We start from the raw sequence: 272121 nt of genomic DNA, 5'->3' as shown, positions 1-272121 counted from the left end.
ACGGTAAAATACACTAAAACTTTCACAGCTCGTACATGCACAGATTTACAATATATTCTAGCAGCTGTTGGTTGTTGTGATCCCACTTTTCCTAAATGCTAAAACTTTGCACATATGCTACTGTATATATTATGTATCAGCTCGGACAGAAAACAGTAATTTAATTTATATAGTGGAGGTGTGACAGAAACTAAATGCAAACTGAGGGATTGCTGTCAACTTGTCATTACAATCAAAGTGACGGTCCTGACAGGCCAGGAAACCATGTCCCTACATAACTTCAGTGTGATCTGGGGCGGTCGGTGGCGTAGTGGGTTAAGCGGCCGCCTCGTGTGTAAGAGGCTATAGTCCTCGCTGCAGCCGGCCCCGGTTCGAATCCCGCATCGGACGGCCATTTGCTGCGTGTCATTCCCCCTCTCTCTGCCCCCTGCTTCCTGTCTATCTTCAGCTGTCCTATCATTAAAGGCATAAAAGGCCAAAAAAATATATACTTTAAGAAACACTATGACTAATATGATTTCTATCGCAAGAGCCACAGAGGACTGCAGATACCCCACCAAACATGAGGTGAATGCCATGGCAAAACGATTGGTGGATTACTATCCAATGATAAAAGGCCAGTCATCAAACAGTGAGTGGGTGAGTAGATTTTTGTCACTATTGCTTGTTCTCTAATGAGCTTTATAGAATGGATAGAGCCACGTTAAAATGAGAGGAACAGACCTCCCACCAAATATGAATACCAGAAAAATGCAAATGTACTCAACAGTGAATTTATTATTCTGAATATGTTCAGAAACAAAGGCTCTGGAAAACAGAGGGAGGAGAGTGAACTGCTCTGCTCCTTACCGTCTAAAAAAAAAAAAGCAGAGACAGGGAGAAGGAGAGGATGGAGAGAGAGAGGAAGATGGAGAGGGAGGGGTATGAAAAAAAAGGCAGAGAGAGAGACGAGAGAGGGAGACGAAAAATCTGGGCCGTGTTTCTCTATTTTTTTTTTTTTTTTTTAAGCAATGGCATCCTGTGTTCTTGGATGTGTCGTTGCCATGGCAACTGTAACTGGTGACCTCGTTATTCTGCCTAATCCCGCACTGAAATTATGGTTGCTCCACCCTTTTGCTGGCTGCCCTGATAACAACAACATTGCAAATGAGGCAGGGGAATGGAGAAGAAGAAGTAGAAGATGAAGAAGAAGAAAAAAAAAAATATACATTTGGCATTTTTTCTACTGGCGTACTGTAATATATCACATATTTATTTCACCCAATTACATTTATGGCTGCTACTATCTGCTTTTAGTGTTTTGCATTATTCCTGCAACAGCTGATGATGAGGCAAGAGAGTAATTAAAATAAGCACTTAGCAATAATCGTCCGTTAGAGTTGAGAAACTATATTGATTTAGTCAGTCATGAGTTTATTACAGTGCGATCTGTGCCAAGTCAACAAAAAGGAAGCTCACTCCCAAAGTTTGGAGGACTGTATCTGTAAACGAAGACCAGACAAAACTAAATATACTGTACTACACACACACACATGCACAGATACATGCATGCAGCAGCACATAAACACTTGAATATATTGTTTCAGTGTTTGATTAAATTTACCTATTGGATTGGGCACAAAGAAGCCTCTGAAAAATTGATGGATTTTTAGAGATAAACATGCAAACTAATAAGAATTCTTCAGTCATGCCTATTCAATAATTCACCAAATTTACTATATTATTGGCATATCTCATACTCCAGACCAAGACGCACTTATATATTCCAAAATTTTATTAGTTGGGTATTCTGTTGCATAATTAACATGATAATAGGACAGGCGCTCCTTTATGTCACAATCAAAGAAATTCCTCAATTAGGACAGAAGAGGAAAAATGTCTTTGTGTGTCAAATAGGGCACAGAGTGTGAAACAACTGATTTGTTAACAAGTTGCCTGAGGAATTACTGAAGATACACACAATCTAACGTGTGTTAGGTCTCAAAAGTTATAGTACTACATTGTTGTTGTTTTTTTATGTTCAAAAAAATTTTCCAGTGGTTCATCTTTTTGATTTTTGATTTTTATTTTTTTAACAGAAATCAGAAACAGGTTTCACATACAAGAATTTGCCTTGGTGTTTTGGTGCATAACACAACATGTAGTAAAAAAAAAATATTATATATATAATAAGGAACATAAAAATTTGAAATATAAATATGCTTACAATATGTTTTTAAAATGTAAACAGTGCAGGAATGTGCCAAGTATTCACTAGGTCGCATGCAAAAGTTCTCAGTATGCAGATATTTAACTGATTGTTGTTTTTAAGATAGTAATCCAAAAGATGTTATAAAAAGGGTTGTTAGAAGGTGTACCTTCATGTAACACATAGAGTAGACTCTACACTAATGTGTCAGATATATTTTATCATATTTAGATTTTTGTTGTACACCATCCTTTTTATAAAACCAAATATATAAAAAAACTATATAAAAAATATAAAAAATAAAGTGTGTTAACGAGCCTTTGAATGCAACAGCACCAGAGAAATATAGTGAGATGACAAATGTCTTAAAGTCTGTGTGTCTCTATATTGCAGCTCATTGTTGAAGTCTTCCGTAAGAACCAATGGCCTTAAAGCTAAGTGTCCTGGCTGTGGTTTTGTCTTTCCATGGGACTTTTGAAAATCAGCAGTCTTGTCTTTTAAACTATTACCAAAATCCGTATAATCTATAGATCTCATTTTACTTGTATATTATATTTACTTTATAGACTGAAACGTCCTTCTAGACATCTATAATTGAATAAGTTTGTAACTTCATCTTGAGTTGTGATATATCATTAAAGCTATTACAATACGTCAGCTATAAATACTGCATCTTGAACTGAAATGTTTAAAGCTGAAGCAGAGATATTTTTGAGTCACTTTTTACAACATCTATAAAAAGTTATGAGTATCTTAAAAGGCGGTTTCACTAGCCAGATCTTGTCTGCCTTGATCATGATGGGGATATCTCCAAGTTTCTCTATAGTTGGATCACTCCCACACCAAATGTATGCTGCTGTTTCCAGACCAACCTGAACCTGACTTGGTGGTCCTATTATACCGAACAAAGGCAGTAAAAATCATGAGTGTGGCCAAACAGCGACCGCCATGTCAGCTCAACCTGAACCTGCAAGTTCCCCATAATAAATGTCTTGAATAATTTCTATGTGGGGCTCTTATTCACCAAAACGTTCAACAATTATGAATCTCTTCCCCCAAATTTTTTTTGCCGTCACCCCCATAGTTGCAGTCAAAAGCAATAATGTCTTACTTTGCAGGGCCGGAGTCCATTGAGCAAAGGCTTGCATCAGAGTGAGGTCATACAGCATGGATTTTGTTTTAGTCAAACTTCTGGGTCACATATCAGGAGATGACATTTTGACAGAATGTCACATATCTCCCCTTTTTATTGTGAATGGTCACATGGTACATGGGATATTTCTGACGTCACTGTGGGATAAACGAATGTCAGCGATATATATAGAATTGTCATTCTCACTTGTTTTTCCTGAAAATTGATTTATATCTTCTTATCAACATGTTATAGCCACTTTATCTTTTTATGTTGGCTTAAATACAGTATCGTGGAAAATAGGGGCGGCTGAGGGGGCTGCAACCCCTCCTAATAGTAGTTTCAAGCTTGTGCGGCAGTATGATCTGCAGCAGTTTTTTATACAGTTATCTCGTCTTTCATTCTGATTTCAGTATTTAACTGATTTGCCATGGTGATCTCTCGCTATTCAAAGAATGGATTGTATTTAAAGAATAATGCTGACCCCCAGAGTCCGAGCATCAACAATATCTGAGAGACATCAAGCTTAAATAGTCGCTTTTGTCTGGCCTTTTATTCAATGACTCTCGGGACGTATTCAACATGACAGTAGCAAAGCTGTTCACTGTTACACAGGCTAGAACCCAGAGGTATCTTATCATGCAGTGATTATAGTTTGTATAAAGCACGGTTATAAGTTTGCATGTTAGTACTGCACTGCTTCATGCTTTGTGTTTGGCTTATCGTGGCCAGCCGTGCTTGGTTTGTTTCAATGATACAAACATTTCTTTAGAGCCTCTAGTGATCAAATGCATATTTAGGACACCCTTTCACTTTTTCTCTTTTTAAACGAGTCAGACAAAACATATTACAAAGTCATCTGGCTACAGCATATTCAATCAACTCAAGGACCTAACATGACAGACTGCTACCTCTGTTAAAAATCAATGCATTGCTTAATAAAAAATCACTCAGAATTTCAATCATAAAATCTGCAGATATCTCAGCAAACTGTATTATGGACAGGCATAGCAACAGTAACTAAAGGGGGGTGGGGCTACTCAGCTGCATTTGCCTACACAATTCATTACCTATATTATTGAAAAGATCATTTGGAAACCAGCCAGAAACTAAGTGGAAGAAATCTTAAAATTAGAGTTACACTGATATTTATTATACAATAATTACTCAAAAATATCATGGTTCCAGTGTAATTGCTTTGTCCACGAAGGTCTCACATTAGTCGCCACCTTTTAAAAGCCACACTCATTTGTAGAAACATCTACGTCTTCCATCCTTCCGAGTAGGCGTTTATGTTTTTGAAAATGTTGGACCTCACATATTGGAAAACAAGTCTTTACTTATAGTGAAAAGAAACATGTAGAAGACTTAAAATGTTTCTGACCCCCCTACCACCACCACCTCACTTTCCAACACCCCCCACCCCCCACCCCCCTTCTTTTACTGAACTTAGACCCAGGATGTAAATGAGAAACAGATGTGTAAGAGGACGGGGGGGAGGCTATGTTTCCACAAAGACCTAAGGCTTAGAAGCACCAGAAAAATACCCAAACTTGGATATTTTGGACCTGTTTCTCTGCATGAGGCGCCATCCTGTGAAGTCAACAGGGGAAAAAACAGAGACAGAGCAGAGAACGACAGATGGACATCTGGACAGATGTGCGTACAGTAGACAGATAGAGAAGTGAGTGTGTCTGCTTAATCCACCTGAGAGAGAGGACCACAACGGCTCCCAAGAGGCTTATCTTGGTCAGATACTGTTGCTTGTATGGAAACTCTCAATTCGGTCACATCGTTCATCCAGTGTACAGCCCTCCCCAACCCACATAAACACAAACACACACACCACACACCCACACACACACACCACCACACACACACACACACACACACACACACCCCTCCACCCCCACTACCACTGACCTGGATTTGACTGGCTGCTGCCTGCGGTATCCACCACATCGACTTCGACGGGCCTACTGGCTGTTGCATTGTTTAACTAGGCTAAGAGTAAACTATTTTACTAATATACTTTTTAAAAATGTTGTTTTAAAGGATGCCATCTAAAAGTATGAGCTGCAGCATTTGTCAAACTAGAAGTAAAAGTAGCATGAGCAGTAATGGGGTGTTGACATTAGAAGTAAACAGCAGTGACTGTGGAGGCAGTAATGAGTATGGTGATGGTGATGGTAATAGGTGGAGTAGGATTACTCATAGGAACAGTATGAATGCATTTGGTGAGTTGCAGAAAGACATCAAGTCATCTAGTTAAATTTTGACAAAACAATTTAATTTCAAGGTCCATTTAGTAACTCTTCTGGAGCTTTCAATTGTATTACAAGGTCCTCATGAGCAGATTGAGTTTGCCCTGAAAACTGTAGATGTTTCACGATTTCAACACTAAGACTTCTCATCCATGTTGATACATATACAGTATACAATAAAGATTAAATGCAGATATGAAGAAAAATAAAAATGACCTGTATATACAGATATCAATATGTTGTATATATAACAGTTGTTCCAACTCATTTAAATTATTTCACATGTAATTTTTATTACATAAAAACACCTTTCTCACTTTTCAGCTTTAATCCAGATGGACCAATGACCAAATTAATACTTACAGTGAATTTAATTTGTAGTAGTAATGGTCATGCAAACTGTCTGTTGCCTTGTACTCAAGTAAAGCTACATATAAGCTCAATTTAGTTGTATTTAGTCATAAGTATCAAACTACAGTGCCATTATACATAATCTTTATTATTGTATACTATATATGATTATTTCATTTTTCTGATGCTTTAATGTGTAAGCAACATTTAAAAAAGTGGAGCTAATTTGAACTACTATATATATATTATATATATATATTATTGGGTCACTAAATGAAGATGCCTCATATTTATATTTTATTAAATTGATTTTGTGTAAATACCTAACTGTACTGTAGTGTCAGATAGATGTAATCGAGTAAAAAGTACAAAGTTTCCCTCTGAGTAGAAGTAGTGGACTAGAAATATAAGGGTAACATGAAATAAGAAATATTTAAAGGTCCAGTGTGTGAGATTCAGGGGAATATTTGTAACTATGTTTTCATTAGTGTATAATGAAAATGAGAATCGTTGTGTTTTGTTACCTTACAATGAACCTTTTATATCCTTAAAATGCCCAAAAATATTTAAAAGAAAAAAGAAAAAAGAAAAAAAAAAAAAAGAAACTTGTCTCTTCCATGGAGTCATCTGCCATATTTAACCACCCTGTTGTTTTTGGCTGGCCAACATGGACTCTCTGATACGCTAGGCAGAGGCACAAGGAGATTACAATTGGCAAACTGCACTGCTATATGCCACCCAATCTTATAAACTGGTCCTACTCAAGTACTTTAATACAGTATGCAGGAGTAGTTGTGTACACTGCTGTTAGCCTAAAAATAGCCAGTACTAAGGAGCATTATAACAGAAGTAGTATATTAGTCTTGCTGGGCAGCAATCTGCTCATTTATAATAGTAGGAGTGTTAGAAATGCACACTATGCATACATGTAACAATGTGTAAGGAACATTTTTAAATTATTGTCTGCATTTAGTTGTTATCCTGATTGTAAGTAAACATTTTAAAAAGAACCATATCAATACATAATTTATAGTCATGGAAATGTATTTTGGTCCAGAGGTATTTTTAAAATGTATCTATCTTACTTTCTTATTTACAATATGTCAATACATACCTGATAAATGCGGATTCACTAGCACATTGAATATATGCCTAATTTTGCATATAACATTCTACTGTTTTTCACTGCTTATATTCCAGTTGCATGTATGTATTTTATGATTAGGTTACACAACTTATTAAAAATGCTGAGAACCCAGAGGCCGAAATACTCACTTACAGTGATAAATAATAAAAATACTCCAAAACCTACAACTGGATGCTTTTCCACTGTGTGGAGCGTTCCAGTTTTTCCGTGTGCGTTTGTGTGCTTGTCGGCAGCATCTCAGGAGAGATGTTGCAGACATCAAAAAAATCATTTCCTTTTCAACTACATTGAGGAGTCATGAAACATTGTCGGTCACCTGATTACCTGCTATATGTCAATCCCTAATCTGAAAACAATGCTCCACCTGCTTTGTTACAAGGTCAAAAACAACCAGGAACATGAACCTGTAGATACTTTGGTCCCCACGAAAGTGACAGATGTGATTAGCTGGATTTGATGTTCACTCTCTTACCCCCTCACCCCCTAAATGCAGGCCTGATAACGAGGCTATTACCTTTAATGGCAGCCTGCCTTCATCCCCTCTGATTTAGCTGGCTGTCCATAAGTCCAGTTTGGTCAGAGGCATTCATAACGTATTTTATTTTGTCTAGTTAGAAATGCCCATTCCAACATCACCAATGTTAGAAGCAACCAACAACAGAGCGCAGCGTGCAGTCAGGACAGTCGTATCAAAATACACCAGAGCTGCTAAAGTATGTGACAAAGAAATGCTTGTTTGGAAATATGAACTGAGGAAGAAAACACAGGACAAGGGGAGTCAGTGTTTGACTGCTAAACCCAGAGGCCCCGGGCCGCAGACTCCGGGTCTGCTCCTCCTCCGTCACCGCCTCCCCTGATGAACAGTGGAGTGAGGGTGTGAGGAAGGAGACTGTATAACTGATTTTTTTAAACAATATTATAGTTACAACAACAACTTTAAATAGTCATAATAGTAAATAAAAGACCAGCTACAGTTGCACCAACATGCCTCCCGCTAACGAAAACACCACTTGCTAAAGGTGAGAGTTTTTAATTAATTGAGAGCTAAATAAAATAGTTGTTTCAGGCTCTGTTAGTGTTAAATAATGATTTATACAGTTTAAATATAACAGGAATGAAAAATTATAAGGAACTAATAGAATTTGACATAAAAGTCAAGAAACTACTGATTCAGGCTGTAAAAAGAAAAAAACCTCCAAGGTTTCTAGAGGGCAAAGGGACATCTTCCAGTTGCTTATTTTGACCGACCAAGAGTCCAAAAGCAAAAGAAAAATTCAATTTGATTTATATAAAACAGAGAGAAAATTTCTAGAAGCCTTATTTTGTGTTTGCCTGACTTCATTTTAGTATTATATTCACCGGATCAAATTAATCAAGGTACAACCAGCATTTGATATATTGTGGGGTCACTGTGACTGTGAGTTGTTCATTAATTTACAGGCTTTGTGGTTTGATCACAGGTGTCTCCTAACCACCTGTCATAGTGTCCTTGTACATTTGTATTATAACATGTTTTCTAACTGTTTTGTGTACTTCTGCAACTTCACAGTTTATATGACCTTGATCTTGAGCGGGACACTGAACCCTAAATCGCTCCGAATGGTATTTGTATTTTCTCATTCCGCTTCATGAGGTAGTCACCTGGAAGCTCTTCAGTTAAACGTGTGTGCCTGTCAGGAGTTAACTAGTGGAATTTCATGCCAGCTTTATGTGTTTGAGAAAAACAGTTGTGTTGTTGTGAAAGGTATTGTTGATGGGCAGCAAATGGTCGTTATACATTTACTGTACTCAAATAAGGCAAGAACTGATAAAGAAAACACAACAGTCCATCATTACTTTGACATGAAGGTCAGTCTATCCAGAAAATATCAAGAACTTTGTCTTCAAGTGCAGTTACAAAAACCATCAACACACAATGATGAAACAGGCTCTCATGAAGACTATTCCAGGAAAGGAAGATCCAGAGTTACCTCTGCTGCAGAGAAGTTTATTACAGTTACCAGCCTCAGATATGGCCAATTAATGGCGCTTCATATTAGAACCCACATAAATGCTTCACAGAGTTCAAATAGCAGACACAACGCAACATCAACTGTTCAAAGGAGACTGTGTGAATCAGACCAGAAACCACTACTGAGACGAGACCAACAACCAGAAGAGATTTGTGTTGTTTTGTATGTCTCTTCTGTTAGTCTGATGAGTCCAAATTTTAGGTTTTTGGTTTCAACCGCTGCGTCTCTGTGAGACACAGAGAAGGTGAACTGATGGTATCTGCATGTGTGGTTCCCACCGAAAGGGAGGTGTGATGGTGGGGGTGCTTTGCTGCTGGCGCTGTTGGAGGTTAATTCAAAATTCAAGGCACAAGTAACCAGCCATGGTTATCATAGCACTCTGCATTGACATGTCATCCCATTTGGTTTGATCTTAGTGGGACCGTTATTTATTTTTCAACAGGACAATGACCCACGAAACACACCTTCAGGCTTTGTAAAGACTATTTAACCAATAGGAGTGATGGAGTTCTGATCAGATGGCCTGTCCTCCACAATCACCCCACCTAAACCAACTGAGATAGGTGGGATGGTTATAAACTTCTTGTGTTTATCACATAATTCCACCTCCTATTCTGTGATGTATTCAGTGTTAATCAAAAAATTTAGAAAATAAACACATTGCTATATGTATATACTGTACATATACATATAAACACACACATATTTAATTAGATTTGACTTTTTAAGAATCTATTTTAAGCGTAGTTTTACATATCTGAAGTACATGTGAGGTAAAACATTTATTGTTACAGAGTGGAGATAGAAGAGGAAAAAAATCCGGATGGTAAGATACTGATACTCTTTCAGCTACATGTTGAATGCTACGTGACGTTAAATACACTAAAACTTTCACAGCTCGTACATGCACAGATTTACAATATATTCTAGCAGCTGTTGGTTGTTGTGATCCCACTTTTCTCTAAATGCTAAAACTTTGCACATTGCTACTGTATATATTATGTATCAGCTCGGACAGAAAACAGTAATTTAATTTATATAGTGGAGGTGTGACAGAAACTAAATGCAACTGAGGATTGCTGTCAACTTGTCATTACAATCAAAGTGACGGTCCTGACAGGCCAGGAAACCATGTCCCTACATAACTTCAGTGTGATCACAAATCAGAAACACTAAACTGTTTGTTTCTGCTTAGTGTATGTGAGACTGATTCAAACACTCCTGTTTTTTTTTTTTATTGTTTTAATATTATATATATATATATATATCTTATCTCTATTTTAAGTTCTTTTAATTTCAGAGATTTCATTATTGTGCACACTGAAAGGATATCTGGAGCAGGTCTTCATCAGCCCATCATTTATTCATTGACATGGATTTTTCAAACAGTGGCTCACCTCTTACTGAGCAGATGTTGAGTACCATCTCAAGCTGCCTTGATCTTTAGAGACACCGGACCTGATTTTGCCTATTTAAAAAAAAGAAATTCTCAATCCATGTCGACCCTGTGCTGTGAATTACTGGCTTCAGGGCCATTTAATTAAATCAAAAACCTATCACTCAATTTTTTTAATTATGCTCCAATCTGCCTCACTTATGTTCACTTATGACTTAGTGCCATCTAGAGACCAAGTTAGGTACAACTAAAAAGTCATTTTTACAAGAGAAAGCAATGTTAGTCTTCATTATGTTCAACACACTTATTATAACTGTGTGATCCTGAATATCTTTACACCTTAACAGAAAGAGACTGGTAGTTAAAAGGGCAAATACAGCATATTAGTGGAGGCTTTTCCCCTGATACCAATAGTTTCTGAGTGTACTGTTCACTGCAGGAACATTTAAGTTCATGTTTTACTATTCTATCATATAGTGCCAGTGTTTAGAAGTATGGTTACTGCAGAAGTCTTTTTATTTCTGCACAGGTAACTCTTCACTCAAATGATGCTCATCATGTGTGATGTGTGATTGACACTAGAGGCTGTTTTCACATATATTGACTTCCCAGTAAAGTTAGAGACTTCTGAAAGGAAAATATTTGCATATTTAAAACTTTTTCACTGAATTTTCAGTGGGACAGAAGGAAGAGATGAAATTGTAAGAGGGAATTACAGTTTTTGTATTTTTTATACATCTTTCAATGTGCATCTTTATATACAACTGTGTACAAATACTCCTACAAAGTCCTGCATTCAAAATCTTACTCGGATAGAGTACAGAATTAATATCAGTAAAAGATATTTCTTTTTTTCTATGTTCTTTTGTTTTTAATTGCTATCATATTAATCTTACCTTGAGTATGTATCTCAGTGTGTTTGTGTACATATATCTTTTATAATAATTTCTAATATTAACCAAACTTAAATAGTAGTCCTTTTATGGGCAAATATTACTGGATTATTCTTGTTATTGTGTTGCATTAATGTGGTGAGTGTTGTATGTATATTTAAGCCTTCCAAATGTTTCATCTTAAAAATCTAAAAAAGTAACACAGAAGAAAAGTATAACAGAAAGTTATTGTTAGACTGTTTTTTTTTCTTGTAAGCAGTTTTAAAAAATGTTCTACTTTGTGCACTCCTGGGTAGTTAAATCCAGCAATCTGAACTTTGTGTAAGAGATCATAAAGTGCAAAGTAACCAAATGTAGTGGAGTGAATCATCTCAAGTAATGATGGCATATGTACTTTGGTTCCACCAATGGTCTCTAAGGTATTGTGCTAAAGGTGTAATTGTCTTTTATACTAATGCATGAAGATGATATTACTTAATGTGAATATCATGGTCCACTGTATAAAGTGCTAACACATGAACAGACTCTTAATGACGCCTCCATCCGACCTCAGGATCCACCATGATCCTGTCTCTGAACTGTTCCCGTCTGATCCAGTTTTTAGTTTGTTGTTTTAGATCCTCAGTTAAAAAAACAGGCTCAGCTATGAGAACAGGCCGCCAGGAAGCCAAGAGGCGGTTCCTTGGTTTTGGGTGACTTACTCTCACGCAACACATGTGGCGGCTGGTCCTCGGGAGGCAGAGGGGTCCTCCCCTGCAGGTCAGGTTACCCAGAGCAGCCAAGGGCTAACCACTACCATCTGGCCTCACCTTCCACATTCACTGCTGCTCCAGGTCTCAATGGCTTCCACATGGCGCCTCGCCATTTCAGACATAACCTCTACAACACACAAACACACAGAAACACACTTTCATAAAACTGATGCACGCACAAGGTACACACACACACACACACACACACACACACACACACACACACACACACACACCCTACTGCTCAGGCACACACACATACTCTGCACAAATAATACATGTGCACACGTAAATAAGAATTTATTTTTAAAACTGTAGTTACAAAGTGGTTTAAATATGAGATAGACAAGACAATTAACAGAATTTTGTACTTCATAATCATAAAATCAAATTTTAAAAAAAGTTAAAAAACACACACAAAAACATTCTTTTAAAACATGCACTTATTTGGTTTCATACGTACATAAAATGCATGAATACATACATGCACACTGCAAACAAGCAGGCATGCACTCCTCCACACATGAACACATGCACTCACAGCCCATATGCTCGTACAAAGACATATGAATGCCAGCTTGTGCACACACACACACACACACACACACACACACACACACACACACACGCTCACATAAATGCAAGGATTTCAAGCGGGTGGGGGTGGGGAGTTTGGGAGGGTGGGGTGGTTGTGTGTGGGGGGGGGGCTTTAATCAGGAAATTCACCTCCAGGGGTTTCATGTAAGCAGGACTGGACGCTGCTCTTCTCCCTGCTTCACACAATGAATCACTGAGACAGCCTGTGCTTGAAAGCCTCAATCCACTGTCAATAAAACTAATGCTACCACAGGTTCTCTGTGTGCAATGTAATCTATTATATGGTTTTATATGCAGCATGTGGGGGAAAGCCAGCAGTGTTTGAGATAAAAAAAAATAAATAAAAAAAGCATCCATAATTATATAGAATCAACATATATAGTGGTTGGGAGCTGGAAAACATTTAATATATTTATTCTGATTTTGTTGAATCTGTGTAAAGATAAATTATATAGATGAGTGCAATGAGTGGTGACGGGAGAGGATGATATGCAAAAGGTCATGAGCTTGTTTGACCTCCAATTAGCACCAGTTTCCCCTTATTTCATACTGAACTAGAATCACGCCACCGTAGGCCAGATGTCTCTGTGGCCAAGTGCACACCTCTGTTTTTCTGCTCTTTCCATAAATTTGCACATTTTGTTTGTATTTTCTGTTGATACAGTAAATTATAACTTTTCTTGTGTGTCAAAAAGCACTAACTGCCACTGCTAATGCTACAGGGCTGCTGGAAGGTAGTAGTGAAAGAAACAACAAAGCCACTGTGCAATTAAAATTCAGAGAACTTCACCTGTTTTCCAGCGACTGAACAGAAACGTCTTCCTTTATTTGATAGAATTATTGAATGAGCAATGAAATTCAAACATTAAAGACATTTGTGATGGGGTAAATTAAAAATGGGGGAAAAGGGAAGACTAGGAGCCAATTTTCCTTATTATAATATAACATACAGTACATCATATTGTGACAGTAAATTACAGAACAAGCACTGAATGGAAGGAATAGTCCAAAATATGCCTGCTTTGGATCAACTCATTGCAGTGAATGACAAACTACATTTTTATCAATGATCTAAGCTTTATTTAACCAGGATAGTTAAACAGATGGATTCTTTTCCAAAACAGTAACGGCTGGAAAAGAATCATAAATCATAAACTATAAAGTATACACAGGAGACCAGTGGATCACCTTGGTTCAGGTAAAAGATGATCTGAGTACATAGGTATAGTATGTATTTAGTTTAAATACACAGTTATGGCTGTTGCTGGAGATGTAAAGCACGCCAACAGACATTTGAAAGCTTTTATTAATCAGGCATGAATTTATTGCTGTGATGAAGCCAGTTTGGAAGGAATATGCAACAAATTGTGCGCGTGTGTCCATAAAAATATCATAGATTACATGTACACATACCTTTTTAGGACAGTCTTTCTATCCAGGTCACTCTTTCTACAGATACTGAATTTTTGGGGCTGATATTACGAGGGTAAAGAAAATCTGACAGATATATATCGCCCCTCTTTGTTTATATATAAATGAACAAATTTTTTGCAATGATCCCTCAAATGCGGTTATCAAACATATGTAATGGGAGGATATTTTACAGTTTAACAATAAACTTTATTGTCCAAAAACATCAGTGCACTGACACAGTGCATTTCACTTGGAATTGAATATTTATGAATGACTAAAAGATAGAAAACACAAACAGAACATAGTTAACAGATCAAAATTATCCCAGGTATTTTTTCTCGCATGATATATCCTGTAAAAAAAAAAAAAATCATATCTGTGTATATGACAACAATTAGGCCGATATCAATATGTGTGTGATAAGCCAATATCAGCCATTAAAATCAGTCTACTGAGAGCAGAACGGCTTCATGGTAACAAGATTGTTGGATCAGTGTGATAAAGTTTTTTTTTTTTTTATTATGTATTAAGTATGTTCAGGTGTTTTATGCCTTTTATGAGTGTTTTTAGTAGAGATTTTACAGGAAATGAGTGGAATGATGGTGTGCAACAAAGGTCACCAGAGAAGTTGTGGTTCACTATCAGCACCCAGGCTTCTCTAGTTCCCAGAATATTTATCATATCATGATCTATAGGGCCCATACCTAGCTGCATTGTCCCATTACACTAAATGTTTCTGTTGACCTCGTGTGACTCTGTTCACCAGTGTGAACGAGACAGACGTTCTCAAATCAGGCATCACGTGTTTACACACTCATCATCAGACTCTCGGAGACGAGATGTGAGAAAGCTGCAGCTTGTAGAAGGAGGAGTACCACAGATAAATTCTCTTTAGCCGCCGCTGCACCTGTGACATACAAATAATTTGCTTCTCATGGATTCACGATGCACAAAACAATAGCGTCTGTGACGCCGGGTGACAACTTATCTGCCCCAGCTGAAACAGGAACAACATGCTCTGTCTCAGTGGTAATCTTTGATCAGCTGAAACGCTTTCTGTGATAAACATTGACTCGATCCCCACGGGCAATCACTCTATAGTGCTGGCATCGTGGGAGGTAATGTATGCATAGACGTGTTGAATTTGCCTCGGGCCCTCACACACACACACGCAAACACACACAGGGCATACACACAGTGAGATGAATTGCTACGCCACCTAGAATAAATACATATCAGCTACAGTGAGCTGGGGCGCTTTGCTCTTTCCTATTAATCCTCAGCATGGTGATTTATTGCAGTGTGCTTGTCAACAGCCATATAGTCCCCAGGAACTGTGGCCAGCCGAGAGAAATAGTGGAGTTTAAGACCAAGGCCCAGTAGCTGCCCCGTAGTCTATTTATGTGCATTCTGGTCCACGCTGAAGGTGAATATATGGGTTGGTTGAACAACAACAACATTTTGTGCAGAGAGGAATGGGGCTGTAAAATAATCTATTTGTCATAATCCAACTTTTAAATTGATGTCTTCCCAGATATCGTCGCTGTAGAGATTTGCATTTGCCAAGGTGAAAGGCCTGGATGCTCAGCAATCAGTTCAGTGCAGGAGAGTGAATGCTAAAAGGACCCTTCTGTAAGTTATTTTTATGCAGTGTATGCATGGCAGTGCACATTCAGATTAATAGGACTTCCACTGAAAAGGACAGACTGCAAGTGCAGCAGTGGGACTCCTATTAGAGAGCACCATCTAGTGGTTATTTATATACTGAAAGAGTTGGGGTTTTTTTGGGACATTAAAACACCAGCAATGAATGGATCCGTCCATAGTCCATAGTCTGTGTAGCCAAACTATTACAAACACATGAAGGCGCCACACTGTTCCACTTATATATGATCACTGTAGTTTATTTGGAGTCGATGCACCATCCTCCTCCTGCTGGAAATACTCATGAGCCCATCAAATGTGTATTAATCTGCTGCAGAAAAATAGTCCACAACAAAAGCACTGTTTACTCCTGTTTGAGTGACACTTGATATAAACTACAGTCTGAAGCAGTTTTAGGAAATAACTTCAGAAATATAAGCACATATTCACAAGTCATTTACCTTTTCAGTAGGAAGAAATGGGCTGAGAAACTGATCAACACATTGTTGGTGTTTGTCTGTTAAAATCTAGAATATTACCAGCATTAGATATTAGTTTAGTTGCACATTAGATCCTGACTAGAATCTTTCCAACTCCCCCAAAACATGTGAGTGTTATGTAGATTGTGAGATACAGTAATGTGGCAACTTTTTAATTATATATCCACAATTAGTTTTAAAACTGTAGAATAATTAAACAAATCCAAGTAGTAGCAGTTCTGGAGCTTTCAATTATCTTCATCAGTTCCAAACATACTTACTAAATGGAGCTTGAAGTGAGTTTTTTTTTTTTTTTTTTTTTTGGTCAAATGCTGTTTCCGAGGTCAAGAATTAATTCTGTCTCCTTTCAATGCTCAGAGTTACAATTTCACAATTGTGAAGTGTGGCTCTTTGTGTTGTAGCATTGTTGTGAGAAAGGTATACTTCGTATTCAGACACTAAAGACAGGTAGTGACTTATAACATATGTAATAAGTGAAAGCTCCAGAAGAACTTCTATATGGACCTTGAGGTGACGTTCTTTAAGTCTCCTGCTGTTTCTAAAATCAAGAATGAACTCCAAACCTCAGATCGATTCTTAAGTTTGACTCCTTTATTGTGAATTTGACAGTTACAACACGTGACAGAGTACCTTTTTCACACTGCAGACACCAAGGACACTTTGACTTGACAGCTACAAACATAAATAAGGCCACTCCACTTTAAACTGTCCGTTTAGAAAGAAGACAGCGGCTTTCTTTGAATTTGAGGTCTTGCAGTGGCAGAGAGGACCTTTAGGGACTTAGTGAAGGTACAAAGTAAAAAGGTTTCAAAGGTCTCACATGTCACACTGTCATGTGCTGAATTTCACAGAGATTTCAGAGATATGAAGTCACTGAAAAACATGATGAAAAAAGCTGATTCAGAAATATTCTTATTATTATGAAGATGTTTGGATATAACAAATTATATATGGATCTTAATGAGTGACAGCTTCCACATAGTCCTGACCAAAAATTGGCTACATACACATTTAAAACACGTCGCCTATCTTTTCAAAAAATCTGAAAAGTCCTCAAGAGTGGAAAATGGACCATTGAGTCCTATTATCATCATATCATCGTTTATCATTAGTGGAGGTTTAACACCGTCTGTTACACTTAGTTAATTGTAGGGATCTACAGCTAGATGGCGCTGTGAGGCTGCATTTGCAATTAAAGCCCTCCTCCCTGTCTCCTCCTCCTCCTCCTCCTCCTCTTCCACCCTCCAAAACAAACCCATCTAGCTTTCTCCTCTCAAGCTCCTCATTTCATTCAGTTTCTCTGTCACCATTTCTCTTCTTCACCTCCACACTTTCTTCATCACTCCTCCTATCTCTCCTATCCTAACGCTCCTTACCCATATCCTCCTCCTCTTCTCCTCCTCTTCCTCCTCCCTACCAGACTATAGCTCTGTGCTCCTCCATCTCCTCATCCCTCTACTGCGCGGCCACAGCCTGGGTTTCGCCTCCGGAGGTCATTAGCTGCATCAGGCTTCCAGAAGCCGGCCGGTCCACCCCTGTGGCCCAGCCAAAGAACACTCTGGAAGAAAAAAAAGAAACACAAGTTTTAAACACGTCTACTTAACCTTGTAGTGTTACTCCTTATATCCCATGGGGGAACTTTTATTTCCATTTAAGACAATCACAGTGAACTTCTACATTTATCTATTAGCAGCACACGTGTAGTTTCATCTAATACTACTTCTATCACTGTACATCATATATTCAGAACAGATTTCGTGTGGGGGTACACTTGTTGGCCTAGTGGTTTTGCTGGTGTGTAAAATCTAATCAATATAATGCACACATGCATTCATCTGCAGCATATGTGCTGGATTACTTCTCCGGGATTTATTAAGGATTGCATTTATGTAAAAATAGCAGTTTGTGTTTAAATTATCCAATAGAGCACCAAGTGACTCCTCCCATCAATTCCACCACCCAGATTATTTCTATTTCTGTCCTCAGACCCTCATTTGTTTCCTCTGGGATTATCAAATTGGATCAAATCCCATCTAATCTCTCCTGGCCTACACTAGTCTCCTGAGGATAAACACAAACTGAGTACTGTCGAAACACACCGTTTCCATCGCACTCTAAGAAATTACTGATTAATAAAAAAACAGACAATACATGAAAAATATCAATCATTTGTTATGCATTGTGTATTAAATTTGACAGTACAAAGTAAAAAAGGTAATAGTGTTGCTCGCATGCATGCGGGTTACAGAAGAGGATAAATGTCATCAATAATACACAACAAAGGCAGAAAAATGGATGAGCTACAGTGATGTGTGAGCACGAAAAACAAAAACACATTGGCACACACACCTGTGCCATCAATCATACAGCGCTCCCAGACCAGTGGAGATTTATTTTGCTGTCTGAAATGTCACACTTCAAATCTATTCGCTCGTTTCAATAATAAATTTGACATGCATATATGACCAAACATCAAGAACCTGGGTCTATTAAAACCCCACAGACTATTGGCACTATTATATACTCTGTATTCTGTTGCTCATTTGCAGTTTGTCAGTATTCTCATATTCTTGAGCACAGCTGGCTTAATATCATGTCAGGTGTTTCAAGTTAAATATTGTTTGATAGATAAAAATGTTTCTGTGATCATAAGCATTAAAAAAAAAAAAGGAAATGTCATGTGACACTCTTAAAATCAAAGAGCTCTTTGGACCAAAACAAGAAGAAACAGGAAAGCATGAAAATCACACAAACACATATTTCAGTGTCAGTCGGTGGCCAGCTGTGATCAGAGACATGAACAATACCTGTGTTTGTGCTTTGCTTGCGCAGAGAATTAAATACACATACTATTATGTCTTTAGACTCACTTGATCTTAGTTCAATGTTTCTGGGCACAGATGAGAGAATTCAGTATGTTGCATACTTGCCTAAAAAAATGCTGGAACAATATCGTTTGAAAATATTGTATGTTTGTACTGAGACATTTAAGTCAATAAGCCTACGAACGGAACAGAAACTACTGGTGATTTATGGCATTTCCATTCACCTAACCTCAACTGAACACGAGATCAGTTTTAGAGCTAAATGTGACAGGTTAAGAGTGAGAGGTTATAACTAAAAAGGTAAATCGTATTATAAGATCATGTAATTTCATTAGAAGGTCATATGTTTTTCCGTGGAAAGCCTTTATTGCACACACCCTAATGCACAGATATGAAAATGAAAAACTGCCGGGACCTAGTGAGTATAAAAAAGGAGCTACTGTTAACGTTCAGCTAAGATATTTTTTGGGGGTTTGAACCTTTATTGGATAGTAGCAGCTGAACAGTGGTTCGATTTGAACCATGGGCTACTGCAGAGAGGACTGAGCCCACCCAACCAGGTGAGCTAACCGTCACCCCCATTCTTCCTGCACTACTTCATCACATTTTCCTTGCTGAGCGAGCATCATAAGAGAAATTTTGCAGCATTATAAAACAAAATTGGGTTGAGTCTGTCCCTAAACAAGGATTATTTTGCTCAATCTATCTTCAAAAGGGCAGCCATATTAAAAATTAAGTTAAGAAAATTGAGTCAAAGACTTAAATTGGAGTTTTGGTGCAAGAGAATTAAATTTAATCTAGTTTGAGGGCAAAAACTAAACTGAGTTTGAAAATACATTTATGATTTAATCAGATTTAAGAACAAACCCTTATCATTGATCTGGTACATTGATATTGATGAAAACAGACACCAGCCTCCCATTCTAAAATAATCATCTTACAGAGCTCTGTAAATGAGAAAGTGAACCACGATGAATCATTATTCCCATCAGCACTCACTCTGCGATGTACTCCAGCGGTGTCCAGGAACTGAAGTCTGCGTCAGGCATGAACTTCCTGTTCATTGGCGTATCCAAGGTAACCCTGTCAAATTTAGCCAGATGACAATCAGGGTAAGTAGAAGGGTCTGAGAGGTGGAGAGAGCTGGCGAGCTGCAGCATGGCCACACATGCAGACCATAAAAAAAATTGAAATAAAAAAACGGGGGTATATTGTATACAAGTCATTTGCGTCATGTTTCTGTTTTATTATCATATTCATGACTTCAAATATCATGGAATTACACAACAAGCCATGCTGATGTCCTGAGGATGTATTGTCATTGTAAAGGTCGTTGTATGACGGTTACATGGCCTTTGCGGGAAGAAACTTTACATCCACAGATGCTGTATACTGTAGTGTTAGTATATGATGGTGCAGCAACACAAAGGAGGTTGGGGGATGCAGGCTGTAACAGAAATGCAAGTCATGGAGCTAATGCTGAACAGATGTGACAGCATGCTGGAGAGGCAGACTCAGTCCAGCCTCACGTTGGTGAAAAACACAACCAAAGAGAGAACACGAACAAGATACGCCCCTGAAAAGCCATTTCTAGCTTCTCACGATGACAGTGCAAAAACACTGGTTTTAAATTTAATATGCAAACAGACGGGGGGAGATAATGTAAAGGCTACAGTGTGCGTCATTCATCTAAAACAGATCATGTGCACAAGCAGAGATCTACCAGCTGAAATTGGCAGCCCTTTTTTTTGTGTTATTCCTGCAGCTTATCTTCACCTTGCACTTATCCATCAAACATCACAAAGAAGCGTGAGGCACAGCTAATTTTACAGCACAATAGCTTTCATCTTCTCTCCTTTTATTGCTGTCTTGCTTTGTGGCTGTATTTAAAAGCTTCACTGTGTTGAATATACGGCACCTCTCAACCTAAAGCACAAAACGAGGCTGCAAGAAAGAGAATCCCAGCCACATTAACTGAGACCTTCATATTCGCCTTGTTTTGTTAATAAAAATCTGTTGTCAACAATAACTAATAAAACGTAAGAGACAAGGAAGAACCCAATAACATCCAACGAGAAGTGAGTGAGCGCTCCATCCAGGGGAAAACATCTCCAGTCCCTTTGTCATAAAGCTTCATAGAAAACACAAAGTTGGTAAACACGAATGTGTGGTGTGCATTTTATTAGCATCGTGTTATAGTATCTCAGGATATTGAAGGTCAAAAGAAGTCTAATGGTTTCCCTTTGTTGCTTTGGCTGAAAGCATACAAGGTTGTCTGGTGAAGCTTTAAACTCTCTCTTCTGTTCAGTCGTTCCTTGTTCCAGTGTCAGACCAAGGCTGAAATCTTTTTACTGCAATTACAATAAATAAAGGCTGAATCTCACAATTTGATTCATTACAGAAGTTTGTTACTTTCTCAGTGAAATCCATTGTTTTATCATTAAGATGTTGGGAAATTGTTATAAAAAAACTTAATAAAAATGCACAGAAGTGACATCTTAAAATGTTTTGTTTTATCTCTAACAGTCCAATGTTTACTATCAAGATACTATTAGACACAACGGATATTACTTTAAAAAAAAAAAAAAAAAAAGGGAAGAAACAAGTAACCAATTATAGTTTGATTCATTTTGCATCAAATGATTACTTGATTATGGATAGCTAAATGAATGATTCCCTCACATTTTCCACAGACGTAGGTGGATTTTAAAGTAAAACTTTTTGGGCCAAAGTAGATAAAAAGAAAAGGTTTGGGATTATTCTTCTAAACGGCCGGTTAGAGTACATAGTATATAAGTATTGGTTGCTACAAACTAAACCTGCTTTTTTTCACTATATAGTTTCTTAAAGTTTAAGTTAGAGCCTCTTTTGAGCATCAAATATTCAGATCATGGACAACCAAGTAAATAAAGCTACAGGTTACCATGAATCTTTTGATTCAAATCTGATATTTTTTTGTGTGCAGTCGATTGTATCCGCTGCAGGTGCTTTCCTTCACAAAAGAAACCAAACTTCAGAGCCACCTCTCTGACCTACAGGCAGAGCGTATGCGACACTCAGAGATTCAGTCCCTACCTGTGATCACTCTACATCTCCCCACACCATCACACCATACCGATGGTTGAAAAATCCTCGCTGCCGGACTAAAATGTGTACACAACATTTCACAGCAGTACTCACGGTAGTATAGCCACAGCAGTAGCTCCTGATGGCATGCCGCTGTTCTTTCCTGCAAGACTCTTACACAGCTGGTGGACGGCAGCTTTGGCCATGCCATAGCCGACCATGCCTGGGGATCACAGAATATTTCTTTTAGTGTCCTGGAGGAAATTCCGTTTGCAAAAGCAGCAGAGACCAACACATGAAATGCAACACAGACTGTACCCGAGAGTGGAGGGCACTGATTTAGAATAGAGGGGTCAAATGGAAAAACATCTATCTAGAAACTATGACGGAACATCTTGAAACTTTTAAAAACAGGAATAATGTAACCCAGTTCTTCACTGGGGTGTATGTTTGTGTTGTATAAAAGTTTACATAAAAAAATTTGTTCTCACTCCTTCTCCGTCTGTTTTTTTACACCACTGTCTCACATGAACACTCCCTCAGATGACCCTAGGAATGTTTTGGAGCTGCAGCATCTGGAAACATTATACACCCCCCCACCCCCTGCCCCAGAACATTTTAATGGGCTTTCTAGAGAATGCTAAGCATCTACACACCCCACAAAACCAATCTTATGACAAGCTTACAAAGAACTGACCAATAGGAGCGAGGGGTGGTGACATGGCTTTTATTGTAAGCTTGTGTTTTTCCTTCAAGAGTAAAAATCAAAAAGGAAGCACGAGTTAGGGATGCCTGTGAGGAAGAAGTCCAAGGACAGCGAAATCAACACTGCTTTGACTTGCTACAAAACCAGCAGCTTTAGACGTCCTGTACCTCACAGGCCACATGTTAGCTTAGCTTAGGTCTTAGCTTACAAAACGCTAAAAATAAAGCAGCTGCTATGAATCTGTAGCACCGTCCAATCAAAAGCAACTCTGTAAAGTCAATGCAGCATCGCTTTCAAACCGTTTTATGGGCCAAGCGGTAAATCAAACATACCCATCAATCTACTGCACATGTAGATATGACTTTTATTTATATATAGAGACACGTAGGAATGTGTGTTTCAGAGTTAAAAGCATTCATGCAATAAGTGGAAAATCTGAATTATGCTAACCTAACTGGCATTATTTGGTGATTGACATTGTTAGCACAACATTTTGTAATGTTAGCGATATATTGTGTTTTGACCTTAGATATCAGCTAGCTATCATTAGCTTTGTCATTTGGTTCAGTTAGCTAGGTAAGAGTTACGGGCGGTCCGCACAAAGAACAATAATATAGTGATGACAAAGTGAGCATCTGCACTGATGATAACGTTGTTTAACCAGGGCCCAAGCACACAAAGCACACTCCAGGTGTGTTGGCAGCTTAATAGTAATATATAATGATGACCCGTTACTCTGTAAACTGGTTGTAAATGGAGTTGGCATCATTTAAAGCCAAAATTTAATTTAAATAAACAGAGGACATAATTAAGAACCAAATAAACTTCGGAGACTCCATCAGCACTATTGACCTGTATGTCTAGAATAGTTATCGTTCTTGGTGTGGAGAGCTTTTTATAACTGGAATTTAAATGGATATTTTGTACCAATTAATTAATCATGTTGGTGCCACATGTTTTATTATATTAGTTATAACTAGGCTAATTTGGATATAAAACATCCTGATTTGAATGCTGCATTACTGACATTTCACAGGGTGTAAGAACGGGCTTCCGTGTGAAAGATAAAATATAAACATGTTACCTGAATAGAGTGAATAACAAAGCACCCACACACTGAAAGCTATCTCTTTCATGTCCCAGAACATAATCAGACTGGGGATTATGAAAAACACAGACAAGTCACATGAGAACACAGGGAAGACCCCTGAGGTAAATCCTAAATCAAAAGGTTAGGATTATGAAAAAGCCTTTCACATGGTTTGAAAACTTTTGCTTTGGAATCTTAAGTAAAGAAAATCCAGTGTTTTGAGGGTCACCATCAGTCATAATGGTGACCCATTCAGAAGAGGAAACCTGTTTTTGTCAGCCAGAACATTTGGTGCTGATTTACCTGCTGACACGTGAATCCTCTCACATCTGCTGAGAATGTTTGCAACAAGTAACCGAGAACTCAATTCATAAAACTTTGATTTTCAACAACCTTCAAAGTCAAAACAAATAGTTATCCTCATCAGCTTTCTTTGGTTCCACTTTTACTCACTTTGTTTGATCGGAGCACACAGAGGAAAGGATGAACATGAGTTCTCTCAACAGTTTTGAGAACATTTGGCTCTTGATATTATTGACTCTTATTTAATTAAACAACACAGGTATGGGAAGATACCTTTCATAGTTCAGTTGTTCTAAAATACAACCAGCTCTGCAGAGGGGCAGGTTCCTACATAAATACGAGCTCAGAGAGAGAAGAGAACAGAACTGTATCAGTGCAGTTACCACACTCTGCCCATGTAGTTAGTGTGTGTGAAGAACTGCTGAGTCATTCTCTGCCTAAGCCAGCAGCCAATAACTTTGTGGGCTTTGTACTGACTTGCTGAGGCAGGGCTTTATATTGTGTCGTAGAGTTGGATCTCAGCCCATCACATGGCCCGGCTCGGACACAGGAAAGCTTGACATCACATGGCACTGGACGCCACAGAGGCTGACATTAGGCTGGCTAGTGTCACACTAACAATAGTAAACAATAGGTACAGTGAAATTCAGCAGAACACTAACTGAAAACATGAGGAAAGGTTTCTTGTGCAAGCCGATCATTCATTTCTACAGCTGAGCAATAATGCAGTTTTATCAATCATGTTCTTTGGACTCAAAAGATATTGACCGTATGAAGTGTCCTTCTGTCGTTTGTACATTTTTCATAGTAGTGTAGTGTTGAAGTGTTTTGTATGAATGTTGAATGGCATCAAACCATCTCACAGGTGCTGGACTGACTGTATTGGAGAAGCTGCAACTATTAATGTTTTCTGCATAAATGACTAAGAATAGTTGAATTACTTTCTGTCCATTGAATAATCATTTCAGCTCTTTTGTTTAAACATAAAGTATGAACTAAATTAAAAAGGGCCACTACACTGATTTTGATAATATTAATTTATTGCTGTGTGTTTATTGCCCTGTGAAATCCCCAGTCTGTCACATTTTAACTAAGAACCGTGTGTGTGTAAAGCAGGTTAAAATGAGTGAGCAGGTCAGGGTTGAGTCATTTGCTCAAGGACACCAACAGAGAACAGGTTGCTGATGACAAACAAACCACTGTGGGAATCAAACCACCGATTTGTGGATAATGAACCAGAGCCCCTCTGCTTCCACAGTGCTCAGCTAGTCTCTCTTTTTTTTCCCCCCTCTGATCCATTTTATCGACACCTTTACCTCACCACTGTTGTGAGCTGTGTGAGATCCCCCATGTCTTTGATCAGCACGTCAATTCCCTCGTCAAAGCCCTGCAGCGTTTTCTATTACCTACATTATCTGAATTGGCAGGTCGGGCAACAAAGACATCTTCACAATAGTCTCCATTATATCAAAGTCTGCCTTGCAACCCTGACGTGACAAACGGCCAGACCAGGTCATCATGATGAGAAACGGTAAACACGAGTGTGTGCTTTACCTCCAGTGCCTGACAGAGCTGCTTTGGCCCCAGCCAAAGTCAACAAGCCGCCTGGTTTTAGGTGGAGAGAGGCGAGGTGGCTGGAGATAGTGGAGGTCCACACACTCTGTTTCCACATCAGATCTGAGTTTTTGTATAAATCTAAAAGAGACATAGAAAATAATTAGACATTTGTGGATATCTTACAGTATCTTTTTAATCCAATAATGCTTATTCCTTTAAAAGAATAGTTCAACATTTTAGAGATAGATCACTCTTATGTCTGTTCAATACATTTAAGCTTCAGCCAGCAGCATGTTAGATCAGCAAAATGACTTGAAACAGGGGATACAGCTAGCCTAGCTCTTCCCCAAGGTTACAAAGTCCAACTAGCAGCACTTATTTATTTAATTTCTTCTATGGCCAGATTGACAAATCATCATTTTTCTGGGATTTATTCACTTGATTATTTCTCTACTGGAACCAGAAACCTCGACTGGATCCAGCCTCTGACAGAGAATTGTCATTTATACACTGTAGTTTTTAAGAAGATTAAACATACAAGATGTATATTCATTAATGAGATTTAGAGATGTTGGTAACTGGATTTTGTTACCTTTGGATAGAGACAGATTAGGAGTAGGACAGGTCATTCTTGATCACACAAAGTGAGTGTGTATATATATATATAAATAAATGAATAAAAAATACTATAATTATGTATACAGTTTATTTAGGCCGGGTTTAAATCTTGGCATGAATGGCTGTGGGACACATGACATATCATGGCTGATGATTAATGTTACAGCAAATAAAATAAAAGGTTGAACTCTGACCTTTGGAACTGCAGCTTCCTCCAACCCATCCTCCTGCCACACATAAGATGGCATCCACTTTCTGTTCCCCTAGCAACTGGGCCACATCTGTCGTCACCTGCATAAAAACAGACACACAACTGCTAACACCTTTTCATAAAGCCACGGGGCAAACAGCGCTTCACTGTGGACTGGCTTTCAACTCACAGCAGCTGGAAATGTTTATTACATGCTCTGTGCTGCGTTCATGGCAACAAACAAAATCAGGATATTTTGAGAAAAAAAAATGTTTAATTCAGGACTTTTTGCAAGTATATTCAATTAAATGTAAACATTCATTAAATGTTTTATACACATTGTATATTTTTTAAGGCCTTTGATAAGGTGCTTATATCATAAAAGCAAAATATTTCTCTTTAGTCATTTAATCAACTTGTAAAAAAAAAAAAAAAGCTGTCGTCCTGGACATTCTGGCTTCTATCTTCTCGGATGTATTATGGAGATTTTCACGTAACACTGTAAAGACTTCACCTGTTGGCCCTCTGGGAAATTTGGGTTAAATGAATATTCAATTACATATAGCAAAGTCATGTAAGACAAACATTAACATGTCATACACTATCCTGTACTCATTAAGAATATAAGTGTATTTTACATTTTCATTACTCTCTCTTTTGTACCCTGCCTTTTGCTCAGCATTAACTGCATCAAAATGGATTGATAGACTTGTTGCAAGGCTGCAAAGATATTACATCATATTATGAATAGAAATAAATAGATCTTTTTGATTCTGAATGCTACACATTATTTAACTAGATGTAAATAAAACAAAAAAAAAATGTCATTTTCACCATCGGATGATGTCGTAGTAAAAAAATAAAATAAATCAGATACTTTATCAAGACCACACGTTTTCCTTCTTTTCCAATGTGACTTGAACGCAGCATTAGCGTACACACATTATCTAGCAAAGCACAGCTTAAAAACATTAAAACAACAATAAATATTTATATAAGTCATATTTACACATATATAAACCATATATAACGAGTCAGACCTTAGCTGCTCTTCAGTTTGACTTTAAATGAGTCAAAAACATGAAACGTCATTCATAAAGTCAGCTGTAGCTCACCTGTCCTGCCTGCTCGCTGAAAGACTCACTCATCTTCACGATCACGTTTTCATTCGCCTCCTCGTTTGCGACCATGTCGATGCTCGCAACCCACTGACAGCGACACGAAGACAAACAGAGACAAGAGACAAGAGACAAGAGACAGTCAGCAGAGTGTTAGCATCTGGGTTAGCATGCACGGCTGGCTGCTGTCGCTCACCCATCCATTGGACTTAAAGTGTTGCACACACTTCGAGCCCAGAGCGCCTCTCCCGCCGTAAACGATAACCCGGTTTGCGGCCATGTTCGTGCCCCGACAAGCCAAGCGAGCAGTGACCGAAGTGTGGCCGAGCTTCAGCTCATATACACGGGGAGAGACGGCGAGGGAGGAGGGGGCGTGGAGCAACAAGTCGGCGGAACTAATGGTGCGTTCAGAGACCGTCGGAAATGCGATGATTAAAAAGTCAACCGTGCAATCTGTGTATGAACCTCATTATACACAATGGTGAAAGAAGTATTCAGACCCTTTATGTTAGCAGTTTTACTTATATAACACTGTAATACACATGTTTATTTCTGCTGTAAATATGGCGAGTGTCAGAAAAATAATCTCTCCCTGAACACAAACAAAACCAAGGAGATGATTATTGATCCTAGGAGGAGGAGCAGCACATCCCACTGTACATCCATGAGTCAGAGGTGGAGAGGGTGAAAACTTTTTAATTCCTCGAACCCACATCAGTGAGGATCTCACCACACCCACCAGCTCTTGGAGAAAGCCCAGCAGAGACTGTATTTCTTAAGGAGGCTGAGGAAATTTGGCACGTTGCTCCAGAGTTGAATTGTGCAGTTTTTAATCACACGCTGGAGAGCCTTCCTGTCCTGAGCAGGGCAGCGGGCAGGCCATGCTGTAACTGAGCTGATGATGCTCTCCACTGTACGTCTGTACAAGTTGCTGAGGATTTTGGTTGACCATCACTGCAGGACATCTGCACCACCAGGGTCATCAGGAGGGCCCACAACATCATAAAGGACAATACACACACACACACAACGCAGTCTGTTCACACTTCTGCCATCAGGGAGACTTCAGACGCTACAAGAGTCTGAAGTCCAGGACAAAAAGACTTTCAAACACCTTTTCTCACAGGCCATCAGACTCTTGAACAGTACAACTCTCACCACCCTCCCCCAGATTCATTCAATTTTACACGTATTTTCATTTTGCTGTATAATCCATGTGTTTTTACTTGCAAATGACAATTAATCTCTTGAATGTTGAATCTTGTTCTGGTCGTGGAACTACAGTTTTGGAACTTTGCATAGGCTTCATTTCACAGTACAGAGGTTGCTGCCTTGTAAAAAGTAAAACATTTTTTGGTTGTGGAGGTGGAGAGCTGTACTGCAGTATATGGGTATAATGTGGAAAATGTACTGTGAAAGTGTATAACTAAACCCATAAATCACTCCTTTTAGACCAGTGCATTAAAACCAGTGTATATGGGTATTTAGAAGTATTGTTGTTCGATTAAGGTCTAAATCTTGACTGCAAAGTGGATAGTGTAGTATTTAGACTTCTTCTTTGCCATGATAATCCATCCCACCTCACAGGTGTGGCATCAAGATGCTGATTAGACAGCATGAATATTGCACAGGTGTAGGCTGGCCATAATAAAAGGCCACTCTGAAACGTGCAGTTTTCTTTTATTGGAGGGGCTGGGGGGGTCAGAAAACCAGTCAGTATCTGGTGTGACCACCATTGCCTCACGCAGTGCAACACATCTCCTTCGCATAGCGTTCAGGTTCAGATCAGGTTGTTGATTGTGGCCTGTGGAACGTTGGTCCACTCCTCTTCAATGGCTGTGTGAAGTTGCTGGATATTGGCAGGAACTGGAACACGCTGTCGTATACGCCGATCCAGAGCATCCCAAACATGCTCAGTGGGTGACATGTACGGTGAGTATGCTGGCCATGCAAGAACTGGGATGTTTTCAGCTTCCAGGAATTGTGCACAGATCCTTGCAACATGGGGCCGTGCATTATCATGCTGCAACATGAGGTGATGGTCGTGGATGGATGGCACAACAATGTGCCTCAGGATCTCGTCACGGTATCTCTGTGCATTCACAATGCCATCAATAAAATGCACCTGTGTTCGTCGTCCGTAACATACGCCTGCCCATACCATAACCCCACCGCCACCATGGGCCACTCGATCCACAACATCGACATCAGAAAACCACTCACCCACATGACGCCACACATGCTGTCTGCCCTGAACAGTGAAAACCGGGATTCATCCGTGAAGAGAACACCTCTCCAACGTGCCAGACACCATCGAATGTGAGCATTTGCCCACTCAAGTCGGTTACGACGACGAACTGGAGTCAGGTCGAGACCCCGATGAGGACGACGAGCACGCAGATGAGCTTCCCTGAGGTTTCTGACAGTTTGTGCAGAGATTCTTTGGTTATGCAAACCGATTGTTGCAGCAGCTGTCTGAGTGGCTGGTCCCAGACGATCTTAGAGGTGAACATGCTGGATGTGGAGGTCCTGGGCTGGTGTGGTTACACGCGGTCTGTGGTTCTGAGTTTGGTTGGATGTACTGCCAAATTCTCTGAAACGCCTTTGGAGACAGCTTATGGTAGAGAAATGAACTTTCAGTTCACGGGCAACAGCTCTGGTGGACATTCCTGCTGTCAGCATGCCAATTGCGTGCTCCCTCAAAACTTGCAACATCTGTGGCATTGTGCTGTGTGATAAAACTGAACATTTTAAAATCTAATCAGCATCTTGATATGCCACACCTGTGAGGTGGGATGGATTATCTCAGCAAAAGAAGTGCTTACTATCACAGATTTACACAGATTTGTGAACAATATTTGAGAGAAATGGTTATTTTGTGTATATAGAAAATGTTTTAGATCTTTGAGTTCATCTCATGAAAAATGAGAGCAAAAACAAGTGTTGCATTTATATTTTTGTTTAGTGTAAATGTAGTGAAGTTTTAAATGTACTGTAGTGAAAAATAGAGTGGATGATGTGGATAAAATCCTCAATCACAGTGTTGTGTTTTTGGCTAATTAATTAAATCAAAGCTGCTTAATTGGCCACTTGGAGGCAGTGGAATGAGCTGAAAACACAGCAGAAATATTAAAGACTAACTTTGTCCGCCTGCTTCCTGCAGCACCTGGGAATACGTTTTTTTTTCACAGTATGTTTATTATCATTTTCTTATAACATTTCATCAGGAAAACATTAACAATACAGTTTTATAAAACACACACACACACACACACACACACACACAGTCACCCACTTGCATCAGTATAAGGTAGAATACAAATTAAATAATATTTGCCAACATCTTTTATAATTTCCTTTCAGGTAAGGCCTACATTTTCCATCCTTAATGATATTCATATAAGGTTCCCAAAGCTTGAAAAAGTCTTTCTGCTTAGACTTAGCAATGTAGGTTAGTCTTTACCTGGGAACACAGTTGGTGAGAATGTTACAGAACAAAGAGCAAGAACAAAAAAAAAAAAACAAAGACACTAAAATACTTCATCAAGTTGAGGGAAAGTCCAAAATTGAGTGATAATTCTGGGTGACACCTTTGAGCCATTTGATCCACTGTTTAATTAGAAACATTGATTAGTGCAGTTAAAAAAAAAAAAAAAAGTATTTTGCATCCAAGATTTGCCCTAAACACTGCCAACAAGGAGCCAATATACAGGCATATTAAAGGGATAGCTACAATAGTACATACACAACATGCAGAAACTTTCAGCTGGTTAACAAATTGATATTGTTTCACAGGGTTGGGTAGTAACAATACTCAGCCCAGATCATATTTTTTTAAAAATGTAATTAGATTATAGATACATAGCCAAGGATTACGTGATTTCATTTTTTTAAATGCACGTCTGGTCTGACATGCAGGATTTCTAAGACAAGTGCTCCACTTTGTGGCGGCCGTGTTGGCAGGAAAAAAAGAACAGTGTGGAGTCAAGATGGAAGGTTCAGGCAGCTGCAGTCCCTCCAAATGAGCCGCCATAACTTTGACTTTGACTTCCCCCCATTTACATGAATTCCATTTTTATATGAAAAGGCAGTTTGAGGAGATGGAGAGCTGCACTGCAATTACATCTTTCTGTGCCAGTCACACAGTACATGGTTCATATTTTAATTTAGAATTAGTGTACAGCTTGGCACTGTAAAGGAACATCCTCTTTTCATGCTCCTCAATGTAGAGGGCTGCGGGAGGTTTTTTATAACACTCTTTCTGAAGTTGTGAGTTTCATGTTTTTGGGATTCTCTATGCAGCATTTGAAAAACTTCAAACAACAGTAGACCCCCAAGATCAGTGATTTTGTAACAGACTTTGAACTTGAGCATGAACCCATACAATTATAAAAACGAAGCTAGAACCTGCACAGGCGTAGACACTGTCGCATTATAGGCTGGTGTTAAATAGAAGGTTTAGCTAATTTGTGAATCACTTGTTACAGTCCACAGTGGTAAAATAAGTAACAATATCTGTCACCGACTTACAGAACTGTGGGAATTACAATAAAATTAATAAGGACACATTATTCTTCTCTGCAGTAAATGTTTTAATGAGGAAGTCCTCAACTAGAAGATGCCAGTTATTTTCAGTTTTGTCTTTGCGAAGGATTGTGCAGAATGAGGAGAGGGGGGAAACTAATCATTGTGTGGCTGTATTTCTCCCAGCCATTTAGTTTTCATACAGTGAGCACTAGGTGCTGCTATAAGACTGGGATGCTCATGACACAGCAGTGAGCTACAACATCCCATTATTTTGCTGCTGTGCTATCTGTGCTGTGCCAAAGCAGCGTGCCAACGAGACATCCCGGCTCTCATGAATAATACAAGCAAGATGGCCTTGGCTCCCCTGTCACTGTAGTGAAGCCCCCGATCTGTTACACTCACCTGGATATGACACATACTTCTGCTACGGGGAATAAATGCTTGGTTTGTCTAGTTTGACATCCACACACACACATGCAGAGAAAGAGAGTGTGAGGGAGACGAATACACACTTTCTCTTTTCCAGTGTTGTAAACAAAAGTATTATGCCATCCCTATCCTGCCTGCCTTTCCTATCTCCGGGATAAAAGGTATGAGACACATGCGCGTACACACACAATCCTTTCAGAGAGTGAGATGAGGAGGAGCTGTGGGGCTGATGGGAGTCAGTGAGGCTGACCGAGCTCGCTTCTCCTCGAGAGCTGGGTGATGTACCAAGGAACACACAATAATTATGTCCCGCTGTCTGGTTCAGACCTGGAAGACACATGCTGCAACTTTCTGACAGCTGACAAACACAAAATTAGAAGTAGTCCGTAGCAATCTGTGCCAGGTTGAGTATGTGTCAGCAGCTCGCATCGCATGGTGTGAAGTGGACACAATAATGACTTTAGCAGCAGCGGTAGTTGTATAAGCAGTGGTTTGACTGGAGATAGAGATCGCTCAGAGATTTGCTGAGGTGATTGAAAAGTTGCTGGTATGAATGCAGGACTGGGAATTGGGAAAATTAAATTTGGAACCAGGAGCCTCATTAGAGACTTCTCCTATCTAAAGTTTCAGAGACAGGACTTTTCGGGAACTTCTTCAATTACAGAGGGATTCATAACTCATGGCTGTGTCCTATCTTATCACAGATCTTGTGACATTGCGTAGAAATTGGGTTTTTTTTGTATAGACAGTTGGACACCTGTATCTGTTATGATTTTATTACTTATGATCAAAAACTATTGAGTGACAACTTTTGTAACACAGTGAAACATCAGTCAAGTGCAACAACACAAGACATAGCAGACAGCTGATATTACTCACTAGACCAGTTGCAATAAGCCCAGCTCAGCGTCTGTCTTTCAGCATTTTATTTCACGGCCTTGCCAAAGGCTAAAAGTCAGTCCCAGATTTACGCTTGTCCGGCTTGCTTGCTCCCTTTCTCTTTTTCTCTTCTGAGCTTCCTCTATCAACACTCTGTCATTAGATGCTGCTGAACATGATTTTATTGCCTGCTTGTCCAGCTCCAGTTCTGGCACAACACTGGTTGCGTTCCCCCATCAGTAATTTCCCCCCCGGTCTGAAAACCTCCAGTTCCTGTACCTGTGATGCAAATACACAAAAGTGGCCACTCGATGCACAACATCGACATCAGAAAACCGATCACCCACATGATGCCACACATGCTGTCTGCCCTAAACAGTGAAAACCGGGATTCATCCGTGAAGAGAACACCTCTCCAACATGCCAGACACCATCAAATGTGAGTATTTGCCCACTCAAGTCGGTTACGACGACGAACTAGAGTCAGGTCGAGACCCTGATGGGGACGACGAGCATGCAGATGAGCTTCCCTGAGGTTTCTGACAGTTTGTGCAGAGATTCTTTGGTTATGCAAACCGATTGTTGCAGCAGCTGTCCGAGTGGCTGGTCCCAGACGATCTTGGAGGTGAACATGCTGGATGTGGAGGTCCTGGGCTGGTGTGGTTACACGTGGTCTGTGGTTCTGAGGTTGGTTGGATGTACTGCCAAATTCTCTGAAACGCCTTTAGAGACAGCGTATGGTAGAGAAATTAACACAAAAGGAGCAGCCTGCTAGCATTAGGTAAAAGCTGCTATTGTTTGCAGCAGATTACTCTGTCAATAACAGAACAGCTAGAGGACATCAGAGGAAGAGGCAAAAAAATACAGACGCCATAAAATAGGATCCAGTTTCAGTAAAATAAGTGAAATAGTTGCTGGTGTGTATGTACTTCTTGCATATGACTGTACCACAAAGCACAAAATACAAAGTTACGTAGTACAGATTACACACCAGTGTAGCATCAAAATTATTTTACTGCTATTTTATTATTGAAAAGTTACACAATGTTGCTTTAATGAACCAAACATTTACAAAATAGATGTAGTAAGCACAATTTCAACAGGTTAACACAGATCTCTGTGGATCTACAAAGACACAAAACATTTAGTCACATGTATATTAGACCTAAACATGCTGTTTTATTTTTTCCTCGTCCACTGGACAAAGCAGGGTAGCGGTGCATTTAATTGAAAATAATTAAAACAGTCTCTGTAATTTTCATACTTTAGGAGGTCATTAATAGGTGGAATTGGACCCTTGGCAGCCCAGTTCTGGCTCCAGACTGTATGTTTGACACCCCCTGCCCTAGGAATTGGACCACTCGAAATCTTTCTTGAACACTGTTTCCACTCCTTCATCAGATGCTGCAGAGGAGTTCTTGAGTGAAGAGTTTAATCAGTATCAGAGATGCAAGGTTTTGGCCATGTCACTGTCTACTGCAAAGTACCTAGACAGTGAAGAGTGGAGTATTTTCTTTGAAATGTAAAATATCTTTGTAGTTGGTACCTTTTTCACGTCTTCATCACTTATACATTTCTAGCTGCTTTTGAAGTAGGTGGGATTTAAGCAGGATTTTCACAGTGACAGTATGTCTGAGTGTGGAAATGGATTCCATATCATATACACTTTTCAGTGACTGAGTAGAGGATATGCGAGTCCAGCTATGAGAAAGTCTGTATTTTGTTTGTTTATCTCTGAAAATGTGACAGCAGTAAGTACCTTCTTTCATGCTAAAGCCTTTCGACATGATTTTGATTTTAGATGTAAGGTGTGACAGCTAGACTACAGCTGACCCAAATCAAAAACCCTCCCATGTACCTTTTACTTGGGGTTTAAGTCATTCGAATGCTCCTGATTATGTGATCTTGAAGTCTGAAAAAACGAAATCACTTTTGAACTGCAGTACTTCAATCAACGCCTCAATTTACAAAGTCCTAGTCTTCAGTCTTCATTTGGAAGTAGCAGAAACAAGCTGTGGACCACAATACTGACATGACATTTTAAGTTGATGTGGCAAACTTGATAGCAAATATTTTACTCCTTTTACACATCCAGCAGACATGCAGCAACATAAGAATCAATATAGAGTGTTGTTCATGTCCACCTGGCCAATGTAACTATCTTTGGGTCTTCATGTTTACCAGGTAGTTGTTAACCTTTTCAACTTTTTCTGCCTGCTATCTCATGTTGGTCGGGTACCATACCGTTGGTTTCACATCAGAGCTACCTGCTGCAGCTGGAAACACAATGAGAGCTCTAAGAATAAACCAAAAAAGTCAACAGCACCACCCATCAACAGCTTCTCTTTACTGCACAACCCCAAAGATTTGTTGATAGGCTATCTATCTATCTAAATGGAGAAACATAGACCAATGCAGATGCTTCCACACAAGTGCATTGCACGGTACAATTAAGCCATTAACGTCCCATCGTTCTCTGTTTCATGTAATGCTGAGCAGTTGATTTTGATTTTGTATCAACAGTAAAAAAGTAAAACAGGTTTAGGTTCATTGTTGGGGCACAGATGGCAGGAGCTTCAGTCAAAGGGATTAGTCCAACTCTCTGCTTGTGTGTGAATAGGAACAGTGACTAAATCTGCATTTAGATCTGAGGTAAAGAAATCCATCAAGATCTGTCGTTGTGGTCGACATTACACAGTAAAAACAGAAGAACAACTCTTCCTCAGGTAACTGAGAATGTCAGTGCACTACGTGATCAGACTGTCAGCAAGAACAGTGCGTCCACAATTACACAGAGCGGATATTACAAGTAGGTCTGCAGTTCATAAAGCCCTCAGTCCAAAGATGAAGGCATACTTGAGAGCTCAGTGATGTAAAGACCATCAACACTGGCCTATAGGGATGTGTAATATGATCAGATGAGTCATCTATCACCATATTCTCCACAAGTGGGCGAGCGCATGTCTGGCATACAACAAGAGGACGGTACAGGTCTGAATGCTGGACCCCTTCAGTGAAGGACTCCTGTGGATCTGTTATGCTGCAGGGGGGATTTTGCTGGCATGGTTTGGGTCCCCACAGAGGGAAGGGTCACTGCAAATCAATACAAAATTGTTCTGAGCAGTGACGCCAGAAAGAGTTTCTAAGTGTGTTGGATGACTGCTACACACTCATACACAAACACACAGAAAAATGTAATTAACAGAGCTCAACAGGTGGATCTGAGTAAAAATACAGCAAGTGATGAGATCAATATACAACCAGGGCGGGCCAACGCTAACTTGACATACAGAGCACCTAAAAACACTGCACAGTTTCCTGAGTTGCCCTAAAACAGGACCTGTCGACCACAACAGCTTAAGAGTCAAAACACATTTGCAGCAGATCAAATGACAGCAGTGAGGGAGAGGATGAAACAGTAACAGAGGCCTCAGAGAATGAAACAAAGTCAGCATAGTTTGGAAATCAACAATCATCAAAAGTACATTTTAACACTAACATAATATAGTTTCCAAACTAACCTAACTATTGAACTAAAACAACAGCTAGCTAGCGTTAGTGACCAGTGATGCGCAGGTTCATCCAAATTGAGCGGTCACGAGTCACCAAACAATATTTTTAATGATATTCGCGTCACGGTCGGTCGGGTCGTTTGAAATAAAGATGCCGAGTAAAGTTTTGTAATTTATGTAGTAGACAAAATTTTCTGTGAAATATACAGACTTTATTGGCTGAATAACTGGCGCGAAGAAACCGCATTTTAATAGGCTACTTTTAAATGAATATAATAACTCAGTAATGCCAGTTTTATGTAGCCCGATGACGCTACAAAGTTAATCAAGAGTATAGACTACTTTTTAAATGTGGGTCAGGAAGCAGGTTGGGTACAATATTTCACAATTATTTGCTGCGGTCCGAGTTCAGGCGGGTTCGTTTAAAACATCGGTCGGTGCAGGTCGATCAAACCCGCACATCACTGTTAGTGACGTGTGATAGAGTAAAGTTTCCCGACTGATGTCTAGACAGTGACAGCCTTGTGTTGAATACCAAAGGGGATGATGAATGGATGATCTGCTAGTTAACTCAGATCATTATATTAAACTGCTGTTGCGATGTGGAAGTGCTACTGGACCATCATTATCGCTAACATTTTATCACCCTAGTTCCCGGTTTAGACTTTGTTACCATAGCACCTAGAAGTGGGGGAAGTCTCATTGACCGTTGCTGTTCCAGAGCCGGTTGTTCTGAGTGATCACCTTTATGCTATGATTATGGTAACACTTTTTTGCCCACAGTTGTGATAATTTGGTCACCCTGACATAAAGTTATGTGATTCACACATTATCTGTTTGATCCAGGGAAAAGTAGCTGTGGATGTCTATAAACTGAGCGATAACATCAGTTTTTGGCAGGCAATACCTCTTTGGTACGGCAGCGTATATGCACTGTAAATCCTTTTGAGATGCAGGTTAATTTAGTTATTGTGCTGTTGGTTGCAAGTCAGTATAACTGTCCTGCAGGGATGTGAAGGAAATTTTTTTCCCAGTCCGACCCTGTCCATGCACCAATATTTATAGCTCCACACCCTTGCAATAGTTCCAACATCCCTGCAGCCATGCCTTCAGTCCTACCTTGTATTTTCCTGTTTCCCTTTTCCCCTGTGTCTCCTGTATTTATTCATGTTGATTCCCAGCCTGCCAATAACTGTCTATCCCTTGTCCCTTTATCCTCATCCTTTATCCTTTATCCTCAGGATCTCTGTGCAACTCCAGCCAGCTCTTGCCACCCACCCTCGTCTTCTACTTGTTTACAAATCGCCATTGCATCCTGCATTTGGATCTACCTGTAAACGGTGTAACAAGTCAGGTTTCATCACTTTGAGTGACATCTTTCACAAACAAATAGTTATGCAATCAAGTTAAATGCCACATTTTAACTAAAGAGCTTGATTTGCTAGACAAAGTCATTTCATGTTATTAAAATATGATTCATAAAAACGAGCAACCGATCAGATATCAAATAAAAATTCTTCTACCCTCATTGAAATGTGGCTTGCAGACAGAGCCTCGTAATTTTAGGTGTCCAGTTGCTGTCATCTGAACACGCTAAAAAAACAAATAGAATAAAGTCCACAAGCACTTAACTGTTCCTAACATTTATCATTTTATCACTGACCCCTCTAAGCAACCTGAGATGCCTCAGAAGGAGCATACCAGAGAGCACACGAAAACACTCTCAAAGAAGCAAGGCTTTTAAACAACATTTTACTAATTTCACTTTCTAATATTATTCCACTCTGCTGGCTTGTTCTGACCTTCCTCACATTATCCATAACCATAATGACTGTTCTTTAACAATTTGTATGTCTCTGTCACTACCGTGCTGTCTTATTATTTTGTTGAATAATGGTGATTAAGTGCATTTATCATTGCTGTGCAGAACATTATTTGTTTTGAAAATGATGGCTGAAAATGCATAATCACAGTGGTATTTGTAAGTGGCTGAGTGCTCTTTTATAAAGGTGTTATCCACATGTACAGCTGCCTTCAGAGAGGATTTATGCTGTATATAAGTTATGTAGCTATGATTAAAGCCATTTCTCATACACATTTCTAATGCATACATTACTCCGCGAAGGATATTGTACTTTGACTCCCTTGACCCTAAATATTATGGTGCTGCTGTCCTTCAAACTGCTATGGAAGATAATGTTACCCTTTCTTTGAGTGATACTATTGTTCATGATATAGAAATTGAACCCCACAGTCATAGACCATAAATTGCTGATGGTGCTATTGCAGGTTAAATGCCGGATAGATGTACTGCAAATAGAAGTAAAGATTGGGGATTTGTAGATGCTGCTGGTAGAAACGTAAACAAACCCAGCCAGCACATTCATATGTGCTGCACCTCGGGCCATCTTGGCTACCTAAATGGGGACCATGTCTAAAAGTACACTAAAATGTAAAATGCATTGCTTCATTGAAGATAGAGCAGCAGTATAGCTAATACTTTAATACAAATACTATGTTTCTTGCTTAACTGCCGCACAGAATATGAAAAGATTCTGCAGTCAGCCATCCATGACGGGCCTTAACTTTCCTATTGTTCTGCATCGCCTATGAGGGCCCCAAAACTAACACACTTTAAAGCTCACCTAACAAAGCCCACGTTGGCCCCACTGGAACATGTTGTCTGGGAGCTGTAGAACAATGGCTAGATACAATAGAAAGAAACAACTTTGGGAAGAACAGTACAGGCATAAAGCTGGGGTTTGCTGTTGACAGCCACAGGAGCTTTGCTTCAAAATGTGATTTTGTACAAAAAAGAAAGAGATTGTGCATCTCAATCCAACAGGATGCTCTTTTAATTTAATGCATCCATTTCTATGTTCTGCACAGAGAAGTTAAATGTTCCAACTACTACACTTCCTCGCTGTACAGTATCATTCAGCTTCAAGATTAATATGAGTGTCAATCAGTTCATCACCATTAGCTGTGTCAAGTAGCCGCAACTGATAAGATGTATGTCTGTAGTTACCTGACTGATAATTTTCTAAAATGTGTTTAAACAATCTTCGAAAGAAAAAAAAAGAATCCACTGGCACCCATTCAAAACAATGATGGGATTTTCACAGTGTGGTGGTTTCAAACAGCAGATCAAACATCTTTTGGAGGACTAAGCATTCAAGAGAAATACTTCCTTCCTTTTTAGATTATAAATGGATGACAAATCGAAAAAAACAAAAAAACAACAGGAATCATCGACTGACCACTAGAACAATGCCTGTGCTCTTTGGCATTCATTGGCAGTCTGTAAAACTACAGGAGGGATGAACAACATTATTTGGTATTTTGATGATAGTTGGACCAAAATTACATGAATTGTTTGCATTTTACATATTCTATTTTGCAGGATGCTGCCTTGTCTCAGGTTGTGCTCCAAATTTTAAGTTCTGTTGTTTTGGCTACTGTCACATCAGGTTAAGGAACAAGGCTGGCACATTCACAGTGATGTAGATTAATGTGCACTGCCCCAGAAAATAAATAAATACTCTACTATTGAGTGACCTGCTGTCAGGGAGTCAGGAAAGTTTATTGATGTAAGACCTATGTAGAAACAAGATGAAGTGCTTCACTAGTTTGTAGAAATATAACTCCCTGTAATGCCAAAGTTAATGTTACTTTGGCATTATGGATAGGAATATTTCTGTGTCTGGTTATTTATTATTTCACCATTTTTATTTGACCTTAATTAATCTGCTCACCCTTATTTTCTGTTGACTTTATTTGTAACCATGATTCAATTTAAAGTGAACCATGTGTGTAGGAGGCTTGTTAATTGTCTAAGTTTAAGTTAAGTGTCCACCATCTTCTAGCATAATACCAGATAAAGTCTGTTTTTCTGTAAAATCCGCTGTTGTATCTATTCATTAATTTCAACTATTTATACAGTATTAGTTTACAATTGCAGAAACACTTGACTTGTATGCTGTTAGTCACTGTTGGTTTTATATACGCACCTTAAGTGCAACAATGACTAATGTATACAAAATCTAAATACAAGTCAAGTGTTTCTGCTTGAACTAATACAAATTCATGAATATTTAATGGTAACATCCTACACCCTAATACTCATCCTCCTTTGCGAATTTGACTGGGAGTCACTAAAGAAATCAGTACCAGCTCAATGGCTGCTGCACTCTGAACCACTTACAAATGATCCTGCCATGTGCTGCTACGACAGGTGAAACAGGAATTACAGTTGTCTAAAGGGGATAAAACAAGCATAGTTAATCATCCGCATCACAGTTTGAGACACCTTGCCTTGTAATTGAGTGTGAATTGATTTTTTCTTGACTTGTGCTTGTTGTAAACATGTTCTTATTGAAAAAAAAAAAAAGAATTGAGTGCATTACCATCCTGGAAGAGAACGCTCTTATCAAGACAAGCATTTGATCATTAGACAAAGGTTATCATCGTAGACCTAAATTATACGATGTGCAGCCCACAATTATTTCAGCTTTATTATTTCTCCTTAAGACATCTATAAGTACAACATATTTCTCAGATAGGCCTACTTGTTTTTTTGGGTTTTTTGGTTTTTTACTCAGGAATCTTTGCTCATTAAATGCATTGAGTGAAATCGATCTCATTCTGCACTGAAATAATATTTTAATATACCAAACACCATTTATTGTATCAGACAACAGCAGATCAAAGGTGAATAACAATGTAATATTTGTTCTTGTCATGTCCTGTAGTTATAGTTTCACCCTGTGAAATCAGCGAACTTCGGTTGCCTCCTTTACCACTGACAAATGTTGGTTGTTTTGGTCTTTGGCTGTGGCAGCAAGTTCCATCGAGCCAAATTGTTTGGACCTCAATCTTGACAGAGGACATAGCTCCATCCCCTCCCGGGGGTCTCTCTCTTATGGACTTTGAAGCTTTTAAATCCTTTGCAGCTTTTCCATTCAACCCCAAGCTGTGTCAACCACCACTTTGTTGCCATTTGAATTCTCTGTTTCATTGTGGCAGTCTCCAAATGGATGCTTGGAGAGTTTCGGCCTGGTGTGAGTTTGTTGATTGCAATGCTTTATGACTTGTAAATGTGTTTGGTAGCTGAGCAGCCTGGCGTGGTTTCTTAATGAGAGCTAATCAAAGCACGCTGAAGCAGGGAGCCCTAAAGGAGGAAGGAGACGGATAACAGGAGCAAGATAGAGTGGGAGCTGCATGGTCCCACTACTATGATATAATCACTACTTTATTATTAGGTACACCAAGCTAGCTTCATGCATAAAATAATATTTGTTGAATCTATTTTAGATATTTTTTATAAGTTATTTATCAATGAGGATAGGCTAAATAGCAGAAACAGAGCTACACGTTCATGATATATGAAAGACAAAAAAACATTCAAATTAAAAAAAAAAATTAAATAATTTTAATTTAAAGATTCTCGATATAACATAACAAGAAAACTCTTGTTAATAATGACACCTTTGGGCTGCAGTCAACATCCTGTAGCTCATGCTCACATGCTGTAGGCACAAGCAATTATCATCCTGGGCATCAATCAAACGTGATGTATACGCAAAACTGCAATCATATTTAGAATAACGTTACTATCTGTAATGTTTCTATGTTTTATTCGGACCATTGGCTCCATGAAGCAACCAACCAGACCAATATCGTGCAGCCAAGCTACAGGCAGCCAGCCAGCCGCAGCTTAGCTTCGACCAGTTAAAACCAAAACATCACAATAGATTTGGCATGTTTTGCAGCAATGTTAGCTTTGACCTTGAACATGGTGTTGGAATCAGTGTTGTAGTGAGGGCTGGTCATTTCGTTCGATCAACGTTAGCTAACGTTGCACACTGTTGACACAGTAGAGAACGTCCTCTAGATTTTCCCGGAAAATCTATCCTGAGTCCAGTCTGCAGGCTGTTATAGGCAATCAAGAAAGGGCTAATTTTTTAAAGTTACATTATCCAGCAATAGTAATAAAAAATAGTGATGATAATAAAACACCTCACATTACACCTTGCATATAGCGGTTTTAATTATCAAGGCTACAAAGTTGTTTATCAATGCCATGATTCTCTTATACATACCATCTGGACACCAAATTACCATCCGCAAGAAAAAAGCATGATCAAAATTCACATCTCTCGACTCCTTTAAATCTATAAAACAGTGGTTATGTGGAATGATTTTGTGCTTTTCTATGTTTCCTTTAGTGTTATTTTATATGTCATATGGTTTGGTCTTTGTGTTACAATGTGCTTATATTTACTTTGGTATGTTTTATTTTATTTCATGAACCAGCCAGGGACTGCGGATGATTACTCTCCATGGATATTTACATGATGGACTCAAGTACTCATGTATATTACTATGCACTGTATATCCTTAAATAAGTAACCATAGAGAATAAAACGTATTTCATTTTTCCACATTTTCTTCAACCACATTTGTATCTTCTGATCTCAATATGTAGTGACAACATACCACATTCAGTCTGTGCAACAAGTGATCTCTTACTTCTGGGCAAATTCTCAAATGTATCATCTTCAAATACACAAATTCTCTTTGGTTTCTTTTGGCAATTAAATTACATATTTTGTGAATGGATATGTGCTGTCCAGACTTTCCTCTGCAACTTTCCTCTGAATGATAATTTCGTCTGGATAAGGATTTTGCACATTTACTAGCTCTTACACTGTGTTAAAAGGAGGGTGTTAAGTCATCATGCTGGCAAAATAATGAAAGCACTTCCCTTTCCTTTCCTCTGTCAACACTAGATGTCCCCATGAGCCTTTGATAGAACTGAAACAGCTCGAGCTCGTGGCATTTCTCTTAGTCTGTGCAAAAGCACCATTTAGATCATCATAAACATGCATTTTTATTATGCCCCTTTTCTTTCAAAAGCATATAATGTAGATGCAAATGGAGAGATTACACAAAGATTATGCATAGAGCGATGTGTGCAGACATTGCTAATGGGAGGTGAAATATAAACATTCTGCCTAAATGCAAAGCAGTGCTGTGTGATCGTTCATCCCAGTGGCCTGTAGACAAATATGAGCTCTGAAAACAAAACCCTGTGTATTGTGGGCCAGGTGATCTAAACAGAGAGGATTAGACAGTGAAGCTTGAGGGGTTGTAATGTCTCAAATCTCAAAGCAGCTCGCCCTAAAGTGGATTATGAAACTAATATTGGTGCCAGACATTTACTGGGGGGCAAGAAATGCGTGAAAAAGAGGGGTCGGGGTGATCTGTTGGTAGACAGAAGAAAAGGATGTCTGTAGCTGATGTAGGATAAAAGCATAGCTTGCCTGGAGTAAGACTTAAGAGCAGCGTGGCGAGGCAATAAAGTGATAGTGTGATACTGTTAGGAGGAATAGCTGGAAGAGAGGTTTCACAGGAGGGTGAAGCTGTGATTAGAGAGAGATTGGAGGTAAAATCCCAGGGAATCACCGCCATCTGTACAGGTGCTTATTGAAGACTTACTTTCATGGGTGTGAGGAAACAATCAAAATGGAGTTGGGGAAGAATCAAGAGCTGGATTGATACATCTGTGCCAGGGACTTTGGGCTTAAATATGGAAAAGGATGTGGAAGTGGAGTGGAGTGTAAAAGTGCCAGCAGCTGTTCCCTCTTGTCTCCAAAGTAGTTATATTAAAAATCACATCGCCTCTATAGTCTATTATTCTTCTCACCTGATGCTTCTGATTGACTTGTTTTATGAAGTAAAACACAAGCTCGCAACATTTCAAGTTTTACCAGATTAACGTTCCATTTTATGTGTATCTGTTTTTTCATTTACAACACTGTATCTCCCTTTTATTAAAGTTTGCTTATAGATAAAAATTTATGTTATGGTGGAATGGTATTCAGATATAGTTCAGAAAAACTTCTTTATTTCTACAACCTTCTTACTTCCACATATCTTTTGAAAGCTAAAGCATAACATAACAATCATTCATAGCTGCTTCAGGGACATTTAGCATGCATGAAAAGACTTTAAAAAGACCTTGTCTACTTTAAACAGTGATGGTGAAGACACACTGCAACAACAACAACAACAATAAACTGTGATGTGAATTTTACCAAGAGAAACAGAGAAAGGGAACATTCTGACTGATAAAGGAAGATTTTATATGTTTTTTGATGTTCTGTTCAGAGTCAGACATAGTAAAAAGATAATACCCTATATTCCAGCCAAGGTTTGACATTTACAGCCAAATATCACGAGAAATCTTTGATGATTCGGGCTTTGTGCTGCATACTGCAGTTTCAGACTCGTTTTATGAATAGAACCAGAGATGGAGAACGCGTTGTGTGTCATCTACATGCACACAGAAGGAAAGGTAAAAAGTTATGTAAACAGAAAAAAAGATAACGTTGAGCTCATAACTAAGTTCTTATTAAAAAATATCCAAAAGAGAACTGCACTGAGTTAGTGTGGCACTTTCTAACATTTTTGGACAATGGACAGTATATAAATGGATGATGATAGAAATAGTTTCTTTCTTGCTAATGTCTGGTGCCTACACCTACAATGCAACTTAGCTTGATTCGCTTGACTATACAGATTTTCATTATTATTATACAGATATTCAGGTCTGTTATGCCTGTAGCAAATATTCCCTCAAGTTAGCTAGCATCAAGCAAGACTAGGACCGGGCAACAGTGGACTGATAACCTAAATTCTAAATGTCACACCAAGCAGTAACCTCCATCCATGGCTGTGAAGTAAAGCCAACAAAGTAGTGCCAAAAACTCCAGTTCCTCAAATGGCCATTTAAGGATCGTTACAGGAAGAGTCAGTTTCCATAAGACCCCAGAAATAACATGTCGAGCCTGGTACAGGCTACCTAATTTCCCTGTTCATTCAGCCCACCTCAGATCAAACCATACTCCAGTTAGTTAGTTAGTTAGTTAGTTAGTTAGTACATCCCCAGACATATAGACACACTTCAATGTATTTCATTATTTATGAGTGAATGGAGTCACAAAGAACATCACACACCTGACTTAGTTCTACAGACCATTTTAGTGTCTTTCAGCTCATTGTTTTGGTTTTACATGCTGAAACTTTACTGTTTTTTCTTTTCTGTTTTGTTTAGTGTCATCATTTTCAGTCACATAAGCAGGCAGCTGTTTTGATTAAATGAGCTCTGATGAATCCATTATATTCTACCTGCCCGATGCCATATGGCAGACAGATACAGTTAACAAGTAGCTAGTGAACATAGTTACGCATTTAGCAGCTAAACATCCAGATGTTTCTCTCAGGAGTTCCTGGAGACCAGAAACAGCACTAAGAGGAGAGCGAATAACCTTACATGACCTTACATTCACAACTTCACCACATTGATAATGATAATGGTAATGAGGGAATTTTGTGCTTATTGTTTGTTCAGCGGCCCATATCCAAACAAGCTATGAACAGTAGATAATTCTTTTAAAAAAAAATCTAAAACTCAAAATCTAAAAAAATCTAAAATGTCTCTTCATGATGTTTGATTTAAGTACAAAAATAATGAATACAATATTTTAATCTGATATAGAAGATGTTTGGTCAGCAGTTTTGTACTGCTGGTAAAAAAAAGCAGTTATTTATTTATTACAGATACCTCAGCAGTAACACTATTACTTTATCAATCTCATAAATTCATAATCACATACAGTAATCTCTTTGCTTAGAGGAGATCTCAGTGGGTTTACCAGTGATCATCTGTTTCGATCAGCTAAATCTGACTGTAATGATGCTCATTAAAAAATTTCAGTAAAAGTCTTGATTATTTCATCTGATAATTAAGAATATATATATATATATATATATGTAAAAGCAAAAGCTGCTTGTTTTGGTTCAACTCAGAGGACAATAATTATTTATGACAAAGATGCTGCCAGATGGGTGTAGCCATAACAAAATTAACAGCTTATTTTAAAAACTGCCATTAATTAACAATGTTTTGCTGTGAAAACTAACGATGAAACAGATGGGCAGCACCAGTCATTTTTTTGCAAAGAGACCATGTGAGGACTTAATGATTAAAGATGTTACGTTTGCACTTTACTCCTTCACTGTCAAATGAGCTAAGAAGAGGATTTATAGCATCAATATTAAGCCTTTTACTTATGACCGAACCTCCAACCAAACCAAAAGTTGTACGTGACAAACGAGCCAATGTGCACATTCTTTCACATCTCTCACCACTTTAAAGGATGCATTTCTGCCTGTTTATCACGAGACTTCCATCTATGTGTGAACTGAAATTTGCCTGTCTTCTTTTAATTTACTCAAGAAGCCTTTCATCTTGAGTCACGCTTCCCATATTTGTCATCTTAATTGTGTGGGTAGATTTCTCCAGGTTCCTTTACTGATTAATATGTTCATTATTTTGTCAGATTTCCTAGGTGAAGATGACCCAACTTTAGGAAAGAAAATAAACCAGACGTTACAACATAGGGAGGAAACTAATGGACAAAGAGAAGATCATTTGTACGTTATGACGTGTTGCCTTGTCAGCGTAAGTCTGGATGTGAATGTAACACTGTCAATCATTTATTTTAAGTTTTTTGAGGTTGTAGGCATGTTTTTTGTTCCTTTTCTCTATTCATTTTAATTAATATATATAATATTATATATAATATATAATATATATTATATATATATATATATTATATATATATATATATATATATATATATATTATATATAGGGTATGTATATATGTTTGTACAACATATGCTCAGGTAAAAGGACTTGAAATAGTGATGCTTCATTAAACTGGTCGGTCATGAATACAGATGCATTAAAGTTGAAGCAGCATTTTGAAGCTAATTTTAATCTACTTTGTGTATTGTTGGTTATTTAAGCTGAAGAAGAAGATTTACTTTATTAATCCCTCAATAGAAAAATTGTTTTTTTTTCACTCAGGTTTCACATATATAGGCCAAAAATACAATGCCACGCACACAAAAGGCCCATAGACATGCAAATGTGGCGAGATGGGGGAGTGAATGGCAGCCAAATGGAAGTGCCCTGGGAGCAGTTAGGGGTTCGGTACCTTGCTCACCTCGGCAGTGCCCAGGAGGTGAAGTGGCACCTCTCCAGCTACCAGTCCACACTCCAAACTGTAGTCCGTGCTGGACTTGAACTGTCCACCCTCCAGTCCCCAAGACAAGTCCTTACAGACTGAGCTGTGGCTGCGACTAAATGTTAATCAAACCTATAGAACTAAACCTGTAAAATAAACGTAGCATCAGTGTCATGACATCATAAAGAGATGTGGTCATTGAAGTTAGTAATCATGACAGCTTGAAGTATCACAGCTACTGCAAAAACTGTCAAACATATACACACACCTTAATAACAGGTTACGGGCTAACCTCCAGTGTTGTAACTTCTCAACTTGCAGCAGTGATGTAGAAGTGTACTCCAGGGTGTGTTAGTACATTGTGACATCACTTTTGGGCGTGGTTAGAGGTGCGGACGAGCACTCTTCTGAACACACACCGGATGAAACAGGGTTAAAACTTTGATCCAGAGAGTGCTGTACAGCACTGCTGCTTTTCAAACTAATTTAAAGTTACCCTTTAACAACATAGCCCTTGCTCTCTGTCTCTCCCTCAAGAGAAGCACTTTCAAACTGGACAAGCTTTGTCATCACTTCTGTTGTCGCCTTCATTTATGATAAAAGACGACCCCTCCCTCTGCAGCGAAAAGCAAAAGTAAGCCCAAGCTGTGCAGCCAGAGGTGCCATGTTTGCTTGCTTTGCATAATGAGATCTGATCACAATATGGGCAGAATGCAGGCATGCATATAAATCACAGATGTAAGTGTAGAGCCAGGACTGGAGTGATGAAAATCAGGTGGCCTCTGTCCTAGCTGCAAGAATTAATGTCTTCAAATGTACTGCACAAGACAAATGTATCCCTGCTGGGAAACTTTGGCACCAGGCCAAAATTTCCAACTCTCATTTTGTATGTGCGTATTGTGTTGCAACGTGTGCAGATCCCCTCTGTTACTCAGCACAGTGAGATGTTGTTGCCTTGTGTTAAGGGGGGTGTAAATTTTGTTGCAATTTAACATGGGCGCAATTATAAAATAAGTTTCATCAAAGTGTATTTTTCCATCCGTATTATCATGCCTGTCCATATGTGGGATTTCTGTCTTTGTGCAGAGCTTCTAAGGCAAATGCATACAGTATGAAGAAGAACCAGACTCATGCCTTTCCCTTCTTGTCAGAGCTTGGTACCAATCCAAACCTGCTTCTTCACTTCTTGAAATCTTCATTTCCCTCCGCTTTTGGATTCCAGCTTTACATGTGACTTTAATATGCAATGGGTACCTGGGTGACTTTTTGGAAGTGGTGCAAAGCAGGAACAAAAGTACATTTAATCAAGTGCGGTACAATGTTGAGGTACTGTACTTTATACTCCTACTCATACAGTTTTCAGATTAAGATTTGGTAACACTTTGGACAGTCTGCCTACAGAGTATTTGTAATATGTCAACTGTGACTTTGTTTGTAGATGTTTAACAGATGATCTATAGACTATAGAATATGTATGACCAGAGATTTTACAAAAATATATTTTTTATAGAAGTTTATAATGTTTTCTAAAGTACAATGTTTTGTTAAAGATTGAATCTGTTAAATCTGGAGTGTGGTTTGTGCTTCTTGTCACATTTCAGATGTCTTGTGAGTTGATAGCAAAGAGACATTTTCCCTCTAGCTTCTCAGATAGTTTCATTAAATCAACTGTTCAAATTATTCACTATTTCAAAATGTAATACAAATTTGTATAACAAAGCTTTTGCTTTTTCTCATTTCCTCACCCATTAATCATCTCACAACCCATCAGATTTATCTTCTGCCCCTTGGGAGGAGGTCTGATCCTGGGTTTGGATCCACTGGTCTAAGTGATCTAACTACATTTTACTGCAAGACAAGTTCTTTGAGACTTTAGATCGATTTTACAAACACTTAGAAGGATATTGGATGTGCCTTTAATTTTTCCTTTACAGTGTTAATGGTTCTTTTTCTGAAAGGACCAGTGTGTAGAATTGTCACCCTCTCCTTAACTAGCGTGAGGGCGAAACTACAGTCCCCACAAAATGCATGAAAATTGCAAAAGGCCCTATCTGGAGCCAGGGTATCTATATATATATATATATATATATATATATATATATATATATATATAGTATCTATATATATATATATATATAGCCTCAAGATTAAAAACAACAACAAAAAAGACAAAAAACATACACAATTCCCATTGTCAGGTGATTGTATCTGTATCCGAAGTATCTGTATACCTTTTCCATCACTTCTTTTTGTAATGATCTATTGACCTACTGTTAGGTGGGGAATAAATGTACTCGTTCCCTCATTAAATTTAACAGCTTGCTTTCTTTCACCATCCTCAATCATCCTGGCAGTTCCTTCCTGACCTCTATGCAACAATCTTGATAGCCTGCCACTTGTTTATTTTGCATCAGTTTGGATCCATATTTATTTTCTGCTGTATATGTAGATTTTAGAGACTTGCTGCATTCACACTTTGTTCTAAATGAGGCCTAATGCCATGATATACCTCAGAGGTTGTTTGGATGGCATCTTGGGTGCATTTATTTGTCTGTTTTATGGGTTTATCTCTTAACATACAGTCTATATTCTAGCTAAACACACTCTACTCACTATAGGGACAGATTATGCCAAATGTTAAAGGGATCTATGAGATTATGCTCTATCCTCTTAACCTGTAAATTGTCTCCTGCAGTTGTATATTTAAATCTGTGACTACTCCATCATTGTCCATTTTTAGACAATCCTTGGCCAGTTGCATGCAAGTCTTGTCACTTCCACAAAAAGATTCTGAGGATCTCATTTCAGTAAAATCAGAAGATAAAACATTGGTAAAATATTACAGTCAAGAGTTTTTCTTCCTGCCAGTGGTCTGAGTCCTAAACCTGCTTTAAATCTGGATCATGTCTCTTCATGTCAAAGAAGTGTTTCATGTTTTTCTTCCTGCTGAGTCAGATTTGTTCCACATCCTTTGGGAAACAATGTTTAACTAAGGAGCACTTCAAAAGGATACAACATGTAGCATCAACAACAGTTTTGATCAGCGGTGATCTACTTTCTGTCTGAATCCTCTGGAGAAAGTGTTTGGCTACACAAACCCCTTTCAAATGTTTCTGCGGTCACAAGGTTATCCAAAAGTAGTAAAGAAACGCCAAAATATTCATCTTAATTACTAAGCGGCTCTACTGTATGCTTCCTTCCCTTTATAGTACTTAATTTTTCCCATGCAGTTCTGGACCGACGCCTTTGGCAGAACACAATAATTTGAGTGTTGCAAACACTGGCCACCAATAAAAGTGGAGGAGGCCTGGAAGCAGCATGGGGGCATGTCCTAGTTGGAAGGATGTTTGGGTATCTATCATCTCATATTAGAGCGATGTTTGAACCTCTGAGCCAAAGACAAAAGCTTTCCCTCATAGTGCCGTGATTATTGCATTATGAATGTAGCAACAGAGCATTCCACCAGTACTGACTCAGCAAAGTAATCCACTCATTTTCAAAGTATCATTTAAACAACTGGAGGCCTGCTAAGCATCAGCTGCCACACACACGAAACAGACAGCTGAACGGACATTTAGAGAAACTCTTTTCTCTAGTATATAAAATCTTCATTACATTGCAATTAGCTGAAGTCAAATTTGATGGTAACGGTATTTTTTATTCATCCAATATGGGTAGTAGAATCAGACTAAAATGCTTCTTACAGCGTTTTACTGTATGCGCCAGTTAAAAGATGCATTAAGCAATACATAATTATTCTGATTAATCACTTAATCATTTAAAGGGTGTTCTCTCTTCAGCACTTGGGCAGAAAATGTATTTTTCTTTGAGTCGGTGTGGGCATGTTGCAGCTACCAGTGAAAAGATGAAATGAAGGCTCATCAGATGCAGAACACTGAACAGTGCTTCAGCACAATGACACACAGTGGCATAGATTCCATCCATTTTCACATAACTGCTTATCCTTGACTGGAGCCTGGACAGGTCACCAGTTCATCACAGGGTTGACACATAAGGACAAACAACCACTCACATTCACACCAACAGGCAATTCTTAATTAACCCTCATGTCTTTGGACTGTGGTAGGAAGCCAGATTACCCTGAGAGAACTCACGCAGACATCGGGAGAACTTGCTGTTAGGCGACAGTGCTAACTACTGCACCACCGTGCTGCCCAGCAATGGCAGGGTAGAACTACATGGTAAAAGGTAAATGGACTGAGCTTATAAAGCACCTTTCTAATTTTCCGACCACTCATGGTACTTTTACACTACATATCTCATTCACACATTCATACGCTGATGGCATCGGCTGCCATTCAATGTGCCAACTGCACCGATGGCACTGCCTTCGGGAGCAATTTGGGGTTCAGTATCTTGCTTAAGGACACTCTGACATGCAGAGTAGAGGAGCCGAGGATCAAACCACCAATCATCTGATTAGTGGACGACCTCTATGCCCCTCTACCTCCTGAGCCACACTCACCCTTACAGTGTTCATTTTACAAAATATTATATCAATTAGTGATTAGTTACTGGCTGAGCAGTGCATTATGTTAAAAGTCAGATCAGATTTAACTTTTTTATGGGCAATCCTGCAATCTGTGTGAAGAGCATATCAAGAAAGTCAGGGTTCTCACTGTGTTAATGCAGTGTCACAGAAAGGAATGGCAATGGCGCCTTAATTTTGACACATTCGTGCCAAGGTTAGTCTGCTCGCAGCCTCAGTAATATGTCAGGAAACTGTAAAAAAAAATGCCCATTACAGATTCCCAGAGCAAAAGATAGCACATTGAAACATCTTGTTTAGCCTGACAAGACGTAAAAAAAACATGAAGGTATTGAGAAGAAGACTTAAAATGTCTCATTTGAGAAGCTTAAACCAGTGAAGGTTTGACTTCTTTTGCTTGATAAGTGACCGATCAGTAAAAAATGGTGTTGATTATTGTATCAATCACTGGCTTAAGATTTCAAACACTGTAAATAGAGCCCTTGAAGCATTTGTTTTTAGCTCTCACACACAGAGTGCATGCAGGGGTGATTCTTCAGCACAACTGCTGCATTAATTCACAGAGGTCAAATGGAGAGCCTCAGCTCCAGGAAGATAGATCCAAACTAATGTCACTCTGTTCTAGCAGAGGCCTGGAGAGAAGAGTGGGAGCCATATGCTTCGCCCTAACACAGTAGTTGCAGTGAATGTACATTGAGTTGACATAGCAATCTGGGGCCGTGCACGACGCCGCGTGGTTTACTGGATAATGGAATGCGAAACTGGCCACATATCACATTTGTGTGAGTGTGCTGCCGTTGACGCTTCCCATACAATGTGTCACACTCTATTACAGTCTTCACCACACACCAACACACACCGACACACACACTGATTATTCTCACTGTCATTCTTTTGTGTAAATCCACAACACACAAAATAGCCAGCCCTCTCTCTCTCTCTCTCTCTCTCTGTCTCTCTCACACACACACACTCACACACACCCTCACACACCAGTACATGCAAATAGCAGACACATACAGTGGTGGACTTTCTCCCACTCTCTTTCAAATATACACCCACAACTATTGTACATTTTGACACAACAGTCTGTGCACGCACACACATACAAAATGAAATCTCAGCTTGAATAGCTAAGACGTGCGATGGAGACATTTCCCACTTCCCTCTTGCTTATTTAACATGCAAGGCATCCATTGTCTACATGATGAATTACAGCATCAGCAGCACCCATGTGACATATACACACGGGTTGTTTATAAGCACAGATGTGGCAGTGTAATCTCTGAATTCGCCAGGAGAATGTCAAGGGAGAGCTTCCACTTATTTGCCTTAATGAATCATGCTATAACTTCATTTTGCAGGAGCAACAACACATTTTGGCAAATGTGCTGAATTCACGTCAGCACGTTCATCATGTTTGATTATGGTGATGTGACTCTTGCAGTGTATTTACACATGAGGCATGAACATGACTTGTCTTTGGGATTTACATAAATACATGTTGGATAATTAAGTAGTCATCTCCAAGGTTCATTTTTTCACGTCATTTCAGCAACATCCTTTGTGCCAAGTTGTCATTATTGTGATGTCGAATATCAAATACATTTTATTCTTTGACTTGCTTTGTGGAGTATAAAAGGTTAAGAGGTATGCAGTAAAAAGTAAAAGAAATATATTGGGGGAGTGAATTATCGACTCAGGCTAGGCAGGGACAGATGAGGCTGGGAAAGAAAGAGACTCAGTCGGATTCATTTCAGGTCAGGTCAGGCTCAGGTTGAATCACCCAAGAAGATTTGTCCTCACCAGAAACAACATCACTGGTTGTTTGTTCTAATGCTGAAAATATCTTGTGTTTACATTTTCCTGACAAGTGACCTCTTATGGTAAACAGTGACTGTCTGAAGGACAGTGACACCACACACAAATCTGAGTAGAAATCTGAGTGAGGAGGTATCAGGCAAACAAAGTGGTTGACTTTAACAATGCAGACCATGATTTGTCTCCTCCCAACAATCAGTACTACCCCAAACCAATCCCTGCCTGCTGAATGCCGAATTGCACTTTAAATTTCTGAGTTCCTCAAAAGCATCTTGTTCTCTTGGAAAGAGTTCATGTGTTATATAATCATAACCAGGTTTATTCATTAACCACGTAGCTTTAGTTGCCTAAACTTGACCAGACCTTAAGCTAAGTGGGATGTGTTCCTGTAGTATGGTGCACCTGGTGTGCACTTGTCTCTTGCAATGGGTATCAACTTTTCCTAGCAGTTTACAGATGCAGATAAAGTCAAAATATGATCAACTTTTCCATGCAATGCACTACACTGCTTGTCAATGTCAGGCCCTAACAGCATATCAAACCAAGCAAGACGCAGGATTCACATCTTAACCATTTCCTTCCTGTTAGATGTGACATAAATAGTTGAACGAGGGGAATTTTAATCATGATGAATTATGTAATTCAAGGTCACCTCATTAACAAATCACAAAACTCATAATTACTTTGGCAATAAATACGCTAGCTAGGCCTACTTATCGGCATAGTAAAGCAGCATAATTATAGTCAACAGAAATTCACCTGGCTGTTCACACAACTCCATGCATGCGTTGGCCATTAGTATTTGCATAACAGGGTGACCTTTAATTTATTTTCCACAATTAAAAACTGATCGCTAAAGGTGCACCAGCTGTTTTGCCCATAGCGCTTTTGCCGAAGCATTTTAAAGCAGCTGTATCTGTAGGAAAGCGTTTCTGTCTGTCTAATAGAGGTGACTGAACAGAAGATGCCCATCAGTGGCCAATACAATGGTGGTAAAAACAGACTTGTCACTGACTTGAGCATTTCTTAAAGAACTGGCATACAACTTATTTTGTGTTTCAGTATGAGGACTGAGTACCTAAAGAAGAGAGAGACTGAAGAGTCATGCATGCACATTTAAAAATAAATTACTGGTTCCAATATATATTTGAAAGCCACCAGGAGTCATTTCAAGATTTTAATATTGTGCCATTGTGTGTGAGGCAGACAGCCAAGTTCAACGAGAGTGGGACACTGATGTGTTTTGGACATCCCTAAGGACCTGGAATTGCTGGATGACACACCTCATAAATTACATCTAAGACTGATGTTAATCACCACTGAAGACAGTAGTGTATCCTTTATGTAGTGGTGGCCTTGATTTCCCATGAGTTCCAATGAAATTATTATTATTATTTCTCTAAATTACCTGCGATGGGTCAGAGTGTTTCCTTATACATATGTGTGTGGATATATCTTCCTATTTATACTATAAAATATCTAAGCGCAATTATATCTATTTTAGTTTATTGTACTACAGTAGTTACATCAGATCTAAGTAGATTTCTTTATAGCCACTATTGTTTGTGTTTATGTTCAAATTTTTCTTATTCAAAATATATATATCATATATATATTATCAAATATATATATATTATATATATATATTATATTTATATATATTATATAGAGGAGAGAGGACGGGAGAGAGAGATAGAGAAGATAGATAGATAGATAGATAGATAGATAGATAGATAGATAGATAGATAGATAGATAGATAGATAGATAGATATAGCACACATCCATGCAGTGTAATTAGCACTGACCTGATACAGTTATTTAAAGGTGCTTTTAAGGTGGGTATGAAAGTCAGTCTGCGCACAGTTACATCAAGTACACTTTCAGTAGTTATAGAAACTCCCTGTAGAGGGACTATATACAACAAGTACATTTTCTCAAGTCAAAATACTGTAATTAAGTACATCCATCCCTTCATCCCTTACTGTTCTCAGGATCAGGAAATCAATACATTTATTTCCATGTTATTCTCCTTTACCTTTAGACTCCATTAATTACAGAGGAAATAATAATAATAGTTATGATAATAATAATCATACAGTTTAAGATCTCTTTGTACAGACTTTATATGACATTTAAAAGGCTGCTGTTGTGGTGACCAGTAATAATAATCAAATATAACACTTGAAGAGGCCAATTTTCATAATGGGTACCTTTGCTAGAAATCTACTTTGCTATAATAATTCTTTACTTTTACTTCAGTAAAAGTTTGATTGCAGATGTTGTTTCTCTGACTTTAGGATCTGAATACTTCATCCACTATTAATGTTTCCTGTCTTATGAATCCGTGTAGGATGAGCATGTGTGTATGAACAATATACACAACAGTGGCTTCACTACCATACAATATCTACTACAATGGTGGACAAAGTACTCAGATCCTTTATTTGAGTAAAAAACATTGTGAATGACTCTGTTTACAAGTAAGTCCTGTATAAAACTAAATATTATCAGCAGTGAAAATTTGAAACAGTAAATGATCATTATATATATATAGTATATATATATATATATATATATATCATATATATATCATTATAGATATATATATATATATATATATATAATATATACATATAATACCATATATACATATATCGTACATATATATATATATCTATGAATCAGTGGTTAGCACACCTCAAGGTTCCTGGCTGGTTCCTGACTGTAACCTGGGGCTGGAGCCTTTCTAGTTTACATGTTCTCCTCGTCGGGTTGGTGGGTTCTCTCCAATACTGAAATACTTGAGTAAATATACTAAGCTCTTTTGACTGCCTACTATTAATACTAATGATAACAATAAAAAATATTGTTTATTATGTATTTATTATTAATATTAGGCAGATTTTACCTGATATGGTGACTAAAAAGGTTTATATGGGAAATAACTGAATAATTATCTGATGATCACCTGGAGGTCATACAGTAACAGTACAGTGGATAAAATGGTGGATACAGCACCTTTTCATTCACCACTCCATCTCCGTGTGTATGTGTGAGTGAGCGAGTGAGCGAGTGAGTGAGCGAGTGAGTGTGGCAGACGTAAAGAAACTCCCTCTCTTTCTCTTTCCTGCCCTCTCAGTGAAGGACAGCTCCTGTAAGCGCACAGGACTGAACCCGCTTCCCGTTCTCAGTCTGCGCGTCTGTCCTCGTTTTGTTGCTTATACTGCCTACTACGGGATATTTGCCATTGGTTCATGCCTTCCTCTCTCCCCCTCCCTGCCTGCGTGATTGTATGTAAATCCGGTCGGGACTGAGCCAGTAGGTGAGGGTTGGGGCTGGTGGCTCCTGCCTCGGTGGCGCACAAGAGACCCGAGAGCGGCCGAGGTAAGATCGCTGCTCCGCCGGAGCTGTCCACTCTGCTGTGGTGCTGAACTCCACAACCCTCTCCTCCTCTTCCTCCTCCTCTATCGGCTCTACTGTACATTGATGGTATTTTGGGAAAGGATTAACAACCTCCCCTTTGGCTGCTTATAGGTGCAAACTTCTCCCGAGGACACCCCTCTCTCTCTCTCTCTCTCTCTCTCTCCACACATCGGAAATTACACTACACCAGCCAGTGGATTTGACCGAAGCTCCAGATTATCGTTGGTAATAGTTTGTTGAGAAGTGTTGCTGCCCTCCGTTCACCACTAATCTCGCTTGGATTATCCTCCTGGATGGTTTACGTCTGGACACACAGGTAAAAAAAATGTGTTTGTTGTGGACTAATTGTTAAAGCCTATCCGAGCAGAGTCCATCCATGAAAAGTCTTCTCGTTCTCTGTCTGACACGCTATCAGCCTGCGAGCTTAACCCTCATCATCGCTGAGGCGCCACAACTCCTGTCTAATGATCCAGCAGGTCACCCTCCTTGACTCAGAAAATATCTCCCGATCTGCTGCCTTCAGCTTTCAATTTACTTGTCGCTACGACCCAGAGGCTCAAATCAACTGATATCAGGATATCTGAACTTGGGATTATAGTTTATGTTATTCTGTCAGGCTCACACTGAGGCGCAAACACTCCCCATTGTCACACAATCAATGTTTTTTTTGAAGCGAATGGTAACGTTGCCCAGAGCTTTTAATTTATCCTCGTAGTACTTAGTGTGTTATTTTTTTTCCTTGGCACGCTAATCCTTGAGTGACACCGTTAGCAGCAGAGGGATTATACTTTTGTTTATCATCCTCAGCTTTGCGCCTGACTCATTTGGCACTACATTACAGGCTCTTGCGCCGGCAATGGTCATTAATTGTGTTGTTTGATGGTTTTGCGAATGAAATTTGGGGTCGTGCTTTGTTTAGTTTTTTTTTTTTTTTTTATTCCCGGGATGGTGCAGCAGATGGAGTTAGAGCTAACCTGAATCCAGATTAAGTTCTGCCATCGATACGACTCAGATTTACAGGCTGAAATCCTTTGAGGAGGTCTCTGCAGTAGGATAGCAGCCTCAGCTTTAGATCTGGGAACGTATTGTCTATATAGGACATTAAATACAACAAAGATGGATACATTTGAATAGTTATGATGCTGTAAAACCCAACTATGAATTCCAAAAACATCATACTATCTGTTATTGTTGTATTTAAATACATTTACACACACATTTGAGGTACTGTGCTTTTTGTAGTATTTCTATTTCGTGCATTTTCAGTGGGCATTACTCTGCACCGAGTACTTTTCTTTGTTAATACTTTTAAACATATCTACCAGTAACAGAGTAATTTGCAGTGTGGCATTGTGTGTACTTTTACTCAAGTATCACATGACTGTAAATTCATTGTGGTGACTTTTAATGTTGAAAAGAAACACTTCCTTTATGACTAGTATTTGTGTTTTACTAACCCTGGATCCTGACTATCCATGTGTTTGCTGATCCACTAGCAGTCTGTAAATTGTATTTCCTGCAAAAAAAAATCGACATACTTTGTGATTCAGGAAGCACATGCACACACACACACACACTAACGACCCTAAGCTCATTTCTTTAATTACAGCTATAATTTAAATTCTTGTAGAGGAAGTGTGAATGCTACAGAAACTGTGCTGTTTGAATGTTCAGCCATCTGTAGGCATTTACAATCCAACTTCAGTTGCTTCATTCCCACAATGCATTCACTTTATGTGTGAAAGCTCTTTGAAATCACAAGATATAATCTATTTCCAGTGGCGCATTAGATGAATGAGTGGATCTGTTTTTTAAGGCTCCATTCATTAATTGAATCACCACTTGAATATGAACCAGCGACCAACTAATATATTCAATCATTTATGACAAGCTATATATATATATATATATATATATATATATATTGGAGAATATAGTGGGGATACTTGATAAGCATGCTAGTCTTAGTAAATAACACTCAGCTGGAAACTGAGATGATACACAGCTCATTTTTAGGATGACCTTGTAGGCTTTCTCCACTGAAATGATACTGATACTTAGTTGTGTTCAAATCCACTAGGAAACCACAAGCCAAACAACAGTGTTCAGAATATTCTCGCCGGGGAAACAATTTGCTTCACCACACCAAAACCAGAAAAAGTCTTTTCATTCCTTTTTTTCCCCTCCCAAAGCTTAGATCCAATTTAACCATTTAACAATAGTTAGGAAATGGTGCCAACTGAGCAGGTACTGGTGTTAATGGAGCTGCTCTGCTTTTCATTACAATGACTTGACAATGACAATGACTCTTCAAGCACTGCAGGGAAGGCAAAGGCTTTTGAGTCAATAATGCTTTTTACTTGAAAGAAAGGGGGGAGAAATGCAAGGAAACTGATCAAAGCATTTCAGATATGAGAGGAAAGGCACTCTGTGTGAAGGTGTGGGCTCCCAGTAATGGTAGATGATACAGTAGGGGGCAGATTTGGATGATATAGGAATAAAGCTGTGCCGGGGAGGAAAATTGCACTAGCACTGAAAATGGCACTATTTTAGGGTCTTCTCAAAGGACTCAGGTGTTGTCTTGCAGCAGGTTAAAAAATCTTTAACAATCACATGGTGAGATGTCTTTTTTGGGGCTGTTTTAGAGAGCAAACTGGTTTTAAGAAGTCTATTTTTCTCACTGTGTTTTTGTACAAATGTCAAATGCATCAGGTATGAAAGGATTCTCCATTACATCGCTAATATTTTGATCTTGCACAAGTGCTATAATGGCTACTGTGCTCTCTATTTTACCAACTTTAACAACCACCATCCCTGTTTCCTTTGGGACCCTTGAGGATCAATGAAATCTATATTTTTAGGTGTCTTCCCAACATGTGTTATCATAGTGCTACTTAGCTAAAGTGTGAACAAAAGGTAATGGAACAGGGAGCTACATTGTGCTAGTATATTAGACAGTATCATTGCATTTGTCATTAGAGTTTCCTTTAGACTGTTTCCTTTACAAACTCTGCCACATACGCAAAACATACAATATTATGCTGTTGGACATTTTCAAAGCTACACAAACAAAAAAACAAAACAAACTTTTATCACTTGATATCCTGTCACACAATTTTCCTCCACCTCAATATATTTGGTGTGAATAGACAATTTAAATTGTCTATTTCTTCAGTAGTTCCAATAAAAAAGTGTTAAGAGTGAGTTCTGTAGATATTCCAGGTGATTTTAAATGCTTTAAGAATTACAAATTTCATTCACGTCTATTGTATTCCAGGGTTGGTAGATATTTTAGACATCTTAAAACCAGAGTTATCAGCATGTTCAAATATCCCTGGAGCTGAGGATCAAAATATATTCTTTTGTAATTTGGGTGAACCCAACCTTTAAAGGAATAGTCAAACCTTTGGGGAAATATGCTCATTCATTTTTTTTTTTCTCTGTGAGTTAGATGAGAAGATCAATATTGCTCTCATGTTTGTGCCCAGAGCCGCAAGGGGTTCAGCCAAGGTTAGCATAAAGACAGGAAGCAGGGGAAACAACTAGCCTGGCTCTGTCCAAAGTTCAAAAGCCAGTACCTCTAAAGCACACTAAATATCATGTTGTTTTGCATTCATTTAATCTGTACACAGACAAAAATTGAAGAATTTGTGGTTTAAGAGGAAGGTTTTTAACGTAACAAGCAACATTTTGTCTGTGCAGCATCTCCACTGTTTCATTGGCAAACTTAAAGAAGTCATCACACCCAGCTGTTGTTCACCTGTTGTTAACTATTAAAGCAAGTTTAATTTTTACATCTGTAAAGTAATGACTTGAATCCATTAATGACCGATTTCTACATTTAGTACGATAAATAAAAGCTGCACAGTATTTTGGCTGTTTATGGCTGGAAGCACAAAATTTGCTGTGGAAACTCTGAAAACATGTGGCCACACAGGGCAAAATTATCATTTTTTAATTTCACACATTTTCATGCCTAAATGCGTTTAAAATGCCAAATGTTAAATCTGACATGTTAAATATCAGATTTACACTATATCAAAGCACATGTTACTGAAACTACAGTTGTTTTGGATCTGGTGGTACCATAGTATGTGATAATACTCCTTATACTTTTAGAAATACAGTCATATCTTTATCATATGGAGTCGTTAATCACAAGGGGATACTCATCTTATCCCAAAGGAATACTAGCTAAAATGCACAATGGATTTGTGCTTAGCTCAGCTCGTCTTCTCAGCAGCAAAGTGAATACTGCAGGTGTATTTACCCGAATTCTGAAATGATTCCTTTAATAGTCCAATCAATCCTTAGTTTGACTTCTGTCTTCACTGACTCTATATTTATTTATTAAGCAATGTCTGCTTTCACATTCACAGTTACACACATTAACACATGGGAGTTGCCCATTACACTCCACTGGAGCAATATGGAGAATAAAGCACTTTTATAATGGGCCCATCAGTACTTCTTGTGTGGTGTTTACTTCTTGAATCCTCCCTAAGCAGTGGACCAGCGACTCGTTCCTTCTGTGGCCATCAGACAATACAGGGGCCACATTTCACAGGACAACAGATCAAATCACATTTAACATTTGTGCATGTTAATGAATTTAAGCAATTAGCTGGTGAAAATTTTCATTTCTTCTCATGAGAATCTAAATTTCTAATAGCTTCAATAACATTATACACCAATAGGTTTCATGTTTCATCTCTCAATAGCTCAGCCCCAACCCACCTCAACTATAGCACATCTAACATTGTTTTCCCCTTCTCCATCCCTCCTCTTCCCAGTCAGAGCAAAGCTGTAACCACTGCCAACTCCCATCTGTGTCTGTCTTTGTTGTTCTCCTCTTCAATATGTGAAATCTTTATTGTTCAGTAGACCCACACACACTGAGATATTCTGTCCTGCTGCCACGTTTAGGAGACACTACTACTTGACATTCTTATGTCTCCTGGCAAGGATGGAGGGTTGGTTTTGTTTGATGATGTGAAAACCTGTTTTTCCATCTATTGTGCGCATTGCATTTCTCTTTTCACCGAGTCCACCATTGTGCCGCTCCTTTTTTTTTTTTTTTCCCTCAGCAGTTACAGATAAGAAGTGTTATAATGTAATCTATTATTAGCACATGCTTTACTTGGTGTAATGATCTATGAGAATGTCTACTCTGTGTGCAGTGGAGTGAAACATTTCCACTGGATCATGTTTCTTTTTACTTTGCTTGGAGGATCAAACTATGGAAACAGACTGAGCCTCCGTCTCCTGACTTTTCAAACAGCTCTAAATTTCTGAAGCATGACCTCCTTCACTCCACGTCTTGATTGAATTCCAAGTCTGTTTGATTGTTAAATTGTTATTGTCATAACCCATTTCGAACAGTACAGCAGAACAAGGCTGTTGAGGCTACTTTTAAAGTTGAGCCTGGGGGAAATATTGAGACATTTCTTTCTCTGTCTCAGTGCTCTTTGGCAGATGATCAGACCATAATAGAAGTAGCACAAACCTTAAGGGTGAGGGTCAACAGGCTGTAGGTCTATGCGCTCATCCTGTCAGTGTTCTACAAGCAGACTGATGGCAAGTGTGGCTTGAGGCTTTGTAAAATATGTTTCAGTGTGTGGGTTTGTTGGTGGCATTGGCCAAGGCTCGATAGGACACGTCTGTGTCTGTGTCTGAGATAATAATTCTGTTGTTTGCTGTGTGTTGGAAGTGTATGACACTTGGGGAAGGCGAGTGCTGGGGTGGTCTGACCATGCGTTGCATTTTAATGGCATCACAAGTCGCAGTACTCTGTTCACTACCGCTGTGGCCAAGTGTGACGGCATTGTTCCAGGCACAGAGCAGTAGATCAGATCAGTCTGATTATGTACTGATTGTTAACAATGGGAGAGCCAATGCGCCTCTGCCAGCCTTTTTCCTGCAGTTGTAGCGACAGCGTGTACCACACGACATTTGAAATGGTCTATAAATTAAATGGCTATAAAAAAAAAAAGTCAAGGTCTTTCCTGCCGCTGCCTCATATGTGGAGCCTTCTGCGATCATAAATGATTGTAATGTGGATCATATAATGCCAAAGTCCCCACTGTCAAATCTTTGTCATATGGAACTTATGGTTTGACCCTGGAGTCACTGCACAAAAAGATCCCAAGAAACCTCTCCTGTGCATAGGAACTGTTGGATATATTTTTTATAATGTTGTGATACTACAGTAACTTTTGATGGTTAGTAATTGTGGCTTCTCGATGGGTTCAAGGGTACAATTGGAGTTGATGGTGCACAGTAGGCTGTTTATAATTCTCAGATGTCGTGCCAAGCTAGACAGATCTTGTGCATGACAAAAGATATATTAGAATCACTTCATTTTCTCACTGGGTGGTAATTCAGAGCTGTGATGAATAATGGGCTCACTCTCTCAGGATGAATTTGTTCAAATTATCATACAGTACAAAGTGGCAGCCGGGCACTGGTCTCAGTATGCTATCTGGTATTTCTTAAAGGACTGCTCGGGTGCATCAAAGGCAAATTATATACTCTGAGAAAATGTTAGCAGTCATTAGAAGCCAAAAACGCAGTCTCATAATTTCCCTGAAAGTTTACTTTTATTCACTCTAATTAGTTCTTATTAATTTAAAGCTCTTCATTTGAAAATTATGTAAATATATACTTAATGACAAAGTAGGAAAAAACCTACAAGCCAGTGTGGGGCTGCTGTACTGGTACCTGCATAATTGATGAGTCACCTTTGCATATCATGTCAGTCAAATAATTCACATTTCCAAACCCCTGTATAAGAATATAAAAGAGTACCGGTATTTATTTGTACATGTATCTTCTTGTCCTTTCCACAATAGTCAACAATCTGAACACACTTCCATCAATTAGTAACATGCATGCAAACAAGCAAACAAACTGCTCAGTAGCACATTACTGTGTGCTTCTTCCAGGCTTGTATCACATCTGCCCTGAGATTACCACTTCACCCATTTGTACTTTCTCCACACTCCATATACAACATACTGTGCAAAAAGGGAATTTCAAGTGAGCGCAGGCATTTCACACACACACACAAACATACTGATGAACACAATACAAGAAGGCTCCAACAACCCAAATGCGATGCAATAACAAAAGTTATTGTACCGTGAAAATTAACAAAGAAATCTCAATAAAAAGTCCATTTAGTAGCTGTAGCTGCCAAGCTGTCATAGAATTGTAGGTGCTGAATTTTCCATTTTGGCACTTTAAAAGCTTCATTGTGTCAGATTTATGGAGCTCTGTTCACATAATATGGCAGACATGTAATGTAATATGGATAACTATGTATTTATTAGTGTAAAATCAACTGGACATAATTTTTTTTTTTTTTTTTTTTTTTTGTAATCTTAGAAAGAGCCTGTTATGCGTACACAGTCAGCGGGTCCTAAAGCAGCCCAGAATGGACTAACTAAACACTGACTACAGGCTGCAATCAGCAACTACACCGCCAGATGACACTAAATTCTACACACTGATCCTTTTGGGAATATGATTATTTGCTTTCCTATAAAATATTTATAACTATATAAAGCCAGTATTAGTAGCAGGGACACACAACCTGAGTTTGTTGCTGTTGTTTGACTAAACATGCCAGGGCAAATAGGCATTTGCTCTTTGTTTTTAAAGTTCACTCCTGACCATATCAATGTCAAAATTTTTGTCAGAGTTCAGTAAATTTCTTAAATAATTTTGCACAGTTGATGTATCATAAGCACATCTGATTTTCTTAACTTAAACATGCCATTTTCCTCTATATATTTTTATATATTTATGTCTTAAAATAGGCAAAAAGGCAAAAAAGAACTGTTTAGTTGAAAAAGAAAAAATGTGAAAACGTGAAACTGACAATGACACATCCTATTTATGAATTCAGTAACTAGCATCTAACATCTGAGTCCCTGCATGATCCCTAAGCCGGTCTTAGTGATCACTGAAAGCCCACAGTTCATAACACAAAACATCTATAGTCCTGCTGAGAACAAAGCAGGCTTCTGAGTTAGAAACACATCAGAGACTCATTAACGTTCCGGTGATTGACCAGCTGAACTCTGGTTACCCTCACGACTTTCTTAGTGTTTTTCACAGCTGTGAATCCCTTCGTTTCTTCTCAATGTGCACCGGTCTTGCACAGTTGACATCACAGTGATTCAAACAGAAATCCTTTCACATCTCATATACAGTATAAGAGTCATGCAAGACTCAAATGAGATGCCGTTGTTCTCAAGAAGGGAAACACCTGCCTGCTTTTGGATACTGTTGTTGAATTCTGGTGAGGCACCTACTGTCTGAGTGTGAGGATCATTGAAATTCAGCATTTGATTTCAAAAGTTGTCTGCCTAGATTTGGACTGCCTGCCAGGATTTATAGCAGATTAACTTTGAAAGTGATTTAGCTCTCGGCTTCTACAGTTGCTACTAGGGCAGAAAAATAACTTTTTCTCATCCACTATTGCAATTATTACTAGCTCACTTATCCCCACATTCACTAAATATTTCAAACATGCAAAATATGATCTGTTTGCGTGACCTTAACAGTGGCAGCGGAGTATATCAAAACTTAATTAAAGAGGTCTGGGTGTAAAAAGAAATGATGACAGTCATGTAGGCATAAAGGAGACACAGCATTACACAGTAGAATAAACACACACATATCACACTGTGTATTATAAAGTGTAACCATGGTGTGCATGGATTTAGTGAGGAGACGCAATATGCCAGCATAAGTTCAAAGCTCAGTGTAATCACATTTTATGCGTTTGGATAGATATCTGAATGAAACAGATAACAGCCTCATAAAAAGGATGGGGGATAATGAATTATGTCATCACAACAATGCAGCCAACGAATTTACACAAAGGCCTATCTCCTTCTTTATCGGTTATCTGGTGGCAGGGGGATGCACTGCTGTTATCCGCTTGGCATTAGGAGACGTGCGTCCTGTCTAATGAGTCGACAATATCGGAGCGGTGGTATCCCAAAGGGTTCAGAGGCAGGATTGTTAGATGGCAAGTTACTTCTTTGAAGCCCAGTGAAAGTCAGGGTGTATAAATCAAAAAGAAGTCTGAAATAATTATGTAGTGTGATTCATAAATGTAGAGACTGAGATGTGATTGATTTGTTTTCAGCCAGTTTTTCTGAAGTTCTTTTAACATTAAAGAACCAAAGTAGTCTTATTTTATGTTTCCATTTTCATTACTGCTTATCCTTATCAGCAGGGGCTAAAGCTGATCCCAGCTGACATTGGTACACTCTGGACAGGTTGCAAGTTCATCAAAGGGCCAACACAAACAACCATTCACTCCAAAAAGAACCCACAGGAGAGCATGCAAACTCCCACAGCAAGGGTCACACATAAAGGCCCCAGCTGGGGTTCGAACCTTCTTGGGAGGCAACAATGCTAATCACTGCACTACTGTTCAACCCATCTTTTCGCCAATTAACTACATGTCATATAGTATGAAAGTTAATATGCACATCCATTCCTTCGACAAAGTGATACAAGATGACACATTTTGTATCACAGTATAAAACCACTGAGCTATCAAAACCTATAAACTATAAACCTATGAACTGTTGAATAGCATCTAAAAGTTAAATACAGTATAGGTATACATATTGCTGACAGTCAAAACACTTTTTTTGGCAAAGTTAAGTTGACCCTTGTAAAATAAGAAGGACATGATCCCTCACTGGCTTCCCACTAGAAAAAATATCACCAGCTGTAATTGACTGCTGCTTTGTTTAATTTTCACTCTGAATATTTTGAATTTGATCCTCTGTTGATTATCAAGTTTCTGATGTCATTAGTATACTTTTTTTTTTTTTTAAATTCAGACTCGCTGAGTACATTTTTCATCAACACCTCGCTTCACAATTCACAGTCACACCAGAGAGCTGCTCTGAGCCAACGCAGTTTTAATCTACGAGCTACTGAGAAGCCCCACTGGAGCAACAGGGGGTTAGGGCTTATTATTAACTCTCTCATGTTACAGCCTCCCCTCAAACACGTGAACTTGGATGGCTTGTCACAACAATATAACTTTAACTTAACTGCATTAAAGTGCAATATAACCGGAAAAGAAATAAAATGTGCAAAGTATTTTAAATGTAATACATAATTAATCAGTAAAATATATGCCTTATACTGATAGCAATTTTATAAACTATGGGTCTAACATTAAACACGCCAGATTGGACCAACCAATATCTCCAGAAATTTCAGGAGTATTCTCAGTTCATCAACAACAGGCCTTGTGATGTGACTGATTGAATCCTTTAACTCCCGGTTGTTTGTTTGACACTGTTTAGTGACCCGCAGGAGAGTGTGGCTGTAGTGGACAACTTCCAGATGGCTTAGTGCGTAAAAGTGAGCAGATAGGGAGTTCACTGGGTACACTCACAATAGATCACTCCCTGGAGAGATAAAGATGAAAACAAAGATCTCCAATATGGTTAACAAGCATATGGTCAAAAGCTGGCTGGCTATACAACTGTTATTTTAGGTTTTTGTTGTTTTATAACATTGGGAGGGCAAGCATTCTGAACTGCATGTATCCGACCACCTCGCAACACCAGCTGACAAAGTAATGTGCAAAAGGCAAACCAGACAATTAACCAGCCAGATCAGCCCCAGGAGCCTGGATGAATTAGCTGACATCATCCATCCAACAGATTTTGCCACGTTAGCTAACAGTAATGTTAGCTTTGACTTTAGACTTGTTGTTGGAAACACTGCTGACAATGTAGCGAAGCAGAGAGAGAAAGGAAATCAGGTGCATGCTCAAATGTCACATCATGTCATCATATCAATTTGAAGAAAGAAAAAAAAAATATATATATATACCTTTAAAGGTTGCATAGCACTGGTGGCAATACATTTGATGTAAAAATAAATCAGATCAAATTACAGAAAGTAATCATAGTTTCCTGGTAAGAGAAAGAAACAGGTTCCTACCAGATTGCTGGTATTGGTTTTAAACTGTCACTGTTGGATCTGGTCTAAGGACAGAGGGTGTCACTCCATGTACAGATTGTAAAGCCCTCCGAGGCAAATGTATTTTGTGACTTTGGGCTATACAAATAAAATCTGATTTGATTTGATTGTTGGAGCACCTCAGTGCATATATTTGCATATGAATGTAGAAAAATGCATTGTCCCAATTGCTTGTACTCCTTACTGCTCCATAATGTCACATAGTTGATATAAGTACATATGTCATGTAATGACGACTGACATGAAATATACACAAATTAAAGCTAATTCATTAAGGTAATTTCATAATTAGCTTAATTAATTAGTTCATTAGCATAACTGTTCATATTTAATATATCAAGGTGATTATGAAAGGACATTAGACAGCTCCAGTGGCTCTTATTTGGACCTGATCCAGAATGTTTGAGAGATGATTATGGCTGTGCCAGGTTTGGGCCTGAGCTTTTCGAGGCCTGTTCAGATTTGGTTCAACTGTTTAGACCCAAATTAAGCTCCACAAAGAAATCTCCTTTTCCGAAAATTGATCCTCCGATGAAAAGTAAGAAAGCACAATCACATTTTTTTAAAAAGGAGCAATTTTCAACTCTTTTCTCAGACCTTAGCCACCATTGCTCATTATGTTGCTGTGAATAGCACAAACCAGGATACAGTTAATAAAGTTGGCATTTTAACCATTTGAATAGTAGGCTGTTGAAAAGGCAGCTTTAGTTTGAGTCAGTAATTTGTCATGAAAACTCTCTTTCTGGCCTATTATTTCTTTTGTTCTTTCTTTCATACTTTCCTTCCTTCTTTCCTTCTTTCTTTCTGAAAGTTAAAAGCAGAGCAAATCAATCAGAAAATTACTGTCTGAACTCTTCAGCTATCATTGACCCAGATGTTTCAATATGAGTGAGAATTGATCAGCCCCCCCCCCACATCACATATGTCAGCATGAACTTGTTGTCTTTCTTGGTCTATGTAGAAAAATGAGCTAAATATGTTGAATGTAAATGCATTTTCCAAATATGGAAATCACAGGAAAATCGAAGGCTGCACACAAAGCAGAATCCATGCTAGCTGTCAGCAGATACAGCTGCCAGCACAGCTGGGCGTCTGCAGAGGAAGTGCTCTCATAGCAAAAAGACGCTGTACATCCTCTCACCACAACATCTGTCACCATGTCATTTTAGATGAATGGCCGGTGATTACACAATGATGGTTTTGTCAGGAGGTGTCTTCAAACCACCTAATTTTGAGGGGATGACAAGACTGTTCATGTTTCCACAGTCTTCAGAGAAAAAGAAATGCAGACGAGATGTGTCATGTCAGAATTTCAAACCAATAAGAGCCCAACATTTTGTTCCGGTTCAGTTAAGTTAAATGTCTAATAAAATACTTTGATTTAAAAAATATTTTAGGCTTTTTGGCTAAATAGTCCTTGAAGCTGAAGTTATTTTGCAACAAAATAAGTACTTCCTCAGCATCTCAACAGTGAGGACGGAAAATTAGATGTGTTAGGTAGACTTTGAACTTACAAGAAAGGCAAGGCTCCCATCTGCAGAGCGAAAATTGTTTTTTCTACTCTTTATTTTTCTGCTTTTGAAACAAATCTGCAAGTTGATTTCATAATTAAAGTTTTAGACCACTTGGAAAGTCAGCTCCAATTTTTATTTACACTTGAAAAAAAAAAAAAAAATTCCCTGAACAGACAAACAGGGTTTGCTTGCTGTCCAAATAAAACCAAAACAAGTTGTAGCAGCTTCTAGACTTGTATTTGACCAGTCAGTGACCTTTAGTACTACAAATTCCACCTGTTAGCTGTAGAATGATGAGAAAATACGATTTGAAACAGTTGCAAAATACAGGAAAATATTTTTACTCTATGTTGCCTAATGATATCACAGAATTGTGATTCAAAGATTCCCTTCATGACAGCTTTCACATTTTGAGTTGCACCTGGTTTATAGTATTTTGTTATATATTTTGTCCCCAGGACAAATATTTGGCACACAGGCAGTAATGTGCTTTGTTTCCAGCTGCTGCAACAGCTTGGAGTAAACAGAAGGACTGTTATCATGTGCAGCAATAGTCGCCATGTCTGAACAGCACAACATACAAAAACTCAACTCCATCAACAAACCATTAAAAAAAGGAGAAAGTTGTGACAGTATTGACCAGAAGGTTTAACAGACAAGCGATCTTGCACAGTGCCAAAAATTCTACAACAAAGATTATGTAGCTCACGAGTTGTTGCCAAAAGACTAAGATGGCAGATCAGCATGTACTTATACTTTAATGCACAGTGATAAAAAGCATTAAAACTGCAAAGTAGCAAAGCAATATTTCATCTCCTTTACCAGCTTACTGAAAAAAGTGACCTTAAAAAAATGTTTTTCTGCACCAATGTTTATTTTTGACCTTGGAAACAACACTCAATGTCCACTTATTCACTTTTTTCTTGATCTCTCAACTAAACCTGACATGGTTGATTTAATCCACAGCTCTTTCTATAAAAAAAGAGAAAGATGTTCTGATTTTAAGCCAACACGGATGAGAAGTTTAAAACGTGCCATGAATGAAATCATTACAGCCACTGAGCTTGCATGCCAACAAATCCATCTCTCTGACAACTGAGCAAACTCCACATCTGCTCTAGAACATTGTGTAAAACAGTTGAAAAACCCGGGAAGGCATACTAATTGAAGTAGTTGGGTTTGTTTTTGTTGTTGCTAGAATATCTATACACTGACTAGTTCTCTGGAGAAAGTTTGATACAATTCAAGCAGGGTAAAAGGGTAGATGAGGGATTGGACCCAAACTCAGACACCGAGAGGCAAAGCTGAAACAGTTCAATGATTTGATAGAAAAATCTTACAAAAAGGCTTACAGGATGGTGAGACAGGCAGAGGTCAAAACCAGAGATGGCAGTCCAAACAAGCAAGCAAACAAATCCAACTGGGAGCAGGCAGAAAATCAAAGTCTAAAAGGCAGGAAAGGTTTAGGAACACAGAACACAGATTTCTTTGCAAAAATCCAAAAACACCAGGAGAACAAAACACAAGGAATAGCTGAGCGCTTGACCATAACAAAGACGAACTGACACTCAGAACAAGGGAACGCAAAGACTAAGCACACGAGTGAGAAACTAATTAGGAACAGGTGAAGGTTATTGGTTGAATAGTCTTTTTTTACTTAGGAAGGCGTGACCCAGAGGTACTTACGTGGCAGCCATGAGCTGAAAAGAGCTGTTCTCCTTCAGCTGAAGATACACTGGACCGTCCTTTACTGAAGCTGCAGCAGCAAAAAAAAAGCAAGCACCATATGGACATTCACAATGAAGCTTTAGAAACCCACCAATTGATTGAAAAAGAGGTAGAGAAGCAAAAAAAAAAAAAGATTGTGTAAGAGAGAGCATGTGTGGATATGGACAGAAGACATGATATAAAGACTATTTTTGATCATGAAGCCTGATGGTACTCTGCAGCTCTGGGTTTTTTTAATGCAGACTGGAGTCTGTACACAGACAGACAGACAGACACTTGTCTCCTCTATGAAACCTGGTCTGTATCCTCAGTGCGCTGCATTATTAAAAAAATTTAATGAAGTGGCCGTGGGCCGTCCAGGCACTGTCTTCATCTCCTGCAGTTCTCATGCGTTAGTTCTGTGTTGTTGACTGTGGAGCTACTTTCACAGACAGTATGTTGGTGTTCAAGTTTGCTGTCTGCTAAGGTCCACAGCATTCTCAAGCTGTTGTAAATTGCTATTAATAATGATATACGCTGCAAGTTATTCTGTCTATTTAAATTAATATATAAAACATGAATATCACACACCATTTAGTGTGACCGTCAATACCTTCTCCTTTAACTGAGGCAGATTTCCAGTGTCCCTGTAGATGCATCATATTAAGTTGCTGTGACTTGTTAAGCATTTTCCTTAAGCTTTTGCCATAACTTACTAATATATATGAGTGGACAGGAGGGTGAGCTTTTCATCTTTCATCAACCTTGCCATGTTTCCTATTGAGGTCAAAAGTGTTTAGGAAAGGACATAGGATGTAATTTATTATGTTTTCATGACTATTTGACTGGAGGAAACACTAAGCATGAAAAAACATAACAAATTCAAGTAATACAGAAACAAATAAAATGATGAAACAAAAAAGACAATATGAAATCTTGATAGATAGATGTTAGATAGATCTTGGTTATACTGTTGATCAGCTGCTAGGTTCATAGGTTCATAGATAGATATTTGTGGTTGAGTTCTTTACTCAGGGGAAATCTCAGCAGTATTTTCTGAAAGATTTCTGCCCCTTTACTTCAAACACACAGTTTGTCTGAGCTTATATGGGCTTCATATAAGCTTACAACCTCACATTCACCATCCAACTTCTTTAACCTCTAGGCAAGTGCTGCTTCTTTTTATGAACCCTCTTTGCCATTTATTAAGTGACTCTGACTGCAAGTCTTGCACAAAGTAATGTTGTATGGTCTGTTTGAGTTGTTGGGAGTACTTTTATTTTTGCTCCTCCAGAACCAGCAGAAAACCATAGTGAAATGCTTTTTCTCGCCCTATGCAAAACATTCTCAGCATATCCTTTTCAAACCTTAAGTATTTCATTTTTATGCACATCATAAATGTGGAGACTACAAAGCCAGCTGAAGTTTTCTCAATTCACCCAAATAATGGCAAACCAGGCGCAGGGTGTGAGGAATTCTTGAAAACGATTTGTATAGGCACCATGCAGGTACATAACATGAATATGATATGAGAAACTCATTTAGCCATGTATGACATTCAAAGCCATCCTTCTGTTCCTTTGTTGTAAGGAACTGCTCCATCTGAGGGACTGGCACAGCATTTTCTGGATTTGTAAGGAAAGAACAAGAACCAAACGGAAGCACTACCCTAGGGGGAAGTGTGTCGCCTGTGGTTTTGGACGTGCTTTGAACTTGAAGGAGTCCTTTATCAGTGTACATTGCTGCTGGGAATGTAAGCGTATGAGAAGTGCCGTGATAACTCTGCCAAATAAGACATGCTGCAGCAGGGTGCTTGGGCAGCAAACACACAGCAGATGCTCCAGTGTTCTCCAGATATCCCAGAGACAAACTGTAGTACTCGAACCAAATTGATCTGTACATAGAAATACCGCTGAGCGTGCTTAAAGATCAGCCCACAGGAGGTCAGGGATGTGTCAGCTGAAGCATATGTGAGAAAAAGAGAGGAGGGAGGTGGGCAGAGCAGTTTATCTGCTGACGTCAAGTTCCCCTCCAGCAACCTCTCTGACAATTTGAATAATTTCAAACAAGCCACTCTGGAAAATCATTGGTTTAAAGAGCAAACAGGGAGCAGAGGTGCATCTGTGGTTTTTGAACAAGCCCCTGTGCCATAACCGAAAACCTATTTCACATCTGCTTCAAAACATGAATAAGGTTAGTCAACTTATCTGGTCTGAAGTTGATATTATTGTTTAGTCTGCAAAATAGAGATTTATACCTTCTGAAAACCAAGTCTCAGTCTGTATCATGTGCAAATTCTACTAAATCAACAATAAATCCTGCAGCTGTCCACTCATTCTATATTATTATGTAATTTCTTAATAAACATTTACAGGAACAAAGTAAAAAACCTTGAGTAAAAAAAACCTCCCTGCTCTAAATTTCAGACTTGTTTAATGACTTGAACGCTTACAAAGACTGCAGCATTAAATGCAGGACAAACAACCCCCATAAAAATGACCTTTCTACGTTGCAGGTAGTTGTACTTAGAGGCGCAGGTTGGATGCACAATTTAATAAGAAATTGAAGAACGCTGAATCATAAAGGAATAAATTTCAGAGGCAAAAGAGGCTCTACATGAACACTTGAAAATTAACTATATCTCCACAACGCTTACAAAATGACATGCATAATATACATAATATATATATATATATATATAGAGGATATATATATATATATATATAATATAATTTTTTACTATTTTCTACATGAATTCATTTTTGTGTTTGTATGCAGCTAGCTAACCTGCGAGAAAGAGCCACAGGTCAGATATGAACCCTGGGCTTCCGCAGCATGGACTGAGCCTTCACACATGGGGCGGCTGCTCTACAAGCTGAGCTAAATGCCGCCCCAGCTAACCTTGGTTATAATGGTATTTATTAAGCGTTGGCTAACGTGAAATTACCTTACCTAGCTGGTCAGCCACTTCCCACAGCAGGTCGAGGCCATTGCATGGATTTTATGAGAAATGCTCTATAGCTAATATAATTCTTTCTTTGTGGACCGTCTCTGTTAAAACCAAGGTTAGCTTGCTTGTGTTGTGTAGATAAAAACTTTTCTTTCTTTTTGGTTTGCAGCAAGGGATCCAGCAGCTACAGTAAACAATCCTACTTCAGACTGGTTTGAACTAAATTAATTCATGCAGAAATACAGAAAAATGAATACATGTAGAAATAGCCTTTTTGTTACCAAATATATTTCATATTCATTTATGTATTTAACTATATTTGTTTATACCTTTGAACGTACCAGTAATAGACCTTTTAAACAGCAGCCATTTTGACATGAAATAGCCAACAAAGGTCAACAGGGGTGTTTCTGATGATACTAATTAACGTTCCATTTATTGCAGCAGAGCCTTTCCAGTGAGGCAGCATGCACCACAGCAGCAGACCTGAAGTCTAAGGCCCTGTTTACACGTACACGGGTATTTTTAAAAACGGAGACATTTCTCTTCGTTTGGACCTATCTTTTACACGCAAACGGTGAATTTGCCTCTGAAAACGAATCTTTCTAAAAACTCCGGCTAGAGTGGAGATTCTGAAAACTACGGTTTTGCGTTTGCATGTAAATTGAGATAAACGGAGTTTTAGGCAGCTGCTGCGCCAAAAGTGCGACCAATGTTTACCTTTTGCTATGACGATGATCATGGAAGCAGCCGCCCATAGGCTTGGCGTAGTCATGATGCCGCTCCATGCCGTAGTTATGCGGGTTGATGTAGTATGTAGACGAAAACTTTTTTGAAAACGATGCTATGTGCACGATGTTATTTTGGAAAACGGAGGGAGGGAAATATTAGTTTCTCAACATACCCGGCTATGTGTAAACGTAGCCTAAAATACACTGCATGCGGAACGGCTCCGCCACGGCGACAGAGCCGATACGTTTCAATGTTAGTCAATGTATCAGCTCACACAGTCTCCGTCCCTGCTGCGTCACGGCTCCGGAACGATTACGGTGATCAGCAGCCCTCCGCAACACATACGTAGAGCTTCTATTTTTCACGGACGCCGGAGCACGCCGCATAAATTCAGCACAGAGCAGACTGTGCCTGGAAGGAAATCGGCTACAAAATACAAAATAAAACCCTGGTTGATTTTCAAAATAAAATACTCCGTGTTCACCACGGATTAAGTTTCATGACAAGAACACGTCATAATGGGCGGGGCCGACCTGAAGTCAACAGGTGAGGGGTTTTCAGGCGTAATCATTTATGACACCTCACATCCTTTTTATAAGGACACCAGAAAAAAGATGCGGCGTGGAATGCCATTGTAGGAGAAAGAGACTACACGCAATATCGCGTATCGATTATGCGTGAATTCACGAGATCTCGTGTGTTCTTGTGACGCTCAGTAGCCGGTGGAGACGCACCGGAGGGCATCACAAACGGATTATGCGTGAGCCGTTCCGCATGCAGTGTATTTTAGGGGTCACTCTGTTTGACCCGAATGGAACGGGACCTTAATTACTATTATTGGAAACACCTGTGTTGACCCAACAATTTCATGTGAAAGTAGCTGCTGTGAAAAAGTTTCATTGCCGCTGCCTATACATAGTTAGCCTCTGGCCACCAGTGGCAGCACCGAGCCCAGTACTGCTGCTCAGCTGCACCACCATCACGGCTTTCCTCCGTTCATGTTGAGTTGAATTACCTGTGCCTGCTGTGTGTTTGGCACTTTACACACTGCAGACATCAACTGGAATTCTTCTAAAAGCTTCTTCAGATGTCCACCTGTCTTCCTATGGCTTTTTATTTTTATCATTTTACCCCAAAACCAACTTTACTATCATTGAATGACATAAAATGGATCACTTGTCCTGCGACACTGGTTTAACATCTAGTTAGGTGAGTTCACAGGTACATATAACTTCACAAGGTGTACGCTAATGTAGCAGGATCAAATATGTGGTGATAGCCTTTGGTCTATAAAGATGACATTGTCTTCCACAACCTGCACATTCATAACTTTAACTCTAACTCTGTTTAAGTTTATCACGGGTAATTAGTGGAGGAAAACTAAATACATTTACTTAAAAACAATCTTGGGGTACATTCCTCTCTGTTACTTTTTACTTCAGCTCCACTACAGATCAGAGTGAAATATTGTAATACTTTTTACTTTATTACATTATTTGATAACTTTAGTTACTAGTTACTTTAAAGGTAATATTAGGTCAATACTTTATTGAGAATCACAAGCTACTAGGGCTGCAACAATGCTTATTTTTATTTTCTATTCATCTGTCGACCAATGAATTGAATTTAGTTTGGTCCATAAAATGTCATAAAATGCTGATGAATGTTAAATTACCGTTTTCCCAAAGCCCAGGGTGAAGCCGTCAGGTGTCTTGTTTTGTCCGCATTGCGAAAACATTAAGCTTACTATTATAGAGACCAAAGAAATTAAACATGTATTCACATTTAGGAAGCTGAAATCGGAATGTGGACATTTTTCTTCCTTAAAACTTTCTGATATCAGTTTTAATACAGCCAATAACTGCTGCATGGTGTTGAGAGTTGTCTGTGTGACATTTGGGCCAGAGTAGGAAATTGCACTTTGTTAACCCCCATGCACTGCAGTGGTTTGTCTTCCTGAGAAGTTGTGGCCTTTCCATGGTGTGTCTCTAAAAGAATGGCAGCACCCACTGGTGCACTGCTCAGTGAGGTTGATGTTTGCTCATCTGCTATCTCATCAAACACACTGCCCTCCAGACTACTGCTGGCCTGGGCCTTATGTAGCTTTTGTCTTTCTCCCAAATTATTCTGCTTGTCCGCCTTTCCCCCAGACACATTCTGTAGCTCAAACATCGGCATCTCTTCGCCCTCTGTAGTAGTGCTGATGTTTGAGGGGAAAAAAACAATCTTTAAACAAATAAAATCACATTTTATCTGGTAACAGACCAGCTAGTTTGAAACTGTGAAAATTAACGTTAGTACACTGTCGAGTTCGTATTTGGACCCAAAGAACCTGCTGTGACGTACATCTTGCTGAAGTTGTCTTATTGGCATGTTGAGCTGCACCTAAATGTCTTCCATGTTGTACCAGACTAAAAGCCTGTGTGCACATAGCGTTATTTTCTAGCAGAAAACGTTGGCAAAGTGGGATGTTGTGCTTGTCCTTCGTGAGGCAAAGAAAATGCTACACGTGGGATTTGTTTCTATGACAACAGCCTCCTGACAGGTTTCTAACAATTTCCTATTAGCTTAACAAGCGTGCTGAGGTAGGCGGAAATACGGCGTTTTCTACTTTTTCTATACTTTAGTCGAGTTGTCATCAACTCCGTTCCCTTCACCTGGTTCACTGTTTCCACCTGTCTGCTGTCTGTGTTATGTTTTTGTGGGAGCTAAGCCCAAACAAGCAGAGGATAGAGGCAGAGAAGCTAGCATGACCATAAATGACAGCAAAAAAACATAGTAGAGAACTCTCAGCATAGTTTTTTTTTAAATCTATTTTCTGTCTCTGTTATGGGGGCTGATCAGATGCTTTGCTACAGGCGCAAACTCTTCAGAAATGCCTGAGCATGTCGGGCAAAACCGCTTGTGCGCCTGTGGAGCATCGCTATGTGCGCTACCAAGCGATCAAATATGATTAGCTGTTGCTATGCTGCTGGATGAGAGGGTAAAAAGCCCACAACATACGAATATATATATCAGCCTGTCGTCTGCATCATTCCACTGTACCAGTAGATCACATTAACCAGCATCAAAACAAGAAGAAAATGCCTGGGCCCAGTGCAACATTGACGTGTGCCGCAAGTGTGTTTTCACTTTTATTTTTCTGTGATTACATTACAATCACGCTGCCTTTTTCACTAGATTTTCCACTACAAGTGCTCCAGAAGAGCAGTTGCATCAACAAGTGCTGGGTGCAGCACGTTTTCTCTGTCCTAAGATATTGGTGCTGAGAAAAAAAATGCTATATTGATACAAGCCCTTAAATGTAATGTTGAAAATATCCAAATATTTTGATTTTGACTGCCACCTCATTAGGTAAGACCCTTGTTAACATGCCGATTAAGGGTGTGACGGACGTGGCAGACTACATCATCAAATTAACCTTCTATGGTGACTAGTGACTGTTTTGCCTGTAGAACACTTCTGTTGACTAAAATCACACATCTGTGATGTGGTGACAGTATGGAATCTTGGGATCTCATCACTTATCCTAAAATGTCTCCAAACTACTTACATTGCTCCTCCTGTGTCTACTTGCTTACGACCAAATGGTTAATGTCACATTGCTGTATCGGGTGGTGCAGTGGTATCGGGTGTGGTTGTATCTGAGTAGTTTTATAATTAGAGTACATGAGCACAGTATCGAACTGAAAACCAATAACCGGTATTGCGTTTCTGGCTGCATCCCTATAATAAACTGTGCATTACTCTAGAGTAGGCTGTTCTGCAAAATGAGAACTTTTATTTTGGTACTTCATTTGGTGTTTTGTGATGCTTATACCTTTGCACTTTTACCTAAGTAAGAGGTTGATTGCAGGATGCATGATGCACTTATAACAAAGTATTTCTACATTGTGGTATTGCAACATTTTTGAGTGTTTCTTCCACTTCACATAATAGCCAACAACACAAGTGCACTCACCAGGAGACACTATTGCTACACTGAAGACTGTAGGTTGGACTAAAATATATTAACAATTATGTTAGAATGGATTATGATGTCTGTGTTTTCAATATATATGAAATTTTACCTGCTGACTACAGCAAAACTTGGATTTCAGGTGGATAGTAGCACTCTTACTAAACACGGTGGGCACGGTCTGTGTTATGTGTGAAAGGAAAACAGAATTGCTTCATCAAAGAAGGGCTAAAAGTAATGTTAGGCTGCTGTTTCTCATTTCTTTAGAAATCATAGGTGGTCATGATAAGTTAACATGACCTTGCCTTTCATCATAACTGATGTAACTATTGAGCAAGGCACTTAAGCTTTGCTAAGCAGCCTAGCTGTACAACACGTCTGATTGTACTAGACTGCTCCCTGGTGTAAATCTGCAAGACCGGCTGACTTTGAAGCAGGGTGATTGCAGTATAACCGCATCCATGCATGCTCAGCAAAGTGGATAAATAAAGGTGGAAAAATGGAAATGGATGGTTATTTTTCCTCTGTGTAGAGTTTGCATTTTACACTGTAGAAGAAATAGGATACACCTGCCAAAGAGCTGAAAACTTGCTGCCACAGTAAAATGATGAATGACTCTTCAAATGTCATTTCAACACTTGACAGGTTTCAAACACAGTTTGCAAAAATAGCATTTAAGAAACTATTCAGAATAACATTGAGAGAAAATCGTCTGTCTTGCAGAAAAAAGGCTTTGATTTTCAAATTATATGTGAGGGAAACTTGGGGCATTTTTATGTCTTCATATTGTGTCTGTCATGTCTGTCAGTTTGTTTTGGCTGAATGAAAATGATAAGCTAATGTGGCTGCAGTGCGACCTTGTGTATTATATGGGATATCAAGCGCTTGAAATGTGACATCCTGAGACAAAAATTAATTAACTGTCTGACCTTTGTTTCAAAGATGGTGAATAAAAGGCTATCAGAAATGTCTTGTGCTTGAAATACATATTGATTACTTCAAGGTGGTCGGAATGACCAAGACTATGCTTGGCAAAAAAGTTTTTTTTATATTTTGAGTTGAAAGGAGTTCCGTTCACTGTATTAAAGTCACACTAGCTTTAAAGATGTTTGGCGATGGTCTGTTGGCTTGTTTCTCATTCATACATCATCACTGACTCGTGAGTGCTCTGCAGTTCAATCACACTTCTCTACTGATGCAAATAAAGGAAGTTGAAAGGTAAGGAACATAGTAGTCTTGCATATTCTCAGCTTTGTATAGCAGTAAGAAATACACCAAATGTTTCAACTTAATAGCCATTAATCATGTCATGTTAGCACACATGTAACATGTTACAGAAATACCAAACATTAGTCAGGTCAACATTCTCTGAATTCTCTGAATCAAAGTGCTGGAACAGGACAGTAGCACATTATCTGGAGGTAGGAAGCCCACCATGCATAATAAAATAAGTTTTAGGGTTTGCAGGATGTTTAACAGGCAGGTTTAACTAAACACAAACTTAAGGTTTAATGTTGTAGATATGCATTAAATCTTGTTGGCTATTTTGACTTCTAAAAATCAATCAGAATACAAGTCTTTCAAGTCTTCTACCGCTAATAAATTTATTAAATAAAACCATTTTTATATGGGTATAAAAGAATTGTGCAAGTGAAAAAAAAAACAAAAAACATTAACGTTGAACCCTCGAGGGGCTTACAAGTCATGGTGTGGTCTAGGAGATAGTTTGTCAGTCTTAATCTAAACAGGTTCACATCCTGTGTACACAAAGGTCAAGACACCAGACGGCAGAATCGTATGTGGGAAAAACAGGATGAATTTATCCGGTCTCTCTTTGGGTAGACACTTTTCTGTGTGCTACCTCACATTATGATTTAGACCTAACAGGTGTGCTTTACATAAGATGTTGGGGATAAGAGTAATGTTTTGTCCAACTGCATCTAGAGAAGAGACTGTCTCTGGTAGTTGGGAAATATGAACCGATAACCTTTCCTGACACATACAGAATTACATTTTCCACTTCTGCTCCGTGCCTGTTTTTTCACTTTATTGAGAAAGAAGCAAACATCTTTAGTATTTGTGAGAAACTTACTTAACTGTAGAGGACACGGGAGCCAGCAGTGCATAACAGATGCTCGAGGAAAGTGTTGGCTGTTGTTGCTAAATTATTTTGAACACGGCTCCATGGTTTGGTACCCCTTTGCTAAAGGCTGAAATATCTTGTGCAATATGCTGTTCTTATTGTTGAAACTGTATGTTCTCAGTCTGAATATACTATAGCTCATACTGTACTGTCTACTGTAAAAACAGAAATCTCAGTGTTCCCAGCGGACAGCCAGCCATACTGACAATTCCTAGTTGCTCAAGGGATTTATTTAATTACATTTGAGACAAACTGACTGTAATTAAAAAGCTCTAAAATGAAGAGTTATTAGCATCAGAGTTAGTCTAAGCTGACTAATAGTCATGTGGGATATGAATATTCCTGAATTCAGGCCCCCTTTTGAGGGAAAATCATGCATAATGTCAAGAAAATTTATGGCATGTTTAATTATGTATTCCTATTTTCCAGACTTATGACTCGGTTAAACATGATAGCTGATAGTGAATTACAATGTGCATTTCTTCAATCCCAGCTTATCCCTGGGACATTGAAGCAGGCAGGTGATATACACATGGTATCTGTAAGAGGGGCAGTACGGACAATTCTGTTGTTGTGCTTGCCCGGTGCACTGAATGGCAAAAATCTGCTGAATGAGACCGATGAGGGGACTAGAGGAGAGTGGCTGTGAGCTTGTCAAGACATGATGCATTGTGTACATAGTGGGAAATAGGTAGTCTTCATTTGAAAGTCAATGCCAAAGCTTAGACGTGCTCTGGGGGATTTCAAACCACAAGCCAAAGTTATGGTGGCACTCCCTGGTGGGGGTCCAGGGAAAACTTCCAGACTGTTTCTGTCTCTTGTGCTTTCGAGGATAATAAATAAGACTTGGAGTATTTACTCACATACGCACACACACACACACACACACACACACACACACACACACATACGCACTCTTGCTCTCACACAGAAGAAGAACTTGTATATACAGTCCTATATGACATGCACACACAATAGTTGGTGTCAGTCAAATTAAAGACCATGCACACTAGAAGTGCTTGCTTTTCCTTTCATTTCTTTTACATCTTTTGTTTTGCTTGTTTAATAACATTTCAGGTTTTGTGACATGTGCACAGGAAGGGACATTTCTTTCTTATGAACGACTAACAGGCCTGTTAGTGCCAAAACTTCACTAACACAATGACACATTCAGATAGGATTTTATTTGGAAAACTTTCCTTATGGCCTCAGTTTCACTTTGCATGAACTATGTGAATATATAATACAAGTTTCCAGTTTATTAGGTAGGAAAAAAAGCAAAGACAGCCTTATACAACAGCATTGTCTTAACGAAGGTCATACTCTTAGTTTTCAAGAAGTATTGAATCAACTCTACAGTCGTTGTTGGTGGTTTGGGGCTGGATGTTTATAATATTAAGTCTAACTTCATTGATATAAATGGACATAATATAAGTGACCTCAGTAACGGAATCAAATTAAACGACACTACCAAATGACTGTTTGCAGTAACAGTTTTGTTTTTGTCCAACTCTTTGCCTTGTGTTGTGTTGCTTCTTTCCCATTTATCTATGTAGTTTGTCATTGTGCCAAAGCTCTATTAACAGTAATGGTCACAAGATGAAAAGAAAAATAGACCCAATGATAGGAAAATTAACTCACCAGTGGCTGCAAAAAAAGAAAAAAAAAATCAATCAAAAAAACTGGTGTGGAACAGGAGCAATTTAAATGTACAATGTTCTACCCACAGTAAAGACAGTGTTGCACTCATAGGGATATAGCTGTTTTAATAAAATACAGAACAGCATAGTTGGCACTTTGGAAACTGTTCAGAGCTCCCAGTAAGATTACTTATGGATTCAGTAGTCAGTAGAAGTAGAACATGAAAATTATTTGCATGTGTTGCAGTTGTGACTGATCATAATGAGTTAAATGTCCGTGAGGAACAGTGCTGTATGACGCAGTTAAACTTCTTAAAACGGCACATATGTCTCTGTCTTTGACACAGCATCCGACAAAAGTTAGTCCATTAATAACCCATTTAACACTGGGACGCCGCAAAGAAGTTGATTGATTGTTCTAGCGGATATGGTAATCCACCTTGTGTGGCTGAAAGGGAACTGGAGCAGCAGCAGCTGCAGGCAGGGTTCCTACCTGGACCTGGAGAGTTCAGAAATGCATAGAAAATGAATATGATCACATTAAAGAGGCAATAAGTAAGATTTCTAGTGCCCCATAGCACAAAACGACCATAATGTGTCTGCAGGGGGTTGGGATGGCTGTTGCTCATTACCAGCGGTTTAACAATTACTTTGCCAGGTTTGAAAATCTTTTATTTTCTAGACTCATACTTTGGAATCAAAGCACCGTGCCCTCTGGATTATTAAGGCAATTTCAGTGTCCCCCTCTTTACTACACTGACAGAGACTGTGAGGGACTGGCATGATGAGACATGAGCTCAAACCTTTGTTCTAAAGGAAAATAGGCCAAAGTCTTAATTTAAATTTCTCTAAATTATGTGTTGAATTAGGGAGACAATTATATGCGTACCCCAGCTGTTGATATTTGTTTTTCTAACTGAAAGTGTATATCTCTATCACCATAAATCACATACAATGCACAGACATTGCACAAGTTCTTCACATCTGTTGGTTTGAAATAAAGGGATGGCATTTCAAAGCAGAAAATGTGCCTGTGTCAGGAAGTCAATAAAGGTCACAGAAAGTCACAGAAATAAAGTTTTAATGTTCCCTCTTCGTCCGGCACATCACAGTGGCATACCACTCTGCCGGCACGACCTCCTGACCTCCAGTGAATAGCATGTGGGCCCACAGAGCTGCCACGACAGTTCCGTTGTTGTCTGACTCTGTCACTCCAGAAGAACAAGAAAGCAGGGTCACCATCCTGTTGTCAGTCATCCCCCTCTGCTGGAGGATGATGAGCAGCCACTAGTGGCTTGAGACGGCTTAGAGAGTAGAGCTCAGTGTTCGCCTGTGAAAATCAACAAGTCAAGTCGTGTCAAATTTATTTATAAAACCTTCCTAACAAAGGGGATTTCTGTGCCATGCTGCACAAAGAATAGAGGTTCATAAATACAGATGAAGGCAAGGAATAAAAAGAAGAAATATTTTAACAGAAATCTTGCATGTTTTTATATTTGTGTGTGTTTGTGTTAAACCACTGGCTAGTGCGTATCCTCGTCTTGATGTATTTCCTGTTTTTTTTCCTTCTTGAACATCGCTGTTTAAGGTACAGCCATTTTCATGGGACATGTCTTTTCAATCACTGTTTTGATTAAATCATGTCATGCAAAGGTCAAACTTGTTTTTATACTGTGCAATGAATTATCGATTTTATTGGAGGTGAAAAGTGAATATTCTCACTCTGTTAAACAAATATATTTTGCTGCATCTCTGTGCGGGTGTGAGGAAACTGTTTAAGATGTAATCTCTCCGCTACATCACAGTTGCTTGACTTAGACACTCAGCCTAATTAATCCAAAGCCCTCACTTTAATTGCCTTAATATATTGGCTCTTTGTCTTCTTTATCTTGATTTTCTCATGACGTCTATTTCCCCATAATTGATTCAAAAGCAGATCTAATCTCTTCTCTGGGTGTAAAGCACATATTGATAGCTTTAGTTTAAACCAACGACACTTTTGCGGATCCCATTGTCTACACTAATTATGGCGGACTTGATGTATTGTCTTGGCAAACTGATATTGAACTCCTTGTGAGTTGGAGAAGAGCACTAACCATTCCTGTTTGGTTTTTGACAGAAAAAGACCAATGAAGACAGCCAGATGGTGGTCGGCGGCAATTCTACTGTTGGGGCTTGCCGTGCTTGGCACCGATGGGAGACCCAACAAGGAGGAATTCAGGTCGCCGCCCTATCGACCAGTCGTGAGATTCCGACACAAGGTATTGATCGCCGTCTTTTTTCATTTGCCATCCGTAACAAGAGGCACTATGTGCTTTTGCCAAGTATGAAACTAATTACAGTGGCACTTTCTTCCTGCATCAGATGACTCTCCTGTGGTTGTTGTTTTTCTGCCTACTGAAAAATACTTGATGAATCATTATCCCTCCCTCTGTGCCAGAGGACTGTCTTTTCAGAGACTACATCAGATTAATGCGAAGCACAGCTGAGCAAGATAAAGATGAGCTTTGAATGAAGTGAGGAAGTTCTCATGTCATTTTAGATGAAGGTTTTAAAGTAAAAGATGTAATTTAATGCTTATTGACCCAGCAATACAGAAGAGGCCCCACTAGCAAAGTCTGCCACTCTTATTAATGTCTCTCATTGCATCTCTAGGAGTAAGTTACATTTATTTCTCTCTAAACTAGTAGCATACTCTATTTTTTCTCTGATTTGTTTCCAAAATGCCAGAGTAGCGGAGATGGATCAATTAGAGCTAGACTGGCAAAGAAATGGACAGTTTTGGCAGACAGGGACTTGAGGAAAGCAAAGTGTTTTGTCAAGAAACATTAATCGCACTGTGGTCCTTCAGTACACATTTCCCACAAGCTCTTTCCATTTCTGTTCACTAGAAAACACCTCTCCTCCCTAATCAGTCCAGGATAAAAAATTACCAATGACAATTAAGAAAAAACTGAAGCATGATATTTTAAGTAAATATGTCATCTACAGACTAAATATTATACGACTAAGTAGTTTCAGTCAGCTTTAGTCACGTCTGCTAGGGAATGAAAAGCAAACGCCATAGTATTGAAGGGTGGATGGGTGAGAGTAGGTTAGAAAGAGAAGGAGATGGAGAGGGAGTCAGAGGGAACAGATGGTAGGAACGTCATTGGACTGTATCAGAGTTGAGCGAGGAGCCGGGAGCGATGAAAAAGCTGTTGAATTGACACAATGGTCAAGCACATTTTGACCTTTTGAACAAGATTTATTCAGAGAGATGCTTTCTAAACACACGCACACATCAAATATGCAAGAATTCTGCTTCTGCCCAGCCACATCCAAGGAAGTAAAGGGATTTAAACTTCAATACCTGAAGAATCCTGTCATATGATCTCAGTGAACTGCAAAGATAGCACTTCCGCCAGGCTGGTATGCTTTATGCCAAAAGGAAGAGAGAGGCAGGCGATCCAATGTCCACCCCTGCCTGGAGGGTGTTGGATTTCAGTCTTAAAGGACCAGATCATGTTTTTTTAAGATCATCCCTACATACAGCATGCTCCATTGTTTTGTCCATACTCTGTTAAAAAGCTCCAGATACATATCCTGGGATAAGCAGAAGCAAGAAGAACATATTTCAGATTTCAGTACAGTATCTCACATTTTCATCTTGTAAAGAAAATGTTTTGGAATCTGGAGGGTAAAGTCTTACCTCAGCCTCGGTTCATCCCTTTAGGTGCAAGTTTCTGGGGATGGAGAGAGCTAGAGGGTAGATGGAGGTTTTGGTTAGAAAGACTGAAAGAGTGAAACTTGTTTAAATGATAAAATATCCATTGCTGAACTAGATGTTTAATAGTCAGTTTGCCCCGAACAAAAAAGAAAATATATCAACTCTTACTTTCTTTCTTACTTTTTAGGTCTATTATATTAGGATTATGTGAGTTACCTTGACTTTGTCTTTTTGTTAAGAAATGTTTTCCAATGGTTTTTTTTGTTTGTTTGTTTTTTTTACATTTTGAGCAGCAGAAAATATACAGCTTTACAGCTATTGCAAATAAATACAATAATACAATTACTTAAATAATTAAAGGTGATGTTGCACTGACCTGTATTACATTAGAGTGTTTCTAATGCTTTGTCCTTCACATTTTCATCTACGAGGGGGGCAGAATATTAGAAACACTCCTGACTATAATGCACCACTATGACGTCAGTGCTAAAGCATGTAATTGAATGAACACCTCTGGGCATCATAAAAGTAGACTTTATGGCACAATAGTGTATTGGATTACATTACATTGTACATGTGTACCTGATACAGCAAGTATATTAAACACCTACATTTGTGGTGGAATTATACCACAATTTTCAGAGGTGCAGATCTTTTTCAGGAAACCTTGGAAAACCAAAGCTATCTGCATGGCATAACTCCACTAGTTTAAATGAGAAGGTTTGATTTTAATAATTTGGCCGAGGTAACTGGGTTATATTTTTACATACTATAAAACTAACTGAGCTCGAAAGCAGAATTTATTGCATTATATTAGTGGCTTAAAACACCATGGCCGAATAAATCCTCAGACTTTATTGTTAAAACTAGCAGCTTAAGAATTTCAGAGGTATTTCAGACACACATCATAGAGGTAGTCCTTGTGCTCACTTTAACATTTGCATTACAATTTTACTTTCTTTCTTTCTTTTTTCTCGAAACCTCTTCTGGTTGTGCTTTAATCTTTTTTTCCCCCAACACAATCCATGGTATCCCTGATCTTCTGCTTTTACATTATTCTCTGTTGTACTACCCTGAGAGTGTACGCTGTTCTTTTTATTGTAATGCCATGTCATTTAAATGAAGCAGACGTACCTTCTTAAAGTAGCTTTAGATCATCCAACAGTACATTTTGAAGGTGCTTTACCTCCATTCGTGTTAGTGTGTATTATCTCTTGTTGAAACTAGCTAGTTTTGACTTCCTCTCTTTTTTTATTGCCCTGGTTTGGAACCAGAGTGACTTTAATAATTAAAGTAATGTATGTCCACATGTAGCAGGGAATTTGACAAGAAGCTACAAAAATGATGCATGTGCTTTTCCACTCCAATGAAATTAATGTGCCAGGCGCTGTGATTACACTGCAGAGGAATGTCATTACAGCATCTGCATACCATTACAATTCATCGTGTGAGAGGACAGAGGTAAACTCCACTCATCTATCCACCTGTCAAAAAGAGGCTGTGGAAATTTACAACCCTTTGGTGAAAAAAATTGCAAGCCCTTTTCCAAAATATGTCAACAGCCTTTTTGTTTCTCAGAGAACTTTCTCCGTGTGGGCTAGATTGCAGACAGGCTTGGGTCATCCACTTGTCAATACAGTTGAGTGAGCAGCGATAAAGAACACTTGTTTCAAGATGACATGCCCGTAGACTCTAGAAAAACAATACCATGTTTCAGAACACGGTTGAAGGTTTGTACTTTTATAGGATAGAAGAAGTCCCTAATTACAAAATGATGGCAATTACATATAAAAAGAAACTCTATTTTGGATAACATTTTTAATTAAATTTGACTCAAATTCATCATTAATAACGTGATAGTGCAAAAACAATGAAAATTTCCTCATTTGCATCTTCACAGAAATGTACTGAACACCCTCTCAGCTCAGCGCTAATAGCTGTGATACTCCAGTGGCCGTGTAATGCTATGCCTTCTCCTTCGCTCTGAAGGACAGTGTTTGACAAGGGTAACGGGATCAGATACAACCTTATAAGCTCTCCTCACAAAGACTTCAATCACCAGGAGGCATTCGGCCATAAACAGCTGGTCACATGCTCTACCCATAATTCCCTTGGTATTGTTTCAGAAATTCACTGTGAAATCCTCCACATGGGGTCAAGTTTAGGACGCAGATCTTGGCCACTAGAACCCAGTCCTAATTATAACTGATTATAACTGTAATGCTTTATGTCAAGCTTATATTACTTGGAGATTTTATTTAACATAGTTATGTCACTCTTTAACTCCTTATGTGTTTCATTGTAATGGAGAGACTCCATGTGTAATTTGTGAAATAGTCACCAGGCTTGCTTGACAGAGGGACAAAAGCAATTTCTGAGAGTTTGCTGCTCTGACATCAAGCTGTTATGTCAGGACAAACAAAATGGAGGCAAGGACAACTGTGTGCAAAGCCCTATCCATCCAGCACAGGCTTGGCCACATGGCAAATCTAGATTAACAGGGGATAAGCAGGGAGAGAGAGGGAGAGAGCGGGGCGGGGGGTAAATGAGATTGAGATAAAGAGACAGCAAAGGGGAAAATAACAAGAATAAACATCTTGTTGTACAGTAGCTTTAATTCAAGCTTCAGTCGGCAGTGTTTGGCTTAAATGTGACTACTGTTATTATTTTTTACACCCTCCTCCTCCACCTTCTCAGCTGGTCAGTTTTAGCCCCAACCCTTGTCACTCATCTTGATGAGCTGTCTACTTTCAAATGGCAGCCAGCCTGAGGCTGAGGTAACCCGCTTCTGTGAAAGCTCCACAGGGGCTGAAGAAGCAGACACTGTATGGGGCCAATCTGCTATAACAATAACAAGATGTCAACGTTCATGCTGGTATTAACCTGGCCTAGTCTGTTCCGCTACATGCTTAGCTTTGCTGTTTTTTGGCTTGTTATTTATATGATGATTTCCAGCAGTGTTAAAAAAAAGGGTCCTGGCTGGTGTGGGCGTGTTGCCATAGGTATAGATGGTAGATATGGTGCACAAGTCTTATTGATTGGTGCAGACTGAAAAACGACATACAAAGAAAGAAGAGGTTATCTGTATGTCATTAAACATTTGTTTAACTGATGCAATGTTTTGACCTCCATGGTCTAACGCATTAAGACTTTGAGTTTGAAGCGACAGATGCCTTTTAATGATTGTGAGGTGAACAGTAAAATTACAGTATTTATATTATAGTAATGCTAATATACAACTAGTATACTCTTCAATGTATTAGGGTGTGTTGCATGAGCTTGTATCAGCTGCAGCTAAAGTTGGACTAGCTTCAGCATTTTCGAGATTTCTGCATTAGCACCTCTCCTGGAGTCTGCTGTATCATACTAAGATAATAACCATATGCTTTTTATTGATATTAATAGAAAAATGTTGTGATAATGGCAATATTTCAACTTCCTGATGTAATTATGTTATACTGTTATGCACAACAACCATATGCATGGCTGACATTAAAGCAAAACTTATTTTACCACCTCAAGCAGAAGCACTGTTTTAGTATGAAGAAAGACAAAATAATCCTACAGGAGCTCACAGCAAAAAAATATTTATAGAAATACAGAAATCCCCTGAAATGTCATGACATTGTTTCAATGCCATATTGCCTAACCCTAGTGGGGTCTGAACTAGGCCTAAAAGATAGATCCATATGATCTGATGGAGCGTTGTACTGTATATTCCACTCACTTGTCAGACTGATATGTTGCAATTTGCAGTAATATGTTACAAGTTGAAGTGTACTTGAAAGCTGATGGTGTGGAGGAGTGAGGGATGTGAGAACTGAAGCAGGAGAAAGAGAGCAAAAGGAGGAGGGTGGTATAGGATGAGAGAGGGAGGTTTGAAAAATAAAGCCAGAGAGAGAGAGAGAGAGATGTGGGCGGTCAGCCAGCTAGCTGTGACAGGGGCAGATGAACCGCAGGTTGTACAGCTGGGTGCTTCAACGTCCCCAGAGTCTTGGAGCAGCAGAGACGGGCATGCCAGTGGCCCTGGGGAAATCACTCTCTTCAAACAAATGAAGTGTGAACACTGTCTGCCATATGCAAATAAGCCCCATTTGATATCTTCCCTACCTGTATGCATTTTCGAAATGTCACCTCCTCCAGAGGGTGGGGAGGATACGAAGAATGTCAGAGCCACAGGTGTTTTCAGTGATTTGGGCCTACTGGGTCGCTAGTCAGCAATGTTTTGTAAAACATCCAGGAAGATGTTATGTAGAGACAGCTTGTTAGCAGACCATGTTCAGCTTAGTTTTGACCTGTTAATTCATAGCATCTTATCAACTTCATCTTAACTGATTTGTAATCAAAATAATTAGTTAGGTGCTAACTAGTGGGGGAATATTTTCAGATGTTAAAGCAACATTGATAAAGAAAAATTGGTCTGGGATCTGTGGGTCTTGTGATTCACAGTACTAATGTGGTAAATACTGACAGATGTACATGTGCGTTTTTTAAAATTATGTTACACAAGACTGAGCAATCAGCTAAAATGACTTACTAGTCCAACAGCAAGAAGCCCAGCACGGCATCAGTCTCAGATTTACTCTTGTACTGTATGGTGCCCTCTCCATCAGTCACTCTCTCAGTTTCTTGTCTTAGCTTCCTCAGACTCTCCTCTCCTCTTTAGTCTTTTTTGCCTCTGCCATGTTCTGTCTCTGTTGAGCCTGCCACCACTCACCCAGCTTGCTTCAGGCTCATTCCAGCATTGCTTCCTGTCTACATTTCTCCCTCCCACGCCTTGGGCCTGAAAACCTCCTCTTCCCAGTGGTCCTGACATTAGCTAACAGCAGCTACTGTTCGCAGTTTACTGTCCACTAGGTAACTCACTCTGTAAATCACAGAGAATTGAGGCAAAGCAGCCGGAGAACATAAGAGGGAAAAACTAAACATTTTCTCAATAAAATATGAGTTTCACCAAAATGAAAGTGTAGTAGTTGGTGATGTGTGACTTGCCATAAAGCATTAATGTCTATCTCACCCAAGTCCATAAGTTTATACTGCAAGAACGGATGTATGGGACGATACTACAATGTATTGCAGACATATTAATTGATTCAGTGAATCAATTGAGCATATTTTAGGAAGAAAATATACAGTATGCAGATTTTCCATGAAACCCCAGAGTTGGGAATTGGGTAATCTACTATTTTCAGTAGGCCGTCAGGGACCACTGTTCATTATTGACTCTAGACCTGTTGCATAATGCATCTTCTCCATAACACCAGAGTCTGAATTTTCTGTACAAGAACGAGAAGGATGAGCTATGCAGATTCCACTGTAGAGAAATCAAATATTTATGCCTCTTTCTTTCGTATTCATGGTTTGTGGAGAGCAGCTGCTCAGAATAGTAGTCCTGATAACAGCATTTTCTACAGCCATCATCCCTATGCATCCTCTAAATGCAGCTGATTTTATAGTGCACCTTCTTCAAGGGGTCAGGGTTATCTGCTTTTCTCTGTATGTCTCTACACATTTTTTGTGTGACTCTACTATTTATTTTTTGGTAGCTGGTAGGTAGTTTAATTTTCTCATGTGATGCAAGACACCTCCAAAGACATTTATCCATACATGAAGAGACAGAGAAAACTAAAATAATAAAAAAAATTAACATGGAACTGCTCATTTGACAGGGAGGAGGGAAATATAAAGTAAGAACTAGATAATCTGATCTGAAACCGATCCTTAACCCAAAATAAAATCAGAGGGGATGTGACTATGGAAACCAATTAAAATGTTTATTATTGTACATGCAATTGAGGCAAAGGACCATTTAACCTAGGGGCACATTAATGTAATGACTTATCAATGCATCATTAATTACCATTCAAAGACGCAACACTGCATTGTGTCAAGTTTTTTGCAGTCTCAGTGAAATCCTTAGACCTAAACATCATGCCTGCATCGACATATGATCTCAATTATAGACTGAGCCATTTGCAAAGAGAGTTCCTTAATGTATTAAGTGGTCTATCAAACACTATTTCTCTGGTTCAAGCATTTAACTCATTTGGCTAAATGAAAACTGCTTTCTGCCATGTTGTTGAAGCTGTGATCTGGTAGTTTATTATAACTGTGGTTCTCCTTTTCTCTGTGTTCTTGTTCCAGCAGGATGGGATCCCTGAGAGTCTGAGGATAAAAGGTAAGTTTCCATTTCTTTCTTTCCTCTGTCATGACATGCAGTGTATAACTTGTGCAGGTTAAATGTAGGAATGCTGTGTGATGGAGGCTACAGCATGGCTCAAGCACATCTGCTGGGGGGTGTTTTGAACTGCCCATGGAGTAAAGGTTTTATGTGTATATTTCTTTTGTGTAAACCACAGAAAACACCAGAATTTAGCAGAGAGCACATTTAACAAAAATATCTGCACTAGAAAACCCATTATGAGCACAGCACTCCTTCTCCTACAGTACCCTTTCATCCATTTTGTTTTGCTCAACATGAAGATTCAACCAGATAATCACATGTTAACACATTCAACCAACCATATTCTAGTGGAAATATTTGCCATGGTGATCTCCTATGGTTTTTGCGTATTGAACCATATCCTTTTTAACTCTAGATGGAAGTAGATTTCTTGCTGCGAAATTCACTATCCAGTTACTAATGCGGACAAATGATAGTTTGTAAAGATACACATTGTCTCATGCAAAAGTAATGCGTTGTGCTGTAACATGTATGAGTCATGACCAACATCTCAGCACCAGTATCATATTTTAAAGGAGGATTCTTAATTATGCATTGACCAAGTCTTGTATACGTTGAAATTGCCATAAAGAAATGTCAACTGGGTAGTGGTCCACAAGGAGGCATAAAAACAAGTCAAAGAGAGAGCAGGAAAGAGTTCAGACATGAACGATGGTTTTTTACATGAAGCTTTTAAAAATGTACTGTATGTCCACTTTACTTGCCACAGCATGTGTTGTCACTTTATAATAGCTGCAGTGTCGGTAATGATGGAAATAGAGGTTTTGTGCAATTTACTGAAATATGTCCAATAGTTTGAAATTCATCTCAAATATAGTTTTACGGTAGTTATTGTTCTACTGCCATTTCATATCTTAGTTTTGTGTAATGAACCAACTGTATTAAGTTGCTCATAAGGTGAAGAGTGAAGTAATTATATTTCCTATTAGAAAACTATCTGAAAAGTTGAAGATGAAATTTTGGATGGTACATTTTAATATCAAACTGAGCAGTTCAACTTTCAGCTGTAACAAAAAAGTGTTCAGCAGCCCTTGCATACAGAACTTTTAGTTTAACCTTAGGATTAGGATATTTGATGTATTCACCATTTATTGTAACAACACACCATAACCTATTTTGATGTGCATTTTGAAGTATCACAAAGATTGATGGCAACACACAATTTGAAAGAACACTCACTCTTTTGTAAAAAAAAAAAAAAATGTTTTTATGCTAGGTGGAGGTGCTTATTGCCCTTTTTGAAAAAAGAGTTCATGCACTAAATGGACATTTAAATTATCTTTTTAAATTAGCTCTAATGTAGAAAATCTCATGACATGAATCGGCTGTTTCTTATCTTACAGTCTCCTCACTTTTACACATGAAACAAACACAAACACAAATGTCATATTGTCTTCTGCAATATTTTTCACTGGTTGATGCTCATCTGGTTCTCAGCTGGAGATTTTGTACCATCTACTGCTAATGCTCCTAATATTTACAAAAAGGTAGATAGCAACAAGCATTCATTGACATTTTTCTCATCACGATTTTCCAAACAGTTGATAACTTCAATAACAAATAACAATAACAATCAATAAATAGATTTGCACACACACATAGAGTTGCAGTTATAAATGACACCCTTATTGCCAAGCAGTTTCATCTACCATTGTGGTACAAGGCAATGTGGATGCATTAATACCTCTTGCTGTTTGACAGATGCATCTCATCTGTCAACCTGTCACCTTTCTAATGTCTTCTGTGTCTCCTCTAAACAAGAGTCAATGTCAGGCAAAAGGTGGTCCTGCTGCCCAACATGTCTGCCACTAAGTGTTTGAAAGGGCCGCTAAATGGACGTCTCCCCATTTTTCTTCACCAGGGAAGGTCGAAGCAGTAATTGTAGAGGGTGCATTACCATAAAGGGCGGCCCCAGCTGTCTGCTGTGATTCACTTTAATGCGCCATGTTCTGTAAGCCGAGAGAGGAGATCTCACTTTGGCTAGTTTTCAGCAAACTCATTTCCAGCCCTGATAACGAGAAGGCAAGCGAACTGTAGAGGAAATCATAAATAATTCAAGCATCACCCCGTACATCGGAGGCTTCTCATTATTACGCAACTGAGGTCAATTTAGCATTAAAACTCCAATTTTACAAGCCACGTCACCACCTACATTTTGAATGGACATCCAACAAACCAAATGAGAGGAGACACAGGAGCAGCTGAACAGAGTGCATTGATCCAGTTAATATTTAGACATAGGTCCCAACCTATTCTCCCCAGTAGAGAATAGGTTGTGATTCATTGTGTGTTTTATTCACTCCTGCAGAATACATTCATTAGAGTTTGGTTCCTCAAAATCAGTTCTGTTTTTCTGTAGCTTTGTGAGTGGTCCCTCTCTTGCCTTGGTCTTGTACTGTGTTTTCACATACAGTAAGCACTTGAATGTTCTCAATTGCCTGCAACTGCAATATTCCTTGGCGACCTGTCCAGTGAGTACCCACACCCAATTCTTCACCTAATGTGTGTTGCAGCAATGAATAGGATATGCAGTTTGGAACATTGATGTCATATTCCTGCATTTAATATGGATGAGAAAACAAAAAAATAATTATAGATCGAGTGAATGCACCACCCTATAAACTTTAACTGAATGTCAACACGGGAGACAAAGACAGAAAAATGCCAGCCGTTTTCCAGGATGCTCTGTAATTGGAGTCAGAACCAGCGTGTGCCACACAAACTGAGCTTGTTATGCAGGCTGCAGGAAGACCTTGGGCTGCTGGTGAAATGCAATTTTATGGAATAAATAGACTGATTTAGCCATATGAAAATACCTGATGGAACTTTTTGAGATAATCTTACCTCCCTCATTACATATAAAAAGTGTCAGCGCCAGCAAAAAATGGATGACTTGTGTGAGTATGGCGTGCAAACGAGGGACTCTAACATTATGGCTGGTGTTTACATCTGTTCTTTCAACAAATGACAAATTTGTTTATGTTCTGCTTGTATGAGGTTGCAGGGGCTTGTGTAGAATTCAAGACAAGACAAGACAAGCATTGTCTAGGTTTCTTGTAATTAAAGTAGGTACACATTCTTTAAGTATTTGTTGTGGAGAAATTGGTGAAGTCAAAGGTCAATGGTGAGGTCAGGAGGGAAGAAAGTGTTCAGGAGCCTCTGATGTCTTATGCTGTATTATTTATTGAAGCTTGGCTAAGGAGAAATAGAGACACTCTCAAAGTACATCAGAAGTGCCTGAGTCGGTCTCACATTCTGCCCAACTCATGCTGGTGGATCGACTTTAAACCCAAAGATAACACCACAAATACTACTGTACATGCCCAGAATTATCCAAAGAGAATGTCTTTACCCATGTTAGTGTCACCGTCAGCATATTCTAGTCTGGAGACACTGTCTGTTTATGTTAATGGAGCATCAACAGCAAGCTATCTATTGTGTCTAGGAAGACAACATTAGGTCTCTTCAACCCTGGCCACCACAGTGTTGAGATAGACTGGCACCTACTGTTCTCAAGCAAAGCCAAACAACTAATACTGCTGAGGACCTCAAGGCTCACATGTGACCCTGTGTAACCTAAGGATAGAAAATGCCATAACAGTATTCACTGAATTTTGAGACTTAAACTAAAAAATAGTATATTATTCTCATCTAAAACATCATGGAAAGTAATATAAATTTATAATTTAAAATTCAAAATGTTATTTCATGAAGGAGTACTTTGATGAGGACTGTTAGTGGGTTGTGAAACACTAAAAATGGCACATTGCCCATATCAGGAGACGCTCCTTATAATCTGCTCTCGACAGATGTTCATCAGGTTTGTTGGGTCACACGCATCCAGTGGACCCTGCCAAAGCAGTATAATTTCATCACTTCAATAAATAATGCATTTGTGTTCACGTTACTGTAGCTTGTTGGTCAATGACATTTTGAGTGCATACTAACAACAGTGTAGTGAAACAGCTACACAAATGTGACACTAGGTGCTCCATCATCAATGCTGTATTGTTGGTTTCAATTGCAACTTTAAAAGGAGTATCATTTACTTTACTTGGTGATCGATGAGGAGGGTGAAAAGCCCATAAAAAGCAAACATTTTGGGTTCACGACTTACTGAAAGAAGGGAAACGGTATGTAATATAGTCTGCATTTATCCCACTGTTTCTGACACCTGCCTCAAAACAAGAAGGAACAAGTAAAGCCCACCTCTTGCTCGATTTGATTGGTTACCTGGACAAAGTGTGACAATAAAGAGCAGTGCAACTGCTGCTACTGAAAAACACCATGCTGCACGAAACAGGAGCACACACCAGGTGTTTCCATAGGAAAACAATGGTTTTACTGGTGACACATTTCTAGTGGTGCATCTTGGTGTGATTGCCCACTTAAACAGGTTTTTAGGATTCCTGTTTTATAGTCTGGGAGTGATTCGAGTGGCTGCTACATACACCTATGGTCAGGCCTCACTGATTACTGTACAAAGCACAACTTTATAACTTTATTCACTGATTCTTGGTGAAAGGGAATCATACATTATACAGAATATATTAGCTGCTTTGCCCTCTGATGTCCAGCTTCAGTCAGCTTCAACTCTGTGAGTTAGAGTTTCCTGATTGATAGATAGCTTTAAGCCTAACCACATGCTAAATTAGCTAACCAGAAATTACCACTGCTATCTGAATTGCTGTTAGCACACAGCAGACGCGGGTTCAGCAGTGTTCAGAGTTTGAGCCTTTCAGACCAACAGGGAATAACACTACACTACCGAAGTGATTTACAGATTTTCCTGGTGGAACTGTTGCTGACGTTAGCTCAGTCGTGCACCTAACCAAGCCAACTCGAACTGGGATGGTAACTTTACAATAAATCCACCTTGGTTTCGGAGGTTATGTGCAGTCCCTGGTCCGACATTGTTCACTGAAATGTAAATGTTGAGAATTGATGATAGCACGGTAACACACAGTCAGTGCTCTTGGCTACTGTAAATGCCAATCAGTATCTGTGACTAGTCCCCCTTATTTGACTGTTTTAACTGTTTTAACAGTCAAATAAGTTACATATTTAAATAACACGTAACTATGAAGCTTTCCATATCATCAGACTTTAATGAACAATCAATCCATACTACTACTTATGGCTTGTTATCAGTGTGTTATTTGCTATGCTTTCGTTGCCATTTTGAATTTACTTATAAGTCTTGGTGAGCCGGACATTTAATATTGGGGAAATGATTGAGTAACCATGTGAAGTGCAGATGTCTTAATGCATTGAAATATAGCCAGTGAAGACTGATTTCCCCATAGACACAAGGTAATATCGGTCTTAAATAACAATCGGCCGCTTAGACTATTCCCATTAGTATGGTACAGCCTTTCAGGTTGAACTTTGCACAAAAGCAAACATCTTGTTTTGTTGCCTGGCACCAATGTTTATGTTTCTCTAATCTATGTTGTCTCCCGTGCTTTCATATACTGACATAATATGTTAATTTGTATGCATAGGAGCTGCCTTACCCCTACCAGACCCAAGCCCATATCAGTACATTTGAATAATTCAGAGGCTGCAAACACCATAGCTCTAAATTGTATATTAATTCTAAAATTACACACCACCCCCTGGGCTTGGGTTACACTTTTAATAACTCGTCACAGCTGTACAGAGGAGCGGTGAATGCTGCATTTTCTCAGACAGAATTATTGGAAGACTCCCTGTTGTTCCATCTAACCTTTCACTGTTTTGCCACAACTGAATTTGTAATAGCTTTCATACTGTAGGTCTTAATTAAGTTACTGTAGTTTCATAGAGTGTGCACTCTTTTTCTGGGCAAGGAAAAAAGTAGCTTTTAAAGAGGCTGTGGGACTGCACTGCACCATCTGCTTACAAAGACCACTGACAGCCTTAGATGAGTTGCCGAGTTAAGGCCTATAGGATTTTCCTTTTGAATTCCCACAGGGATTTCTGGTTAGCTATACAGGCCACTTATGCTCCTTGACCCACTAAGCCTTAAAAGGACAGTTGTGTCTGGCCTAAATACTGTATGGTGCAACTCTGTCACCTCCTCATGGGAGAGAGCCGACTATACCTTTCATGGTCACGCCACACTTCAAAGTGCATAAGGTTATGTCTGCACTGCAGGTCTTCATGATCAGTCTTAGATTGCTGTTCATATCTGTTTTTTGTGGGTGACAGTCCAAATCATTGTTTATACATCTTTTGATGGAAATATGACGTGACAGCAATGCCAAAAATACGCCCACTCAAAGTTTAACATGACATTACATTCAGTTGTCCAACCACCATTCTCCACATCCCCTCTTAAGATTATCATCCACTGAGCATGAAGCTTTCAATATGAGCATTTCTGCAAGTTGGTGTGCTGCTTCTTCGACACCTGTTTGATAAATTTACACTGTCTCCTTTGTGTTTCTCTTATGGATAATGAGCATTGTCATTGTTAACTGCAGTGAAATATATAATAACGTCTGTATTATTCCCTTCACTACTGTCACGGCATCTGAAGGTGATTTTCGAAATGCATTCACGGCCTAAACTAAAAAATACTAAATGTTTAAGGGACAGCAATAGTGGTCAGAACTGGTATAAAACCACAGCCTTCACCTGTCTGACACTACTAGACTTTAGTACCCTTTAGACCTCAGAAAAAATCTGAAACATATATTTAGAAAGTGTTGGGTCTGAAAGCTTCCAGTTTTTATTAAAATAGATTTATTTGCATTATAAAAAGCCTAAATAGGCTGACCTTGTTGGTGCTGGTAGTACCTTAAACCTTTCTCATAGTGGATATTTTGACTGGTCAAACAGCTGTGGCTAATAACCTTAATGTTTCCATTGAATTATTATTTTTTTGGCATTGCAAACTGGTTCAGTGGTTTAGCCTACTGTTTTTTTTTTTAACAAAATAGTTAATAATGTTATTAGGTACACCTGTGGTTTTCCCCAAAGACAAACTATTATAACTATTAGCTAAATTAACTGTCCCAATTCCAGGCTACATAATACTAATGAAAAGTAAAAAAAAATGTTTCCCTAGAGTTACCTGTGTGTATCCTAAATTAGCTTTATTTATTTATTTTGAAATGGTGTGATGAAGCCATAGTAGTTTACCCGCTCGTTAACTTCACTCACCTGGTGTGCCAGGTGTAAGCCGCCTCCTAATTAGATGGCTAGAATGTAAACCAGCAGGACACTGAATCTTGTGAGCCATTTGATCTGCTCAAACGTTTTCTGCCTGAGCACTAGACTTTTAATGAGCTACTATCTGTGAGAAATCATTGTTTGAATTGTTTCTTTAAATGGCTATTAAATTAGATGTCTCTGCTGCTCTCACCCCTGGATATGCATTTTTAACAGCATGTTAGCTGTTTGACTGTCTTTGCTCTTTGGTTTAAATAATTAAATAAATCTTTCTCAGCAACAGAAGGGTGCATCGGTTTAAGTAATCTGGAACTGCTTCACTGAAAATTAAAACCAAATGAGCTTCACACAGTTGTAGCAAATTCACTCTTCACTTCAAATAGTAGTTGTCTGACCCCTGGCTTTGAGGGAGTTACTAATGCAGCTAAACATTGTTTGATTAACTGTCCAAGATGTACAAATATGTTAATGAGCCATACTTTAGTGAACTGACATAGCTTGCAATGTGTTTTTTTAGGTCTTTGAATTGCTTAATGAACTCGCAAAGAATGATCAACTGCTTATTTAAAAATAATAACTTATGCAAGGGTGAAGGGAGAGTGATAGGTGTCAAGGCGATTATCAGAACTGCCAAAGGAAGCATAACGTGCTGCACACTTAGCAAGATCAACAATATTACCATCAACACTCATCTTCGGCGTATAAATGACTCCCAGGATGTTGATACCCATAATTTTTGGCAAACCATATCGTGAATATGTAGAATTAAATGGAGTGAGACGAATCTAATTGAGATTCATCAATAATTCTAAGTGATTTGCGTGAACCCGTGGTACTTACAGTGGATAATGACGAAGGCTCGGCAATAGAAGTACTTTTTTTACCCATCTGAAGGTCAACACAGTGATCATAGGAAGGAACATTATCTTGAAGGACAGTTTCTGCTCTCAACCAAGATTACCTTCAATGTTCCTTTCATTTAAATGGCAGCACTGTATCGGTGTCCAAACATGAAATAACTCCAGAAGGGATCCATTTATTCTCTTCACAGAGAACTGTTATATTTTATTCAGCTATATGTCCAAAAGTTATGCTGAAAGTTTTGCAGCTTCCAGTACAAGAATAAAGAGGTTTTTTCTCAGAAGTCTTTATCAAACATCCTACAAGAACTTGACATTAATCACTTCATAGCAGTGACAGCAGCCCAATGTCGTAATTTGCAGCATTTGGGGTAAGTTTAGGAAGCATGAATAGACCACAAGTGAAAACAGCCAAGGTCTTAATGTCCATAACACACTCAGATTCCTGATTATCCTTCAAAGCTCTTTTTTGTTGCACTATTAGTATCACTGTTTGCATGTAGAGAGATATAAAAAGTCAATTTGTCTGACGGTAGACTCTTGTCTTTTCTTGTATGGTCTTGTTCTCAACAGGGGTTTAGCTCACTGCTGCAGTTTGGGGTAAAAAAAAAATAAAACTGCAATTTTTTTTCTTCTGTTCTTTTTTTTGAGCTGAAATCTTAGATGCTCTTTCGTATAACACTATTCTATAACATAGTGTAATACCTAACTATAAAATGTATGTGTTCCAGGCAAGGACAACCCTAGGACTGTAGTCATAGTCAAAATTTTGGTCAACTGTAATTCTACCTACTATTCAACTAATTGTTTAGTTGATTGTGGAAAACAATGGCAACAGTGCACTCTACCTGGTAGCTGCTGGGTGTTCAGCACAATGTTACCAACCAAATGAATTCTTGCAGTTTGAGCAATTCTTGCAGCGTATCAACAAAGCTAACGCAGTAAAAAGCAGAAAAAGCCACATAAAAATACAATTATTGGCATTAAAGCCATTGCTCTCATTATTTAGTTGGCTTCAAATGATCCTTAAAGTTTCATTCATTTAAACAATAAAAAACCTGGCAACACTTGGAGAATTCAGGATTGGAGTTGGATCATGGACAGCTGGTATTTCCATCTATGACCTTGAACCATTGACACACCATATTTGCCTTTGTTAAGAAAGCAAGTTTGTGAAATATGGACACTCATCACCATCAGAAATAAACTCTACCCAATCAGCTTTTCTTTTTTTTTTTTTTAGGCTCAGGCTGGGGGCTGATGTAGTGATTTGTGCTGCTTGACATGTTGTCAATTAGTTAGGAGCCAAGTAAATAATCAATAAGTTAGGACTAGCAGTCCTGTGATGTTAGGCAAGTTCAAAGTTGTGAAAATGGTGGTGTATTTTTGACTTCCTGTCTTTCTTTCTTTTTTTTTTCAAATTAATTGTGTAAACAAAAAAAGTCAAGCTCAAACACATATTTTCAGTGTATCTAGTATTCTACTAAACTTAAACTTACACTTCCTCTGTGGAAAAAGACCAGTTGATCATCTGTCACCATCTGCCCCCATTTTTGACCTGCATTTATTTTAGCCAAAAACCAAATGACAAAATTTCTCTAATCCTTCAAACCAACCCAAAGGAAATAATAGCAACACACATCTTACATCAAAGAGGAATCCCACCCACCATTTTTTGCTGTTTTCCAACCCAACAGCTCACTATCATGTGAAGTAGTAATGCGACTAGCATGGGGTACTTACAATTAGTCTGCAATCTCTGATAAATGGGATTGTGGGTAAAAATGCTCTCAGTGCTGCATCCTGATGTGGACAGAATGAGAGAGGAGCCAGGCCCACGTTCAGTCATTAGATGAGGGAATGAAATGGGACGGAAAGTTGCCATGTGGCTGCCAGGTGCTCTCATACTCACTCTCATAGCATAGCACATGCACTCAGCCAGAGACCAGCACACACACATACATACTGTAAGAGGGTGGAAGTAACACATTGCTTTTAGTCTTGTTACTGCAGATGAATTAATTTTTGTAGTTTTGTAGTTTTTTTGATAATGACTAAAATACCTCATGTAGCTGCATTTTACATTGCGCAAGTGTACCCTCTACGTAAATATTACAAAAATTTAATACATGTAAATATTGTAGCATCTGCTGATACTTATATATGTTCACTGTCTTTATAATGGTATATGGAAAATCCTGAAAGGAAAAAGTATAATAACTCAATACAAAGCAGGTGCTTTTTAGAGTGATGGATATGCAGTCTAGATTTTATTCCATTAGCTGATGTCTCAGCCACATTTTCTCTTTTCCACTATAAAAGTAAGAAAACATGTACCTGAGCAAGTGGATGTATATATTTATTGAATCAAACATGTAAATTGTACTTTACTGGCATTTATCCTTAGCTTTAAAAAGGACATATAAATAATAAGTGCCAGGGTTGGTTAAACCCAAATTCACCATTGAATTATCTTATTGCATTTGAATGCTTTTGTTCCCTCATCGAATGTAATTAGGTTTCATTTTTAACAAACTACCTAAAGTTATAAATAACACACAAATATTGAATTAGCACCTGTAATCACATTTTGTTGGCTGAGAAGGCAATGATGCCTGGCAGCCTAATAATCTTCACAATCTGTAGATGCAATCTGAAAAGGGGTGAGCTGCATAAGATGATGAATGGTGATTAAATGTATATGACACTTTGAAATTACACCTATTTGCTTCCCACACACTTTATACTGTAGAGCATGTTCCAGATACTGAAGATCACAGTGTAAAACTATTAAGATAAGCTTAAAATATTGATGACAGTTTAACTGGGAGATTGCAGCTCCAAGATTACTGTTAGGCTATCAGCAGATCATTTCGCCAGAGAAGGCTAATCATGTTGTCTTGCTGAGTATAGACACTGCCTCTCAGAGAACACTTTCACCGGACAACAGCCAAAAGCTTCATTTGTTGCCTTTGGTTAAGTTACTTAAGAAAATGTCTTCAATTAGCCATAACTGATATTTTCTGCTGTCTCTTCACTGCTCATATGAACCTGTAAAAGTGAAGGACAGTGTCAATTTACAAACCAAATAACATTTCCTGAATTATTTAACAGTAACATTAGCCTTTGCTAAAAGAGTCAAAAATATCTAACACTATATATGCACACTCCTTTCTCAGCAGGATAATCTCCACAGTTCAATATTTCAAGAATATTTTGACCACACATTCAATCAGCATAAATAGAAGAATAACATTACCACATCAGAAATCACACTTGAGAGATTAATGGGTGTAATTTATGTCCTAGAACAAAGTGTTTACATAAATAACAATAAACCTTGTGGGGAAAACAAAGATGTGATATTTTCATTCATTTTCCTCATGGATGGGTGTCAAAGGCACCTAATTAATCTGCTGTGTAAAGTTAGAAAATCGTAAAATATAAAAAAGTCCAGAGAGAGGAGGGGATATTTTTAATAGTCACTGTAGAGGACAGCCATGGTGTGGTTATTAATATCGTCATGAACATGCTGGAGAATATTCCTCATGCAGTTTATTCATATACTTGTATTTACTCTATGTTCTTTGAACTCTTCTTTGAAGTGGTTTCTCATGAATGTGTCAGACAGCATTTTAGGAATATATGGGACGGGGCTTGATTTGGTTGTTCTGATAGATTTCCAGCACAGTCTATTATATGCTATCAGCTGCGTTTGTTGAGAGCTGCAAGATGGATGTTCAGTAGTAAACAGCCCTCTCTCCCATATCTGCCCTGAAAATGTTCCTGTCTTGTTTAAGAACGTAATACACACACACCCCCCATGCTGTATTTCTTTATCTAACACCTTTCCATGATCATGTGAGGCACAAAGTATTTTCGTGCTGCTTCTCCTGTCAGCACATTTGACCCTTGATCTTTTCATGCTGGCCTCTTTTATTTTTTATTTATTTATCTATTTTTTAAAGATATTTTTGGGGCTTTTTTCAAGATTTTATTGTAATGAGACAGCTGAAGAGTGACAGGAATGTGGGGAGAAAGATGGGGAATGACATGCAGCAAAGGGCCACAGGTCAGATTCGAACCCTCGTCCACTGTGGCAAGGACTGACCATTTGTACATGGGGCGGTTGCTCTATCAACTGAGCTAAACAACACCCCAGCTGGCCACTTTTATTGTTAATGAGGAAACTGCATTTCACTGTCTAGTCATCTTGTATGAGAAGTAAAAGTGTCTAAACTATAAATGCAAATGTCGTCTCTTCACCATGAGTGCTCCATTTTTTTTACAGTTAGAAGGCGGAAATGCAGAGTAAGGCTGACAGGGTTTTAGATCAGCAGGTTGCAAAGCTCAGCTTTCATTAAAAAGAAATAGATCTTCCCACCTTTATCACTGATACCAAGAATTTGTCCTTGGTTCACGTATGGCTAAAACTGGATTTGTTAAACAAAACAAAAATGGCAGAAGAAAGAAAAGGGCCATGCCATTGACAGCATAATTACTGGACAGAGCTTTCAGGTCTGTAAAGGAAAGCCAATGCAGGGAGGGTCTTGCACGATGAATTCTTTCTTATTACTTATTTCTAAAACCTGTGTTTTGCATTTCAGAGGAAGGACTATGGAACAGACTCATTGAGGTGGAAGGGAAGTCATCAATGTTTTAAATGTAGGGGGTTATTCGGCTCTAAGGGGTTGAAAAAGCTCTTATTCCTCAAATAGCGTCTCATAAAATGTTCACGAGTTGTTTATGCCACCAGGAGTAAAAGTGTTGTCACAGTGTGGCAATTAGCATACGGTAGGGGAAGGGGAGAAAGTGTATTTCAGCAGGTGATAACACAACACATCCATAACGTTGTTGATGGAGACAGGTCTTTCAGCAGATCTACACCTTGGGGTAGACCTGGGTAGAAATGAGTCTTTGACTTGACATGCAGAAAGGTGAAGATAACTAAACAAGTAGCTGAAAATAAGTGCCAGAAAGGCTTCTGGCACTCATTTTCACCATACAGTGAAACATTCTGGTGAAATTGCAACCGTTTATACCCAACTGATCTTTGCCAAAAATACTTCTGGTGAAGTTGCTGGTGATAATAATGCACATTTACACGTGTGCAGATGGAATAACCTTAAGCTGTGCAAACTTCCCACTAGACAATGGAGCTGTACAGTTTTAAATGTGGTGGTAGCTGCAAATTTTGAGTAAACCATCATGTAGCCTCTCAGAGTTAAAACATTGAAGTGAAATGTTGAGCTTAATTGAAGTGCACTTACTTGGCATTGTAGTTGTGTTTGGGCACAACATTGAACTGATAGCTCAAGGATAACTACACAGAGCCAGACAAAACATTATTATTCATTTTTAAATAAATTAAAGACCGAAACCAATTTGAACAAGAGCCCTAAATTATAAAATTATTTATTTATTATATTATTATTTAAATTTATTTATTATAAAAATGTTTTTAAATGACCTAAATTATAGCCATGTTATCTTACAAAATACTTGATACCTGATTTACAGGTTACAGGTTTGTTGAAGTGTCTCCAGGCAAAACTAAACCACTGCTTGTTTCCTTATTGCAAGTCTAAACTGAAATCTACATGGTTGTGCATAACAACTATTCAAGCTGGCTGAAAAAGGAATCATCCTTCGGGTCACTGGATTGCTTTCTCCATAAATATGTCACAAATAATTTATTATCAGCAAATTGGTGACATTCAGGAGCTTGCTGTTCCTGAGACACTGCTAATGGTCACAGTTTAATTCAGTCATTGTGGGAGAAAACCCCATGTGATGGCAGGTTGAATGACATTGGATCTTTAGCTATGAATACATTAAACTTTTTGTTTGCATGACAACATGTTGGCTAAAAATACACTTAATCGGCTGCTGCTACTGTTTTCCTTCTGTATCCCAGTATCAGCAGCTCTCCACACAACCCTATGTACCTGCTCAGCGTCTGCTGAGACTTTCAAAGAACTAAACTAAGCAAAGTGTCAGCTGGTGTAAAGGAATGTGACATTGTTTATGTGCCATGTAAAGTTTTAGCATTGTTTTAGTAGTAGTTTATTCAGATTTGCATCCCCTTGTTCTCGTTCATGGGCCTTGTGGGCCAGCTTAACTCAGTGCAGTGAGTGAGCTTTGAGCCTCTGACTGTTGTTTACCACACTCTGCTCTCTCCCTCAGGACTCTGAGCTGCTGTAATGGAAAACATCAGATGTGTACCAGACGAATATTCTTAGTTCAAAAAAAGAAGAAAATAAGCATGCCAGAAATAGGAAATGCAGTACAGTTTGTTAAAAAGAAACGCATGTCCAAGAGCGAATCTGCTTCAAAACATTGGAACATACTGCTTAAGTGGTTGTGAACGTTCAGATTCAGATGAGCAGCAGAGATGTCAGAAGGCAGCTTGAATAGATTTACAAAGACAGCTCTTGCTTCACATTGACGGTAGATAGTTTCCATTGTGGTCTTTTTCTGTGATAGTGAGGCTCTGATCCATCTGCAGTGACAATCTGATCATGTCAGCCATGTCCAAGTAGGTCTGTTATCCTTTTGTGCATTGTTCACCTCATTATGCATGCATCGGAGGATGATGCCCTTCAGATGATACACGCTGCATCACATATGTCAGGACACCTACACACACTGACTAAAGGTTAATGTTTAAGGTGCGCAGGGCAGCTTTTCTATGCGCGTTCTTGAAATGAGACAATTCAGAGTAATTTTCTTTACATCTTAAGCTGTTATACGCACCCAAAGATCAGTTGTTTTTGTTATTACAGAGCCTGATCATACAAAGTTATAGTTAATCAATGAAGGATTTACTGTAGTAATGTAAATGTTTATTGAAGGACTAGTGGTAATATACTCAAAGTATTTCTATCTTTGTATTTTATATGATTTAAGTCAAAATGTCAGCAAGTCGAATTAACCTAATTAGCTGTCTTCAGTCCTATGAAAACATCAGATGTGACTTATCTGCAGTTTGTCATTATTTTAATAGCTTTAATTATGCAGCTGTTATCAGTAAATGTGTTGGTTTGTGATTGCTTGTCGTGGCTATATTTGAACATCATGAAGTAATATGAAGTGTGCCACTATTTTAAAACGAAAAACAGTCGAAACATTTGATAATACTGCAGTCTGGATAAAAAGTCCCTTTTTGCAACCATTCTTGCTTCAGCCTCTCCTTCTTAGCATGAAGGAGAAACTGTAGTGAAAAACACAAAAAGGTTAAGTTTGAAGAAAACTGTTAGGTCTGTCTGTTCTAGCCTACATGGCAACACATGGTAGACTCTGTAGAAGAGGACCTGCGGCATCTCTAGATATAAAAGGCTCATTCTAAAGTAGCAAAAACACAATGACTCTCATTTTTAGGTGATTTTTTTTCATTAATGGAAACATTATTTTATATATCACATTACATATATTGCTGCCATATTCTGTCAATAGAGCTACATAAGTCAAACACACTGGACCTTGTAATGAGTGAAAATACATTTGTCTTATATGTAGCAGAACTACACAATTGTTATCATGTCTAATATACTGTATTATATCAAAACACAAATCATACTGCAATATATTGTACTGTTTTGTGTCCTTTAGCAATACACTGAATTACATGGTCCCACCCATACCATGATATTTCTGTCAGGTCAGAGGTATAGTTGAAATTTCTCACAACCACCCTCAGGTTCACACTGAACACTGAACATCATGTATTTCTGTCCATGCTTTGAAAAAGTAAGAGGTCATCAATAAATGAATCGCTGTGCACAATCGCTCATTTGTCTCTGATGTCAGCTGATGACCAGACTGTTGGACGTGCATACTGATAACGAATGACTGCGCCCTTCGCTGACCCTGCTCGTGGCAGAGGATGGCTGTGCGACACAAATTCACTAAAGAATCATTATGCCAGGCAACCGCGGGGATTTAATAAACTAGCAAATTGACTGGCTCCAATCAGGTCACAGTGTACACACTTGTATCTCGTCTAAATCCTCTGTGACGGCTGGAGCATAATGCAGGTCTGTGCGTGGGGAGGTGTTGGGGATGTGAATGAGGCTTAACACTTTGTTTACTCTATCGTCCAGCTAAAACTTAGCTCAGATATTCATGGACACGTTTTAACTGAAAGGCACTTATCTCACAAAAGTAAAATTTCAGGATTTAATATTTGGATTTCATTTGTCAGCAGTCTGCTTTGAAATTATACAATGTGTGTCTTCTCTACTGTTACGGTCTTTTAACATGTGATTATATTAATTATTTGAAAAACAAAACCCTGCATTCATGTAGTTTTTAGCTGGTTACAGGATCATACGCAAAACTGTAGAAATAGTGCAAAAGTAACACGTTTTTACTGTCTGCTTTTTTAAAACTTCACGATGTGTAATACATCTGACCTTTAAAGCAAAGCCATTTCTCCAGTGCATTGCTATAATCATTTTTTCTTAGGCGTTTCTGTGAAAACTGGTTGTTGGTCTTGTTTTTCGTGTGGGTTTATACTGTCTATCAGGAGACCATTCTGCTCAAAGCCAAATACATCACTGATTGTAATTATCGCAGTGGAGCTCCACTTGCTAGTCAATATTTATTGGTCAGTAGCGAAAAACAAATTGTGTGCAATGTGAGGGTAAAGTTTGTGGATGCCAGTCTCTGTGCTCCTCAGTTATTTCTTTTCCCATCAAAGTTTGGCTGTTCAGTTAGATACTCGCACACATGCAGTGCAGCCCTGTGTTCCACGGATTACAACCAACTCATTTGCATTGCTAATATGTTTTGGAAAAACGTTCCCTGGCAACATTTTGTTCCCATACATGTATTGTGACATTGTTCTGTAGTGAAGGCGATTGGTGTGCATGGGTGAGTGAAAGTACATGTTTTGATCACCAGAGACTAGGGTTCCCATCCCATGCTTCATGTCAGGGCTGACTTCATCAATATTTAACAAACACTACAACACTACTCCAACTCCATGCTTAAAAACCTAATCTGAGTTTCAGGAGTGAATATGGGAGTAAAAGCAGATAAAAACACTGACATTGACATTTTAGAGATATTTTCAGTATGATTACCTTGTGGTTGCACTGAACTTTACATGCGTGTAGATACATGACTCATGAGTTTTACATCAACAGAGGAAAGACCTGGATGACTTTGTTTACTTCATAATGTATTAGTCAAAGGAAATAGCATGAGTATTTAAGTAATAGCTAAATACCAGGGTTGTTAGTGTAAAAAAGGATCATGAGATGCTAACATTCAACATATTGACATTTTAAATAGCTTTGGGGAAGTACACCATCGGTAACACTAGATTTGCGAAACTCAAATTTAGCTCATACTGGGAGACGCTTCAAAATATTCTTGTCATCAAATTTGCATCTGCCATCATACAAGGAGAAAGTTAAGGCCAAATTTGGACACTGGTAAAACGGATCAGTAAACTGAAGAGAGTATGGCTTTGGGTATGGTTGAATAAAATTTTGTAAAGGTGCAAATGCAACTCATAGTTGGACATGTCTTTGCTGGTGTTGGTCATTTAAGGCAGTAGTTCAGGACAAAAATAAGATGACACTCGTCTCATTTTTACTCTAACACCAGTGTCTTTTTCAAGGCTTGTGCCCTCTGTGTAATCCTTTCATAATGACAAACATACTTACTTACTATGCATTAGGCATGTTATTTGATTTATGTTGTATTCATTTAAAAAAAAGAATAAATAAAAAATTATGAGGCTGTTTCATCAGGCTGTTTTCAATATTTCTGCAGTCTGTTGTGTGTTAGTTTGAACATTTAAGCTGTCATTAAAAGTGCTCTGCTTGTCATACACTTAGAAAATTCTGAGATATATTTTTTTATGTAATCATTACACTTTGGCAGTTTTTTATGACAGTAGCACTTATGAATACACTGACCTTTTCACAGATAGAATAAGCAGTAGACAAACCTATAATAATATTCTCTGTAGTGATTGCCAGTAGTTCCTTATAATCGTAACTTTATGTAACCGCGCAGCTTTGAGAAACATTTGCGCTGGTGGGTTTTTTTTTCCTTTTTTCTCTCTTCATCATAACCCTCAACCCCTTGAGGACTATTCAAAAGGGCAATCTAAGAGTTAGCAAGCAGCTGTTAGAAAGCCAATATTTTTTATGTGGGTCATGGGTTACTGTGCAGACTGATCTGTGGCCTGTCAAGACTTTTTAGTGTTCGTACAGGTTGGAATAGCAGTCCACAACAGGATCCTGTCCTCAGAAAATTTCTAACAGGAAAATATATATCTTGTGAACCTTTTCTTAATGAAGTCATCCTCACCAGTTTGTAGTATAACACAATTTTCTAAGAATGTGTGTTCAACTACTCCGAACTGCTGGTTGAATGAGCTGCAGTCTTTGGCTCTGCTATTATTCCTGGTACTCTACTAATCTCCATAGACAAAATTCTCCTTTTCCTGTGTCCTCCACACTGTGGTCAGAGATCATGGTCTGCTACACACCTTAAGCAGAGTGAGTCTCGCTCAAGGACACATTCCCCAAATTTCTTTCAGCTTAAACTTTTCATTTCAAACCCACAACTTCTCAGCCTTCAATTCGAATGAATATGTTGATGATGTTTTAGCTCTTGTTATTGTAAAGGTCACGCTGTGTGAGAAAATATTGGTTACTGCAAAACCAAAACTGCTCCTTCCTTTTTTAGTCATTCACTGCAGAGTGTTAATTCCCTCACAGTTAGTTACACTCACAGTATGGTGGATGGTATGCATGAACCAGCTCTCCATGTTCCATTATTCATTGATATAATTTTATGGGTAGGTCACATACCATAGTTTGAGAACCAGTGCTCTAGGCTATTGTGATGAACATTTGTTTCTGATTTCTGATGTGACCAAACTATTTATTGTTTAATTAATAAAATAATCTTATGATTCATCAACAAATAATTGTCTGTGGCAACCTATACCAATACTGATTGTCTTTACTTGCTAATGTGACGATACAATTCATTAAACCTAACACAGCCATGAAAAACAGTATATTTGACAAGGTAGCTACACAAAATTTGTAAATGGTTCTATTATTATACAGTATATATATAATTATTATATATTATATACATATATCTATCTAGAGATATATATATATCTATATATTTATTTATTATTTTTTTTTGGCATGTGCACACCAGAAGTTGAAAAGGTGCACTCTTCCAGTCTTCCAAGTGTTTGGAAATAGCCCATAAAATGGCAAAGCCTCCATGCGAATGCACAATCAGAGCTGGAGTAAAAAGGTGAAGGTTTACTGCTCAGAATGGGATTTACCCTGAATTGAGACTGAATTTAGATTTTCCCTTGCGACTACATAATCGTCACACATACTCACATAGACAGAATTCTCTGTGTTAGTTAATTTAAAGTGATTTGATACAGATGTACTTAGATGTATGTGTCATCTTTGCAGTCTTGCTTCTGCGCCTGCAAATATCAAATGACAAACTGAGAGATGTTTTGCTTCACATTGCATTTTTGGTAATATTTGGGTTGAAGTGAACAGACTTTTTTTTTAAACATTCCCACCGTGGGTGTTTTGTAGTAAACTTGACTTGCATAATTTATGGATCTGACTGTGACTCTGTGAGTTGAGAAAAACACCATCCAGTATTGATGGGGATTCCCTGAGGGGTTGAGAGGAAGCCTAAATGAGAGCCAACCTGTAATGAGCTGTCCATCTGTTCTGGTAGATACTCAAAGATTACCTGTTGTGATTGTAACTCCTTCCTTTTCTGTTTGTTTTCCACAGGTTTTATGGGACACAATGTCTATCCAGGTCCATGTGAACACAAGTATTGTGGTTTGGGGCGTCACTGTGTGGTCAACCATGAGACTGAGCAAGGGGAGTGTAAGTGCTTGGACCACTGCAAACCGCACTATAAACCAGTGTGCGGTTCCGATGGGAAGCTGTACCAGAACCACTGTGAGCTTCACCGGGCCTCCTGTCTCAGGGGACACAGGATTACCATCATGCACAGCGAGGAGTGCTTCTACAAAGGTAAGAGCTCATGTGACCTTTCTCTAATGTAGGATGTGTGTGGTCCAGTGAATACTTTATGTTTGCACTGTACCCTTTGCGATGTATGTGAGGTCCTGTTGGCCCTGTAACCTTTGGGATTTGATCTAATGGAGTAAACTCCTTACATGACAGGCACTGCAAAATGTTTCTAAATTCAGTTATATTTGGTATATGTGGTATATTTTTAACTGAAATGAAGGAAAATGACCTACAAAGTGTACTGCATATGATGTCAGGGATGCTTTTATCCAAGCATATGCAGTTTTACTATAGGTACCCCCATGAGACACAAATGCTTAGCCCCGTGCAGTGTTCATGCCATGCAGGACTGCATCTAGGTTACTTATGACCTAAAGGAATAGGGAAATGAAATTGAATTAACAGGACATTTTTATTTTATTTTTTTTTAGATGAGAAATAACTGAAACACCTATGGGCATCTAAGACATTTGAGCCAGGTGGAAAATCAGCCAAATGTTGGCTCCTAAGGTAGTTTACTTCACCGGCTTCTTTGGCAGTTAACCAACCACCATTAGGAAGTGCCCTTCGAATCTTGTATTACGTGGTTGGTTAAAAAAAAAAAAGTGAAAGCCTCTATTTTGGCTTATAGACATAAAAGGGTTTCTACCCTAGATCTAAGTTATTAATCTTATTGAAGGATTTCAAAAATATGCCAACACCACCGAAGAAAAATAATAAGCTAACCCACAAACAGTGAATGGGGTGAACAAAGAAATAAATCACTGTCGTATTTGTAGAATTTGCTCATTTTGCAGAAATGACAACGAAATTATGGGATTGTTTCTGACTGAGCAGCTTTTGTTGAATTTGCATTGGGGTACTAATAGCAATAATTTGCCATTTTGGGATTTAAGACTCTCCTATGCGTCTGTTAAATATGAAGTTATAGCCAAATTGACCAAATCCTAATGGCGAAAACATCACTTCTGTGCCAGTGTTCTCCCATGGGTTATTTGGAAAACCCAGCTTTGACTTCAGCCTCTGGCTAGATGTCTAAGCTGCAAAAAAGCAATGAATCTTCCACAGATGTGTGTCCATGAGAGAGTAAGAGAAAGGGAGAACAGCAGGGGTTGAAGAAGCTGCAGAGTGAATTAGGAGAGGGAGCATTGTTTAATGGATTTTTTAAAAAAATCTTTCTTAGTGGTTACATACTAAGCACAAATAAACTTGCCTGCATACCCACACACCACTGCATAACACTGATGTAATCACCACAACACCTGATTTGGCATGAATACGGCTTAAGTCTAAAGATAGACACAATCTGTTTACCAACACTTAAACACACTAATAAAGTAGTTGCCGGGCCACCAGCGGAGACTCCAGGTAGTTACTGTTAAAAGCCAAGAAAAGTCTGCCGCATAATCCATTGTGAACCAAGCAAATTATTTAATCCTTTATACTATTGTGTTTTTGTACTGAGTAAGTAAACAGTATATATAACATAACAAGTTACTTAATTAGATTTTAGAAGTGTTGGTTGGTGTTTTGTTTTCATCTCTTTGGAAAAGCATTTTCACCTCTCTATCAAACCAGACCAGAAAGCAAATTAGCTTATTATCCTAAATGCCAAACTATTCCTTTAATGGCAGATGTGAAATCAGATAACAGAGCTTGGCTTCCCCTCCTACAGTATAAGCTTCTGTTAAACAACTCATGGGTCTTTTTAAGATAAGACTGTACTCAGAAATAGTGTATCCACTCAAGCATCTACATTTGCTTCTTGTCATAGAGGAAATAATGATGTTAGTGAATCCATGTGGGAGTATTACACAGAAACAAACATGGAAAGCAGCATCATAATCAGGATGTTCTCAGCAAAACAATTACCATTCTGAAGAAAATGCATGTTGTAAATCTACATACTTAATGTCCCAATATTACTACATACAGTACATTAATTATAATAACACAATAACACAGGAACATAGACCAATGTAATATACAATGGACACACTGAGCTTACACAAAAGATGTTGTAGAACATACAAGAGACTTGACATGAACCATGAATCTGTTCAAGTACATACACAGTAGTCTATAACGTTACATAGAATAAATCAAATGAACATAAAGAACAAAGGACGCAGTCTGCGACCAGTCATATAGCTCTTTGTCAGATGCAGCTTGATTTTAGAGGCAAGAGCAGGTGGTAGCGCCATAGTGTTCATATTTCCCCAGAGAAGGTTGACTGCTCTCTACCATTGATTGTATAAACACACCAATTATTCTTAGTCCCTTGAAACAAGGCTACTCTCCCTTTTGTAAAGCGAGATATCAGTGAAGTAAGAGCTTCTGACTTCTCACTCCGGCACCTTTATTCCATTCAGGGCGAAAGGGAATAGTTGCAAACTGCTCACAGACACAGCATATTCATAATATTCATGAGCGATTGAGTCTCTGCATTGATTCAACAGGGTTTCCTTGCTTACTTGTTTACTTTGAAAAGTAACTTTATATGACACTGGGAATGGCTTTGGATCTATACTGTATGCTGTTGTTGATGAAACTCTCTGGTTTTCCTTTCCAGAGAGTTTTTCGGGGCAACATCCTTGAATTGTAAAGCCACACACCAAAACAAAAACAAACTGCACATCCTTCTCACCAAGTACGCCTTCTTCTACCGCTGAAATGTTCAATTTAAAGATGAACAAAGCCTCGCTACAGGGAGGAAAACATGAACAAGCTCTTACAACAATTCCCTACACTATACAAGAGCCAACATACAAACCATCTTAAAACAGCAGCCTCATGACTTGGCATGCATTAAGAGCAGCCTGTGCAGAAACAGTGGATTGAAGCCAGTGTTAAAAATCAAAGCATCTGTTTCATCCCAATCACAGAAAAAGGCATTCAGATCAATGATACATTCCCGGTGGGTGACTGTCCTAATCAGCCTCCCTTATTTGCCCTGTCCTTTCAGACTTCCACCCCCACACCCCCTACCCTCACCCGTCTACATCCAATCCGCATCTATCCGCAATGCAGAGTGGGATATTTGACCAATGTCAGGCAATCAATATCAGATCAACAGGAGCAAAAAAGAAGGAATAAAAAAACACAATGTGTCTTTTTTTTTCTCTCATCTCATCCCTTGCCCAGTCCAGACGTTTTGTCTTTTTACTGTGAATGATATGTAATCAATTTCTCATTGGATGAGAGCTCCAGGGAGCGGACACAAAAACCTGTTGGAGCGATTAGTGATCTCTGCTTAAAGGCATTGTTTTCTTCTTGGCGCTCTCAAATATTTAGAAACAGAACCATAAATTATAAAAAAATTAAATTTTTTTTGTTTTGTTTTTTTACATAGGAGAACAGAGAGATTGCCTAAATGTCACACAGCTGCAGAGGATTTGTTCTTTGTTGCAACTACAAAAGGCACCGTGGCAATCAGAGGAAATGGATAATTGAGCAAATGTAATAGAGCTCACAACCAAATCTAGATGTAATTATGATTCGGGGGTTATTAGTGGGTAAAATGGAATGTGCCCTCAATGGCATGTTAAATGTGTCACTTGATTATTTGTCCTCCAGGTAATGGGTTCAATTTACCTAGCAATATGGAGATATATACTCATTATCACAGCATAATAATGAATTTCCTTCAGTTCAGTATTACTTACCTATGCCAAGGAGGTTATGTTTTGGGTCCCAGTTGTCTTTCTGTCTATTAGTCTGTGCTATTCACCAGGATATCTACTTAACAGGTTTCAATTAAATTTGTTAGAAAGTCAAGACATGGACCAAAAATCAAGTGATTACTCTGTAGTCACACTAGTGGCTGGTCTTAGGGATGGTAATGTCGGTCCAGACTGAAATATACATATAACAACTACTGTATGGATTGACATGAAATTCTGTATAGACATTCACAGCCTTCTGTTTATTCTCTTAGTCAGGGGATGAATGAACAGTATCTAGTATTTTGGGGAAGTATCTAGCATTCTGACACTTGACAATTTGGCACAGGGCTTCTTAGTTTTAGTTAGCACTGTGTTTTACTTTTGCCTGTTAAAATGGCAATTAATATCAGCTGATGCAAATAAATTTTTATTAGTAATAACTTGGTGACCAACATTAAACTTGTCCTTGTTGTCCTTGTACTCTTCCAAAAATTGTTATTTACTGTTATATAATTTAAAAAGTCCCACCTCCTGTAGTTGCTGTTGGTAGATTGAACAAGTTTTATATAACACGATGATGCTGGTTATGTTTATGCAGTGTGTGTTTGTTTATGCACCAAGGATGCATGTGGCACTCAAATGTCTAAACAAAAACAAAAAATTGTTTAATTGCAGTTTGTAGGATTTTGCAGTTTATTGATAAAATTGTTAAATTGAAATTTGGAGAATAAGTGACTGTCACAAATAGGATTGACATCGATAAATTAAGCAGAATAAAAATTATCCTGTTACTTATGCAATCCTTCCTTAAATACATAACCTCATGCATATAACATGCAAAAACTGTGACTCTAGCCTTGTGCTGTTTGATAAATGCACCCTAAATATATGAGTCTGGTGTGAAATGCATCACATCTGCACCTGAACAACCGGCGAAGAACCCTTAATAAATCTCTTACTGCCCTTAATAAACACGTTCTGCATAGAAAGCTTGTCATTATAGCAGCATAAGGTCTTCCGTCTGTTCAATGTATTAAACTTGTAATCTATGACCATAGGCTGTTAAATTCAAAACACAATGCCATAAATGAACTGTCAATGCCAGATGGATGACATGCTGGCTCCACTAATGCTCTGCTGACTGCCACAAATTGGCTCATACTTTCCTTATTGTTAGGTATACAGATGCTAATGAAATGGTGATCAGCCGATCACCACTGGTCTGTTTACATCATTTATCAGCAGCTTGCATTCGATGGTCGAACAATCAGTGCGAATCTAGTTTGAATTTAGATGTGCAGGTCATCTTATTCTAAACTCATATGTGTTCAGTCGAGCTAAAATCCATCAAAACTGTCCAGTCTCTATCACACTACTGCTGATTAAACACAACCTCTATTCTCTATTTCTTTTAACCTCCAATTATATTCAGAAAACAATGTGTTAGTGATATGCTGAGACACATTTCAATTATTATGCTTAGATTTGTATATTCAGATTTCTCCAGGGTACTGTATGGTATTGCTAGCAATTTAGAACTCAAAATATGCATTTAACACGCAATTTAGAAAGTAGAAAAAGTGTAATACCGTAGAATATGATGTTGCGTTGCCACTGATTGATCTTTTAGCAGAAGCTATGAGATTGTGCCATTATCTACTATATTCAAATGTCATGTACATGATGTCTTGATGAGACCACATATCATCAGCAGACCAGTCCAGGGCGTCTAATGATCGCTGAAAAGATTCCTGCTTCATTTTAATTTGATAGACAGATAATTAGTCTCCTGGGCAACATTAGACTAAGAGCCATTGGATATGAAATGATTGCTTTTGAACTGACACCCATATGCAAAAAAGTTGAGCCATTATTGGTTCTGGTCCCAGCTGGATGGGTCTATGTTGGAAATGGACAGGCCTTGTCAGCCATACCTTCCTTGTGCCTCTCATCTGCTGTGGAAGACAGGATAAAAAATGACAGCCATGTGTTGACTGAAGATTCTCATTAGTACTGGGGAGAGCATATGACCCACCATTTACCCCTCACACTGCATGGCAACTTAGCCTGGATTGGATCAGATTGAAAATTAAGTGGTGCACAAAGGCCTGTCCAATCTGTGAATGTAAATGTGTGCATGATGCCAAGCAATGAGTGCAGCAGGGAGTTGCTATGTGTGGAGACAATCAGGGGTAAGGTTGCTGCACATCAAGAAAGTGGTTTCACTAAATTCAGCACTCCACTTATCTGGGAGATGATACATTTTAAAACTTCTTCTTCTTCTTTGCCAGATCGTCTCCATTTTTATTTACTACTTACTGTAAGGGGTACACTGCATCATTTACTTCACTATTGCATCATTTTGTTTGGGAACATGGATCAAAGTTTTACACGGGTTTTGTTTCAACATTTGTGATAAGTTTCTGTTGCTCGATTACATCATACCTTGCCTGGTGCAGACCCACATAGTCACATAGAACATTGTTTGGACATTTTTTGAAAGATGATCGTGTGCAGGGGTCTTCAACTTTATTTGTCCAGGGGTTAGAATTTTTCCAAGGCTTTCAGAATAAAAAGGCCTAATTAGCCTTATTATTGTTTAATACTTTAATTTTCTTACAAAATTAATGTTATTTTTATTAGCCCATATCAGTATGAACAGACTCCTAAAAACACGAGAATCCAGTTAAATGTTTTAGAATGGCATTTCCTACTGCTGCGGCTTTCAAGGCATAACATAAACGCATGTTATATGTATAAATATTGCAGAAAAAAAAGAGTGAGTCACAAAGTTTCTAGGTATTACTCAGTTTAGACTGTTAAATTGCTATAACGTAAACTTAACGTTCAGCCTTGAATAGGATGTAGTGTGATATTTAATACACATGACAGGCAGTGGATAGTGCATTAATGTACAATTTTTAATTACAGCTAGGCTTTCAATCAAGAATAGGCTGCTGAATATACATTAGAATTACTGCCAAAACATGATTAATGACTGATATCTCGGAACCTGGAATAGCACATTCACTTTCATAATTGCAATGCCACTGCAGCTGCTTGACTACCTGTACTATATTAATGTTCTCACCTGCATACGTGCTGCTAATGTCTCTGCCTTCGTCCTGAGCCTCCTAAGATCATGTGTTAGTCAGTTATTCCCTGTCATGCTGCAGTTTTCTGCTGATTATGTATTAGATTAATCAGTTAATTGTTTGGTCTGTGAGATAACAAAAAGTAAAAATGACCATTACAGCTTCCCTTGGTGCAAGCTGACATCTTCAGATTGCTTTTGTTGGCAGATCAACTGCTCAAACACATTTGCTATGATTGAACCAGAGAAAAACTGCTATTTGAGAGGCTAAAACAAGAGATTGTTTGTTGTTTTTTGCTTGGAAAATTACTTAAATGATGACTGACTTTCTGTCTGCTGACTAATTGATTAATCAACTAATTGTTACAACTTTGATTCACAAACTTAAGTCATCAGCACTAAGAGCATTGCAAGGCTCAACCAATTTAAGCATGACACACTGTATCTGACATTAAAGGTAACATAACAGAGCTATGCTTTCTTTTCTAAGAGTAGTTCCAACAGTTAGGTTCACTAAAGTAAGCTGGATTAGGTTGTGCAGCTAAACCAAAGATGTGAAGGGCACAGGGAGTTTAAGGTACACTGATATGATCTGAAAGAAAGAGTGAGAGGGTAGGTTAGCCTTTGTAGATGAGGAATTACTCATCATTTTGCATAATCTTTGAGAGGGTAAATCGATACATGTTTGGTATCGATTGGGACATGTCCCTCACATTCCCCCTGAAACTTACATCAGTAGTTGAGATATATTGGGTATAGAGTGGAACGCCAAGCCAACCATCCTGTGAATATTTTATTTAGAAATGTAAAAGCAGAGAAGTCAGAATCAGTCAGCGGGGTCTGATGTATCGTTTGCCTTGTTTAATCAAACTAGTGGTCTAAGGCTATATTGTAAAAACCAAATTATTGCTTTACTGTAATTATTTCCTAGTATATATGTAATGATCAGCTTATGGTGGTAAGGTATGTATAGCATGTCTGTGACCTCCAATTTGTTCAGACATATGAATGTATGTGATATGAGCATTGCTGTAATTTGTAGTTTTGGTCTATTGCTCTCCACAGTATACAAACAAATAAGGAAAACTTTAGAACTGACAGTTGTTTTTTTTAACTGAAACACAGTTCCATTTCATATTCTGTACCAAACCACATGTGCTGCACAGCAGTAATGAACATCTGTAATTAGGCTGTGTCTATAAAAGTAGAGCTTGTTGAACTACAGTGCTTTTGTTGTTAGCTGCTTCCCTGGCATCTCAGTAGAACAAACTCTCCGAGGATGCCTCCCCTGGGCTCTGCCAAGAAAAACATGCTCATGAAGCATCATAGCTTCCAGCCTCCAGAGACCCTCTACCTTAGTGATGTGTCTACATCTTTCCCACTAGAGAGGCACTCCAGTGAGATCAGCTTGTGTACAGTAAATGGCTTCAGAACCTCCTGTGCTTTCTTGCTTTATTTTAATGACTCTGTGGCGCCATTAATGCTGCGACCTCTGTACAAGATCTGGCATTGTCATCGACAGCAGCGCCAAAGAACAAGCTCCTCATTAAAATCTAGACCTGTGGATCATTAAGTTTGCAAGGACGTCCAAACCATTGTCAGCTGCAAGGTCTTGTGCCAGTTTCATCTGAAGTCCGTACACATCACAATCATTATCATGGGACCAACTCACAAAACATAAAAATAAATCTTTGTTAGAAATAGTAGCTAACTAAATTATTTAGGTTAAAAACACGATGATTTTTGCAAGGCTGTATATTTGTTAAAATATACTTTGAATCACTTTTTCTGACACATACTTTTTTTTATTTTGGACATACGACATGAAGACTGTGACAACTGGCTAAATATATGAGTTGAATTCTGCCGCACTCAGGGCAGAAGGGATTAATGTTCCAGTTCAGTCTATCCAGATTATGTGCTCATCTGCTGTGTATCAGACCAGTTGATGCAGGATCAGATTGTTTTTTGTTTATTTTAATAAGAAGATCCACGCACATACACAGTACAGATGCTGTGTCACTATCTCTGGTGTGTGTAAACTGACACCATAAAAAAAACAAGCTTATATGCTGTCACACATTTGTGGGTGTGTGTTACTCTTTACTCTGGAAATGGATATTCTTGACAACAGCCTTATCACAGTCAAGAGAAAGACAAAATAAGGGCAAACAAGCCATTACATGAAAGATAAAGTTGCTCTGAGAGCAACGTATCCTCGGCTTGCAAACGTGTAGTGTCAGTCATCGTTCCATTTTCAATGGTCAGTAAGAGAACTGATGGTTGACATGATGCAGAGAAAAGAAAATTACAAGGCCAGGTCCATGGCATAATACAAAAGAACGCGATGAAATGACTTCTTGGAACTGAAATAAATGGTGCCTTCATAACTCACTTTGCCATATTTCAACACAAGGCATTCAAAAGGTCTAGTTTCTATGGCAATCTAAATCAGTGCTGGGACATTACAATGAAACAAAAACACTGTGGCTCTTTTTTTTATTGATTTTTCGAGCATTTTTTCCTCTGACACGGGAATCTGCTAATGATAGTCATATCACTGAATACATGACACCGTTAGCTTCCCTTATTATAGCTGAATGAAGACAGATGCAGTAGAAAAACAGTGTAGATGTATGACATAGCTGTAGGGAGTGGCACTGGCCCATTTGTTGAAAGCTGATATGGTCAGGGAGATTTCAAAGCACATTGGTCTCATCACTCTTTGTGTCTCGGCTTGCAGAAATGGCTTCTCTCATGCAGTAGTCAGGATGTACAGTACAATGGAGAATGAACTAATGATAATCCACAAAGCATTTTTGATTTTGTATAATCATGGAGAGGTAAAAATCAATATGTTTGACAGTGATGGTAACGCGTCCCTCACATTCACCCTGATACCTCCGCCTGTAATTGAGATATATTAGACATGGAGTGGAACATCAACCCAATAATCCTGTGTATATTTATTTCGAAACATGAAAGCAGAGTCCAGTCACAGAGTCTAATGTATCTTTGTCTCATGCAATAATACTGGTTTTAAAGTTTATATTACAGTTGTTTAATAGAAGTTGGCTTCTATCAGTAATACTTTAAAGGGCATTTGGACTTATTGCAGAAATGAAAAATAAACAATTGTTGGAGAAATAAGATGACAGTGAAATGTTCGAGCAAGGTAAATGAAAACTGCATACCTCCCTTGAGCATGTATTTCCAGTTTCCTGTCCAGGATTCTACAGTTAATAGTAACATTCAGATGTGTTTGTCTTGCTTCTGTTATTAATCAAAAGGCAGAATGACAATGATTGGCTGAGTTGCTCTAGAAATATGGGGATCTTCTGAACAATGAGGTTTCAAAGGGAAAATGAGGGCAGAAAATCACTGCAGATGGTGAGGACAGTTAATATTTACTGAAGGACAGTGCCTGGAGCAGCTAACCCTATGTGCTGTTTGACAAGCATGAGCAGCTACAGTGGTCTAATTTTAATGGCTGCAGGTCCAGTTTGTTTATTCACAGCCCTGACTCCTGTCAAAGTGACAAAACACTGAACCCCCAACATGTCACCTAAATTAGCTGGTAAATCATTGGTTGTAGGTTTATACAGCAGCTTCTGTCATAAGTAGGTTTTGTTACAGGCTGATACCTTCAGTAGCAACCGTAAATTACAGCACCCTAAGCTGCTCTCTTTTCTTCATGTCTCCCAAAGGCATGTTGAAGTCACAAGACCATGACACAAATGTGAAAGCATAGATCTAACCCAAAACTTCACAGTTAGCACCCGTTGTCACTCCAAAATTGATTGACAGATCCTTTAATAATAGGTGCCACATAGTTTCTCAGTAGTCAGCACTGTCACCTCATAGCAAGAAGTACCTGGTGTTGAACCAGACATGGAGGGGCCTGTGGAGTTTGCATATTCTCCTAAGTGTTTGTTTAAGTTTCCTCTCACAGGCAAAACACATACAGTCTAGGTAAATTTTAAACCAATTAAATGTGTTGCATTTGGGAGGTGTTTTGAGAGAACTGTAAATGAACTGCTGCCTCCTCCATAGACTGTGCAATTCAATCTCCAATCTGTGAAAATATCCAATTTACAGTGCAATATTTTTACTTTTTTAGTACAATGCTGGATGCCATGTGTGTATTGCAATTACATGTGCAGTTATCCAGTGTAATTATCCATCATGAGAGGGACCAGGTTTGTGCACATCCAGGCAAAAATATTCAGGTGTAAGCCAAAGAAACATATCTCTGGCAGAAAGGTTAGTCAAACTGTCAGTGTGCACACCTTTCTCCTCTGTGCCCCGCAAATGTCCATATCTGTATAAGTGCATGGTTTATGTGGTGTATACAGCTTTTATTTTCATTTTTATTCATAATCACATTTTTATTTATCACTTAATGACTCTTTTCTTCTTCTCTTGAACTGCTGTAACAAGTCGATCAATATATATATCTATCTATCCTAAAATGTTAGCACCTCAAGAAGACAGATACCATATGCGCAATTCTTACCTGAATTCCAAAAATCAATTCTTATACGTCGTTAATAAAGTAATAAAGCAGTTTTCTCTACTATAGTCACCGAACAATAAAGTGGAGCTGTGTCACCAGTAGGGATGTAACGATACACTCAACTCACGACTCGATTCGAGTCACGCTTTTTTGTTCACGATACGATTTTTTCGCGATTTTTTTAAAAATCAAAATGAGTTACAGACAAATTCTGACCAAATAAAATTATCTTTTTATTTGTAGGAAAAAAATCTCTCTTTACAGGAACTCTCAAACAGTTTGTGTTCTTATTAGGGCTGCCAGCAAGCAGCTGATCTGACCATTACCTTTCAGCTTGAAGTATGAGCTAACTGAAAATAAAAACAATTAAGATGATAGCTCATTAACCCTTTAATGAGAGTCCACGGCCCCGGGAAACGGCGAGGTCCGGGCGCTGTAAACGCAGAGCCGGTCGCGGTCCCTGACCCGAGTTTAATCCCCTGGTTTAATCCCCGAGTTTAATCACAGCGCGGAAGTTGCGGAGAAGTTGCGGTGATTGGTTAAAATTGCAACACCGCCCTGAATTCACGGGGATTCACTGAAGTTGTGTTGAATTTGCAAATCGCAACATCATTTTTCATTTTCTGTCAACCGATGCGAGTCGTCACACATTTGTACCGATTTTAATCGTGGCACGATGTATCGTTACATCCCTAGTCACCAGTAACATGCTAGAGTCACGTCGCTTGTGCTGCCATGGAACGGGAAAATTCAATTCAATGCAATTCAACCAATGTTTTCAACAAAGGCAAGTGTGTGAGTGCATTTTGGATTTTACAGTCTCCCGGGGATGAAGGATCTTGGCATGACTCAAACCACAGGTAAACATATTACATAGACAAAGGTAAAGTATTCTGGGAATACTACAATCATGAAGGGTACATGGCATCACCTAGAGGTCAATTTTAACAAAGAAAAACTCCAGGGGCCTCATGTACAAAGCTTGCGTACGCACAAAAAAGTGGCGTACGTCCTTTCCCACGCTCACGTTCAAATGTATCAAACGTGAAACAATCGTAGAAATGTGCGTGCCCCACGCCAATTTCATAGCTGTCGTACGCACCTTTCTACAGCTATTGTTCCTTTGGCGACACTTAGAGGTGAAGCTGGGAAACTGTTAATAATGTGAAAACAAGTAGTCATTAGTGTGCTGTGCACATCAAAGACACACTTATGAACAATTAACACACCCACGTGTTTGCAGTTGTATGGGTGGATATAAAAGCATGCGCAATGTGATGAAGAAAATGGTATTAACAATGGCAGCATCAGCGTTGTTAGAGGACCTTGCAAACGTGAGCGATTTAAGGAACGCATGGATTTACTTGCAAACCATGATAATTGGGTCATAAGCCGATTTCGGTTACCAAGACCAGTGTTACTGGAGTTGTGCACAGAGCTGCGGCCGGCCCGAGAGCGCAACGGGGGCCGGCAGGTAGCTCGGGGTTGTGCTGACTACGCTGGGGTTCCTGGCAACAGGGGAATTCCAGCTGGAGCTGTTTATGTAGGAAACATTTTCATTCCATCAATGTTCAAATCATGTGTGATGCGTGAATGCAGCTAACTAACATCGTGGCAAGGTGGCCTGGTTCAACGCACGACTCATTCATTATGATTAACAGCATGGTTGGGAACAGGCTGGAGGCTGGCACGGTGCGCGATGGGTGGCTTCTATTCGTTTAATTGTCCCGTATGTAACGCTGGATTACATACGAAACAATTAAACAAATAAACTCTTTACTTACCCAGAAGCCGTGCCAGTGTGCTAATGCACATTTGGGCATGTGGCATTCAAATATCATGTTTTTGGTTTTCTTTATTTTCTGCTGGTGAAATTAGAGCTGCAGAGCTTTCTAACAAGCCCCTGATTGTCTCCCTGTGTTCAGTATTCCTGTCAGTAAAAGCGGGCGTAAAATGTCAGCCGCAGCGCCACACCTGTCCACACCTGTGTGCGCTGCTCGGATCCCACGGTATTTACAGCCTCACACACACGCTGCCACTCACGTCTTTTTTTTGTCATATTTATCCCTGCTGACAGGGAACCAAACAGAATCTCCACTTCATTCACTAGAATCTTTAGCTCAGACTCTGTAAAATTCCTTTTCTTTCCTTTGTTCATCGCGTTTTCTGATCGGACAAAGAGGTGAATCTCAGGTCCAGGGCCTATTTAAATAGATTTGCATATGTAAATGGGGCGTGGACAGGGAGGAGTTGCACGTGCGCTCAATTCCACGTTGATTGGGATGTACAAAAGAAACGTGCTTGGATCCATGCGAACGCACACTTTGATACATCTGAATATTTTTGTGCGTATGACAGTTTCCGGGTTCTGGCGTACGGCAAGTTTTAGTAGGAAATCCACGCAAGTATTCGTACATGAGGCCCCAGGTCTGGCAAATGAAACGATAAACCAACTCACACTGCATCACTTTACAAAACTTCCACTCCAACTCTGACCAGCTGAAGAAAATTACAGAGCCTGTTTCATTTTAAAAAGCTTGTGGATAATCATGGGTTTCAATTCATGATCCACACTATTGAGCTTAGGTACATCATACCATCCCACCGGCTTTTTACGGAGAAAGTGATGCGTCAGTTATACAGAGAGATGAAAGAAAAGGTCGGGGACACCAGAGGAAAACCACTAGAGTAGTCTGCATTTTTAAATTTAAAAAAGTGTAGTTTCACAATCCACACACTTTTCTCTACTTTACAATATTTGTTGGTCAGACTGTTTTTGTTGAGACAGTTGGCCTCACTTTTCAAAATAATACTGTAATGGACTAAGTGAAGGCTTTTACATATAATGCACTGGAGTGGGGACCTGAACATATAATCCCTTTGTTATGTAATGAATCCTATTTGTTTTGAACCTAGATTGAGACTGAATCAAATCAAAATGAGAATCCCAAAGAATCACAATTGTTGTCTTCCTTCTGCTCCTCTCTGTTATGTGAAGGTATCATCAACCATAAAGCAATGTCCTGCAGCATAGCCATTATGATGATGACTGCATAGCACGGTGATGAAGAGAGCGTAGGACACTGGACATTTGCGATGTCATCCCTTACCTTAATGTGATCCATAGTTGTCAGCATGCCCTTGAATCTGGAAAACATGATGGGCTTTTAGTACTAATGTGATTTTAATCTTATCTCATCTAAATGCTTCTTCTTCTTGATTTTTTTTGATCATTTTCTTTCTTTCTTTTTTTTGTTTTGTTTTCCCTTTGTTAAAGAATTTCCACTTGTAGATGGAAATTTCATACAGGAGTGCTTTGATGGCACAGTGATAAGACCTCCCTGTATTATTCAGGGAGTTTCTGCTCTTACACTTAGCAACCACCAATTTGGGGCTTATTATTAATTTCTTTTTAATTGAAACGTCTACTTCAAACAACAAACCAACTGATTAAATCACACTACGCTATTTGCAGCTCACTTTACCTACATTATACTTAGTAAAGTGCGATTATTCAAAGCGTTTCATTAGTTTGATATCAAAGTTCTGCTGATTCTTTGCACAATATATACATATACATATATATAATAGAGATAATATATATAATATATATATATAAATATTATATAAATCCGTCCGTCCGTCTCTTCCGCTTTATCCGTTTTTATCGGGTCGCGGGGGCAGCAGCTTTAGCAGGGAAGCCCAGACTTCCCTCTCCCCAGCCACTCTGTCCAGCTCTCCCAGGGGGACCCCAAGGCGTTCCCAGGCCAGCCGAGAGACATAGTCCTCCAGCGTGTCCTGGGTCTTCCCCGGGGCCGCCTCCGGAGGGACGTGCCCGGAACATCTCACCAGGGAGACTCCAGGAGGCATCCTCACAAGATGCCCGAGCCACCTCAGCTGGTTCCTCTCGATGCGGAGGAGCAGCGGTTCTACTCTGAGCTCCTCGCGGATGGCCGAGCTTCTCACCCTATCTCTAAGGGAGAGCCCAGCCACCCTGCGAAGGAAGCTCATTTCGGCCGCTTGTATTCGCGATCTCATTCTTTCGGTCACTACCACAAAGCTCGTGACACATAGGTGAGGTAGGAACGTAGATCGACTGGTAAATCGAGAGCTTCGCCTTTCGGCTCAGCTCCTTCTTCACCACGACGGACCGGTGCAGAGTCCGCATCATTGCAGAAGCCGCACCGATCCGCCGGTCGATCTCCCGTTCCATCCTTCCCTCACTCGTGAACAAGACCCCGAGATACTTGAACTCCTCTCCACTTGAGGCAGGATCTCATCCCCGACCCGGAGAGTGCACTCCACCCTTTTCCGGCTGAGAACCATGGCCTCGGATTTGGAGGGCTGATTCTTCTCATCCCAGCCGCTTCACACTCGGCTGCAAACCGCTCCAGAGAGAGCTGGAGGTCACGCTCCGATGAAGCCAACAAGCTAGATCGTCCGCAAAAAGCAGCGACCCAATCCTGAGGCCACCGAATCGCAGCCCTCAACGCCCTGGCTGCGCCTAGAAATTCTGTCCATAAAGGTTATGAACAGAACCGGTGACAAAGGGCAGCCCTGCGGAGTCCAACTCTCACAGGAAACAGGTCCGACTTACTGCCGGCAATGCGGACCAAGCTCTGGCACCGAGAGTACAGGGACCGGATAGCCCTTATTAATGGGTCGGAACCCCATACTCCCGGAGCACCCCCCACAGTATCCCCGGGGGACCACGTCGAACGCCTTCTCCAGATCCACAAAACACATGTAGACTGGTTGGGCGAACTCCCATGCACCCTCCAGGGCCGCGCTAAGGGTATAGAGCTGGTCCACAGTTCCACGGCCCGGACGAAAACCACACTGCTCCTCCTCAATCCGAGGTTCGACAATCTTGCGGACCCTCCCTCCAGAACCCCCGAAAGAACCTTCCCGGGGAGGCGGAGGAGTGTGATCCCCCTATAGTTGGAGCACATCCTCCGGTCCCCCTTTTTGAAGAGGGGAACCACCACCCCGGTCTGCCAGTCCAGAGGTACTGCCCCCGATGTCCACGCGATGTTGCAGAGACGTGTCAACCAAGAAAGCCCCACAACATCCAGAGCCTTGAGGAACTCCGGGCGGACCTCATCCACCCCCGGGCCCTGCCACCGCGAGTTTTTTAATACCTCAGCGACCTCAGCCCCAGATGGGCGAGACCACCATGGGGTCCCCAAACTCTGCCTCCTCAAAGGAAGACTGCTGGTGGGATTGAGGAGGTCTTCGAAGTATTCCTTCCATCGACCCAAGACGTCCCTAGTCGTGGTCAACAGCACCCCGTCCCACGTGAACACATTGTTGACAGTGCACCGCTTCCCCCGCCTGAGCCGCCGATGGTGGTCCAGAACCTCCTCGAAGCCGTTGAAAGTCGGTCTCCATGGCCACCGAACTCCTCCCACGCCCGAGTTTTTGCCTCCGCAACCGCCGAGGCCGCATTCCGCTTGGCACGTCGATACCCGTCAGCTGCTTCAGGAGTCCCACAGGCCAAAAAGGTTCTGTAGGACTCCTCTTCAGCTTGACGGCATCCCCACCCGCCGGTGTCCACCAGCGGGTTCGGGGACCGCCGCCACGACAGGCACCGACCACTTACGGCCACAGCTCCGGTCAGCCGCCTCGACAATGAGGAACGGAACAAGGTCCACTCGGACTCAATGTCCCCGCCCTCCCCCGGGACATGAGCGAAGCTCTCCCGGAGGTGGGAGTTGAAACTCTTTCCGACGGAGATTCAGCCAGACGTTCCCAACAAACCCCGACACAGAACGTTTGGGCCTGCCAGGTCTCCGCCATCCTCCCCCCACCATCGGAGCCAACTACAACCAGGTGTTGATCAGTTGACAGCTCCGCCCCTCTCTTCACCCGAGTGTCCAAAACATGTGGCCGCAGGTCCGACGACACGACCACAAAGTCGATCTAATATATATATATATATATATATATATATATATATATATATATTATATAATATATATATTAGGGCTGTCAATCGATTAAAAAAAATTAACTAATAATCGCAAAAATTTCTGTAAAATCGCGATTAATCTATCAATAAATGTATCAATAAATTAAATGCATTTTTCTGAGACTGAAGCTTATAATGAATATTTATTTATAAATGATCAAATTAATGTAGAATAAACTCAGATAAAGTATATGAAATTCATTCATGTATTGGCTTAAGGTGCACATATGCACAGTGCAAACAGAAAAAAGCCAGAATGAGGAAATATATGAGGAGTGCCACACTCCTGTAGTGTAGACTGGTTGTTGTGCTTAAGGTGATATGTTAAAGTCGTGTTACTTCTGTGGAATTTAAATTCGGCTTTGCAAACTGTGCAAATTGCCTTGTTTTTGTCCAACGAGCCGTCGGGCAACTTTTTAAAATGAAATGTTCCCCCTAAAAGTCCGTCCTTATCCATCTTTACACCACAGACTCTCCTTCAGTTAGGATAGATCATAGACATATATGCACAGACTCTCCTTTAGTTAGGATAGATCATAGACATATATGCACAGACTCTCCTTTAGTTCGGATAGATTATAGACATATACATAGACTCTCCTTTAGTTAGGATAGATCATAGACATATACACAGACGCCTCATTGAGCAGGTTGGTCCGTTGCTGCGATACGTTACCTTGTCCGCCATATTGGATGTGGCAGATCTGCCCGTAAACTAATACAAGCAGGGCCGGTTTTAGCTGTGGGCAATGTGGGCGACCGCCCAGGGCGCAGTCTCCGTGAGGGCTTTAAGTTAATGCCTCTTATACACCCATTCACACACACACTAATATATCTGGGAAACAAAGCTCTACTTTGCCACATCCAAAATGGCGGCCGCCACCGGAATTTAATTTTTTTTAACGCGTTAATTCTTTAAAATTAATCGACAAAATTAACGCGTTAATTTTGACAGCACTAATATATATATATATGTATGTATATGTGTGTGTGTGTGTGTGTTCAGAATCAGAAATATTTTAATATTATGCATATGAATAATTTGTGATTAATAAATTGTCCCATATCTTATGTGTCTCTATAAATATGTGTCCGTTTTTTTTTTTTTGTTTTCAGCAAAGAACGAACCCATGAGGATTTTAACACAAAAAGGCTTGTAATGTATTCAGCATGCATCTATCTGTGGTGTGCCTCTGTCCCACAGAGGAACACATACAGATAATAACCAATACAAAGTCTAGACACCTGAGACATGATTTACTCTATTTATAAGAACAATTAGCGCCAACCGCTTTGCACTATGTCAAAAATAGCCAATTCTTTTGACAATTGTGCTTTTTTGTATAGTGTGTGAGATCGTAGACATGTCTCAGAGGAACTGACCATACATAACTTCAAATGCAAGAAAAACACTACTACTGAAAAGTAGATCATCTAATCTGTTATCCATTAGCACCATTTTTAGACTCATTGAGTACAAAAGAGAGTCCCAAATGAGCTTTATTTTTACAGTTCTACCTGACACAGACATACAGCTTTGGTTTCATTTATAGAGTAAATTGTAACATGAAGAAAATGGGTATAGAAGACAAAAACAAAACAAACAAAAAGACAAATGTTTATAAATCAATCATTTCATTCATTTTTAAAGTGAAAATATATACTGTTTTTTTAAACAATCACTTTAACTGCAAACAAACGTTTGTTTTTATTTATTTTTTTATTTTTTAAATATGTTTTGACAAGAAACATCATAAATATTACACAAAAATGCTGTGTTGCCTGGATGGAAAAAAACACACTTGACTCTGATATTAAAACATGAACATGTTCCTTTGGAAAGAAATCTTGAAAAAATATTTTTGATCTATAGTACCTAATACTGCCAGAGAATAATCTAAAAATATCTTCAAATATTTTTATGATGCATTGCACCTCTGGCCTACACCCCCAGAAGCAGAACTTCTATTTATATGCTGATACTAATTAGTAATGTTTAGTGTAATTTCTTTTTGTAGATTGCAATTCGATGAAGACAACACCAAACCCCTGCAGGTTTGCACACTCAGAGACATAGTGTCTTTGATCGATGGGTTTATTTATAGCTTGCTTACCTTCAAACCATCCAATATTCATTTGCATGTTCATTATGTGCCTAAAATGGCCAATTATTCTATCAGAGGTGTGTACAGAGGACTGGGGCATGGATCCCAAACAATCATATGACAAATTAGCCAATTAAACATGTTTGATGTTCCTCCCCCCTGTAGTGCTGAATAAGACGTTTACAGTGTACAGAATAATTTCCATGACATCTGCAAGAAGAATTTATGAAAAATATTAGAGTAGCTACACCCAGAGTGGATTTTTTTTTTAATTTATGTAACAGAAAAACCACAATCAGTTTTTGTGACACAGTTGTTTTGAGTCACTGCTTGGACTACAGGTTTTAGAGCAGCTGCAGGGTTGAATGTTTTACTGAAAGGGACCATAACAGTGGTTGATTTTCTCTACTTCTTTTCTTTGTATATAAAATTACCCTTTTTATAAATGTGGGTCTTAAATTAAGAATTTATTTAGTTCACTGTTTGTTCTGTCCTCTAAAACTTTCCAATAAGTATGAGAGTTTATAAACTCAGACGTGATGAACTGGCCGATTGAATTCTGTTGCAAGTGTGTTTGCTTAGAGTGAAATGGGCTCCAAAACCATTTTTGCAATCTGCACAAGATGGCTTTCCATTAAAGTATTGGTTAAAAGCCCTTTTCCTGTGCAAGCCATTATCCTGAAAAATTTTCATTTTATTGCCCTCTCTGCCTCCTCCCTCTCTTTTGTTTCCACCCACTTTCTCTGTCCTGGATATCAAGCCTATGAGCAATTTGGTGAAATAAAAATGAACAATAGCTGCCAACACTGCTTGAAGCAGTGTGTTTGAGTAAGTCATAGGTACAGAGATGAAGAGAAGAGAGTGTGGGGGTTGACTGGATTGCAGTGGGCGTCTTCTAATATCAAAGTGTTGACTTTATTCTATGTATAATGCAACCCATCTGACGTGACAAATGTGTTGGATTTTTAGGTGCTGGACAGTGCCCTAAAGTGACCAATAAATCTCTTTTGGAGAACAACAGTGAAAATTGAGAAAGATGTTGAGGGTCACGTCTGTTCCAAACAACTAGTAGACACATGTGCAGCACATGTATTGTCGAAAGAAAGGTTACCTTTTTTGCCTTTAGTTTGAGATTGTGTTATTAGTTGTTTGTTTTTAGTAAAATTGTGTGTTGCAAACTGCCAATATGTGCAGCATTACTGTAGTTATAGGGCTGCAACTAACGATTGTTTTTATTATCAGTTCATCCATCATTCTGTCATCTAAGTTGTTTGGTCCAGAAAATGTCAGAAAATAGTGAAAAATGTTCTTCACTCCCAAGGTGATGTCCTTGTATATGTCTTGTTTAGTCTGCAACCCAAAGAGATTCAGTCTGCTATTAAAGAAACCAGACAATAGTTTACATAAATACTTGAATACTTGAGAACTTGAACAAATAAGTTAAAATAGTTGGCAACTAATCAATTCATCTACATTGCCCTAATGGCTGCATAATTAAAAGTTTTCTCATACATCAACCTTTTATGCAGGCCGGGGATTTTCTGCACCATTCATATACTTTACAAAGAGATTTTTACATCTGAGAAATTGAGCTTGACGTTTCATTTTTTGTCCCTGGAAACGGTAGATGAAAGTCCACTTGATATATCATACATATCACAAGGACTTCTTTAGCAGACTGGGTTTTTGTCACTTGTCATGGAACTGAACTGTGTGTTGTAATTTCTGACTGCATAATCTCGTCTTGTAAAACTGTAGATGTTTCAACCTGCAACCTTTTTATTAGAAACTGAAGGCAACAGAAACACGTTGTGAACAAGTTATTGACATCACATCATCACCTTTACCAATAAGCAATTCTCAGTGGGGATGTGGCTATAGGACAGGTTTTTGGTCTCTTGCTAACTGTGTCTGTCTACTGAGCAGGTATTGGACAGTGGGTTTCTATTGAGAGTGAACCAAAACAGTAAAGTTTTGGGCTTAATGTTAAACAATAATTTGAAACTCTGCAGATTTTGGGGATAATTCTCGTTAGGTTCATGACTACAACCAGTTTCTCATTGTCACTGAGCATGCTGCATCTCATGGTAACTGTATGATATGTTAGACAGCTCTATAAGCAAGTGGACCTTTAGATGAGATTGTTTCATTGTTTTAGAAATTGAACCCTTATGTATATGCCAGAGGTATGTCTTTATATATTCAATTTTTATGCGTTACATGCCCAAAATTATGCCTCAAGGTTCAACACAAGACAGCACTGAACTCAGTGTAACTCAATGCAGTCTTTAAATTCCCCTTATGTGAAAAAGTAGAGCCTTTCTGCATCTCCTGATTGGGAAATGGCTATAGCGAAAGTTGAAGTTAATTCAGTTGAGTGTTCAGCACATAAAAGCTCTGCTTTGATTTTAGTTGAATAACTTTTTGCCTCATAGCTCTATCAGTTTGAATGAGTGTCTGTCAAAAGCAGTAATGACTGAACTGGCTGCCAATACAGCAGATTACCCCATACATCAGAAAACATTTCGATTTCTGACAAACCATCAGCAAGAAAAATGTATGTTCTGGACACAGAAGAAATGCTCTACAATCCAGCTGACCAGGACCTGTTAACTCCTCCCTACTGATGGTCAAGGTGATCAAACATACTTCAACAGAGAAAAAAAAACATACGAGATGAATGAAATGTGTCAGTGTAATGTTATACTTCTCTTGCACCAGTTATGGTGCATAGTGCCAGGTTATAAGGGTCAAATCCCAAACTAGCCCCTCGTTGTTAACTTCTTAATGAGCACATTATTGAACTAGATTAGGAAATTAACATCACACATAACAGAAAAATGCAGTGTTCAGTGGCACTGGAACATAACCAGACATCATTTGAAGATGTCATAAAACCTTAAAGATCTGTGTGGTTGCTGAAATAGTGGCATGTGAATGTGAAAAAAAGGTCTTGTTTTCATCCCTGTTTGTGAAGCTGAATGTTTTATAACCCCGATCAATAAAGGCTGTAGAGTATGCCATATCTAGGCCAGCAGATCTATAGGAATCCAACTCTTTATGGTTCCCAGCTATGAGTCCAGTGGCTAGATAGATGATAATAGAGTTCTTTGGCCTAATGCTGACCCCACTGTGGTATGAAAAGCAGGACTCAAGAGGAATTGTGATAATCAGTGTTACTGCTGGTCAGTATAAGGATCTGCTAGAAGACTATGGGTGTGCGTTTGTGTGCATTAATGTCTGTAATATAATAGTAGCTGCTACATAAAGCTGGAGAGATTCTTGTACGCCTTAAGACCACCAAACAGACTTATGACAGAGTGGAATTGTATTCATGCAGTACAAACATTTGTCAGAGACTGAGCTCCTCTGGGGACCAGAATAAACTCATTGGTTTAGGTAAACATCCACATGCAGCATCAGCAAACAATTTCAAAGAGTGCAAAGAAGCTACTAGGTTCAAATGTAAATGTCATTAGTCTCCTGTTATTAGCAGAACAGCTAACTAGTACTCGGCAGACCTATTTCCTCACCATCTGTGACGGCACAGCAGGTTAGCAGAGTTGACACAAATATTCTCAATTTTAGGTCAACTTACTTTCTTCTTTTCATACTTTCATATATCATCAGTAGATAGAGTTTGCCTGGTTGTCATGGAATTGTAAATATTTAAACTTTTTGTCCGTGTTGGCTGAGCTTAAGAGTTCATGTTTTGAAAATAGCAGATTGTTATGGAATTTTCTATCCTTAGGCTACACATGGTCACGTGTGGGCCTTGAGGTCCTCAGCAGTATTAATTGTTTGTCTTTGACTAGGTGCCACCATACAGTATCTCAACAGTGTGGTGGCCAGGGTCAAAGAGACCTGTTGCTGCCTTCCTAGTCATAATAGATAGCTTGTTGTTGACGTTCCAATCTGCGTAAACAGACATCTGTGTCTCCAGACTAGAATATGTTGACAATAACACCTCCAAGGGTGAAGACATTCTCTTTGGATAATTCTGGGGTGTGTAGTATTTGGGGTGTGATCTTTGGGTTTGAAGTATATCCACCATTACAAGTTCGTCAGAATGCGAGACCGACTCAGGGACTTCAGATGTACTTTGAAAGTGTTTCTAATTCTCCTTGGCCAAGCGTCAATAAATAATACAGCATAAGACATCAGAGGCTCCTGAACACTTTCTTCCCTCCTTCCCATTGACCTTTGACTTTAGCAATTTCTCCACAACACAGATGACTAGGGATGGAGAAAAAAAATTATAAAATGTAATCAGTTCCCATCCCTAGAGTTGAACAAAACACTCTTAACTCAAGGTCCACTTACAGTATTGATTTGTTTGCAAGCTTTCAAATATGTGGCTTGGTCTTCCTTAGCAGATGCTGAGTTGTCATGGGAGTGTGCTGGGTTGTTTGCATTTCTGGAATCAGCCTTCACTGTGCTTTGCTCACTTTGCTCATCCAGAAAATGTGCTCGGGTGAACATTTTACGCATTGCTAATTGAAAAAAAGTATAATCATTAGGAAAATTAAGAGATTGTCTCTTTTAGGCAGCATTTTTTTTTATTCCGTGCAAATGTGAAATAAGGGGAAGCGGGAGTAGAATGAAGCAGAACATAGAGTCAGCAAATTGGAGGTTTAGCAGCAGTTTACAGTCACTGACTCTGGCTAGGTAGCTAACTACACTATAAACCTGTATTCTAGTTTAAACATTACCTAGGTTTATCCATCACAGTCATAATGGTTAGAATTGCATGTTTTTTGTTAGCAGCAAGAGCATGTGATGTGATTTGTAATGTTGCACTGCTTTCATTTCCTTTGTTTTTCCACCAAGCTTCAGTATTTAAATCATCTTTGTACTCCAACTCTACATCTGAGAAATGTTTGCATGTCTACTGTAAGTCTCAGTCTATGGCCCACATGTAGAAAAACAATGTTCCCCAGTCTGCATGCCAAAAATAGAGATGCAGCAGCATGTTGATATGATGTCTGTGCCTGGGTGTGTTCAGCCCCTGGGTCACTGTCCTTTATCATGTCATCAACAAGACCTGCCACTAAAGGAGTAAGCACTGTGTAATCAGCTCTCCTGGGATCAGATTTGAGAAGTGAACAAAACCTCCCATCGTGTGATCGCCTCCTCCTTTTTTGCTGTCTGGACTTTCCATCTCAGTCTACCTCGGTTGCACTTTCTTTTGGGTGTGTGGCGGCATAAAATGAGATGATAAATCTGTATCTTTTATAAACCCTGGGTATTTTCCATGAAAAACAAGGCTTACAAATAAGTTTGGCCTTTAAAAAATGTTTTAAATTATCTTCCCAGAGCCATGCTCACTTGCATAATGCATGAATTGTAGTAATTTAAGAAGCTCCATCTTACAACATTGGAATGCCATGCTGTAAAACAACACAGGAGTCAAAATGAGTCATGAGTTCGAACAAGTTCAGTGTCCAGTTTGGTGGTACTGTAGTTCATGGTAGCAGATGGCACAGAGGCTGAAATTCTTTAACAAGGAAATTTTGAATCTCCAAACACCTCTTGGATGCCTTGTCAGAGCCCAGTGAAGAAGAGTAAGGTGATAGGGGTGAATTGAGGAGCTTGTGGTGAGGTTCAAGTAAAGCCTCCTGGATGATAATGATCCGCTTCAAGGTGAGAGAGGAGGGGTGGAGTGTAATACATCAAAGATGAAGACATGAGGAAGAGCAGCGATCCTGATGAAAGATGGGAAGGAGAGAATTACACCTGCATCCGGGGAGGAAACAGTAGTGACAGAGACTGAATGAAGGGAGAGAATCTGTCTTGAGCTGTTACCAAACACCCAAGAAGTGACCAAGTTGTTCTCAAACAAAGTAAAGTTCCCAAAGAAACTCTTGTGTAGAGACTGTAGAGAGAAAAATCGGCAGTTTCTTCAAACATTTTATGTTTTCCTCAAATGTGATAATGACGATCTCTCAGAATGCAATAATGGAAGCTGCGGAATGTTCTTATATTTCTTTAAAACCTCTCATGGTAGAGATTTGAATGGGTTTTTGGTGTACAAAACATCTGAGTCTGACACTCAGGACCACAGTTCATATTCGATCTGCTACCAACATTTGTCATTGGTTTTTTTGGACCATGAACACAATTATTGCTAACTGTGTTTAAGCTTTACCTAAAATGAACCAAACATTAAACGCTAAGGGGGTAGATTAATAAAAGCCCCATTTTGCTGTTTTTCATGGAACTTTTTATTTTTTTTATTTTTAATATTTGACAATACAATCTTAACTTTTACAACTATATTGTAGGGCTCCAATGTTATAGTTGTAATTTTAAATATTTAGCCGTTAGTCAAATGCAGCAAATCAGTTTTAGTTTATTTTGAGATAATCAACATTAGCAGCTACCTTGACTATTTTACTATATAGGCCGATACATCATATGACCATCTACAGTATAGCCCAATGGCAGTTGGCTAAACTCCATCTACTAATGAGGATCAATGATATGATTTAAAGACCCACAACAGCTACCAAATATACCTTGTGATAAGATTGTCTGCACTTTCAACCTTGCCTTTAGTCTCTAAAGGCACAACTCTTCAGCATGACAGTCAGAGCCTGAAAGTTTTATCCTAAACTCTGGAATATCAGTAGACAGCTGTTCTCTGTGCCTCAGGTCTGCTGTGACTTTTTTGCATTTGTATCATCCTGGGCAAAGCGACTGTGAGCAGTTTGCAGCCCTGCTGCCCAGATATCCATTTCAAATTCAGTCAGGTGTTGCGGCAGTGACACCTCTAGTTGCTCTTAAAGATTGCAATCAGTGACCTCTGATTTGGGTAACCCAGTTGTCACGGCGTGCTGTCTTGATGTATTGCGAGTCGTGGCAGTACCCAGGGCCCTGGAGACAGAGATGGAAAAGCTGGAGGAGAAGGTGGGGGGGCGGGCTCCATGGGGCAAAGATGGGACAGTTTCAGTGGAGTTGACTCCATCTATTCTGCTGAGCCACCTTTTTCTCTATATAAATAAAACAGTAGTGCTTTTAAAGGGGTAGGTGGAGGAGAAGGTAGTGGGTTCACTCGTGGTTATAGCCTCAGTGAACAGTGGATGGAGAAGGTTTTCTTTTTCTGACTGACTACTTTTTTCTGAGAATGATGAGAAAAGTTTTTTTTAGGTCTGCATTCAAACAAAAACAGAGTAGAACAGTGAAATAACAGAGTTGTGTATGTTCCCGAATAGACCTGGTTATTTTTTAGAGCAAGTTGCAGGATAACGTGTGGTGTTTTTCTGTGATCCATGGCGCAGTATTCAACAATGGCTGTATATTCACCTCCATTTCAGTTATTGTCAACCATTTAAATTCTTTAAAAACTTTAAAGAAAAGATCATTGTTGGCCTTCATGCTTTATCTAGCTTGTTCATCACTTTGCGGTATTTCCCTGTGGATGGGTGCGATCTTACACAAGAGAATGCCTTTATGTTCTGGTTTGCTTGCTGAGTTTTGTTGTTCCCCTTTTGAGAGAAAGATCCAAAAAGTATTTCATTACCTCATAGCCAGAGTGATCCACTACGTCTTATAATGGGAGTGTAATAATGAGTGCATCAGTGAACACAAACATGAATAATATAAAAACAGAACCAAAGACATACATAACGTAAGAGTCACACATTAGGAGTATATTCATCTACACAAGGCACTTTCAAGTTCATTTGAGAATTGTATATATGTATACGTGATATGTATTACTATTATTACTATTATAAATGTTGTATATATTTAGTATATGACACTGTATTAACCTAGCTGTCAGTTGGGATAGACTGATAAGTTGTTAGCAAATGGTAAATGTCTACATTTTTGTAGTCATTGAATCAAGTTATTCGTAACAAATGGAATTAGGATTTCAGTTAAATCTTTTTCACATCATGCTGTTCGTGAATAGGCTGGGTTGCTGATATAAGTCATGGACTCAGATGTACTTTCCATTGACAAATTCAAGGGAAATCTAGACAAAGAAAAAAGCTCAATGCAAAACCTGAGTTTTGAATTCATTTTTTGATTGACCTTGGCTTTGTACTGTGATTATTCTGATTACCCTGATTCTTTCTATTGTACCATAGCAGCATTGAAGTCTACCTTATGACAGCATTCTGGCCCTTTTTAATGGTTGCAGGGATTTAATTTAACAAAGGGAAAGTCTTTTGCACATTAAAACAGGATGACAGAAGAACCACCTGCTAAATTATAGTTTAGTGTTGGCAACTCTACTGACCTTCCAGCTATAATCACATAAAACCTTTGATTTTGTGGCCAGTCTACAGGTTGGAGATAAAATGTATTTATTTATTTATTTATTTTTGGTGTCTACAACATTGATTCATAATTATTGCGCATTTCCTCAAACTAAGTTAAAAAAAAATCATTTGCAGCGTGCTGACAGAATCATTAAATTACCAGCTGAAGGACGTGGTGCCGGAAACAGGCCTGATTCTGAGACAATGTTTCTCAGCAAGATTTGTGCATACAGGTCATGTAGAGAAAGTAGCACATCAGCAGCTGTCTATTTAGAGCATATTTGTCTATTTTGACAAAAAGCAAGCTTCAGATAACTCTGTTTGTCAGTTATGCACATAAAGCAGGCGAAATGAAAGCTGTTATTTGGCAGGTGTTGACAACTTAAAACTTATGAGTATTTGTTTAGTCAGATGCCAGTGAAACACTCCTGAAACACGTCCAGTGTAGACAGCCTGCAAATCCCTTTTTCCAGCAGAGACTAACGTGTCTTTGCACTATCATGTTAATTGAAGTCCCACCTGTTTCCTCTTCCATCTATTCACCATGATATGAAAATGCCAAATGGATGGGCAAGAGAATTTCAAGATCAAGGAAATTCTTTGTCAAAACGTGATGGCTGCTGTAAACTATAATTGACAGTTTGCTGTAGATTTGAGTCTGTTATGCAAATAGTAAAATAATATATGATGATTTGAGTTCCCAGTTCTTTAACAACTGATTCTGTTGGGCAGCTCCCTTTGCAAAAATCTTCCACATTCCATTCCACATATGCACAAGACTGATCAGTAAACAGACATTGACAGACATTGCTGTGTAAAAAGTTCCTGTTAAAAATAAAATGCTAGTCCTTGACCATGCTCTTTTCTTGCCAAAGCAAGCACTTCCAAGGATGAAACTTGAAGCATTCTTCAAACATCATTTATCAATCACAAGCCTCTTAACAACTCCTTCGGCATTGTACACCCAATCATTTTTTTGAATTCACAAATTCTTGTAAATTCAAAAGGCTGAAAAGCAGATTCTTCAAAGTATAGCAGTACAGCAATTAAATGAGAGTGCAAACTTTAGCTAAAAGCTATAGCTTTGCATTTTGATAACAAATTTCTTCACTCACAGGAGAGCAGCATCCTGCTACTATCTTGTTTGACCAATAGTTTTAATGAAATAAATCATTTGCCCCCAACTGATATAGTCCATATGAATCTTCTTACTCTGGATTGTATTGTACTGTGGACTTCACCCCCTCATTATATGAACAGTTAAAGGCAATTAATAAGAGACAATGGCTTTTCACGGTGGAACTTGACCAGTCACTTGCCACATATGGAGCCCTTGTGACCAAGACATTTGTCATAAGCAAGGTCATTGTGGAGTCATAGCCAAACAGTAAAGCAGATTGGCTAGTGTTCATCCTCCATGTGTTACTGCATTATCAAATGGTGTTAAAACGTTTGGACCTCCTACCATGTAACACACATCACATTTTGAATAAAAGCCTCTTTGACAGAATAACAGCCACTATGAAAGGATACAATTCCAGAGATTTTTTAACTCTCACAAAATGGTAAAATATTAGGTGTACAAGCTCTTGTGAGTGGGTGAAACAAAAAGTGAATAATATTGACTAAAGCAACATTACAGTAACGTGTGGCAGTAGGAGTATTACAGTCTGCATCCATTACAACACCCTTACCCTTACCGTTACTCAGCTTGTGATTGGATGTTGCAAAAAAGGGCTGTGTTGTCATTAAAGTTTAACATTAATACATACTGTAAAGTTTATGGACTTCAGATGACAAGGGATGGAAATATTTAAAAGAACATCGGTGCCTGTGATGCTGTCCATGTTTTATTGGGAAACCAGGTCCTGTCTTTCCTACCATGGGAAAATCACAATCAATCATAAATTCAAATTTTAGCCATTTTTCTTTGCACCTGTAGAAGGACTCTGGTTCATGGTAGAATAGCTTGTATGAAGTATTGTATTACTTCAAACTTTAAATACTTTAAATTGTTTAAATTTTAAAAACAAACAAACACATGCAAAACCACCCATTGCAAAATCATTAATTTTATCTTTTGAGTTCCTGCTTTGTTCACTTGTAGATGTGTTTGTTTTTACTAATACTATTTCATCAGTACACCAAACTATCATTTATTTATTTGATGTCATAGTGAAGAGATGACAAAAAAGAAAGGAGAGAGAGATGCAAGTTCTCATCTGGGGACATTGCACTTTATGGTTGGCGTCTTAACCTCTAAGCCACTGTGGTTCCCAGAGATCAGTTGTGCCTAAGTTTATAGCCTGCCAGCATGTTTCCCCAGTTGCTCTGTGTAAAATAACATGGCGGGGGGTGGGGGGGAGCAGCTGATTCAACTGGCAATGTGAGGTTTAAATCTGGGCTTCTCCAATGATGATTTGAGTCATCAACACTGAGGGGGAATCATGAATAAAATCACTGAATTTGTTAGCTGATTGATTGCATTTGAATGTCTTCCATGCAGCTCGAAAGCAATTTGAATGGCTGAGACACATAGAAAACCTAAGGCCAGATTTTACAAGACTGAGAATCCTATCAGTAGATCTCATCTAAATGGATTGGACTGAAATATACAATAGGTTTCTGCTGAGTTGCTGCTTATTCCTTAAAGGCCTCTTTTGACAAAGGCATTTAGTCTTAATTAATTTGAGAGAGATTATAGTAGTCATTGTCTAATTAATCGTGACACTGTCTGTGTAGGCATGTACTGTGGCTTGAGGATGCTGAGACTGTATGTACAGTAAGAGCATGTGTGTGTGCATAGCGGTTTGTGTGTACAAGTGTGTGTGTGTGTGTGTCCCCGTGCGTTCCCCTTTGACGTCGCTGACCTTCATATCCCTCGGTTATGCCAGCAGCCATTTATCTTTTATTCATTCTGCCATTTGTGACTAAGGCAGCTTCTTTGGCACTGACGCTTGTCAAAACAGACCCTGTCCCTTGATATGCAGCATGCTGCAGCCTAAGGCGGCTGCTGCAGTTTCCAGGGCAAGAATAAACCTGCTGGTTCCATTCCCAAGAATTTACCCAACACTTACGCTGTTTTGACAGCCAAAGCAAATTCTGTAATTCAATAGGTCCTCCAGTTGGCTTGCTATTTGCAGTGGCTGGAGTAAAGACAGGCTTACCAGCCAGTAGTCAGTAGCTCCACTGCTGCTGTTGTTGTTCACACCCTGCTAGGTGCAGGAAGCTTCAGACTGAGTGTACAGCTCCAACATCTGTGAACAACTCTGTGTGTCTCTCACTGACTCTCTCTGACAGGTGTACCTGCTCAAACAAACATTGTTCCAGAGCATCTTGCTTATGTTTAATTCTCTCCGCCTGGCTATGTGAGCTTTCAGTTATTCAGTTTTTCAAGATGAAACAACGGAGACCTTGTTAAAACACAGCATATACAGATGGTGACAATTAAAAGAAACATAAATGGCTTAGTGAGGTGTTGGGTCACCATGAGACCAAGTTTCTACCACTACTACTTATTCCACATGATATTCGCTCATAATGGTAATTCAGAGAACTGCATTCAGAGGCCACAGTATGTGATTCAGACCATTTTCATATTCATCAAACCTTCAGTGGTGCTTCTTCCCCTGTGTGAAGGCATTCCGTCGTGTTTGCTCATTCTTTTTTTCAGGTCTTTTCGTGGCGAGTATAAAAGTAAAAATACTGAAGTAATCAGAATGAATGTGTAAAGCCCTACTGAAATAGAAGTAAAACTTAATAAAGTAATAAATTACCCAAAGTACATCTCCATTTCAATAACTGCTGCCATTATGAAAGTAACATTGACGTTGGCATTATGTTAGGTTGTCTGCTTTTTGAAGCACTAAGTTAGCTAACAGACAGTTATCAATAAATTGTCATAATCGTAACATCCACGATTCATTTTATACATGAAAAATGAAAAAGTTAAGTGCATTTTTACCTTCACTATGTGCAACTTACTTCTTGTGCTTGTAGAGGTTAGAAGCAGAGTTTTTACATTTTTACACTGATTGTCTGTCTATACCTGGTAAAATATAAAAAGATCCACAAATACTTCCCCCTAACTGTTTAATTTCAACCTGCCCCAGTTACAGTCCTAAATGTTTCAGTGCCAGGACATGAAGTCTTTACATCAGCGGACTGTGACAAGGTCACACGGAATTGAGATGAAAATGAAAATGACTTGATCCTCTGTGGTAGCTCATTGATTTCACTGAGTGAAGTAAGAGTGGAGAAATTCTGTCAGCCGGTCAAACTCAAATCATGGGTAGCGTCAGGATTACACCATCCTTTCCATTTGAATGTTCGCTGATTACTCAAGTTGTTTTGCTGAAGGAACGCAGGAAGAAATCTTTAAGCCAAAAATAAGATGCCACACATCCGTTAATGACATGTCATTGATTTCTAGGTACACTCTGATTCCGCTTAACTAGTCATCAGCTCTCAGCGAGCACCCAGTTCTACTCAGTGGAGATCTCATTACGGCACTCACTAAATCATTCCCTCCTGATCATCCCCAACAAAGTTCATTTGCCTCACAGATGACTCCATGCAGCAGCTATTATTCCATATTTCTCCTAGGTGATCACACCAAATGATGATGGCAGAGATGACATTTTCCTCCCTTGAGATTTTAAAAACATCTCAGCGAACAACAAAGTTTTTCTCGTGGCTTAGTTGACTTCAGCTAATATAACTGTTATTAAAGGAGAAAACGTTTCCAGCTCTAACAATAAGGAGTTGATGTGACATATGTCAACCGCTACTACTAGTCATTATTTTCTCCTTACCTTGGCTCTACTCTGCTGAACCTTTCATGTAGTTGACTTCTTTGATCTAGAGTCTTTGATGGCGGATTGTACATACAACACCATCATGTTTTCTGTTGCTGTCAGGGTTAGCTCTTGACACCGGTGTGACGGATTTGTTCGCCAGTCTCTTTTGTGTTGACGGGAGCTGCTGCGTTCTCAGTTTGAAGCAGTGAAATGCTACAGACTGTCACTGTTTGTGCTCCCCTCGGGATAATAATACTTAGCATTTGTTATTGTGATGCAGACAATCACAGACATGCTCATATTTGGGTTTTGGGTGAATATAAACAGCAGCTTATTGTTTAATAATGTGTGTCTTCAGGGGGATTCGAGTTTTCACAGGGGCTAATTAGCTGAGATTTGAAAAATTGCATTCAATTTAAGTAGTCCTAAGTTCAGTGCTTTTAATTATACACCTTTTGGGATTCATTTATGTATTTATGAAATATCTGTTTTTACACGTCCCCTTAATTTTTAATTGATTTTTTTAGTCATTCAAACAAAGGAAACACAAACTCTCCTAACCACTGCGCTTCTCCTTTTTTCTCTTTTTCCCAGACGACAACTGCAGACTGAGTGACTACCGTCGGCTGAAAACAAAGATTCTGGATTTACATGATAAACGATACACGGGGTCTAACATGCACGGGGCCCACAAGGACAACATGGCTGCCAGGAAGCAACTAGTTGATTTGATGTTCAAACGCTTTGATGCAGATAACAATGGTCAAATAGATGCCAGCGAACTCTCACAGGTAAGGACATAAAACATAAGATGAATAATGCACAAGATCCATCCATCCATTTTCTGTAACCATTAGGGGCTGGACAGGGCACATAGAGACAAACAACCATTCACATCTATGGGAAATTTAAAGTCACCAATTAACCTGCATAAACAAACAGAAAGACCCCAGCCGAGGTTCGAACTAACAGCTAACGCAACGCTATTCTTAAAAAGAAAACGTTTCAGTCAGTCAAATAACCTAACCTTGATTGAAGGTAACACTTATCTTATAAGAGTTTTGTAAATGTATTCATGTACCTTTTGTCAGTCCCCTAAAAAGAAGCTCTTTAGCATTTTGTATCTGCACTTCAATTTTTAAGATGCCCCACAGCACTGCGTAAGTCTATCAAAATTGCACAGTAATTTTATGTAAATATATATCCAAGAGGGTGGATATTTACATAAAAATGACAAACGAACAAACCATCTGTGTGCTCAGGTGTTTAAACTAGCCGCTTTGATGTCTGCCATAATTGTGTCCATTTTACACCTCTTACCCTTCCCTCTGGTAACTGTAGCGTGTGGCTCTAGGTAAATCTTTTCAAAAGCAATGTGGGTCAAAGAAGCCTTGTGCTTATGGGAGGCTGCAGCCTTTGACCAGAGCTGCCAGGAGGGATGGTTGTAAAAAGAGCTTTTTGTGGCTGCCATGAGGAAGGAGGATATTCTGCGCATAACAAATAACGTCTCCCAGTTACCTGAGGACTGATTTATTATAGAAAGTATTTAAATAATTGAAAGGGTAAGCAACCTGCGGTGGATTTCAGAACCATGAAACCAGTTGCTATTCTTAGGTCAGTTTCCTGCTGATCCAGTAGGATATCCCATCTGTGCAGGGGTCACCTTGGTTAGCTTTGTCAGAAACTTCTTACCCGACGGGGGGAGGTCTCATTAGATTAATTTGAATATATTTTAGTATTTTGAGTTACACCATCCAAATAATGCCTCAAAAACTGTGATATTTTTGTCATATTTTCATATTATTTACATATTTTTACATGTTTTTACATTTACACAGCACCCCTTTCCAGCATTAGAGAAATATTGACTGCAGTGAGTGAAATGCATAGTCAACAAACCATGTTGTGTTGTGTTTTAGGGAATAACATTGTCAGTATTCTGCATGTGAATTTACATACGCCCTTTAAGCCTATTAAATATTACTTTAGACTGATTTCTAAACCTCTTGGGGATGCCATTTATTCTATTCCAGGCCAAGCTGTACCATTTCACTTCTCCTCAGGTGTCTAAATGACACAAACTAGTCAGTAATAATTAACATCCTTACATGTATAAGAAGTTCTTTTAGCTCTACCACTTTTATCCTTGACACATATGGGGATGTTGGCAGTTTTTTTTTTTTTTTTTTTTAGAGTGTGAGCTACGTAAGACGCATTGACAGAGAAAATAAGAGAAGTGAACATTTCAGGAATAGTCAGAAATGGAAAAGGCTGATGCAGGTCCTCTCTGACTTTGAGGTACACATAGCTTGTAAGAACATTGTTTTCTTCACGTTTTATTGGTTTGCTTATCACTCTTTCATACAATCCAAACTACAGGCTTGTTTAGCTGAAGTGAGAGGAAACGTCAAGTATTTGCACATCTACAGCCTACTGGAGATGAGTCTACTACTCACATCAAAATTACTGCATAATAAACAATTACATGATAAATATTGGAGCAAAACAGCTTCATTAATCTGATAAGACACTTAATAAACAAAGGCAGTTGTGGGTTGACAGTGCCTCAGCATCAGCATAAGGGCGTCTGAATGTAATTATGGATTGAGTCTTTAATGAGTTTTTATGTTGGTGCATAAAATGTTGTCTCACAGTATAATTTCAGAGTAATTAATAGCTTGGAAATGACAATATTCTTACAAGTACAGTATTATTTTGCCCCCAAAGGATGCAAGTTTGAAATGTCATACATGCTTTCCTTTACCTCAGTTGCTTGAGCTATAGTAAGACAGGAGAGGTTTGCCTTACTAACATAAAATGTGCGTGAAAGAAGACAAAAGATTTATGCAAATTACATCTTGGTGTGAACAAGGCCTTAAAAAGAGCATTGCACAAGCAAATCACACTCTTATCAGTAGCTGAAAGTACAAAACCATGGCTGCCACCCTTGTGCCCTAAAGCGCTCTTTATAATTGGAGCATTCTCTGATCTTATTTGAAAGTCTAGGATGGAAATCCCTCACCCTGGCATATTTGACTTGCTAGAGTGTGCACATGAAGGGACACAGGGAGCATTTGTCCCTGCCCTTTTAGTCCTGGGTGCCCTTTTCAAATGGCATTTCTTTTCATCCATTGCCCATATCCATATCCATCATTTGACCAAAAACAGTACCTTGTCCATCAGAGACCCTGCTGTACCCCTGTCTACCATAACGGTTGCCTGCTGTCTAAAAAATAAAAATATTTAATCAATTATGGTTCATAAAAAGCTAAATAAAGTTCCATGGTTATTGCTTTTTAGAAAGATGGCTAATGTCCACATCTTGAGCAGAATTCATGTGCAAGTTATGGTTGAAGATAAATGGTAATAAACATCTGTCTATAGGACCCACACTGCAGTAGCCCCTTCGACATCCTCTTACCAATGCATAGGGTTTCAGCACACATAGCACAGTACATACACTTATCCCAGTAGTGAAATTTAACTGTCTGTACGTAGCTGCTAATTGTGAGATAGGTGTTTTATCTGAGAAATCAGGCAGTGTTCCATTGGCTGTGTAGATTAAGCTTCGATTTGAAGGCAGAAGCTCAATGAACATTACAGCTGGTTATCCTGTCAGTGATCTGTCTCAGTTCATTTAGTTCACAGGGTTTACTGAAAGCCAGTGAGCATGTCTGTGGTTCTCTTTTACTGTGGTTGAATAGTCACTTACTACAAAAGAAGTGACTGCAAAAAAAAATCTAAAGTAACCAGATGAATCAGTTCTTTGTGTGTGTGGGGAATAGGGGTATGCCATAAAATATTTAAGATTTCGAGTTAAGGAATCAAAATGTGAGATTTTTCTACTGTAAGCAGTGTTTGCTCACAAAGGCCACCTACATTACTCCAAGTCAAAGCAAGCTAGAAAGAAGGACCAGAGAGTCAAGAATATTTATAAGTTTCAATACCTTTTTCCTGAGGAACATTTGAAGTGATGCAGCTCAACTCTAAATTTAAAAATACCTACAAGACACAAAGTGGAAAACATTTTGCAAATCTACATATGAACGACACAATCAGCTGTTTTATTGTGTATGCCACATTTACATATTTCTAGGATGTACTAAGCTTATTCCATTACAGGTGACTACATTTTGGGCAAGTCATCTGGGAAGGGAAGTGCACTGATCCGATGAACGAGGCATGATGTATAAAGCTGTCCCTTGTGATCAACATTTTGACAGCTGATCTAGTATGATGGATGTTTTTCTGCCTGGGCCATGCAGAGGGCATTGGCTAGGATCATGCTTTAGCAGGATGATGAGAAAACCTGTATAGTTTTTGGGGCCTTTTTAGCATCTGTTGTGACAAAACTTTAGTGTGTCTTGGTTTGGATAAACTGACAGCAAATATTGCATGCGTCTTATCAACTTTGACATCCAACTCAGTTTAGATTGAGCATGTAATGTTGACTCATTAGAGAGATTATATCCAAACTTCAAAGTAGACTAAGTCAGTACACAAAGTAACATTTACTTGTGTACTGTGTACTTACGTGTAATAAACCTAGTCAGATGCTCAAAATTAAGAGCAAACTTTGCAAACTCTCATAACCTTAATATGACTATACTAATATCTTGATATTTTGACAAAATAGCTACATCATGAGGCAATTTTGCTTTTTTTTTTCTCCAAGCAATTTTTATTTTTATTTTTTTTTTGGTCTCCACTTAAATATAAAGTATAACAAAGCTCCAGGTGCCTGCTGATGCCTACAGTAAGAACAGTGGATATCTGCCCCAAGAGTGAGATACTTTTTTAATCCTGAATGTTTAAAAAATAAACTCTCTCCCTCCTGATGGTAAATGGCTGTAAATAAAAGTAGGTTCCAATGCAACTTTTGGTGTTTATTCCTCGAGAAGCCTGGGCTCTGCCGTCTCTTCCTAGAGCCTATGGCCTCAGTGGCTATCTCTCAGCTAGAAGCATCTCTGTCCCTCCTCTGACACTAGACAGGTGCCTAAGGGAATACCTTAAGGGAGCCACCCTGAGAGCCTTCAAAGACGAGCCAAGTGTGTTGCAAAATTTGTCTGTTTTTTACAGTAAATTTCACCACAAACATTACAACCTAACAAGACCGATGGAAAATGGAAGAACGTAAAAGTAAACATCAAAATCACAAATTATTTTACTGGGCGTTTTACTGATTTTAATTCTGAATTGACCTCCTTCCTCCATATGCATTAGGAGGCAGTGTTTATGTACCAGAACAGCAAAAGCCAGGTATCTTCTAAAGTTACTATACTGTATGCTGGCACTGCGCTCAAATAAACTGTGGAGATAGAGAGCTATGTTGTAGCTGACTGTCAAGTCATCATCTTATGCATTTCCGGCAGGCTAGATGCCTTGAGGCACATTACTGCTTCTCGTCAGTCCAGTCAGTGACTTGTGACTGTCAGTCATCTGTCAGTAGCTTGGCTGTGAGCCCTCCTTTCTCCTGATCGTCCCACCACTCCGAGAAGCGGCCAGACTGACGGGTTGTTTGAGGCAGTTGCGGTGTACTATATAGTGTCTGTACAGGTTTAAGCAGGTTTATAGCTGTCATGACAAAATGTGCCAATACGAGTGGCTATCGGAGTCCCATGTTTTTCGGGGGATCATCTGGGCATTACTGCACTGCATGTGTCCTAAATATTTATGCTAGTGCAGATGGCATTTTATAAATGTTTGTTTCTAGTAGACAGATTTGGAAAAGTGAAGACAAACCACAAAGTATTTTCCAACTTCTTTAACCAAAAATTAATGAATTCTCATTTAAGGTTATCAAGCAAGAAGGTCTGTCCAAGGATGTCTCTGAGTGCACACTGTTTGACCTGCTGAAGTACAACGATGTCAATGATGATGAGCACCTCACAAAAGAGGAATTTTACACAGCTTTTGGTGAGTCCAAAGTTTTGTTAGTGAAATGTTTTATGTGATTAGAAAAAAAACACACACACACACATTCAATGTTTTCTCTGTTTTAAACTCTCTCTCTCAAAAGTGAAGGCTTAGGCCTGGCACTGAAATTCTCATCCATCGAGGCTCAGCCAATACTTTTAATATGTCCTGATGTGTTTATTACACATACTGAGGTTGATTGGCAGTCACCACATCATCATGATTGTTACACATTGTGACAACAGTGTCCACATCATTTTTCACCAGTTAATTATAAGTCACTTGGACAATACTGCAATAATCATGACTAAACTGTAACACAAAGAGTAACTTGAATGCACTGAAACAACAGATGTTTATACATTTATTTAAATTAAATGTAATTGATTCGATTGATACGGATGCTTTTCCTCCTACTGTTTTTCTATTAATAGCATAAAATCTAAGCCATCTGTTGTGCAATGTATAAAGCTTAGGGGCTCCTTAAAAGAAAAATGTTGTCTAATTAGTGTTTGACTCTGTTTTAAAATCTGAGGAGTCTGAGTGTTTAACATCATCAGTTTTTAACTTTTCACATGGTGCATTTTCTTAGAAATGCGGATCATTACAAGTTGTTGGTTGTATGGTTGTTGGTCAAACGTTTAGTCCATCAGGGTAGATAGAAAAAGGAGGATCAACGCTAAGTTGTTGCAAACGGAAGCAGGTCATAACTACTGCGAAATAATAGTTCCCCCCCCCCCCTCATTAGGTAACATAATGTTGACAGGTGCTCTGCTATGAGTCACACCAACACATGTGCACCGGTTTCTTCCTCCTCCTATTGTTTCCACCTCTTTCTTTTTTTTCACAGTTCCTCCCTGTCTGACATTTTCAGTCAGCTCAATATCCTCTGACAGAATATCCTCTGACATTTGGCTGTCTTGACACATTTAGCTGTGGGAGAGAATTCATAATCAACCTTCATCTCATTGGCCTTTTGTCTTTAAAGCATTTCTTAAAGCAGACAAAGTCACGAGAGCAAATGGTGAAGTGAAGAAGTCTCATCTTATCTGTTATTCTCCACATCATATGTGAGTGTGTGGGAGAAAAGCCCTTCTGGCAACTCACATAAAGAAGGAAACCCCATCCAATCTGGGGAGAGCTGTGGCTCCTTGAAGACTCAAGTTTCTCTAACTTCAACTATTTCCTTTTTCAGTTTTCAGATCTTTTTTTTTTTTTTTGCAAGCTTCCAGCTTAGCTCTTCACAAGGAAATGAGATATTTAATGTTAGTAAATCTCCCTCTCTGTGGTGGAGTTTCTTTCAACTTGTCTTTTTCCTTTCTATTACTTCTTCTTTTAATTATTTATCCTTATGTGCCACTTAATCTTGTTATTTAGGAACAAAAGATAGCTGCCTAAATGTATAAATGACAAAATGACTAATCGCATAAGCCATTTCATTAAGTCTCTTGACTGGGATTGGTATTTTCTGGCTGGCCTATTAAGAAAGTATCAGATTAAATCTAGCAATGTGCTGAATACTAGCTTTTGTGTCTTTGTCAACAGCTCAACTTCAATCAAGAAATTCATGCACGCTACTGAAGCACTCAAAGCCATTTCACCTTGGTTCACCCAACACTGAATTGACCATTTTACATACTTGGAGGTCATTCAGGTTCTCAGCGGGTGTCTTTGCTTTGTTCATCATTAAATCTACTTCATTCTGCTAAATGCTTAGGTACTACAAAGATGAGGGAGCTGAAAAAGAAAGGCAGATAAAAAGACCACAAATTCACTATCTCTTGAGCTTAACCACTGTATTCAACATTTCATTCATTTCATTTCAATACAAATCTATGAATCTAACCAGAGGAGATTACAAAGAAAAAAGTGCTTTGATTGTAGGTCTGGGAAACAAAGAGACCAGAAAATGACTTTTCATGTCAATTCTCAGTGTATTGAGTAGGACTTGCAACTCTTTCACATATTAGGGAGCAATTTAATTCAAAGCTCATATCTTCATTTGCTGCAATAAAAGAGGTCAAAGTCTAAGTAACCTGAAGGACACACCTGTCTCAGATTCAGCATCAGCAAGATATATTCCTGCCTTCATGGGATTTAAACTCATTTTATCCAGATGAAAAAAGCATCTGTATCATCACAGTGCTGAATTATGTATCCTGCTCTGATGCCCTGAATCATCCACTATCATCAAGACTCACATTAGGAAATAAATGCTAATTGGGAAAGCATTATTTTTTATTGTGTTATTGGATCGACTAAAAAAACGTGAGTCAATCAGATTTACTGAGCATAGCCAATCTCTTTTATTACTGTTGGTGTTCTTGCTCATACAGATTTAAAACAGCTATATAACGTATCACAGAGAGAGCATCTTTTTTTTCTAATATGATGCCCCTGGTGCACAGCTGTTGATGTAATGCAATCGCATCTTCAATAATAACTTGAGTCATAGCCTTGAACATGGATTTCAATGACCTGTCGGTTGAAGATGAAGCCAGGGCAGCGGAGTAATGGACAGAAATCTGTGCACTGATTAGACCTCATACACCATGGTCAACGCGCTTGAGGCAAAAACGCATTGCAAAGTTATAGTTTTTCACTTCATTGCCGACATAATCTGTGAGTGGCAGCTATAAAAATCTATGCAAATACCTTAAGCGCCGTCGTAAACTGAGCACCGTCATAAAGTAAATCAATTGATCCAGTGTGTCCAGAATTATGGTGCAGCCTGGAAATGAACAGCAGTAAATTCAGAATGACTCCCCATGAAAACGGCACCTGTCTCACTATTGTGCTAATAAGGACCCTTTGCACACCTTTGTGGAATATTCAAAGCGTGGCAACATTGTTTGTCGGGACAGAAGATAAGACTTTAATGTCCATGCATTATTCATCCCTCCTTTGCATGGACTAGAAAAGGGTTGAGAATCAATTTGCTTCAGCTAAGCAGTAAGGAAACTGTCTGGCAGAAGTGATGTCTTTTAATTAGATGATGTTACAGATATGAATGATGTCTGCCACACTACTGATAGTCAGCCTCTTGTCATCATTTAATAATTTGGTGAACGATGGCCTAGTGCATCATGGGTAAACAGACAAGGTGTCATAAAGTAAAGTGTCATTAACTTTTGGTAGGAGAGTGTCCCAATACATTGGGGTATTAACTGTCAGACATTAACATCAACTTTATTCAATACAAGACAGATATCACTAAAATAGGAAGTATATGAGGGAATCGACAGTGCTATGGTGTAATTTGCACAGCAGTGACCTTAAATATGCTGGACATCAGTCATGTATGTATAAAAGTGTACAAATACGAGTATAAGCTCTGATATAGTTGCAGTATATCTTAGTGTGTCCCAGTTAGTCAGAAGTTACACTATTAAGTAGAAGTTACTTTTACTGTGTGTGACAGGTATAGTTGTCATTGTTGTATGTACATTTGTTCTGCTTTAATGCTGCATCCAATACTTAATCATCCAATCCAATACCTAAATGTCACAACACAGCCTGACATTTATTCTATATCATGAGAATAAAACTGCAACTCTTTATCAATATATTGAGTATTCAACATATACATACTTTCCTTAATTCCTATCTAAGTCTAAGTCTAAGTCCTGGCCAAAAGTTGCAACAAAGCACAAAAGGAGGGGAGAAAGTTTCTAAACATGCTAGTTAGCAGTCAGAATATTTTTTTTGCAAAGTCTGAAAGCTTAAAAAAAGAGAGTACACTCTGTACATTTTAGGGATGTAACACAAGTGCAGCATTAGCTCAAAAACATGTGGGAAAAGGTGATACAGCTGCACTCAAAAAACCCATTTTTTTTCACATGCTCCTATCCCTGTTTTTTTATGGAGCTGTGCACTCTGCCAAAACAAGATAGTTGAAACCACTTTTGTGCAGTCAGTGCTGAGAGGGAGGTCTGTCATCTGAAACAGACTAGTCAGCATCTGTGATCACTGCAAAATGAACTTAGGAAAAGGTCACCCTCACCGTTTGCCACAAGTCATATTTCAACCTTAATGTAAAAAGGGAGCCTGAAACATGATGTTAAAATTACCAGTGAATATATTTGATATCATACTCATGCACTGTAAGAAATGAACAGTGTGTATAAGTTAGCTTAACATTAGGTTGGATAGCATTCAGGGGGTTTTAACAGCTGCTGCATTTGAGGCAAACTGTGACTGCGTCCTCGTGCCAGTGTGCTTTTTAAGCCCTTTGAAGTTGGCTGGACAATCACAAGGTGCTTTGCCTGTGCACCGCACAGTTTAATGTTATTAGTTTGGGTACACCTATTAAATGCATCCTCTAAGCGTCAAGACATGCTGCTTCACAGACAACAATGAAAGTGAATGTGCAAGTGTTCAGGAAGAATCCTGTGCCTGCATGCTCCCTCAGGCAAGTCTGTTGGCTTGAATGTCATCCCCAACAAAACCTCTTCTTGGGAGACATACAGAGCAGACTTACAGGGCACCTTGCTTCTTTAACACTTTTAAAAGGCATCATCCCAAATAGTGGCTACGTTTAAATGCGCTGGCAGTAGCAGAAACAGTTGTCGCACTACTATATTATTATGACAGTAACAATATTTATCTTTATTTCAGCTTGTCCCCAAAGTCTGTCAACTACTGAAAGTATTTTTGATGTAAAGTTAATTTACTGTATTCAGTAAACATTATTTATTACCACGGTAATGACCCTAATTGTACTTTTCTATCAAGTAACGTGTTAATGTTATTTGTGCTGCACTGTGGGGCGTTTCTCATTCCTGCTTGTTGTTTCTTGGGTGCCAAGATATTGATCTGAACCTTGACACCTCCTGACAGAACACACAGCAAGGAGACACAGCTCTTTGATTTCTGCTGAGGCAGAAAGTCTTGTTATATACCTGTTATATTCCTGAGGGACTGGTGGGAAACCTAGGTGGACTGCAGTGTGATCTATCATACTATGTTGATGGGGCCAGCACAAAGTTTGCGTGAGTTGAAGGTGGGGACTGACAATGTTTTTTAAGGACAACACCAGTATAATATATCTTACCTCCATGTCCATCCCCATCAAATGTAGAGTTAGGGTTGGATGTCATTTTGCCTTGTGATTGATCTATCAGGGCACAGTCATGCTGTATCCAGACTAAATACATATTATTTTAAAGAAGGGTTCTTGAGCACTTTATTAAATATTAAATAGGGCATGCCTGGTCTATTGCCAGTTTTTAGGCAGCAAAGACGACATGATTTAGTTGAGAAAACAATCTCATCACAATGTCAAACAGATGTTTCCAAGGTCAAATGATCTAAGTCATGGGGTTGGTTAGTGATTACCACACCAAACTGGTGAATCAATCATTTTGAGGAACATATGGATTTTGGCTGTGCAGTGGTTTCTTTCTCTCTTCTCTGCAATGTCTTTCCATTTTTGTTTCATTTCATTCTGTTTATCTTATCTTCCTTCTCATCGTCTTTTGTATTAATGCAAGAAAGCTTGTTGCTTGGGTGTTCCCACGTCTGGTGTAATCCCCACATTTGTAGAAAAGTTTGCTGAGCTTGAAAATGAGTTGACTTATATTCTCTAGTTGTGTGAAGATTATAATTAGGCATCCAAACCAACAGCCAGGTCTTTTCCAGGGAAGTCTCCTTCCATTAAGGCAGGTTTGCTGTTATTTGGCACCCATGGCACAGCGACAGTTAATGGATACTCAGGCTTTTACTTGTCAAAACCCCTGCTGAGCATTCCATTCACAAGCTGTGAGAAGTGGTGTTAAAATGTTTTTATAATTCAAGACTCATTTTCCAACATGTGACTTCCTATCTCCAGAATGTATTAGAGAGATTTAAAGGAGATTAAGTACTTTTTTACTTTTACTCTTACGTTTTACTTTACTCTAATTCTAAGTGATCCTCAAATGAAGTACAGGGGCAAATTTTCTCAACAATTCTTAAGGGAGGATTCTTCTTTCCTCTTGAACTTTAACAATTATATATACACCAAATAACATGCAGACAGAGCTGTATGTGTTTTCTTAGAATGGAACAAATTATTGTCTTACTATTGTGTCATTTAATCAACGTCAGTTTATAAAACTGGTTTCAGCTAACAGCCCTTCATTTATGCTGAATAAACTCAATTAACGGTGGTGTCAGTCATACTTGAGAAGGTTAGTTTATTGTTTTGAGTCTCATTCCCAGAATATGAAATACTGAGAGAAATGGTCACGAACACCACCTGTTGTGTTCTGTGTTATGTTGTGTTGTGTGGCCCACTCCAAGCTACTTTGTTTGTTTCCCATTTTTGTCTGTGTTTGATGTCCTGGGAATGAAAAATGAAACTCAGTTCAGTTAGGATAAAATAATTAAGATGATAGTTGAAAGATGGATTTTAAATGTTAATTAGGCTTTGGATTGCTCTGAATATTCACATTCAGGGGTTTGTAGGCATTTATTAGCAGAGGACATCTGATGTATGACGTAGTTTGAACTAAAGAACAGGCAAACTAGACACTTAGCATTTGACACTTGGAGTTTTTTTGATTGGAGACAATAACATATACAGTAAAACCAGTTCAGCCTACTTAAAAACCATTGTGTGGTGGGAAAGATCTACATACTAAGTGTTTTAGGACAACACAACTGAATGAATTAAAGATGGTGTGACAGAAGAATAAATCTGAATGGAGGGCAATCCACACAAACAGCTTTTCCAACAGTCCACATCCAACTCCCAAAAGAAGTGCTTCACTGCACAACCTCATGCATTTTTTAAAGTGCGAAGTCTATATTTTTTGGACTGGCATGCTTTAGGAAGTGTAGTTTCTATAGGCAGCTGTTCAGATCCTGTATGTGGTGAACTATATCAATAATGATCACTGAAGTGGGTTTAGTGAATGAACGCTTCAGTAGTGCTTTCACACGCCACTGACAGGTCTGGTTTAAATTCACAGTCAGAAGAAACACTCTCAGAGAATATATTTTAGCGCCCCTCTGACCGAGAAAGGTTCAATGTGCTTTTCTGGCTGTCAGGATTGTTTAGCAGTTCAGTGTAAACAGATTGCTGCATTCATCCTCCTTTCTCAACATTTACCATCTCCTGTCAACCAGCTGAAGGTGTTGGCATGCAGCATTTGCAGCTGTGCAGCTATTCAAGTGTGCTGTGATGCTGAAGCTGGTGTAAAACTAGTAGAAAATGTGCAGATAGTTGGATGGAAGCGCACTGTACTGTAACACTTTCTGAGTTTTTAATGTGTGAAGTTGATTGATATGTATGCTAAATATACTGCCCTTTTAACACACACAAACACGTAAACAGGTTCCTGATATTACTCAGGGCAGTGAATGAACAGGCACCACTCAACATTAAACCCTCAATAAAATAAATAAACAATACAATCTGATATAATTTAAAGTCATGCAGGCATATGCGAATGAAATATGACGGAACCATTAAACCACAGCCTCTCTTATGCTATGGCTTAAGTGATCTATATACAGCACTTACAGCAGTAAGATAGGGGATTTTTCATTAGTTGTTTTCCACAAGGTAGCTGTGATAAAATTAATCCAATTAGAGCTCCTCTTAGACTCTGTTGCATACTAATGCCAGCCGTCCCTCAGGATCTTCCCCAGCAGCTGCTTTGAAAACAGACTTGAAGCTGGCCAGAGGTAATGCACTCACTGAGGCCATTTGTTCATGTTTTACAGCCATCTTGATGTTTATAATGTTTGTGGGAGGAGAGAGGAAGAGGGTAATAATTATCCTCTCGCCCTTTACCTAACACCTGTAATTTTTGCATTTTTAAACGTTATAGCAGTAATGCTGCACACAGTTATTTTTTCTGGTTCTCTCGATGCAGAAGGATGAAGCAGGATATGCTGATAAATACTGAAAGACTGGTCACTGCCGCTGTGCCTAGGATATTTTTCTTGGATTTGGACTGTTCAGAGCATTATAAAATAATCTCATTTAAGTGGAAAAGCTCCAAATCCACATCAAAGGTGGTTCCGCCCTCAAAATGATGCCAAAGTGCTTTGACCTAAAGTTGAGCTGCAAAATTTTCCATGTGAACAAACATGAATTTATTTATATGGATCGGTTCAGTTGTGCAGATGTGAAGAATGTTTCAGAAGATGTTGACTGAAGTAATTGCTTTATTTACATGTGTTTGTGCTCAGTTTTCTTTCTTTTTTTTTATTTTAGTTTGTTTATTGTGCATTAATAATAACACACATAATACCCATGCTTCACTTTTTTCTGTTTATTTTATCTTCCTGTCGTTTTTATTATTGCAAAACAGCTTTATTCCTGCGTGTTCCAAAGTCTGGTGTGATCCTTACATTTGCAAAAAGTTTGCCAAGTTAAAAAATGAGTTGACTTACATTCTCTATTTCTGTCAAGATTATAATTAGACATTCAAACCAACAGCAGGGCGTCCTCCAGGGAAGTCTCCTTCCATTAAGGCAGGTTTGCTGTTATTCAGCACCCATGGCACAGTGACAATTAATGAATACCCAGGCTTTTACTTGTCAAAACCCCTGCTGAGCATTCCATTTACAGGCTGTGTGCACAGAAGTGGTGTTAAAATGGTTTTATAATTCATTGCTTTATAATTCATGGTTCATTTTCAACATGTGACTTTTTATCTCCAGAATGTATTAGAGATTTAAAGGAGCTGAATTACTTTTTTAATTCTAAGTGATCCTCAAATGAATGACATATTATTATATATCCACCAAACACACACGCAGACAGAGCTGTATGTGTTTGCTTGGAATGGAACAAATTATTCTCTTACTATTTTGTCATTTAATCAACGTCAGCTAACAGCCCTTGATTTATGCTGGATAAATTCGATTAATGGTGGTGTCAGTCATACTTGAGAAGGTTAGTTTATTGTTGAGTCTCATTCCCAGGATGTCAAATACTGACATCACTGGGCACAAACACCACCTGTTGTGTTCTGTGGCTCCCTCCAAGACACTTTTCTTTGTTTGTTTCCCACCTTTGCCAGTATTTGATGGTCTTGGGAATAAGACTCCATCTGTAATGTACACCTCAGCGAAGTGCAGTTGGGATAAATTCATGGTTCAACATGTGACTTGTTATCTTCCATAATAAAACAGATACCACCCAAAAAAGTGCTGGTTAGATTAAAAAACTCAAATGGCCTCATTATGAGGTTCCTAAAGTAAAATAGGCAACAATAAAACCAAGACTAACATCTGTGTGAAAGGAAAGCAGCCGTCAATCGCCTTATGGAAATGATCTCAAAACAACAAATACATTAAATGACATTGTGAAAACTGTAGTCTGTTATATATGATCTGGATAGCTGCAGCTTATTTTAGTACAATTGTGTGTTTTTAATGTACATGCGCGATATGTTTTACCATCAGTCCATCAAAGTTTTGTCTGTGTGTCAAGTAAAAGACTAAATAACCCTCGCCAAAACCATCTTGGTTAATCACCAGCCCTGGTTTGGTCAAAATAAACCCTTAATGCACCAAGTTAGATGAGATAAAATATTCTGGGCCTGTTTTTCTCTCACTTGTTCATTAGCTCAGTGTACTGTATGTACTGTTGCCAATGGACTGTCAGTAATAGCCGATATATGTCCTATTACCCAACCCTAGTACATAATCAATTTCACGGGATGCTGAGTGTTTTGTGTATGATCAACTAACTGTAGGTAGAGGTGTCACTTTTTCTGTATGGTCTGTTTTTTCACATGGGAGCTTACAGCATTCAATGAGTACTTAGTTTAGCATTCTTCCCTTTGCGTTTCCTTCCTCCTCAGCTAAACTGAGTTGTGTCTCTTTTAAGAGCTGAGAAGAAGTGCAGCTGGGAATAGTGCAAAGATGTGATCTCTCCCTGTCAACATATGTGTTTGTAAGGGCAATGAAAATCACCAAATTAGTGTTTTGTTATTGTTACCTTAATGTACAGGGACCACTTTGTTTGGTAGTGCGACTAGTGGCAGCACTTTGACATTATAAGCACAAATAAGTATTTTCCTTGGGAAAACAAATGGGAGTACTTGTGTTTCAACATTCTAACTATTTTCTTTCTCTGTCAAACATTCAAGTCCACTGAGTCGCTCATCTTTGGCATCAAAAACGGAAACTCTATTCTTCTTACTTCTGGAGAGAGTTTTTCACAAATCAACCCAACCATCCAAGATCTGAGAATGTTGACATGAATGTGTATTCTGTTTTTCGGGTGTTTTTTCCCCTTTGAGTCTTTGTGTATGGGCTATGAATACTCCGCATCAGGGAAAATACTTTCATCTCCACTTCAAAATGTCAGACTCAAAGCAATTGGGGGTACACAACCGTTCAGCCTTAGTAATATTGAACAACATTGAGAAGGAAAGAGGTAGTGTGTTAGAGGAATGTGAGACTTGGTGAAGAGAGACAGAGCGAGTGAGCATGTGTTGGAGAAAGAGAGCGACAGAGCATGATAGAGGATGGAGTAAGGGGGTTGGCTAAGCAACCTTGGTGCAATTTATCTTCATGCAGCCAGCCTCTTGCAACGTCCTACAGTCCCATGCTATTTTCCCTGACAAGCTTGTTGCCTCCAGTGCAATAGGTGATTTACCTCTCACTGTGGCACTGACCAACATCCCATTCGGGGAGCATAGCAGAGTAAATCAAAAGTCTGGACTTCACCGTTAATCACTAATTACAGGTTGGACTGTGAAGGTTGATCCTTCCCAGGAGGTTGAGTCCCCTCAGGCCTCAAATCAGACCAAAAAGAGGAGCCAAGGCCACTTCTTCCTCTTGATAAATCTCTCACAGAGGAGGCGCTGGACTCAAAGTGTTTGAGTCGGCTCCAACAACCCAGACTCCCATCTCTCTGAGGAGTTTCTGATTCAGGTCGGATACTAGCCTTCACATCCTTCCTCCTTCCCCTCCCTCCTCCATCTATAAGCCAAAGCTATGATGGAGCCGCCTGGCTGTCTGTCTGCCCACTTTTCTTTAAATTCTCCCTATAACTTCACACATTTCTATTCCCCAGGGGGATCAGCAGCAAATCGAGTTTGTTGCTTGCAGCGTATTGCAAAAGCATTAAGATACAAGGGGGCTGTAATTGAATGGTTAGGGAGGACATTATTGAAGGAGATTTTTGTCAGCGTATCCACCCACCACTACCTCAACACCACGGAGAGCACCAAGAGGCTGCATGGTGTGTTGATCTGTTGGCTATAGTGTTATTAGTGTCAGGGGAGGAGGAGGAGGATCATGGATTATCCATGCATGACTGGTGTGAGATCCACTTTTCTTGATTCTTCACTTTCTGCATCACAGCTGGCTTTTCATATTTCTTATTCTCCACGATGGATTCTGTAGTGTCTGTAGACAAAAAGAAGCCTCAATCTTAAGAAACAAAAACATAATGATTCTTATTTCTGGGTGATTCTACTCAAATGAAAACATAGTTACGCATATTACAGTATAGTTCATTTCTGCCATATTCTGTAAATAGAGCATCCTAAAACTGACACACTGGACCTTTAAACCCCTTTAAATCCACACCAAATTCGAAGAAGTGATAGTATGAAAAGTATGTATTTTTAAACCCAAAAGTTGGATTTATTTGAAAGAAAAAAGAAAATAAGGTGAGCAATAGAAATATTCAAACTCTCCATTGTTAACATCAACGGTTCAACTTTAATGTTCCTACTGCAGTTCTGTGCACTTCTTCTCGGGTAATGAGAGGTTATTTGCAACATTACAGGTACATTTAGTTTTTGTTTTGTGTCCAAGATAAGTGTAAAAATGGTCTATTTGTTTGTAACTTGTGCTACTTATGTGTTGCCCTAGTTATTTTTTTGCAATGCCATTCCAAGATCACAGCAGCTATAGCTGTGAACTGATACTGAACTGATAGCACCGATAGCCAGAGCTATGAAAACAAAAACAAAGTTGCAATATGTAGTATTTATCCATTCACATTAGCCATCTGTGATGTTCTACCAAAGAAACATGGTCTGATGGTGTTTAGTTCAGCTTTCTCTGGAAGGAGCATTTTTTTGTGCTTCAGCTCTTATGTTTCAATTTGTTCCATCCAGCCAGATGAGAAAAGTCCACCAGAATGTGATAGTTGAGTACAATGACTCTAGAATTTTTTAAGTTAGGGCGATATGTTGTAATTTTTTGGTGCAGATCCACTTTGCTGAGGCGTTCATTAAGGGTGAGCGTGTTATTACTTTAAAATCACAGCTCAAGACAGCATATCTGTAAGACCAACCACTTTCTTGTTAAACCTACTGTTCTGCTGAGCTCATGCAGAACTAAAGTTGTTCCACTATAGCCTTACTGGATAAAATACAGTTTTAATGAAGGTCTGAATAAAGTTTTTGTCCGTCAACATTTTTCATTTCTCTCTGAAATGGCTTCACATCATCCCTGCTGACTGCTGCTGTAATGTCTTTATTACATACAAACAGCTCTTAACTGATCAAACGTGTTCCATCGAATGATTTCAGTCACATCATGATGTCCACAAGGGAAACGTTTCAGTGGCCTTATGAAGTTGGCTTTTGCTTTTCATGTACTATTTAAACCTTTCTATTCTAGTTTGATACAAGTGATGGGTTATGTTCATGACAGGCACAATCTCCCTTTTTGCAGGCCATCACAAGACATTTCCATCATTAATCAGTGAAAGAGACTGACTAATGAATGTTCATGAGTGATTGGCTCATTAATGATTGTTTAAACAAGTTTCTATTTTTTTTCCCTGTGTGTGTGTGTGTGTGTGTGTGTGAGAGAGAGAGAGAGAGAGAGAGAGAGAGAGAGAGAGATGATTTGGTATGCATACTGATGCACAATATTATTAGTAGTAATGACTTTACTTCACTTTATTTTGAAAGTTCTTTCATCCAAACGCAACAAGTATTATTAACAATAGAGTTTAAAAAGACTATGAAAATTAAAGATGACATACTTTTAAGGTACTGTACATATACATATGCACACATGACAGTGGACACCGCAACAAGACCTGTAATATCTAACACATTCTGGTGCAATATCCTGGCAATGTACACTGGCTTCATGGAGCTGATCATGTGCAATTTTCGTCAACTCTGTCACAGCAGTGTTGGCTCAGCATTCTCAAGTAAACATTAGTGGTGTTGGCATTGAGTTTCTGTAATTTTGTCCACAAAGCAGTGAGCAAAGTTGAGCAAAAACTGCTTTTTTAAAATAAATAAATAAGTAATTTTTCTATCAACAGAAGATGAAGTGAACAATGGAAATTGCAAACATTTGAAAATTTAAATGAATGAAAACCTTTGTTGGCTACTTTGAGCATAAAAGAATATCAAGAGAACATCAACAACCATACATGACTGTAACATAACATAAAACATACACATCATAATGAAAAAAAAACAGAAGTTTAGGAAATTGTTAAAGGGCATAGAGTACAAAAAGGAGCCAAATCTAGACCGTGTGATTATTAAGCAGGCTGAATGTTGTGTGGGACAAAGGATGTGGTGCCTCTTCTATCTGCATCCTGGGCATGCTACACCTTTGCCCTGAAAGTACAAATTCAGGCCATAGAGGGTCTGCTATGATCAATATGAGCTAAATTCATGGTGCACTGGTCTGTCATGTAAGTAATACTGCTTATTGGATTCCCTGTTATTTTGCCACCCAGTCTGACAACCATGTTCAGTTCGTCTATCCCCACCCCCAGCTGAATACAAAAGATCAATATGCTCTGAATGAAGGGCTTGTAAAACATTATCAGCATAGTTCGCCCACATTATGACTTCTAAGTTTCTTTAAACTTCATAAATGTTGTTGCCTGAGGTTGCATTAGGCTGAGTTTCTCGTTGTCAGGATCATAAAAATTCTTTCATAATCTATTATCACCCATCATTTTGATTTATTTTTCAGTTATAATTAGACAAATGGCGTCTTAATAACACTTAATTCTTAAATGATCTTGATCACAAAACGTTTAACATTTCAAATTTACATATTTTGCATTTGTAACAGCATCGAGAGATTTTGTCAACAACACCTCAAGAAGGTGATGAATGGTTTTTGGCTCCTTGCTGCCACTTGTTCCCCCTGTATCATTAGCTGCCACTGGCTGATAAACATTATCAGTATTACTTGCTTCTTCTCAACCCTCCACTGCATTAAGCCCTATTTTTTCACCTTGTTTATCACCTGTATCAACTATTAAACATCGGACACTTAGCTTCCTGTGACATTTTGCGATATCTAGGCTATCTAGTGACCACCAATGTGATGACTAAAGCCAGCTAGACAATGAAGTGATGAATGTAAGATCAAAGACAAGCCTATCGGACAATAACAAATTAACGTACACACTCATAGATCGTCTTTAGTGTTCATCTGTCAAAATGACAAGCAGCCTTCAGATTTTTCCCTTATTGTGAAAAAAAAACACACTCACTAATCAAATCAAATCACTGATGGAGAACATTTGGGTTATGTGGTGGTTAAGCCTTTGCAAACTGGCAGTGGTGTTAGCACTCCATGTCAGTTAAATAATAAAATGAGTTTCTTAGTATTCACCCACTCAAGTGAAGAAAAACTTAATATATAAATGGGTAAAGTATTTTATTTGTGCAGATTTTAAACCGTTTAAATAATCAGATCAAAACAAACATTCCTGGATCTTTTAACACATCACATCAACAATTCAAACAAATTACTACAATGTTGGATCCACACTCCACCAACAGTATAATTATCTAAACTTAGAGTTATATGCCACTCAAAAAGAAATGGCTGTTATTAATCCTCTAATTTTGATGTAAGTCTGACAGAGATTGCCCGGGCTTAAGCAATATTTCACTGGGCCAAATGATAGATTAGAGCTGAGCTCTGAGCTTCCCACTGAAAAGAAGTGTGAGTCGTCTCATGGCTCCAATCTGATTGGCCTGAATCTAGCAGGATAGCTCGGAGTTCACAGTTCAAAGACACAACAAGTAGACCAAATACAGCAAATAAGTGAGAAGGTTAAAAAAGCGTTCAAAAGCCGCTGGTACAAGGCCACTGGAGTCATGTTGTAATTGAAGGCGCTCTCATCCTTATTCTTTGGGCTGTGGCAAGTGAACACTGTCTGCTGGACCTGCTCTTTCATTAGGTTTTGTATTTCATGCCCTTAGGAGCAGAACAAATTGAGTCTCTGTTTCCTTTGCTCTGTTGCTCATTACCCAAGAGAAAGATTAAAACGCATTCTCTCACAGGCCATGTTACATAATACCACCAAAGAATGGATGAGTGTACATTCTACTCATTGTCTCATCAAAATCCAGGACACACAAAAGACGTTAACCAACCATAGTTGACCTCTCACCAGCCCACGCTGGTTTTTCTTTGTGGCAATGTATGCTCTCAGTAATGGTAAAAATGATCCATTGAGAGAGAACACAACTCCAGAGAACACAACCACAGCTCAACATCCCAGTACTGAAACATGCAGGGATATTGCAAAGCACTGACTGAAAAAAGGATGGACTCCCGGGCTATTAGAACAACATGGAGGGTGTAGCTTGTTTTAAACTCTCAGAACACTGAGCATGTTAAAACAATTTCAGCTTCTATATACAAAGCAGCATGCTTAGACCAGCAGCATTGCTACCTCCCAAAAGTGTCTGTTGGTGGACCCAGGGTCCTGAGAGAGACCAATAGACAGAGTAAAAGTTCCATTATAGTATCACTACATAAATTATGCAAAGTATTTACAGAACATTTAACTTAATTCCTTCCCATTACTTTGCAAATTGTTATAATTGTGCTGCCTCAGTGCATCTTTAACCAAAAAAAAAACAAACATCTGCCTCTCTAGCACAACAGCAGATAATTGAGACTGTCTGTACACTTGTTTTCAGGGTTCATTAAGAGAAAAGTGAGGGCAAAACTTGAATTCTTGCTTTGTGAAGTCTCTCAGTGAGTTTATTCCTCTGAATTATGAGCTGTTGGAAGGAAGAGAGGTTCATCAAATTTCAATTTCAGTATAGGGAGCCATTCTCTTCCCTTCTTCATGCGAACTTACTTGCAGTTGTTGCCAGCAGTTTCATTTAATGTCTCAAAACTTAAATTCAGTCAGGTGCCTTCTCATCTAACGTTAACTATTTCTTCTTCTCGTCATCAGATGTGTACCTGCTCACCCTTCCAGATGACCAGAAAGTGAGCATCACCACTGTAACGGTTGGCCAGAGCGCCGTGTTGACTTGTGCTATCACCGGAGAGGGGAGGCCTCCTATATTGTGGAAGAGAAACCATCAGTATCTAAACTCACTGAACCTGGAAGACATCAATGTAAGAGCCGGTCACCTTACTCTCTGATTTATTGTTTACACATATATACAGTAGTAGATAAAAGGGATGGATAAAGGGATCCGCAGTGGACATATAAATACATTGATAGGTAGATAGATACATCACGATTTATAGTTTTATAACGATTTATAACGGTTCCAACATTTGCAGTGCACAGGTCTAATTATTGCATTTTCAGGTTGTGAAGGATCATCAATTCTTAACGACCATTTCAAAGTCGGCCCCTTTCTTGCAGGAGCTGTAAATTTCACATAATTTCACCCAATATTTCTTTCTCATAATAGTTCAACTTTATTTTTTTGGCAGTGGCTCAGATTGTCAGCACATTTTTTTTTTTGACTGTTGGCTCTGGCTTTGTATTGTAGGTCTGACAGTAATCCAGGATGTCAGTTTGTGTTCTTGCTGTCTATGTTTAGAAAATGCTGGGAGGGACAGGGATTTCAGACAAAGGAGAAAGATGAAGGGGGGATACCGAAGGGGTTCAGCCCTAGAGAAAGGACCTACTTTTACAACTCGGTGAAAGACCGTATATGTGTATGTGTCCGTCTGTGTATGTGCGTGTGTTAATCCTCAACCACAGCCACAGACAGCCCTCTGTGTCACTTTCATCCACATCAAAAGGAGCAAGGACACTTATGTGGTAAGGTACAGGAAAGGCAGACCTCCTTCACTTTACCCTTTTCCTCTGTGTGTGTCAGTGCTGGCCAAGATGACTGTGATACTGCTGTGCATAATTAAGTCAACACTGTCGCAGTAGATAAAGGGAGACCCAGCGAAGCCACTAATGTAACATTAAATGTTGATGACCCTTAAAATGAGTAAGAGGCGCCCAGCTGTCGCCAGTCATCCTTGGCACCATCAACTGGCTCTAAACTAGAGCGCTGGTTCTGGTTGTTGGTGAGGTGTGATTCCCATAAAGGGGCGGCGCCGACGCCATGAGGTGATTTTCAGGCCGTGGAGATGAGAGTGAACAGCTTTTCCACCGTTTCGGTCCTTTTCTATTATACATTATGAAAGCTTTTAAGGAATTCATGGTGAAAAAGGATGTACGCAAATGCTGGGTGTCACAAACGAATACATGTCAAGTCAGATTATTTCTCAAACGCTCTGAATATTTTTTTAGAGGATTTATGGTTGAAAAAAAAGAGATGTGCAAGGTATTTTAAGGTAACTACAAGCTTTGATCTTTAAAATATATATATATTTTTTTCCTAGACCTCTTTTTTACTAAATTTTGTTTCATTTCCTGATACTGCCTCAGAACACATAGCAGACGTCATTGTCCTGACCAGGGGTGGTCTTTGTCGGCACTTGATACACAGTCATCAGTTTCCAGGTGACTAAAGACAGCTCTCACACAGGTGTACTTTCAATTCAAATGTCACAGCAGGATTGAAAGCCTCTGTTGCCAACTGCTGTTCAACTTTATGTGAAGTTCATTAATGTGTGGAATAATATAGAACCCCATCTTTTAAAATGGTTAGGCATTGCTATAATTTTACCTCTTTTTTCCCACCCTTTCACTGTGGGTTAATACAATCTTTTTTTTCCATTTACTGAGACACTGGAAAGAAGAACAAGCTGTGTTGGTCCCTTACTCCTGGAGAAAACATCAAAATTTGATTTCAGTCGATAGAACTCATAGCCTGAGTTATACATCATAGACACAACAGAGCAGAACGAAGGATGCGACTTTGCATTTTAATTAACTTGAACCACTTTGGTACCCACAGGATCTTTATATTGCCTGTTGTTTAATGTAGTTGCATAAAATTACACTTGATCTATCTCTATGGTACATGCAGCAGGTTGAGTCAATGCCAGTGCAGCTTCATGAAGTGAGACTGAAACTTCTACAGGGACTAATCTGTCTCCACAGACTGAGAGAACTCACTGTACTTTGACCCTGGAGGTCTGAGATTGTCAGATTTGATTTTTTTTTTTGTTGGTATCTAACAAAGCTTGAGTTTACAACTTCTGCTAGTCCCTCCAGAGCAGCTGCACTAACACAGAACACCACCAGCAAGTGAATCAGTACATTGCTAACAGTCTCTAGTGATTCATCACAAAATTGTGTGCAAACCATGCAGCACGAAGACAAACTACCCATGGAACTCTAAAGCAGCACACCAACAGCGGCTTAATCCAGATTTATTTTTGGCACTCAGACTTCCAGTCAATCATTGTTGTTCCTTCCACAGAGGAGAATGGATTTCATCTGCACCTGGCATCCACAGACTAATTCTAAATTGCCTTGCAGACAATTTATGTATAATTGCTGGCTGTTAATATTTGTGAGTATCCACTGCCAGCCTTAATTAGAGTCATATTCAGGTGAGTACACATGGGAGGTTTATGCTTTCTAATCTTGCAGGCCTTCCCAGTTTAGAATGTGGTTATTTCAGAAATTTAGTCGACATTCAGACTTATGAATCACGCATTAATCCCAGTGGTGTGCGTGTATCCCACAGTTCAATAGAGGCTCTCAATTTTTGACAAAGCAGCTTACTGTAATTCCATGAAGTTAACAGTTGCTGGCTATTGCATCATCAGCCAAAGCTGTCAGTACTTCAATCCTCCCTGAGTGGCCGAGCCAAAGGCACAGTCGTGTGGTGAGTGTGTGTGCACATGCACATTCATGTTTGCAGGATGCCGATTCCGTGGTTTCAAAGATGAAACATGCATTTGATATTTTATAATACTTAAAAAGTTTGGAAATCCAACAATGTGAAAGTTTGTACAAATCAGCTACAGTCATGGTAAAACTGTAAGTCCACTTGCAAGGTCATTGTAAAAATCTGATTTAGTAACAAAATCTTTGAATTCAGTCGTGAAAAAATATGGAATTATTAAAAATGGGAAATGTGTTTTGAAGACTGCGGCTATTCAACAGAATAGATATAATGTAGCAGCAGTACAATCTGAGCTGAATCTTTCTTCTCCTTTCTTATCTTGTCCACTGGAATAGGTGTGTTTATCTCCCATAATGCTTTGGTGCCGTATTCTGGTGACTTTCACATTATCTCTCTATTGTAGAGATGTACCATTTGTAACATTAAATGTATGTGATTATTTATAATATCTACATTAATTTGATACCACCCCTTTGTACCACCTGGTGTGATGCAGTCTGCTGTGTCCAGGATAAATAAGTAAAGCTGTGTCACATAATGCAGCAGATAACACATCAATAGTGAATCACAGTGACCATTATATTGCCAACTTCTATCAAGAATGTTTTTGTATTTTAAAATCAGTCATATCGTCACACTCTACACTCATGTAGTCTAGTGAACCACTGGATTTACGATGAGATATGTGTATAGTTTACTTTGTCTGTAACATTTCATTCATCTCTGACCATAACAGCAGCAGTGTGGTCACCTGTCTGATGCCTTAATGCTTTTATTGAACAACACTGAATGTTTGACCTGTTTCTCTCCCCAACAGATCCCATCCAAGGTAGGCAGATTTTTCTTTTGTTTGTTTTTTTGTCTCCACAGACTGACATTGCTTTCCTCCATTTTTTTTTTCATTCATGAAAAGCCCACAAAGCTAGTGAGGTGTTAAGCAGGGTTTCAAATGCAAATTATTGCGAATTATTGCAAACATATAACAGTAATTGTTTAAAAAACAGATGGGAAAAAGAGAAAATAAGTGTCTGTGTTTATAGTAATGAAGGATCATGTCATGCAGTGCAACGATTTGGCTCATTTGTGTTTTTAAATCTTCTAGGCAACAATGCAGATTTATGACGCAGGGGAAAAACATCAGGCTCTGGATACACAGATACTAATTGTTAGTGGGATCAGTATATTGCTGGTTTTGTTTTGTTTGTTGACATTTAAACATTATAGAATATCCCCTTACATCGTCTTACTCTTAAAGGTTTACACTCGTAGACAAACCAGAAAACTTTCTTTAAAATTAAAGCTTGACACCAAGATTAGGAAATGATTTCTCTGAGTTGAGAATTGAAACTTGAGTGCCACAAATAAAATGACTCTGTTATATTTGGATGGAGGTGGCAGAAATCTGAAAACATGTGCAAACTGAAACTGCCTCTGTGGCTAATTACCTCTAGGGATCAGTGTTCTTTGGGTGAACCAGCCTTTAACGTCATACTACCCACTATTTTTAGTTGTGTTTTGGAAAGACGTTTCTGTCACTTTTTGTACACACCGCAGGCTATTTTCACATAACATATTGTGTCCCTCTCACAAAGTTTCATAAGCCCAGGGTGGAAACTTCTTCAACGGCCATTTTCTGAAATGCCTCGTCACTAACAGAGGTTAGCTGTCCAATGAGGTGGCTCTTTAGTGTCCTTTCAGAGGTGACCTGGCACTGACAGCTTTATTAATTATAGTTTCTTGAGGGCTATGGCCTATTTGTAAATCCACCTCTACCTGCCCTTGTCTCTCTTCCCTGTGAGTAGCCATATACTGGCCTGCTTTGTCTGCAGAGAGCTGGGTGCTGGGTGCTGCTGATAGCTGAGGTGAGGGTGGTGAGGTGAGGTGGAGGAATCATGTCGACAGCCTCCGCCGTGGCTCGTTCCACCCCTCTGAGTTTCATTTTTCCCCCCATTCATTTTTCATTTAAGAATGTGACACAATATGCTCTCAGCCCAAGGGGCCAAAATGCACCATCGATTTCCCCTCATATTGTGAAGCTCTGACGCTTCACTCAGCCCGAGCCGTTACTGAACTCGTAGGTTAGGAGGAAACCAGGACGAACTGATAAACACACTGCATGCCTGTAAACATCGTGCCAGACTCCTCGTTTGTCTGTAGACATTTAAAGGTGAGGCTCCAGGCCAGGATGTAAACAGCCAGTAAAGATGTGATGTGAAATGGTAAAGGAGGACTGGTAATTAGTGCTGAGTGTTTTTTTTGTGTGTGTGTGTTTGTTTGTTTTTCCTTTTTAATTAAAACAAAATATCGGGATAGCAAGCAGATGCATGGATTTTCAAAAGTTCACATCACTAATTGATTTCTGAATGATATTTTCAATGTATGGTAGCAATCAGAAGTAAACACATTTTGCCTTTCATCAAGTTCGTGGGCAATGAAGAAACCCTAATGAAGGCTGAGTGCTGGAGAACGCTGCTGTGCAAACCTGTTATTGTAAGCACAGTCTACAGTTTTTCTTAGTAGTCCCTGATTACTAATATAATCACTTGATTAAGTTACAGTAGTGATCTAAAATGGCTATCATCATAACATGTAATGTGAATTTTGATGAGTGGGTAATGACAATTTTCCTCTAATAAAGAAAAGTGCATATATTAAACTTAAATTGAAAGTGACTGCGAACAAACTCATAAAAAATTATATTAATCACTGCCATATTATACAGACAATCCAAAACATATTTCTCAGAAGTATATGTTTGTCTCTATCTCTGTACTTAAGATCCAGTCAGGTGATTTGACAAATAACTCATATTCTTAAGTTTGCTAATAGGACTGAGGGCTAAAAATGTTTACTTTTATCTCTCATTTATGTCCAAAGTGCATCTTTTATCAGTTTGAAAAATACGGACCCAGAAGAAATTGATATTGTATTGGAAACAATCAGACCCCATTTTTTCATGCAGTTTATTTACTGTTTAAAAATATCATACAACCTTAAGTAGTGACTTGTGATGATCTTAACAGGGTGGCTCACATTTGATCTTTGCCAGACGGATTCATCACACCGGCAAACCACGGGCTCATTAGCTTTGGGGGCTTCTGTGCTACAGCTCAGTAATTTATTCTTCTGTTTGCTCTCTTTTCTTGCCCAGCACCATTCTTTTTGTGTTCACTGGCTTAATAATCACAACACAGCATGAATTAATCATGTTTCAGTTGGCTCTATATAAGTTAACATCATGGATAGGTTTTGTTTTAATTACATTGTGTTGTTTCTTTTAAACAGGCCACATGAGAATTGGTGCAACATGTTTTGTGTATTTGTGGGACGTGCATGATAACCATAGGGTATCCAACTGGCATTTTGACATTTTCAGGGACAATAATATTTGAAATATTTGATGTTTTTTTGATTGACTGTGTGTCTGCAGCCGCTAACACCGTGTAATTTCAACACTGATCAATTATAGCCTCAGTCCCTTTCCATCAGATTACTTCCATCTGATTGGAAAAAATAACATGTACCAGAAAACAATTTTTCTTAACTGGGATTTTGACAGTTATTTTCTTCATTCGTTTTCTGTGGCACCAAATGACTTTAACTTTTGACTTAGATTAATGGACATTGCTCTGAAATGTGCCTTTTTGGACTATTGTTATGTTTTTCATTTCCTATGCTATGAAACATGTTTATCTTCTCATCTACACACTGTAGGCTTGTTGCATTCCCATTGAAACCATTCATCACCAACTTTAAACAGCTTCAACCATCAGTGCTGCATTGTAGTAACAAGTACAACCACCATTACTTTCTCAAAGTCATTAAGAGTTTTTTTTTTTTTTTTCCTTTTTCACTTTCTCCCTTTGGTAGGACTTTGGAGATGATGGCTCTCTGTATATCACCAAGGTGACCACGACCCACATGGCCAACTACACCTGTCATGCCGATGGCTACGAGAAACTTTTTCAGACCCACACTCTTCAAGTGAATGGTAAGGAACTGCCGGAAAGACGGAATACAAAACCACGTCTCTTTACACTCCAAGTCCATCTGAACTTGGAGTGGAGCATTGGATAAGGCTTTTCATGATGGTGCCCTAGTTTCTACTGTTACCTTTACAATTATACAATTTCTACTGTAACATAGACAAAAACTGGTATTTTTCTACACAGGTGAAGACCTTATTTTAATACAGGAAATCAATACACTCACTTGCAGTAACCTCAGTGTTCTATCATAGGCAGAACAGACAGTCACAATGACCCGGACAGCAGCCTGATACACAACACAAGAGCCACAGACATTGAACAACAACCCACAATAGCTTTCCCATTGAAGTGTCCTTATTGATCTTGAAAACATGAACATCTTGTCCTGCACCATACCCGGTCTTATGAGCAGCAAAACAAACAATAACTGCACTGCTAATATCAGACTCAATGGCTAATTACTGTAGCTGCTCAGCTGCAGCAGATTAGACAGCATGTAAACATACGAGCAAATGTCACTTTGTCTGGTCAGATGCTGGTTTTGTCCTTGCTCCTCAGTACCATTAACAATATGCTATCTGCTCATGACATGTGGGCCACGTTGCAAATCTCTTTACTTTCTGGGACACAAAGGTCTTTCCCAAAAGGGTCTTTCCCCGGCAGTACTCCCCAGGGTCTCTGTTAACAGCTGTGGATGGCACTCCTTATTAATGGAACCACTACAAATAAATAGGTAACCTGCCATACTGCTCTCAGGAAGCAGTCGTTGCCATAACTATTACACAAAATGACACATATTGTTTAATGTGCCGTTTTGGTGTCTTTTAGCTATTCATATAATTGTCTGACTGTTAGCCAGACACAACTCAATTTGTCTGACATCTTCTTGCGCATGTACTTTCATCTAAGGATAGTAGAGTTTTGTGAAAGCACTGTCAAAGTAGTGTCATGGCACAATTTGTTGGTAGCACCTGGTCGCGCCCTTGACTGTGTGGTTAGCTGCCTCATCCACTCTGGTCTTCTTCTTCTTATATCAGCAGATCTGCACAGATCTCAACATTGGCTTCAGTTCATTTCGATTAACAAATAGACACAAAAAAAGACTAAACCAAAAAATACTTCATGGATGAGGATTATCAGATATTGTCATGGTCTCCAAAGAAAGGTGTGTTTGCAGCAGCATGCCACTCTCCTCTGCTTTAACTCACTTCCCTTGGCATCTGCCCTCTGGCAGGCTCATGTTACGTAAAAGCTGCTCTTGACAACCAGTCAGAAATAACAAATAACAACCAGTGACCGTGATATTTGCAGCAGTGTCTGTTCATATTTATTTTGTCTTGTTCTCTTTATTTTAGGAAAAAATGCATTTCCTGTCCTGATCTTCGGACACCTCCAGTAGATTTGCAGGTCATAGAATAATACCAATAGATTGAGATACTACTGCCGAACAAAAAGACCAGCCTCTATGCATTTTTTCTATGAAGAGTTTTATATTCCACTTAATGGTAATTGGTTAGGCATAGGCTTCAATCAAGTCAACATGCCATGTGAATGCTGAAAAAGACCGTATGGAGAGGGCAAAGGTGTAGTGGCTGGATTGAGATTGTGTGAATATTATAAGCCTGTTTTAATGATAGAATGTGAATCAGCTCCACATCTTCATTACATTTGACAGACAGTCATAATTTTAGAAAATGACTCCAAGGTTAATTGCAGTGATATACAGGTCTTATTATCACCACGTATTGTGTTTACGGAAACAGAGTGAATCTTATGAGAATGATTACTATTGGGTGTAATTGATGCTGAAACTTCCAGATGACCTTTTTACTGCAGACGATGAATTTCACATTCTTAGTCTGGCTGTGGTCTCCAGGGACCAGCTATCCCCCTGCCATGCCTAGTGAGGTTTTTTAAAACTCAATTAAGCTGAAAGAAAGGGTAATTTGAGAAACTGGATTCAGAATACTGTCCATCACTCTGAGGCCACAAGAGAATGACAAGATATAGACAGCATTTTAGAGTCTTATTCAGAAGAGCTGATGAAATTTAGACTGGAGGTACCTTTAGAGAAACTTTTGAAGCAGACAAAGAGCAGAGTGACTGCTGTATTGTAAGCTTGTGTTGAGGATCATTCTGTTAGTTTTACAGTATGCTCATTTTGCTGTGATTATTTGTTATCCTAAGTATGTTGTGTCAGTTCTTGTTTTTTCTGTAGCTCTGTCTTTGTTGCAGTGACCCTACTTTACCCACACAAATCAATAAAGTTGCATCTCATTTGTACTTTGGCTGCAAAGTTTGTCCACTCTCACAGCCACTTTAGCAGAAAACAAATTGTTGTCTGGGGTAAATTAATGAAAGTCTTTGTTGAATCCTCAAATTTGCCAACCACTTATGCTGCTGGAGAAAAGAAATGTAGTTTTCCACTTTGGAAACCTACATTAATTTTAAACCATCATTTGAAATATAAGTATTTCTGATGGGTAAGATGTAAGAATATCGGCCCTATGTTGTGTGGCAGCATCATCTTTCATTGGGTTGCTCTACAGTAGCTGTTTACAGTTGTTGATGATACATAACACATACAGTAATGATGCAGCATACATGCACTGTTCTTTATCATTAAATTACCACTTTCTCCCTGTTTTTGAGAGTGATCCAATTATACCCTCTAGAGAATTACCTCTTTATTCCAACGGGTTGTTTGTGCCACATGACCCTGGTTGTGGCATAGTTGGGGGGTAAGGGTTCCTGGTAAGAACTCCCAAGTGAGGGGACCTGATGCACCTGGCGGCCGAGCCTATACCCATGGGGTCTTGTTAAGGAGTAATGTAAGATTGCCACCAGGTAAGCCTGTAAGGTTTGCTGTGTGTGCCAGGCAAAGGATGTGATCCCTAGCTACAAAACTCTCCCTCGGGACTTGGAATGTCATATTTCTACTGGGAAGAGGCCAAACTACGCTGGAGCCAATATAAGTAGATATATCCAAGTGGATAAATAGTATTGAGCTCACCTCAATGCACATCAGCGGTTCTGGAACTAGACTTGGATCGGGGGTGGACTGTCTCTTTTTCAAGTGTTGCTGGACTGCTGTTGAGATACTGACATGTTCCCTGGAGAGCAAGAGGGTGGCCAACATGTGACTGCATCTTACAGAGAAGACGGCTCTGACTGTTGCTGTACTACATGAGTAAACCTACGAGATACAGTGCACCATCCTCTTCATCAAGAAAGTGTAAGAATAATGATGGTGGATAATAAGGGTAAATCAAAGAATTGTAAAACATTTATTGATGTATTGTCACATGTCGCATGCTGCCACCAGTGTGCAGAATCAATGAACTGTTAACTGATAACTGATATTCTCTGGTTCCATGTTCTCAAATGTGATATACTGAATTTCTTTATCATAGAAAGAGTAAATTGAATATCTTGTGGTTTAAGACAGGACACAACAATAAGCAAAGACGCTGTTCTTTGCTTATTGTAATAATCATAACAACAATCTGCAGATTGATCAACACTGAAAATAATTGTTAGTTGGAGCCCTGCCTGAGTGCTGTGGGTTTGTTTTGTTGTTTCTGTTTTTGTATTTGGCATGGACTCTTGATAGATACCAACCTATTTGTTACGTTAGCATAAAGTAGTACCAAATTGGTAACTGGTACAGGGCACCTTGGCCAGTGTTCAATGACAGACACTGTGGTTTTATCTGACCTTCAGCCACATGTGAAGGAGAATCAGTTGAAGAGCTCTCACATGCTCACCAGTTTGACCACAGCTGCTGCAAATAATGATCATCAGACATCTCACGTTTACACATGCCAATACATTTTATGAATTTAACATTTATTTTTGATAATATTGTTTTTTTGTTCTATACTTCTTTACATAACATACAAAATCCCCTAATTTAAATGTAAAATCAGATCCTCTAGCATATTGTTCTTTAGCTTGCACTGCTCTCTTACTTTTTTGAATGAATACTCATACTGGAAGAAGAATAATCATAACCCTTGATATAACAATGTCTCTCAATAATGACTCAATAATGAGTCTTTCATATTATGCCGCAGAATGCAAAGTTATTTTTTCTTTGCGCTTCATTCTTTTAAACAGCATATCCTCTGTGGACTGTTTTACCTACATTTTAATTGAACTATTCTGCCTTCTTGTAGTTAATAATAAATTATATAAACACTCACACACAACCTGTGCGCACACACCTAGATGACACCTCTTCTGAGGTACATCAGAAAAAAAGGATGCAAATACGGCATAGAGGCATTCCCCAGTGATCTTTTATGCTTTTTAATTTCTGTCCCAGATACTTTTTAGCTTTAATATTTTATTTTACGTTTTTACTTTTGTTTTACCCTTAAAAAGGACTTTTCTGCCAGCTATGTGATGTACATGTAATGCATTAGATTCTGGCTCTGGACAAAACTGTTGAGCTGGATTACTCCCACATCTTCCTGGGAGGCATAAAGCTCAGGTGAGAGAGTAATCACAACTGGGAGAGGAGGCTTTCATCATGGTGTGGGTATATTTGTCATGGTGTGTCTGTGTGTGCATGTACAGTACGTCATGGTGGTCTATGAGTGAGTGTTTGTTCATGTGATGGAAGAGACTTAGGATCATATGTGTTATTCTGAGTGCGTATTGTTCAGAGGTTCACAGTCAGTTCTGAAAATCCAATGGTTGTGACCGACATGTTTTTAGCAACAACCACAAGTTCAGTTTGATTGAAGTTGTAACAAGTCTGCCAGGCTTAGTTGGAAATCTCCCAGAAGTGTGTGGCGAAGTGGTCTCCTGCCATGGTGTTTGTGTGTTCTTTGCTATTGTGTGTGTGTGTGTGTGTGTGTCTGCACGCCTGCTCATCTTCTAGAGCACCATGGCCGACGGGAGCCTTGCTGAGTGATTGACGACTGGCTGGGGAGCTTTATGATGGAGCTGTCAGCCCTGCTGTGTCGCATTCTCCTGGCAGTGGCTCTCCTGACACTCTGAGAAACACATCAGCATGCAACTTTTCTCACATCTTGTCTGAATTGAGTTTTGAGTGGAAAAATTCCACTGACCGGCTCACTTCATTCATTTTGACGACCTGTCCAGGCAAAGGAAACAGTGATTTGCACGCATAAATTGCATCCACAGAGTTACATTGGTAGTGTGTAAGTGAGGTATTTTAGTTAAAGAACACACTTTTGCAGTTAATAAGGAAGACTTTAATAGTTCTCAGTAGCTAATAAGGCTTTTGGAAGCAGATTTACTGAGAGAGAAGGAAGAAAATGTATTGATGTCTGGATGGTGAAGCTTTTTTAAAATTTGTTCAGTATATTCAATACATTAGAATACATTATCATACAATTCCTTTACATGTCAATAAGTAGTCACTTCACAAAAGTTACAGGCATACATGCTATTTTAAGCCTCCAGTTCTACTTTAAACCATCATTAGCAGCAAGTAGAGGTGTCTGAAAACAACAGCTAACAAACACCGGGTGTTCCAGGTGATAACCCAGCTGATGATGTCAAAGCCTGAAATGGTAGACTGAACATTAACGCCTTATGCTCTCAACCAAAATACAGTTTACCCACCTCTGTATTTAACTCTATACCTTGCTGCATTGACAGCAGGGGTGTAACTTCAGCTCCTTAAGCTTTTAAACCAACTTAAAGACAAACACTCTGTTAATTTTTCAGTATTCTCCAGGCATATGTGAAATAAGAAAGCTAATAATTTAACTCTTTTATTTAAAAATTCCTTTTCCTGTGAAATATTTTAATATTGTAAATTACTTATCTTGGAACTTGCCCATCATATAACACCACACTTAATCATTTGCTTGTGGGTTGTAGCTAGCAGACCAATCTTATAGTAGCAGGTAATTTATCTTATCCTAATCTCAATATGATTCAGGGGAGGTGCCAGTATTTGCTTAATCATGCCATTTTTGATTGATGAAATATGAATGATCTTATTTAAATCCCTTTCTCAACTAAACCTTCCCATGTATTCCAAATCACTATTACAATTGCAATTACTGAATCTGTGTCTTACATTCCCCTTATCTTTAACTTTATCATGTGACAAATTTAAACATCTAACTGCAGATGTTAGGATTCTTTAGTTCAGGCAAACTGACACGCCTGGTGTTGTTTTGCTCATGCTGCTCATTGTAAAACACTCCACACTCATATTATTCAGAATATATTGTATTTGATCAATAATTATATTCATTTAGTTTAATACATTAATGCAGACCAACCTGCTGCAGAGTTAACTGTCATCGGTAGCAAATGGTGCTTATTCTAAACTAACAACAATTATGCCAATTCTCCTGATAATATCAGCTGGCTTTGTTTTGAACTTTACATTACATTACATTACATACATTAAGTATAACTTTCATTTAGCTAATGCAACAATGAAACATTTGTATGCAATCATCGAACGCCTTCTAAACCTTTCTCTGTCTTCTATTTAAATACATTTTCACTGTTGGCTTAGCACGTTTTCATTATTTCATTCTACCTTAGGGTGAAATGAAATAATTTAAAACACTTTAATAACTCCTATCAGTGAGTAGTTGAAACTGCAATAGCGTTAATAGACATCTACTGCAGCACAGGATGTGCTCTCTCTCCCACACTCAGGGGGAATTCCCTGACATGAGATTTTTCTCAAATAATGTGCCTTAAACTAAGGAATGACCTTTATTGAGCTCTATGGGCAGCCAGTGGGAATTGCAGTAACATTGATAGAGCTTAGCCCCTCCTACACAAGTCTGACAGCCTCCATCCCTCCTGTTCTCCTAATAAACAGCGGTGGCCAGTAGCTGATGGACAGCAGTCACATATTCACAGTAGAGATAAGTAAGTTAGATATTCAGAGCAGATGCCTGACAGAAAAATCTATGAGCTAATACAATGCAAACTGTGGTGCCACATCTTTTTAAATAGCTTCTCAGCTTGAGAATGAAGTGAGGTGCTGTTTTGTTAGAGTCGTTCTGAAAGACAGAACTTCAGCATATAATGAGAATAGCATTCATTTATTGATGTTATCCACAATGATATTCTCCTCCCACCAAAAAACATTGTGTATTAGAGTTTTCACACCGTGCTGTGAGGTTATTTTGCCTATAATAATTCAGTCTTTTTGAATTAATTTAATTCAAAAAGATTGTTGACCGAACAACAGTCAAGATTTCCAGGGTTCTAAAATGAATGAATTTTAAGCCAAATGGTGGTCCGAAAAACATTTTATTACCCCGATAAACTCTAGTAAACTGATTTTCAGTTGACAGGAAAGCCGCAACATCATTTGCAGTGAGCGGTTAACATTCTTAAATGACAGCAATCAAAAACTATGCTGATTTAGGAGTCATCTCTGTAAATTTGGTTTAAAAATGCTACTATACTATCATAAGTCATATAACCTTTTTCAACAGCCTATAGTACTCCTTTGGTACATCTTGAGAGAAAATTACAAAGTCAGATCCGTCTTTGTTTTCCAGTTCATGACAAATGAATTGAAAAGCTCTCTTGTGTTGTCCTTTCGAATAGCCACTGCCTGCCACATTTAATTAATTAATTTATTTATCCAGAGGTTGTTTTTTAAGTCAACTGTTTGACCAGTTAAGCTTGGTCAACATTTGCCATGGGCAGTTTTCTACTGCCAATGTTAGACTATTCCCTGTTATTGTTGGAGAGCATTTGACTGGTTTGCCCTAGGCTTTATAACAGCTGTCTCCACCTGATCCACCCAACATTTTTCTCTTGGTATTTATAATTAATCTAGCTAGCTAGCTGTGTAAGAGGTTGGCATCTTCATCTCTAATCCTGTCATTTTAGCTCTGACTGGTTAATTGTTTCTCTAATCATGGGAATCAACTACCAGAAGGCTCAGCATCAGACCTATTTATACCACTGAACATTGGACATCTGTCATTCTGTGCACACATTACCAAAACCCAAACCAAATGATCAAAAAAACGTTTTAAGATTTTTATTAGCACATCTTTTTTTTAAAAAATCATTCAGTCTCTCTGCTGACTGCTCATTTTTCATACCAATATTTAAACAAATAATCATGCTGTGCCGTTCTGGGCTGAATACCTGCCTAGAAACCTCGCTTTGAGAAAACCAGGCAATTAAAGTTTTGGCAGACGGTGGGCCCCTCCCTGCACAGATGTTTGGATGAAATAAGTTCATGAAATCTACAGAGGACTCAACTTCTGTGTTCCCTCAGCTAACCTCTATATACCCATTCACAACACTCATCAGTATTGCGCTTAATAACTCTGTAATTACACCTCTGTACATAGCACCTACACTTTTACTGTAACCTGTCTGACTCCCGTTGTCGTGTTACCAGCTCTGAAGGGATCATAGGCAGACACATTCAGCACAAAGGACCGACCAGTTTTATCCTCTCAAATCACACACGCAATTTACTCAAAAAGGTGTGTGAGATGAGATGGGAGCTTCACGTCATTTCAGTCTCAATAGCATCAGAAGATATGTCTATATACTGTACTGGTTTCAAACAGAAGGCCATCCTGATCACTAGCCTGTCTCCCCTTTTCAGCAGCAGTTTCCAGATAGATTTTAAACTGTAGCCTACGGGTATTTCAAATTTAATTTCACCGTCTCAAAGAGAGCCAGTATTAACTGGTGGATTAGAGCATTAAACCACTGAAGACCCTTTGGGAAGCAGCTGGTAGAAATCCCATCCAGATAAGTTTTCTGTATATCTAAGATGACCCTACATATTTTAGCTGTAGTTTCTGGAAAAAGAAAACATGACAATAGATTCAAATTAACAAAACACATACCAAGCATACAGCAGAAGAAAATGCATTTATCGTACTTATACTTATATACTGTAAATGTATGTGAAACTCTGAAACTCAAGTGAAGTCTGTCCCTGACTTACTACGTTGAATTGTATTATTACTGACTACTGTGGCAGTAATGCTGTTTTTCCCCCCCAAATAAAAATGCTTGGGGATATATTTTGATTTAATTCCAACACACTAATTAATACAGCTTTGTGAGACTGCCTGAGGGGTTTTATTAATGAGGTGCTCAAGGGAATCCGGTCGATCCATGCTCGGACTATGCAGCTGTTGATTAATAGGTTGTTGTGGTTCTGCGCTAACAACAACCATAATGCCATGTGTGCCATGACCCCAAAATCTCCCACCAACCAGTGCCAGACCTACAACACATCTAATATCATTCAATTTCAAAGAGATTACAAAGTAGATAAATCTGTTAGCCAAGTTTACATGGGCTATTTATTCTTCAATATGTTCAGTATTTATCTGTTTGTCTCTTTAATACTCAGTAAGAAGTTTTATCTATCTCACTATCAACTTCAACCTGAGAGAAGTGTTGACTGTTTGCCTGTCCTTCATAATTAGTATGTTTACATGCACTCTAGTATTGTTTTGATCATGTTTGGGATGTTAATTTACATGGAGCACAGAGGGACATCGTTAGTGATTCCAATTTCCTAGGTCTCTAATCGTCTGCATCCATTCTGGTTAGTCATTAAGTCTGTATTTCTATATTGAGTTACCTCAACAGTCGAGGAAGTGCTCAGTTTTCTGGCTCCATGGACTCTGCTACGTCCAGTCTGCTGGATTTAGCATCACTGTATTCAAAAATGAAAGAAAAGCACAGCAATGAAATATCTTCTCTGTAGGGCTACAGCTAACTTTTTAAAAATTGTTTTGCGACATTTAATCTTCCAGGATCAATCACTTATAACAGTTGTCAGGGTCCTAGGAACTGAATCAACACGGCTAATTATTTCAGCTCTAATATTCTGTATTGCCAGTATCAGCGTTTATTTTTCATTTCATTGTGTCGATTATAATTTCAGAATTCATCATCATAGTTTGTGTTGCACTAACAAAGCACCTGGTAAGATGAAGAGCTGAGTTGAAGACGTACCTGCAAACATGGCAGAGAATGTATTGGAAACCTGGGCACATTTTATGTAACCAGACATGCCCTGCGTTTATTGTATGAAGGGTTATGTACAGATGCATCTATAGATTCAAACAACCTTTATTCGCAGGGCAATTTCAACAAACCCTGCTGTCACAAAGTGATTTATAGTAAACACACAGTAATAAAACCAGAGAAAGAAACGTGAGATGCACACACATGGGGCCAGAGCTTTTGTATGCTTGTATCAGCATGTGTGAGGACGTTAAGTCTGAGTAATAATGCTGGCTCAAAAAATCATACAGAATAATTTGTCTCCATGGGTTCTATTCAATCAACCTTCTGATAGTGCTGAGAGGCATCGGCGTAACTGGAGTGTCTCTGTGACTGTAATTGGCAAAGTAACCTGGGTGCCATGAGAGCCCTTGTGGCCCACTGCTGATGGCCTGTTGGTATCCAGGTTGACGTGAGTTCCAAAACCTGGGAGTGCCGTGGTTACCAGATGGCTGTGGCAACACTCTTCAGTCCTTTCACTCACCTGGCTGAGTAAAGACTTCCTCTAACTCAGTGCCCACAGGAAATGGTCTCTATAGCGTGTCTGCCTTCATTGCTTCTGCCAAGACTCTCGCTTCCATCCTCTGTTCATGTCTCTGAAGTCTGTTTCAGAAAAGAGGGAGAAAAAAGAGGACACAGATTTGGGCCACAGAGGCTATGAGGGATTGCTCAAAACAAGATGGCAAGATAGAGAAATTTGATGTCCCTACTTAAACCGCTGCCAGGTTGTCATCCTTATATGTGACAGGCTGTTGTGGAATGAGTCATGCTGCTTTTTTATGGTAGCTCTGTAAACAGCTCACTGCTACTGTCCAAGTTTCAGTCTCCTCAGATATACTACTATCTTTTTGAAAGGTTTTATCATTGTTATGCTTTTCAGCAAAGACTTCTTCCTTCTAAAGGATTATTCAAATTCATTCTTTTGATATTTTCCATGTTTTGGGGAGCAAGACTGTAACAAGTTAGCCCCTGGGTGTGGAGGAAAACGTGCTGCATATCCTCAGCCACTGGATACATGCATATTATTAATGTATTTGTGTGTTTTATTGATTTATGTTGATTTATTGTTCTTGGAAGTACACTATGTAGGATAGTTTTTTTGGGGGTTTGTTTGGTTTTGCTTCAGGGTAAAGAAGTGAAACTCTAGCGTGACAGTGACACATTATGCAGCAATGTGGAAAGTCAGCTTTTGGAACAGTTTGCAGATGAGAGGGATGTTTAGTTTGTGGCTTTTCTAACTTCACACGTTGTGTTTTCTCCGCTTCAGTCCCCTCATCTCCTTCTTGACAAAAGGTTACATGAAATCAGTATCAACCAAGCAAAATCAATAATGTCCGAACAGAGGTCCTCTCCCTTATTTATCTATCTGATTTCTTTGGCTTCACAGAGCATGTTAACCTTATCTAAAGGCATTGAGCAATGCTGAAAATACAGTCAACATAAGTTCAGGACTTGGCATCTTCTCTATAAATTCTTGTTCAATAAAGTTGCTTCACTCCTGTAAACAACAGTGTGGGATGTATTATAAAGTAGGAATTCATTTCTCTTTCTCAACTGCCTCCCTTTCCTCTTTTTCATGTTACTCCAGTTCCTCCCGTCATCCGAGTGTACCCAGAGAGCCAAGCCAGGGAGCCGGGAGTAACTGCCAGCCTGCGCTGTCACGCTGAGGGCATCCCCAGCCCCCAGCTAGCCTGGCTGAAGAATGGCATGGACATCGCAACCAAGCTGTCCAAACAGCTCACGCTGCAAGGTACAGAGGAGTCGAGACTTTACTGCTTACTGCATATACACTTTGTATATTTTTATTCCAGCTACTCCCACTTCCATTATTATTTTTACTACTGCGGTTACTAACATTTTTACTGCTACAGTTGCTCCTGCAATTGCTGCTATCACCACTGAAATCAATTTCACGTTTATTGCTAGCTATATGACCATGGCTATTATTGCTCTTACTTATACTGTTTCTGCTAATAATAAGTAACTTTATATGTGTAAAATAGGGCTGGGCAATACAACCTAAAATCTATATACAGTAAAGATAGATTATAATATTGTTTTTTGTACACTTGTTTCTGATATGTTTGTCCTGCTTAATTACCTCCTGAGCAGAGAAAGATGCTGGCCTGGTTCTTAGATCATGTTCTTTGGCAAAGATTTAAGGCTTCTTTCAATAAACCGTAAAAGCCAAATGCTTTCCCTTTGAGGTTGTACACAAAAACACTAAATCAGAAACCTGTCGCCGTGCTCACACAAACACAGCATGTGGCAGTCTTGTGCCACATTCTACTTTGAACTCCTATATTTTTATATTCCCCCCGAAACAAACTTCTCACCTTTCTTTCTCACATATTAACGAACTGTTATGTAACTGAGTAATATTAGCGTGGAAGTCACCTTTTTTTTGTCTGTTCTTTGTTGTTCCTCGAAGCTAATGGAAGTGAGGTTCACATCAGCAACGTGCACTTTGAAGATACCGGCGCCTATACCTGCATCGCCAAAAATGAGGCTGGCGTGGACGAGGACATCTCTTCACTATTTGTGGAGGATTCAGCGCGCAAGACTTGTATGTATAAGTTATGATGTCGGCCTCTGTTTTTATTCAAGAGATAATGGAGACATGTAAATGGAGCTTTTAATAATTTATTCTCTCAGGTTTTAATAGTTTATATCCTGTGATGCAATGACAGAGCCTCTGTGAGGAAAGCAATGGTTCTGCTATTACTATTACTAATAGTAATACTATACATATTCTCCTCATCTCCTGGTTTTGAAGCAGGAACATTGTTAATAAGTCTCAAAAATGTCACGTTCATTGCTTCTTCCCTCTAAAATATAAATGTTCTTTTCTCTTTTTTAATTGCTGTAAATTGGATATCTTCTGGATTCGGACTGTTAGCTGGACAAAAAAGACGTGAAGACATCAGCTTGTGCTCTGGAAAATTGTGATGGGCTTTTTACAATTTTCAGAATGCTTGTTATGTCCTAAACAGTATCAAACCCAAAGGTATTCAATTTACAAAGATATAACTCAGAGCAAAAGAACAAAACCCTTAGTTTGTTAGAGTGAAACCATTTGTAATTTCGTAAGCTTAAGAAATTACATTATTTTTAATTGATTGTTGTTTCTGTCAGATAATTGATAAACCAAACCTTCCTCTGTTGTGCTCCACATCTGTTATTTTTGGCATGCATACTAATTGATTAAGGTGGTATTTGATATTACTCGTCAGCTGTCAATATGCAACATTGTAACATTAGGTTTGTTACACGAGTAACCTTCTCATTCAAATTTGGAAGAATTTTTTCGGCACAAATAATGTCCTCCCTGTGAATATAATCTAACACGGTAATTAACAGTGACCTTCTCACAAATGTCAGAATCTGTCTTTAGGGTTCGAGCAGTTGTTAGTTTGTTGTTCTTTCCTGTGGGTAATTAGAGTTCCCAAACAGCATGCTTAGCGACTTTGCAGTCGAGTCACATACCTGTACGTGTGCACTGTCCCACACCTCTGCCACACCCGACGTGTTTAGATGTCTTCCCCTCGGTACGGCGCTTCCTCCGCCCAGCCTGTCACGCATCAGAGGATCATGCTTGGCAAGGTCAAAAGTTGCTCATGTGCTTTGAAGCTTTTGAAGCTCTACCGCAGGCCAAAATGGTACTAGGAGTTGGATATTGCAGACCTTTTTTAGAGTGAGCAACCCCATAGGACAGGAGTTCAAAAGGATGTCAGCAGACAGCCAGATGTAGGTGCACTACAACATTATGAAAGGTAGACGGAGGAAAAAAACAGATTTTACTACACTGTAGTTTTACTACGAGAATGACATTCTATTCAGAAACTAGTTAATGGATGTTGACAACATATCTTCCCTGGACTGACTGTCTCTGTGAGCCTGATAATGTGGGCTGCAGCCATCAACAGAGACTCTCACATCTGCTCCTAAAAATATACACCCTGACAAGTCATTTAAAGTCATTTTTTACAAATGTTTCCAGTGGCCAGCTTTTGAATTAGCTTGCATTATCTTCATATTAGGACATTCAGCATATAACATAATTATTTCAAAGTGTTGTCACTATGTCCCTGAAAATCCTTTAAGGATAAGGCTGGTGTTATTCTAGTGGTGTCAAGAGGTGTGAGTATTTATGGCAGCAGGATAGTGTATATGGAATCAGCTCAAAATAATTGGTTGTCTGCCTTTATTTGTATTGTCTTTGTGTGCTGGTTGTCTGGTTATGAATGTTTCTTGTTCTTAGGTCTCTCTTGAAACCTGATTAAATGAAGTTTATATATAACTACAGGTCTCATGTTCAGGGTTAAAAAAAGATTTCAGTACAACAATGGAGTTCTGTAGCACAGAGGAATAAGCTGTCAGCCTTTGAATACATAGAGCAGACTACAGTAGACAGTAACACTTAGTAGGACCAACAATCTGGACTCACTTTCAATGTATAACGTGAGGAACTTATGAATAAAACACTAATCACTGCTAAGATGGCTCATACATATGGTTAATTACCAGTTAAACTGAATTTTTTAATTTTTCTGCACATAATCGTCCCTGCTTCTATACATTATTCTTTATTCATTCCAGCTGTTTGCTCTTTGTTGTAGTGCAGTTTTTCATTGTGAAGCAGATGTTCCTCTTTTTTTTTAGACTTTTGCACCTGGTCACAGATCTCAGGTTGCTTTGAAATCAAATTTATCAAAGCAACAGAAAATACATGCTTTTATTTGGTATTGAATCCAATATAACTCAGAATTATTTGCTGGAAGTTAAACATTGCCTGCCTCCAGTAACTGTACAGAACATAGAACATCCAGATGATGAATTATTAACAGCAAAAAAAAAAAAAATGAACTTGGTGCATAGGTCAGTACAATGAAAATCACAGATGTTTCATTTTTCCACATCACTCTACCAGCTTCTTCTTCACACAGAAATCATGAGAAAGAAATCAAGAGGTCTGGGAAAAAGAGAGAGACAGAAAGAGGAACCCCAGATTGTTCAGCTTTACAGGTATAATTAGTTTAATCGTCACAAAAGGTTAAGTCAAGTGAAATTTATTTCTAAAGTGCTACAGTAGCTTAAAGTGCTTTTTAACAAAGTACTTTACAGCTGACAACTGTGTGCAGGAGTGAGAGAGAGAGGTGACAAAGAAAGCACTGTAAACTATTTAACAAACACTGTGTGCACTCAGAGTCTGAAGAGTTTCAGCTTGTAGAAAGATGCTCATCAATGCCTGTTTTCAAAATGGAGTGTATTAAGCAATTATTGTGTAGTAAATGTCTATATAGACCAAACAATATATGATATCCCTAGATATGTATAGGAGCCTATGAATCTAGAGCTGAGGAGAAAAACATATTTGAGTGCAGCCTTGTTTATGGCTGTGCAAGTGCTGATATAAGAATGTGAAACAAACAAACATAAAACTCATTAAATCTGTGAGAAGGCTGCGGGGTTGAGTTCTGACCCTCGCTTGTCATTTGCATTATCTTGGCATTTGATTAGCCACTGGAGATGGACAGATATTTTTATTGGGCTCGCCAATAAGGGGGCGGCTGGGTGATATTTTCTCGGAAAGCTGCCAACTGCCGTCAATACATCAGCGTTTAAGGCCAGAACAGTGCAACAAGGAGAGTCTGAGCTGCTCATGTGTATTGTAATACTCAGCAAACTTGCCTGTCATTGTACTCTGCAGCTGGTATCTGGTGTTTTTTTCGTGTTAGAGGACATTAATATGTTTAACAAGCTGTTATTATAAAAAATAAGAACAATAGGGGGGAAAACAGCAGTACACTGGCATTTGGTACAGTGTGTTTAGTGCAAACAGATCTTGAAAATATGTTCATTTGGCTCAAGTTGCTGGATGTGTTGCTTTATACGGCCCAATCACCATCTGCAGTTTAAACACACACCCTGCTGTGAGATGAAATAATTTGTGCACACTCAAAGTATAAATAATAATTGGCTCTTGCACACATGATTGTGAAATTATCTCACAAAGCCACAAATCTCAAAATATGTTTTTCGCAAAACACTTAATAATGAGGTCTTTTCTTTTTACTAATGCACAACAAACAGAATAACATACAAACATCCTTCTCAATTCACATCACTTCATTAACCTCAGTCCCAAACAGACATGTTACAGCTCATATTTAAAAATTAATACTAATAAAGAGATAGAAAAAAATATGTGCTTTCATAACTTTACAAGTAGTTGTTAGTGGAACACCAAATGAAAGATTCTTTTGATGTAGGCTCTTCTTTGGGTCACATAAAACAGGATTAATGATGTTCACCCATTCATGAATCTCTTTTCTTTAAACACTGTTCAATGCAGTTTATTCAGGGTTATGGTTTTTTCAATAATCACAGAGCATTGGAAAATCTTTATGTGCTTTTAAGTTTTATCTGAAGTATACAACTTTAGTCTATTGCTATTCCCATCTTGCCTTAACATTATCACTACACTGTGGCTATACGTAATCACATTTATGTTTTTGCTTGTTTGTTTGCAGTTTTTTGGCCCTGTGTATGGTAATTGGGTTTCTAAACAGAATTCCAGTACTTGTAGGAGGAGTGATTATTTCACACAGTGATTTCACCTCTATTTATTAATTAATTTTCTTAAAATAACGCAAATTTAAAGGTGGGATCAGTCATACTGGAGAGACATAGTTGATTTCTGAGTGTGATTCCCAGGTCATTAAATACTGACGTTAATGGGAAAGAAACAAAATAGCTCAGAGAGAGCCACAGGTGGTGTTCGTGCTGTGAATGCGACTCAACAATTAACCATCTTCAAGCCACCAACCAAGAGTGTCTGTATTGATGACCTCGGAGCACGTTCGCCACCTGTTGTGTTGTGTGGCTGGCTCCAAGTCACTTTGTTTGTTTCATGGGAAAGACACTCAGCAATTAAGTATCTTTCTATATTTTCTCCAGTATGACTGAACCCACATTTCAACTGAGACAAACCTCTTGATGTCACAATAAGTCTGTTTGCTGTCCGCTGAACATTTGAGTACTTTTACATTTCAATCGTCTCTCGTCCGTCTCATAAGTTTGCATAAGCGTAGTAGGGAAAAGCTAGTGACAGAATTACCCCTTCGACCATGGACAGCGTCATTGTTGGTTCAGAACCATAGGCAGTGCTGAGAGTGAGAGAGGTGTAAACAGCAGTGGGGGGTGGCTGGATGGGTTGGGAGTGGGTTGTTGTGTCTCTGTCAATATTACCAATCCTACGCCCTTGGTCTGTCCTCTCACTGCGTTGTCACTCTGCTCCAAAACAAACACACACACAGTGGGGAAAAAAGGTCAGAACCAACACAGAGTTTTCTTTCACTGATAAAGTCCTGCTTCCAAAATGAAATATTTTATACCAAATGTTGATACTTGATGGTCTGGTTATATTTTGGCCAGTATTTAAAATCTGTAAATAATTACCATGCTGCACATGCATAAGTTCCAATTAAGATAAAAATATATGCTTACTATCACATGTGCTATTCTCATTTATGAAAATGCAATAAATAAAAAAAATTAATTTAGAAAAATTTAGAACATATGTGTGCCTCACTTGTGTCACATAAATCACAGTCATGTCAGAATCCTCATTCAGACCCACAGGCTGGATTACAACTAGAGTGTGAAAGCAGATTAGCTCCATATGGCATCATGTTCTGGCAAGAGAGGCTCTCTAAAGTCATTGGACCAGTTCTTATCCATCTATAGATCCAGCATTTGGTTTGATATCCTGGCTTCAGAGAGAGACTACAAGGACAAATATGATATAATCAATAAGATCTGACCATAACTACACCAAAACCCAAACATATCTAAACTTAATCATGTCTAACATAACACATAAGTTTAAGCATTTCAAAGGTAAATCCCCAAATCTATCATACCACAAGATACAGTAAACAGATGTATTTATAAGAATAAAAACATCAAATAAATGAATAAATATGTTTTTTAACTACATTCGTTTGTCAGAACATGTTCAGCATATTTGTGTCTATTTTGTTCCTCCCTGTCACTTTCCCTTTTCCAGCTTTTGCAATACGCACTCGATGTTCACAAGAGCTGACTTAACTGTCTCAAATCAGAGATATCCACATTAATAAAACGAGTGGCATTTGCCTTTAAGTAGCTTCAAGGATGCTTTCAACCCATGAGTTTCACACTATGATCCCACAGAAGTTGAGATGCTTGGTAGGCATGTAGTGGCACCAGACTACACTTAATTGAATAGCATTGATCTGAAACAGACACAGACTGGAATGTCACGTTGTGATTATGCTTTTAGAAATCTGACCTCATCTATGGTCTCATTCTGTGAAAGCATTATGTTTATGACCTGCCTTGACTTTCTCAATCAGACACACGGATAAGAGAGAGAAAGCTGAATCACAAAGTCAGTTGTCAAAGGGCTGAATAAGGTATTAAGCCGGAGATGAACTGAAAAAAGATGAGAGATTCATGAGTGAGGCATGAATGGTCTCCTATAGATGATTTCACCACTGAGGAGCTTGAAGGTCAGAACCTTCTCTTCACAGACACAGCACTAAAGTGAATTGTTTTTCTCTCAAATTTACCCAAGCGCTTCGTTGTTTGGGAAAACCTGAGCAGTCACTATTCTGAGATCTCTTTCACACACAGTCTGTCACCAGCAGCGCCATCCATCTCTGACAGTCTGCTGCTAAACTGGCATAAATATCTGCCCTTCACAATGTGCCAATTATTTCTGCAATGTCAGAGGATCTGCAAGGCTCAGAACGAGCGTTTGTTGCTTTTGTCCCTCCACTTTAAGTCTCTACATTATGCTGCACTTCAGGCCTACTCTCAGGGACCTGAAGAGCGCTGTATAGTGTCTGTACTGGCACAAGCCTATGTCCCTTTTTCCTCTTTAGCTGTAAGTACCCTTCTGGATCAAATAAAGAAAGTAGAACAGAGTGAGGACATTTAATAGCATATACAGTGTCTTGATCATAATATGAACTTAACTCAGTTCAGATGCATTACTCTGACATCAACTTGACTTTTCCTCAGATACAACAATTCTAATAATTGTCTGTCAGTCCACTGAAACAATGAATCCTCCCCAACAGACTCATGTCATTTAAATTGAAAGGTCCGCTATTGTTCCTGCATTTCTGAAGTTTTTAAATAATGAAATGTCTAGTGGGATATGATAGACACTTTATGACAGGTTTGAGCATGTCTGATTAATGCAGTTCGTTTTGCCATACTTGTTGTGTTGGTATTGGTTTTGATCTGCTCCAGAATGTAATGGACTATTCCTTGGCTCATGCTACACCTTTCCAAGTTTCATGAAAACAGTGCAACTCCTGTCCTGCTGACAGGCTCATGACCTCCTCGGTCCAGGTAGAATCATTCTGCATTATTTTTAGTGTTATTTATGGCTTTCAGTGACTGATCTAAGGAAGATTCCTTGTTTGTTCTTATTGTCTTTGTCTATGAATTATATACAAATAACGTAATTTATACTAGTTCGGTATCTTATGTACTGAGCAGTTATTGTTATTTTGTAGGTTGTGTAAGACTAAAGTTTGACTCTATGGCCATTTCACTCTTAACTGGTTCTCATTAGAAAGGTAATTAGCATAGAGGACATAACATTGCAGCAGCACTGCTATGTTATTTGTGGGCACTGAGCTGTAAGCATTACTGTTGAACCCTTGCATATAATTAATACTTTAATAAGATTTCGAAACTAATTTATGGTTTGTGTTAGACATATCTGTGCTCATAGCTGCTGAAATATTTTGATGGGCTAATAGTGACTGGTTAACTAAGGTTAATGTAACATAGATATAAATAAATAAAATTTATTTTTGGATACACACAGTGATGATGAAAAAAAGAAAACAAAAAGGCAATGAGCTGAAGGAGGTAGTAAAAGGATAAGCTTGTTCTACAAACTTATTTTCAAAGAAATAGCGGGCCAACAGGTCACCAGCACCGTTGACTCTCGGACTCCCAGTTCAGGCTACCCTACACTGTAGCCTTTTTCGCAAATGATATAACATACATTAAGCATCAGGTCAAGAGGTGAGTATAGTACTGCCGATCTGTACATTCCGGCTTCATATTCTCCTCTAGTCTAGTCTGGTCTGGCCTAGTCTAGTCTAGTCACAGCTCCAGCTCGAACATTTTCCCATATTTGACTCCATATTATGTTTTCTTCACTTCAACAAAAAACATCTCCGCTCAGAACTCACGACTTCTTCGAGACATTTTTCCACTGGTTTCTGTAGAAGATCTGTCTCTGATATATTGTTTCTGTTACCTTGTCGCTGTTTTGTTTAGCGTGCTGAGTATTTGCAGACAATTTACATCGCATCTGTTACCAAGATTATTTCCAATATAAATTGAGTTGTTTGTAGAATTTCAATCAGAGGCCAGAAACAAGGAAACCAGTGTGAGATCATTTCATCCTATCGACATGATTTTCTCCGCTATAAAAACATGACACAATGATGCAGACAAATATATTGTGAAGTGTAGAACATGGCAAGTAACTGTCGGATCACTGTTTTTTGATGAATAACCCTCTCACTCCTCTCAAAGACTAGTCATGGTATTTCACCCTAATAAATCCCCTTTATTGCCCTTTTCCAACCTTTTTATGGTCTCTATTTTATAGACTTTGCTCTATACACTTTCCTGTGCTCTCTCTAGTCTACTCAGTGCCATCTTCCTCATACCTCAATGTCTTGTTTTCACACTCCTTACAGCATTTCTCAAACATTTTTGCTTTTTTAGTTTAGGCTTTTGTTTCAATCAAACTGTTGATTTCACAGATTCAGACAGAGAGGAAGATCTAATCAGTGAAATCCACTGGTGAAGTGATTGGTTGGAACAAAGCTTTGCAATCTCCCGGGGCTCAGTGGCACCACAGAGAACCACAGCTCCACACCGGAGTTTTCACAAAGCTGTTATATTCTGCATGGGCCTTCATGCTGTCTGCTTCATATTCTCTGAAAAGAGAAGATCAGCTTGTGAAAAAATAGCTTTCATGTAACCATCAGCGGTGTCCCTCCCCATCACACTGGGCTTTCACACAGTGTTGGACACACTGTCAGCAACAAGTAGCTCTAACCCAGCAGTAACGCTATCCACAGTGTCAGCAGTCTGCTGCCTGTCGACTGGGTTTCATGGCTAAAAGCTTTCTTAAATGAAGAGTGTAATATTCATTTCAGAATATTTCTGATGGTGCATTATAATACTAAAAAGTATACTTATCGTTTCATTAAGTAGATTCAAAACAAAGACCAGAGGGCACAAAAACAAAATAAAAAGAATGTATAATTAATTATTTAAGTGATTTACATTAGTATGTAAAACTGAACAAAAAGGTTATACAGTTTTCACCCTAGGTGATTTTACAAACATTATATGTCATATATTAGATATAAATCATTAAACAAAACATTGTAAATTTGATAAGATAGTAAGTAAAATCTAGCTTTCTCATCACTGTAGGTGGTTTATATTCATTGCACAGACAGATATGTGTGTCTCCATGTTTCCCATTGCAGTTTTTATTTTTAATGAGCACTTTTATTTTTCAAGCTTTCGCCAGTAAATTGTTTTGGGATTTTTTTTTCTTCCAATGATTATGTCTTTTGAATACTTTTCCTCTTTAGGAGATGATACAACCTTCAATCCCTTAAAGGCTTTCAGCTCTAATTCTAGTGCAGCCAGTCTTGTTAAATTAAAACCTTTCTTGTACCGTCTACCTGACTGTAAGTAGTACTGCCAGGGACCTGCTGTTGATGTTAGCTCTCAATCTTCAAGCGCCCTTGAATGTGTGAAGCACAGAGTTGCTAAAAGCCACAGAGCAAAAAAAAAAAATTTGGCTGAAAAATGGCTGAGCAAAATATAAAAGCTGAAATACTTTTTGATCACTACCTCAGTCATAACTGTGTGCTGTGCTGAGTGAAGAAGCAAAGAGAAAAGCACAAATGGATGAAACTGATATTTTTCATCAGCGTTCACTTAAACACAAGAAAGGCCAAGCCACCATCAGTTGGTGGCCATTTTGAATCAAACACAAAACATCTCCGTCGTTTCTCCCTGACTGTATCGACTGTCATTAGAATAGAGTTAGAATTAGAATTAGAAAGAAAGGAAAAGTATTGTAAAAAAGGTAAAACACTAAGAGAGCAGAATTAGAGAGACTAGTACCAGCACCGATGATAAAGACACATTTCTGTTTACAGGCTCTGCCTAAGAACCAAAAGCAGTGGGTGCTGAGGCATCTTAACCCAGGCCTGGTGTACTGTAAGTGGATGTTTGGCAGGTACATCTAAAGTCTTTTTGGCGTAGCTGCAGTAATGGGTATGTGGTGGACCTGACCTGCATGTTATCAATTACTGCACTGAAAGGATATTTATTTTGTATCAATGCAGAAAGCATGCAAAAAGAAAGAGGAGGACATTTATTTATTTTCTCTTTCGGTGGCATTTCCTCATTGTTACTGCTTAAAGGAAGAAGTGGGCACTGGGCTTTTCACAATTGCGGTTTATCAGTGATAAAGTATTTGTGTATTGCTTATAATTAAAGTAGAAGTTACTGCAGGGGTCAATGTTTCCAGGAAACCGGGATAATCTCTGGAAAGAGTAGCACACCCTGCACACCCAAGGCAGTCTTCCTAAGTTAAATTTTGCATTTCTGTCTACTGTGACCCAATTACTCTACCTATATTATGTATGTGCTGTCTTCCACCATGCCGCCGTGGTGAACACCACAGGCTGTTTGGCCCACTGTCGCAGCAGCGTGCTTTCGTAAACAAATTGAATTTATGTAACCTTGCTGATGGGGAGGAACTGCAGAGTCCAGGCTGGCTGGTGAGCGTGGCATTCCCAGTGTTTGGGGCCCAGTGGAAACACAGTTATTACGACCAGAAAGACTGAACTCACCGCCTACAGTGGCAGCCAGTTTGTTTTGTTATATGGATGATGAAGTTGATGTATGGGCTCCTTGTATGCGCACAACAGCCACAGTCTTTCTGCCAAGTGATGAATAGCATCAATACTGTGGGCTATTGGAAAAGACCAGGGCACACAAGATCTCATCTCAACTCCTCTTTTCCATTTTCTTCATTTTCCATTTTTGGCACATCTCAAATAAATTGTATTGTTTTCCGCTTTGTTTTGTCCTTCCTGTCCTCCTTCTCCCGTCCCTCTAGCTATAGACCCCACTCCCTTTGTGTAACTTTTAATAAGCTAAAAGGTATGCAAGAGTGCGCAGGAAACACTTGACAAAGCACTTTTGAAAGATTAAGGCTGACTAACGGCATAGTGGTGTCTCATTGGCTTTGTCTCCCCCCCTTTTCTTTCTCTGCATCTGTCCACCCGAGCAAGAGGCTGTGGAATGAGCATTGCAATAGAAGCGAGATTAGAATCGGATGTGAATTGGACTGGAGATTGGTTTGTAGACTGAAAATGCCTGAAAATGGAAGATGGGGTGGAAGCAGAGGGAAGACCGGGGGACAGATGAACAATGAGAGAGAAGGTCACAAATAAAAAGGTAGTGTGGGAGAATAGGGCTGCTGGTGGGCTGGAGGATGAGAATGATTTAGCAGAAGATGCTCTGATATTTGCATGTAAAATAAGTTTATAATGTCTTTAGATTCTCTCCTTATCACATTATTCTTCAGTCATGTAATTTTAAGTAATGACTTTCCTCTCAAAGTGCCCAGTGCCTGCTATGAAACCCAACAGCTGGTCTGTTTTAGGTCGTCCATTAAAGCACTCAGGGTATTTTGTGGCTTTTATTCTACATTCCGTGTCATTACTGACAGTTAAGTGAATTTAATGAGAAATTACCTGTTATAGGAGCCAAAGCTGGTTTTGCCACTGAAGAAAGAGCACACTAATCCCTCCTAATGACTTATGATTATCATCTGGGTCTGAAACCTGTAGACTACTCATGGGTGTCTAAGGCGGCTTAACCATAAAACTCATATCGAGGGATGATGATCTGATGTCTGAGATTTTATTCTTCAGACTAGAATTTCACATCTCTCCACATAAGCAGCTGCAGCATCCAAAATCATAAACTGTTTTACAGTACTTGTAGTTTGTTGACTGCACTCCATTTTCCAGTGTTTGGTATCAAATTATTTCCAAGCAGAGGGCTCTATTGATTATTTGTTGCACTAGGTGTCAGAGAGACGGTTTCCATAAAACTTTCATGCGGTCTGCTTTCCTGTTTGCCTCAATAGGACTTAGTGTTTGGGTGTTAACTCCCACAAAGGGAACTTATTGATTCTTGTATTGATTTCCAACCATTCTTTCCTCTTTTTCTCCCTCACAGTGGCAAACATTTTGTGGCGAGAAGAAGGTACGTCTAGACTGCTTCTGCCTCAATATAGCATTCATTAAACTGAGTTAATTGAATTTTTGTAATAGGGTTACTGAACTGTGGTGAGAAGGATTAAATGATTTGATGCTTTGAAAATAGATAGCAATGTTATGGGCTTATTTCTGTGACAAATGTTCATACTGCTGTGCAATCTCATCAGCTATTTTAGGTATGCACTGTAACAGGACTGTTCTTGCTGTCTCTCCAGGTCTTGGCATTGGCAACATGTTCTATGTGTTCTATGAAGATGGGATTAAAGTTATTCAACCCGTGGCATGTGAAATACAACGGCACATTAAACCCAGCGAGAAGCTGCTGGCTCTGCAGGTGAGTAGTCGTGCAAAAGCAACATTCTGTTTTTTTTTTAAATGGTGACTCAGTTTTATGATGATTCATTCTGAGCTGGTCTCGACCATCCCAACCATCTGTGTGAGTTGAAGCTGTGAGGAGGAGCACTTGGACCTGACTATTGTCACAGAGCATCTTTACTATGTAGTGCAGCACTGCGAGGAGTTGAGAGCTGCTGATTTTTCCTGTTTGACAGTTTTCTTTTAATATTACCCTCAGTGTTACTCAACACAGAAAACAGTCTCCTGGATAATTTAACAATAGTTAAATGGTTTGGTTATCAATGTGTATTATTACATGTATTATATAAGAGCACTTATAAAACAGTAACCTTGTTTTATCAGGTTTAGGACGATTGATCGATTAATGATGCACACTTGTTTCATTTACATTGGTGCTCTTTCTATTCTTTCCTATCCTTTCCACTGAATATGTGATGTTTCCATCAGAATAATTGTGATTATGATTTTTGCTATAATCAAGCAGTACGGTGTTCATTTTAGGATGTCCTCAGATCTCAGTATATTATTATTGTAGCTATTCTCAGCAATCCACGTGAATTTGCTAGAAGACTAGGAACCAGCTATGATTTTGTGTGTTAAGTTGACTGACGAGACGTGCGGTTTCGGTTTCGCATTCGTTGCTTGGTTCATGTGAGGATGAGGCCGTTTCGGATGATGCTGTTTTGTGTCAGGTTGAGGCCGTTTTGGATGAAAATGACAAAGGTTTTTCTGAGACTGAGTGACTTTTAGGCGACTCTGATGCCTTTTTGTTTGAGTCTGACACCTGAGTCTAAGATCTGAGGATGTCCTAAAATTAACACCGTAAAGCAGTCCTAACTCATTTCCATCAGAAGCAGATAGCAGGAGAAAGGAAGCACTGTATGCCTCCTGGCCTTCAGCACCAAAACAACAGACAGACAAAAAAAAAAAAAAGCTGGTGGCTGGTAAACAAACATTTAGCAAAATATATTTTTCTCAGAAGAGCAAAAACAGAGCCAAAGGAGATGTAGTCAGATGGCCAGAAACACAACTTCAAATGACGATTGAGTGTTCCTTTTACACATCTGTTTTATTAGATTATCTGGTTCTTTGACAAGATTCCCTCATGTGATAAAATATAAACAGTGTTGGAAGTCTTTGTCAGGCATAAATCACAACCTTTATAACACGAAGCAATAAATACTAAAACATTTATGATGCTAATGCTTTCACGCTGAACTCACACACACGCTGTGGATGAAAAGAGTTTTGAAATTGCAAAAAAAGTGGTAATACAGGACTCTGATTTAATATTTGCTGGCTTTAACAAGCAACACTTTAAGCATCCTGACCCAGGTACTAAAATCAATCATTAGCAGTCAATATAGTTTGTACTGGGATTTGGCTGAGATTCTTATTCAAATGCAGCCAAGCAGATGAAGGCTCAGTGTTCTGCTCGAGAAAAGGCTTTGCTGTTGCACTTGTAAATTTAGAGGACACGAGCTCCAACCACTATACCACCAGCTTAGATATGATATGCACCCAGAATTATATGTTCGAGCTAGAGCACCTGCATGATGAATAGTAATGTCATCGTCTGATCCTACAAAAGGAAAAAGAGTGCTGCTTTCTCTCTCTATTGTCCTTCTATATATATATATACTATATACATTATAGAACACAGAGAAAACTGAATTAAAGTAACAGACCAACATCAAACACATGGAACTATAAATGTATGTATGAAAAGTATTCAAAGTTGTTTAAATGTGTTTGGAGACACTTAAAATCTACATTAATAGTTTTTTTTTATCTTTATTATGTGGCCATAAAGGGCAGTACAAAAAGCTTTATACACAATAAAGACGTATCGCATTATAAAGATGTAACCGCACACTTGTTATACAACCAGCAGACAAAGACAACATTAGCATTTATCTGGAGGCGTGCTTATTTCGTGTTTATGTCCTATAGTTCAATGTTCTGTTAAAAGAGACCATATCTGGCTGTATAGTAGGTTTATCAGATATTTTCTACTGAAGACCGCTTCCTGTTGATGCTGGAAACTGTGCAGATGAGAGGGTTCAGACTGAACCACAGTAAAGTTGTGCACCATAAAATGAAAATAATGACCTTAAAGGTGCTCGCTAGAGTTGAGGTGGGGTGAGATGTATGTCTGTTTGGATATTACACATAGTATATATTTCTGTTGTTAACACACAATATTGATTAGTGCAGTTCTAAAGCGATTATTGATAGTCACACATGTTCTTCTAGGTTATACTGCTAGCTACAGAAAACGGTGCCCAGTGGACACCTTACAGTGTCGAGCTAGTCTGTTTAATTTAGTCCAGTGACAAACCACATGCAGTCAGAGCGGGTTTCACCTCTCAGCGGACTCTTTACACCCAGCAACCCCTGCTGAGGTACCGTTTATCACTAAAGCTCTCAAGCAGCAAAATATTCAAAGCGGGTTGCTGATAGATACCTGTTAGCTTTACATGTGTTCTCAAATGGACGATTTCCTCTGAGCCGCCTTTCATCCTGGACCCCTGTGCTTATTGGATAGCTGTTGCACATAAAGCGACGGCATGAATTCACAACAATCAGCCGAGCATTCCTCTGAGATGTGTGTTTGTATTAGGATATCAAGCCAGTGCTGTCATTGGGGAGGGCTGTGTGAGCACATAAGGCAGCTCCCAGCATGGTGCTCACGTTTTCTCCATCGCAGGAGGAGCATTGATTGATTTGTTTATGGTAATTGCACAGCCTATCCATTATCCTTATCAACTATAAAGAAGGTTTTACTGTGGTACACACAGCATCTTGGAAAACACCATGATGTCCAATTGTAGTAGAGTCAGTCCAGTTATGTTTATTTTGCCTCCAATAGAAACCTCTGAAATGCATCATCCACGTTTCACACTGCCACAGTATTGTGTCGAGTACTGGTAGGTGGCTCCTTATTTGTATCCGTGTGAAAATGTTCACAGTGACAGAACTATGTAAAAGAAATGATAAGGAACAGATGCAAAATACAATAAATAAGAATAAAAACATGCATCAGTGTAGTGCTGTGTTGTTAAATGATGTTTCATTAGTTCAACATAGAGAGGGTGTTATGGGTATTTATTGGCATTGTACCATGCATACACAACTCTTTGTATTAAAAAACATAATAACAATATTATTCTATATTAATTTATTTACATCATAAATAAATAGGTACAACTTGATTAAATCAAAATGAAATCTTCTTTATTCTATTTGTAAGGCATTGTTGCACGTACCAAAAGGGATTCGGCTACATATTCAACAGCTCATTTGCACTCCCTCTTCATTTTTCACCTCACTTTCACCAGAAACATTTTCTGAGCTCTTTTTTTCCCCAGACGGCCTTATTTACTGTAAACTGTAATGTTGTTGGCACAGCCAGAGATTCAACTTTAGGGAAGCAAGGAGAAAATCTGTTGAATCTGTAAACAGCGAGCCTCATGTGTATATGATGGTGAATGAAGATGTGATGTTATTAGGTGGAAAAAAGGTTAAATTCCAGTTGAGTTATCTACCATTTGAAAAAATGCTGTCTCGGAATCTTGGAGAAACCTTGAGAGAACAGAAATGTGCATGCTGCTGCGGCTTTCCTGTAAAGTTCCTTGTTTTTGACACTTTGGATGTTGCCGCTTCACTGTTTTCTGCAGTTTTCCTCCCCACAGACGGTGGACGTCGTGTCATAAATATATTAGCTCTACAAATCATCCAGTGGCTTAACTGGGGAGTATCCGAGCGCTCATATTTCTCAACACAGCTCTTTAAATGCCATCATCCACGTTCACAAGTGAAAAGAGTAAAAATCCTTTTTGCAGTGGTATTTTTTTAATAGTTTCCGTTGAAGAGAAACAGTACAGTACAGTATTCTTTGTGTCGTGCTGCAGTGTTCTATGCAGTAAGGGTTTTAGTGAATCCATGAAAAGTATATACCGTTCTCTATCCGGAGAGTGTAGGCATTTACATAATAAAGAGAAAAAAACATATCTGCAGTCTTTAGAAGCTGTCAGTTAGCACATAAGTCACATACATTCAATGCTCCCACACGCATACAGACATATGCAACACACAAACACAGGGAGGATTACAGCCGCCTCCATTCACACCCTCGGCTGGGCATCAGATGTTCGATTTCTCACCTCTTAAAGGTGCAATAAGTTAGATATTTACAGCACTGTACCACAAAATGACCATGCTGTGGGTCTGCAGGGCCTTTCCAGGGTTCAATACCAATGACTCAACGATTACTTCAGCAAGTGCAGGGATTTCTGGCTTTTAAAAACTGACTTTCCAACCTGTTTTAGATCGAAAACGCTAACAGATGGTGCTGCAACTGGATACGGAAAGTGAGATAAAATGCCGTAGCGCTGTCGTTATTTTAGCATTCTGCATCATGAAACAACCTTTTACTAGATTTTACTGTTGCATGTCTACCCAAATTAACCTGCTTTTCTACACATAAAATACAGGGGACAGGATGAGTGGTGCGCTGGAGTAGAGATGAAATAAATTCTGTCAGGGATGCCGCAGCTCCCCCTCATCCCTGATAGAGTTCAATGAAGTACATGCATTACCTAATGCCTCTCTAACTGAAAGAAGTTGGCCTGTGGGAAGGCACCTGTCATGGGCTGCCTCTGTGGTTGTAAATATGGGAGAAAGAGTTCATCCCATCATGCCGGAGCCCTTCATTCATCCTTGCTGGCCAGCAGCTCCCTAAATCGTCCCACACAGTCTGAAACAGATGACTGGGCAGAGCCTGGAGGCTTGAAGGGTCGGGGAGGGAGCGAAGGGGAGGAAAGCTCCAGAGACAGAAGGCCGGTTAAGGTTCCCATTGGCCAGGACAGAAGAGAGCTGCCAGGACTGGGAGCTGTACAGCCGCAGATCATGCAGCCTTTGTTCTGTGGATTTCGTATGGCAATTACAGAGATTTTTTTTCCAGCTCATTTATCTAAGTTGTCAAGATAACACAAGTCACATCAGCAGGGTGATAAGACTGCAAGAAGTAAACAACACAGAATAACGACTGGATGAGGATAATTGTGTTTTAATGACTATTTCCTTCTGATATGAAAAACAATTAGTTAACCGTGACTGCATGTGTGTGCTTTTGTTTTTTTCCAGGAGGAGGTGTGCCCCACCTCACCAGGAGAAGAGGTTCAGAGGTGTGTGTGGTCATCAGCGGTCAACATCAAGGACAAGTTTATTTATGTGACACAACCAACCTTGGATCGAGTGCTCATAGTTGACATCCAGTCTCAGAAGGCTGTCCAGGTAGTTTTCAGGCTAAATTGGAAAAACGGGTTCATGTCTATTCTGCCAGCGACAATAATGTATGATGTGAGAGGGGTTAACAATTTCACACGGAGCAGAGGAGAGTAAAAAAAAAAAATGAACTGAAAATCTTTGCCAAACACCCTCAAGGTTGAATTTTTTTCCCCCTTCTCTTTCACTTATTTTGTCAAACAGGTACACAGAAAAAAAACATCAAATGTTCCCACATTGATTGAACACAACATATTTCCCAAGAACCTTCGATAAATCATTACCACATATGGTATTTTCTATGATTGATTTTGTTGAAGGGAGGACACATTTTTTTTATTAAATTGTTCCTTTCGACTCAAGAAACAGTTTGATACAATACGACGTCCTTCAGAATCAATCCAGATCCTCAATTATTTGAGAACATTGGACTATGTGCTCCAACTCTGTCCAGAAAGCAGCCTGTGCATCAAATATGCTCAGACCTAAAATATTCTACTTGAGTAATAATTTAATAGGATACTAATAGACGAGAGTGAGTGCTGTGCTGTGCTGTGCTGTGCTGTGCTGTGCTGTGGTGAGCTGAGAATGGCCCAGATGAGCTCAAGATCAGTTTTCTCATCTTCAGTTCAACATCTGCACAAGCTGCATGCAAGATATGTTTAACAGCAGTTGACTCAGAATCACGCTTCAGTATGTCAGTGATTTAAATAATGATGTAAACATTAACATGCTATCTATAATGTGGGTGGGAGTAAGTTTGCCCTGTCAGAAGGCAACAGAGCCAAACCAAGGGCCAACGTTGGTACGGTTCGATTTAAGGTTGGCTTCAAACAGCCAGTTTCATGTTACATCAGGTGGCAACATTACAGTTTCATTTTTGCTTAGCTCCATAACGAACAAATCTGGGAAAAACAAAAAACAAAAAAAAAAGAAAATCAAATTTTTTTGGTTCAACAGGACTAATTTTTGCATCGCATGGGGCTCACTCAATGGTTTTATGAGTATGAAAATGTGAATCATTAGCTACAGCCCTCAAAATTACCACATCTCTGTGGGAGATTCTGACAGCAGTTTAACAGCACTCTCCACCACCGTTAGAAAACTAATGAAATCAGGGAATGTCCTTTTCGTGGTGGTACAACACCTTACTGACACTATATGTTGTTTTAATATTTGTCATCTGTATGTCACCAGCAGTAGATTACATCAGATGTAACAAACTGGAGTGCTCTCTGCAAGCTACTATCTATACTCAACCCAGGATCATTAGTGAGGAAGAACAAACACCTCTCTTTGACCAGGAGTGAAATGTGTGTTTTAGCAGTTCGACAGGACAAACAAAGTGCTGAAACCTCTCTAGAAAAACGATGTTGCTGTTTGTGAGTGAAACTGTCATGGATGTCATATCAATATTTTAAGTTTTGAGTCAGGACCTCCAGTGTTTGACACCTTATTTTTGACAAGCTACTTGAGCCGAGGTTACACCTGTTATTTGTATGTGTCAGCCGGATGTGTCCGATTCCACATATAATCATCATCTCATGTCTTGTGCTGCTTATCTCATTTTCAGATTGCAGCCACAAGTTGTTAAATTAATCACTGAAAACCGTTTGACTTCTCAGTGAACAGGAGCTGTTTACATGTCTCAATCCTTTTAATTATGTATCATTTTAGCTGCTTGCAAATGTTGTTAAACCTGGACTAGATTTCATAAAGAAATTCAAAAGACAAATCCCACGCCTAGCTTGAAAACAGATTCCATGTGTCAGATTTTTCTACATCTTCTAGGTTTCTCTCACTTGTCCCGAGCCTTTGCAGTGCATCACCCCTGCTCCGTTCCACTTTGCACTAACATTCTAAAGAGCTCCTTTTTTCAGCTTTGAGATCAGCTTCCTCACCTTCAGCTTAAACCTCTGACCCAACCCATTCAATACAGTCAACAGTGCAACAGTCAAGACCTACACTTAACTGCCACACTGATGTGGTGACCAAGTAACCCTGAGACCCACCTCTTCATGGTAACTGTAACCTGGCAACCCTTCATAGATATTGTAACATGGCAACCCTGCAGTTTTACTCGCAGATGGAGTAAGAGGCAATGCCTCAAATACATGTGCCACTGTGCAGCAGCACCATTTATTTTCCTGAGGGAATTTTATTTTTGCGAGGCCGCCTCAGGAAGTAGCGTAGCTCCTACTTGACAACATTCAGCACATTTCTTGCACGCCGTGTTGAGTTAAATCATTGGTGTCAGTGGGTTTTTTGGGTGTGTCAGGTTAATCCAGGGTTGCTCTGATCCCTGCAGATGTTTTTGACACCGTGATGGCTGTTTACAGCTCACAAGACTCTCGGGGACATGCCAGTAAGCAGGTTGGTGTACCTGAGACTGCCACGAGCTCATTATTCAGGCGCCTGGAGGTTTCTCTTCATTGCATTATATTAGCAGCTGTTAATTAACTACCTGAACCCGTCATGAGTAGTAAGAGAGACAAGTTCTGGTTTTGGTTTCCCTGCTCATCATTTTCTCATTGAGTCATTAATATGATTGACGTGCATAAAGTAATAATATCAGCAAATTGCATTTTGAAATTTGTTACCAATTAAATACTCAGTGAAGACTTTTTAATGAGCAGAATGTGTTTCGCATGTTATAGCCAATTAATAGCAGAGTGCACACACATAAATGTTTAAAGCTGCTGTAATGTTTTCCACGCTTCATCTCTGACATCTGCAGTCAGCGCTAGAGTTTATGCGGCCATATTGGCTGAGGATCTCAATAATCTTCCCCAGCCAGAAAGAAGTTGTTAGTCAAAAGCAAAAGAACAACACGAACACCTGTTTCCTCCAATGACTACAAGCTCAGAGATTAGTTAGGATTCAACAGATATTCTCATCTTATTTGCAATAACTCTCTCAGGAGCTGTTTGCTCTTGCAGTGAAACAATATATATTTTGCCTAGGTAAACAATACTATTAGGGCTCCATGGCAAAATAAATAGTATAGAAAGTAAGCTGCAGTCAAAAGGGATTGTGGGAATACAGGGTAGCAATAATTTTCCTGAAAAAAAAAGTGATTGCTTTTTCTCGCTGCTGTTAGGTGGGTGTAGCTACTGCGTGCATTCTTCTCCCCAGTGCTTTCTCTATTCCCTTTGAGCTGGCTGCCTATCTGCACTCACAGGTGGACATAATGCATGAGGAGCGCTTTTCTGTCACATACAACTCATCTGTTGTTCTGACATGGAATATTGCCGCGAGTGTCAAGGAAACGGATAAAGACTGAAAGCAATTACTTCGGTGTGGTAAAGCAATTGTGTCTGTCACCACTTGATTTGAAATGCAGCTCTAACACACACACACACACACACACACACACACACACACAAAAACACCATATACATAAAAACACACCTCCAGTCCACCTTGTTAAAAGAAGCCTTGCTCCTGTCCACTGCCGATGCATTAGTCTGCAGGAAAACTTTTCAAAAGCATTACCGCTGCGCATCAAAGAGGGATCTCTTCAAAAGCAAAGTTGATTGCTTTGAATTGTTATTCTGAGGCCACGCTGTCTATTCAAAGTCCTGGTTGTGTGTGTCCCCTTGCAGACGGTCAGCACCGACCCTTATCCTGTAAAGCTTCACTATGACAAATCTCACGACCAGGTGTGGCTGCTCAGCTGGGGAGACATGGAGAAGAACTTCCCCACCCTCCAAGTAAGTCCATAATTCACTGTTTATTACAGTCAAATGTTATTTATTGCTGTAGAGATCCTTGTAAAATGATAGAACGGCAGAGAATGAGTCACACAGAGATCCAGGAATTCAATATTGTCAGGGTTTGAGCCAAGGTTAGTCCAAGAGTGTTAAACTCACTTTATAAAAAAACTGATAAAAGCCAGGAAATAGTCACTTTTACCAATCTGACTTAAAATAAAAAATGACTCATAGTGACTGATTAACTAATTGTTTCAGCTTTAGATCGGATTACTGGTCACTGATTGCATAAAACTAGTTTGAAAAGTTTTTCATAATAAGGTCATAAAAAAACACACTGATCAGTTATATTCACACTTTATTCAACCTACAATGAACTTTTGTTGTAGAACATTTTCATCGTGACACACCAACAGTGTAATGTAAATAACCTTATAATCACCATCTGGAAGAAGATCGCAGCTAATTAAACGAAAATTCCTCCAACTTGTCCTGTTCGACCCCTCCTTCCAGTATGACATGAATGTGGCATTAATCACACCAGCCTCTCCGGGATCTTCAATAGTTGATTTGTTTGCCTTGCTTGATGAGGGGTAATTAATAGTCACTTAGAGTCTAGTGAAAGTAGTTGGACAGTGACACATTTTCAGTCGTTTTGGCTCTGAACTCCAGAATACGGACTTTAAAATAAAAACATCGACTGTGAGGGTGAAGTGTGGAGTGGTCACATCTATAATCAGACCTGAAATTCAGATCTCCCAAAAAAATCTACTCATAATATATCAACCAATAATAAAGATTTTGCTGTTTGAAATGTATGGCAGTTTAATGTCACTTATCGGCTGACACAGACCAACATGGATATATGACAAACTCTCATATAAAAGCCAAATAATGGCCGAGTCTCAAATAAAAGCTGGGCCCTACTAAAAGCAGACAAGGACTTATTTCATTCCTTGCCATGTGATATTTTATACATCTGTTTTTATGTCTCGTCAATAACTATCACGTGATCACACAGCAGAAATAAACACGTCAACAGCAAATCAGTGTGCAGTTCTTGTGCTTGCACATTAAAGTACACACCACTCTCCTCCCCCAAAGAATTGTTTGAGCTGACAATGGTGGTAAAGACAGCGTTGGTGAAATTAAGGGATATGAAAGTGAGTTGTGCCTCTTTCTCTCTGTTGCTGTCTATTCAAACAAGCGGAGGTAATGAAACAGACTGTAGGATATATTTCACTGGAGTCAATCGTAATGATGGTCAGTCTGCTCGCTGTAAGTGAACTTGCATTATCCTCCATAGCTGAGAAAATTGTTGACAAAAATACAACATGACACTGAACAGATTTAAGACGGTGTGCAAAATATGTTAAGTTATAAGGCAAACTAATTTGTATTGTTTTGTTAAGGCATGTTTGCACAGTTAGTTAATATATTCTCTGATCACAAAATACATTGCAAGGTTCTTTTTACTTTTTTCATTTTAATTCTAAACCGAGCTATGTTTGCATTATATTATAATATTTTTACGTGAACAAACTAGAGGTCTAATGAATCCTCTGGTCTCTACACCTCTACAGGGTTCAGTCACAATCAGGATACTCTTCTAAATGGCAGCATTACCAAATTATATATTGTGATGGAAATTTTTGCCATATCAGTACATAACATGTTGAGTCATACTGGCAAAGTTAAACGCCTGACATGACATCTTTGCTGATGGAATTAGTCCTGTCAGACATCTTTAGTTTGCTGTCTCTAATGTCAGCAGGCCAATTTATTGTTCTATGTGAAGTCATATCAATGAACGCATTCGAATTCTTACACTGTTCACCTAATTATGGATGTAAACAACACAACAAACTAAAACTGGAAGTCACCACTTAGATGTCATTATTGTTTTAGTTCAGATGCTGTGTGCTCATGTACAGAAACATTGCAAACCGTGTACCACACTGACAGGTGGTGTATAAAAAAAAAAAAAAAAAAATGTATCTTTCATCTTCTTTTGATTCAGCTCGAGCTTTGTCTTGTTTTTTTTACCCGCCTGACAATCGTGCTCGTCATCGCCTGCACAGAAATTCATAATGCAGAGTTTGGTCTGTGGCAATCTTCTTTGTGTATTGTGGGACAATCAAAGTGAACCCTGCCTACACACAAACACACACACATCTGCATGCCTCCATGCATGCAGCAGTATTATACACCAGCGACAACAGCTCACATCACCTCCCACTGTGAAGCTCCAACATCTCAGAAATAAGGGAAGAGATGAATCCCTAATCTATGCAAAGACAAAAATAATGAAACTGCTTTTATGGAATAAAAAAATGAAATAAAATATACACGTATTTTGATTGTAAGCTACAAATAAGTATGAGAGACATACATGAGGAGAAATCGGCAACCTTGAGTGTATTTATCAAGCTCATGTTTAACACCCACCTCCGTCTCCATTGGTGTTCACCAGGTGATCAATCAAGCCAGTGGGAGAATCTCTCACCACACCGTTCACACACAGCCGGTCGGCAGGCGCTTCGACAGGGTGGACGACTTCTTCATTCCCGCCTCCAGCCTGATCATTAACCACATCAGGTACGTCCAGTATGATCCAAGAGCACTCTTAATGCAAATTGATTTGCAAATTAAATTCACCCCATTGGCGTTTTATTCCCTTCTTTTTCCCCTCGACCCAATACTACAACAATGATTTGGATGTGCATTTCGTGTGCGAGCGGCTGTGTGTTTGTCTGTTAATGTGGTAATGGAGGTTTTTGGAGAAAGGCCCGGTTATCATCTGCACCGCAGGACCGTGGCAAATCACCTGGAATAGTTCTAAAAATAAACCCTCGTTACGTCAGCTGTGGAATTAACTTTTCATATCTGAATTTATAAATCCAAAAAGCCACTGACTTCATTTTAGGATTAAAAGATCAGTCTTGTAATTCTGCCAGGAGGGATTGATGAAATAAACACTGATCACAATAGAAACGTTTGATCGATTTAAACAAATGAGAAACTTCAATATGCTGTCGGGAAGTTTGTTTGACAAACAAGGCTATTCCTAACCAATCAGCCCATTTCCCCATGTAGACTCAGCAGGGCTTATTGAGTTAGCGAAACACACCACATGCTATTGTTTTGCTATCAGAAGTCTGATAATTAGATCAGAGAGACAAAGGCTTCCTCAGTGGAAACGTTTTGTGTTGTGACAGAGAGCGACAGCATTGATCATATGTCTGTGGTGTGGCGACACTTTAAGCCCTGTTTGGCCACAGGTCTGCAACTAGTGATTATCTTAGTTAGAAATGATTACGTTAATTACGAGTTAATCTTTAACTGTATAAAATGTTCCACAATTGTTTCACAAGATTCCAAAATTCAAGGTGACTTTTCTATTGTCTTGATTTGTCCAAATCAAACAGCACAAATCCAGGTGATACTCACTTTGCAACTATATTAAACAGAAAAGCAGCAGGTCATGACATCTGAGAAGTTAAACCAGAGAATGTGCAGCAGTTTGTTTTTATATAATTAACCTATCATCAAAATTGTTTTTCAGATTTGTGTGTATATTGTTAACCTTGATTAAACCCTTAATTACCACACTGTTAATCACATTAGTATCCAAGCATCACACGGATAGGCTCAAACAAAAACAGCAATTTTATTTTTCTGTTTCTGAATCTACAACTAGATAATGTATGATTCAGGGAAGCTCAACACAGATACTGACTCATTTATTTTTTGATATGCATCTGTGATATGAAGTGAATTGGTATCAACATTTGGGCACATTGTTTTTACCAGCTATGCCACTGAAACAAGGATAGGCAGTATGATTTTGATACTAAGCATCCAGAATGAGAAGTAAACGCTGTTGACCATCATTTGAACCAAGCAGAGGATGCAGCTTTAACAGCTTGGCCTCATTTGGAATGCAGTGAAGGTCGTGTACGCCCCTCAAAGAAAAAGATTCTTTAAACCTACACACAGAGGCCATGTGGACTCAGTCAGCTGTAATGTTTGTAGCTGCTGACATTTTCTCTTTAACAATATCAGAAGCAAATCAAAAAGAGGAGGGATTCAATCACAGCTACTGCTTCCTCATTACTGGTGGACTCTGAGACTCTTTGTGTCACTGGGTCAAAGAGGCTGATTCTTCTTCAATAACACTAATTATACAAGTCATTAGTGCAGATGGACTAGAACTTATTATTTATGTGTTTTCACTAAGATGAAATAAAATATCTGCATAAAGCTACAGACAATAGCCAGAGGGAGACAGTTGGCACCTAACCTCTTTCCTAACACTTCAGTTGATCAACAACAAAGCACAGACATGCTGAATGCAGAGTGTCTTGAAGCAATGATGTGGTTTTTAGTCATGGGCAGTTTTCAAACTCAGGCTTAAGGTAAACAGAGAAAAGCCAGTCCCAAACGCTGACTAATGTCACAGAGAGGCCAGGAACAGGCAGGAGGATCTGGAGGATTTCAGGATGTTAACGGCCCCCGGTAGAGGAGGAGAAAGCAGTCCAGTGTGTGTGTGCATTGTGTGTAGAGGTTGCTAGCCCAGCTGTAATTAGATCCACTGAGACCTGCAGGGCAGATTGCCGGAAAGTGTGGCCGCATTTCTATTTCCAATGTGGTGTTTGAAAATTGCCATCTCTACCAACTAGTTGCTCAACCATTTGGATGCTTTTGAAAAGAAGCTTACTGCAGGTTACTCCTGCTGCCGGGTCTCTTACTGCGAATGCTGTTTATGTGGAAAATGTGAAACACAATACCTCAACAATTACCTTTAAATACTCCACATGTGGCACCTCTCACTAGATAGACAAAAGGTTTTCTTACTACAGTATATAATTGTAAAATAATTGTGTGGACTGGCCACAGCAAGTGTTATGTTATTTTTTCTAATAATGATGTAGTCATAAAAATGCCTGTTACATCTACTTCTCACTTAATTTGCGATCAAATTTTTATAGGCTACAAGCATTTTTACCTAAATTCATTAACAAGACAGCTGCTTAGTGTTTCTGTCAATTGTTGATTTAATCATTGCAGCTCTAACTTGACTTGATTGATTATCAATTAGTCTGGCAATTAGTTTAGTCCAGAAAATGTCAGAAAATTGCCACCACATGCAAAAGCAGCAAAGAATGTTTGGAAAATATTGCTAATCAGAAGTGCTGATGAATTTTCCAAAGACTGACCAATTGATTTTTCTTGTTTCTGCACTAGTGGTCATTTTTTAAATACACAATTAAGGTTAAAAAAGTAATTTCAATATTTTTGATTTTTTTTAAATTTGATCATTGATTTGCTAAATTGCTGAAAATGGATTAATACATACTGAAGGGATAGTTAAAACTGTACTAACAATATGAAAAAGTCAGTAACAGCTGACAAATTTAAGTTGATTTACTGCTAATATGGTCATTTAGCCCAACTGTAACTGGTAAAAAATGATAATCAGTTTATAATAGCTCAATAATAATGTAATAATATGTACATTTTGCTGGAGTTATCAGCAAAATATAAATACTTTTACAAAGTAATTTGGTAAAGTACAATAGTGCTACAATATGTATTCACTTATTTCTGTGTTTATTCATTTTAAATTCTAATTACATTGTGCTTCTAATCTTTTGTTCATAGACAGTATAGTACATGGATGTAGTATCAGTGACATCACCCACAGGTTTCTGAAGAGCTCAATGTGGTGGCTCTGGTCATTGCCATCTTGGCCTCATTTTAATATGAGGACTTTGATTGACTCGTTCTGTAGCCAGCCTCAGGTGGACGTTTGAGGAACTGAGGAACTGTCTTCATTTCAGTCATGGAGGTTGCCGCTTGGTCTGCTCAGTCAGTGGGTGCTTTTTGTGACAGATTTAGACTTAATTCATTATTTGATTTACTACATTTAACTGAAAGCAGATGGAAGTAGCACATTAAGATACTGTTGGCTCTCCATGTGGTTTTGTTTCATACTCATTAGTCAGGCTTGTAACAGCGGTGATGAAGTCATATACAGCTGAAGTACGCAGCTTTAGGTTTATACATGTGCATGGATGTGTTTTTATCCAGACAGCTGTTTTTTTTATCTAGTATCCCCACGCGCCATTTGTCTGCTGGCAAGAACACAGCATTGATTAGTCGATTTAGCAACATGAGCGGTGTGTAAACAGCAAACATACATTCAGCAACTTCCGGGGATTGTTTAGAGACGGGATTCCCTTAACACCTATTATAATGTAAGCAGGAACTTCTAGGCGATGTCATTCATTAAACCCATCGACTTACAGTCAGGCAACTCCGCATGACAGTAAAAGAAAAGAAAAAACATGACTTATTTTAGCCCACATCTACCATAGAATGCTAGACTACCCTTTGCCAAAATAAGCCAAGCGAAATATTGGTTTGATGTACAGTATTTTTGCTGGAGGATAGGTGAACAAGAATTGCTGTGCTAAGGATATCTTTTACCATACAGCATATTGTATGGTACAAGTGTAGACCCAGTCATTTCTAAAAGTCAAAGTATTGACATGAAGATAAGATAATACAGTGTGAAGTAGTTCTGTTGTGCAGAACCAGGAAGACTCTTTAATGCATTAATCATTGGTACAAACGACAAACAGAAGCTGTCAGTTGGGCTGAAAGCAATCTGGGTCTGCCAACGAAGCAACTAGCTGTGTTCACATTCGACTGAGGCCAAACAATGTCTGATTATTAATTTATCATACATGAAAAAATATCTTGCTGCTGGTGAAAATATTTTTTTCATTGCAGGATAAATGCAGTATTGACCTTTAGCTTCCAAACATGTTACTAATATATCACAGTGTGTGCACACTAACCATTGATCTGTCACAACGGTAACAGTATTGAATACAATTCACAGCAGAACAATTTCAACTGTGTTTGACAGGCAGTGGTTATATTCGTCTGTTGATCATCAGCTCTGTCTCCGAGCGGATGAGAAAAGAAAAATGTTTCTTCAGGTTGAAACTGCACAGAACATTTTAAAATGTCTCCAAACACCTACCTGTCTAGAGTTTTTTTTTTTTTTGTTGTTGTTTTTTAGTACACATGTGTGCGTGGGACGTAGCAAGAACCAGTGTGCTTAGTGTCAAATTTAGCTCTTTAAAGTCACATAAAGGCATTTAATTGGTTTGACAGGAAAGTCAAGACCTCTACTCTGCAATCTGTTAAATTAGAAGAGGGAAAAATCTGTAGACTTAATAAGACTAATTTCTAGAGTGAGTCATAAAATAAACGTATGCTGGTTGAGGTGAATTGACTTTTTCAGTTTCCAGTGGAGGTAAATCTGATAATATTGATCACGGTCACGGTTTTATGAATTTTAAAATGTTAGAAACAACAATTGAATTGTCATTTGACAAACTGAGTACATGTTCAAAACACACACAAAAAAACAAACACAAAGGATGATGAACCATGAAGTGTTAAAGGGAACAGATAAGTATATCCACAAATTGTCCAAAATCTAGCAGCTCATTTAGATTAAACTGTCTATGCTACATCTTGGGCAATTGGATTTGTTGTAGATCCGTGAAGACGTTTAACTCGTCCAAGAGGCTTCTACAGTTTTGACTGACACATTGAACATTGTTGTAAATTAAACACATTTCAGCAGCACTGGTTTGCGTTAGCTGCTCACATACACATAACTACGTATAGCCCATCATTAATGCAGGTTGAAAATTAACAGTGAAAGTTGTCAGGTTATGAACAATCAAATCTAAACTGGCTGCTTGTATTTAACATAATTTTGTTCTGGACAGAGAAATGTGGATATAACTTATATTTTGCACGTTTAAAAATATTCCTTCAGATTGACAAACACTATATTTTCTTGACTTGAGATCCTTCACAATAAACAGTGGAGCCACAGATTGCTTTGAAGATGTTTATAAGGCTGTTTTTAGCAAAGTTCACTTTAAATTTACAGTTGCACAAATTAAAATAAGCTCACTACAGTTTGTAATGACTCTTTTGACATGTGGAAAATATGATTGCAGAGTTTTTCAAACTGGAAGACAGCTGAGCCAAAACATGCCATTCTGACATGCCAGAAATCCACCAAATTGTCCTGACAGTTACTAAATGTCAAACGACAACCAACCTGTCATAAAACTGGGCTGGGTTGGCTCTAAAATAAAGCGACTAGTTTGGGTTAAAAAGTGGTATGAAGCCATCCCCATGTCTTTCCAACTTTACATAAAGAGTAAATTAAAGATTGTTTAACATCATATTTTCTTATTTTGTATGCAAGATGTTTTAGTTTTTTTCTCCATGAGCCATCAAAAAAGAAAACACAGATGTGTTCTGTTATGGCTCCAGTGGCTGGACCCAGTGGACAAAACAATCTCTGGATCAATGATTCCCTCCACACGGATGATAATGTGCTCTATGGCTTTCAAACAGCCATTTTCTGTTCACAGGTACAGACAGCCTAGTGTTCGAATGGCATAAAAGATGATGAATGATGGCAAGATTGAAGTGCCTGTCAGCATCGATCAGCTGGTATTCACATTTAATTGAGGCCTGTCAGCTCCTTGCATATTCCCCCTCTACCCTGTCCAGCTGTTAAAACGTAATGTGCCATTAACAGATTCTTTGGGTTTTTGTAATGACAAGCATTTTCACTGATCAATGCCCCACATATAAAACTACTAAAATTCTATTAGAGGAAAAAATAATTATGAAGACTGTCGAGGGCTAGAATGTGTCTGTTGAAGAGGTTAAATGGACCGATTTACATGTCTTCTTTCAGTTTGACCCTTGATGTGTGGCTTGTGCTGCTTTTATATTTTTTTAACCACATGGTGCTTTGAAACAAAAAGGAATCAACATCCTTTACGGGCACATTCGTGAATTAAAGTATTGGAAAATGGATTTCCAGACAGACTGCATAATTAAATGACCCTTTTAAAATGACTTGGACTCAGGATTTATGAGACTTCCTGCTGTTTTAACCACTCACAAAGTAAAATCACTGCATGTGCCTTATTTAATTAATGTGACTGTTAGTTGCTCTGGAGAAAGAAACTACAGCCTCAGTAACATCAGCGTGCCACCATGACGATTTTTAAAATACAATTATTACCATGTACACCATGTAAGTTCAGCGTGCTAGCATGCCACTTAGCACTAAATATCTTATATCTCAGGCTGATGGGGAGAATTAAATAAAATGTGACCCGATGATGCCGCTAGATGGGTTTAGGGAGCCACAGTAATAACCAAGATTATTATTCCATTCATCCTGAACTGAACATAGATGTCTGCACCACATTTCACTACAAACCATACAACACTGGATAGCCATCATTTTTTCTTTTCACAATGATGTTTACCTGGATAAGTAAAAACATTGACTTGTGGGTGGTGCGATATTAAACTTCAACTCTGTTGGCTTCATCCTCCGAGAACCATGAATGTCTGTACACAAGGCAATTGATCTAAAAAATACTAAAATATCTCTAAGCTATTGGATAGAAATGGTGGACCAACTGACTTGACTGATTTTTTTTTTTTTTACAAGAAGTGTTATTGATTAAATCTTACCAATCTTTTTCTTTGTTTTTCTGTTTTGTGTACAGATTCGGCCTCATCCTTCATCGAAATGAGCCTGTTCTCCACAAGATCGACCTCGAGACAACTTCATATGTGAAAAACATCAGCTTAAGGGAGTACAACTGCATCCCCAAGTCTGTAGCCTACACCCATCTCGGTGGCTACTACTTTGTGAACTGCAGGCCTGACTCCACCGGCGCCACGCAGCCCCAACTTATCTTGGATAGTGTAACAGATAGCGTGATCAGCCAAAACCGTGACATCACCGGCACTCCCTACGTATCTCCAGACGGCCACTACTTGGTCACTGTCGATGATGGTGACGGCCTGATGAGGATCCAGATAATATCAGAGCGAGGAGAGATCCAGGAGCCCTTTGACATCCACACCAACCTTCACCTGTCTGATCTGGCCTTCCAGCGCTCCTTCACAGAAGTCCACCAGTACAACGTGTTTGGCAGTTCTGGCCGTCAAACTGACGCTCTGTTTGTGGAGCTAAGCACCGGCAAAGTCAAAATGATTAAGAGCTTGAAAGAGGCCACAAAGTCATTCCAGTGGCCATGGAGCAGTAAGAACAGGGTAATGGTCGGCAGCGAATTGTTCGGACAGTACCTTATGACCCCATCCAGAGAGTCCCTCTTCATCTTGGATGGACGGCTCAGCAAGCTCAACTGTGAGATCACTGACGTCCTCAAAGGCAATGTGGTGGTGTGGGTTGGGGAGTCTTAGGTCATAACACAAAGACCCAATGAGCTTTTTTTCCCTCAAAGGTACTGTTGCAGATTCTTTATTTTGTGGGAGCACAATAGTGAATACCACAGATTAAGACACCAAATTGACCATTTGTTAATCCACTGAAAGGGACTGTAATTCAAAAAATAAATAAAAATACGAGCGAAGGATTGATCTTGTCTTAAAGCCAAGTTAAAACCTTTTTTTTCCACTGAGTGTTTAAGTCAACATAAAGTTGCTTGCTGGTAATCTTTTTCAGGACAATTGGTATGAATCCGTATATATGTGCAACTTTGCATTATTATTCACAATCAATTGTATTCAGTGTGGGAATGTCATAGATAATCTCTGAACAAAAGTAATATTTAAGTGAATTGGCAGAAGTTGATATATAAATATACACTATATATGTCAAGATAACTCTTGTAATTTGAGTTCACCCATCCCCAACTTTTTTCCTGTGCCTTCAAGGAAAATTCCCTTCCATCAGTGGAATTAGCGTAATTATTCCCAGTGTGACTGCAGACTACACCTCTTTCTTTGACCCCTCCATTCGTCGTGAGCGCGGTTCCTCGCAAATCTATTTTTCTCATCTATCTGTCCATCCAATGCAGCCGACTCAGTCTAATTAAAATGAGCCCTTGCTGTGATCCCATCCTGTTTGAAGTGCAGACTGAGCGACTGAGTGGTTCATTATGGTTGTGCGATCTGTAACCTTTGATCCGAAATTATAACCAGCGTTGGAAGGTTTTGAAATTATATAGATAGATCTTTTTTCTTTCTTTAGTCCAAAGCATAAAAATGAAAGTCAGTGGCAAAGTTAGTTAAGTTGGACCAGCTTTATACACTGCACATTGTGAAATTTAAAACGTTGCTTAGCAATGAGTCAATAGAGCACTTCTGCGTGCAGAAAATCCTATCATAACTTTAATATCCCTGGACCAAAAAGAAAAAAGAAAAGAAAAAGAAAAGCATCTTAGAGTTTAATAGAATGAACTGTGAAAAACATACACTGTCTGCTCTGTTTGGCAGCATGTTTCAAGTGGATGTTTTAATGTGAAGTAATGATGAGCTAGCACACTGGGGAGCAAGGTAGTTGTGGTTGTATTGTGTAGAGGGTCTTTGAGGATAAGCTTTGAATATAAGAAACTCTTTCTGAATGCTCCTGCAGTAGTACATAGCTGGCAAGTCAATGAATCCTAGCTGGACACATTTCTATGCATTTTCACCCTGGCACTCTATGACTCTGTGAATCACAATGGGCAACTGTATCTCAAATTTAGTACAGACTTTTGACGTGTACAGATTAAATAAAGTCTTTCTTTCCTGTTAAATCTTACTCGTATATACTTGGACTTTAATTTGATCCTTTTGTTCCCCCATTACATGTTTTTTTTTTCAACCTTTTAAATCCAGTTGTACCGCTAACGATGACCTCTGACCTTTCTCTCTATTTATGTTCTGTACATAGCGGCTGACTGTGAGTCCATTAGTTTCCCATCAACGTACAGATTCACGCAGCTTCTGTTCAGTATCCAAGCCAATAATCACACTCCTTTTTAAGAAATGAAAACACACTGCTGTCATTATCAACATCCTGTACCTAAGCACATTGTGATCACACGCGCCGCTTTCACCTCCATATAGCCATGTCTTGTATGTTCCTCCATGTGATTGTTATTTATATAGAGAAAACACGCTTGTCATTTTACCCAACAATAAAAACTAGATTGTGAAAAAAACACGTACCATTGCCTCTTTTCCTCATTAGAACAGCCTTTCACGCTGAAGATGCTGGTACACATACGATCATGTATTGACATGTTTCCGTTAGGAACTAAAGCAGCCTGTTGCCAATTACTATGCTATAAGAACAAGGTAAAGACTCCGTTATCCCTTTGGATTAATTTATCTTGTAGCAAGGCATTCAGGACAATGTATCATAATTAGCAAAGAAAGAAAATACAAGTATTAGACCTGTGACTGGAAGAAAGGCAGATTATAGTATCAGCAACGCAGAGCTGCAGGGTTGGAGTAAGTTGTCATGTAGTCAGTTTATGTCATATATGTTAAAATTATTTTCCTTGAGGAGGAGAGTTTGATGTTCTGGACTTTTTGGAAAAAAAGTGATTGACATGGACATGATTCAACTGCCTGAAGGGTGAATAACAAAACATCCATCACTATTAAAGATACACTTCTTCTTTATATAATTATATTTTAATATTTTAAAACTCAACTTTGAGCTGGAAAGAAATTTAAACTTTACTGTCTACTGGCTGGCTGTGAGTGCTAAAGTTAGGAATAGTGCAAAGGAAACAAGAAATATGATTAATGTGCAAGCACTTGAGTATCAGAGGCACCGTGGTGGAAGACATATTCAAATCCACTTGGTAATTAGTAATAATTCCACCAAATAAATACATGTATGTAAGCAGCAACCATAATGCAGAGTGGTCTTAATAAAGGGTCTGAACAGCAACTTAAGCTGTTCTTAAACTAGGTTTATAATAGTTATGTGTTTATTTAGTTTTGTTTATGCTCAATGAGAGGCTTGGTTTGATATTATATATGCATTTTTACAATTTCAAGTCAGATTTCCAGAAGCTTTAAGTTAGTTACTTTCCACCTCTTGCCAAGGTATACTATGTACCCACATTACTCACTCGACTGTGGTAAAACAATCTGCTTTTATTTTGTATAATAGGTAAATCTGCAACGATAAATGATTCTTCATTAATGTTTTAGCAATAATGGTTTTACTGGTTCCTGTTTCTCTGATTCAAATGAAACCTTTATTTAAGCCTCTGTGATGTTGAGATAGAGAGAAATATGCAGAGTTAAAAATTCACAAGAGGACCATGCTGGGTGAAAACAACTGCACATTAAGATGAAGTCATTTAAAATCTTCAATTGTCTGTGGTTAGAGTGTTGATTTTCTAGATTTTTATAATTCCTTGTTTGCTGATGAAAACAGAATATTTTTGTTTGGGTTAGCATTCATTTGAAAGACCAAACAAATCACAGAATAATATTAGTGAATTATGCAAAAGATCACAAGCTGCCTCTCTAACATCAGGGACACCCAAGACTGCATTATCACCCTTTTATCATGAACACTTACAAAAGAGAACCAAGGACAACTGTGTTCAAATTAAATCCAAAGTTTGATGTAGTCAAAGGTGGTTGGTAAAGACGTGGATCATCAATAAACCCAAGGTGGGCCAAATGATGCCTGGGTGCTCAAACAAGCTGCCTGTAATGGCACACACCTGTCAATCAAAGTGGCCACACTGTTAATTATGCATAACTTTAGGCCTTACAGTACAGTTGTAATAACCGGGGGAATTAGCTCTGGAGATGAGGCCGTAAACATGTTTATTTCTGCTGTGTAGTTGGACATTTTAACATGGGGGCTTATGGAGACTGACTAGTTCTGTAGCCAGCCTTAAGGGGTTGTTTAAGGAACTGCAGTTTTTGTCACTTCTGCATATGGATCAGTTTACAGGCACAGAGGTTGCCACTTGGTGTCAGATCACCAATCAGGAGTGCTGCTGCTATGGTAACAAGCAGTTGAACATTATGTGCATATCGATTTAGAAGAACTGTTAAATTGTTCAGGAGCTTTGTTTCAAGCGTACATTTCATGACACAATTTTCTGATTGCTTTGGTTTCATTTTTGCAACAATGTCATGTCAATGTCATGTGACATGTGACTGTCATTTTTCAACATAAATGCCAAAACTTTGCTGGTTGCTGTGTATATTGCAGTATGTTTGGGGTTTGGAGTCTTGATTGGATAAAACAAGACATTTAAAGACTTTTTGTAGTTTTATGAGATTTTGAAGACCAAAACGATTGATTTGGCAGAAAATCACAATGTAAATAATCCTCAGTTACAGCTGTACAGTATATAAGACATTAATCACTTAAATTTGATAATTGTTGCATTTAAAACAAACAGTTAAACAGTTAAAGTCAATAGAGGCCAATGTTTGAAACAATGTGGAGTAAGAATAAATGTTTCAGATTATTTACTGAATATGGTGTATTGATGTAAATGGTAAATGGACTGTACTTATATAGCGCCTTTCTAGTCTACCGACCACTTAAAGCTCTTTTACACTACATATCTCATTCACCTATTCACACACATTCATACACTGATGCATTGGCTGCCATGCAAGGTGCCAACTGCTCACCATTCACACACCGATGGCACAGCTTTCAGGAGCAATTTGGGGTTTAGCGTCTTGCCACACTTAGTCATCTTAATCATCTGATAGGTGGACGACCCGCTCTTCTCTACCTCCTGAGCCACAGCCGCCCACACATGCAGTCTCGAGCCTTTATGTTACAGTAAATCCTCCATTCATGTAAAAGAAAAGGCACCAAACTTATGCCATTTTGATTATGTGATTTTATGTTACAGTTTGTATGTAAGGACAGCATTTTGTCTTTAAGGCTTTTTTAAAAATTGAGGTATATAGCTAAATGAAACCACGTTTGCCAAAGCCGTGAAAAGTTTGCCAAAGCCTATGTAAAATACTGTACCCGACACCTGCCAGCCAACAAAAAAAATATTATCTGTGGTCGTAACATATTTTGCTTTGATTATATCTGTGTCTGAATTCTTGGTAGAAAAATGAGCATTTTTGGTAGGTGGGAGCCAAATAGAACTTTTATTGAATTTTTTTTATTGAACAATATGACAAAAGTCTGCAGCCACTCACTTCCTTATATCCTTAAGATACAAGAAAGAAAATCAGATCTCATTCCATTTCAGTGATCTGTGTTCACCATGTCTGTATGCCACCACATCTAACACTTTCAGACAGTGTGCTATTCTTTCCTTTCTGGGCTTGTTCATATTTTAAATATATATGGCTGCAGGTTCTGTCAGGTGATCTGGATAAAAGGATTCTCCAAATTACATGAGGCTGTACACTTATCTTCGAAATCCATGTGGATTGGTGCTTCCATCTGAAGAACCTCTAAATCAGATAAGCATTTCCACTGATAATAACTGAAAATTCAGCCATGTGGAGAACAGCGTCTCATATTCTCCACTTCTTTACTATATGATTCATTTACGGTACACAAACCTGGACCTGTTGCTGACATATATATTGATATAAGTGTATTTGTTGACAAATGTGACAAGAAATGCATTTTCTTGTCACATTTCTACATGATACACATGTCACTGATATAAGACATGATTGGTCACAAAGATAGAGCGAATAAATAAATAATGAACTAAGGCCTAATGTTTAAAATCATGCTTAATGTTTGCTACTTTGTGTAAAAATCTAACATACTCTCAGACTAAATGTATGGAGGCATTTTTTGTTATTATGACCCTATATTAGTATTTGACTTAGCTGTGATAACAATATTTCATAATATTTACTGTGTTACAATAATAGAATCATTTTAATTGCTGTGAGGAATGAATGTAGACTATTTAGGCAAATTGATGCTGATGAGTTTTATGTCCTCATTTATAGTACAGGGTGCTCTGCGGGTCATGAGTAGGACAGCAACTAATGAGTTTTAAGATAAACCAGTTACCATGTCTACTGTGTTTTATTAATAGAATAATAATCATGAACTATAAGTACACTGCACATGATTTTTCTGACAGCTCCTTTCACAGAACAGTATGTCCTCATTTGTGATACAGACTGCACATAATGTAATGTGCAAAGAATGAATAAATGTTTGCCATTGTTGTTACTGTTATTAAATTATTATAGTCCGTTTGTTTGTGTTTTATTAGTTTTTATTGACAGGTAATGTAGCTTCTAGTCAGTAATCAATAATATCCAATCCTATTTGATGTTGTTCTTTGTCTCTTGTAAATATCTTTTTTGAGTTTTGGACTGCGGGTCAAACAACCATTTTCAGATTTCATAGGCTAAATGATTAATCGGTCAATCAAGAAAATAATCAGCGGATGAATCGATGCCACATAATAAATATTTGTTGCAGCTGTAATAATCATATATTACTTTAATCAGTGTTTATAATACATTCACACTTCTGTTCCGTGTGACAAGTTCAGAGACATATTGGGACAGTGTAAAACGAGTACACGAGGACGAAATATTTGTTTTTCCATTTTGATGCAGAAAGTATTACAATTATGACATGAAGTGAGACACTACACTCTACAACATGTTTCTGTTCAGGAGATACAGCAAAAGATACAATGATAGATACAAATAGAGTATAAATGTAAGTGTTTCAGCTGGTTTGTCCTTTGGAGACTACTTTGTCTGCTAGCATTGGAAACATAGAAAGTATAAACCTTGGATGTCTTACCGGTGACATCACCCACAGGTTTCTGAAGAGCAGTTGTGTAGCTCAGAGTGTGGTGACTGTGGCGACTACCACCATCTTCATCTTGGCAGTCCTGCCACTGTTGCCTCCAGGCCAATCTAAAAATGGGCGGTGGTGTGGATCGCTGAGGCAGTTTGAATGACGCCACAGTGTTCAAACAGGCCACCTGTGATGGCACCCATCTGTCAGTCAAAGCAGACACACTGTAAATTCTGCATAACTTTAAACCTTAATACAATTTGAACAGGTGAGTTCTATAAAAAAAATCATCAGTACAGTTGTCATGAATGGGGAAATTAGCTATAGAGACTAAAACAGTTTTTTGTACTAGGCTGTAAACACGTTTATTTCTGCTGTGAAGTTGGGGCTAGTGATTGACTTGTGGCCATTCGAGGAACTGCAGTTTTTGGCATTTCCGCATTGCCTTCACTTCTCAGCCAGAGAGGTTGCCGCTTGATTAGAAAGCTGCTGGACACATGCAGTGTTGCTGGGTTGTAGGTGGCTGATTAACCTCACCTTGCTTGCTTCCTAAGTTATAAGTAGCAAGACAGCATGAGTTGTTATGTTGTAGCTTGCCAGCTAACATGATTCATACTTACTTGTGTGTCTAAAGACAAACTGTGTTGATTACAGCCGACAATAAATGAAGAGCACCACAAAGCAAAGGTGTATAACTAACAATTGCTTTGTTGCAGGCAGGGCCAACCAACTAAATGTAACTAAAGCTAAGCTGGGGTTGGCTTGGCTGCATGGCATCACATACTGTACAAGTGCTAAACCCATGAATGAGGCTGTATCTCAGTCTCATTCAAACATCTTTCCTTCACTAGTGAAAAAGCAGCATACAATGGACAGCAGTGTAGCAGTAGAAACTGCATGAACACACTCAACAGTATAAACGTGTGTATATAAAAGCCTTTTGTTGCCGATGACATGCCTTTAGTTATTCACCAGAGATCAACAGAGCCAGAGCTTCAGTGCAAAAGAACACAGCTCATTCTCGTGATCACCATGCGCCCCTGCGCTCCTGATAAACACTCCCTAATGCATTCCTCCCTGCACCAGGCTGGTGGTTTATATTAATAATCTTCCTTACAGAATCCCCTTTAATAAAACAGCCATGTGGATAGCAAAGAGGTCCTGGCAGTTCCTTAATTATCTATCTTCAGTCCTTTATCTTCTCCCGGTCACAAGGGAGGGCCTCCGACTCCTCCCCACCACACACATGTCTCGCCTCCATCAGGAGAATTTAGCACCAGACTCTGCCTCTCTCTATTATTCCATTCACAAGACGAGCAGCGTAATCACGCCGCTTGCTCCTTAATCATGTTGCCGGGGCCTGCCAACAGCACAACCTCTCTGCTCCATCCATACCGAGGCACCTGATGACTGATTGAGGCCACTGGTGGTGCTGCACCTTGTGCCGGTTGTAGGTTGTCATGCTGTTCTCTCGCTCTGCCTCCAGAATAATCAGTATATTTCTGTGTGGCAGTGAACAGCAGCATTTAGAAAATGGACTTTTCTCTCAGGGAAAGAAACATCCCTAAACTGCAAAGTGGACTCGTCACAATAGTGCAGTAAGCAAAATGTAAATATATACAAAGCTTTTAATTGGACTAACAAACAAGCACTTTGGTTCACTTCATATTTTTTTCTAAATATTGTTCTTCTGGGTCTCTTAATTTTAATTACTGATTTGTTTATAGAATCTAACATTATCATGCTCACAGTGCAGTGTGTTAGCATGCTGATGTTTGCACTAAACATGAAGTACAGTTCAGGCTGATTGGGATGTCAGCATGAATTTTGTTGTACGTCAAAATTGGATGAATAACAGTTTTGATCTGATGATGATGAAAAGTCAGGATCACCAAAGTGACACAACATGTAAAAAAAGCTTTGACCTTCTGGTAGCATTTAAAGAAAAAGAGTATCAACCAAGTCATTATGAGTCGTCCCCTGGGGACCATGAGTGTGTTGTATCAAATAGTACAGTATTTCATCAAATTTAATGTTAGAAATTTTAATTTAACATCAGATTTAAAAAAAATGGTGGGCTGATGATGCAAGCATGGCTAAAAAAAAAATGTAAAAAGCGGCAAGTTAATATGTGTGGTTTATTAGACTGATAAATGAGTAACAACCAATCGTTAAACTAATTGACTGAATGGTCCAAATGTGTTCAATTTAGCACAAACTATGTGTAAGAAATGATATCAACCCAAAAACTGCTACAAGAACTTGAGCTATGATGGCCATCATACACTTCAATCATATGGTGTTAAGCCCTTATAAACTTTGAGGGGTGGAGTGGACGTTATTAGCAATCACACACCTTTACCTTTTGATAATAAAATTATGGTGGATTCATTTTTTTGAAGTAGGAAGGAAGAACATCTAAGTATATGAATGTGCATTCTTATTCAGGGAATGAGTCAAGTTCTGTATTATACACTAAACAAAAATAAACGCAACACTTTTGTTTTTGCTCTCATTTTTCATGAGATGAATTCAAAGATCTAAAACATTTTCTATATACACAAAATAACCATTTCTCTTAAATATTGTTCACAAATCTGTGTAAATCTGTGATAGTAAGCACTTCTTTGCTGAGATAATCCATCCCACCTCACAGGTGTGGCATATCAAGATGCTGATTAGACAGCATGAATATTGCACAGGTGTGCCTTAGGCTGGCCACAATAAAAGGCCACTCTGAAACATGCAGTTTTATCACACAGCACAATGCCACAGATGTCACAAGTTTTGAGGGAGCGTGCTCATACAAACCGTCTAGTTGTACCCTCGCCTCTCGCAAAGCGAGGTCACTCTAAACTCTTCTCTGTGGTTGTCCCCAAATGGTGGAATGACCTACCAACGGCTACTAGAACATCAACATCCCTTTCTACCTTTAAAAAACTTGTAAAAACCTTTCTCTTTCGAGACTGCTTGCCTGCCTAACAAAACTAACAAAACTAACAACTACTCTGTGCTCCTTTACACCTTTTCAGCTTATGTCCTCCTCTGTAAGTCGCTTTGGATAAAAGCGTCTGCTAAATGCAATGTAATGTAATGTAATGTAAAGATACCGTGACGAGATCCTGAGGCCCATTGTTGTGCCATCCATTCACGACCATCACTTCATGTTGCAGCATGATAATGTACGGCCCCATGTTGCAAGGATCTGTACACAATTCCTGGAAGCTGAAAACATCCCAGTTCTTGCATGGCCAGCATACTCACCAGACATGTCACCCACTGAGCATGTTTGGGATGCTCTGGATCGGCGTATACGACAGCGTGTTCCAGTTCCTGCCAATATCCAGAAACTTCACACAGCCATTGAAGAAGAGTGGACCAACATTCCACAGGCCACAATCAACAACCTGATCTGAACCTGAACTCTATGCGAAGGAGATGTGTTGCACTGCGTGAGGCAAATGGTGATCACGCCAGATACTGACTGGTTTTCTGACCCCCCCAGACCCCTCCAATAAAGGAAAACTGCACGTTTCAGAGTGGCCTTTTATTATGGCCAGCCTAAGGCACACCTGTGCAATATTCATGCTGTCTAATCAGCATCTTGATATGCCACACCTGTGAGGTGGGATGGATTATCTCAGCAAAAGAAGTGCTCACTATCACAGATTTACACAGATTTGTGAACAATATTTAAGAGAAATGGTTATTTTGTGTATATAGAAAATGTTTTAGATCTTTGAGTTCATCTCATGAAAAATGGGAGCAAAAACAAAAGTGTTGCATTTATTTTTGTTCAGCGTATATCCAATATGTAAAATATATTCAGAAAATTGTTCAGCGTATATCCAATATGTAAAATATATTCAGAAAAGTGCCTCATCTCCCTGCACAGAGGGTTAGGAATGACTTCCTATAGTACCTCAAGCAACTAATCATTTAAAAAGGTAAAAATTGAGAGATCACATGTTTTGCTAAAAATGGCTTTATTAGTCCTGTGTTTAAAAAAATAAATAAATTACATTCTCCTCCTACACCTCCTCCTCTCTTTGGCTTCTTTCACCAGATGGGACTTTTTCAGGGTTTTGCTCATTAAGCCAGAAGTCCTTCAGGGAGTTCAGAGATGTGGACACCAGTCAATGCAAATAACAGAACTTTTTAAAGGTCATTTAGTAAATGTTTGCCACTCACATTTTAAGATGATTAATGCTGACTGGAGATGCTGAATAATCATCATTATTTTGAACTGGTTTTTAATATGTTTAGAACAGTTTGGAGGTGAGCGTTTATATGCAGAGTCTTGCACATACGGTGATAGCAGCAGCGCAGGATGTGCTTTAGGATGCTGACAGCAGACACTGCGTCCCCTTTAGTTGTCCTATTGTCATGCTGAGCTGGCTGCCGTGACACTGAGGCCAGAGGACGCCTGTGGACGCTCAGGAGTGACGGAGACGCAGGTAGAGTCCTATCATCCAGACACAGCCGACTGATCCGGTGCTGATAGCGCCCAGGTCGACCATGACAGGAGCCACCACCTCCGCTTAGCATGCACCTTGTCTGTCCTTTTGCTGTTCAGTGTGCTGAGAAAAGGCAGCAGAGGGACGCCTCCTGAAGGTCGATCCGAAAAACAAGGAGGAAAAAAAAAAACTCTCAAAGTTGTCAACCGTAGGTCTACCTCAACTGTTTTTATACCTTTCTTGACACATTTTGTCGAGTAGGGAGTAAAACACCAGTGCACCTTTCACAGTGTTCATTTGTGCTATGCTAGGCTGGTTTCAGCACATTAGAGATAGTAGCCCATCGTTTTTTTTGAGCCCCAAACTGACACGCCGCATCTGTTTGGCTCTTACAGAAAGCAGAAGGTACAAACCCAACACATCCACTGTGACGCTGAATATTTGACAGTAGAGCTGCAAAGGTTGGTCAATTCATTAATTATTCAATTAGCAGAAAACCATATTCAGAATCAAATTGATTAAGGCACATCAACATGTGAATATTTTCTGCTTTTCATACCTTTATACTTTCATGATAATAAACTGAATATATTTGGGTTTTGGACTGTTGGCTAGACAAAAAAAGACAGACATCCTGAGCTCTGAGGACTTGTGCTGGACATTTTTTTACACCATGACTGTAAATACTTTGTGAAATAGATTTCTGCACATGTACATGCACAATATATAAATATATATATTATATATATATATATATATTCTTTTTTTTTCTTAAAATATTTGGCATTTAATCTTTAACAATTACAATTAATTGATTATTAAAATAATCACCAATTAATTTTAGTAGTTACAGTTCTAATGTATCCATTGCAATATCAAAAACTATGTTAGTTGTTAATTTTACTTACCAGTAGTCATAGTTGCGTCTTTTGTACATCTTCAGGTTTTAACCAGAGACAGAATACAGACATTTGAGATTCACCTCAAATTTATCTGTTATTTTCTTTTGCCTAACATCTGTCCAGACTCCTTTGAACATCATGCTTTTGAACAGTCAGTTACCAAACACAGAGCAAACTCAGCCCTGCAGTTCCATCGAAACTTTCCCCCAAACTTCTTCAAGTCAAACAGGGGTGTGGCTCCTGATCCTTAAACAGGCATGAAATGACCATCACATTTCTCTAAGCGAGCTCTGCAGCATGTTCTTAAATGGATTTGTGGCCAAATGACTCAATTGTGCTTCTGTATCTCATTCACTGCAGACCTCCGACTCCAGCAGTATTAAGCTGTCAGTGATTTCCAGCTGAGCTGTTTGTAGACTTGATGCGTGTTAGCTGTCTATATGCTAGTAAACTACCAAGAACTGGTTTGATTTGTCTGCTTGGATGTTTTTAGGCACCGTCTTTGATGTGAGATTTTCTTTTGAGGAAGGGAAAGTAACTCTTTGTTTATTAAAACATGTTAGATGTTACTTCTCATACTAATTATCAAACTCTTTAATCTTTATTTGACAGCCAAGATGTTGCTGTTGTAAGAAAAACATCCTGTATCACATCAACAAGTATTTGTAGATAGAAATATTTCCTGACACGTTTGAAAGTTTGAGCTAAAATCTGAATTCTCCTCACTTGTGCGAGAAAACACTATAATGATTCTGCAGCTTTTGTTCTGTTTTTTTTCTGTTTGTTTTGTTTTTCATTTTGTAAAAGAGAATAAAATGTGTCGGTGGAAACAGCAGCTAAGCTTCAGGCCTCTGGGTGGGTGCTGACTGATATTTTAGAGCTGTTATTGCTACAAGACATGCTGTTAATTTCTGTGCACTGCTGCCTGGAGCACATCGATAGTCCTGTATAATCTACATTCATACAAGATGTGTTTTGCTGTTTCTCATCAAGCGCACAGCGCTGGTTATGTACTGTCAGCAATGAGAGCAGTCTATGCCTCTATAATGGTCGGACGTTAGGATGCGCTGCCATTTTGTGTTTCACATTTAGAAAAAGGGAGCTAGTAAGCTAATATTAGCACTAATTACCTGCTGAGTCAGCTCTCTCACACTCAATGATGATTTAGTCAGGGTACAGGGTCTGACTCAGAGTCCAGAAATTGTGGTGGCATCTGACCACACTGTTAAAACTCATAGCCATGAGCAGTTCACTGTTAATAATAGTAAAAAAATAAATAAAAAAAACAATGGACACAGCATGAGTAACGTCACCCGTAGGTTTCCAAAGTGCTGTCTTGAAGCTGAAAATATGCGGCGCTGTATGTTGCCATGTTGGCTGCAGCGCTTCTTCCACCTCCAGGCTAATCTAAATATCGGCAAAGCCATGGATCATCCGCAGACTTGAGGCAGGTCGATTGATGCCTGGGGTGTTCTAATGAGCCATCTGTAACGGCACCTACCTGTCAATCAAAGTTGCCACGCTGGTAATTATGCGCAATTTTAAGCCTTGATTTAAAATGTGACTTGTGAATTGGCTTACATTTCCCAGCCACAGAGGTTGCCACTGTATGTTACCCTGTAATTTTAACTACACTGTTGCCAATAAAGTCGGGGTAAAATATTCCAGGAAATTGTGATGAAGTGTATCTTCTCAAAACTGTATTGATCACTCTCTTCCAAACATATCACAGTGAAAATTAAACCACAATTAAGATAATGTGTATAAATAGGTGTAAAAAGAGGAATGTGTCTGAAAACAAAATGATTCAAACTTTATGGGCAACACTGTATTACACCAAGTCTTGAGGTACTGTTGGAAGTTCTCAAATTAGCATCAGGTAAGCAGTGAATGACGTCAGCCTCCCAGCTGGTAAAGTGATGAACAGACTTGTTCTTGTTCTTGTTCTTTTCTCCTGAAAACTCAAAGGGCTTTCACATTTCAGCATGTATACACACCAATGGCATAACAATCAGAAGCAATTTGAGGTATTTTGGACTGGTGGAACTGGGAATCGAACATCGACCCTCCACTTACTAGCTCTACTACCTGAGTCACATCTGGCCTTTAACTGTCTGTGTGCATGTTGGAACAGAGTGGACAACGTTTATCAATGCAAAGCAGCTAAAGCATGCTTGAAAAGTTGCTAAATGTCACTGGATTATGTCATGATTCATTTGCATATCTGCCACGTAATAGAGACAAAAAGTGAAACTTATCGTTAGACAGGTGTTAATGTCTGCACAAAAAGGTTCAGGTCTTGCTCTTAAAAGTCACCAAACATAGCGAAAAATGCCAAAATAATGGGCAATATCACAGTGGGAAAAAACAAATGAGTAGGCAGGTCTAAACAAGCATCAATGATATACCAATTTGTATGAAGTGGCTGTAAGTGAAATTCTGTTTGTGTTGTATCCATCAGTCATAAACTCCAATGTGGACATTTAGCGTTCATCATTTGCCTGACTGACCGTCCATCTGGACACAACAGCTTTCAGGCCACACTGCTTTTCTCCAAGGTCACACAGAGTAGAAATGCCAAACACAGCAACATGTTTCAAGCTTCCCTCATTTCCATGCAGGCCTAAAATGTGTTCACCGTTTCACAAATCATTGGAGGTTCCATCTTTAGATTTCTCTCTCCATTAGAGCAGGAGGCCAGCTTTAAACCCAGGCTGTGGTGGATCGGGCCGCTGGCCAGCCAGTCGTCATTAGGAGAATTTACTTCTCGCTGCCTGCCGCTGCCGAGCGGAGGACCAGATGTGATGCCCGTCTCCTGGGTTGCCAAACACAGCGAGACACATCCTGCACCAGGGGAAAGCACTCCAGAGATCAGCTCTATCACTGCCGGGAGGAAACATTGCACAGCTCTCTCCAGCTTGACGGCTCTTAGCCAAAGAGCCAGCTGTTAAGAGAGGAAGTCTGAGTGCACAGAGCAGAAGAAGTCCTGTGGTTTTCAAGCCAAGAGGGACTCCTCCAATATGTAAGGCTGGAGTGCAGAGTGAGACTGCTGAATGATAACAGTAACTAGAATTTGTCTTTACTGTATCTGTCTCTCTGTCTGCACATCAATCTTTAATTCACTTGAACATTTAGCAGTACTTCCTGATGTTACTGTTGAGTGAATAAAGCTAGTGAGATGCAAAGGTACTCAAAAACAAGATATGAAGCTCACAGCACTCATGTGCTTTTCTGCATGAATACGATGTGTCCTTCGTACACATCATGCACAGGATGCTTTGGAACATCAACCAACATGAACACCAACCTCTAAAAAGGCCAATGCTATGGAATGTCCTATCCTTAGGTTGCACAGGGTCACGCATGGGCCTTGAGGTCATAGACAGTGACAGCACTAAATCATATCAGAGAGGACACTCTCTCTTTGGTTTGCAAGGCCAAGGTTTGTAGGACAGCAGGTGCCAGTCTATCTCAACACTGTGGTGGCCAGGGTCGAAGAAACTGAATGTTGGCCTCCTAGACACAACAGATAGCTAGCCTTTGACGTTCCATTAACATAAACAGACAGTGTCTCCAGACTAGAATATGTTGATGGTAACACTAACATGGGTAAAGACATCCTCTGTGACTAATTCTGGGCGTGTAGTATTTGTGGTGTTATATTTGGGTTTAAAGTCTTTCCACCAGCATGAGTTGGGCAGAATGTGAGACCAACTCATATGCAGTGTTGTCATCTTACTTTTAAAAAGTAATTAGTTAAAGTTACAAATTACTTCTGCCAAAAAGTAATTACGTTAGTAACTCAGTTGCCACACTGTAAAAGTAATTAGTTACTCAGCAAAGTAACTGACATTATTTTTTTATGTTCTACAATTAGGGATGCACCGAAATGAAAATTTTCTGCCGAAACCAAAACCGAATAAAAATTAAATGGTTGGCCGAATACCGAAACCGAATATGAAATGCGGTTGTTAAATTTTTCACTATTTTTTTTACTATTGCATAAATAGCCTAGATTAAATTGGTAGACATGTTTTTTCAAAGAAAGTAAATGTTTATTTAATATCCTTCAAATATTCCAGTAGAATTTCCATTTAGTATAATTATTATTTCATTTATATTGTTAGAAAGCCCATGTTGTTTTAATCACTGTTAATTTGTTCTTGAAAGAAATACTATTTAGTTTTATTATATTTCCGGTGAATTTCCATTTTTCCCACGTTCATGAACGCATCATAGTCATTCCGATGGTCATTGAACGCAGCTCGCATGTGTGAGACGCCGTATAGAGAGCAGTGCACCTCGCGCTTCATTCAACCAAATTGTAGTAACGCGCCACGTTACATTCTCAGTAACGATAACGGCGTTGCAAGTATGAGAAAAGTAATTAATTAGATTACTCCGTTACTGAAAAAATAACAGCGTTAGTAACGCCGTTATACTTAAACGCTGTTACTCCCAACACTGCTCATATGCATACAAGATTGTATGTGAGAATGTCTCTGATTCTCCTTGATCAAGCTTCAATAAATATTACAGCATAAAACATCAGAGACTCTTGAACACCTGACCCGGTGCCAGTGATTTCAGTCATGACTCAAGACACTGCTTCTCAAACTGTGGCACCACTGGTAGTACGCAAGCTCCAGTGGGTGGTACACGGTGGAATCCCAAAAATATTTTTAATAATTTAGAAATATTTAATGACATCAATATTAAAAATATTTAAACTCAGATGCTACTGATATGTTAAGGCTCACACTTCCTATATATTACTTTATTTTGACATAAACTTAAATATGTTTAGAAATTTGTATTTTCATGATTCTATTTTATTAATGGCCACACGCTTAAGACTGATAAACCCCTTGTGATGCTCCTGTGTGTGTTTAACACCAGATCAGACACACATCCCTTCAGCCTCACATACTGTGGTCTCTCTGTCAGGTAGTCAGTAACCAAGGCGATTGTGGAGGTGTTCTATTCTCACAGCAGTGAAGGCTGAATTGTGTTAAAAGGTCACCAGAGGTCTAAGATGGGTCAATATCAGTCTCTCCAACATCATAATATGAGACTGGTCTATAACGATTAAGGACAGGTGAATGAGACTTCTTTGGAACTTGAACAATGTGGGATGTCTTTCACAGCACTGGAAGCTTCTCCTGCATCAGGCTAAGGTTGAATTGGTGCTGTCTGAACTAGCCAGACCTCTTCAGCTGTCTTTTCTTATCGAGGCGGGGGAGTTGACAGGAGGCTCAGACTTTTCCGATCTATGGGGAAGTGTTGATGGAGCAATGTTTGGGTCCATTGTGGAGACACGAGGAGTTGTTAGTCCTGATCACTAAAGAGGTGTGGGAGAGAAGCAGCTGCATGGGCAAAGGGGATTTCGCTCTAGTTTTTTTCTTGTGAGCTCCCTCTGGACCGTACCATCTGAAAGCCAGGGACAGTGGTGTTGGAGTCTGACATATGTTACTGCAGCCATGCCTCAGTGAAACAGATAACACTGCACTCATGATACTCCCGCTGAGTCCTCGTCAGCACTACTAGCTCGTCCATCTTGTTCGCCAGGGACTCCAGTCTCCATTACAACCGTAGGAGGAAATGGTTTAAATTTCCTCCTCCTAGCCCTCCTTATGGCACCGGCCCTACATCCCCGGCGTCGCCGCCTCAATTCTTGTGGGGTTCTGGGTCTTGCACCAGGCATGTTAAACCAGCACAAGAAAAATTTAAAGTACCAGGAAGAGTAGAAAAATTGTGTTGGGAGCCTATATCAGTTTCAAAGTTATTCTAAGAGTACTTTTAAATATAGAAAACACACGACAGAACAAAAGATAAAGTACAAAAACATTCAAGAGAGCTGCTGCAACAGGCCACCACTGTGGCACCATCTTGGAATCTGATCTCGGATAGTGAGAGCTAATATTAATAGCAGCATTTCAAATAATGTTCCTATTTAACTAATAATTAACACTGAAATAAACAGCTCCATTACGTGTTTGTTGTTTTCTCCAAATACCAAACAATTTGAAAAACTTGCTCTTAAATCTTTGTGCGATGTAGTTGTCATGTAACAGACATGAGACGATTCCAGTCTCACTGCAGTCTAAGCTCAGGAATATTGTTAGGCTATATTCCTAATAACATTTGACACCCACATCCTGCCCATTCTTTTTATTTGTCATGGGAAAGTTTGCAAAGAAATGTTGTTCAAAAGGATCAGGTAGGCTTCTCCAACCAGGCAGATGAGGTCAACTCTCATTCATATATAGTCATCAGCAGCAGCTGGAGCCTCAGGGGGATCAAAAACAGTGTGGCTTTATTATTAAATGCAATGATTTGAAGTCAGGAGGAATATATTAATGTTACTGAGTAAAAACAGCTGCAGTGAAGGGATATGTTCTAGGAATGTACAGGCATGCAAGATTGAATGCAAATTACGGCACCTGTGTGATTGGCACAGAACCAATCAGACTACTGACTATTTTTGGGCTTGAGGGAAAACTTCTCCAGCAGTGGCACAACCAACGTTTGTAACTCAAAGCGAGTGTGATTGTTTCGTCAGTGTGGTGGACCTGCAGATTTCACATACTGGGACCTTCTAAGGTGGCAAAGACGCAGTCCCAAATAGTGCTTCACATTTCAATAAACAAACTATCAAAAAGTAGCTATATGTAAGTTGTAATAGATCAACTCATCTTCAGAGGAGAAGAGCAAAAACCTGAATGTAAGGTAAACATTACTCCACAAAACTATAAATCATCAAATCATGTCTCTACTTGTAGCACATTATATATACAATATATAATACATGCATTCAGTAACTAATTATACAGCTAATGTTTTTAATATTTTTTTATGTGTTCTCTTTAATTAGTCAGTGTCACATTTGGAGTAATAACCAGCTACAACAACAGGGAAGATGAGCACTTTTTTCATTTTAAAATAACATGGCCCCCAAAATATGAATTTTAATCAAATAACTCTTTACTTTGTACTCTTTGCCTCAATCTTGTAATTCTGTCTGTGCTTGTGATCAGCACCAGACTAATCCTAAAAGACACCAGAAAAGTGAAAGATTAGAAGCTTATTTCCCGACAGTCTGGGGGAGGATACTCCCAGATCTCTAAAGTGGATCCTTCTCCGTTTTTTCACCCCTAAACAGTTTGCATCATTTTCTCACTGGCATCCATGTGTTTTTAAAATTATACAGTGTGTTGTAAACCATACACTTTCAATAAATCATGTAGGTTAACACTGGAAATGACTGTAACCTGTAAAGGAAGGAAGCAGTGTCACTTTGGGATGTTAGGTACTTTTCAAAGCGCTTCATAGTAAGAAATAAAGAAAAGGAAGGATATAAACATAATATATAAATAAGTTAAACTGTAAATAAAGAAAATTACACAAGGCATGTCTAGACTGGTGGGTGTTGAGCCAAATTTAAATTTCAAAATCCTTTTTTTAAACTTAAAACATTAAACAAACCCTGATCAGAGACCTGGAGTCAGTAGATCTCTACTGTCGACAGGAGTATCTACTCCAATTCATACTACTATGTTAGCATGTCAGCATTTTAACTGTGAGCAAAGAAACATGCTAAAATGCCAAACATGAGCTTGTTAACATGCTAATTGTTAATATGGTGATTTTATTTATTTCCACTCTGGACTGGTTAGTTTGTTATTTTGGTCAGGGCTCTCCCTGATGTTACATTTAAACTTCTATATGTGGAAAAAAACAAGATGAGGTTGAAACAACCAGTCTCATTGTAATGATCCAGGCCTTCTATCTATTGTGATTCTTTTACACTCCATCCACACCAGCCATGTCCTTTCACTTTTTCATTTTACCTGGTTACCTTAGATGTCTCTTCACAGAGGGAGAATGTACACAGCCTGTTGGGGCAGGTAAGATAATTTATTATTAATATTTTCTCATTAAATTTTCAACAGCATCAAAAGCCTGAGGAGTAAATACACAGTGCTTCCAACATGAAAAATCAAGACTGACTTAACATCAGCATGCTGATACAGGCTGTAAGTGTAAGCATTCAGTTCAAACAACACAACGATGTGCAACATGTCCAAATATGACCATATGCAATGAGACAAACCCAGCCATGCCTTTAGGAGATGCACTGTGAATAAGGACCGGTTTCATTTTGATGCCAAGTACATTAGCAGGAAGGTAGCAAAAAAAGAAAGTGAAAGCAATGAACAAGCAATAAAAAGTGTTAGCCCTAAAATAAATGAATAATCATTGTTTAAATACTGTTCAAAATAATAATGATCATCATTTTGGCCATAATCTTGCACAACTACAACATAGTCTTTCTGTGGAGACGATCTGGTCACACGCTTCCATGTCCCCACACTGTACGACATCCTCATGCATACTGCGAGAGGAATGTGCAAAATATGAAAAAGGTGAATAATACATTATAGTCACAACCTTAGAGAGTTATTCGGAGATCTAACCTGTAGCCCCAGTGGAAAATGTACTTCTCCTGCAGGCCGCCGTTCAGTCTACCTACCACTGTGACAGCTGATGAAATAACACCCAGATTATGGATGTCACATCAATATTGAAAAATAAAAAAGTAAAAAAAAAATAAAAAAAAAATGCTAGTCTGACACTGTATCATGGCTGTAACTAGAACAACATGTCATAATTTGGTGTCACTAGCTTGAACTTACAAAGCTTGCCTCTGTCTGCCCTCTGGGAATCTGCCTGCAGCTCCATGTCCTGCTGTTTGTCACAGGAATTCAAACTAAATCCATTTCATTGTTCCACACCAACACACCAACACACACACACACATACACACACACACACACACACACACACTTCCATGGCACTGACCTTTTAACGCATGTCACTTGCTTGAAAAATCCTAAACAACATTCTGTTGAAATACCACTGCCTTTTTTTCATGACACCTGTGTGACTCCTTACATCACTTGTCGACAATCGCCCTGTCCTGATCACATTCACAGTACTACAGTTTTGAATGACTATGCAGCACTTCAAAAATAAATCATACGTGCTACCTAAGTGTACTTACCATACATCAATGAAACAAAGATCAGCACAATCATAATCTTTATTGCTACTTTTTGCACTGACAATATTTATACTCTGCCCAGCTTTCATTTGTCTTCAGTCCTCAGTTGAAGGACCTCTTTTTCAGTTTAGTGAGGAGGATGAACATGTTGGAGGTAAATGTTTTTTTCAAATGCCTTGAATCATTTTAAGCAATAAGCACTCTTCACAACATTTACTTCACAACATATACAACAGATGTCCTTAGGGTTGACCTGGCACACAATGTAAAATGTCATTCGAAGCTGTCTTTTCAGCATTGAATTTATTTGTGTTAAATGTGTGTAAATTGTAGGGATGCACGATGCATCGGCTGAACATCGGCATCGGTGTATGTTCTTCTAAATATGCTTCTACGTGTGTTAATATGATACGTAGATAATTAGTTTAACTTTTGTCTGTTTTTACAGCCGACAGTTTGCACGGGGTATTTTATTTTGAAAATCCACTGGCTTCTCTATGCTGCTTCTGTGTGTGGCTTCCGCCCGCTCAAGGTGCTCTGTGTAGATCGAGGCGTGCTGCAGGCATCAAACGTCAAAAATAGAACAGGCGCGTATTCAATGCGTAGCCAAGCGTTGAGATTTTATATAAAAAAGTTTATGTCTAATTGCAGCTGAATGGTTCCCCCTTTGCTTGTTAACGTTACCATAAGGACTGCTGTTGAGGAAAGGAGAATGGAAAAAATAAGTTCTAAACATATTTTACTAATTACTACCTGGTAAAACATGACCAGATTACTTGAGGTTATTTGAATATACTTAGACGTCTGTATTAACATTTAAGCAGATGGACACTGAAAAGGTCTCTCAGAGGTTTATTAAGCCTGTAGATTGCTTGTCGAGTTGACAGCAGAGAAAAGCTCTGTCTGACCCGGACCAGAGTTTGTATCTCACAGCGATATCCTCATCTTTCTGTGAAGGTAATTTAAAATAATGAGAGTATCTCATCCGTCCCTTTGACGCTCTTCAATTCATTACTTTTTAAAAAATCATTCCCTCTTCAGTACTCCCAACACTTATTTCATGCTTACAGTAGCTGTTGCTTGGCAACAGTTGATACTGGTTTACAAATATTCAACAACATTTAAAGCCCCAATATGGCCAGTTTTCACTGATGTTTTTGGTGAAAGCCCCTTTGTGTCACATTTGTTACTATAAAATAACAACATTTTAAATCACATTGATGCTACACTGACATTTAATCAGGTGATTGCTGCCGTTTCCACTCTGTGACCCGTATGTCTAGTTCAGAGCTTTGGGTACAATCTCCAGCAAAAAATAGTTATGCATGCCTGGACTGTGAGCTCAGAGCACCAGGGGAGTATAAGTGTTTGTATCACAGGCATTTTGGACCAGGTTTTTCAGTTGGAAAATGCCGATGGGGGGGGGGAACCAATGTCGTGCCAGAACCGGAGTTGGCCAAGTGGGCAATGTAACTGTGTTCAGCAGCCTCTATGGACATTATACTGTAGCAGGCAAAGAGACCAAAGAGGATGTCTGAGAAAGCTAAGAAGAGAGAATGGGTGACTGAGCAAGAGTAAATCTGGGACTGACTTTTAGTTGTTAATGAGATCTTCTTGAAATAAAAACCTGAAAGACAGACGCAGAGCTAATAATTAATATTAGCTGGCTGTCGCCAAAAAATGTTCATCAGTTATTTGTCAAAAAATATTTGGCCAGCGTTAATATTAATATTATTAATAATAATGACAACAACAACAGTAATAATAATAATAATAATAATAATAATAATAATAATAATAATAATAACAATAACAATAACAATAATAATAATAATAATAATAATAATAATAATACATTTTATCGGTTCAATAAAGGAAGAACAGGAAGCCAGTGTAGTGTCAAACTGGATGTATTTTGATGCATGCCAAGAGATGTGCAGTTTTACACAATTAAAGTTTACTAGTAATAAATGATGGGAGACCCTAAAACAGAGTTGTAATCTAACATAGAGGCGTGTACCAAATTTTCAGCATCAGGTCTTACTTTCCCAGTATTGCAGAGGTTGAGGAATAAGGTCTTAGTTATGTTATTAATATGTAATACAAATGAGAGTATTAGTATGTTGTCAATGGTTTGACATGAGTTACTTGCTTTGTTTAAATGGCTCATTTAATGTAAAATATAAAAAATGTTAAAATACACTGGAGGATGACTTTAATAATCTGCCGATAGGCAGTTAGACTAAAACCATTTCACATCTCAAGATATCTAATGGTACAAACTCAAGGCTGGGCTGTCCCTGTCAGAACACTGCAGGAGTGTGTGACATTACTACATCAGCAAAGATCCTGGACTACAAACTGAATAAACAGCAGAGACAGATAAAATCAGATGTCTGTGAACACCAGATCAAATGTGGACACAATATTGAGTGGGAATATGTCAACGGTCATCATCACATCCAAGTGACCATCTTTGAACAGAGACAAGGGTTACGACCTTTACCCTCATATACAAGCACCTATTATAAAGTTACTGCAGTTCTTTACTTAGGTCAACTGAGAAGAACTGAACCTACATTCATAACTACCGGCAAACATCCACATGTAGCCCAAGTATTTATTTGTTTGTTTTGTTTGTTCGTTGTCTGACATTGTATATATTTTAATGTAATGAGCATTATTGGGTTTGTTTTGTTGGAAACTAATCTGGCCACTTGGAGCCGAATGTGAGAAGAAAAATAAAACATTCTGTCTAAAGACACAACGCACCGCAACCTTCATAATAATCAGGCAAAGCCAAATCACAGTTAATAATTGAAATGTTTCTCCACCTAGTCTTTAGATAACACTGAAGGGCATTAGGTGCAATATCACTCACAACAAATACAATAAGCTTTTGACCTTGTTGTAATGAACTGGAATGGGATTTGGATCCACACATTTGACAGGTTTAAAAACGTAATGGTGAATGGAATTTTTTTCAATGTCTAAAACCTACTTTGGGAACCACTGGTGTAGATATCTGTTCCTGCCAACAGTACCTGCATATATTTATGGATACCTGTTCAGTCTGACAATACAAGTCAGAGAAGAAAGAAACAGTTGACATCTAACTACTGTACACCACTATAACCTTGTCAAAAGAGTCTGTTTAGGATCATGCATATTGATGGGATGCATCTCTTGTCTTGAGTTTTCTTTGCAGACCTCTGACACATACCCGCCGGTGACTTCAGAAGAAAGCTTTAGATTTTGATCTCACAGTGTCATGACACTGTGTTTTCACTCTCCTGAGGTGAAGTACTGGCACTGGCACAAGGGTGGCAACAAAGTCACAACCTATTGTACAATAAAGTAGGGAAATTGAGTGTGTTTGGCTTTAAAACCTATGAGGACGTTTGATTTACATTTTCAGCCATAAAGCTGTCAAGATATTTTACTGATGTTTGACAATGTAACAAGGTTTTAATCTTCTTTCTCACACACTCCTCGATCAAAGTAATAGTTCAGTACACTGAAAAGAGAATAGGGCTACTTTATATGATGCTCAATATATATTTGCTTTTGTTATGGCAAGGGAAGAAAAAGCATCACATATGGTACGAGTATAAACTGTTATTCCCTCCAGGAGAATGCTATGCGCAGGTGAGTTGGAGGCAATTCAAATGTAATGGAGCAAGCAATCTTATATTTCCCAAAATAATATAGAGCAAGCCAATACTCACAGCATTTCTCTCCAGCCTGCCTGGTGACCCATCGTACTCCCCTAACATGGGATTTTAAAGTTTTTCTTGGGAATATATTGAACACAGAAGTACTTTTCTGAAGGCTGCACGTACATCATTTATTATTGCCAAGTCCTTCAGTCCTGCCTGCAACAGATCTGAGGGAATTGTCTGGTGACCAGTTCTAAAGGTTACTGCAATTTTATACAACTGTGTGGAAATGCTAAGGTGTGATGAAATTAATAGGATCAAATGTAAAGAAAGATGTATAATGGAAAACAGGATTAGGTTCATGTCTTTTGTGTGTAGCTTCCTGTGAGCGCCCATGCATGGCACAGGAACAACAGGGGGGTGTTTTTCCTACACAAACATCAAATCCTGAATTCAGAAACTTAAATAAGCTTGTATCTCAAAACGGCAATAAACAATCTGGTTTGAAATAACAAGATTTAGACTTTACAGCCATGCTAACAGCTCTGTGAGGCTGTACTTAGGTGCTTGTTTGTTGCTTTGAGCCAAGGTCAGCATGCTAACATGTTCAAAATGGCAATGCTACCATGTGCTTATTGCACTAATCAAAGTACAGCTGAGGCTGATATGTATGGAGGTAAATGAAAAACAGACATGTTGGTGGCACAAGAAGAAAAGCCTGAAGCAAAAAAGATTTAGCATTTGTTTATAGTGTGTTTCTGGTCTCTGTCTGCCATGTGAGGAGGATAATATAACAGTGTCATAAAGTATAATACAACTTATTATGAAAACAAGTTGTTTTCTATCTGAATTAATAAAATTTTCCTTCACTGGAAATCAAATGAAGAAGCTAAATCAGGCAGAGTTCTGGGTTCATCCTTAACCACTGAGGTAACTAACCTGCTACAGACAATCATTCAGAGACAGACTATGATCCGGGGGGACCCCACCCAGGGTTATGCCTAGCCAGGCACGGTATTGGTTGAAGATGCACACATCTCCCTTACCGAAAACCCTCTCTCCCTCTCTCCCTCTCTCTCTCTATCTCCATCTCTCCATCTGTGGACATGTCTCATTAATTCATGTTACTAACCAAACTTCCCCGGAGTTTCTGTGCTCTGTCGTCCAGCAGGTTCTCGTGGATCGTGGCTGCTGCTGTGATCCTGCACGACGCCCACTACATATATTATTACTGTCATTATTACTACCATATCTGTTACTGTAATCATTTTTATCATTCATTGTAATTCATTGTCATTTTATCAGTCATTGTACAATATGTTTGTGTTGATTTGTCCTGTACACGTGACATCCATTGCACGTCTGTCCGTCCTGGGAGAGGGATCCCTCCTCTGTGGCTCTTCCTGAGGTTTCTTCCACATTTTTTCCCTGTTAAAGGTTTTTTGTGGGAAAGTTTTTCCTCACTCGAACCAAGGGTCTAAGGACAGAGGGTGTCACTCCCTGTACAGATTGTAAAGCCCTCTGAGGCAAATGTACTTTGTGACTTTGGGCTATACAAATAAAATTGATTTGATTTGAATTGATTTGATCATGTTACAGTCATGTATACAGTGATCTGAATAACCAGGTGTCACTGCTGACTGGGAGACAATGTAATAATACGAAGACAAGATAATTCTTTAAACTCTCCCATCTAGATCTCTTCCAGTGTTGTTTGTGACAGTAGCTCGCAGATTGTTATATCTCCCACAGGTTTCGCCCTCTACTGGACTCTATGGGGTAACCTTCCTCCAATCGCGTACACGCAATGGCCCACTGAAAATTAGCATGTACGGAGCCGACCCAAGGGGCATGCCTACTTTTCCCGCCCTTTCCAGCGGGTATATAAGCAGGTGCATCGCCATCTGCCCTTATTCCTTCTACTTTTAGCTATGAAGTAGAAGGAATCGCTCCGACAGACCTGCATCTACTCGGCTTCGAGTTTCTCGGAATGGAGCACGCCATCACTAGAGCATTGCCCGGCCTGCCCGTGCTTCAGAGACATCCACAGTGTCCGTCTCCAGCAGCGAGCCGATGCCAGTGACGAGGAGAAGCAGGAGGATGAGGAAGACGCCATGGAGGAGGACGCCGCTCCGACGTACTGGGCCCGCTTCAGGAGACGAGGACGTAGATGAGGAGCTCTACCTACAGTATCTGACGCCTCAGCTCTCTTTGGTGCCGCTTCAAGCTAGACTTCCCTAAGGTCATGACAAGAGCAGCGGAGTGTGTCGAAATGTGTTTCTTTGATTTTAACTGACATATTTGCTTGTTAAGCATCATCTGTCAAAATCGTATACTCCACATGCTGTGCTGTCTAAATGAGTTTTTTGCTGTATGACCCCCAGGGGTCTGTGATAGGCATTTACTGTGATGGGCCGTCGTCATTTGTATGCACATTGTGCTGTCTTTATTTTTATTTTATTACTTTGACCTTGATTATTATGGAAATATGAAAATAAATTGGTGCAGCACTTACCTACATTACTATGCCCAGCGTGTCAAGTAGTTTACCAGAAATGGGTCCGATAAAAACTTTAACTGCAGACACTGAGTAATATTTGATTATCAAAGAGACTGTGTAATAGCATTCTTAAAATCACACATTTTCACAGTGACAGTCAGGCTGTCAGTAGAACAACACTGCTTCATTTTGTTCTTAACGAGTGCCAGGATGTCGAAGACCTGCACTGTATGAAACAAAGTGAAGTACTTCATTATGTTCTCCGACAACAGAGCAGACAGAAAAAATAAAATGCTCCTCTCCTGCGATCACACCACGAGCTGTTTCCTTTGTTCCCTCTACATCACTTCCTGGCTTGGCATATCCATGGGGAACTACCAAGACTTGTTGCTTTGTTTGTCCCATTCATTTGCATTTTTCCGCCGCACAAGTGCATTTAATTATCATACGGAGAGCCCATTTACAGCTATAATGAGAGAGAAAGAGAGAGACCAAAAACAAGCAAAACTCCACATCACACAGTAAAACACCATATACAAGAAAAACAAATCCCACACTACACCCCTCCATATGTTCTCCTTAAAGACAGATAAGAATTCAGCAGTTGCAGATCACTCTTTACTTCAGCAATAGAAACCTTAATTGGTCAGTGTAGGACAGAGACACTGACTTATGAGGGCATATAAAGAGACCTGTACAAATTAAACTTGCAAATTCAGGCTCCCTTCCTTTAAAAAACACCTTGTTTGAAGGCAGCCACAGGCCCAGATATCATTCCACAAAAAGCTGGTTGCACAATATTCAACTATCCATGACAGCAACATGGCAGAAATTACAGTCTGTAAGCCGGAACAAATTGTTTAGCTGTATGCTGTGTGGGTTTTGGAGAAATCTAATAAATACCTTCAATATGACAACATCACCGGAAGCCTAAACATTCCCTCTCCTTGTCTCTCCCTGCTTCAAGACATGGGCAATTGAGTGTGTATTGTAAAAAACCTGCATCACTCACAGCAGAAACAGTAGTTCACAATACTGTAACACAAAACTATAGTGTGTCCCAATCAAGCTGTTACCAGCAAACAACAAAACTTGATTCTAGTAAACAATTATTTGAGGCAGCGGAGCCAAAATAAAGGAAGCATATAATCAAATGCCTGAGTTTTAATTGTGGTTATAGCATTCTATGATTTTATGAGTGCTGCTCTGCACAGGCACTTCATTGTGTTTTCAGAGCTGTAGACACTTTATTAGTGTTTGACAGCAAGAATAAATAGAAATTCAATTTATTATGCTCAAAGATCAAGTCAGAGTGAGTGAGTAACAAGAACAAACAAAGAACAAAGAGAAAATGAAAAAAATCTCTCTGATCAGTTAAGGTTTTCTAAGTCCCTTTGACAGAAATTCCCTTTTTTTTGCTAGCTTCTTATTGCAAATATCACAATACGCATTTTCTATACAGTACATGCTGTGTGTTACCCAGGTCAATTAAGTAATCAAGTTAGAGGATGGAATTGGAGAATAATCGAATTCTGTAGAACGGGCAAACTATGACTTTTTGGCAAGCTAATTAACAATTACTCTCAGGACAGATTAAACATCTTCCACTGATGAGTAGATGTGACCAATTTGGTTTAAAACACCAGCATAGACATTCTCTCAACCTATGTATGTGTGTGTGACACAGGTGTGTGTGCTTACAGGAATTGATCAGTATGTTCCTGTGTGCCTGGTGGGGGCTGCACACCCATGGTTCACTCTCGGAGACGATTTCTTTCGATAACAATAGCTGTTCAAATGTCATGTTGGTGGTAATTAATCAGCCATACTGATGAATTCATCATCCTGAATCACCCAGAACATTACTTTCCTTTGTTAAATCTTAAAAATGTATCTTTTATATTTCTTATGGCTCTTGAATTTCTGTTATTCAGGCTGCTAAGATAATATTTTTCTCTTGTTTGGAGTTTGTCAACATTATTCAGTTCATTATAATTCAGTAGTTTTGGATATGTTACCTGCACTGTATTTTCCACCTTGAAAATATTTTTAAGGACTCTGCTGAGATGATGCTGATGAATTATTCCTTGGTGCCTATGATTGTTTTTTGTTCTTTTATATATATTTGCTTTTTTGTCATTTGCCATGTTAAATATCTGACTAGCTCAACTATAACTACAGCTATAAGACACTCAATCACTGCAGGTATGACATTTTCATACCTGCCCGACACATTTATGTGTGCGGAAAAACACTTAATCATTCTGAGAACACACACAACATTATATTGGTTCAACTGTGGTCATTATACACCAACAAAAACAGCTTCCTGTCAGGAGAATGGAGGGTCACCTAATGGGTTTTTTAAAACCATATGGATATGGAAGTCACAGGAAAAACTGTCTTCGTATCGACAATCCATCATAACCATGCTGTTAATCTCAGTGAAGTGAGGTTGTTGTATTCACTACAGCAGGTGTAGACACCAGCTGAATCGATGCCAGGAGGCTGCGAAAATAATGGGTAGCATGTAGTGGCTTTAAAAAATAAAATAAAAAAACTTATCTTGGCAGTTTTATTTTCTTTTGGCATTTATCTAAACTTGTTCACTTCATTGGACTAATATGAAGTGTATAACCTTTGGTTGAAATGGACCCACTCAGCCTTGAATGTAAAGCAGGGCCTTGCCATCTTGTTCCCATGACACCTTACAGTGTACTGAGGCATGAGATTCTGCTGCTACTTTGGCCCTTTCTATTTCCTCAGCCAATTTCATTCACTGTCAGGGAATTTGCATGCAAAGGATCCATATCTGTACTACTCACATATAATAAGCGACATGCATTGTGTGACCACATTTGTCTGAGACTTAAGGCTCCGGGCAGATAAAGCAGAAGAAAATGAGAGAGGATAGAAGAAATATGAATAGCAAACTTCATTTCACATTTGCAGGTTCCTACAATGACTAAGCCAGGATCCTCCTCCTCTTCCTCCTCCTCTCTACAGTTATTGTTGCTATGCATGTCAAGCTTTTCTTCCCTTCAGAGCGCACACAGTTTTTACATTTAACAGTGGCAGGATTAGCACTTGAAATCCTCCTTGGTCCTTGATTTCAGATGGAGGTAGACAAAAGCGGCCTCCTTATTTCTAGCCGTCAACTGACAATTTCTGCCTCGTGAAATGACAACTGTCGCTAGCAGATTTCATCACATGCAGCTCGCAGGCTAATTAAAAAACAGCGGTCGCTCCATGTGCTGGTTGAAAACACCGTCTCAGGCTGACTTTTTCCTGTTTCAAGCTGACTCAAAAAGAGAATATGATAAAGTGGATCTTGAATATGCTTTTGATGGTCACATACATGAAACAATGCAGAGTCTAAGCGGCATAAATACACGGCAGCAAATAGTCAGTATCCCCAACTGTTGATAATGTAGAAGACAGGGAAATAAAGGTGCAGTGTTGTTTTTGTATTGCAGCGTAGCTCTAGTATTATAGTAAAAGGCGGAATGCTGATCAGACTTATTTGGTTTAAAACTTTCTTACTTATTTATATTTTCCACATTAATGTAATTTTATAAAGATTATAGGTCATAATACTTTTTTAATCATCTTAGTATTTAAGACAGTGAGAAATGGCTTAATTTAATGGAAAGCAGAGTTGATGTTACGAACATTTTCACATTTGCAAAAGAAAAAACATTAACATATAAATTAAAATGTTTTTTCCAGACTTCACACAAGGGTGTGCCGAAAAACGACATCACTTTAGCAAAAGCACAAAAGAAACTCTGTGGTTATCCACTTTGTTCTTTTATTGTTTTGTAAGATGTGCCAGCCATACAGAGTGATGCTGAGTCACACTGAGCTGTCTGGAAAATGCCTAATTACTCATGCATAGCAAATACTAAAATGTTTTGTCTTTGAGAGACAATTTCAGACTATGAAAAATTAACACAGAACCGTGAAATGGAGAGGTCAGTGCATATTCTTTCAGACACTGTTTGTTCTTGCTGCTCAAAAACATCTACAGAAAGATAAATAATACCAGCGGCTGCAGGGATTACTTCCATTTGTGCTTAATCTATGAAAATTATTCTGTCATCAGTTACAACCAATCTCTATCAGACCTTCCTCCCAATTCACTCTGCTCACCTAAAACGGAAAGTGAAAAGTGAATCCTTTACTCAATGGGACATTAATAGCTCTACTTCATACAGTACCTATTCATATGTGAGATTGGCTAGTAAGAATGCCAGAGAGATGAATAAGGCATAAGAGAACTATGTACGATTTAAGAATACAAAATGAGTTACAGGAGGTTGCAGCCATGACAGATCTCCGTTGGCCTCCAGGTGCTGGCTCCTTTTTTAAAGAATTCTATCTAGAAACAAGGGTGGATTGTAATCAGACATGTATCACCATGAAATAAAAAAAAAGGCTCACTTTGTAGCTCCACAAGAACAGTTGCAGCCAGTGAGTTGGGGAAATATCACATTGCATTTACTGTACAGTATTTGCTCAATTAATTGAATTTGAGGTTTATGAATTAAAGAGGAGCCATGTAAATTATAATCCTCAATTCACTTGACAACTCGGGCATGAAATCCATTTCCTTTTTCTTTTTTTTTAACTAATTTCCAAGCACAGAGCCTGATCATGTCTCCGTGCATTAGTGCAACTGGATCTGACTGGAGATAAAATGGAGTGGGGAAGGAAGCCAAAAGACAGAAGAGGACGTTAGTTTCATTCATTAACGGATAGCTGCACCTAATCAGACTAATACAAACTGATGTAATGAACTGTATGCAAATGGAGAGATGCCGAGGTGCATCTCTCCATTTGCGAACACACAAAGTCAAAGTCTCCAAACCCTCTCGAAGACATAGGAGATATGCAAACACACAGACTTATTTTAAATTAATTAGATTTCCCATTGTTCTTATGAATATAGAAATCCTCACTTTTCTTAGTGATTTTGTCAGACTCAATAGGTATTAGCTTGGTGATTTCCTTCACCAAGACATCAACATGAGTCCCTCCTACACCTGACTGGATAAATGTACTCTCTGTCACTGGTTATTGTATCCAATTTTATTTTCCTGGAAAGCCACACTGGATGTTCTGGAAACTGCAAAAATTTCCTAAATGAGGCAAGAAATAGGCTGTGTAATTTCAGACTCAAGCATGCTTTATGTTTTAGACATAAAGCATAAAACATTTTTATTTTTTTTCAACATTTTTTTTCAAACAACTAATGCTCACACTTGTTTTGACAAGCAATCCCCTGCAGCCATGAGAGTATTTAAAGTCCTCTCTAAATTGCCATGATGGTAAAGTAAAAAAGAATGTTTTTTAGTTGTTTTGTTTTTTTCTGTCAGGGACTTCTGTGAGACCAGCACAACAATGACAGACAATCAGCCCAGTTGTGGCCATGATTAATCATGGTGTACAGCCATGATAAAAAAAAAAAGAGATACTTAAGTGCTTTTTCAATTTGAACATAGTAGACGAACAAAGTATTCATAAAAATGATATGTGTTCAATGGAAACACAATAACAAATGACAGATGAAACGTGTTATCATCCCTCAAAGCTTCTATCAAAGAGACGAAAACATCATGTGGAGGTTTTCCCTAAATTAATACACAAAACAATTGTGTGGTACTTCCCTGAGTTTTGACTGGCACTAATTACATATTTCCTCCATCTTTCCTCAGTAATGGTTTAATGGAAAAGTATTGAAGTGCCACCAGATGTTTATCTCAACGTGTCCAACTTCCCATATTCACATAACAGTAGTGGATGAAATTCACATTTTGGTTTAATGACTTCCTTGTGAAATTGTGCACAAGTTTCCAAAACAACACAGGAAAGAGGTTGGGATGATATGATATGTATTGTTTTCCAAGCAGCCACGTTAGACAAAACTGACTAAAGTTGTTGCTTAAGATTTGCTGATCAGTTGATGTATGTTAGACATCTGATCACCTTTTTTGGACAGATGGGGATGCTGAAAGAAAAATAAATATGATAGCTGCACATCTGTTTTTCAACCGCCCGATCTGGAGTCTCATTAGGCAGGGTGGAGGAGACTGAGACAGATAAACCTCAGCTGAGTCCATCTATTCTGCAAGCATATTCAATTAAAAAATTCATTTATCTGAGGGACTTTACATTAATGTGTAATGATACTGTGATATTCATGAAACATCAGTGTCAATGACCTGGTCCTTTATAAATAGAAAGTGTCAAAAGATCTTTCCGCCGTGTAAATGAATCATTTGTGTATCTATGTTGTATTGTGTGTCTGTGTCATGTTTGGTTCACTGAGCTTATGCTACAGACATGCAGTCAGTGAGTGAATCAACTCTGAGGCTCATTTAAAAAAGATTTTGCCAAGGATGTCGTGATGTTCGTTATACACTGAACATGTCTGTGCAGTAGTCTGACATGATGGGGACGTTAATAAGGGTGGAATATTAACTTTTGGGTCTAATAAGTATGATGGATAACTCAAATCTACTAACCACATTTTTTTCCCTTCTGCAGTTTTAATCTAATGAATTATTAAACACAAAGGCAATGCTATAAAACTGAAAAATACTGAATAATCATTTTTATGGTAGCCATGTTTGCCAACTTTTTGATGACATACAGTGTTCACTTATTTTATTTTGATATGGTTGTTTCACACTTCTTTTCTTTTTTTCTTTTTTTTTTGCTTTTGAGCCTTGTAGCACCCTATAATGTAATCTCCTGAAAATGTAATGACGCCTGAAAATGTAATAAAATTTGCAAATTATTGGTAATAACTTCACCAATAATTTAATAAAATATCCTGACTGATATTGTAATAAAAGATTTTATCGATAATGACCCTAATCCTAATACCTTATTACATTATTAGGAATTTATTACATTACAAGAGGTTTTTTTTTTTTTTTCAAAACTGATTATGTAATACTTGACAGATAATGTAATATACATTTTCATTCATTTACATGTTCAGTCCAGAGTTCTACATTTTGTGTTTTGAGAATCTAAGAATGTTATATACACCAGAATTGAAACAACAGAAAAACTACTGGGACTATTGCAGACCTTGAGTACCATACAGCCATATGCACAAGATACGCAGGGACATACAACTACATCCTGGTATTACTGAGCACTGGAGACCCCAGGTGTGTGTGTGTGTGTAGATGAGGAACATGCAAAATGACCATGTCAATTGTCATGAAGTTCTGTGATTTTGATTTTTACTTCATCTTAAATTAAAAGTAAATCTCATAATATACTATAAGTATGACAGTATGTCAGCTGATCACTATGTCACTTGACATAGAGTGAGCTGTCAATTTGACATTGAAAGTGATATAATAACCATTTATGAGTGGATGTGTAGGACTACTGTATGCTTATGTCAGGTGTCATGTAATGTGTATGTAGGTGTTATGCTCCTCCTCTTCAAATTAAGTGTTACTGCAAGTTGTTTTGTTGGTTTGTGGTTGTTTTCATGAGGTAGTGATTTGTTGGAAATCTGTGAAAAGGTAAGTTTAGGGAAGAGTTACCTGGGGTCACCAGTGCTGCTCAGAAGCTGATCTGAGCTGGAATTCTGGTCTCCCAAGGAGGTAAGACCATCACCCACTCAGTAAGGCTGGATGTAGTTGCATGTCCCTGCGTATCTGCACTTACAGGCACATACAGCTGAATGGTACTCAAAGTTTGCAATTTAATCCAATAGTCTTTCTGTTGTTTCAAATGCAGTGTATATAACATTCTTAGATTCTCAAAACACAAAATGTAGAACTCTGGACTGTAAATGAACATATATATTACATTATCTGTCAGGTATTATATAATCTTTTTTTTTTTTTTTTAATTAATAAATTCCCAATAATGTAATAAGGTATTACATTATCGGTAAAAATGTTATTACAATATCAGTCAGGATATTTTATTACATTATTGGTGAAGTAATGACATTATTGGGTTTTATTACATTTTTGATCGCGTACATTTTCAGGTAATTATTACATTATAGGGTGCTACAAGCTCTTAATACAAAGAAATGTCTTTTGGTCTTCATTTTGGACTGTTTCATTAAAGTGGGGCGACAGAGCCTTCTCTGCAGCTGCCCCCTCCCTCTGGAACTCTCTCCCCAAACACATCCGTGACTGTACAGACCTGCACACCTTCAAATCTCTGACAAAAACACACCTTTTTAAAATTGCTTTTAATGTTTAAATGTCTAATATGTTTTTAGTGCACTGTCTTTATTTGTTATGATGATTTATTGTTCTTCTCTGTAAAGTGTCTTTGAGTACCCTGAAAAGCGCTTCCAAATAAAATGTATTATTATTATTATTATTATTAAAGTACATTTCAGAGGCCTGGTTGGATCAAACAACACAGTGTTTCAAGATTAGAGAATTGCCCCATGAGCTATTTTGTGGAGCACAAATGTGTACCTCTCCTAATAATTTTGTGATACTCTGTGTGATGTCTTGTAGCAATCCCGACACAGAGACTGGGAACCACTGGTCTAAATATAAGTCTCGGTACACCAGGACAATATACAAAACAATGTTATCAGCCAAGGTGGCTGGAAGGTTTGACAGGTACATCGGCCACTCACAAAATTTACCAGCATTAGATACATCACTGCTACTGATACAGCTGCAATACACAGAGTTTGACAAGAATTGCAAAAATATATATATATATACAAAAACAAAAACATATGTATCAGTAATGTTATGTTCTGGAGCAGAATTTCTCCAGACTATGTGGTTACAGTTAAGCATTTTTTTAGCCAATATTTTAACAATAGTGTGGTTACCTATTTGCATCACATTACATTGAACTTATTTATAGTATGAATGTGAAACCTGGCTATGCAACAAGTGAATCTGTATGTGTTGTGTTCCTCCTTGGGAGGCAGCTGGACTCATGAGATAATGCTAGAATGCATCCTGCCAGGCTTCAAGCTATGCGCTTGTGGCCAAACACTCATTCAGACCAATCAGTGTCCTATGGGGATCTATTGTCAATTGCAGCATGAGCTACAGGCGTGGTTTAAAGCTAGGTGTGAGAACACATAACGGCGGCTGCTAAAGAGGTTAGCATAGATGTTGCTAGCATCAGTTATATCAGGACTGGAGAGTTTTTCTTTATTGAAGAAGAGCAAAGCACTGAAGGACTTTCCCTGTTTTGGCTCATCACCACTTCTATCAATGACCTCCCAGATGGTTCTGTGTACCAACCATCTGGCTCAGTCAGGTTACCTGAGCAGGCCAGGGTCGCGAACACAAATATTTTTGCAGCATATCCAGTTCACTTGAATGGAATTGCAATTTCAATGGACTCATGGCAGTGAATTCATTTTTTTAAATATTTGAAACTTCACACATCTATTTCCATAACGCTTTTAGAGACCTTTAACACATCTTTGTCTTTGAAGGGCCTTCATAAAGAGTCATTGCATATGTACAGCCTTGAGATATGGTCTTAAATACGTTTTGACTTCAGTTAATTAGCAAAAGCTCAGTAGCATGCCAGCCAGTAATTATTTAGTACTTATTTTACATCACCACTTCCTGGTGTGACCACATCCTCAGGCTCACAACACTCACAGTAGTGCCAGCTGCAGTCACCAATTAGTTGGGTGAAGCCACTTTCATCATCGGAAAATTTAGTCGGCACACAGAAAGTCCAAGCATTCATCATAAGTTGTCGGTTTAAGCTTTCATTGTGCATTTTATCACACACTGTTGACAATGATGCAGTAGGCATAAAGAAACGTCGACTTGGAAATTCTTCTGAGAGATCAACACTTCGACCAGAGGTTTTCTGGCAGATTATTTTAATTTCATGCCCGTGCAATAAAATTTGACTACAAAGTCGAGCAAAGTCCTGTCTGAAATGCGGAACTTGTAGAATAATCTAATAATACCCATAAAATAAAATAAAAAAAGATAACCTGTCTCTTCATCATTGCTGTAGATGTTTCTTTGCCCTTAGTTGTGAAGGATCTCAGCACCCGAAAACCTCCCACAGTTGTCTCAGCTGTTCAAGCAGCTCTCAGGTCCAAGAGGGGATTTGGCAGCAATACAATAGCAGGGCAGACATCCAAAATTCTCAGAGCGTCCTTTCCCTCCTTTCACTTTCACTTACTGTCCTTTCCTCCCACCTTCTCTTCACTTCCCCCCCTGCATTCCTTTCCATCTCTTTCCTTTGAGGGAACACAATGCTTCCAGTGCCTCAACTTAGAGTATGTGCTAGTAGTGATCCAATCCAGGGCTGGGTACTGGTTTGTAGAAAACTATTCTGAAGCCACAAGTCTGGCATTATAGCTATTATAGCTATCCATCTTAGACCATATTTGAGCGTGGAACAGGTGGTTGACGTACTGTGAGTTGGGCTGGGCTTGGATTTTACTTGTTTTCAAGCCGGAAAAAATGAGCTATCTAGTCATAACTGTTTTCATATTAGAGCTAAACGGTCACTAAGATATGTTTCTGGAAACATCTGAGGTGACAAATAGGCAATGCAGTGAAAGAATCTTATTAGTACGGCCTAGTTTGACAGTTTGATCTGACTTTCATGGGCCAGAGAAAGACTTGTCAATCACAAAGAAACCACATTGTAAAGGATGCCCCTGCTTTACGCTAAATAGCATGATACTAATTTTACAAAATAAACATCATATTGTATGAAAGAGACCATAAACCATTTACTAAGGTAATAAATCAAGTGCGATGTAGGGTCATTTTCCCACAATGCTCTGACCTTTTTCTTGCAGCCAATGGAGCTGCCCCTCTGTCGTTCATTAGAAAGAATGCAGCTTTAGGGCATGAAGCCCTGTCCACTACATTTTACTGTAAATGTCTATCACAAACTGAAAGTCAATGTTCCTCACAGAAAAGTCTTTTTTTTTTGTTTGTTTTTTGGTGATTTTGACAATTGCCATTTTCAGATTTGTAAATATTAACATTTGTCATGTTTCTCTGCTGTTATGCTATTGCCTGTTTAATATTTTAGGGTCTGTTGGTCAGACAGACTAAACAAATAATCAACAATGGATAATGAAATTGAATTGTTCATTGCAGCCTGATATTGATATTGGCATAGCGGAACATCCCTATTTTCCTTGTCTCCAACTCCTCTTAAACTCTGTCTTCTCCCTGTCATGGTTTGGTTCTGTCTGTTTTGTGCTGTTGTTTTTCCCTTTTGGTGCTCTTTGTTTCTCCCCTCCCCCTTCCTGTTCTCTTGCAGGTGCAGAGGTGTGATTGGCTCCTCCCTTTTCCTGCCTGCAGACTTACCTATCAGCCTATCAGCTTCTTCCCTCTCCCTTTTAGGCCTGGCCTTCCCAGACTCCCAGTGCCAGAGTATTATTCCCCATGAGCTCCAACCGCATGTCTGGTTCCTTTGTTCTCCCGAGAGAAGATTCTTTGGCCGAAGTTTTCCACCTGAGAAGGTCGCTTTATGTTTGGTTTTTTGAGGACATTGGCCCATTGCAGTGCCTATCTACTTGTTTGATTTGGATTTTTGTGGACTTTGCAACATTAAAGTGACTTTTGGTTAAACACCTTCTTGTAATCTGTCTCTGCTTCGGGGTCCTACTCAGTGTCTTCCCACCCAGTTTCTTCTCTACTTTCCTCTCATTATCCCATTTCCTCTTCCTCCTCTTTTCTGCTCTAATTATTTTTCCGGTCCTCCAAACTCATCCCTCTTCTCTGCTATGCTGCATGTACAGGTAAGTGTTGGCCAACAGAAAACCTAAATTCAGATTTCAACTGGCAAGTCCCAGCTTTGTTGGTCAGACAATGATGAATGTTTGTTCGTCCTGCAACTAATGATGGCCCTGTACTCCCACGGTTTTTAAATTAACTCATTAGTGCTTGTTTAATTCATTGTTTTTCCTTTTGTTTTCAGTGAAGGTCATTAGAAAGCAAAAGGAAAACTAATTATTAATGGAGTCCTTCTTTACCACTTCACACAATGCGCTGTTGACGGTACAGCTTTCAGTTAATTTAATATACATGGTTCTCCAACTAAATAATGAAAGCCTGCTTTGTTAAAAGCTTGCCCATGTGGTAATCAGTGCTTAATTCTAAAATAAAACCGCCACCCACAAAGTGTGACACCTCCTTGTAGTAAAAGACTGGTTGGCCTGGGTATTTTCTTCGTCGTGGTTTACCTCAGCAAATGGGATTTTTCAGGATTTTGCTCATTTAGCCATTCTCCAGGGAGCCCGGGGATCTGGAAGCCACAGTGAGTTCGCTTTCCCTGAGCTTTGGAGCTTGTGACGATATATCTGCCATGCAGGTGAACAGAATAGTGAAGAAAAACGAGGTGGGGAGAAAGGAGGGATGATCTCGATGCCCTGACCCCTCTGGCTCTTTCTTCTCTCTCTTCTCGATGGCAAGTGAGCATCTGGCAGAGCTAAGCTGCTCTCTCCTTCCATATTTCTCTTCCTTTCTCTCTCTTGGTTTCTGTCTGGGTCTGACAAAGGCAAGCTTGGCAGACAAATCCAGTCAAGCAGAACACCACGCTCAGATGTAGGACTATTTCGTTTTAGCGGGAGCAAGTCAGGGAAGTAAGTTTCTGCTTCTCTGCTCAATTTTGTATGGGGTGTCAATGTAATAAGTAGCATCAGGATAATGGATAAAGATGTTAACCTGAGGGAAAAATCATTTGTGCAGGACTGGAAAGCACATACACATACAAATATCTTTGAACGTCAATACATGACATACTACTACTACTACTACAACACTGAACCTAGAAACACCTGAGAGAATATGTTATGAATTCAAGCAGTGATGGATAAATTATTCCTTTAGTAGCAGAGATAGTTTAAATATTCAGCGCATGTCACTGCTTTGTTTTCAGATGCCCTGCCCCTTGAATCCACTCAAGAGTCCGATGGAAGTGTTGCAGATGATTAGTGACACACATGACTCATCTGTATTTCAAAGAGGTATATCATCAACCGAGGGCTACCCGGTGGCCGAAGGAACAATCATGGCTGGATATTGGTTCACATTCAGGTTGGACACCTAATCACAAACTTGATAGGACTCTGTCAGGTAACTGGAGCTGTAATTTTGCACTCCAGTGATTTCAGAAAAGCACTTTGATGTATATGTTTCAAAGCTGAAACCGACAGCTTATCTGATCAGCGGGCGCTTTTTATGATAAATTACATACAAGGTAAGGTCAGAATAATGGGACCACCCAAATGTCAACATTAAGTCTCCGCAGAGTGACGGATGGGATTTCTATTCTAGAGTGGCTTCATTTCCTGGCAAGTTATCTGCCCTCGGGGAGCTGGATTAATTGTAGTAATTTCTTATACAACACTTGGTGCTGAATATGCTCGTTCTGGGATGCAGCTCGTTCACATGATGACTACTTCACTGGGGTAATCAAGCAGTTGGAGCAGAACAAAAGAAAGACATAATATGGGTCTAAATTTGCTGATTACATTTTGTGAATACTTTGAAATCTGAAAAACTCAACCAGAACCATGGGTAAAACTATTTTTAGCAAGTAATGCTCAATTAGGGACGTTTAATTCTGCCAAGGAAATTATCTACGGATTACATAATAATGTCTGGCTAAGAGTTCAGCTCTTAGGCCAGCCAGACATTATCTTGTAATCTGTAGATAATTTCCTTGATTAATCAATTAGCTGCTTGATCTTAAAATGTAAAAAAGGCTAGTGAGGAAGTAGTGATCCTACTTCCCAAAGTCACTCAAATGTCCTGTTTTGTCCACAACCCAAAGATATAGCTATATTTTTCTAATTAATTTAACACTTGGCAACTAATGGGTTAATTGATTGATTATTGTTGCAGCTCTTTATAGCACACAACAGACAGAAAATTACAAACAAGATCAGTAAAGTAGGTTTTTAGAAGAAAAAAACTACTTGTATTACTGTACACTACAAACTAGGGATGTAACGATGCATCGTGACATGATTTAAAATCGGTACAAATGCATGATGACTCACATCGGTTGACTAAAAAAATGAATCGCGATTCTTGACGAATGCGAGAGAAGTAGGATATGTTCTTTTTCGTCTTTTTTTAAACTTAGAAATAGGTTACGTTATCTTAAAAAAAGTCACTGGTTGGTGATTAATTTGTTCAACGGCAGGCGTCAAGTCACGTGACTCACGTCCTACGTAGGTACGGAGCACAGAGCGAGGGAAGACATGGCGACGATAGAAAATAGATTTGAAATAGAGGACGCACCGAGCAGTTTGAAATCACCTGTGTGGCAGCATTTGGATTGCCTATATACACAAATACAACCATGAGAAACGGACAGACAAAACCAAAACAGCATGTAAATATTGCAAGTGCCTTCTAACATATAGCGGCAACAAGAGCAACATGCAGCAGCGTATCAGCCGCCACCACAGTGAGAAGCAAAGTAACGTTACGCCCCTTTGAAAACTACACATCACACCAGTTAACAGCAGTTTACTGTGAGACTGTTTGTAAAGAAAAGAGATATTTGTCATGTATTTTGTTGTTTAAGATGTAAGTTGCACTTTTTAAGAACATAAACTGTTGGAGAGTTTCTGTAAAGAAAGATTTTTTTCCTACAAATGAAAAGATAATATTATTTGGTCATAATTTGTCTGTAGCTCATTTTGATTTTTAAAAAAATCATGAAAAAATCAGATCGTGAACAAAAAATCGTGACTCGAATCGAGTCTCGAGTTGAGTGTATCGTTACATCCCTACTACAAACTAGGATTAAACTGTTGTGAAACTGGCGTGGAGCATTCACAGTAATGCGACAGACAATTAACTGAATGTAGATGAAAACCTGAGTATGTAAGAGGCCATTTGAGCCCACATGACAACTCTTAAGCCAAGTCCTCCGGCTTGGATGTACCAACATACCACTAAATATCCTCAGTCTTTGTTGGCTGTAAATAGCATTGCTTTCCATTGTGTTGATTTATTGATACACAGAGTTGCATATCTTATTTTTGAACATTAAAATCTTTTGCAATTACAAGAAAATGTCTTTGTTCTTCTCAGTTTAAATATTCAGATCTAAATTTTGCCATCTGCTATATTCATGACACATAATTCACCTCACATACTTGAAAATGTATCAGAGACTGCAATTTTAACAAATCATTGTAATTTGATCTCATGATGGTGTTTTCCTCCAATCAACAACAGTGTAATCAAGTAATTGGCAAGAAGCTGAGCAGAGCAGCTTCTAATCATTGGCAATTCTCCCGTTTCTCTCTTTTTTTTTACTCAAAGTAAACAGCACTTTGTTTTGTGTAAGATGTCACTAAACGGTCTTACAATGACAGGAAAACTTATAAGTTATTGTTTTTTTCCCTTTTCTACAGAGTAAATTTTCACAACAATGTGACAACTGGCTGTTAATAAGCATGTGAGCAGCTGTGTGACTCAGTGACCTTCCAGTCATAAGACTACCCATCTTTGCATCAAGCCACCCAGCCAACATTACAGATAATAGAGTTGATGTCAACGCTGACTCAATTTCCATCGGACAAAATGTTGTGTAATGCAGAATCAGTTGATTCAAATGCAAATGTGCATTCAGAGTGCAACATCAGACGAGGTCAGACCTGGCACAGGCTAAGTGTTCACAGTAGCGCCGCAGCAGGAAAGCAAATGCTAACTGCACAGAGGAGGTAGCCTTCCTCCAAAATTACTGACAGGTCTCTCTGTGTGTGTTTGCAGGACGGTTCTGCCGCTTTATCTCGCCTAAGGCTCAGTTGAGACTTAGACTGACACATTCCAGCTGGTTCTCTGCACTCGCTGCAGACAAAATAACAAACTGCCAACCGGCGAGGATGTGTGAGGCGATGCATACTGTGCCCTTAAGGATTTATGCCCTGCTCTCTTTGAAGTGTTTCTGCAGTCTCTGTAATTGTCTGGCCTTTGTCGACTAATTGCTTGTCTGCTGCACCGTGGCATACTGCAATTGCTGAAAGGAAGATTCACTTTAAAAAATAAAAGGGGTGCTGTCTTCAAGAGCTATTTGTTTGAAATAGAGATATCATGGGTTTTGGTTTCCTCAACATACCTGAGAAATGCTGAAAGTACACAGGACTAAAACACTAACAAACACAGAATAACAACTACAACTACCATCACTACTACTAGCAATGCTATGAGTAGCACTACTCTACTACTACTATTAGTACTACCCCTAAGACTGCTTGTGGTACTACAGCTACAGTAAGTAGCTCAACCACAACAAAAAATGACTACTACAGTAAACACAGAACCACCTGACCATTACCATTACTAGTAATACTATAATAAGAATACCTGAACATCCTGCTACTTCTACTTACTACTACATTACAGCTATTATAAGTACAACAGAATTGCTACTGTATTACTACTTCTACACTGAACACAAACAACTACTACACTGAACACAGAAACACAAACTACAACTACTACTACAACAACAACAACACCACCACCACCACCGGGCACAAACACTTGACAGAATACTTATATGAATATGACTTGCATGAATACTTAATGTCTGCAATTTACTACCGTTTTATCTACTATGTGTCAGAACTACTTTAACGCTTGTTCTATATCTACTACTACTAGTAGTGCTACAACAATGGATGGACAAAGTGCAGAATGTATTTGTTGCTATAAGTATGTGGTTAGTGGCTGCTACCCCCCTAATGTTTGTTATGTGGATGTGGACGTCATGGTGCCTGGCAACAATGCTGTTCTGCAGTGCTGTTGTTTTTGTCAAAAGAAAAGAAAATCCAAGTGTTAAATCATCCATTCACTGCTGACTGTTTGGGGTAGCACAGTGGAATGGCAAAATCTTGATTGGACGCTATATGAGCAGACATGTCACATTATTTTCAACACTCTGTCAGATGCTGACTGTCGACACTACATGGTGTGACTTTTGTGATAAGGTTGCCATGACATTTTCCAGATGGCGACTGGAAAATGTTGGAAACAAAAGGCTGGTTGAATGGATTCCATCCTTGTGGGTTTGATGCTTTCTTATCGACAGGCTAATTCCCTGAAGGAATGGGATGTGCCAGGGGAGGAGACTAATGGAATAAACAGAGAGTTGTATTCCCCAGACACCTTATCTGGGTCTAAACTTGCCTGCTTATGGAGTGCAACGCTGACCAGCTCCAACTGGCTCACTCTATCTTTTGCTTTGCATCGCTTGCCACCTTGGGGCTGGGTTTAAAGGTCAAATCCACATTAGATTTGTCTTTATGATGTTTTAAAGAACACAGCATTATTCTCCCCCTCCTCCATCTCTTGGCCATATGTGAAAGAGAAAGATAAGGTATTTCAGCTGGTGAGAAATGTACCGAGGCGCAGCATGTAGCACTGGACTGACAATGACACATGACAATGCCGACTCTTTTGGTGCTCAGACTCCTGGTGAGATTGGATCCACAGTGACAATACAGCAGTATAAATAACTCCAGCAGTGGATTAGATGAGGGAACTCATAACAGGCTGTTCATACCATTTAGACTGAAGCAAATAAACACAGGCAGCAGGTGACATGTCCAACAGTTATTGTACCGTTGAAGTACAGGACTCCTGAGGCAACATGTTGAACTCTCTGGATGGGAATGGCCTCAAAATATCAGCCTGCCACTGAGTTGAAATGTTGAGCAACACAACAACAAAAAAAGGAACATACAGTATCTTTCCATCTTCCTACACATTTCTTCTTAGATAGAGTGCATCTAAAGACCAGCTAGTTCCACAGCAGTTGGACCTTTTGGCACCAGGAGCAGGTTTAGCGTGTCATTGAGGATACCAACGGGGTGGGGTGTCTGCTGAGCTGTTCATTTGTGAAATGAGGAGCGCTGCAGTTCTAATCAAGGCGTGCCAACAAAATCTAGACCAACCAATCTAGACCATGTCATAAAACAACTGAGGCTGACAACAGCACAATCAGAACCAAGGCTGCTGAGGAGATTCCCCAGCCATGATCATACTTATCTTTGATTTACTTAAAGAGGCAAAAACTATAAATCCAGGTTTAATGTTCACCCCTAGCAGAATCCAAATTGAGATTATACTGTAGTTTATTGAATTGTACTTGAGAACAGGGTAAAAAGTTGATTTATTTGTTAATATAAATCGTTCAGAAATTGTTACCATATAAATCTGAGCAATTGAACAAAAAAACTTTATACAACAATTTTATGGTGTCTGCAAGCAGTTATCGTATGTGTCCATTTTAATTTTAGACTTTTCCCTGGTTGCTTTTTCATTTGCAGAATGTCAGTGATTCTAATTAAGATGCATTTCAACTTAATGACTTTTGCCATTAACAATCTCCCTGGGATATTCCCTTTGTATTTATTTAATATAATTATCATTTGCTTCATCTGATGATATAATTACTATAATGTGAAGTGCCGTAGAGCAACAGCAGCCTCGGAACATCATAAGTTTTATCTTTGGAGGAGACAAAGATGTCCTGCAGGACACCGTGGTGAGCGGAAACATCAAAGCGCTGAGGATCAGGTAATCTCAATCAATAGCTTTCCTGAGTGAGAAATATACCAGGGAGAAAGAAAGAGAGAGAGAGGGACGCACAACTGTAGAGCCATAGAGCGTGCATTAAAAAGGTTTAAAACGTGTTTCTGTAAATGCATGCATGTGAACAAAACAAAACAAAAACAAGATGGATGGATGGCAACGTCCATAATGCCACTTGACTTGAGGCTTTAAAATGGTTGTCCACAAACCAATGGGTGTGATCATGGGTAGGTTTCCTCTTAGTTGCCATCTTGGTTTTTTGTAGCCAGGAGTGACCATATGTGGACAAGAGAGAGGAGATGGTGGGTCCAGATATATTCAATAAATCAAAATAATGTTTGACAAAACAGCAGCAAATGTTCACATTTATGAAGCTAAAACAGGCAAACGTTTTCCATCTGTGCTTAAAAGGGACTGATTTTAACAGATGAGACTAATCAGTTAATACATCTGTTCAATTAATCATTTTCTAACTCAAACAGAAGTGAACTGTGAAATTGATGGAACCATTTTCAGCTGTAGATTACAGATCAATATTTTATATAAACAATACAAACAACAAAAACAGTGAATTTGTTAGATTATTTGGAAGGTCACCTTGTCAATTCTTAGATTTTTAAAAAGGAAAACAATGGCGATGTGCTCCGTTTGACATCTCTATTCCCCCCCTGGTTCTTCACCTCTGTTCTAAACCGTTAAAATTGTTTTAAATGCAGAAGAAGAAAGTTTCAAAGTATGGAAAACTACTCCTACCTGAATGTCGCCTGTGACAAGTGATTGACTTGTCATTAAAAACCTAGTTAGCCTTAAGAGAACAGCCAATTGCCAACTGCCTGTGCTGCCTGTCAGTAAGTTAACAACAGAAAAAAGTAAGATAATAAAAAATAAGTCTCAGACAAGCCTTTTCCACCATCAACATTACAAGCAACATATGTGTATACGTGTACATGTGCATAACAAGCAATAACGGAAGATGGTATTTGCATGTGGCACGCCTTTCATCCAGGACTTAATTTTGCATGAACTGAAGTTGGAACCAACAAATATACAACATGGTTTGGGATGCTGCAGTTCTATTGTTGGCATTTTGTGGAGCACAGGAAAAGGTGAGCTCTTCCAAATCAATTGTGAATTGGCAGTGATACAGTTTCTGTCTTTGTTTCTGTAAAATTAACTGGAAAACTAAAACACCACAGATATTTTACTGCTAGAACTTTGGCTTCAGATGGAATTGTAGAGCTAAGCAATGCTAAATTAACGTGTCCATATCCAACTTCCTTCCTCACAAAGGACATAAAACAGAAGACAGTATTTCTTTTACTAACTGTGGTTGTTGAATCGATTTGGTAATCAAAATTTAAAATCAGTAGTCATCTTTAGTTGGATGTTCTGATATCAATTCGCCTGTATCAACAGCAATACATCACATCAAGTTATATCCCTTCTGACAAAAGTTATTAGAACATACAACGTAGTAAAGACAGGATTTATGGTCAGCACAGCCACTGATATAAACATGCCATACATAATGTATGTTGGTGTATATACATGTACATGTGAACAGATGATAAAATGGTTTGTGTCTTTGTGTTCAATATCACTATACTGTGATGTGATTAGAACGTTAGAACAATTTAAATTTTATTTCTAAATATATAAAACTGCTGCATATTTTGGGGTCTTTAAAATGGACAAAATACATTTTTTGACATTTTGTACACAAAAGAATTTATAAATAATGAAGACCAGAGTCCACTAGGTGTGTCTAGATCTGATGGTGTATGGATAGGGAACAGGGAATGCAGGGTAGGCTGTGTGTCCAGTGCGTTTGCATGAGAGTAGCAGAATGAAGTGGAGACAATATAGAAGTTACATTATCAGGGTGTAACCATAATAGACAGGCTATATAGAGACTGACCACATACACAATGACCATATAACACAGATGCTATTATTGATTTGCTTGCCATCCATTGAAAAGACAGTGGTTGAATTCACAATACAACCTATTCTCGTTCAGTGTAGGGCTGGGCAATATGGACCACAAGTCATATCTCAGTATTTTTTAGCTGAATGGCGATACTCAATATATATTGATATTTTTTCCATGGCCAGAAAATTTCATACGTCTATTATTAATGGGCGCACTCCCACCACTCATACTACAATCAGTGGGAGACCTGGACAGAGGGAGAAAATGTATAGTCATTTTAGCGCAAAATAAACTATATCGATATAAACGATACGGTCTCATGCTATATGACGTTTGAAAATATATTGATATAGATGAAAATATATTGATATAGATTAAAATATCGATATATTGCCCAGCCCTAATTCAGTGTACATTTATTCCTGTTGGCAAGCTCACTGCCCTGTCACGTCGACCCAAAATGTATTACGTGTATCGCCACCATAAATGAGCCGCTGGAGCAGGAGCAACACCAACACTCCATCTATGCTCCGAGAGCTAGCAATCCAGACAAGAGTCATTTCCGCACAAGCGGATGTCTGCTATTATGTCCACTGTCAGGTCCCTCTCAGTCATGTTGGAGACACTAGAGTGTGTTGAGGCTCTAAGTATCTGAGCAAACATCAACTCAGTAGCTGGTACTATGGAATTGAAAGCGTTGCTTTAGGGCATGTATAACCAAACAGTTAAGGTGGAAGGTTAAAGGGACAATTAATTTATTCAAATGTCAATATGTTTCATTTTGTAAGCACCTTTATTTTTTCTTGATATTATGGTTTTCCTCTTACAGTTAATTTGTGGGGACAACTCTTAAGTGAACAGTCAATGGCTCCAAGATAATAATAGTGTAATACCGCGTCCAGTTGGGATAATTGTTTGAGTGCCACTTACTTTGAGGGGGGAGCAGGGAAGTATTTTTTGCTACTTTACTACAGAACACCATGGTTAACCTGTCACCAGTCTAGAGGCTATGTGCATACCTGTATTATATACAGATTTGGAAACTGTGATTATTCAATCAGTTTTTCTCATACGGCAGCTTTAATCCAAACACCTATACAGCATCATGATTATGATAGGTTGTCACACAACAGCAGCAAACCTCCCTAACCTTGGCAGTGTCAGGTCGATGCTCTATCTATTGAGCTACACATGTAATAAAACCCTTAATCCTGGCAGTGTTAGTGTATCACTCTGCCCACTGAGCTTCAGAGGACATGGGATACCCAAACCTGGAAGCACGGAAACATCTCAGTAAGCAGAATGAGCTGTAGCAGAAAGTAAGGAGACAAAGTGACGGCCAAGGACAGAAAAAAAACTAAACTAAAATATGCCTGTACCAATACCAGAGGGAGAATCTCCCTCACAGTTTGATTTCCCTGGTGGGGTAAAGATGAGATGCCCTTGCGGTTTAAAGACACTGCACTGTAATTAGAAAGTCACGGGTTAAATCCCATCAGTGGCCAACATGTCCACTGACAGCCATTTGTCCTGTTAAAACGTCTTCACTAGTATCTCATTTGGTACATTCTGCATGCACAGAGCAGTCTGCCTATCGACCATTCTCTGGTTAGGGTCTAATGTGGATTAAGCTATTTAAAAAGAATCTATCACACAATAATTGAGTATCCCAGAATAGCTTAACGTAATATTGCATAAGCCTGTCACCTCTAGCCTCTATATTTGACTAAATAGAAAGCTTTCAATACCAAAGAAATAATTATCCAGAGAGTTGTTTGTGCAATTGTCTCTAAATAACCTGACAAATAGGCTTGTTAATGCAGATTATGGAATAAGCACTCTACCGAATGCTGTGAAATTTGCCTTTGGGGGTAAATCAATAAGGGTCACCCACCGAGCTCGCTACTTCTGAGAAATAATAACATTTTAATGCAAAATCTTCACACTTCACCTTTTGTTCCCGCTGTATTTCATGGATATGTCTGACCATGAGCCAATTAAATCAAGGAAGAGGAAAGTGTCAAACAAGCTCATAAATTGTCTACACAGAGCTGCAGATCTGATCTGTGTCATATTTTTATTTTAAAAAAAGTGTACGTTGCGTTGATGTAATTGATCTACGTTGATTTTTTATTATTTTTTCAGCAGGTCGCAGCAGTCGAGCCAGAAAGTTATGCTTTTTTCTGAGTTACAGGCAGTTAGCAGCACCAATAATGTTGTATGTTTTAAACATGACAGACTGGGGAAGTTGAAAAAAAGAACTGTAAGTTCAAACAGTTAAATTATCCAAAGTGTTGTTGTATATGAACTTGCCTTTCAATTATCAAGGCAATTGTCAATTATAACCTTGTACCCAGTGTTTTTGCTTATGTATTATCAAAATATACTAGTTATACTCATAACTAAAATGTTTTCCTGGTCTTGAAAAGCTGCATAACAGAAAAGTAAACTTCCACCTGAAAGTCAAATGATGAATGTAATTTAAACATTTCTGATGAATAGGGATGTAACGATACACTCAACTCACAACTCGATTCGAGTCACGATTTTTTGTTCACGATACGATTTTCTCATGATTAAAAAAAAAAAAAAAAATGACACTGCACTTCCAAAATAAATGACAAATATCTCCTTTCTTTAGAAACAATCTCACAGTAAACTGCTGTTAACTGGTGTGATGTGCAGTTTTCCTCACGAGGTGGCGTAACGTTACTTTGCTTCTCACTGTGGTGGTGGCTAATATGCTGCTGCATGTCGCTCGTGTTGCCGCTCCATGTTGCTTGTGTTGCTGCTGCATGTTGCTCGTGTTGCCGCTCCATGTTGCTTGTGTTGCTGCTGCATGTTGCTCGTGTTGTGCCGCCACACAGGTGATTTCAAACCGCTCGGTGCGTCCTCTATTTCAAAGCTATTTTCTACCGTCGCCATGTTTTCCCTCGTTCATACCTACGTAGTGACGTGAGTCACGTGACTTGACGTCTGACGTTGAACAGATGAATCACCAACCAGTAACTTTTTTTAAGATAACGTAACCTATTTCTAATTTTTTTTAAAAGACGAAAAAGAACATATTCTACTTCTCTTGCATTCGCCAAGAATCGCGATCCATTTTTTCTGTCAACCGATGCGAGTCGTCACGCATTTGTACCGATTTTAATCGTGTCACGATGCATCGTTACATCCCTACTGATGAATACATTTTTTGACATTGTTGGGGGACGTTTTTCTGTGAATTCTGTGAATCAGCATCCCTGATGACTCTCATCCAGTGTTTCCTGGCACACGTGGCACATTTCCCATGCCAGTGTACAGCAATGTGCTTCTGAGTGTTCACTTTCGTATCTGACCAAGCCACCTATGAATTCACGTAATGGTTTGGCTGTCTGAGCTGTCAGTGCTGTGACATGCTGCCAATCAAATCATTCTGCCTGTCTGTATTTGTCGTCCTGCAGACGAGCAGTGTCACCTGTCTGGCCATAACCTCGACACTGGTGGTTTTTCTGTTTTTGTTTTTTAGCTTTGCATTTTGTTGTTTGCACTCTTCACAAGCATTTCTTCAATAAAGCTGATTAATATGCATGATATCATTCAGACTTCTGAGATAACAAATCATGAAGATTCATATTTTCAGGTGATTATACACTAATGAGAACGGTTTCCATTTCTGACATTTTCTGTAAACAGAGGCCCCGAAATATTACACAGGGGAAGACTGTGTAGCTCAGAGTTCAGATGTTATGCAATCATGTAACCTTCATCTACCCACAGGGCCATAAATGAGGTCTCAGGAAGTCTATGTCTTCAATAATTCATAGCTAAAAACTCCACTTTGTGTTAGTTGAAGATAAGAATATTAATGTTGACTGCATTAGTTTGGTACAAAGTATCTACCAAATTACTTGGTTTTATGTATATTTTGAGTTTCACTAGCAGCTCTATGGAGCAATGTTTTTTATAAGTGGGTCCCTATTCTGTTTTTTATCATGCATGAGCATGCACATAGGGGTTAAAGAACAATCTGGAACAGTGTTCTGGCACCTTCAGGATCCACTCCTCCTCCTCCTCCTCCTCCTACTCCTCCTCTTCTTCTTTCACCTCCTTTCTCTTTTCTCCTCTCACCATGTTTTGCCCTCCGCAAGCACAGAACAGAGAGAGACAGGGGAACATTACTTGGGTTTACAACCGCTCCCTATTTTGCTGGAAATGCAATAATATATATTATACAACCGTTAGTTCTGACTAAGTAATTTGATTGGACAAGAGTCAATCCATAGGTGCTGATATAGAGTACAATAGCAATGAGACTGAACAGAAGTTTACTTTTCTGTTATGCAGCCTTACAGTCCAGTTGCCCTAAACTTAACCTTGTTGAAAAAGTAGTGAAGTAGCTAACTAAAGTGACTGCTGCTCAATGTGTTTAGCTAGCAGTGTTTAGGTTAACCATGCAATCTGATGAAGTGTGAAGACGACAATGAGAAATGTGTTTGGGGGAACAGATAACTACTTACTTAACACTTTTCTAGTCTTCGAACACATTGACACTGGAGGAGTTGAGGGGTTGAACCACCATGGGACGGCCTCCTCAATATATGGTTTAAAATGTTTCACCTCTGCAGCAGGATTTAAACATTTCACTGTCTGAAATTCAATACTGTCTTAGTGTTTAAGGGCCTATGTGTCCAAACTATCTTGTATCAAGCAGCATGTGAATCCCTGGTCTGATAAATGTGGAATAGGCGAGGCTTTCTTTATCTAACATGTTCTGGATAAATAATGAAACAATGTCTCCTCAATTTTGATGTGGACTGCCTGGTTACTTACTAAGTATGAGAGATGCTGCCCAGCCGACCCATGTTCAGCAGCTGAGGAACATTATGTCCTGTCTAAAGCTTGAAAAGATTTGCTGCTGTCACAATAATCTGAAAACCTCCAGTCAAACTATTTTCTCGCCCTCTTCATGTTTTGTCTTTCTGTTGGTTTCCATCAGTAATATAGTAAGTTTATCATTTTCTGCATCCATCTTCTTTTATTTTTATTTAACCATTATCCTTTCTTTCTTTTCCAAATATAAACTTCACTTCCGGGAACATTTCCTTTCATATCCAGCTTGCAGATTGGTCTAGTGGTGGTGATGGGCAATTGGGACAAGATTGCAGGATGTGCACCTCTATCATGTATGTGCTCTGTAACACTGACATATATGTAGGGCACTAAACAAATGCACAAATGTGTCCTCTATATTTTGTCCACTTGCTGGAAAAATATTCCTTAAAAATACAATTACCGGTACCTTTGTTTGACCTCAATGAAACAAACTAAATTTGAGTAACACTGAACGTACTGTAAGCAGAATTTTGTTAGTTAGTAACAGCACATACACATTAAACTGATTTAGTGTGTCAACACCTCTGACCTTAGTGCTCTATTATGTTATTTATTGAGGATGCGTTCTGAACAGGTTTATCACTCCTCCTTTTCTTCACTAACAGCTGCATAGATATATCTGTGTTATCAGAGAAGGATTCCATTCAGACTAGAGTTGTCACGATACTAAAATGAGTAACCACGATACTATACCAGACAAAGTATCGCGGTTCCGGGTATTATCGCGATACTGCGGCCTTTTTTTA

At 38.9% G+C, this 272121-nt stretch overlaps 2 protein-coding genes across 5 annotated transcripts; one reads left to right on the top strand and one right to left on the bottom strand.

The window, feature by feature from the left end:
• Nucleotides 1-16858: 16858 nt before the first annotated feature.
• Nucleotides 16859-28161, bottom strand: qdpra (quinoid dihydropteridine reductase a). Its single transcript, XM_010731411.3, has 7 exons — nucleotides 27959-28161; nucleotides 27760-27852; nucleotides 26649-26745; nucleotides 25834-25974; nucleotides 22295-22403; nucleotides 20114-20197; nucleotides 16859-17847 (listed from the first exon to the last, which is right to left on the bottom strand). Exons 1-7 carry the CDS (start codon nucleotides 28040-28042, stop codon nucleotides 17745-17747), a joined length of 711 nt encoding a protein of 236 aa, XP_010729713.2. The 5' UTR covers nucleotides 28043-28161; the 3' UTR covers nucleotides 16859-17744.
• Nucleotides 28162-57668: 29507 nt separating this feature from the next.
• fstl5 (follistatin-like 5) lies at nucleotides 57669-220809 on the top strand. 4 transcript variants are annotated; one of them, XM_019260614.2, is made up of 18 exons: nucleotides 57669-57923; nucleotides 58074-58278; nucleotides 85754-85895; nucleotides 93488-93521; nucleotides 113413-113661; nucleotides 146676-146872; nucleotides 151877-151997; nucleotides 168148-168314; nucleotides 171786-171797; nucleotides 174839-174959; nucleotides 186560-186721; nucleotides 187403-187537; nucleotides 199336-199362; nucleotides 199592-199710; nucleotides 204882-205031; nucleotides 208628-208735; nucleotides 211209-211333; nucleotides 218371-220809. In XM_019260614.2, exons 2-18 carry the CDS (start codon nucleotides 58256-58258, stop codon nucleotides 219071-219073), a joined length of 2595 nt encoding a protein of 864 aa, XP_019116159.1. In that variant the 5' UTR covers nucleotides 57669-57923; nucleotides 58074-58255; the 3' UTR covers nucleotides 219074-220809. The 4 variants fall into 4 exon arrangements, with proteins under 4 accessions (XP_019116159.1, XP_019116160.1, XP_027136694.1 ...); XM_019260615.2 differs by having other exon boundaries at nucleotides 57669-58278; nucleotides 93491-93521; XM_027280893.1 differs by lacking the exon at nucleotides 171786-171797 and having other exon boundaries at nucleotides 57669-58278; nucleotides 93491-93521.
• The last annotated feature ends 51312 nt before the right edge of the window (nucleotides 220810-272121 follow it).

The sequence above is a fragment of the Larimichthys crocea genome, chromosome VII (assembly GCF_000972845.2).
Source record: "Larimichthys crocea isolate SSNF chromosome VII, L_crocea_2.0, whole genome shotgun sequence".
NCBI lineage: Eukaryota > Metazoa > Chordata > Actinopteri > Sciaenidae > Larimichthys > Larimichthys crocea.
Note: the sequence above shows the minus strand (reverse complement) of the source record. Positions and strands in the feature narration are given on the sequence as shown.

Excerpts from the sequence above, each read along its gene's own strand:
- fstl5 (XM_019260614.2), top strand. The coding sequence starts at position 58,256 with ATGGTTTACGTCTGGACACACAG. Across the intron at positions 93,522-113,412 it reads TGAGAGTCTGAGGATAAAAG|GTTTTATGGGACACAATGTC; the intron begins GTAAGTTTCCAT and ends TGTTTTCCACAG. Across the intron at positions 205,032-208,627 it reads AGTCTCAGAAGGCTGTCCAG|ACGGTCAGCACCGACCCTTA; the intron begins GTAGTTTTCAGG and ends GTCCCCTTGCAG.
- qdpra (XM_010731411.3), bottom strand. The coding sequence starts at position 28,042 with ATGGCCGCAAACCGGGTTATCGTTTACGGCGGGAGAGGCGCTCTGGGC. Across the intron at positions 27,853-27,958 it reads ACTTTAAGTCCAATGGATGG|TGGGTTGCGAGCATCGACAT; the intron begins GTGAGCGACAGC and ends TGTCGCTGTCAG. Across the intron at positions 22,404-25,833 it reads AGCTCTGTCAGGCACTGGAG|GCATGGTCGGCTATGGCATG; the intron begins GTAAAGCACACA and ends TGTGATCCCCAG.